The sequence below is a fragment of the Tenebrio molitor genome, chromosome 2, assembly GCF_963966145.1.
Source record: "Tenebrio molitor chromosome 2, icTenMoli1.1, whole genome shotgun sequence".
NCBI lineage: Eukaryota > Metazoa > Arthropoda > Insecta > Coleoptera > Tenebrionidae > Tenebrio > Tenebrio molitor.
The window spans coordinates 21,463,535-21,751,892 of record NC_091047.1 but is presented as its reverse complement, the minus strand read 5'-3'; the positions used below and the strand labels follow the sequence as shown (position 1 = coordinate 21,751,892).

At 36.3% G+C, this 288,358-nt stretch overlaps 10 protein-coding genes, 9 long non-coding RNA genes, 2 other non-coding genes and 1 pseudogene across 28 annotated transcripts; 11 read left to right on the top strand and 11 right to left on the bottom strand.

The window, feature by feature from the left end:
* Window positions 1-3,567: 3,567 nt before the first annotated feature.
* Window positions 3,568-19,708, bottom strand: LOC138124839 (uncharacterized). The gene is made up of 3 exons (XR_011157296.1): window positions 19,616-19,708; window positions 8,896-8,927; window positions 3,568-4,212 (listed from the first exon to the last, which is right to left on the bottom strand). It is a non-coding gene; the product is annotated as an uncharacterized lncRNA (long non-coding RNA).
* Window positions 19,709-55,082: 35,374 nt separating this feature from the next.
* On the top strand, window positions 55,083-166,399 carry Dg (Dystroglycan). 3 transcript variants are annotated; one of them, XM_069040229.1, is made up of 10 exons: window positions 55,083-55,237; window positions 99,455-99,511; window positions 152,451-152,702; window positions 160,181-160,495; window positions 160,544-161,020; window positions 161,073-162,079; window positions 162,133-162,484; window positions 162,539-162,757; window positions 163,406-163,738; window positions 164,763-166,399. In XM_069040229.1, the coding sequence occupies exons 3-10, from the start codon at window positions 152,475-152,477 to the stop codon at window positions 165,501-165,503; spliced, it is 3,672 nt and encodes a 1,223-aa protein (XP_068896330.1). In that variant the 5' UTR covers window positions 55,083-55,237; window positions 99,455-99,511; window positions 152,451-152,474; the 3' UTR covers window positions 165,504-166,399. The 3 variants fall into 3 exon arrangements, with proteins under 3 accessions (XP_068896330.1, XP_068896332.1, XP_068896331.1); XM_069040231.1 differs by lacking the exons at window positions 55,083-55,237; window positions 99,455-99,511 and adding an exon at window positions 148,820-148,964; XM_069040230.1 differs by lacking the exons at window positions 55,083-55,237; window positions 99,455-99,511 and adding an exon at window positions 150,659-150,977.
* LOC138123035 (uncharacterized) lies at window positions 119,897-122,800 on the top strand. Its single transcript, XR_011156687.1, has 2 exons — window positions 119,897-121,536; window positions 121,587-122,800. It is a non-coding gene; the product is annotated as an uncharacterized lncRNA (long non-coding RNA).
* On the bottom strand, window positions 123,405-124,338 carry LOC138123034 (uncharacterized). The gene is made up of 2 exons (XR_011156686.1): window positions 124,244-124,338; window positions 123,405-124,194 (listed from the first exon to the last, which is right to left on the bottom strand). It is a non-coding gene; the product is annotated as an uncharacterized lncRNA (long non-coding RNA).
* A 4,761-nt stretch (window positions 166,400-171,160) lies between the features above and the next one.
* LOC138125021 (methyl farnesoate epoxidase-like) lies at window positions 171,161-174,228 on the top strand. The gene is made up of 7 exons (XM_069040232.1): window positions 171,161-171,319; window positions 171,514-171,765; window positions 172,567-172,973; window positions 173,032-173,137; window positions 173,198-173,378; window positions 173,435-173,697; window positions 173,994-174,228. Exons 1-7 carry the CDS (start codon window positions 171,235-171,237, stop codon window positions 174,176-174,178), a joined length of 1,479 nt encoding a protein of 492 aa, XP_068896333.1. The 5' UTR covers window positions 171,161-171,234; the 3' UTR covers window positions 174,179-174,228.
* LOC138125022 (uncharacterized) lies at window positions 171,664-179,408 on the bottom strand. Its single transcript, XR_011157323.1, has 2 exons — window positions 179,270-179,408; window positions 171,664-171,876 (listed from the first exon to the last, which is right to left on the bottom strand). It is a non-coding gene; the product is annotated as an uncharacterized lncRNA (long non-coding RNA).
* LOC138125018 (probable multidrug resistance-associated protein lethal(2)03659) lies at window positions 175,384-181,474 on the top strand. Its single transcript, XM_069040228.1, has 10 exons — window positions 175,384-176,208; window positions 177,151-177,294; window positions 177,351-177,578; window positions 177,630-178,057; window positions 178,109-178,265; window positions 178,322-179,545; window positions 179,601-179,937; window positions 179,986-180,136; window positions 180,188-180,418; window positions 180,470-181,474. The coding sequence occupies exons 2-10, from the start codon at window positions 177,218-177,220 to the stop codon at window positions 181,366-181,368; spliced, it is 3,732 nt and encodes a 1,243-aa protein (XP_068896329.1). The 5' UTR covers window positions 175,384-176,208; window positions 177,151-177,217; the 3' UTR covers window positions 181,369-181,474.
* A 7,284-nt stretch (window positions 181,475-188,758) lies between these two features.
* LOC138123597 (uncharacterized) lies at window positions 188,759-200,532 on the top strand (annotated as a pseudogene).
* A 6,168-nt stretch (window positions 200,533-206,700) lies between these two features.
* Window positions 206,701-208,618, bottom strand: Rho1 (ras-like GTP-binding protein Rho1). 2 transcript variants are annotated; one of them, XM_069040145.1, is made up of 2 exons: window positions 208,480-208,618; window positions 206,701-207,803 (listed from the first exon to the last, which is right to left on the bottom strand). In XM_069040145.1, exons 1-2 carry the CDS (start codon window positions 208,511-208,513, stop codon window positions 207,220-207,222), a joined length of 618 nt encoding a protein of 205 aa, XP_068896246.1. In that variant the 5' UTR covers window positions 208,514-208,618; the 3' UTR covers window positions 206,701-207,219. The 2 variants fall into 2 exon arrangements, with proteins under 2 accessions (XP_068896246.1, XP_068896245.1); XM_069040144.1 differs by lacking the exon at window positions 208,480-208,618 and adding an exon at window positions 207,923-208,093.
* Window positions 208,619-214,225: 5,607 nt separating this feature from the next.
* Window positions 214,226-215,384, top strand: LOC138124949 (ras-like GTP-binding protein Rho1). Its single transcript, XM_069040146.1, has one exon. It carries the CDS (start codon window positions 214,328-214,330, stop codon window positions 214,907-214,909), a length of 582 nt encoding a protein of 193 aa, XP_068896247.1. The 5' UTR covers window positions 214,226-214,327; the 3' UTR covers window positions 214,910-215,384.
* A 972-nt stretch (window positions 215,385-216,356) lies between these two features.
* On the top strand, window positions 216,357-219,621 carry Secp43 (tRNA Selenocysteine associated protein). Of its 4 annotated transcripts, none has more exons than XM_069040143.1 (5): window positions 216,357-216,457; window positions 218,248-218,602; window positions 218,750-218,925; window positions 218,979-219,087; window positions 219,140-219,621. In XM_069040143.1, exons 1-5 carry the CDS (start codon window positions 216,395-216,397, stop codon window positions 219,259-219,261), a joined length of 825 nt encoding a protein of 274 aa, XP_068896244.1. In that variant the 5' UTR covers window positions 216,357-216,394; the 3' UTR covers window positions 219,262-219,621. The 4 variants fall into 4 exon arrangements, with proteins under 4 accessions (XP_068896244.1, XP_068896240.1, XP_068896243.1 ...); XM_069040139.1 differs by having other exon boundaries at window positions 216,360-216,457; window positions 218,648-218,925; XM_069040142.1 differs by lacking the exon at window positions 216,357-216,457 and adding an exon at window positions 216,715-216,856 and having other exon boundaries at window positions 218,648-218,925.
* On the bottom strand, window positions 219,277-225,469 carry Bdp1 (transcription factor TFIIIB component B'' homolog Bdp1). Its single transcript, XM_069040138.1, has 5 exons — window positions 224,606-225,469; window positions 223,671-223,856; window positions 222,593-222,795; window positions 221,687-222,539; window positions 219,277-220,042 (listed from the first exon to the last, which is right to left on the bottom strand). The coding sequence occupies exons 1-5, from the start codon at window positions 225,246-225,248 to the stop codon at window positions 219,471-219,473; spliced, it is 2,457 nt and encodes an 818-aa protein (XP_068896239.1). The 5' UTR covers window positions 225,249-225,469; the 3' UTR covers window positions 219,277-219,470.
* A 3,430-nt stretch (window positions 225,470-228,899) lies between these two features.
* Window positions 228,900-229,758, bottom strand: LOC138124945 (uncharacterized). Its single transcript, XR_011157313.1, has 3 exons — window positions 229,670-229,758; window positions 229,431-229,608; window positions 228,900-229,376 (listed from the first exon to the last, which is right to left on the bottom strand). It is a non-coding gene; the product is annotated as an uncharacterized lncRNA (long non-coding RNA).
* Window positions 229,759-230,791: 1,033 nt separating this feature from the next.
* LOC138124944 (uncharacterized) lies at window positions 230,792-231,732 on the bottom strand. Its single transcript, XR_011157312.1, has 2 exons — window positions 231,592-231,732; window positions 230,792-231,483 (listed from the first exon to the last, which is right to left on the bottom strand). It is a non-coding gene; the product is annotated as an uncharacterized lncRNA (long non-coding RNA).
* Window positions 231,733-245,928: 14,196 nt separating this feature from the next.
* Window positions 245,929-246,091, top strand: LOC138125131 (U1 spliceosomal RNA). Its single transcript, XR_011157352.1, has one exon. It is a non-coding gene; the product is annotated as a U1 spliceosomal RNA (small nuclear RNA).
* An 8,126-nt stretch (window positions 246,092-254,217) lies between these two features.
* Window positions 254,218-254,867, top strand: LOC138122771 (uncharacterized). Its single transcript, XR_011156621.1, has 3 exons — window positions 254,218-254,414; window positions 254,488-254,640; window positions 254,692-254,867. It is a non-coding gene; the product is annotated as an uncharacterized lncRNA (long non-coding RNA).
* A 3,320-nt stretch (window positions 254,868-258,187) lies between these two features.
* Window positions 258,188-258,350, top strand: LOC138125136 (U1 spliceosomal RNA). Its single transcript, XR_011157356.1, has one exon. It is a non-coding gene; the product is annotated as a U1 spliceosomal RNA (small nuclear RNA).
* A 786-nt stretch (window positions 258,351-259,136) lies between these two features.
* Window positions 259,137-261,586, bottom strand: LOC138124776 (uncharacterized). 2 transcript variants are annotated; one of them, XR_011157265.1, is made up of 3 exons: window positions 259,840-261,586; window positions 259,708-259,773; window positions 259,137-259,602 (listed from the first exon to the last, which is right to left on the bottom strand). It is a non-coding gene; the product is annotated as an uncharacterized lncRNA (long non-coding RNA). The 2 variants fall into 2 exon arrangements; XR_011157264.1 differs by having other exon boundaries at window positions 259,708-261,586.
* An 873-nt stretch (window positions 261,587-262,459) lies between these two features.
* LOC138122692 (uncharacterized) lies at window positions 262,460-264,205 on the bottom strand. The gene has a single exon (XM_069036947.1). It carries the CDS (start codon window positions 264,203-264,205, stop codon window positions 262,460-262,462), a length of 1,746 nt encoding a protein of 581 aa, XP_068893048.1.
* A 1,323-nt stretch (window positions 264,206-265,528) lies between these two features.
* On the bottom strand, window positions 265,529-266,635 carry LOC138122691 (uncharacterized). Its single transcript, XM_069036946.1, has one exon. It carries the CDS (start codon window positions 266,633-266,635, stop codon window positions 265,529-265,531), a length of 1,107 nt encoding a protein of 368 aa, XP_068893047.1.
* Window positions 266,636-269,220: 2,585 nt separating this feature from the next.
* On the top strand, window positions 269,221-287,268 carry LOC138122868 (uncharacterized). Its single transcript, XM_069037253.1, has 3 exons — window positions 269,221-269,386; window positions 278,413-278,520; window positions 278,575-287,268. The coding sequence occupies exon 3, from the start codon at window positions 282,388-282,390 to the stop codon at window positions 283,543-283,545; it is 1,158 nt and encodes a 385-aa protein (XP_068893354.1). The 5' UTR covers window positions 269,221-269,386; window positions 278,413-278,520; window positions 278,575-282,387; the 3' UTR covers window positions 283,546-287,268.
* LOC138122869 (uncharacterized) lies at window positions 271,257-274,022 on the bottom strand. The gene is made up of 2 exons (XR_011156640.1): window positions 272,287-274,022; window positions 271,257-272,232 (listed from the first exon to the last, which is right to left on the bottom strand). It is a non-coding gene; the product is annotated as an uncharacterized lncRNA (long non-coding RNA).
* Window positions 287,269-288,358: the final 1,090 nt, after the last annotated feature.

Sequence of the window (288,358 nt, the reverse complement as noted above, 5' to 3'; positions counted from 1 at the left end):
TCTGCAAAGCCAACTCAACAGCTCTCCGTCACTCGAGTATCAGATCTAAAGTTTATGCGTGAATATTTCAGGAGGTAACCGACCGACTCGACAAAACACATTTGTGATGTATGCTACGGAGATGCTGCTCCACCTGTCAAAGATAGGTGATGAAATTTCGTCTTGGGAATTTGGCACGTTCTTGAAGCGCCAGCGATGACTATCAATGCTTAATAATTTACGACGAGTCATAATGCACCAAAAATTTCACACATTATACCCAAAATAACTACAAATTTTACATCACACTATTTATCAACGAAAATAGTTGTTTACTTATTTGTATATCAAGGATGCGAAATCGTACTGTGACGAACCGAGAGAAAAATTGTCGCCAAGGCCGCTTTGCGGCCGAGGCAAACAATCTCGAGATTGTCAAAGGATTTCGTAACCAAGGTATACACAACATTTTGTGTGCAACCCGAAAATTTGTAATTATAAAATGAACAAGTAAAATTTCCTTCATTGTCAATAAAAATAAAAAAATAAATAAAACAATTCACTTTGAGAAAAATTGCAAAAATGTCCGAAGAAAATTACGATGGTTCAGTTCCGTGTACTGATCAAGAGTTAAAAAAATAATTATCAATTGTGCAGTGTCCCATTTGAAACCTGAAAAATCGAAACGGCAATATGAAAAATTGTTACAGTGACTTTGAGACTGATGTAACAAGAAGAATGTGAAAACCGTGTCGGATAATGTTGTACTGGCTTACCTATTTGTTGGAATTTATTTATTGTGGAAGGTAAATGTTAAGTTCTGTTATGCTAGGTTGGATCATCTGCTCCTTTTTAGGTTATTTTAATCGTGGAAATATCAGGAGCCGTGCAAAGACACAAATAAACCAAAACGTCTGTTGATGACAATCAGGAATGTTACGAGATATTTCTCTTTTTGATCGGTGAAAAATTAACCAAAATTAACCTAATTCACATGTGTATGTTTTATATAGATGATAGATCGATAATGGGGATCTTTCTTATCGACCCCTTCTCATGCGGATGTCTCATTTGAAATTGGCGGAAATTTCAAACCGGATGAAAATTCTATACTAATAGTGGCCGTTCCTGACACAAAATCAAACTTTAACTGTAACCAATCCAGATTTTGTAAGATTACACCGGAAATATGCAGATAGATATGTTGTAATTGTGATAATAAATAAATATAAAAATTACTTTTACTTTTACGGCCGTCGCCAAGGCAACGGCTGCGAAATTCAATTTCGCGGCCTGTTGCACACAAAGTTATTTTTCTTGATGAGTAACTTAATAAAAAAAAATGGAGTCTACAAGCTTTGATTGGACATGAAAAAAGAAAGAAACGCGTGTTCTACATAAAAGAATTTGCAGTTTCAAGGCAGCAACGCAGATGTTTTGGAAGATGAATGCTGACATTTAATAAGCCTGTCCGTTTTCAAAAAACAAATATTGGTGGTTGATGACCTGGCTGGCTGGCACCAGATCTGACGACCGTCCCTACCAAAAATGAAAGAGCTGTTCTGTTAATGATGATTCCTACAAGGTGAAGTAACAATGAGCCTAATGGAATTAAAAATGCAACCCACAATACATGTGTAAGGTAAAGCTGGATATAAACCGCGTCCATATCCAGCTTTACGTTCCAAATGTATTGTGGGTTCCATTTTCAATTCCGTCGGGCTCATTATTACTCGTGAATCACCTTGTATATAGAAGTGCTAGAGGGCATTGAGGCCCTTGTTTACAATTTGTTTGCATATTGTCATATTCTTTGCCTTTGTTCTCCACTGAATCACTCCCATCCTATGTAAATCTTCCTCGGCTTCTTGTATCCACTTCTTCTTTAGTCTTTCTTTCTCTTTTTCTTTCCCTTGTGTCTTTCTCTATTTTGTTAATCTATTTTCTGGGAGTCTCTCCACATGCCCCAATCATCTTAATCATTTCCTGTGTTATTTTATGCTCTCCAAACAGTGTTGCTACTTCGTCGTTTGTTCTCCTTCTTCACTGGCCATCCACTTTTATCTCCATATATCCTTCCCATATTTCCAGCAAATTCTCAGAAATTCCATTCATAGTCCAAGTTTCTGCGGCATTCAAGACTGTTGGTCTCATAACTGTTTTATAAATCCTCCTTTTAGCTTTGCTGCTTTGTCACTTTGCCACACTCGTGCTGTAAAATATGTTTTCTGACGCTCAATAAATTTTTATCTTTATCTCCAACCAATCTATTAGGCTGATGTGAATGTATTTGCATAATGTGTGGGACACACTGTATAACAATCAAAATGTTTGCGACTTAACTTCATGAGTAGAGTATTGTATTATAAAATTCGTGCAATTGTTTAACAAATAACTTACTTTTAGTAAAATTGCAATAGAAGTTTATAGATGGCCCCATTATAAAAGCAGATCTTGGCAACGTTGCAATAATTTACTACACCACACTACTCGTATAGTACACACAAACAATGTATCTGAATTAAGCTGTTAGGGTGACATTTTTACATTGTCTATCAAATTAACGACCTCGAAACTTCTCCGTATTTATTGTCTGACTGACTTTCATCCCAATTCAATCTCGAACTACCTGAAACAGTTTCCGAACGAAAACCTTGTGCTTTATCAAAGTGTCGACAAGTTGGCGAGCGACTTGATAACCCTCCCTTTGACGGTATGGGAAGTAAAGCTCACACCGCCGACACCCTGTATACTAATTAGGGCGAGCTTATTAGAGAGGTGCGCTTTTTGATCGCACACTACGTCAAGCCTATAACAAGTTTTCCAGTTAAAATTGCCATTCGCTGTCTAATAAAGCCAATAAATCTGCAATATTGGCGCGACACCATTGCAGGCAGGCGAACAACCGGATGGAGACATTTGCATTTTAAGTGTTTTCTGCACATATTGGCGCTGCATTGAACTCCCGTCGTACCAGACAAATCCGGGCAGGTTTTATAAGGGTAATATCGGCGGAATTGTGCGCGATTACCCAACTCCCAAACAACGACTATCCAAACGGTCTCAACAACGCCGCAATAATAATTTTACGTGAGCAAAGAAACGACCACAGACAATGTCTCGACGAATAGAATGGCCCCTTTTTAAATTAACAGGTTTGGGATCGGGGGGTTTACTAAATCCGATAAGCTGGATATTTATTCATCAAGGAAGGGGTGAAACTGGAAGACTTCATAGGTTATCTAGTTTCTCCATTACAACTGGAATGAAGGATTTTTACTCAGAAATAATGTAAAATGTTTTATAAATCAAGCACATTTATTGTAACTGATGAATTATCAAAAATTTCACAGATACGAGAAGATATAGCGAGAAAGATAATAATTAATATGTTTTTTGAAATTTGAAAAAAAAAAAACACAATCATGTGTCAGCGAATCAAAAGAGAATACAAGGTATGTTTTACTCTCCACAACTGGTAGAGCGTGTCGGAATTAACGGAACAATTTTATTATTGTACAGGGTCATTACAAATGATTGTAGTCGAAGCGAGCCATGCCCATGTTATGAAATTTTTGCCGCTCGATACAAACATAACTTTAATGTCGCGTGAACTGTCACTAGTGTCAATTGTGTGAACGGTGTGTATTCATTTATTCACATAACTTTGATCATTTTCATATGGAGCGGCAATTATAAATTTTACATTCAGTTTTCACGCCAACTTGGACTACAATCATTTATAATGACTTCTACAGAAGCACTCACTTGATTTTTTTATTTGCAATATAAAATTATTTTAGCTCTTAATTCCTAATCACACAATTTCAATATGTTTAAAATATTTTTTTAAGATGATTAAACAAGTTTTTAAAAGAACTAAACAATTAAAATTCTTTGTCAAGATTTACTGTCAATTGATAGTTATTTAAAGACTGATTTAAATATGCCATCTGTAAAAAAAATATCTCGAAAATCCAAATACAAGCTCCATTGGGATTGGACCATTTTATCAGATAAGAGGATTCTAACAAATCAACTTGACTTATTAGATTATTTAGAATCATATTATCAGTACGTTTAAAAAAGTTGCCGTCGAAATGATGAGTATAATAAACAAACTGTATCATTTTATCAGATAAAAGAATTATATGCCAATCTGACCTTAATGCTACCGATAAAACTGCATAATATATAGGTTCTTATAGATATTCCTGTCCCTGAACATTACTCCTGAAACAAAATACTTAAGTTAAAATTGTTAAGTATTTTATTTAAATCATATTATCGCGTGTTCAAATGAAATCCTGGGCTGGGAAGGCGTTGGAAACCGTCAATTGTTGTGCTTTTTTAAGACGTAAATTATTTGAAGAATGTTGACAGCTAACCTCACATTTAGAGCCTGAAAAATCTTTCTTTTTTTTTTCTTTCTTTGCAATGTTTTACATTAAAAAAAATAACTTAATGATTTCTATTCTCGAACCTTTGCTGAAAATAAACATGTTCAATTATGTCCCGATTAAACATAAACAAATGTCATTCATGTCAAATGGCGGGAAATTCAAACTTTACACTGTTCTAAACGGTTTATTTTCCCAACGCGTACTCAGCCCAGGATTTCATTTGAACGCCCGATATTTACATTAATCTAAAGGACTCTGCAAGAGGTTTACGAATAGTTGTTTGTATGTATTATTATTATATATTTGGTCAATAAATTGATCTGACTTGTACGTCGTATCAGAAGGTATGTGGTAAGATGAAACATAATAACACAATTCCAAAAAAAAGTAATCAAAGGATAAAATCACCATATGTTTAAAAAAATAGGCCAAGAGCTGCTGTGAAAAATAAAAATATCGAAAATTTGTGATGCAGCTTATTTCACACATAACCACAGACTAAGATTCATATAACCTAACTTTAATAAATTTGGAAATTACAGGGCCACTGTCAAATTTTAGTCACATAGGAACCGTTCTTAAATTGAAACCATTTTTCATTCCATCTCCAAGATCTGGTACATTTAGTACAATCATGCCGAAGTGCGTTTTTCACTTAAAAAATATTTGGCGTCATCTCATTACAGTTCGTTCAATCAGTAAAAATATTAAGTTAAATTCATAGAAAATTCCAAGAGAACGTTGCCGTAAAGTTTCTTGTTTAGGCAATTCCACGAAAATTTCGAGAAGATGATCAATTCTTATGTCCCCACACCACATTTTAGCATTTTGATTCTAGATAAAAATCTTTGCTAATCCAGATTAATGATCAAAGTTCAGAAGTCGGATGCCTTTCTCATCTGGTGTAAACGTTCTTGATAGTTAGAATTCAAGGACAATAAACGAAGAACGACCCTCGTATACAACCGGGTTCAGTAACCAGCATTTATCTCCCTGGGCTCCTCAATTTCAGCAACGCCTAATAATTTATGAATTCAAAGTTGGCAGTGCGGTTCGATTTTCTAAGAATATAGGAACCTGAGAGCACGCAAAGCTAAATATTTGTTTTCAACTCTCGTAATTGATTAGTTGCCATCTCCTCCACCTTTCCCAGACATATTGTAATGGAATCGTGAATTACATACGAGGAATGAAAAATTTTTGTCGTCCCAACGGTCTGAACTCCAATCATCCCAACGCATTAAAACTATAGTCGAATCCGCCGAATTTTTTGCCTCCGTTAATGGAGTGATCGATGGAAGCCTTCCGGCCAAGATAAGCGAGCTCCATCTCGCCGTTATTTAATTAAAATATTTCGAAATCAAATCATTCCACAATGAAGACGTTATTTTTTTGTATAATAGTGCCGCTGCAGCTCACGGTTTGTTTACATTATTTCCATCCGAATTAATTAAATTAGTCCGTGAAACTAATTAGCAATTAGTAAAACTCGAGCCTCGGGTGTGAAATATAATAATTTGTGCTTGATGTATTCTAAATTAGCAATTTTAATTAACTATCATGCTGAATTTCAAGAACAGTCGCGCCAGTCAATGAATTTGACTCATTACACCAAATTCATCTCGAATTGGGAAAGGTGTGCTTTCCAGCGAATTGCTGCCGGTTTATTGCTTGAGAATACACATACAGTATGTCGAGATAAATCGACGGCACGTCTTGCATTGATTCGTAAACTATACAATCGTGCGAGTTAAAACTAAGGTGGGCGTTTTGTTTCCCGAAGGCAAACGACTGTAAAAATAGTAACTTGTGAAGGAAGGTTAAGTTGCGTTTAAGAAGTTAACAATGAATAAGATCATAAACTTATTCAAGTTAGAAAATATTGAATTTATAACAAAGAAAACTTTATTATATCTTCGAGGTACTACTTGTTTCATACAATCATAATATTGTGCTTTGGTTACAAAATACATAGCAAATTCCTAGAACGATTTTATTGATACAATAGCCACAATATTATGATCGGCAGAAGTTTTATGATGATTAAAAAAATTGATTAGAATGAGAATGGAATTTTCGTTTGCAATTATGTGTTAACATCAAGAAGTAGATAAAGTTTAAAAAAGTCCGAAAAAATGCGTCCGAAAAAGTGCGCCCGAAAAAGAGCGTCCGAAAAAGAGTTACTTTTCGTCCGCTTGGGAGTACGTAAAATTACCTTTTTCATTAAGAGTGCATAAACACCTTTTGAAAGATGTTTTGCAAGGAAACCGTGAAAACGGTAAAAATTGCATCAACAATCTTTGAAAAATAAATGAGGCACTTTGTAATAAATGTCGAAAGCAGCTTGCTGGTGGCTCAAGCTTGAAACAAGGAGTCCACCGGCGACGTTCTCGAATTAATAAACTGGTGAAATATTTCGACATCATAACAGTGATGGCGGCGCGTATTATAGGACATATTTATAGACGGCACACCTCATAAAGGGCGCGATCGAAGCAGTTTACTCTTATTTTACGGTAAACCTATTAAATATACATTTATATCCATTTAGCGTCATAAAGCTGCCGCACTCGGACCATAAATATTGCATTACATCGCACTTGCTCTGTCCGACATTCGGCCACGAACACCTCGACAATATTGCCACGAAAATTCGGCTCTGAAACGCTATTAATTCATTAGAAACTTGCAAAACTTATCTCGCTTATTGTTCGGCGACAATTTATAGCTAACTCGTTAACTGCATTACACACTCATTACCGCAAACGCGCCGTAAACGGGAAAATCAAAGGGAACACAACTTGTATGTAAAGGTGTGCGTCGAGCAGATTTTTTCTTTTCCTGCTAATTAAAACTCGACTGACGCGCTTCTACCAAGTACACTGGAATTTATATTAAATGTCCCTCATTTATTTATAACTGCTTTTTGCAAGCTAAAAAAATACACTGTCAAAGTTGCACTTTCATGCAGGTGCAGAATCATCAAGAGCTGATCCTTGAAAGCAAAGCTTTTGAATAAAATTTTAATTATGAAAAGTTCCTGCTGCAAACTAAAGTGGTTAATTAATTTATTGTTATTACAAAACAAAAAATATCGGATATCGCTAGTGGGTGGAGCTCCGAATTTTAGAAAATTTTCGAAATTTTTTTAAACAACAGTTAAAAAGGGATGAAGTAACTCGTGTAGCTAAAATCCAAAATTTAAATATGTTCTGTCAGCTAAGGAACATTCAGCAGGATTTTAGGTTCATTACCCCAAAATCCTGAAAACATTTTTCTCACAACAGTCTTACTAAGGCTTTTTTTTAGTCCTGCCACTTGACTTTCGACGTTTCTGTGTTCAATAAAAGAGACAGATCCCTCTGATGACACAACATGAATTTAATCCTGTCGGCACAATAGATTTTTCATGAGTTTGTAAAGCGGATATGATATATTAAAAGAAAAAGACATGTCTCGAAAAAGACGAAAGAGAAAACGCCTATAAAAATATTTTATGGCGAGTTATCTATAATAGAAACAATTAACCCCACACGACTGCAATAATAGCAGTCATTTTTATAGCTACATCAATTTGGGTTAAATTCAACGTACGTGGATGATTTTTGCAATTGTTGTGGAGCTCAAACCAACGTAAATACAGTTGGCAATGTTTGTATTCGGGAATTTTAATTAAATCTCAAAGTACGATAATTCTTTCTTTGATCTTAAATAGAGTTCGGAAAAGAAGCAGTTGCGGCTCTTGGAAATTACTTATCTAAATTGGTACAAAAATTTACATATAAGAAAGAGCCGGTCAAAAGGAATACAAGGTAGAATACGCGACGGTGTTTTAATATTTTTATCCTTAGCTTAATTTCCTTTGAATGTTACTGAAAAATATTTATTGTGTATTTTTGCCTTCTCTTATATTTGTGAATGGAGTTAATGATTTCCGAGTCTCAGATCTGCTCTGAAGAAGCTAGCAGCATAGCTGAAACCTGCATGAGAAAAGACATTTACTTATAAACTGAGCTGTTACTGAAAATTAATCAATAAGAGAAACATTTTTTGTAATTTTTACTTGATAAAATACTCTGCTTGTGTAGAAAAGGTAAAAAAGTAAAGAGAAATAGAAGCAAATCTAGAAGATATGTACGTCTGTATGTATATATACCTTCTCCGCTTATAACTAGAGAATGTCTCAACAGATTTTGATGAGGTCTTCACAAATAGTTACCGTGTTTATTTAACGTTAGTTTTAATACAAAAATCTTTCACCATCTTGAGAAGGGCTAACTAATAACGAAAAACTTTCATATCAACCATTCGGAGCGGTTGGTCGACAGTTATGTGTCTACAAGGCATTCTAAATTATAATTCATTGATCTAAGTTTATGACATTCATTTGGAACATCTCAATAAAATATTATTAGTTGCAGAAAATACAATAACAGTCAATACTTGGACTCATCACACATCTTGATTTGCACGATTAAGACATAAAAATGTTAAATAAAGGAAGAATACTCACCCAGTAATCCGAGATAAGCTTCATTGTGGTATCTGAAAAATAATAAGACAAAGTTACTTATCATAATATGATTATAAATCGATTGTTTTTTGTTGTAATGGATATCGAAGGTGTTACAATTTCTGCAGTGTTGTGTCTGTCTGAGTGATTTCATTTTAAAAACTATCGATTTCATAGTTCAAAGTAGGTTATTTACTTGAGTCAATTAGGATTTAGCAAAACGTGACCTGAAACCGGCAACTAAATGGAATACTCGGAGAAGCTATGGGACCATTTCGGACAATGACGTCATCCGGCCCTCCGAGACCAAACCCTACCTTGACTCGATTGTTTTCTTATTTCTTATAAATTGTTTCGTTTCTAAGACAATCCCTCGGGGGCAAACTTTCATGTCAAATGATGTCTTTAATTTAATGCGTGGTATTTTTACATCGGTACATTCCTTATCTTCTTACGCAGTTCCCATCAGAAAGTTCCGAGATACCATCCGAAACCTGTATATGTTTCCTCGAGGATCAGTTCCGTTTTGCCGCCATCGATCAGCCGGCTTAAGGGCTCTCCGGAGGAGCGAATTTCTGCCCGGAGAAAGGGACGCGCCTTACGTAAATTGTGCGGTAATAATATAAAACATCAATATTAAGGTGGCCGCTGCCTCAACTACAATATAAACTTGAAGATATTGCGCGCTTTCTTAGTCCCGGAGTTCGGAAACGGAGTGGGTCCTTCAGCCGCTTCGTTGACAAGTGCCCTTAAGAGGAGTTGCGTAACAAGTATTGCTATATACACGCCCTTTGCCCATTATTACGAGGACGATGCATGGATTCTTTACCTCATTATTTCACCCACTTAATTTCTAAACAACTTTCTGCGTTTTTATTTGCTACCTTATAAATGCTAGCGACAAATTTTCCTAATAAAACTTGTATACTCCGCCGAGGCTAACTTAATACACAGCCAAAGAGAAATCGTAAAAATAATTAATAATACACCACTTGCATGCTACGAGAAGATCATCGTTTTCAATATATTTTATAGCCGGATCATTCTTTCTCACAGACAATGGATGTTTAATAATTTTTCTCTTAGCACTACATTTTTTTTACAAGTGGGATGCGTACACACACGAGCGCGGCGAAAGTTGTAATTCCACAAGTTAACATGTTGACTGTCAGAATGTATTATTTACAAATCCAAGTTTCGATAGGTAAATTGTGATTTATTTATCGGGTGTTCATTTAAATTTATCCTCAAAAGGGCCGATTGTGAACGCACCGCTCCTCAGTCTGCATAGTAAAAACACAAACAACACAAAAAGTGAGGTTAGATTTAAACAGCTGATCCGTGATCTGTAATCCGTGGTGCGTTCACAATCGACAATTTAAATGAACACCCGATATAAGCTTGTAAAAATTAGAGACTGGAAATTCTCTTTGTTAAACCGTAGATCTTATGACTTATGAATCACAAGGCCATTTCAAGTAATAAAAGTGCAACATATTTTTATTTGTTACATTACATTCTACCTAATGCATTTGTGCTTTCTCATTAATTCGGCTGCAACGTAAAATCGCAGTGAACGTAATGAACGCATTTCGTTGATTTTCAGATTTTTATGGTTTTTAGAAAATATTTAAAGGTTAATAAAGGTTAATAAATTCGTTAGTAATAGCAGAGTCGATGGGTTAGAGGTACTGAAACCCTGAACAAACTTTTTGTTAGTATTGTTTATGGTTTTATTGGAAATCCTTGAAAGTTTGCAGAGTAAATACGAAAAAAATTTCACTCCAGACCTCCACTAGTTCTTGCCAGTCAATTTAACCTTCCACTAATTTTTGCTCATAATCAGTGATCAATAATTTAATGAATATATTTTCTCCTCCTAGTTAAAATTTAATTAACAAACGTGAAGTGAATTTTTTGTCTACGTTCCCTTTTCTAAATTAATAGACGAGTTTCTTTTTTTACATTAATTAAAAATTATTAAATCTAACACAAAACGAATTGGCTGATATGAATGAATCTACGAATTAACTTTTCTTTTTTCCAACGAAATATTGTAAATGCATATTCTAAATAATAACAGAGAAACAAAGTTTACAATTTAATAATATACAATTTCATCAAAAATAAATAACTTAATGACTACATAACAGAAGTAGAGCCTTCAGTATCTGTACATTTTACCGGTATTAACTGAAATAATTCTGTATTATGTTGAGAATTTTGTTTGCCAGAACTTTGCTTGGTTCACATGTACGAGTACAGCATCCTACCATTAATAATTGTATAAACAATAATATTGTTTTCCAACATAATGGAGCAGACTCAACATTTTACAGGGTATTATTTATAACATAAATTTCGTATAAAATTTTGATGCAGAGCTAAAAAGTGAAGCTTAAAAACTTGTTTTAAAATAGTTTTAGCCGCACATGTTGAATCTGTTCTAATTCTCTACAATTTAGTTAAACTCAAATGATGTAATTGTGCTTGTATCGAGTCAACTAACATATTTTATACTAACTATTTGGTTATTACATTTGTACTTGTTCCATAAAATAACAGATTTTCTCAGCGAAAATAGTTACTTTTAAATGCATATCCTTCAAAGACAACTATGCATTCTTGTTGGATATTCAATAAAAGAATGATATCAATGCCACGCCCCGTGCTAGAATATACTGAAATCCACGGCTATCGGCCAATCACATCCCTCGTATTTTCATTCTACAACGGCAGATCGCCAATCGAATGCTTTTGTAAACAATAAGTCGCGCATCCGCTAAACGAAGCACAATTTTAATTGTCAAATATTAAAAATCAAATTAAATTCAATTTTCATGATTGTTAGTTCTTAATATAGTCGTGGAGAAAGTATAGTCTTCAATTCAACTCGGATGATTCCACCACTCGCTTACGGCTCGTGTTGGAATTTTCATTCTCTTGAATCATAGCCATCATTATACAAAAGTATAAGTACAACATATGTTCTAGAGCTTAAGATACAGTCGTAAGCTAAAAATTATTTTGCTATTTTAACTCTTGGATTACTTTGCCCAAAAATCAGTGAAGAGTAATGTGAAATATTCCATCAAGGTCGAAAAAATGAAAATAAAATGACAAAGCCGTTAAAATGTAAATATGACGACAAGTTATCGTTGGAATCTAAAAATGAACGTGGGTTTTTATAAACTGTGGAAAAAGTAGTGTGGATGTGATCGTTTCAATAAAATAAAAACAGTCGATTTAAATATTGCAGATATTGAGATATTTTCTTTTTTCTCCAGTTGTATTTAATCCTTGCATGGTAAAAAAAAAGGTACCTAGACATTCTGTAGGCAACGATTAAGCATTTTAACCTGAAATATTTAAAATTAAAATAAAATATTACAATAAATAATAATTTCACGACACATCTTTTCTTAATAAAAGCCTTCCATCTCAAAATCTTGTTGTTTACATTTTTATTTGATGTTATAATTAATTAGAACAATATAAAACAATTTTTTATTTGTCAAAAAAATTATCTACAAAATAGGTCAACCAAATCAAAAATTAATCTGAAATTTATCAAGACTGATATCTGATATACAATTTTTTGCCTCCAATACCACTCAAACAATTTAGGAACTTGCTCAATAGAAAACCTTTCATTTCATTGGTAATAAAATATAAATTCTCCTAATTTAGCCGACAAATTTAATCGTTTCGTCACAATGTTTCCCAAGCACAAGTCATGTAAAGTGTAATAATTTTATTAGCGACAGGCACGCAATCCATACATGCATACGCACATTGCGTGTGGTTTGTTTACGTTCCCGTACACTGAAAAATAATCGTTAAGTCCCGCTTCACCCGAATAATTCCTTCAGGCCCTTCCTAAAAATATTCACTCTAGTGGTATTTCACGAAATGTGGAGTGTGTGCAGCTGCACCTGTCTGCCATCACGTTATTTTTTGTACCGTCAACGAAGCGTGAAACTCGAACAATTTTTAATCGGCGATTAGCGTCCATCATCGCTGTTTATCGAACGCACATTATGGCGGATGCGCCGGGTTATAATTTACATATTCGCTAATCAACCGGATTTACTACACAAATTAACAATCCAATTTCTCGATACGGGGCTAGATAAGTTGTGTTGATGGGGAGTTACCGCTTTCAATAGTCCAGATCCTTTGGACAAACTAATGAACGCGAGCGGCTCCACAGGATCGCGTTTTTAAACCGAATCGATATGCAAAAGAAAGAGACGACAGACATTTTGTGCGTTGGGAAAGAGGGGAAAAAGCTCATAACAATACGGGCATGGGTAATAAGCTTGCATCTAATGACCCACATTACAGTCGACCAGAGTGGGAAAAGTCCCAACAGGCCGCGCTGCGGAAGGGTTTAACGCGGTGGCCGGCTCTATTATTGCATTATACAAATTGATTAACTGTTATTTAAATCTCGGGTTAGGTTAGCAGGTGTTAATTATTTTATGCATTTTGGCACCCCGAGATTACGAGCGTTAATGTTCAGCGGACCGGCAAAAAGTCTCATTTTAGATGAACATTTCTCCCATAATTGACCCAATTATCAATCGCCGTAATGGCCGGCATAAAACAACGTGCTAAAACGGTTTATTACCGTAATCGCAGAACCAGAAAATATAACCTGCAAAAAATTTATTATGGGGAAAGCTGTCAATGTACTGCGCCTTGATTCAGTTGCAATTCACACAACCAACACACATAACTAATGGACAAAGAAGAAAACTTAAAAATAGTTCAAACTAAACTACCCGAAAAGACAATAGTATATTATGTTATTAGGAGCAAAAATCAAGTTTTATGTACTGAGGCTGCCGAACTTACAAATTCTTGACAATGCTAAAATAAACTAATTAATTTCTTATTGTTCTTCAAAACTTTAAGCAAATGAAAACTGTTAATTTGTCCAAAATAAATAATTACTTATAAATTATAATTTCCACTATTTTGGCACGTATTCACACGTATAGCTAGATGAAGTTGTAATGATCTTGGATTTATGGTGTTGCAGAAACTGTGAACAATTTTGGTAGTGCACAGTTTGATGTTCAATTATAGTCTGCATGGCGGAAACCAACGATAAAGCTGTTTGCGACTATAGAGTTAGAGGCGAATGGCTTACAAGCTTGCTGATCATTTACATGATGACATGATTACGACGACGTGATTACTAAGTCAACAGAGCAATACCTAAGTGTTTTATACACAAACAAACAAACAAACATTATGCGGAAAAGCGTTTTTAACTTCATAACACAGACTAATGGCCCCGTGAACACCCCCGAGCTAAGCATGCATGAAATCATCAAATTGCGGCGTTAGTGTAAATGTTTGCATATAATTATTGGCAGTACGTGGACTTCAATGATATAATCATAATTTGAATAATGAATACTAAAAACACACAATTTGCTTCCGTATTTTGATTTGAATTTTTTAAAAGCCAACACTTTATTTAGCACCAGATTTTAATTTTATTTTTAGATTTTGTATTTGCATAGAATATTCTACCCACCAACAAATAATTGTATTCCATGTTTTGCTTTAACAACCGGTTAACGATTGCATTGCGTCTTTTGATTTTAAAATTTATATTCAACAACAAATAACTGCATATGTATTATTCTAAAATAATGGTATATTATTCAATTAGTAGGTAATAAATATTACACACGATTAGAAAACAATACTTTATCTACGACGTAGGATTTTATCATTTTCACTATCAGAATTTATTTATTTTTTGGAAATGAAATTTTGTGGAGGTATTATTCGTTAGCTAATGAATAGTATTACTTTACAACATACAATGGCTTATAAGTGTGTCCAAATTAAAAATCTCTGTATTACTTTCATCATAAATGTGTTTAACAAAAATGCAACAAATACAAGATTCTAGCAAAAAAAAAATTGTTTAAAAAAATTATTTGACATAATAAGACTGTGTTTTACCATTTAATGTTCCTGACCAGGAAGCAAAAGACTAGGAGCATTTCGCAAGTATAGTCAGCTAAGATGCATGTGATTTAGTAACAACGAAGTACTTTGCTGTCTTAAAAAATTGTAGATTATGTCATTAAGAGTAGAAGTGAGTCTTTTTGTGCTAAGCGCAGAGACCGAGACGTAGTCGAGGTCGACAACTAGGGGAAGCACAAAAAGACCTTCTAGAATTAGGATCTTTTCACTTAGTAGCCACATTTATCATCATTATTTCATATTGCTTAAATATTTAGTTTCTTACATATTAATATAGTATTATTTGGGCGTCGGTACTACTTCGCATATGAGCATGTTCATTTAAATTTATCGGGTAACGAAACAAGACTCCTTTTTTCTAGGGAGTCAAACAGGATCCGTTATATGTATAAGCGACGAATATTCAAATTTTAGTGGCACAGGTACACGTCTAGCTTTCTACAAAACAATTCGTTTGGAAGCTTCAAAAGGGAGCTCGGAGGTACCATGCATAAAATTTAAACTTAATTAAAGTACGTCGGAAGTTATCGATGCGGGCAATAGTTATCAGTGTAAATTTGTATGCAACAGTTAAATGCGGCGGTGCACACATTTTTTGGTGGATTGTTTGTAGAAGCCACAAACTATTTAATCAAACGTATAAAACAGAGCAGGAACAGTGGATGGCAGGTGGGGTGTCGGGGCCGGCGAGAAACTCTGCTAACTGTTAATTCGGTAAAAGCTTTCCTATAGCGGCTAAATGCGACTGCGGAATAGCGTTTGCGTTAGAAAAACGACACACTTTATCCACCCTAACCTCTCTAAACAGGACACAAAAAAGTCCTTACACAAACGAGATATCCCGGGATGTTCGAAAACCGTTCAGACAGTTTTACACGGTAACAGGATAAGTGGGTGGCATAACTGGGAACATATACAAAATGGGACAAAATGGGACCCACCCGCCTTGTCTCATTGCTCTGGTAAATATGCTTTCTGTGATCATATCAGCGAAATGCGCCTCTGCCCAATGAAACGAATAATTTAATATGAGTTCCGTTATCTCGGCACACACACCAACTGCATTTTGTTCGCCGATATTTGGAAAACTTTCCCTCGACAAATGTTAGATCATCCGGAAACTTGTTTAGCTCATGCAAATAATGACGACTGCGCCGCCAGCTAAAAACATGCACGCCACTGGCAAAAAAGGGTGATGGCAGCTCTTCAAACGGGTTGCGGTGCTAATGAAAATTTCTGCTCCTCTTTATCCCAATATTTGATATCTTGATGCTAATCCACCAAAGATACATAAATTAATCGGACAAAATCTACACAAAAATTAAATACTTAAATATCGCGCGTTCAAATGAAATCCTGGGCTGGGAAGGCGTTGGAAACCGTCAATTGTTGTACCTTTTTAAAGCGTAGATTAATTGGAGCATGTTGACAGCAACCCTAAAATTTAGAGCCAAAATTTTTTTCTTTATATAATAGAATAATGTAACGATTCCTATTCTCGAAGCAAATATCTAAGGGCACCCTTTGCTGAAAACAAACATGTTCAATTATGTCCCGATTAAACATAAACAAATGTCATTCGTGTCAAACGGCGGGAAATTCAAACTTTACACTGTTCTAAACGCCTACTCAGCCCAGGATTTCATTTGAAAGGAGTAAAAAATATAGCTGGAGGAGTGTTTATCACTGACATTGGTGGCGCAAAAAATGTGGTTTATTCCCATTGATTTATTTTCTCATAAGTAAAGTAAATGCCAGATCTGTAGCAAAAACTCAAACAAGAACTAAAGAGGAATAGATGTAATGAAGATATGGATGGAGTAGATAGATAGTAACTATAGAAAATAATTATTTGAGAATAATTTGTAACAATAACGTACTTGCGATTTATGATAGTTTTGATTACTCGGATAACAGATGTGATTTATGGCGACTTTTTAGTTTCTCTAACAATTAGATGGACGAATGTCAGTGTGTTTAAGGCCATGGAAACAAAATTAAAATTCAAGCAGAATTCAGCTGTCCCTCAGGGTTCTGTGCTCGACCCACTCTTGTGTATTAATAATCATACACTTTATAACCGGTTCGTAAATCACTCTTTACGCTGGTGATCTATCCTAAACTGTTTTATTTAATTTAACTACCGGACCGGTGATTGTGAAGAACTGCTGCGAAAAACATTAGCAATGGTGTAAATTTAAAAATTAAATTCTTCACAGTCCAGAATATTTGCGACATCTTGAAATCTAGTCACAATCAAAATTCTACACACTGAGGATTTTGAGACTCATTTTTAATGTCTTTTTGAACATGAGTAAATTTTTATAAAAAAATATACATATTTATAGATATTCCTATCAAGCGATAATATTTTTTTTAAAGCACTGTTTTTATATTATTATTTGTTTTGCTACACGCCCACATTTTACACGGTTTATAGACAATACTGAAATAAAAAAATATATATTGTAGAATATACGAGTATACGAGTAGAGCAATAGACCGAACAAATACAAAAATAAATTTTAATACTTTCACAAGTATCCTCGGTCCTAAGCAGAAGAAAACCCAAAGAAATATCGCGGTGCTTTTACAATACAGTTTATAACTGATCATTCATCTCATCTATTTGATAAATTAAACTTTATAAAAAATATGGACGTCAGATCTAAAATAAAAAAGATCTTGCATCGCCAAAGAATTTTAGCAAACTATATATTGGATGTTCATTTAAATTTCTCCTCAAAGTAGACGTCGAAGAGTCGATTGTGAACGCACCACACGTCAGTCTGCGGACTAAAAACACAAACAACGCAAAAAGTGAGGTTAAATTTAAACAGCTGATCAGTGATCTGTAGTTCGTGGTGGGTTCACAATCGACTCTTCAACGCCAACTTTGAGGAGAAATTTAAATGAACACCCGAATTAAATCACTTAGGGTATACAGTTTTCATAATTTTAAGCAAAAGCTGATGTCAGTTATTCCACATAAGGATGTTTATATCATACTAAACGACTTTTATGAGGATCCGTTTCAAAATAATATTTCTATAAATGTCACATTATCTGAAAGTAAAGTAAGGAATGAATGAATACTTTAAAACGTGTAATAACCCGCGAGTTCTGAAAAAACACGTCTGGGGATTATAATTCAGTGGTCTTGCAGATACCGAGCAAGGACGATACGTGAATTTTGTGTGAGACGATATAGTAAGGTCGCTAATTAAGGCCGCACGCCACTGTGTTCCCAACGAGCCCCATTCACTGCAATTTGGAGTTTGTTTTTCCGACAATTATACAGTGCCAGCGCGAGTTAATTCGGGATGAGCTGTTTCGGAAATAAATGTAAACTCTTACATTACGTTGATTGGTAGGCTGCACTTTAATTAACGTTATAAAATTTAAATTACATCAATTTCCATTACACAGAAGACTTGGCTAGTAAACATGTAATTGACAATTTGGTAAACATAATGATCCGGCCGAACCGTTCCCCCAATACCGAGATAATTTTCAAAGAGAGGTCCGCAAAATATTTCCCAACAAAAGCAAATATTTTAACTGTTTAAATCCATTAGTACATTAGCACGCCATTCGTGCACCAGATACATGAATTTATAACAAACTTTTCAATTATGAAGAGTAATCCCGCAAGGGAAATCCACGAATAAAATTCTACACGGTGTTCGTCTAAAACCTGTAAAAAACCGTCCGACGGCCTAATGCCGGAATGAATTAATTCCGGCGCACCCTCGCACGCTGAAAACCGAAACCTGCTCCAATCTTTCTCCGGAAAAGGGGAAGCAAACAGTGTTGCCAAATACGCGTAAGTGAATTGCGGGAAATCTGATCATACGGAGCCGAGGAGCACGGAATTTCAGGAATCGCTGAAAGATCCGGATGCATCGTGTTTATCCAGCATTGTGGCCTTTCAGCAGGAAGAATCCAATTAATTTTTCATCGGAAATCTGCAATTTGTCACCGTTTGAGCCGTTTTAATCGACTCTTCACTTGCGATTCGGCTCGACTGAAAATAAACTGTATTGTGCAATAAACATTTCAATCGCAACCGTACCAGCATTTCGGAGAACAGAGGGTGTTTAATTATGTATTCGCGTTCGCCCGCATAACAGATACATTTTAATTAAATTTGGAAAAACGTGCATCACCGGAATACGACAAATCGGCGAGAAATAATTTTTCCGGCGTGCGTCATATCGACGCCGATAAAAAAGTCAATATTCCGGGGGGGAAAATGTAATTTAGTGGCAGGTGAACGGTGTCATGTGTGCACAGACTCGCTATCACACTGTTATCACGGCAAACAAAGAACCGCAAGCATCTGCCCCACGCCATCATGACTTTATTATAAATAACAAATTAGCGATTTAATAAAATCCGGCGACGGTAGATAAGACTGGGGTTTGTCGAGACGCCCGGTATAAAAACAACCCTTTATTAAATTAGAGACGGAGCGTGCCGTATCGGAAAAACTAAGTCACGCGATAATTCAATGATCAAAATTTAATTAAGGCAGCTTAAAAACACGCCGGACCTGATCAACGGGCCGCCTCGACGCCGCCACGTGCCCGCGCGGGCCGCGAAGACGAGCGTGAGCGCGCGGTAGGAGCGCGTCGAATTTCCGCGTGAATTTAGCGAATAGGAGAGGGCACACTGTCACTCCCTGCAGGGTTCCACTGGCACTTACCGGGGCAAAGTCCGTCGTCGAAAGTTAGCAGGAGTCGGTGCAGTCCGTTGTTGAGGCCTCGGAAGACGCACGATCAACTGAGACGGCAGAAAGAGCCGGCGCCCGCCACACCCCAGTCGCGGCTACGGCGCCGGCGCCGCCCCCACTTTTTCACCCCCAAACCTACAAACTCCGGAAAATTTAGAAATGCAGGTGTACTCTCGAAATCCTGCCATTAATTCGGACCGAGAGCAGGAGTTGGTCGGAGGGACGGGAGCGGCGACGCCGCCCCCGTCCACAGTTCGGCAATTTGCACACGTAATTCCGGCGAATCTAATCCGCGGAGCGTGTAATTATCGCAAGTATCGGCATTAAAGGACCTCATGCTGATGCGGTAATCATAGAAATGCTCATTGAAGTCGACTTGCAGGACTCGCTCCTGCAGATTATCCTGTTGCGCTGTTTGCGCCCGCTGTTACCGAGGAAACGCCACTTTCGTGGGAGCTCGCCCGCTTTCGCACTTTTCCTCGGCTTTCCGCCAAGAGGAAACCGTACCAAAGGTGAGTTAATCGTTACTAATACCATGGGCATTATTATGCTTAATTGGGCTCTCGATATTATTTAGCAGCTCCCGAAGCGAGGCCCCCAACGAAAATATGTTCCAGACCCCGAAACGGAGATCCGGAGAACTTCTAACGAACAACCCTTCATTATCCGACTCGGATCTCATTATTGAGCCCAATTTTAAAACTATAACTGCTGAAACTACAACGGCAAACAACAACCCCGACGCTGTCTTGCTTCGATTTAATCAAACTCGGAGGATGCATTACAATGTACGCCATCTCGATGGAAAACTTTGCAAAATTAATTTTACGCTACATCTAATAGCGAATATTATACAGACATGTTCCTGCTCAAAAAGCACTCAAACAATGAAAGTACACTACATTATTCACTATACCGAACTATTAGCGCGCAATTCATTAACCGAAAATAATTTCCCTCAAACAATTTTCAGCTTATTAGTGAATATTCGTAACGTCTAAAAGCACTCTCTTCCAAAACACCTTAAAATCTGAAAAATAACATTTAAAATCGTAATGTCATCTTCGTGATAAAATTGCATAATTCAACTTTTTGAATTTTTGAAATTAGAAAAATTGTTATACAGGGTGATGCACAAGTAATATTGAGCCTAACGAAATTTGTGATGCAGCCAACATGCGCGATATTACATTAAATTTGCCAAATTTAATGAAGATCATTGTGGAATAATTGCCTAATTTTTAGTCGTATGGGGGACATGTATTGTTGGTTGCATCACAAAATTTAGGCTCATTATCACCCTGTACCTATACTTAATTTACCAACTATATTTGTACTGTTAAGAATGAATGAAAGTTATTACTAAAAGTCACACATCTTTCAACAGAGAATTTTTAATAGAAAAGATATCATTTTCTTATATGGCGCTTGGTGTTGCTTTACTTTTCTGGTCGATTAATAATAATTAATGTTTTCAATTATACAGGGTATTAAATATTAAATGCAACCTATAATACATTTGCAACGGATATTTGTGTTTCTTCCACCCTTTCTCTCAAATCCTCGACAAATTCTTCAGATATTATGGCTGTCCTGATGACTTACAAGTGCAAACTATCCCGGTTGTTAAAAACCTGTTCACAATTCGCTCAATGTGAGTAAACAAAGAACCACCTTGAATGTTGTCTGGATATTTTGCCCGGAATTTATTTTTATAATCATTTCCATTTCGAAAGTAAGAAACAGCAATGAACGTGTTCTGTTCAGTAGAATAAACCATCGTCAAGAAAATAAAGCTAAAATAAAACTTAAACATCAAAACCTAACCTCACAATTGGTGAGGTGTTTATTAACTAGTTATTGATAAGCTGCGATAAAACGAATATTTATAATGTCAAAATAGATTGTTTTACTATCAAGAGGTGCAAAGAGAATACCTGTTTTAAACATTTGTTGAAGTAACCACACTTATACCTACTGTTATTTTTGTTCCCTAAGATTGAGTAAAGATTGTTATTTATTGTTATGTTATTCTTATTAATCCATTAAAATTGCATCTAACTCGAAAATGCTCGATTGCAATTTTTTTTAAATTATTTTAAATAAGAGAGTGAAACAGCTTCTTCAGCACAAACACAACTCCACTCACCATTTGATATTTCAAAGTTAACAGCGCCCCCAGCACCACCTTTCAGTTTACCACATCAGTTTTACGCCAAGAAAACAATAAACTTGATACCATTTCCTTCACTTTTTGTTGGATGTATCTATCTTGCCTCGAACGTTAAGTTGCCTAAGTTGCATACACCGCAAACAAACTGAATTGGACTTAATATTTATGTTGTATTTGTTGTTTTTTATTTCTCTTGCTTATTAATTAACGTAAACTTTACAATATTATTATTACATCCCCTACCTAAAGAGGTATCATTTTCAATCAAAACATTTCCATTAGAGTTATTTCATTTTCACGTTCTGTTGCTCAGGTTGGCTGTTCCAACTCTCAGTAATCTATAAGTAGAAGAGCAAACCCAAAACGCACGTGCACAAAAACTAGCCTTACCTTTTGCTCGTCTCCTTGGCAGGGCCACGTCGCACCGATTTAGGCTATCATCAAATGAAACGACAAGAAGATTTAAACCTATACAATTTTCTTTCGCATTACGACTTAGATTTAAGTTGTTTCATGTTATGCTTATTTTCACAATATCTGCACTCCATTTTAACTTGCGGCATCAACTTATCAAATCTGTCTTTGTCGAGTCGGCTCCCTCTTAATTAAACACACTAAGCTCTTAATTATTCCAACAAAAACACGATACCGAATGATTCCGGCAGTGATGCAAAGGTAACCCTTTTTATTCGAAATACGGCAACTTTCGCTATCAATTTTTTGCCGCCCACTTCTAGGAAACTTTTAGTCTAATAATCCTTCATTTAAAAATTGCAGCAGCTCCTTGTTTCCATCCTCATCATCACGAATATGATCCGCACCGGAAATGTGATGAAGCGATATATTATTAGTCAGAATATGCTCGCGACCCTAATCCGCGGTCCGCTTCAAGGGTATTATAGCAGAATTAATAATGAATTATTTGTTGGTGGTGTACAGATGTTGACAAGCTCCTTGAGCCCACACTTCGGCTTCTCCAGGAATTCGTAATGTCTAATCCCCAAATTATGATACCGGTGCAACGAGATACCCACGTAATGCAAGATTAATTCACATCCTTCCCTCTGCAAGGGAAAAGTCGGAGAACAAAGGGTGATTTTTGTAAAAGGTATGATCAGATACTGTAAAATTAAATCCTTGAAACAGTAAACTTGTCCAGGCAATATGATTCGGCAATTAAAATTCTATTTTACACTAATAGCAGAAGAGAAATTAACATAAACAGCATTTAACATAATAACAACATTCAAATATTACTACAGTTTATGTTAAATAGATGTTTGCCTCAACACCTACCCGCACCAGAATATTTACAAACGATAAGCCTTGTAGCAATAAAGATATCGTTTATTTTTATGACGGTACTACGATTTATTCAATTTTTAATACATGTATCTCAACATGGCTCTAATTCTTCAGTGGTCATTATATCATTAAGAGTGGAAGTGAGTATTTTTGTGGTAAGCCTCGAGATTGAAGCCCGAGACGAAGTCGACAACTGGGCGAAGCACAAAAAGACCTTCTACTCTGAATGATACGTACTATTTTATCTTCAAGCGGATCACAAAAAAAAAATCGAACATGAAATCATTTATATTTTTTTGCTGCAGTTACAACAATTATTGATAAATAAATCGTGAGAAATGATTCAAATGACCTTACATTTGATTCGGTCGAGCCGCCTGTGGACATTTCAACTCCTAGGATTTGAAGTGTTTCAAGTAAAATTTTTACGTTGTTTTCGTACGAAACAATCATACAATAGACATCATGCTTGTTGAAAGTGTCCACAATTTGAGAAACTTCCCGGTTTTTATTTAATTAACAAAACGTCCTAAAATACTCAGGACTTGAAGTTTTCTATAGCTTTAATATTTTATCGGTAAATTTTTTGTGTTATTTTGAAAAGTTGTTTTTCAGGTCGAGTTTACGTGGATGCTGTGCGAGATTGCAGCGAACATTAGGAATTCATAAAGGGGATGTTGTTTAAAATTTGCATGACGTAGAAGAACTGCTTTGTACTCGTAACAAGTCTCGAGTTCAACCTAGACCATGACAGGTACTTTCGAGTTGGGCCGTGGCAGGTGGTTTGATTACGTATTCGTCAAACAAACCACATCTTTAACGCCTTGTCTTTTACAACCCGTGCTTAAGAATATCGAAGGCTCATTTTCATTAAGTTACCCACTCGCAACTTTAATTACTTTCGGAAAACCATTTAAAAATTTTCCGCGAACGGAGTTCGACCCCACCCCCACTCTCCGATAAATACGATTTGGCGCAAATATCAAAGTTAACATCGCAAGGTCTCATCGGTTCCGCAGATAAGACGGTAGTCGTCATTTGGATTTATCTGATTTCGAGACGATTTTGATTCTTGTTATTACATGGGAAATGTTTTTTATCAAAACTCAGACTCAGGCTTAATATCCACGGATTTATTCAAAGAAAAAGAACTTTATTTCATCATCAAATAAATTTTATTTCGCAGTCTTGAGAATTCGATACCAATCTCGCAAGAATCTGTTTTGAAATTTCTTTTTATTTCGAACACATTCCCAAATAAAAAAGTGTTCGATTTGTTCGCACACCACAAATATAGGTATTTTACCCACGACCGTGCGATCATCAGACAAATAATAACTCACTTTGCACATGCCGTGCTGTAATGAATGTTTTATAAATTAAATAATGGAAAATTGTTAAAATTGAAACAAGAATTTTCTGTTTAGGGACGGGAAACAAACTAACTATTGACGCTTACCTCTATAAGGACAGATCTACGTCCAAAAACTAATTTTCTCTTTCTTTATGTAGTTACTAAAGCGTGATGATTTTGTAAAATCAGCTCCAATCAGTACACACACATGGGATATCACGTTATGAACGCGCTTATGTGATTACACAAACTCGGCCCAAGCCTCGTTGTGCAAACTTCACATGTGTCCAACTCACATCATTTGAATTCGGAAAGATCTTTTAATATGTGTAACTGCATAAAATAAGTGGACAGGCTTTTAAAACGGGAAATCTGTTGCCGTCGAGTACGTTGCTCGAGTAATTTTCGCATAAAGTTAAAATTTAATCAAAAATCGAGCCTGCATCAGAACGGTTAAAAGATTTGATTCAGGTCATAGCGTTTCAGAAATACTGGAAGGGTTGTGAAGTCTCCTCCTGCTTTATATTTTAAAGTAATACGAAAATTAATTAAAATGCGTAAACTTTTAATTTTAAAACGGCGTCTCTAAAAAGAAAATTGACCGGGCTCCGATTAGGTGACGTCGGCGTATGCATAAATAAAGTCTTCGTTGGAAGTATGTAAATGACTCAAGTTCTTCGATACATAATCAGTTCTTGTCAAGACGATAGCCACGCCTGGTTGCACATTAATGTATTGACAACAATGTCAAAAACATTCTAACTGAACACGGCCTGTTCAAATTAAAACAAGACGGGCGGTTATTCAATAATTATTCTAAAACAGGCGAATACCGCCCATGAATTGATTAAGTCTGCAGCAGATTTCGCACAACACTGAATATTTACACGGCGTAGCTACCCTTAATATCATTCCCAAATATAATACCGAAGGCAGGTTTGCGAGCCCACTCGTCAACCCTCTCCACTTGCATTTACAAGATGGAACGTATGAAATTACAATCACTTTTAAACGCCGAGTTAATTGCAAAGATGAGACCGCGCCGTACTAAAATATCAGAAGGGTTCGGCTCATCTTTCCAAAAGAATATTTAAACACGTCGGAGTTAACTCAAAGCTCATACGAACAAAATGCGCCACACGAAAATCAACAGCAAGCGGTCTGGAAATTATTTTGTTCTACAGGATGGGTCGTTTTACGAGTTCACCCTAACAACCTGATATTCTTCTACCAGAGAGAAAGGTGAAGTAATTTTTTTATTATGTTAATATACAAAATTGTGGTACGAATTTTCAACGAAATTAAATAAATGTTTTATAATGCTTATAATGCAGAAACGCTTTTATCAAGTTTTGAAAATCGTAATAAATCATAAATAGTTTCGAATCTGTTGGATTTAGGTCTGGACTGTCAGCTGGAATTTACCGGAATAACTAGGGAATGTGGTGAGAAGTGAGGGAAATCCTTTAAACAAATTTTATCTTTTAAAGTGTCATTTTTTTATGAGCGGAGTAGAAGAGTCCAGAGGCAGCTCCACCGAGTCAAATGTCATTTGAAGCATTTGTCACGATTATTTATCAATTACAACTATCAATTACACGAAATATTTAATAATTAAATTATCCCTATTAAAATAAAGCCTCTAAAAAAGCGAAATAAAGAAATTATTACCGGTGCTACTGTGGTATGTAACGAGTCGTTTGTTGTGGGCGTGTCCATGCTGTCAGATGTGATGTCAAAATCTGAAATCGCGCAAGCAACATGGTCGTTCAGTTTTAAAAAGTAAACAGTTGTAAGTTGTAATGGTTTGCTATTCACATATTATAATAAAATTTAATAAAACGATAGTATTTTCATTTCCCTTTAAAGTTTCCCTTATCTATTAGTCTCTGTTCTTCTTGTTTCTTTGATTCCAGTGTCTCCTAAATTTTTGCATATTTACTCAATTTCGTCGTCACTTTATCGCCAACAACTCAATTTATTCTTAAAACGAAATTATCCTTGTTTTTCGAAATACGTGTGCCGTTTTTTTTTTTTTAATTATTATAATATTATTATATTTTGAGCACATCAACAAAGGTGATTTTCCTTTCACAATCCTACCTATCGTACCTATCGTGGCGACAATAGACCGTTGTCCATCATCAATGAGGTCCCCGTCGATAGGTCGCAGGAGCCTGCGGTGCTTTCCCAATATTGATTGTTCCTTCTCCATCGAGTGTCTTTCTCAATTAGACACCGACCCTTCCGTAACTATATCAATAATAAGAGTACCGAGACCGTCCCGACGCCTGATGGAACCAATAATACCCGATACTAACTCAATTAAGTGAAAAAATAATCGACTATCCGCCAAAACGGCATCGATTGCTGGCAACGAAAACAGCGTCGTCGTTCGTTTATATTTTATATATTTTTGAAGAGCATGTACAGCGACATGTTTACACAAGAACCCGTCACCATTAATTGCACGCTCTCAAAAATAGGTATGTGCGGTAGTTTGTAAGCTGCGAACGGAGTGATAAGCGTCGATAGCGACATCTGTCCGATCGCTGATAACGCGGGGCCCCAATTGATAAAAGACAGTGGGAGAACCCAGGTGGCTATCTGTCCCTTCCGCAAGCCTCTGTCTCGAAAATAATGACATTTAGGACGCTGTTGTCTGAAAATAACCATGTTTTAGATAAAGCTTTATTGTATTAACCTCTTTACGAGACGTTTTTATGCTCAAAAAGATTCCCATTGTGCATTAACGAAACCTTTTTATATTCTAACAATGAGACTAATTGAAAATGCGAAGCGCCTTTTACATATACGTCGGTTTTCGGAACGAAATTAAACTGCAGGTTAATTTATTTCTAATAGTGCAAAAATTAAAAGGCTTGCTCTCTTTCACAGGAAGCACGTTAAATCAAGTTAGGAATTAATACAATCTGCGTAGCGTACATCGGAAGATAAAAGGGATGCAATGTTTATGCAATACCATCAACTCGCTGGCAGCTCTTCATACTTTAACACAAGCAGCAGTGACTCAAAATTTAAAAAATACGTTAATTGCAATTTCTTTTCCCCAATTTGTTTCGTTCTCTTCTCAACACTCGGGAAGTGCAGGAACATTCTAAATACTGAAGTTTTAGAAAAACTTTAAGTACAAATTACTTAAGCATCTTTTCTAAAGTCTAACTACTACTTACCCTGCGATCAAAAAAAAAAATCGAATAAGCCATGATTATACTCCGTTTCTGAGTTCGATGCCGGTAAGTCCTAAAGCTCTTCTTTTGTCGGGAAATGTTTTGGACGCACTGGAATCTATCAGCGCTTCAGTCGTTTTATGGCTTAGCGGCATCGGGCTCAGAAACAGATCAATTGAGTATTGACAGCTCTAGATTAAGTAATTTTATTCCTTACTTACACTCGCACTGTATATGTATCTTATGTAAAAAAAAATGTTCAAAAGCGACTGTAAAAAACAAAAGATTTGGTAACATACAGGTAAACTTAAATAATCCGGTTGTCATGAACGAGGAACGAAAATAGTTTTGCCACCGTTGTCTAAATACGGTCCAATAGAAATTTAAAGTTAGGTTGCGTCAGCTTTAGTCTGTGATCACGTGTACAGCGCGTCATATGTTTTCGATGCTTTTGTTTTGCACAGCCGCTCTTGATTGAAATTTTTTGAAACATACCGTATATCTGATGTATTGAGAACTTGAGAAAGACAATGAGGAATACTATATTGCAGATTTATCTTGTATGTTTGACAACTGTATGTTCTTTTTATTAAAGAGAAATTGATTTCTGGAAAGATCTTCGAGATTAACATTCCTTTGTGTCTTCTGATTTGACTTAGATCGTATTGAAATGCAACACGATGTAAGTTTCCCCATTAATTTTTTCCAGAATACCTTGAAGTAAACTTCTCGTAACGAAGAGAATAGAATGAGGTATATTAAAAAGTATTTGTTGTTCCCGGAATCTGGAGTAAATCGAGCCAGGTTGAACGGGCGAGCGCATTTTCGTGATTTCCGTATCATCCCAGATAGTAGATTGCACCTCAGAGGCTACTTTTATTTTATCCACAAGCGGCTCGTCTGCAGCTGCGAGTAACTCCGCTCAACTTCCGACGAACAAGAATTCTAGTCACTTGATCTTGTGCAGCTTCTGGGTGAGATTTCCTGCAACGATCTCTTAGTCGGTGCAAAGTTTTTAATCAGGCAAAAAATAAACATCTAACGGAAAAACGCAGAAACGGCTGTGTAAAGCATCAGGTAGGTGTTGCATCCCCCAATCGATATCACTCTGGGGAAATCACTAAACAGGACCGACCCCTTACCGCCCTTCACCACTGTCAACGATACTCCGGGCCTTTTACGAATCTTTCCAGACTTAGCCGCCGTCTTTTAATTATCCCCTCGCATTCACTTTATATCTATTAAATCTACATCACAAACATGGCGCGCAATATGTAAAGTACACAAATTAGATTTTTCATGAACGCTACAGTCCTGAACGGGGCTATTCTCAAACTATATTAAGTCTTAGAGATTAAAAGTTTGCATAATGCAACTACGATTAAATTACTCAGTTATTTACAGTGATGTCTCTTTTTACGATAAAACGTCAAACTGCACTGTACCTACCCTATAAGCACGACACTTAATTGCAATACAATAATTAAAAAAATTTCATGTTTACATAACCCCAAATATCAATCAAACCAATGAACGTAGAAACTATTAATCTCTAAAAGAACAGTTGTTCAGTCACATTTTTACTTGCTACTAAAACAGATAAAATTACAAATTTCAACAGACATCTAAAATTACTGATTATACATCTTTGAGAAAACAATCTAAACCTTCCTCACACAAAGTCACAAACCACAAATCTTTATGGAAAGAGATGACAGTTGCTTGGGGCTAGCTCAGGATTGTACGACGAATGACTCAGTTTCTTGACCCCATATTCTTGGAAAGTATTGACGTATTATAACGTGCTTTCAAAAAAAATGGTGTATGGCTTCATCATCTGTCAAATATTCGGTGAAACCATCAACAATACGAATTTCAGAAACCGTTGATTGAATTGGAGAAATAATATAAAATGAACTGAAAACTAGGGTTTGTCATTTGTCGCCACAAATGAGGATATATTAAAAATTAGGTTATGCATCTTAAGGATTTGTCAACTAAATAGAAGACCGTTTGCAAAAGAGAAAGTAAACCATGGCTTGCTCGACGACAAATTGATTTGAACTGTCGTTACATGTTTGCGTTGCATATGAAGCAACAGCACACAGTCTCCTCTGCTAGGGTACCACAATCGTGGTATCCTCATTTATTTGAAAAAAGTGACCTTTGCTTTCTTAGCGAGAGAGATATTTAGATGAAATCTTTGTCTCAAGAAATTTGTTTAGCCCATTCTGTCATGATAGAATATCCATTTGATCGGCCAATAAAAAAAGAGTGTGTGCTTAAGACCGCATGACAGAAGTAAAAACTTCTATGACCTTAGTAATTGATTTTATAATCTAAGTATGTTATTACTAAATACTACATCCATCTGAGAATTTACAATGTTTGTCGTGTCTTCATCGTTTTTACATATAGGGCTATTCCTGCATGTTTCATTAATATACAGGGTGTCTCAGCTAAGACTTTCGAGCCTTATTTGCCAACGGATTTTTATGAAATTTAAAATGCAGATATTTTAGACCGTGAAGGTTCAATTAGTAATAATAAAATTACCTCAAGTTAAAAAATGTAATTTTAACACATGTTTCCTTTATCGAAAATTATGCGCGATTATTATTAGATTGTTAAACATCAAAAAATAGGGGTCTACACAAACAATTAAGTAAATCATTTGTCTGATTCAACGAAAAGATTAGATTTTGTCGTTAAAAATTTAATGTAGAATTTGAAGGTATTTGAGCAGTTACCTTTTGAAACAATTGATGATTAATTGCCAAGCAACATTTTGTACACCCTTTAAAGTCTGTCAAAATTGGGCGCGCTTTATTAGAAACGTCAAATTGTGAAAATTTATTGAAAATACTCTAAAAATAGACTACAGCGGCAGAAATTTCAATATTGTTGAAAAAGGAAAAAAAATGCCTATGGAGAGTGTCGTAAGAACTTCAATGACACTGTTCGTTTTCTCGTGGAACACTATCCAAATGTAGGGTTTAGAAAATGTAAGGTTATGAGAGTCGTCAATTTATTTGGAGAGACAGGAAGCGTACGTGAACTAAATTACCTTGCTAAAATATCCCGATCGTGTTTTAGTCCTTTATGGAAGAATTAAAGCATCCAGTATAATAAATTACGTCCAAATGTTGTCTTTAACTTTGTAGGTTAGCAAATATGTCACCTGCGTTTCTGCGAAAAGAGATGACCATAATTCTGCAAAATTTCGCGTTTGTTTCATACGCGTCTACGTTTTTGCATTTGCAGCCACGTTTAACACAGTTTTTTGCTTTTTTCTTGCAAACCAGACGTCTTTCAAGGACGAGTTTTTCCCTACAGCATTTTTTTTGACGATCAATTTTTTGTGTTAATCTTAATTAATTCAACATTTTAAAAAGGCATGTAAAAATTACGTTTTTAAGACTTGGATGATTTCATTAATGGTATTTTATTCTTCAACCGTCTAAAATATCTGCATTTTAAATTTCACAAAAATCCACTGGAAAATAACTGAATTATTAGGCTCGAAAGTTTTAGCTGAGACACCCTGTATACTTGTACGTCATATGTGGATGGCATAGCCGTATTTTAATTCTTTACAGCCTCTACGACATTTAATAAAGCAATATTTGAACACCTTTAGGTTTATATTTGGTGGGCATCGGAAATTATTCAAAAACGAAATTTGATTAACACCGTTTTAATTTAAGTCTGGTTGACATTATCCTAAGACCGTATAATCCTTAATCCTTATAAATCGTCTACGTCGTTTGCGCTGGAAGTGATGACCCATGTCATGTTTGCCAGTGAGTCAACTTTTAGCTTGCCTTACTATTCACAAAATATTTAACAGCTAATGGACCAACGCCATACATTGACGGAAACAAAAAATTGTAGATCTTGTACTAGAAAAATCACACTAGAAGGAATTGGTCAGTTAACAGCTGTTTGGTAACCCTCTTGCAGAATTTCAAAATCTTGTTTCAACTCAGATTCCAGTTATTGTTATTAGTATTACACCCACCAAGAAAAACATCTGCATTAAAAGAAAACGTTAAAATCTTGTGTAAGTGATCAACAACAGAATCACAGCAATATTTTTCAATACATTTTGACACCATCACTATGAAGCACGAAAAATTTAGATACTCGAATAAAAAAAACGTTAAAAAGTTATGTATGGTCAACACCCTGTGCATTAAATGTTAAGATACCGAAGCTTCCATTACAATTGACCACAAGAATCCTTTACTTGACACATTCATTTTAACGTTGACGACACTGTAAACAATCGATAAGTGTTAGCGCCAAAAAACTGTAAAGTTTTATCACACAAAAACATTTTCTCTTTGTCATACGTTTAATTGATGAGTATTTTATACTTGGAACGGCTTGGCCGTGATTAGTACACAAATCAGACTTACCTCCCTTGGTACATAAATACGTATCTGCTGAGCTGTCTTTTTTTTAGTTTATTTTTAAGAAAATATATTTCTTTAACTTCTACTTCTACCTAACACATCAGCTCTACACTTATTTGCTTATAATAATTCACTTTATTAAAAGCACACACGAGTTTTATATATTTACACGTTCCTGTGTTCATTTTACAACTTGTACAAATGTTTCCAACCCTCGTACTGAGTTCCTTGCTTGTTTCTTGAGAGAATTTCCGATGTACACTGTTAACAACGATTTTCTACGCAGCTGGTACTACTCCTCACATATTCATTCATTTTTTCTCAGCGAACATTGCAAATTGTATGTAGAGTGTGCTTTACAGAAAATTTTCTTTGAAATTTGTGATGTTCTTCTTGTCTACTACTTTTTACTATACCGGGTGATTCAGATTGGTATTCGCGCCCCTATATCTTTTGTATTTTAAGAAAAAAGTATAGCAAACCATATATATTTGTAAATCGCTTATGAAACTACAATAGATGACGTTGTCAAATCTTCTCTACGATGACGTATGTCAAAGTTAAGACAGTCAACTTTTTTTTTTAAATAGTACATTATACATACATTTCTTAGTCTATTCTTGTAAAGCTTTTTTTTCTACATTTGAATGTGTAAAAAAAGTTGACACTTGCTGACACTTGCAATAGGAAAAAATCGAGAAAAAAATAAAATATGATTTAATTTATTCGAAAGTGTTATTTTCTAAAAAGAGCTAGTTAGCCATGGAGACAATTGAATTTTGACATTAATAGCGTCAATTATTAACGTACCTACAATTAAATAAATAGCTATGTTATAACCTACATTTAAATAAATAACTATGATATAACATCTGGCTTCGAAACCTAACTTCTTCCTGACTAAACCGCTTTGAATGCATACACAATGAAAATATGTAGTTGAATTTTGACAGTGCATGAATGACATGATGAGTCTTGGGAATCGTATTCGAATTATTCGAATATTAGAATAGGTGACTATGTAAAATTCGAATAAGTGTAAATTCTAATATTCGAATAAAGTAAATTCAGGATGGATCGGGTATTTCACGATCAAATAATTTTATTTTTTGGCTATGTAATTCTTAAAATAGTGAGATGCAGGGAACCAACATAACGCGAATTTAGCATAGTAAATTCAGTATGGATGTGGTATTTCGTCCGAGTCTCAGTTTTCTGGCCGAGGCACACCCGAGGCTTGAAAACAAACAAGGTCAAATCATTTTATTTTTTGGCTACGTGGTTGTCTTGTAAATAGTGACATGCAGGGAACCAACATAATGCGAATTTACAAATATTTGGCTTACTAGCTCTTTTTAGAAAATAACGCTTTCGAATAAATTAAATAATATTTTATTATTTTTCTCGATTTTTTTCTGATGTAAGTGTCAACTTTTTTACACATTCAAATGTGGAAAAAAAGGCTTTACAAGAATAGGCTAATAAATGTATAGAGTACTATTAAAAAAAAAAAGTTGACTGTCTTAACTTTGACATATGTCATCGTAGAGAAGATTTGACAACATCATCTATTGTAGTTTCACAAGCGATTTACAAGTATATATGGTTTGCTATACTTTTTTCTTAAAACAAAAAAGATGTAGGGCCGCGAATACCAAACTGAATCACCCGGTATAAGTCACACAAAATCTTGTTGCACTGGAACTCTCTTCGTTTACTGTGTTAATCTACTAGTATTACAGAAATCTGTTTTCCTTCCTACTTTTTCACATGTGGACTCAAAATACATTTAACACAAAAAATCTCTTAAATCTTTTGTTTGATGTGTGTTCCAAATGCAAGAACCAGCATAGTTCACAAGTGATTATATCATAAATTTGTAATGTAAACTAAGTATTAGATATGCTTCAAGCATTATGCGTTTTTGGAAGTTAGCGAGTAAACCTATGTTTCATTATTATTATCTTATGATGCTGCTGTAATGTGAAAGGAAGTACTTCGCAAACAAAATGCTTTCTGTTTTACATCATGAACCTATCCCGACACGCTCTGTACGTCGCTGCATAAATGATTCTGTTTTGCACCAATTATTTCATAATGAATTAATTTAGAAAAGTAATTATTGTCAATAAAATAAATCCGATAAAAATGCAAAATGTATTTGGCCTAAGGCTAATTTAATGGTTTATCAAATTACAAAATGTGACGTTTCAATCAGTGGATATTTTGATGTTGACGATTTACAAAGGCTATCAATACTATAAAATTTTAATATGAAATATACACGAAAAGCAGGTCATCTGTTAGTAAATGCAGCACTTTGACTAAATCACGCTGAATAATGCAAAACGTGTCACGTTGACATAAAGCGTATTGAAGATAGTTGACCACCAGTGGTAAAGAATTGATTTCGATCAATCTCTGCTCTATATCTTGTGGAATGCTTTAGCAAAATTTAATTTGCATTTGTAATAATTTGCTTTTTCCAACATATAATCTGTAACTCGGATACTTTTTTTCTAAAGCTCTTTCAATTATTATTATTTACATTACTCAATTATATTCGATTCGGCTTTTGAAACAACGATTGAGTCGATATACACAGACTGTCCCGAAATCACCCAACATACGCGTAATGGCGGATTCTACACCCTGTATTTTATATAATCTGGGTGGAGGTATGACCACTCCGAATCTTTTTCTTATTTTATATCTACAGTAACAATTTTCTAATTGTTTGCAATAACATTTTGACACACACAGTTTGATGTACCTTAGCTTACTCCGGTAATGCATTGTCTTGACATACTCTTCCTTTTTTTTCAGTTTTTAGTAATAGGTGCAAGATTTATTCGACTTTAAAAGAAACCATAAGGTCAAAGAGATGACCTAAGTAAGCACTTTCGAGTTGCGTAATTATGCACAGATGCTGTGTAAAGCTCTAAGAGCTTCTCCTTAAGATCTTGAGGAGGTTTTTGTAAAAGAACGTGTCAAACAACTGCTTTAATTTTAAATCAGCCATATCTTGATCCACTAGACTAAATGTTTGCCTGTTATGCATAAGCTTAGTACTACATTCATGGGTCTACAAGATGTAGGATGTGCGTTTAAGCAGCAAAATCAGATAATACGAAATTTATTAAAAAATTAATTAATCTGCTGTAAACGGAATTATCAAATGTAATATTAAAAGAAAAGTTAAATTCTAATTAAAATGAAACTTATTTGACTCGAATGAAGTAAGAAATGAATTGAATTGACAGTTGAATTTTTTAAATGAATCACATCGCTTAATTAAAGCTAAAATAAGAACCGTTGCTTACTAATAGAGTAATCGCACAACAATAAAGCTGCTTGGTTTGTTGTAAATCCAAGTTGTGAGCACGCTCCCCGTATTAATTTCCACCAAACATCCGTGGACCCAGTTGGTGGTATGTACAAGATGTTTCCGTTCCAAGCAGAGGTTGGAGCGTCTTCGGGTAATATCTGCCTAATGCAGATTTGTAGCTGGCCGTCAGCGAATTTCATCCTTGCACCCTCATTCCGTCAGCGAGTGTTAGCTTAAACTCCCCTAATTGAGATTTATACCTTTTCAATCAGATCTCGACCAACATCAACAAATTACTATTCATACCGCATTCACACCAGATTCAATCGGCTCCAACATTAATGTTTTAAATCTTTCCACCGCACCAGTTTATGAAGCGACAACAATGACCAACAGTTCTTGCCCCAAGAACTCGAACGTGTCGCTGGAATTGAGGAATGATTTTTCGCTAGAATTTGGAGTAATTGGGGAAAATTGCGGGTTCACTGTTATTAGTTTTGTGCGGAACTTTTCGAAATACAACTGAAGTAGAGTGATAAATTTATAAAATGCATGAGAGAGTGCAAGTCAGTCAATCCCGCTAACTAGATTTGGCGCTCATCTGCTGCGCTCATCTAATTTGCTGCAGGGAAGGGTTGTTCGCCACTTCCCCTCAATACTCTTAAGGTCTTTATTAAGTATATCCTGAACGTGCTTTCATTTATTTTTTACTATATTGGCACAGAAGTTGTGAAAGTAGCCATACAAAGCTGTCTTTGTTTATATTAACAATAATGGGAATAATAATGACATAATCTGTTTTCTCGCATTCACGTTATTATTTTTTTCTTTCCTTTCAAAAGCAATACATCAAGGTTTCACAATGCTTCCTGAGTGTTCCTTCTTATTTTTTCAATATTTTCTTAATCCATTTTTATTTATTTACTTCCAAAAATTTAACTAGCTTCATCCTAAACTCGACAATTATTTATGTTTTTCATTGTTCTTTTTTCTTTTTACTCTCTTCACTATTTTAAACATCTTAATTCTTCAAATCTGTTTGGTCGCTTTTCTTTTTCTTACTTTTCTTTTCACATACCATTATTTGGGTTTTTCTTGTTATCTTAGTATATCTGTTCTTTCCAATCTTATCTTCCACTTCTCCAAACACCGTACATATTTTTGTTCTTCTAACATCTCATTTACCCTTTTCTAGTAATCAAGTCTTATAATTTTCAATATTTTTGTGGCACTTCTATATAAAATCTTTTCTCCATGCATGATAACTTTTTCCATTATTTTTTAATTTTACGTAATTAGCTTATTTTCATTAATTATTTTCTGTTTTTTATAGTTTGTTGTTCTTTAATTTTTGCTTCTTTTTCTATTCACATTCCCTTTCAGTTGCTTTTTTTACTCTTTCTTTATTTGCAAAAATATTACTCTAGTTTATTATATTTCACTTTATGATATTTATTTTTATTTAATTGTAAGCTGTACTACAGAATTAGGTTTCTTCATTAGTGCAATTTTAAAAACTAAAGAATTTTCTTCACAACTTTATTTCTTCATTATTTATATTTATTGTCACATATGTAATTGCAAATCTACAATAAATACATTATCAAATAATTTAAACTGACAATTAAACACGATTTCTAATAAAGAAAAGAAAAGCAGAAACACAAAGAAACATTTTGAAAGACAATAATAAAAGGAGTTAAAAAAAAGCGAAAGAGAAAAAAATGAAAAATAGAATAGGGAAGAGCTAGATCACATAGAATCTTAAAAAACAATTAACAAAGAAATATAAGTGACCAGGAACATCTATGTTACAATAAATAGCATTAGCAAAGGAGAATTGTTTGTAATTGTTTTATAAAATGGAGAAAATGTTTAAATGTGTATTTAACTTTTGTCTTATTGTTGATGTAAAGTTGGTTCTCGGTGGTATGTTCCTTAGGACATTTTCGGCGATATTTGTTCTTAAAATAAAAGAAAGGCTTTATTTATTCAACAATATCTTAATAACAACTATCGTGGGTTTATTTAAATTTATCCTCAAAGTTGGCGTTGGAGTGTCGATTGAGAACGCACCACCCGTGTAAAAGCGTAAGATTTAAACAGCTGACCCGTTATCCGTATAGTGCGTTCACAATCGACTCTTCAACGCCAACTTCTAGGATAAATTTAAATCAACGTACGATACCTATGTCATTGTTATCAGACTTGACTACGTAAAAACTGTGAAAATAAAGTAGGTACTTTGATTGGAAAAAGTATGAATATAAAGAGAATGAGAGAATAATGAAAAAAAAAACAATAATAAATGATCTAAATTTGATCTACTAACAGACTGCACACTTTGACCTTTCAGGTGTATAATTTTGAAAAATAACTACAATTTAGCATTATTTTAAATTAAAACGAGATGTGAATAAGCAATTAAAACTTGATGACGTACTGAGCGACTTGTTGAAGCCGAATGAAACGCAACATTTGCTCAAAACGCTGTGAAAATAATTTCACATCGAGCTGAAATTATTATTATTCTCTCGATAACGAATTATGTGGGTCAGTGAAGCAAACGCCATCAAAAATCAAAATGAGTATCGCATCGTTTTAATTTCTATGAATCCAAAAACTTATTACATTCATCGTCGTCCTTTGTGACTTTGTATTCGGCACAGTTCATTAAACGTTGTCGCACTTGCTGCCAGGGTTGAGTCAGCTCCAATTTAAATACAAATTTGCAAATTAATTGTTAAATTTGTGATGCTATTAAGCAATACTAGGCGTGCAATGGTCTGGAAGATATTGTTATGACTCTAAAGGAGAATCACATCATAGTTTATGCTCAATTTACTGCAAAGTTGTCAAAGGGTTTGATTATGGAAATTTAATTGACGCACCGTATTTAAATTGGAAAGGCGCTTGTAATCCAGCATCGTGAATTTTCACTTTTTCACGACTACTCTGATTGTGGAATACACAGTTTTTAGCAATTTTCACATAAATGTAACTTGATTAGGTAATTCACTTGCATTGAAAATATCTGAACTAGGTTCGGTGCAGTTTTGTTTGTGATCAATTTTACAAAAAAAAAAAACTACTCTTTTCCGATCGACTTTTAATACTTAGGTACGTAATTATGCTATAATAGTAGATTATACTGTGTGTCTCAAAATTCGCGAAATATGGAAATTAAAACAAAATCGGGACTCCCCCCACAAAGATACATTGGTCTGAAGGTGCACAATTTTTTGAAAAATAGCTTTACTTTAGAGTAAAAAAATCTTATATCTTCTTCAGGAAGAGGGACTTGTTTTTTAAGTATTTTTCAAGTTCCACCGGGTCCTTCCCTACCACGCTCTGAATTCGGAATTCGCGAATTTTGAGACACCCTGTATCATTAAGAATAGAAGTGAGTCTTTTTGTGGCAATCCTAAAGACTTCGTCTCGGTCGGCAACTGGGCGAAACACAAAAAGACCTACTAATTAATGTATCCTATATTAACTTGAAGATTTTTTTTTTGTTTCTTAATTTATCAACAAAAACTAAAGACATTTTTCTAGGGTCAATGAAAAATGAATTCCCATCGTCAGTGAGCAGTTAAAAAAAAGAAGATATTTCGAGCATACCTTTCTTTTGGGAGGAAGTGTGATTATGGTTGGTATTCATGAAAATAAGGCAGGCAAACCAAAGTGTGCCCACTCGGGTAACATTAGCGGTGGCACGGCCGCTCCCAGGTAATTTCATAATGGCCGGTTTCACGTGACAAGTGCAAACAGACGCTAATCGCCCGTAATTTAGTAATTATTGATCACCGTTTTTAATACCTTGTGCCAACACACGATCCGCTGCTATTTCATACACACACCACTCGCCGCTGTATTAACTCGCACTCTATCCAGGCTAATGCCAGACTGCATTTATTATTTTAATCTGGAACTAACAAACGCTCGTTAATTATTGGGTTCAAATAATGACATGTTTTAAATGGCCATTGCAAAATCAGTCGCGGTAATGAGGCTGTCATTCAGTGCAGAATTACGCCCACTCGGAAAAATTCTTTCTCATACAGATACTGAAAAACATCACTAACCTCGTTTCACGACCTCCTACGTACTAAGCCGAAACGAAAATACGATGGACTACACATCATGAATTTCAACATCAAGAAGCGATTTTCAACATATTTAACTTTATTTTCAATGCTTTTGAATAAAATGTTTCACCATCAATTACAAAAACGTATTTTTATTTAAAAAATAATTAAGCAGTGTATACGTGCCTGTTTTAAACTAAGGCTGCGAAACATGGACAATGAACGAAACACAAAAAGCAAGCCGTCTCAGGTGCAGGTACTACCAGAAGAAACCACAGTAGAAACACGGACATCAAAAAACAATTAATGTGATTCCAGTGCAAGAAAAAATTGAAAGAAGACAACTATCATGGTTGGGTCATATACAATAACAGAAAAGGGCGTCTTACGTAAACATGGAATTCCCAAATTGGGAATTCATTGGAACAAAGAGATAAGAACTGGAGGGAAAAGTGTTTGCACAAAATAAAATAGAGTATGTACATATATGTATTATTATTATGTTCTGCAAGATTATTATAAACGTTTCTAACATGACAGTTATCGAGGATTTGCTTGTACATCTATAGATTTTCCGCCTCTAAACGTCTACATTCATATCACAAGTTTGACATTTGACAGTTCGCACTTGTCATTTTCCAATTATTATTCTTTATCACTTAACAAAGTGTAGGTTCTGGTGTTCTGATTTGGTCACTTAAATACAAGGTATTTCACGAGTGATAATGAGCCTGACGAAAATGAAAATGCAACCCACAATACATTTGCAAATTAACATGGATATTTGTTTTTTTATTTAAAAAACATAAAACCTAGTTGGCTGTGGAGTTTCGTAAATTTTGACATAAATGTCATTTGCTTAGTGAAATGACACTGTGGAAAGCCTCCAGTATCTGAAGTCCTGTTTTTCCACCGCGATCTCCTGATCCGATACCACTCTATTTTGCAATATGTATTTCTATTTTCAAGATCTCTAAGTGTTTAAACGACTATTAATAACTTAAAAGAAAGAAAGTACACGTTGCTGCCATAACATTGATCAAAAAGTTGCAGACCATTTTTGAAATGAAAAAGAATTGTCAAATCATATTAATGAATATTTTTAGTTTTCACTTTTTTTTATTTTTTGATGTGTTCTCTTGTCGTTTTTCAATAAAATTATAACCGAGTGAACGGAAGAAATTTGTGTAATGATTTGGTTGTAATTATTTGTGACAATATTTTTATTTTAAATTATTATTCGAAAACCCCCTGTTTTTAGGCAACCAAGTAATCGAACCAATTTTCCTTCTGTTCAACCTATAATAGTATAGATACACTAGAACGAGAGTTGGCAAATTGACATACTAGGAAGAAAATAATCCTCCTGGGGGACGACTTTCTGATACAATACGTATAGTTGAAGTAACTAACGGTAACTTATAACTTTGCAGTAAATTACACTAATTAATATTTATTACAGTTTTCAACCACCGACCTTTGTCTATTACCATTTTGCAACCACCAAATTAAAATAAACTGCTCCGGTAAAAACTTAGACAAAAAGAAAATTTTGATTTCTTATTAATAGGTATTTAGCTAAGTTATTTGGATCCACGTGTGAAAAGGCTATTAAGTCTTAACATTTGTATCAATAATGGTCAAGCTTTTGTTTAATGATAATGTTAATCTGTTTATTTATGTAGTCCAATTAACTAACAATATTTCTCTAAATCGACAGCTTCAATTAAATTAGTGGTTAATTTATTAAATACCTACTGCACAATACGAATGCACAAACACAACACAAATTTATATTTCATCTGATACATTTTAAGTCTTCTTTGATACTCATTAACTACAAAATTATTAAAGTAGATTATCAACCATTTTGTAAATTATAATTCACTTTTTAGCTGATGACATAGGTATATAATAACCCACTGTTCTGTAAAGAGGGGACGGGAGATCTGGCAGAATGAAGAATTTTCTGCTTTATGAAATATAATATGAGAAGTAAAATAAACCTAATCTCCGAGCTATATTAAAAAATTTCTTGTAACATGAAAAAATGTCTTAATTATTTCAATCCAGCTTGTATCATTTTAAGCGGACATACTTTTATATAATTTTCAATTTTGTGGCATTTAAGTTGTCAAGACTGCAACAGTGGGTTATTGCAAGTGCTACACATACATTTCTCTTCATTCCCTTTTCCGCCCCGAGAATGTGTTCTTAAGACACTCCCTCCAAATTCATCTCGGAACACATACACACAAAAAAAGTTATTCGTTTCAACCAAACCTGTCTACAAAAAATATGTACGAGCCGCTCTACAGCACTACTGGCTTTAAAATGATGTAAGGTTTTCTTTGAGAAATAAGCATTATTAATACCGTCATGTTTGGTTTATTATTAAATTATCAATTAAACCTTCGCCTGGGATCCATATCACTCGACAGTTTTCACATTTGCGGTGCACTAATTTTTATCCTGAATGCATTTCATTGGTGCAAAGAAACAATAGATTTTATTAATGTCATCGGAGACCGTCTTATCGCGGAATCAGGGGATTCAAAATCTAAGAAATTCCTTTTTGAGAGGATTTCCCTTGCCATTCAACGTGGAAACGCTGCAAGCATTCGGGGCACTTTTCCAGATTCCGCATTATTATCGGAAATTTTCGCATTGTAAATTAAAAATGTTATTTTATGTTAAATTTTAATAAATTAATTTTAAGTAATAGATCAATTTCATTGAAATTGTTGCAGTTTTCAAATTACACATTTTATTTATTATATGATGATGGTCAATGCCGATTAAATTTTTTGCTCCATGAAGCATTACATAACAATGTCAATTTTATAAAACGGTGTAGTTATTGTGGTGTTTATGGTTTTTCAACCAGATTTTCCCCCATATTTTCGATGTCCATAAAAATACAGTTTCAAGAGTATTATTATACGAGTTTAATAAGACCCTTTATTATTACACGAGTGTGATAATACGTCTTATTAAACGAGTGTAATATACTATTTTATCTACTTTGCTTTACTAATTCTTGAAATTTCGGCTGCTCAAGTTTTTATATTAGACTAGGGACTTTTGCGTGGATTGTTAACAAACATTTTTCACAAAAATGTAAGGTTTTATTTACTAAATTTACTTCGTAGCTTCACACTTTACCTCGACGCCTGATGTGAATGGCTGATGTTACCAATATAACAAAGCTAAAAGTTACTAAAAACAGTTTAATAATACAATTCATTATTAAACTGTTTTCGATATAATAATGAGCCCATTAGTAACGCAAAGTAGACAGAAATATTTTCGGTAAGAGATTAATTTGTAATAAAAAACAAGAATTATATGTACATAATATTAACAAGTACCTCTACACAGTACGTAACAACGTAAAACAATAATTAGATAAGTAAACATTCTTCAAGTGTAAATTTTAATATTCTTTTCTTGACATTTTCAAAACATTTGAACAGAACATTTGGTTATTTTAATTTTTTGTTATTAGGTTTTTAACATCCCGAATCATCTCTGGCACTGGTTTTCCTGTCTGTAATTAGGAACTGCAAATATGTGTTTCTACTGCTTCAAGAAATATTAAGATATATTTAGAACAGCAAACTTTCCGTGTAGAGGTAAAAAATTTGAATTAAGCAAAAGTTATTTACACCATCTTTCTACAAATTATTCAAGTCCTTGTTTCATTAGAATGTTATATAGTTTCAGTTCGGTGTAATAATTTTTAGTTTTATTTTAAAGACAATTTAAACTTTGGCCTACCACAGTGCTCCGCCATCGACCCCACTGTATTTTAAGTTATTTCACGGACATATTAATAGAGATTAACATATTTGTTGGTACTTCGACCAACCACTTTCGGCCCACCCCCTCTGTAGAAGAGGTGGGGACGTCCAGTCTAAGAAAGAAAAATTGCCAATAACCGGAAGAAGACAATCAAGATTGAACTCTCAACCAATACACAACCCTCTTGTATTTTAATCCTAATAAAGAGTTACTGTTACGACACATCACACAAGGAAGTTAGAAACTGATTTGTTGTCAATAACTTCTCCGTAAATAAATCAAAAACAGCATCTACCATTTTCAGCCCAAGAACTACCTACATATTTAACTCGTGAAATTACAGTTCTAGACATTTGTGTCACTAGTCCAAAAATTGCACGTTTGCTAGAATGAGTATGGTTTGCAGTATGAGACGCAGCCGAGTCTTGCAAGTACTTTTGACTTTTTATTTAAATTTATTATAATTTTCGTATCCCACCTCCACCCGGCGGCACGGCAATTTTGCCGGAGCACATACACTATTACGGATAATACTATCAAGTAATAGTGCAGTGCTTATCAACATAATTACCGGCGTCTCGCCTCCGCATTTTGACTTTTTTGTGTTTTATGTTCTGTGTCAATGTTAAGGAATTTCCTCACGATGTGACATGAGTATAATAATATACCTTTTTGAATTTCAACCACCAATGTGTTCTCTAATAATATTCATATTTGCTTTCATTTCTTATAATAAATTAACTTATCATTATTACATCTACAATTTTGTTGTGCTAAGCCTATTTTTATATAAAAAATGTAAAAATATCTATCTAACCAATTTTCAATAAGCATGTCGTTTTATTGAGTTGTGCCATTTGATTTAGAAATGTAAAGTAATGACAAACATTATTATTGAAACGATTTCAGTAAGACAATTCAAAGCAGCACAATGATTGTGACATATTTTAATGAACTTTGTTTGTCCAAAAATTTCAGAGAAATCTGAAGCTCTGTGTAAAATACTCGTCGTCCAAGCGTCGTCCATCAAATTTACAAGGCTTCTTTCCATCCGTTCTCGTTTTATTTATTCCCGATTCCTTTTAATTTCCGCAGCTGGAGGAACAAATTACACAAATAAAAATAACGAAAAAGTCGACGGGAGTAATCAGCCAATTAACATCGATAGTGGCGATGAACAAGAGTTATTTGACGGCAGCGGGAGAGCCAGATGAAATAACAGATAAGGGAAAAGTGCGTCCGGGACAAGGATGGAGTTTTTAGAATGCCGCCGACGGACGGACGCCGACACCCGCCGCCTACCAAGACAAGTGACAGTCTAATTGTTTGCGGGGTTTCAATTACTTGGGCTCGTAATTAGGCGTCAAACTGTGAACGGAATTAAATTATTTGTCCGGTTTCGTAAACGCCACGTCAAAATAATCCAAGGAAATTGTTATAAATGTTAAAGGACGAAGCCAATGGTTGCAACGAACCAATTTTAATTTCCTCCAGCAGATGCTATTGACATAAAGAACAGCGACATATGAAAGACAACGCTGTTTATGGGGCGGATGTTACCTGTAATAAGAATGTCATTTGATACAACGTGTTTGTCTGCTTTTCCATTGTTTACTCTTCCAAACCTTCCATCCAAAATATGTGTTACATCATTGTATTAATTACAATCGCATTTTCTTTCTCTTCATTTTACCCGTTGTATTTTGTAAAAGTTTTTCTAAAATTAGAAATTTTCAGCAAAATAGGTGGATATTTTGGGGAAAAGTAAAAGGTATGACACTTCTGGACAAATAAGAGATCAATTAAATTAATTAAATTATCAAAACCAGGAGATGAACGCGATTAATCGCGAGAACGATTTAAATTAATTAATTACATCACACACGAAAAAACCAAGTATTAATGAAATCCGCGAGATTAATTTAAACCGCGGAGATCAATTAAATTAATTAAATCATTGATGGGATTATTATTAGATTACCACGATATCACCAGGAAATACCATGAAAACCACGAAATCAATTAAATTTGTTATATGTGTAATATCTTCTAGTGGGAATTTTTAGGAAAAAAATTTAGCAACATATCACAATTATGAAAATTTGCCTTTCAACAGTTGAAAAATAACTGGTGAGCGGCAGATAAAGTTATTATCTCCGCTGACGAGCGGCAGATAAAGTAAACGGACATATTGAAAGCTGAAGTGAATAAATAAGATTTTCCAACGTCAAGTCTGAAAATGACATTTCCATCACTCAATTTAGAGATGAAAGTAGGCGTTTGCATCACATGTGAGGAAAGTAAATCACTTCCCTCACTAGTGGGGAAAGTAAAAAAAAAATTGATCCCCATTTAGGTATGTACATACTTTCTTTAAAATAACGTTCAGATATACATACATATACATTTGTAAGAATTCTTTATTAACAATTAGCACTTACAAAGATACTTAACTTTTTTTATCAGTATTATAGAAATTAAATGTACAATTTTTTACACGAATTAAAACTCCAAATGTTCCTGATAACGTGTCGGTACAGAGCTTGACGTTGACGCCAAACTAGCGCTTCTTACTACTTGTCTCCATTTCAGTAACGCATTGTATTCCTTTCCGTAGCGTGCTCGAGATTTTATAGGTAATAACTCCAAAGATACCTAGTTCGCTGCTTCTTTAATTTCTGTATTTGGTAAATTTACAACACTATCTTCTACTTCCATCACTACTTGTTTAGTAAATTCTGATTAATTTTCAAGTTTTGGTAAAAACACGACTTGACATTCATTAATTACATTTTATTGTTTACTGTGAGCATGGAAACGTGATTTTCAAATTTTACTTCTATGTTGATTTGTATAAAATAATAAATTGATAATACCAATGCAAGATAAACCGAAAGCTCTTGACGTTGGAAAAAATAGTATGTTACATACGTGAGGAAAGGTCCATTGCAAAACTTGAATGATTAGATCAACTCGCTATCGCTCGTGATCCAATTCTCATTCTCGTTTAGCAATGCATCCCTTTCCTCACTTATACAACAATATACTAATTAATCAAGAAACTTGTACATAAATGCAACTATGTAATTTCTGATTTCTTAGCATTTCTTAAATAATTTATTACGAGTATGAACGTTTGAAGAAAAGATAGTATCCATATATTATTCGGAGCAAAAATGGTTTTATGTGCTTTGGGTGGTTTATCAAACTACCAGTTTCAGCGCATAAAACTTCATTTTTGCTCCTAATAACATAATAAGTATATTATTAATGAAATGTTTTACATTATCCAACTAATATACACGGTATTTCACGAGTGATAATGAGTCCGACCGAATTTAAAATGCAACGCACACTACATTTTCGAAAAAAGCTGGATATTTTAATTTCAATTGCCAGTTTTTTTCGGAAATGTATTGTGGGTTGCATTTTCAATTCCGTCGGGCTCATTATCACTCCCGAAATACCCTGTTGTTTTGGCGATATTATCCAATACAATATTTATATTTACATACACATACATATACTGAAAATATCATTTTTTTTTCAATTAATTGAAAGCAACAAACCCCTATAATTAACTGCATCGTGTTTATTTAAGAGTGAAAACATGTGTATTTCGGCTGATTTTTAAACATTGCTATAGTAAAAATAATGCAAGAAGTCCCGCGGCAAAAATGCGAACTAATGAATGTTTCTATGGTACTGAGCAAACATTTTGAAAGTACACTCAAAACAATAAATCTACGTTCAAAACGTTGTCATTCATTTGAACAGTTCAAACCATTTCAACTCTAAATTTTCATTTTTGCAAAATGTGAAAAAAGTAAGAAATTTTAAAAATTTGTATGTTCAATATATGTACAGTCTATTTTTTAATCAAAGAATCACAACACCGCAATTTACACCCAAAATAGAGCTGACAACATTGTACACTTTTGACATAGGGTGAAAAATCTCATCATATAAAAATTGAGGTTATTAGAGATATTAGTAGCGCAGTATATTAATAAAATTAATAACAACTAATAACAACTAATTTGAGAGTTTAATAAATGTCTTGCTTTGCGAGGCATTTTTAATAACACGTTCAAATTTTAATTGCGAGTTTGCGTACTTTCAAGGACATTAAAAATGACAGGCGTTGGAATAGCCAATAGATATCATTAAATTCCCTAAATTTAGTAAAAATTTATATTTGCAAACCTAAATCAACAGGTCGTGGTTCTTTAATTAAAAAACAGACTATATGGTCCATGTAATACCCCAAGTCAGTAAAATGAAAGCTTATATTTTTAATTATAAAATTCATGTGCATGAAATTATGTTATGCATGATATTCTATAAAACAACAAGATTCAATTAATCAACAGAGATACGTTTTTTTGCTGTAGTTGTCCGTTTTATCCAAAATTTTTATGTTAGTGTGGTGTTTTTCGGTTTTTCATGGAAACACACGCATTTCTGGGAGACTCTTACTAACTTTCACATTTTACAAAAATACATCACGGAATGGATCGTGCCAGCGTTCACCTGTGAATCCCCACTCCCCTGGTTCTCCGCGATAGGACGCAGGTCACCTTTTTTCCTCAGATAACTGCAGGCACCGATACCACAGTTAGAAAAGGATATTTTACTGACTTGGGGTATTACATGGACTATACCTAAATATTATTTAATAATGTGCAAAAAAAACAGCCATCCAATTTACTACCGGGTGAGCAACAATAACTGTTTCAGTTGGCAATAAAAAATTTTACATGAAATTTTCAACACTGAATTGTATCTACATATTTTGGTTTGTTTTATTGGCTTATTGACAGCTGGTATACATTTCAAATTTAAACGTCTTGGTTTTTGTAATCTTTCATTAGTAAAATGGTTTTCTCGTTGGAACATGACGTAAAAGTCACCAAAAGTCACCAGAATTTATTGCCAACTCAAACAGTAATTGTTGCTCACACGGTATAAAATTAAAATTTTTATTTTGAGTGTATGTACTTACAGAAATATTAGCGCCACTGTCAAATTTGACATGGGATTTCGTACATTATTTTTCCTATGGCATGTTTCATTGTGTTCAATGAAGCCTACAAAAATAGTATGTATACCTCCAGTGCTGACTAAAAGTTCGTACCATACGGGAGAACTTTTTATTCGTGAACTATACGAAAATTTTACTACTGCAAAAAAAATCGAATATGGAATTTGTGTTGAATATAAAAAATATTTAGGCAATGAGATGGATTTAATGAGAATGCAAATTTTCAAAACAAAATTCCAAAAAAAAGAATTATTTGCATCAATAGTGCCCCATGGGGCATTTTAAAGCACAAACTGGTATAACTTTTAAAGCAAAATATTCAACAAAACTTCGAGGAAAATGAATTGTTAAATAGGAAAACAACCCGGTAGGTCTGGCTGTTGTACAAACTGAAAGAAACTTTTGTAGGTTTGACTACATAGATAGATCTTAAATTATAAAATACCCAGTTATAGAGAAGATAATTCTTTAACGTCATGTGGTGATTTTAGATACAAATTTATATGTCGCAAATACACTCTGTCCTCTCAGTTAATTAATTAAGTTGCAACAATGTAATTTTTGTATGGAATGCCCCTTTACATTGACAATTTTTATTAATGATAATTGATAACTCACGAGCAAATTGGATTTTGTATTACTGAGGCACAATGGGTTTTTTATAAACAGCAATTACATGATGTACGGTCGGTGGACAAATAAAACTGGGACACTTAAAATTTAATCTATGTAAATCAGACCAATAAATTGTCAATATATTTGTCAGTGTCTACATAATATGTCATACCAAAATTAACCTATTTGTGATAAAAGCCGTAATTAAACGATGCAAATTTGTAAATTTTGACTTATGTGATTGTCATTTTTGTCCCAGTTTTATTTGTCCATCGACTGTACATATTTACAATTTTTCGGAACAAATGGTTGGTTATTGATACTGTGAAATGATGTGTTAAGTAAATGAACCATACTTAAAATTAATGATTTTTTCTACTCATGACATTGAGAGACGAGAGATTGAAATTGTCGGACTACCGGGATTTCAAACTGTTTGATATTCAGTTGTTGGCAAGAGAAATGTTGCTTTACCTTTAATTTTTTCTCAAGCTACTTTTTTCAACTCACTTCGTTCCTTGAAAAAAACCACTTTCAACGTTGAAATTTTATTTCAACCACTTGTCCCATAATATACTATAATTAGTATGTTTAGGATTTTTACATATACCTACTATCGAATTCATGAAAAACTAGTACAGCAAAATTTTGTTGGAGTAAATTGGGCTACATGAAAATGTCAAATATAAACGTCTGTCATTATGACAGTTCGAATTTAACAATACTCAATCCAACGTCGAACGTATTTAGGTTATCTACTTGACATGTTTGACATTAGTAACCAGTTAACATAAAGTACGTAAAAAGGTTACACTACAACATTTTTGAAAAGTTGACATAACTACGACGTTTTGCTGTCCTATAGTCTTTGCCAAAACCAAATAACCACCAACACTGCATTCTACGCAGAAAATCAACCGGCAACGTTGTGTACTTAGATTTGATTGGTCTAGCATCCTAGTAATATCAAAATTGTCATTATTGTTATTATTACGCACGGCCTATAGTTTTTCATTAATTCGATAGTACGAGTAGTGTATAACGTCGCTTTTCATTTGAAAAATTTATCGAAGTATAGATGAAAATCAAATACTCTGTCAGAAAATATGGTATACATTTGTAGGTATGTATTTTCAAACTTCAAACGTATACCATATTTTCGGACAAAGATAGTAGTTGTTTTAGAAATTTGAATTGTTTTTTTAACTGTGTCTGCTATGTACTATATATTATTGCATTAAGTATGTGTTTTCCATGTAGAATTTCGTTGGTGGTAGAATAAAGATTTATTATTATTATTATTATTATTTGAAATCATTTCATTTCAGATTAACCTTACAAAAAGATTAATTTGAAATTCAATTCACATTCTTTTAAAGGTCATAAGTTTTCGGGTTTTCATGTAATTATTGCACTACTAAGATTATATTTGCCCATTTTAATTAAAGATTTTACTCCAGAGTTTTAAGGAACTCTTCCTTAAAAATAATAAATTTATTAAATCCAGAAGCTACAACAAACACTTTCAGAAAGGATATTCCAGAAAATTAGATAGTACAGGTATAATAAAAAATAGCGTATGATACACGTTTATAAGGGCCTTTAAAGCACTTGCGACGTTAAAACTCGTCGCGCGTGCTTTAAAGGCTTCCTTATAAACTTGTATCATAATATCCTATTACAGAATGTTTCTCTCGGTTAGGACTATTGGTTTTTAGAGCCAACTGGATCAATAGTTTTGCACACAATTTAAACCTATAATTACATCTTTCAAATGAAAATCATGACAGATAATTTTTTAACTTATAAAGATTTTGATTGTTGTAAATACTGAGAGAAACATGGAACTTTGTTAAAAAGAATCAGTGGCCAACACTTCCCTCGGGACATGCAACTTTGCAAAAAGTTATCTTGGCTTTAATTTTTCCATTTTGGTAAGCTGCTTTCTTTTAAAAATTGTACAAACACATGTTCGTTAACAGATTTCAACAAAACAAATACCCATTTGAAATTGAAGATTGGAGATAAAGATTTTACAAAAATCTAAGGGTCTGTAAGCATAAAAATGGAATGCAAAAGCAGTAATAACAGAAATGTGACAACATCAATATCAAACTGAAACTTTAGCTGAAGGTTTGCCCAGAAGTTCGAGTAACACTTGCGTGAACTGTCTCCTATTAACAAGGGAATTGTTGTAAGCAGCTACAATAAATTCAAACAAATTTAAGTTTGTTTAAAGTACAATTAGATTAGAAATTAACTTGCGACTTTTGGGATTTTGAAATATAGAAACATAACTCTTTAGGTGCAGACGACCTCACGCCGCTTAGATTAAACTCGACGCCACAAAAATGGACAAGGCGAACTCCATACACTGCATATAGTCGAAACAGATTAATAGTTATTGCGCAGTTATATCTTGATGAAACAAAGTGTAGAACAAATTTAGCACAGTCGAAATAGTATATTATGGAGTACGGTAAGGACAATGTACCGATCGGAGACAATTGTTTGGAGGAGGAGCGCAGCGACGACTCCAAATGTTGTCTGAGCACATGATAGTGATTCCGAAAAGGAAGTGGATGTTGTAGAAGAATCTTGGCACTACGCCTGCTAGGCTAGAAGTCACTCGTTTCCGCAAAGTTCAGTCACATTGTTAGCTATTAAAGGTGAGGACCTTCTTGGACTGAAAAGACACGGATGCTAAAAGTCTTCAAGTACAGCTGAAGATAAGGAAAATTCGGGGTATGAAAATTTTGACAATGCTAATGTCGCGGCAAGTCCGCTAATTTTATTTCATTGCAGCGGCAAAGAAGACCGACTACAAGAACTGTACAAGTTTCAAAAAAGTGCCAACATTTTGTCTTCAACTTCTGTCTACATAAAAATTATTATAATAATTGATTAATTTTGAATAAATATCGCAAGATTGCCCTTCAATGTTAATAGGTGAACAGTTGCTATTTACGTTTTGATAACGTTTGTTGTACTTAGCGAATGTCTGAAGCAAGTGTGTACTTTTCGAAAACGAAATGCAGGGCGACGGCTCCAAAATTGATACAGATCGCGACAAACTCAATATAGATCTAATCTGACCACAGCCCTGGGCAAAAAGTGTATGATTTCTACATAGTTGCTCCTGATGAAAAGTTTCTGGCTACATAGGTAAAATTTCGCTAGAGGAAGAATTATAAATTATTATTGTAGATTAGATCTTGCTTGTCACAAAGTGTGACCGCTTTCGATACAATTTGACAATGAGAGATATCGAAGATTTGGGCTCTGCTATCGTAGTAAAAGTTCAGGATACTGAAAATTATAAATCGCGATCATTCACAATTTTGGGAAAGTTTTACGTGGAAATTTGCAGAAAGTACATCGGATAGAATGGATAGCATTGTAGACTTTACTAGTATTATCGAAACTTCAAGTACTAATAACAAGGGAAGTAGAAATTACTAGTGCCTTAAAATTTGAAGATTGTAACTGCAGAAAAAAAAAGTGAGTTTATGTTCATTTTTTTGTGATCCACTTGAAGATAAAATGGTATATATCATTCAGAGCAGAAGCTCTTTTTGTGCTTCGCCCAGTTGTCGACCTCAACTGCTTTTCGGTCTTCAATTTCTGGGCTTAGCACACAAAAAGACACTTCTACTCTTAATGATACCGTGTGATCAAATAAAAAAAATATATATTAGAGTAGGCGAAAATGGTGGTTTGAACCAATCAAAGCATCAGAATAGCACAATCCAGGTAACTCGATTTTTTTTTAATTGATCGCACGTTATAATATACTATTAAAACCCCATTCACATTGTCAAATTTTAAAAAGAAACTATTGTCCAAAATATGATGCGTACGGTTCGAAGTAAGTTAAGTAAATGAAAGAAGCGGGACCGTTTTCAATTTAAAAAATTGAGGATGTATAAGAAGTATGTATACGAAATGTTTAGCCAGTTAAAAAAAAATGTTATTATCTTTATTAGTTTCTACTTTATCAGGTTTCCCAATTACTTTTGGCCCGCCTGTTGCGTTATTACGAGTATGTTAAGCTGAGTGTCCACTTGAGAGAATTTTGCGAGAGTTACTCTCGATAGCTACTCTCAACTATGTGTCCATTTGAGAGTATTTTGACTATCCGAGAGTAGCTATGGAACTGTCGGAGTGCTTTTTCTTCGAGAGTTCTCTCAGAGCCGTGTCCACTGTTGAATTTTGTCCACGCTAGTGAGAGTATAATTAGTTTTACCTACAAAAATCCTGAATTTTCCTTATTATTGTGCTTGTAATTAAGATGGATGTGAAAAAGATTGCAGCTACAATTGTTATATGTATATAAAATCTTGAAAAAAAGGGACAAAAAAGTAAAAAGAAACTGCTGGGTCAAACCATAGATTATGCGTAGATCAGAACTTGGTGCATGTGCGAGGCTGACGAAAGAATAGAGGATGCTCAGCAATTTCGCAACTTTGTTTTTTTTTCGCGATTTCTGTATTCTTTACTTTTATGGTCCCATAAAACGGAGTTTTCTTCATATTTTTCGATTAAATCTATCGTTTGGTCTTTTGACCACTCTTTTTTATTACTATTAGAAGAAGCCACATTTAAAAACTGCCAAACAACTCTCACACAGTTCGAAACGCGTTGGTAATTGGCGAGTAAATATCAAGACGAATGAATTAAGTGTGTCCACATGAAAACAGGTCTCGATATGTTCACTGTCCGAGAGTTGGTACGCAATCTCCAATAGTTACTCTCAGAAGTGTGTCCACCAGAGAGAAATGCTCTCGATAGTTACTCTCGAGAGCATTTCTCTCAAATGGACACTTACCATTAAACACAGATTATGGTGTATTTAAAATACTGCGATTTTTCCAAATCGCTGTTACTTATGAATTGAATTATTTCAACTGATATTTTTTTTATTACGTGTTATTATAAAGTCAAAAGGTAATTGTTCACTTTAACTACTTCTGGAATTTTCGCGTTTTTTCTGGCTAGACAGCCTCAGGGCGTTCGCCTAGATCGTTTCCCACCATTCAAAAATTGTGCAAATGCCTTTTTTTTCTCTCTTGTTGTGTTTCAAGGTCCCGTCAAGGTCGCGCCAATGTCTTAGTGTAACTAAAGGGTAAGGAACATTCATTTGCACAAGGTTTGAGTGGTGGAAAATGATGTAGAAGGACGCCCTGAGGCTGCCTAGCCAGAAAAAACGCGAAAATTCCAGAAGTAGTTAAAGTGAACAATTACCGATCAAAATATTTTTTTATTTAATAACATTTCTTCTTCTTCCTATTTCTAGAGGCCAATTGCCTGTTCAGAACTGGATTTATTGTTGATGTTCCCGGGACATGGATAGCCAGCTGTCGTTCCATCTTATGTGTGTTTGTTTTTTGTGGTTTGTAGTTTCTGGCTATCTTGGCTAGTTGATCTGTCATTCTCGATACATGCTGGTTCCACTCTCTTCTGCGACTTCTTATTCAATGTAGTATGTCGTTGCTCGTTGACTTTACTTAGGTACATTTCTCTCTAATTTCTGTACTTGGTTTCTTATCTTATGTCCTGTTATTGTCCGGAGTATGTTCATTTCGTTTCTGAATAATTACATTTTTGTTTTTGTTATGTGATACCTACCTACTGACTTCTGCATTCATGTAGATAATTATAAATATAATAATGTAGATATCTACAAATGGTTTGTAAAAATAACTTGGCCTGATTTTCTTTCTGACAATGCAATGCATACAAACTAAGAAGTCTGTAGAATCTCCTCCCACTCGGAAACGGATGACGATGACGGATACATTAAATGTGCACCGCTCTGTACTTTCGCGCAAGAGCTGTACGCATGGTGCCACCTCTTGGACACCCCGCGACAATACTTACAGGAAGTCTTTACCAGCTTTGAACAGTAAAATACAAGAACAGAAGTAATAAGAAACTAGTTACGAAGCCAACTCCAAATGACTGTTCACACGCCTTGTTTATTGTTTGGATGTTCGTGAACAGTTTCTGTACGAGTTTACAGAACGTTGCAGTCGGTGCGTCAACGACCTCAGCCGGTTTCTATCCGCCGGGAGATGTCGTCACACCCTCCACGGCGAAGAGATCGAAAAACCAGCTGTTTTAGGAGGGGCAAATGGGCAGTTGTGCATCTGAAACTGACAGTGCACGAGCATAGTACGAGATGAAAGGGTAGTGAACGCGCTGAAAGTGTATGTGTGTGTGCCACCAACAACAAGGGTCAGCGGCTGAAACACTTCTTCTGACACCTCGACAAGGTAAGTCCGCTCATCAAATTCAAAATCCAGCACCACTTTCTGTGATGATTTCGCCGAAAGGCTCACATGTCTCGTGCAACAACTTTTCCAGCCGGTTTTGTATTTTTTGCGTCCCGCAATTGTTCGCGCCATCCTTGTCGCACCCCTCTCGGGTGCAGACACGAGCAGGGGTGCAGGCAGGTGAGCGATTTTTTTCAAAGCTAGCCAAGCTAATCGGCGCTAACCACCCCTCTCGCAAATTCCGTTACTCTTGATTTACGCCTGTTTCGGGGTTGTTTTTATTGTTTTTGTAGGAGCGCGTGTAGACGTGCGGAGGATCGATTGCGAAACTACCCCGATCGTGCGAATTGCAACCTAGGACAATTGCGATTTTCGATTTGATGCAAGGGTAAATGTTTCCCTTCGATCCCGGTGATGGTGCGCCTATGGCGGTTGTTGCGGTGCTGGTACAGTGCGGTATCGGCTAAATGCAACAGTCTTTGTTTTTGTTTCCCCCAAGTCAAATGTCATCGCACAGTTCCCATAAAATTCTGAACGCCGCTCATACCATATACAGTGTGGCGCTCGGAACATCTACTCGGCCACCTTGATTTATCCAGTAATGAGTCCCGTGTTTGTGTGCTTACAAAAAAAATGTTTGTGTAGAGATTTTTTTCAAACCAAGTTTTAATGGTTTGTTTGAGGATTCTTGACGCGACAAGAGTCAAACAAATGAGCGTCGATTAAAGACGCTGCTGCATATAACTTAGCTTAATTGAACATGTGAGAAACAGAGCTCGTATATTGTGCCATATTTAGATAGAAGGTCTTCATGATTTCAGAGGCTCCAGAAATACTCACGACTAATTATTTTCTTTTGTCAGTTGTTTCCTCAACAGTTGCTTGAATTAATTATATTTTGTCACTGCACAACAGTGATTCCTATTTTTTAGACTTCCTGTCACGTTTATGAATCAGCTTAAAGCTTAGCTTTTGTGCTGGTTCTTGACATTGAAAGTTGCACTCTAAAAATAGCGCTCGGCTAAATCTGGATCACTTTTTTAAAATTATTCCAAATAAAGTAAAACTGCAACACTTATATTTTTAGACATTAGTAAGAACTAAAAATTTGTACTTTGTTTTCAGATATTTTACCGTGCTATTAAGTAATCTAATTTTGGAAAATTTAAATATTTTGTGATACTTACATATTTTTAAAATCTCTAGACTAGCACAACAAAATGTCTGCTTTATAGCTTCGTTACGACTATGTATGTAATATCAAAACTGCATATTTTAAAATTACCAAACTTATGTAGTTTGCAAAGTGCAGATGAATATGTAGTATGTACATACCTTTTTTTTGCAATTTTGAATTTTTGCCTTTTTTGAAGCAGTCATATAGGGAAATTATATAATTTTGTTGTAGTGAGCAGAACTAACGCGCGTTCAAAAAAAAATTGTTGCTTGCTTTTGTTTCCGTTAACGTAGCTTCATCCCCTGTTAAATCATAAACGTCAAACATCATTTATGGTTGTGCTAAAAACAGTTCAAAAGATCAAAGTGTGGTTATGTCAAAATATCAAAGCATACCAACTAAAGAACAATCTGTGTTTGCAAAAGAGAGAGAAAACCATTGCTTTTTGAACGCTCGTTGCCAGTTTTTACTACTTAGTGTTGTTGATCGAATCCGAGAAACTTTATTAAATATTACGAAGAACTCGAATAAAAATTCAATTAGTTAATACGTGTAAATTGTTTTTATTCACAGTGTACTTTATTTTGAAAACAAAAAATGACTCTTGTAAGGATAATAAAAAGGAATCGTTCCTATTTGCCGCACACATATTAGACCCATACGAAAAAGAAAAAAAACTCTTTTATTATGAGGATGCAGTTGGAGAACTTTCAGCTAAATGCCGAACTTACAAAACAACGAAGTCGATACCAAGACCTGCAGAAAGTTTAGCAATTTCGTGGTAATTATAGGTGCATCCAGAAGTTTAACAATTGCTTACCTGGGGCTTACTAAGAATTTCTGCAATAAAAGCTTGTGGCTTAGATTTTGGCTTATTTGTTGGAGTGGATCTAGTGCAGACTTCTTGCAGAATTTGTTGTTTTATTTTCAGGTAATTCCTTTAACGTAAAACTGGACAAAACAACAGGAAATTACCTCCACAAACAATTTTTATATTGTTTCCAGAACTAGAATCGATTTTCTATTCTGATTACTAATTTTTGAAGGAAGACATTACCATCTATGTTAATACAATATTACTAAGATGAAGATAAATGAAAAGAACCTGGAAAAGTTTTCTATGAACACGTCTGCAACAGTATTAGCAGGTTTGCCTTCAGGATTAATTTATCTGGTGTATTCAACTAAACAGTGTCCATCTCAACAAAAAATCTACTGTTTTTATTGATAACTAAAATCTTTCAGGAGAGGTATTTAGAAACCTAATTAATAAAAAAAAATGAAATACCAAAGTTTTTCCTTAGGTCATAAATCCGGAGATTGTGGTGGTCATTTTTGCCATTTCTAAATGTCGAGGGTATTAGGCAACTTTAAATATTTTTTTTATGCTTTTGTTAAATAATACGTTCACCATATACATAAGTGTTTACTGTTGAGTAATGCTATTTATTACCTACCGTGAGTAACGACCCATTACTCCACGGGTTGTGACCAATGACAAAATTGCAAATATTTGCTTAGACCATGAAGAAAGAAATGTTGATAGGTATGTCATAATTACTTTTAAATTCACGAGTCCATTGTACGTTTTCATTAAAAAGGAAGAATAAATTAATTAAAATGCTGACACTCTAAATGATGAAATTTGCAAGTCGCCGAAAAAGTACTGTAGACACTCGCGTGTAATGACATTCGGCTGGCTAGCCCATCATCGTGGGTAATAGCCATAACACGCTCCTGAAATGACGTACTGTAATTAATGAACCTTTTTCGTTAATTCAAGTCTAGCAAATATTTTTTAGCTCTACTTATCTAAAATTTTTGAAAATCTACTTCAAGGGTATTATTGCAGCTTGCTCCTAATTTTACGTCGTACATTATTTAACATTTCAATCATTGTGTGCACCTTTGCTTTGAAAACTATTTTCGAAAACGTAAACTCCCATTTATCTCAACCCCAAACACCTGAGCAGACCCATAAAACCGAAGTAGCGCGTTTGATCAACGACGAAACATAAAATCCACAATAAACAAAATAAATAGGCACGATATTATTGTGTTTGGTATCAACAAGTCATCAATACTTTTTTTGTAGCGCCTCACTAAAAATGAACCCGTCAAAGTTCTTTTAAAACGCCGCACAATCAATCTCAAAGCGGCATTGTATTCACGTCTCTCCGGGAACCCCGAACGCGCTTGATTCGTTTTCCTTTTAAGTCAAAAAAGTTTGTTTGAAGAAGTTCCTGTGATATTTCAGATTTGAGGAGAAATTAAAAACTGGAGAAATTCAATCTCCCAAATGTCCGATCCGAAATTACGCGAGACAAAGGCACAATCAGCCAACAAATTAACAAAGTTTACACTCAATTAGAAACAATTTGAATCGGACAATGACATTATTGTTAACCCGAAATTAAAAGAATAGAAAGGTCGCCGTCAGTTAAACAACAATTAGGTCGATCACTTTCAGACGCTTGCAATGAAAATCTGAGCCATGAAGCATTTAAGTCAATAAAAAAGTTTCCTTTGCCTGTCATGATCGCGCCAGGAATGCCCTTCAAACTCCAGTCGAAGTTTCCCTGACGGAATTTTCGCAAAAACGAAATTAATTCGGAAAACAACTTCGCGTTTGCCTTTCAGGTAAACAGCCGCGCAACTCTTGATTGTTTTTGGTGCATTTTTAAAACGCGATCTGACTTCAAAGGACCTCGTGCAACTTCAGGATCAAACATAGCTTCGTGGGGTTTATTTCCAGACCTTGCAGTTCTGGCGAAGGTGAAAGTTTTCTAATTTCTAATTAGGTAATCTGAATTAAATACGCGATCTGTTGTCGAAAAAGGAGGGAAATTCGAAGCTCGTCAGCAAGAAATAAAAGGAGTCGAAAGTTTAGACGTGCTAGACAAATAATCGACGGAATAAAAAACGGTCGTAAAGATAATGTCGTTTTAAGCCGAGCTTTTGAAACTTGGGACACTAAAACACCTTGTAAAGGATTTAACGAGATAGATAAGTACGGTCTGTAATTTCTTAATGATCTCCGTTCCTCCCGTCAAGCAATCTTTCATAAAATCAAACATTACTAATTTTTTTGGTCTAAATATGTCGTTTTTATCTGCAAGGGTGCAGTTCAAAATCAAGATTTTAATGCATCAACTCTCATGATTCCACGACCTCATTACGTTCTTCCTCGTTTCTCAAAAATCATTAAAGAACCGTTGTGCCACACATGTCTTTGCTTCTTTTTACCAATTATTCGCCTGTTTGTCTGACTCCTATTTCGGAACGGGATACGCTTTGAGAATAATTTCGTTTTGTTGTAATTAGTCGAGTGAGTTAAGTACGAAAAAAGTTTGTCGTTTCTTAATTACTTGCGTCTGCGACAAGGATTCTTATTAATTTATCCGGACAGTGAAATGCAGTATTTGTTTTTCCGATAAGTCTCCAGCTTGAAATTCATTTACGCGTTTTTCACCGTTTTGGACGTTGAATGGTAAATGAATTACTGGCAGTGCTACGTTGTGATAATAGAAAATTATTACAGTGGGTCGGTGATTGACATTTCATTTACTAATCAATCGAATCAATCGGGAACGTGCTTCATAAATGTTCTTTATCAAGTGGAATTTTCATTATGAAACAAATAATCGGCCAATGTAAAAATGTGATAAAGCACGGGAGAATGAACTAAAACCATTTATGCTCTAATCAAAGGCGGTGCAGAACAACAGTTTCCGGTCAAAAGCGGTTTTTTTGTTAATTTTTGTTTGCTCTTCACTAGGTTGTATTTTCTGTTATTGTCGATAATCACTCCTTAGCAGATTTCACTGAAGTATGTTTTATTTGAAGTGATAACCAGACCAGACAATTGTCAATTTTGGATGTCTATAACTTTTGCAATTATCGAGCAGTTTCAAATTTTCCTCTACCATTTTGATAAATCATTTTATTCGAAGGTAAAATAACAAGACCTAATTTTTTTTATCGGATAAATTTTTCAATTTTACGAAAACTTTTTGCTTTGACAATTTTACAAATTGAATTTGGGCATTTTTATTCTGGTTAGGAGCGAGAGCTTTTGCTCGAGGGTTTAACGTTGGAATAAAAATGCCCAAATTCAACGAGTAAAATCGTATAAAGCAAAAATGTTTAAGTGAAAATTGGGACATTTATCAGATATAAAACATTAGGTCGTGTTATTTTTGGCAAGATTAATTCCAGAATACGAACTTTAACGTTAATTATTTATTTATAATACTTACAGTTATTAAAAACACTATTATTAAAAACAATTTGAAAATCTGACTGGAGTAGCATGCAATTTTAATCACTTTTGACAGAGTAGCAGGACTTTTTAACCGCGATAAACATTTTTGATTGGATGAAAGCCAGCGCTCTGATTGGCTGAACACGCACGTTTGATGTATATGGGGATTATTCACTATAAAACCACGCCACACCTTAAACTGAAAATCTAACAATTGGCGTTGGTTTAAAAATACAGAGCTTCAGCTACTGAGCTTTCCCAAGAAATTATTGTAAAAAAAATTAATCCTACCGAAATATTGCAAATGTCAGATTTGCCCAGAATTTACTAGCTACAAGAAACATTTAGGAGTCGATTTTCATGCAGGACTAAGACAAATCAGTATTATCTGATTAACACGTTTTTTAAATTTTTTCATCCCCCAGTGGGTGTGGCGGATCGAATCAAACTAAAAAAATCAGGAATCTTTATTTGCCCTCTAATCTACAAACTGGTGAAAAACATTTTTCCTCGGATTTTTTCCTTCAGGACTTGGTTTCATCTACTGGACTACTACCACTCTGGTGTAAATATTTGTTAAGAGACTCTAGGTACTAAGTAGATTATTAAGAGTCGAAGTGAGTCTTTTTGTGCTAAGGCCAGAGATTGAAGACCGAGGCGAAGTCGAGATCGTAACTGGGCGCATTTTACCTTTGTAGCCAGATATATACTTTTCATCAGGAGCATTATGTAGAAATCATACACTTTTCGGGACTTTGGTGGAATTAGAGTTTGCCGCGATCTGCGTCAATTTTAGAGGCGTGCAATGCATTTCGTTTTCAATGGCATCGGACATACTTCAGTTGTTCGCTAAATATAACAAAAATTGTCAGAACATGAATAGCAAACGATTACAACTGTTTACTTTTTAACACTGAACGGCCATCTTGCTATTTTTGATTTTGACATCTGATTATGAAGTCATTTTTCGGAAGCTGTTGCAGGTTGGAGTGGAGCATTTATGCATTTACCAGTCAGCTAATGTGTAGATTATAATGCAATATTTCAACCGAACGAAGCCGCCACAGATCCTTTTTATGCCGTCGTTAACCGCCCCATGCGCCTTGCCAGTTACCCGGTTGCACTTATTTTTTTTTATTAAATCGAGATTTCTTTCAGACTGATCATCGTAAATTGCATATTATTCGTGTGCGATTAAATTTTATGTCCCTTTTAAGCCTCCCGCAGGATTTCCCCGTAAAATTTACGATCGCCAGTCGAGAGGGTTGATCCATAACCGGAATCATTATTGGCCGCAATAATCATTTTTGTCTCGTCTTGATTGCGCCATTTGCACTTGATTTACAACGTGTTCGTGGGACAGGTGAGAATCGAATTAAAAGCGCGACAGGACCGGATTTATTACAAAAACGTCGACCGACAAAAACTTTCGCAATTATGCACAACTTGTAATTCTAGACGGATGAAGGCCGACCCGCTGACTAACAATCGGCCCTTGAAAGGAGACACTCATAATTATTGCAAGTTGCAAGGCAAGGCAAGGGATGATGGGGCCGGAATAAATTTAGACCGCCTTAATAGACGCTTCTGTGCTAACCATATCGATCAGGATCAAACTAATATCCAGACTAGTTACCCTCATCTCTTATCGGCGTGTCAATAAGGTTAAAATCACAGAGACGGGTCGACGTTGCTCGGCCATTACAACCTAACTATATTTGTTTAAAAGAGAGACCTCTTCCGACGGAATTTATCCGCGAGAGTTCTACGAAGGCTTCGGTTTATGAAGATTTGAAAATCAAGAGACGAAAAAATAAAACACTACTTTTTTTGCAAGTGGGAAGTTAACACGCACGAGCGCAGCAGCGTAAAATACTCACCATTGCAATTATTAATTTGGAGAAGAAGCATTAGAGGTGAGATAAAAAAGATGATTTTAAAAAATTATCCTAATCTGCAGGTAAATTATTACAAATTATAATTAGAGCTTTGGCTAATTTCAGTGGTCAAAGCGAGAAGTAGTCATTTCCCTAACTGGCTAGGCGCGTTATGTGCAGATGTGTCTGCATTGGATGGTCATTTCAGCCAATAGCACGTGCGGCCACTTGTACGTAATGAAGGCGCACAATTTAAAACTTCCATTGCAAAGAGTCAAGCCAGTAGCGCAATTTGAAACAAAGAACTAGACAAGATCTTGTTCTTATTTCACCCTATCAAGCTCCGAGAAAAGAACTGGAAAGTAAGTTGATAACTGAATTAATCTTCATCTGAGATAAGTCTAACGAGCGTTAAAATCTTAACTGCAGTGCATGAAAATAGACAAGTACGTGATGTCTGCGACAAACAAATGACTGTCCCGAAACTACACAATGAAATTTGAGTCATCGCTTTAGACAAAATAAGGAATGCACTACCGGCTCCTCAGAGAGATGCATAATCGACGCTAACTAGATGTGCTGAATAGTCGATGCAATTTTGCACTTTCGACAAGCAAATCGAATCTTCTACTCCTTATTTTGGTAGCGAGCACTTAAATAAAATGGAAATTGAAAAGCTTGTGAGCCGGTTCTAAAGTGGGGCCAATATTTAATAAAAGGGAGTAAACTGGGAAGTCTCTCCACTATAAAAATACTTCAAGGGATGTGTTTTGACAGGGGGCGGCGTGTGATGATTGGAAGGTGTGGAAAGGACTCAATTGGAAATTTCTAGATGGGCTCTGCAGTGCTAGTTTAGTGTCCTATTAAAAAATGTTTGTTTTAATACAATTGCTTTCATAGTCTGCACAACCACCCGATTTGTCCCCGATTGGAACAATGCAGCGGTTAATATCATTAATCATTATAATCGTTATGTATATTTACGTTTTTGCTACGCTTTCAAAATCACCTTGACCATCGATCTAGTAATTACCATTCCACATGACAATTTAAATATTAAAGCGTCAACTTTTGCAGCAAATTATGGATATTGCTACAATTAACTAGCATTCTTTTTTTCATGTATTTAATATTGAATGGTCCCTGAAGGCCGACGCTAAATGTGGAACGACTAATGCCGCTGCAGAAGATGCGTTGGTTTCTCGTAAATCATTGGGTTTAATGCATTCAGGTGGCTATTTATAAGAGTGCATTAAAAATGATGCTTTTAGAGTAAGCGGTTTGTAGATAAACCGACACTAGGCACGCAACTTAAATGGAAAGAGGCAATTTATTTCGGCAAAGATTTTTGAATTTCTCTACGAGGACAGTATTATTCAATAGAGCGTAACATGTATCCCGTCTTGTTTACATTTTTCTGCTCAACAGATTTTATGATGTTTCGTCACATTATCAAAGCGATGATTGACGGAAATGAATCGGTTTATTTTTGATTTAGGATTTTATTGGTGGCACAAATTTAAACTCTTTGATCTTCTAGTGGATGCAAATTATTCCCGATTACATTATGCCAATAACGCTGACTCTATCAAATTTTAAATTTAGTAAAATTGGAGCGAACAGTGTTGGCAAAATAAATTATCTGTCTTATCTTTATTTGAGAACCCTTAGTCTATTTACCCTCTGATCTAGAATAAATAGTCTGGCCATGTTGAATGAGTAATCTTCGTCTCAGACATCTGATTATTGTTCGCTTGAGTTATCAATTACCGATTCCCAAGTGAGTAACAGGAAAATCCTGGAGCAGTAAAAAATTAATCTTGTAGTTCTTGTATCGTATTAGTTGGAAGATTACTTTTTCACTCTTAATGACACTAGAAGATATCACAATAGACACAATTGGTGTGCTCTTGACAATCCGGAAATGGTTCAAATCTCTTTGGCAGAATTTCAGCTCACACTTAATTTTAACTGAATTATGTTTCACAGACAATTAAGTTTAAACTGTATCATCAGTCTTGTTTTGGTTTGAACGCAACGAATGAGCAAACTTGTTTTTTTTTGGGTCTTCATATTTCCTGAAAGAGCTGCGTTCAGTTGTTGCGGTAAGGATGTGGTAAATCTGTTGGCAATTCGTCGGTTGAGAATTGAAAGGTCGCCTTCGCGGAAACAGATAATTGCAGACTAAATAGCAGCACTTATTGACTTATCGTGATGGAGCGGTGATGATAAAAGTTTTCGTGGTGTACAAGCAGCTTGTGGAAGGATGAATAAATATACAGAAGAGAATTAAAAACATATTTCAATTCTCGCAATTGAGTCGAAGTAACGGAAACATGTTCGGCGTCGTTTGAAAATGAACAAGATCAAACTTCTTTTTGAAGAACAGAATAATAAACGTGCAATATGTTTGGTGCTGTTGACGTTCTACCGAATATAAGAAAAATAAACATCCGAGTAAGAACGAAATCAGATCAAGTTGACTCGTTCTGGTGACTTCGAGATGGCCTCCGGACTTCGAGAGTTACAAAGAAAAGTGTATTAAGTGTAAAGAATGATAATATTATTAAGGGTGAACAGGCTTGACGGTTTTTACTGTTTGCTGAACATTTCCAACACTGTTGTGGAGGCAGTTTTCAATATTTGACCAAGATAACGCCGACAGTTTGAGTGAAAGGTAGTTCATAAGAAGAGAGCAAGGCCTGACGGTTATCCTATTTGTCTCTAAAGCAATAAAACTGTTGAATTATAAATTAAGGCCCGGTTTGTTCATCTTCAAGTAACTTTATTTGAACGGTAATTACCATGGATCTACCAATAGCAGATTCTAAATTATAGCAACTACTGGCCACATAAATTTACTTGAAGGTGAATAAACCGGGCCTTAGTGGAATAATTTTTGATCAGTAATCTCCAGACCAAAATTTAATTTTTTGAAGAACAACATTAATCAATTGACCATCATGGGACTTGTTGACATTTTTCTATATAAAAGAAAAAGTAAGTTGAAGTTGACGAATCTGGAATTTGTAACCAAAGAACTTTCTCAAGAAGTTGATTTTTAAATTTATGGAAATTTCTCGGTATATAAAATGGCGCATCATATTTATACCATATGATTCTATGTTGAAATACAAGCAAAAAACTCTAGTGCCAATTTACTGTTAACCCTCTGCTCATGGAGTCATTAACGGTCAAACTTGGAAATTTGCTTCGATTGTAACGGAGAAATACATTTAAATATACAGGGTGTCTCAATATTCACGAATTCCGAATTCAGAGCGTTGTATGGGATCACTTCGGTAGTCCAAATATGGAAATTAAAAAAAAATCGGGACTCCCCCCACAAAGATACATTGGTCTGAAGGTGCACTCTTTGAACTGCGATTTCTTCAAATACAGGCTGAAAAGTTCAGTGTTTATTGTTATTTATGGTGTAGATGATTGTGGAAAACAATTTTTTGAAAAAAAGCTTGACTTTGGAGTACCTAAAAAAATCTAAAATTTTTGTAATTTTTTAAAAGTGAAACGGCAACGTAACTAGAATAATATTTTGTTACTGTGGATATGCAGGCTGCTATGAATTGAACAAAATTATAGTGGTTATATCTTCTTCAGGAGGAGCGAATTTGTTTTCCTAAGTATTTACGAGCTCCATTGGATCCTTCCCTACCACGCTCTGAATTCGGAATTCGCCAATTTTGAAACACCCTGTATAGCATTGATAAGACAACTCAACAAGTAAGATCAATATTCCAGCACTAATTTTACCATTTTGATTGTTGGTTTATGAATGGTTAAGTTATTACAACATCGCAACTAAGCTAGAGTGATTTTTCCAACTTGAGTAAAGTCAGAAAGTAATAAGGATTGTTATTGTCATTTTTGAAAATAATAATTATTTAAAAATTATTCGTCCAAGACCAAATTCGAATTCGAATTTTTTGTTTGGTATTCAATGTAGATTCTCGTGACATCAATATTATGCGTCATTTTTAAAACACCCTGTATAACACCGTACAGTTCTAAGTTATATTTGTTTCGTTATTATGTTGTTTCAACAATGTAGGTTAGCAAGTGGACGTTGTAATTTAATTCAGTTGCCGTACGAAAACACGTCATTTCTGGGCTGTAAGATGTCATTGATAATCCTTTAACAACCAGGAAATCCTTTTTTAGTACAGTAAATTTAACAATTCTTATGTCATCAAGCCACAATAGAATTGTTGATGTGGTTCCACTGACAATACCGCAAGATCAAATAAATTTAAAAGCATCATTGGTCTGGAGAAGTAATAATAATCGATTCCTAGATTGAGTCGTACGTCTTTTATATCCATCTGTTGTCAGGACGGACAGTGAATCATTGATATTTTTCTTTTCAAGTCAGTTTCAAGCAATTGGTTAGGAAATAATTTTAAAATGTATGTCATGTATGACTCTATTTTTGTTTTGTAAAGAAAATTCTATTCCCCCTGGCACGATGATGATATTGGATAAAAACGAAATCAAATGGTTTGAGTTTACTGCTTTTTGACGTAAGCGCGTAAGTGCAGCAACTTATTGCATGCCTGTGAAACCACATTACAACGAACGTTACTCTAGAAGGAATCGATGGAATTAAAATATCAATTTTTAGATGGAAAATTGAAAAACTTTTCAAATAATGTATTACGTGACCTCCTTTTTAATTTGAAATTTCAAAGTTGATGCAGATGCATCAATTCTACGCCAAAAACCAGTAAACTTGGTACCACTGATTGGGTTTTTTCTGGTGCAAAAGCTAGAAAAGGTGGGCGACTATTTAGGTCCACATTGTATAATATCTGTAATAGGTGTCCACACTAACAATTCGAGTAGATTTACTCCTAGAGTGTTTAACTTTCCACATTTGAAATTAAGACGGAAATAAGTTCCCGACAAAATTTCAAAAACCTTTCGTAGTAATTTACCAGCGTAGCTGTACCTTAGATCAACCCACTCGAACTGTTCGCACGGACACCCGGTATATATTTTTTATTCATATGCAGACCAGCATACTTATTAAATAGAAGAATTATATTTATGAAAAATCAGATATTATATTTAATATCGGGCGTTCAAATGAAATCCTGGGCTGAGTAGGCGTTGGAAAAATTAAACCGTTTAGAACAGTGTAAAGTTTGAATTTCCCGCCGTTTGACATGAATGACATTTGTTTATGTTTAATTGGGACATAATTGAAGATGTTTGTTTTCAGCAAAGGGTGCCCTTAGATATTTGCTTCGAGAATAGGAATCGTTACGTTATTCTATTTTTGATGTAAAACATTCCAAAGAAAGAAAAAAAGAAAAAAAATTTGGCTCTAAATTTTAGGTTAGCTCCAATTAATCTACGCTTTAAAAAAGCACAACAATTGACGGTTTCCAACGCCTTCCCAGCCCAGGATGTCATTTGAACGCGCAATATAATATCTGATTAAATATATATATATATATTTAACATGTCAAAAAAATCCAAGCCGCTGTGTGAAACAAAGTACAGATGTATAATTAGTTAAATTGTGTAGTTTTTTGGAACATAGCGTAGATATCTTTAATCTACGATAAAATCACACGACAAAATAAATTTTGTGTGCTCGAGGAGGACAAAGATATGGTACCAAGTTGTTTGTCGTCGACGTGCTTATACCATCTGTGTGCTTACCCAGTTAGACAGACAAATATGGGCCATGACGTTTGACTGATACCCGGGAACGCTCAATTACAGAAAAAAATTTCCCCATGTCAGTCGTCACGTACATAATCCCAAATTAATTCCCAAATCAGTTAACCCAAACACATCTGTCGATTCAACTCCGCCGACTCCTTTAATGTTTTTTACGAACTGGCAAAAGACTTGTATTTCGCAGGCCACGTCTCGAAATCTATTTTTAAACGTAATTAATCGACACCAGCCCGCATTATTTATGGATCCGTCGTTATCTGCTGGTTCATTGAGAAATCCGACTTATTTGTCTCAAAGGAGCCTGTTCTATTTTTAAAAACGCGGCCTTATCTGCGCCTATTGATCAGAAGAAGTTGGTGCCACGACCCGTCGATCTCTTAAATATTTTAATAAAACTTATCGGACAAAAGGAAAATCATGTTTATGTTTCAGCAACAAGGAGCGAATTTTGGGTCAAGTCGTAATCCCAAGAGTCGCACCTGGCCACGCTCTAAACCAAAAGGTGTCGTTGCGTCAGAAACTTCCGACAAATCCGGGAAATCACTCGGAAACTTTGTTTTATCGTCTTGTTTTCATACCGAAATGCAAGACGTCGTTTTGGCATCAAGGGAACATGTAACGACGCTTTAATTAAACTTGAAGGGGGTTTAATTTCACTTGCACACGATTTTCTTGAATTGTGCGATGTTAAGCAGCAAACCTGTTGGATATGCGGGAAAATAGACGCAGGTTTGGGTGGGTGTTTCACCAGTTGTGTCTTGATTATTTGGCTTTATGGAAGAATTATCAAGAATCCTTGTTCATTCATATACAATTTTTTTTTCTAATTTACCTTCAAAATTTGTTTTTTGGTAATTTGAGTATTACGTGTAATTTTGTTTTTTCAGTTCTACCTTCTTCATTTGAATTTGTCGAAAGCTTTTACAATAAGACTGCAATGTAATATTAGAAATACATTTCCAAGACTGTCTGTACTAATTGATTACAATATAGTAAATGAAAGTAATTAAAAAAAAAATACATATCCGTAACTACACACCATTGCTTTTTCACTGCAAAGAGCGTCCTGATTAAATTTTAGAGTTTTTAAGTAACATCGAACATTAATTAAAAAGTTAATTATTAGAGTAGAGTTCACGGTGATACTCGTATTTAGTTTTCCATAAAAGCTCTGCTTTTTAAAATTACTCCACAGTGATTGAGCTTTGATTAATTCTCTAAATAGAAACATTCTCTGATATTATTTATATTCCAGAAAGTATTAATCATGTTCCATTAACTTTTTGTCTCAGCTGTTGTCTGATAAAATTACACTTTTAAAGCTTTAATTATTTAAAATCTACATCAAAAACTCCTGGTATCAATTATTTCGTGATAATTTAATTTAACAGTTTAGGAACAATGGGCCGTATCACGACACCGTTATTAAAGTTGTCGTTAATTAAAATCGTGATTAAAGTAAACAAAAACGATATAGATTTATGCAATTGTAGCCTACCAGAAAGTAGAAGTATGTAAAACTATAATTTAAACAGATTACACTTCTCAAAGTATTTTATTTTTAAAGCAAAAGTTTGGTTCCATTTAATTTTTTTAGAATTGATTCGCTTATGTACGTCATCACTCATCAGGTTGTTATTACTTATCAGTTTACTAAAATTAAAATCAAAGTCTATCTAACGTGAAAATTACAGCCAGTCAAAGTATTAAATGTTTCTATCTACATACTAAATACTCCAACAATACAAGGAAAAATTTACAATATTTATTAAAATTCAAAATACAACAGATAATATTTTGCAACGTCATTCTTTTCAAAAGCTGTCTGGTCTTTTACCAGCACAAGGGTGCATTCTTTCCCACCAGGAACTGTTGTAGAAACGTAGATCTACCTGCGGAAACGAATGAATATGGGTCCATTTATGAGTGTGATTCATTCATCATTTATCCATTATTTATGCATCATTCATTCATCATTCTGTGATTTACTGTCAGTAAATAGAATCACATAACGTGCGTTTAAAAAAGTGTGATTAAGTGTGTCAAATTATAAATATTAAACGTCATTTATTTAGTGAACGAGTAGGGGTGTGAATTATTTCTATCTCATTCCAGTTAGAACTAATTTTAATTTACTATTAAAATTTACTTTATATTAATGATTTTATTTACATTCAAATGATATTCAAAGTGAGGTTAAATGTATCTGAAGAAAATGTCAGAGCATTTAGAAAGAAACAACGTCTTGCTTGACCACACATTCTTTTGAACGCTTCTTACAAATCCTTTATTTTGTATATTTGGAATTAATGTTAAAAATTACTCTTTGATTCACTTGTGCTTAATACATTGCCCAGCGCAGAAAGCAAAGAAAAAATTGTAAAACATGATCCCTCTATCCAAATTTAAATATCATTGGACTATGCAGTTATGAAGTTTATTTAATTTTGAGAGATTCTGCAACAGGACTGGAATAAGATTTATAATTTTCCAACAGTTTCTCATCTGTGGAAATCATGATATTCGTAATAAACACATTACTATGATATTTTTGAAGAAATAATGTCCATCATTAATCATTACTCATTACACACAAGTGCTAGAAATTTAGGAAGTGACGGAGAAATAATTATATGAAAGTTAAAGAAAAGTGAGACAAAAAACATTTAATTACTAAATTAATTTAACAAAATCAATTATTTAGCAATAAATAACATTTATCTTAAAGTACTTATATACGGGGTCATTATAAATGTTTGTAACAACTAGTGGGCGTAGCGGCGCACCTAAAGCATAGCGCACAGCCACCTACGATGGTACAATCATTTATAATGACCCCGTATGTAGTTTTATGTATCTTCAAGCGGTCGAAAATCGCGCCTTTGTGTAGCTCTATAGAAACGGTTGAAGTGGCTTTTTTTGTAACTGGACACTTCAAATCCTAGGAGTTGAAATATTCACAGGCGGTTTGACCGAGTCAAATGTAAGGTCATTTGAAGTATTTGTCACAATTTATTTATCAACGATTACACGAAATATTTAATAATTAAATTATCCCTTTTAAAAAAAGCCTCTAGGAAAGCGAAATAACGAAATTATTACTCAATATTTGACCGGTGCCACTGTGGTGTAATACGAGTCGTTCAACGTTAAAAAGTAAATTTTATCCTTAATTATTAAACCTTCAAGTACTAATAATATTGCACGATATCTAAATGCACCGATTTGAATTTTTCTTTTTACAAAATGTCAAAATAGCTTTCAACATCATTTCTAGGTGAGAAAAGGTAATTTTATTTCAATAGCAGCCTTTAAAGAAATATTGAAACTGTACATATACCGCATATTTTAAAATTTTGTATGATCCGGAAAATTTTCTATGACGTACAAAAATAATTTTCGAAAAATCAGCAATTCTGCTCTCCATTCAGGAATTTTCCAACGAATCCTTTTGCAAAACCACCACAATACTAGTTGCATTTTATTCGTGTGTAGTTTGTACTTGCACGCAATCTGTGGCATATTTTAATACAACAATAATGCTACTTTAAGTGATATTAATACTAACAACTGCAATTAGCGCCAGTTTCTGTACCTGTTGACCGATAATAATATTTGCATAATGCTTGCACAGTGTTTGCGTCAATATCAGCTTTAACCGGTTTACGAAATCGTCCAGCGATTGAAGCAAAATTGCGTACTTTTTCATACAACATTTTTATTATCATTGCGACTAATTGACCCCCAACAGTTGATGATTTTAATTCTGACAGCAGTCCCTCCCACATTCAGGGTGCAGAGCCGAGCGTTGCTCGGCCGCTGGTCCAGCTCGTTCAACCATCCTCTTGATTAATCCCTTTGTACGACACGTCCCATATCCTGAGAAATTATCGTTTACTTTTCGCATTTAAAGGGAACTTTATTTGGGCGTGAACGCGGAAGCTTGAAGTGGGTCGTTAGCTTCAAAGCGGGCATCAAAGGGACCCGCCTGGATATTCCTTATATGGGGGAAATCCAGGATATCACGCTGAAATATGAAAGGGGCGGCGGGACATCAAATATTTAACTTGAAGGGAAAAGTTAACATGCAGCAAGCACATAAATCGCACCGTTTAACTCTTGCACACCTTAATTATTTTTTCCTTGGCGAAAACGCACCAGTTCTTCTTCTGAGTTCCCCAGGACAATCGCTGCGCGACTACCACACTATTACACAATTGTGTGTTCCAGTAGCCGATTTGTTTGTATGAATTAGCGTCCAGCTGTAAAAAGATTTAAAAGCTGTATGTTTTCGTTGGGAAACGTCTCTTAAACGATGTAAACACAAGTTTTTGAGGCGCAACGTGTGGGTGCACGACACGGTGAACGTCTTCTCGTACGATTTATGTTGTTGTTCGGGCTAGACGTAATTATTTTCATTTTTCAATTAGGGACAGGGGCGTAGAAAGCGGTTGGGCCGAAGGCGAACGCCGCAACAGATGGGACAAGAACTGGAAGCACTTGATGGAAACGACGATTTCAATGGGAGATTGTTCCGAAGATAGAGGATCCGGTCTTGGACAGCATCCCAGAGTGAATAACAGACACATTTTCGAGATGGAACGACAAAGATAAACCAGTTGTGCAGAATTAGCCTAACAATTGATTATTATTAATAAACCATCACAGGAGAAGTGTGTTGTGAATGCATTGTGTGGAAGCGACCGGTTTCAGGCTACCTAGTCTGGTGTAAAAATACTTGAAAGGAGTATAATGATAATAAAGATACAAGAACATACTGAGACAAGAGGTTATAGCCGAGGTACTCACTGTTACTAGTAAAGTCGAGATTGCAGAGATGTTTATAAAGTATATCTTGTAGCTTAAGTGAGGATTAAATATTTCAGAAACACTGAGAAGCAAAGACAAGTTAATTTAGATAGGAAATAGCTTCCAGCGTCCGATCCATAAAGGAGATTTTACTCAACATTATGACACGGGGTGTATAGGGAGTATACGGAATATCAACTCAATTATTAAAGCATAAACTGTGAAGATACACCAATTCGATTAAATAGTCGTTGGGAACGTGAACAAGTCGAGATTTTCCCACTTCTGATATTTTCACGGCGTCTCAATAAAGAACATTGTTTATTGTTTTCTGCACCGTTACATTAAGTGCAAAATATTTTTATATTGCTTTGAGGACTTTTACACCCTTTTGCACGAACTTTATGAGGACCGTTCATCTTGCAGCGCTCTGTAACATGCTTAAAATTACAAATTGTCTGCTAGGTAGGAGGAAATCCTTTTAATTCCATGCAATTCCTCATAAATTATGAACTGAGTCTAAGGAATGTCCGCGAATTAGCAGCATTCCTTGACGTAGCAGTGTAGCGGATTTAAAATAAAAGATCTTCTCACGAGATATGTTTTATATACTCGTATGAAAATTGAAAAAATGTCCGTGCATTATTTAGAAAATAAATAATTTTGAATTCCAATCGAACCTCTCGTCTTTGGAAAATTCCGATGCCATAATACTTCTAGGCGTTGAATTCTGTGAAGTGACCTGTTAGATAATTATTTTTGCTTTTTTCTTTTTTGTCATCAAGTTCAAACTGTTGCCTTTATTAGAAAATAGCTCGTTTGCAATGTCCCGTTAGTTGTAAAGATAACTTTAAAGGATGTACATTGCACCATCGAAGCCTGAATAGCTAGTATAGATAAAGAATGTGCCGTATCACGGAATTTCTATTAAATATAAGACCCTAGTGAATAATGAACGCTAAACGTGACGCCTTAAAATTGCTCTAAAATTAATTGTGAAATGTATTTTATTACCACCGTCTGTTGCAACTTTACTGTCGTTTCTTTTTAATATCATAAATGTGGAGAACATTAAAATGAATTTTCAGTACCGCTGTACTAAATCATGATTTATTGGTAAATCTAAAATTAAACACAGAAAATAATTCGAAATAATCATGGAAAGAACAGAAAAGCTTGGTGCTGTTCATTGTAAACAAGGTGCTCTTGAAGTTTTTCTTTATAAAATTATCTATCATTCATTTACAGCTTACGAGGGCCATAAAAACGTTTAATTAACATTTACATTTTCATCTAGTAATAAGAGTGTGAAGAGATATAAAGGGACATAAATATCTAATGAATCCTAAAGTTATCGTCGATTATGTTAATGACTGTCAGATTAACTTTTCGGCTTAGAAATATATTTATCAATTTATTTCAAAGACTATTTTTATCGCATTAACTCACGTCAAAATAGACAATTTTTCTCATTGTCATATTCAGTCAATCAAAGGGATAAAGGACCGCTCCGGACTAAGGTAGAAAGGTGTTGGATTCTCTCATGGGCTGTGACCTTGGAAATATCTGCGCGAAGGCGGAGCGATAAACCAGTGAAAAATCTGTAAATGAAAACTGAAAACGTCGACTACTTTCAAATTCAAATACGTACAAATAGACGAAAGAGACACGAAACTAACGTAACGAATGACGATGTTTTCCGGTCGGTTTGTAGTGCCTACTTGAGATCCATATTCGTCATTTGCGCAGATATGACTCATAACCCATGAGAAAATCCAACACCTCTATCAAGGCGAGACCAACCGAGATTAATATTACATTAGCATGTATGTAGTTGGAATCCATGGGATTTAAATCTGGACTGCCAGAGGCATTGATTCGTTGTGACGAACTCGAGAACAATTTCGTTAACTATTATCGAGTAAATCTGGCGGTGTGAGTTGGTGCAGAATCTTGCTGAAGCACACAACATCTTCCTATGAATACCGCATCGCTTAGTAGAATATTCACTAAAATGTCTTCTTTGCACAGTCTTCCTTTTTTCTGTTGCTTTGTAGTTCTTTTGTAAATTGCCGTCCTCAAGCCCAACTTAATCAGACTAGATATTGAGATAGTAGATTACATATATCATTATTAAAAATAGAAGTGAGTCTTCTTGTGCTTCACCCAGTTCCCGACTCGACTTTGCACTCCATTCTCTAGCGTTTACTTATGGAGTGGTGAATTTCGATGACTAACTACATCTTTGATTAATTTGGTTATTTCAACACTCTCTTAATGTCTGATTGGAGAATGGAATTTGTTTTTGTTGGTCATCACTCATCACTTGCCTGCTTGAGTTTTTATTATGAAACTTTGTATCTGCTTTTGAAAATAAAAGTTGTTGGAGTGAATCTGCGAAATGTTCCCACCAACAGCGTGACAGTGACAAATCATCAAAAACGTGAAGTCTTTTTCCTTCCTTAGAAAAAATCCTTTCTCCAATCCTTCCCAAATGTAATACCAGGAATAGTCGAGCGAACCGAAAATAAATCATCCAGAAACCGCACACAACACTACGCCACTGACTAACGATCGCCCAACACAGCCAGATCTTATCCTTGTATTGCAAAATCCAACCACTCAACCGGGATTGCATCTTGTAATGTCTCCATTATTTCGAAAGTCTGCGCCTGCACCCACTTAGGAAAATGGCGCTTTTAATTCGATTCCCGTGTCAATTTTTGTGTGAAAATCGCTCCATCCAACTTTTATCGTCGGCGCCGAAACGAGTTATTATTTTTCTTTGGAAAACTTGAGCCCCGACGCTTTAAAAGACGCAAATTAAATTATTTGTCACAATATAAATTACTTGTCAACGCCGGGGTCTGCTCATGAATTTTTTCTCGAACGGGGTGCGCCATCAAAAATTTTATTTTAATCCCGCCCTAATTAGAATTCTGCAATCGTCCGCCAATTTCAGCGTTACTTCCACGAACATTCTCTGACTAAATTGCATAAATTCGTGCGGTCGCCGACCACACACCCGACCGCTGATATTTTTGTTGCAATATTATCAATTTGTTTGGGAAATTGTTGCGCATTGTCATATTTACTTTTGTTTCCAGATAAAACGAACAATTTCCGGCGTTTTCCCTCGCTTGAACGTAATGTTTTCTTTTTGCCCGAGTCCAATTAAAGTCGGATCTGTTAATAGAAAAGCAGAATAAATTATTTATCTCTGAATCAGATTACTGACCGGAGTTAATTGGATCTGCGCTGAAAAGAGAATCGCTTATAACACCCCCCGAAGACATTCACAACAACATCCACATCAGTTGTTATGAAAAATGGCAATGTATGTAGATTTATAATAATAATAATAAATCTGTATCAACAAGCTCTAAGAAGCAAATGAAGGAAATAAAATAAACAGTATAATATATGTATTAAAATTAAGAGATCATCAAAATTATACACTTCAACCACATTATATGAAATTGATCAATTGTCGATATTTTGACAGTTTTACATAACCCAGGGATATTTTGTTTTGGAAAACTGTTGTTTAAATTTTTTTTTTTATGTGAAATCGAGGTTAATAATCACGTGAGGGATTAAAAGACACTTTAGTCCTGTGGAATATACGCTATTTTTTGCACTTTTGGTTAATAAAAATATGTACGAGTACATACTTACTTGAAAACAAATACTATATAAAACGTCATAAAGTACGTACAAAAGACAATAATTTATCATTCCAGAGTGTTTCCTTAACGTTTTTTCAAATTTATTCGTCGAGGCTGATTTGATGTAATGCATTCATTTGTTACATAATTTTGGTTGCCAGTAGTTCACATCTTGCTGCATTGTTTTAAGCCGGTGATAACTGGATATCCATAAAGTTTGTGCATTTCTTCTACTTTTTTGATGATACCCATTATTTTTTGAAATTCTTCCTAACGACCATAAACATATTTTACGTTATTTATAGCTTTAATTACATCATAATCTCATTGTTTTTTCCTGAATACCACAGGAAGCTCTACTTTAGAAATTGACACAATAAGCAGTCTTTGTCAGATTCAATTGACCATTGCTCCTTTACTGAGTATCGTATTCCATTTAGTTTTACACTGCTGGAATCCTCTCTTCAAAGTGCTTCTTTTATTGTATAACCTTCATCACGTAACTCTCTTAGTTTTCGAGAAAATTGAAGAAAACTTAAATTCTTTGTGTTAAAAGTTGCAGATTCGATTGACCATTGCTCCCTTACTAAGGATCGTATTCCATTTAGTTTTACACTGTTGGATTTCTCTCTTCAAGGGGCTTCTTTTGCTGTCTAACATTCACCCCGTAAACTCTTTTAGTTTTCGAGAAAAATTAAAAAACTTACAAAAAATTCTTATTTTGTGTTTAAATTAGCGGATTTGATTGACCATTGCTCCCTTATTAATTAAGTATCGAATTCCATTTAGTTTTACACTGCTGGAATCCTCTCTTCAAGGCGCTTCCTTTGTTGTATAACCTTCACCACGTAACGTCTTAGTTTTCGAGAAAAATGAAGAAAACTTAGGAAAAACTCTTTGTATTTAAATTTGTAGATTCGATTGACAATTGCTTCCTTACTAAGTATTGTATTCCATTTAGTTTTACACTGTCGGATTCCTCTCTTCAGGGCGTTTCTTTTGTTGTCTAACATTCACCCCGTAAACTCTTTTAGTTTTCGAGAAAAATTAAAAAACTTACAAAAAATTCTTATTTTGTGTTTAAATTAGCGGATTTGATTGACCATTGCTCCCTTATTAATTAAGTATCGTATTCCATTTAGTTTTACACTGTTGAATTCCTATCTTCAAGGCGCTTCTTTTGTTGTATGTATAACAGTCACCCCGTAACTCTCTTAGTTTTCGAGAAAATTGAAGAAAACTCTAGAAAAATTCTTTGTGTTTAAATTTGCGGATTCGATTGACCATAGCTCCCTTAGTAAGTATTGTATTCCATTTAGTTTTACACTGTTGGATTCCTCTCTTCAAGGCGCTTCTTTTGTTGTAAAACCTTCATCTCGTAACTCTCTTAGATTTCAAGAAAAATGAATAAAATGTGTAACATTTGCTTTGATTCTTCTGATACTTTGTGCTGCTGATATTACCTTTTTACTCGTTTTGCATGTATTTTGTCCAAGAATCTTGCTGTTATGGGATCTGCTGTTCGCGAGGAAAGTTTGATGATTTGAGTTTTAGTTAGTTTTTTCGGAACCATGGTATTGCATCTTTCACTATTATGTCCAATTTAATGTTTGCATCTTCGTTTCTCCTTTGGCTATAGACAAGTTCCATCATGTCTAATAATATATGTCAAGTGGTACGTATGGATCATGATTAACAGAAATCCCAAAATGGAGCCTTGTGGAACTCCATAATTGACTGGTAATATGACAAAAAGGTCTTCGTTCCAACTAACTCTTTGTACACGATCATTGAGGGAAGACTTTAATCTTTTTGTGGTTTGTCTCTTATTCCATAATGAGTTAATTACTCTAATAGTTCATTATGTGGAACCTTGTGAAAAGGCTTAATTAAGTCACAAAAGACCATTTTTTCTAAAGCAGCAGTAATAGCTGATGTTTCAAATCTGTCTCCATGCTGACATTTTTTTCAAAGTGTTTAACAATTCGGTCTTTGATAATAGTGTCAAATATTTTCAATATTACTGACAGAAGTACCAGCGACATGGTATAAATATCTCTACAAGTACTATTTTTAAACGTCTTGATAATGTTCTACCATGTCAAGCCAAAATAAATGTATTATCTTTAAGTTGTTACTGAGTAAGTCAGTAGGACGCTTCTCTTATCTGTCTACTCTGTCGGCCCTGTCTTCTGCAGCGAGTCCGAAATACTTGTTGAAGTCATTTACTGTCACTGCATTTACTTTGTATCCTAAATCACACTTCCGGAAGATTTTGTATGCTTCTTAAAAATAATTTTCCAAACTTCTTGAACAGTCGCTAAATCAAAACAAAGAACACAGTTTCGCTTATAATGCTGATTTTCCAATTTACTAACTACTTCAGGACAGCAATTGAAAGGAAATTGTTGCATTCTTTCATGGGCTGTGACCTTGAAAATATCTGCGCGAAGGCGGAGCGAAAAACTAGTGAAAAATCTGCAAATGAATACATACTAAAAACGTCGACTACTTTCAAATCAAATATGTACATACAAATAGACCAGAGAGAGATGAAACTAACGTAACGAATGACGATGTTTTCCGGTCGGTTTGTAGCGCCTACTTGAGACCGATATTCGTCGTTTGCACAGTTATGACTCATAGCCCATAAGAAAATCCAAGACCTTTAACAAAAGAACAAGAAGACACACATTGATGCTGAGGCGGTGATGGTCACAAAACTATCGACAGAGAAAAATTTAAAATTTCTGTGCTGAATTATGTGTGATGACGAAAATTTTTATTTACAACGAATAGTACATGCATATTTTCATACTGAGGAGTGATAAATGTTAAATGATTTATCTCATGGCAATTTCATAAAAGAGGGTCGGGTAAAATTAACCGGCGAGTCTTAATTTTCAGGTGGTGCTATTAGCTCCATTGGAGTGGGAAGGGGTTAACGTAAACCCGCTTTTCCGCAGTTGTAAATTGGAAATATTAGAAGCCATGTGCGCACCAAATGTGCTTTGACTATCAAAATCCTGTTATTTATAATTTTTCTTCGGACTGGACGTTTCCGCGAAACTATTGTTTTGTCTGGCTTTTCCGAAAAATGCGAACATTCCTGCTATTTTCTCCTGCAACCGCAGACGGACCCGCGACTGGATATGACCCAATCTCTGAGTCATTGTCAATGTTTATCTTTCAATCGTCTGCATATGGTCAACAGCGAATCTTCAGTCTCAACTTTTCATGGTTATTATTCCGAAATGTGGGTTAAACCAACACTCGCCTTTATTGGGCTCTAATTGACCCCATTTTGAATCAATCGACGTGTCAAAATTTATGTACCAAGCTGGATCATAAATACAGGTGCGTGTCCCATTATTTTTCCCGTTTTCAGCTTGTAAAGGTAATTAAATAGTTGTCGATATTACGGCGTCCCAAACGTCCAGATTTATTACAACCGTAACTGCAGAACTGAAAGCTCGTCTATTGTTCGGAATTCTTTCCCGAAAATAAACTCCCGGCGAGAAATTCTCATTAAAATTACAATAGCAAAGTTTAGACGTAAATAAATAACGTTTTGAATACGTTTCGACTTAGTCGAGCAATTTCGGAAATTCGCGTCACGCTTTCAATTTATTGTTGATCGGGGGAGGAAAGTCGTTGGTGCAGATGTGTGACATTTGGAAAATTTTACGACCATGGCAATTACCACACATAAATGTGACGTAAGCTGGGCGATGTTTGCTCGTATTGCTTAACGTCAATCATCGTAATCCCATTGTTGATGATGTACACCGCCGCGAACAATGCCAGGAACCGGAGGGATTCGTAAGTATTAGCCCGAACGAGTAATCTGCCATAAATTTATTTGAGACAGTTTAAGCATGACAACTGCAAGATTAGTTGATCCGCAGATTTATGTGGCAGATTTTTCGGGCCCAAACAAGAAAAACTCCCGGAAAAAATTATTCCATTAGGAACTGGAGCCGCCATTAATAATCCCATTAGGTCGGGATGTTTCGTTAATCACGGAGAACGTTGACTAATATTTTAAATGTTAACCCGTAGTTACGAAAATAAACACGCCGACTATTTTTAAACATGTGCACAGTGGATGGACCGCGAAATGTAGCAGGATGAGTAATGTGATTAAGGATCAGTTTCAAACGCATTTTCCACTAGGTCACTGAACTAACTCTTGTCTCGTAATAATCGGGAAACGAACAGCTGGATCATCGACCAAAGCTGAATCTCCACCAGCAGAGAGCATTTATTACGAGAGTTGGTGGTTGCGTGTCAAAGGAAATCGACTAGCTCAGTTTCTTTGCGAGAAAACTCCGACACGGTTATTTACTTTTCTGAATTTTCTTTGCACTTGAACTTGACAGTTTCTGTGAGAGGTGGAAAACCGGTGATAAAGCAAATAGGGATGTAAGAACGAATATGCGTGCTACACCATCAACTTCTTTCTTCTTATTCGTAGCTGCATCGTCCTTGAACACATTTAAAACTTGCAAATTAAACAGAGATTTGGAGTTCTATTCCACGACAGTATTGTGTAGAGTGAGGTCGAGTGTTATCTTGCCGAAGTGAACTACCAGCAAGAGTGCACAGAGCAAACGGACTGCACAACTTCATCGGTTTAACGTCGACCTGTCAAACTCCTAGGAAAGACTACTTAGGATTAACAGGCGGCTTTCATAATGTCCCACATGACACTCCATATTTTGTGTGCAGGGGATGACGCTGTTGGAGATATTCTCACTCTTTGAGGGTATCAGGTCAAGCATGTCGAGGGGAGATTGTTCCTTTATTACTTAAATCTATAATTTAGTCCCTTCTTCTGGTGATGGCAACACACACCAAAAATTGGTTCTTTTTGTTTCCTTTTATTTATCTTGGAAATAATAAAACTTGAGTTGAAGCCTAAAATTGAGGAGAATTGCAAAAGAGTATACGATTTAACAAGGAAGAATTCGTCTTGTCTACGATATGATAGCAGTTGATTAAAAATCCTATAATAAAAAAATATGTTATTAGAAATTACTTCTTCTGTTTATTTTCTATTACATCTAGGGTTGTCAACAAGACTTGCGATTTTAAGAAGTTTGTTTGTTTTTTTTTTTCATTTTCAATGTTTTAAGTATTTGGAGTAACATTTTTGGAATTTGTAGATATGTAATTACAAGTGATGGAGAGCTATTGTGTAACTTTCGAGTGGAATAAAAACCTGGAAATGGAACTGAGAAAATGAAAAATTTGTATTAAACAACAAAATAAGGAGAATGAATGAAGTTGAAATAGAAAATGTTTCTATACCACATCCTTGTGTTGTTATGCGATTTGATGAAAAATGTCTTAGGAATTAACAGTTAAGATAGATAGAAAGATAAAAATGTAGAAAGCGAAAAGTGAAAAAGGACAGCAAGGAAAGAACCACGAAATGAACCAAGAAATCAGATGTGCAAGGAAAGGATAATGAAGAAAAAATATAAAAAATGAATCAATTGCAAAGCTTGAATGTATGGTTGAAATGATAATAAGAATCCATTATTCAGCATTTTATTGGTTAAATAGTCATTTACAATAAGAGTGAGAAAGGCAAAGCTTTCGTTCACGCGAATTGCGTGACGACGATGCAATTCAAGTGAACGAAAGCGGCCTTACTCTCGAGTGTCGTATTTGGTTTTGTTCGATCTCTCTTTACAAAGTGAGACTGTAATTTTGTATTCAAAATTTTAAATAAAAATAAAGCACATTTTTGGACGGCTCTGTTGCAATAGAAAAAAATAAAATACAAAATAAACAAAGTTCTGTAACGTCAATAATGTGGTGTGCATGTTGTGGAAATTTTGAAAATGGATGATCAGAAAAAATTTGAAAATTTTTAAAAAATTATGCGAGAATGATAACCAGTGAGTGAAAGACAGTAGCGAAAAACGATGAGCGAAAGTGAAGTGCACGGAAGAGAAACCTTCACCCACTGGTAACTATGGATACAAACTCACTCTGTAAGGAGGTATCGAACAAATTAAATTGAAATAAATAAAGGAATTAAAGTTGGTGGTATGAAAAAGAAAGTGGTGGCCCTTTTTTATTGCTATGCTGTCACTCTAAAGATTGATAAGTGTAGACTGGGCATCCAAAATGAGTGGTTTGTTTTGCAAACATTTGCAGAGATTAATTTATTTAAAAATTTGCATTAAGTGGACTGTGTTACCAATTACTGTGACCATAAATCACAAAGTGTTTTCTTGTGGGTAGATGACCTCAACGTTGACCAAATTTACCGTTTATGCATTAAATCGTCCATATTTTAGTAGAGAGCCTCTGCTGGAGGCAATTTCCATTTCCATATTTTGAACGCGGGACTTACGATAAATCAAGTGCATTTACCATTTACGTTTGACGATCATTGCTGTGGTCAGTGGAACATTTTTCTTTGAGATGGTTTCCCTTTTTCTGGCCGAGAATGATAACGTGCAACGTGAATCGTTGGTCTGAACCGTGAACTTGCCACGCATTCTACCATTAATCATTTAGAAAATCAAATTCGTTTACACTCTGTTTTATATTCTTGGCTGGTATTCGTTGTTTCTTTTGGAATTTAAAAATACGATTTGTTTATTGTTTCAATTTTGTTGGGAAATTTTTCCCTCATAATTCATTTCCACGATTACGAGTTATTTTAATCAACGGAAACGCTCGAGAGGAAGACGATTATTCGAAGGAACGGCGTTTTTCAAATCTCTGGAGAGGGATCAAGGTGGATCTGTTGCTTTCGAACAAATTATACTTAATGAACAAAACTTTTTAGTCGCAATCATAAAAATAGAAACAGATGCAACTGATACTCGTGTCACAGCAATTTGTCTTCGAGGTGACAGTATTTGCCACAGACATTGTCTAACATCGAAAATGTTTCTCACAGAAAATTTAATTTATTTCCTAGACACAGAGAAAATGTTACCAAACGCTACCATCAAGCGAAACATGTATGCTTTTACAAATAAATCTAGAGTTATGATAACATTTTAAAAAAGAAACACTGATCACGTCGTAACTCCAACATCAACAAAGACATAGATATAAAACTTCAAAGCGAATCTTGAAATGATAATTAAGAAAATGTAAATATTTGAGCAAATGAAGCGTCCATGCAAAATCTTTGGCTAACCAAACACAAGTGCTGCTGTGAACGATTTCTGTCTGGTTTTTAAAATTAATTATGTATTCCAAATTAAAGGAGGGAAACAAATTATTATTGGGTAATCTACAGCAATCCCCTTAACCGGTCTCCTAACTCGTTTAGTTTGATTCAATAAAATATTAGTCCCTCCGCGTCCAAAGCAAATTAATAAATAATTGCTGGTGATGCAGTGTCATTAAAAAAACGAGGATTTTTCACGGTATCGATTCATGTTCGTAATTAAAAGTTGAAATGCACAAAATTATTTACGCAAACAAATATGTGTGCTCCGCTTTTGGCAAAATGTGAAGCAGATGCAGGAAATGAATTCGGAACTGCATACGAAACAAACAATCCGAAAAACTAATAAAACCAGATTTGATTGGACAGATATTATAAATACGTTTTGAACACACATAAATTATTCTGTTTCCAATATTAATATTTGTTTTCACATTTGTTAATGAAAGCTTCATACAATATCTAATTTTTAATACATATTTTGTTGAACACGATTTTTTGTTATAATTTTAGAATTGTCTTCGAAACATTTTAATTACGGTATTAAATATTTTCATTTGCAGAGTGTGGATTATTGTCATCATTAACATTATCATGACTTAAGTCAGATACTTCAATTAATTGCGGTGAAAAAGCTGTGTGTAAATAAAAAGCATCAAATTAATTTGAAATGTCAATGCAAGAAACATTTACAAACGTTGTTAGAACCAATTGTGGTCTTAAGGAAATATGAAACTGAAGCCACCCTGGATAGTGTTGGGTTATTCCCTAAAGAGTTACAAAATAGTACATTATTCAACGAGCTGGTATTCACGGTAATTCTCCCCGACGGCTCGTGACGCAATCATCTGAGTGAGAAATAGCCAATACTCGCGAGTAGAATACTTTACTTTTTCCAGGACAGAAATGTAATCATCAAGACTCACCTAGTACTTCTTTTCAATAAGAAACGTATACACATTTCTGTATAGTTTAGAGGCGACTAGTAATTTAACAAAATAATACAGATTACTTAGTCAAAACATATTGAGTGATGATTTGATGAAGCAATACTCACCGCCGTGGAAAATAAATATCATTACTTAAAAATATCGAGTGTTAGCGTTGAAGAGTCGATTGCGAACGCACCACTCGTCAGTCTGCAGAGTAAAAACACAAATAACGCAAAAAGTGAGATTAGATTCAAACAGCTGATCCGTGATCTGTAATCCGTGGTGCGTTCACAATCGACTCTTTAACTCCTACTTGAGGATAAATTTAAATGAACCCGATACATAACATAATGATTTTGTTGATTTAATTTTCTATTTGTGAAACAATTGACAGTCTGATGATGACAAGATTAGGAAATCTAAACAGGAATAGTTGCTTTTTATTCAGCTATTTCCTTGTTTCTACATTAAATGTGGACGTTTCTGTCTTCTTTCTTCAACTGGTCTTATTGTTGATAAATTTTTCGGGGATGCCCTTGCTTGGATGGAAAGCTAAGAATGAGTAACTTCTTCCATGCTTTACCATACTGCTAGTACAAACTTCTTTGGGGATGACCCTCGTTTTGATTCTCGTGAAGGTTTTATTTTTTTACTTGACTGAAGTACTTCCGTAGCGTAGCATTATTTTGAAGGATCCGTTCTTCATCACATGTGACAATTCATCTCACAAAACAATTATTTTGAAAGCGGAAAAAATTAGATTCACAAATAAGTATTCTTTGATATTTTGTTTCTACTGGGTGCCCCAAAATTCGCGGAACAACGTAGTACTACGTTGTTAAGTAGTCATTAAGAGATCAGGTAAAAATGTTTAAAAAAATCAATCTTCTTTTTTGTAGAAGATATGGACCTATTCGTTACACTAAATGTGGCAACATTTAAAAACATTCTATGCATCCCAATAGTCTGCAAATATTTCATTTTTGTTGTATCCTTGGAAATGAGAGGGAAAAATCAAAGCCGTGTTGCCGTACGCTATTTGAGGTAAAACGAACATAAAATTACTACTTGGAAATGCTGGAAATAATGAAGAAAATAATTGCAAACCTGATCACAATCGTTCAAAATTATTAGGCCACTGGCTAGTAAAAGACAAATAGTCAAAATCTTTTTATTATTTAAAATAAATGAAATCAAAGCTGCACCTTTTGGGCCCCCATATCTTCATATCTAAGAGGTATAGAATTTTTAAATTATTTTTCTCGTTATTTTCTAACATGAATTGACATTGCCTCATTGAGTTGTTCCGCGAATTTTGGGGCACCCAGTATAAGCTCATGCAGTATTCCACCTTTTCAATCTTCTAAAAGTGTCGACATTCGGTGGAAGGAAGTACAAATAAGTATGTAAACAACTTTCTCAACGATGATCTTGAAGAGGTCATGATCGAGATTTTCTAGTTTTCGATTTTAGCTACATCCTCCAAACGGTAACTTCCAAATTGAAATTATTGAAATCCTCGTTGGCTTAACTTGTATTGATGATTTGACGTAATCTATTTTGTTTAAATAATAAATATCTGACACTTTATTATATAATCTAAGAAGTAACAAAACAAATTAGATGACAGCCAAAGAAATTTTGAAGCAACTACCTGATCTAATTTAAAACTCGAGTAAAAAGTTTCTAACATATTTAAATCAACAACTTTGAACTTGACCTTACTACCAATTTCCATGAACGATCGTTGCACCCTTAAGGTGATATTTCTGGATCAAATTGCAAAGAGCTTTGAAATTTAAGTATCAATTCTGTAAATTTATGCTATACACGATCAAGACGTCATTACAAAGATTTTGCAAAAAGTTAGACAAGCTTCCGCCACACATCAACAAGATAGTTTACAATTTTTTGTGGTTTGTAAGCACCATGTCATGATTATGAAAGGAGTATTTAAATGCAAATTTTACTCATCAATGAAAATATTTTTATCGCTTCAATTATACTAACTAGCACTTAAGTCAATTTATGGTTGTACCAATTAATCTAGCTCGAGTCTTTTTTGTACAACAGGTTGCCGAGAGAAGATATCTTTTAACGAAGTACTTGAAACTAGTTTTTAGATCCTACTAGCAGTGACTAATAAATTCGAACCAAATTAGGATCGATCCGACCGAGTGCATATAAACGTTGTAATTATGTTCTTTCTCAGCAATGTTACAACCATGACAATTAACAACACCGCATGAAAAATTGCTCTGAGAATTTTACATATGCATACAGGTGACAAATAGAAGGGGCGAGCATGCTTCTCGACCCACCCCTCATTATTTATTAACCTGGATAAATGAAGCCCGGGGGTATTTACGGACTACCCTCCCCGATAATAGCTCACAAGCAACCCCATTTTTTTGTGCACACTGCCGGCTGATTTTGTTGAAATTTAAGGCAGGCTAATATTTCCAACTACTAAATTATTTTATTTTGAGTCTGGCGAAAAAAATCGTTCGGGTCGTGGCTCAGCCACAAACACTGCAAATTTTTGCATTTATTGCAACAGCAATCAGTAAAACGTGCAGCTGGAAATGAAACTTTCAGGTCACCTGTCAAAACGGTTCATTTTCTTTTTTAAAGTGAACGGGGCGAACTTTAATCCAGACAAACACAAAACTGTCTTTATCATCGCCGTGGTCCAGTTCCATTATCCCGTAATTTTCTAAACGCCCTCCTCATTTTTTCCCCGATCTGGCCGAACTTGTTATCCGACACAAAGGTCTGTTCTTTTCTTTTGTCCCGTCAAAAAATAATTGCAATTTTCTTTCATCAAAGAGAAAACGGCGGCCTTCCACAGTCGATGTGGAAGTTTTTATTGTCTTCCCATCGGAAACAAGTTGGATTCGTTTCGGAAGTTTTTTATTTAGTAAAATGCGATCCTCAAAGCAGATAATGTATTCAGACAAGCCACTGCTGGTGCATTATCGAATTGCAAACAAGCCGCAAACTTCCTAGAATTATTGTGCATGTCGATGCTTTATCATCTTCTCTTCTGCCATAAAAATGCGGCGGTTTGGTGGCCTGTTCCACAAAACACTGATAGCCGACATAAATTTCATTTATAATTAGGTTGATTATCACAATTATCGTTAATTGCTTATGAAATGTTACTCATTAACACCACATGTCGCATCGCGTCCTGCTAGCTCTCACTGGACTTCTTGCGGCAGACCTTTTCTTATTGAATTCTGAATTAGGACCGTTAAATATGTAAATGGTGTTTATGTTGCAACAACGCTTAATCTCGAGCTGTCACTCTGACAGCTCTTGAACCGTTCGCTCTTTTTGTCCTTTGATTAGTGTTATTTCGTACACCAGGAAGTTCTCGGATGTCTCGATGCGTTTATTGCATTGTGGAACTGGTGGCATGCCAGCAGAATTCAATTTTAGATTCAGCAGGATTATCGAGTTTTCGTGGCGAGGAATTCATAAGACGACAGAACTGTTTGTTTTGTTCTGCAACTTATCGACACCTGTGATGCTTTTTATTTTGTGTGCCAGGGCCCATTAAATGTTTCCAAATAGAAAATGTGACAGTGATTTACCGGGAGACGCTTTTGCAGTTGAAACTGTTTTACAGTTCCTTCTTTATTCATATTTTAAAAGGTCTAGTCAACTTGCCAATGAATAAATAATTTCTCAAAATGGTGTCATAGATATTTAATAAAGCTCCTAAAGCTTTTAAGTATTCACAAAAAATCGAAATCATTTTCCTCTTTATTTCCATGGTCTGCGAGTGTAAACTGCTTTGGAGCACATAATACACTTTCTAATTAAGACTCCTTTTATGTGATTCAAGTCCACTCCTAAAATAGTCTCAAATGATATTCAAAACTGCATCTACTCATCACATCAAAGCGGAGACACGTATATGAAATAATTACTCACAAGGTACCGCCATAGTTCGAGTGAGTGATAGGCCATTACATGCGAGTGAGTACGATACTTTTTGTACGACGCACAAATTTCAGTATTAGAGTTCATTTACAACAAAGAAACGTGCATACAGTGGAGTAATGAGTATTTACTCACAAGCGTGTGTAATGAATGACATTGATTAACACTCTACTCGTCTGCAATGAATATACGTATTATGTAACATGAGTAAAAAAATGAGTTTTATACCGGAAGCATCACTTACGAAGTGGATTTCTCTGCGAATTAAATCCTTGTCATTGCAACTTAGCAACGGTCATGTTTGTAACTCATTCCCGATGGAATGATGTGGGTTGCGCCACCATATGGTCCATAACGGTCCGGAATGTGCCGAGAAATACAACCCTTTTCCGCTATGAACAAAAATCTCGCCAGAAATTTTCTCTAAATGATAATAAATTTGATTTCCCCCTTTGGGAACAGTTTGTACCGACGCTCATCTTTCTAGTGAGTGTTCAGTGATTTCGTGAGCATAGGCGCCGACTGTGGGGACAGCAACGTCAACCTTGAACGCTAATTTGGAGGTGCTCAACACCTCTGACACTCTCGCTTTTTATCGAAGCCGCACAGTGCGTGGGATGGCTCTGGTCTGGCAACAAATATTTTTTTTTTGTTAATTATCACAGTAATGGGCGTATTAAGAGTTTGGTTTATTTATAACTGAAAGTCGATGTAAATTTCACAATAAATCGATAAACCGGCCTCTGCTGAATGTTTAACACGACTGAAAATACTCCGATTTCCAGTTCCAAATTAAAACAGAGTACAATATTCGTGTCTCGATTTGTGATGAAAAATGACAGTGAAAGATGGGCGAAGCTGGCCACTGGTGTTTGATCGACGCCTCTAGCCTAATTAAATTCGTTCAAAATCAATCATAATTTTTTGACAGACGCATATTTCAGAGTTTTGTGCTGTAATTTGCTGGAATAATGCTTGCAGGTCGTGTTCCTAACCTGACAGCCATTGACATTGAGAGAATGCTGCCAACGCGGTTTTGTTGCGACACATTTATTTTGTCTGTCTCGTGCGATGAAATTATTTGTAACTAATGAATCATTTTTATCAACGGCAATCTGCAAACCGCAAATTGCCGGTTTTCCGGCCGTCAAATCGTCAACATAACATTTTAATAATTATTTTTAGAAAAGAAAGAAATTTGACAATAAAATGAAACGAGAAAAAAAAATAAAAGCAATGAAATGAAATGTTTTTAAAGATTTTTGTTTAGTTATATTTTACATTCTTAAATGAAAGTGTTTAATATTTTTCTAGAATTAATTCATGGAAGTATCTTTTAAATTACATTGTATTATAATAATGTGATTTGACAGCGAAAGAAGAAAACATCATTTATTTTTTTGAAATCTTATAATAGCGATGTTGTGTTATTTATTAGGTATTGTTCTTATCTAAATGTGAAGTACATATTTTCATATTCAGATTATATCGCGTGTTTCAAAACAATAATGATCGGGAGTGGCTGACCAAAACAAAAACCTTGAAAAAACTTGGCACAACTACAGCGACACGATTAAATCTTAGTAGAGGTGTTGGATTTTCTCATGGGCTATGAGTCATATCTGCGCAAACGACGAATATCGGTAGGCGCTACAAACCGACCGAAAAACATCATTCGTTACGTTAGTTTCGTCTCTCTCTCTCGCTCTCTCTCTCTCCCTCTCCTCTCTCTCTTGTATATATTTGAATTTGGAGGTAGTCGACGTTTTCAGTTTTCATTTAGGTACAGATCTTTCACTGATTTATCGCTCCGGCTTCGCGCCTTTCAAGGTCGCAGCCCATTCTCATTCATATAGGAACCAAAATAATTTTTGATCCTGTTGAAGCACATTTTCTATTCTAAGTTTTCAAATCTTTTGTTTTTCACATATTTTCACAAGTTCTGAAATAGGCATCAAAGTCTGCAGAAGTTTTAGTGTCTACTACATGCTCATAACATAACCTATTTGTAAGTAATTTTTTCTATATACATAGTTTTAAATTAGGAATTAATCGACAATTTATTTACGCCGAGTAACTTGAAATCTTCTTGTATCTCATAAAAATCCCTAAAGTTGGTATCAGTGATTGCTCTTTCTGCTTTTTTCGCCCAGTGACTCCGACACAGTGATTAAGCTGTTGACCAGCCTCAAGTCGACGTTATTCAATTACATCCGTGTGCTGCTTTTCTGATAAGGCGCCACATTTTATTTGATTTATTTGCCATCACATGTAGACAATTTGCAGAAGATCGTCTTGTTATTATTTTATAACCAGTGTTTATGTCTGGTATCCTTTTATTGTTGACCGCACACAGAGAGCTTAGTCATCGAAATAGCACCATTAATGAGGACGTCGCGACGATGCATCCGCCTAACTCCGTGGAATTTCAAATCCTTTACCTACGTCGATGCAGGATATTGAATTGCAGATGACTCGAGTCGCACAAAATTTTAACAATGAAATGTTTGAAATGGAGAAGAGAAAGAATTCATTCAAAATTTAAACAGTTGTTTTTTCTTCTCTGCAGAAAATGCAACTTGCAAATATGCATCAGCGGTACTTACACTACACTTTTATCTTGTTTAGTGTGAATATAAAAGTCATCGAAGAAATAAGAGAATGTAATAAAAGGAAATATGTGGATTGTGCAAAGCTCTATCAGTTCTTGTTCCATAAAGCTTGGCAAATAAAGAAATTATTGTGATACTTTGTTGTGGTGGCAATAATTGTATGGCAATAAAATTTTACATTCCCCCTTAATCGTTTTCTAATTGACGTCTCTTTAAGTCGCCGCTGTATTTCCATTGTTAGACAAGATGTTTATCTTCTTTTACTCCATTAAGCCGCAATAAATTCACTCAATGTTATGCAAAACGACTGAAAAAATCTACATTGCAGTTTTTCTCTCCATTCTGCCTCACAAATTGATTTACTTCATAGGAGAATATTTAATTTCGGTCCGGGTGGTATTGCTATTTCAAGTTATGTTGGGAACGAAAACTAATTAAAACCGCTTGGAATTCCATAATTTTATTTTTCAAACAACATTACAGTCTTATTGCTCATTCTTTTAAACGACTAATTTAATTTTGCTCCACTGGTTTTACCAAAGCAGCAAAGCAACAAGTTTTTTGCATTAAATATCGCAAGAAATGCTCCATTCCATTTTCAAGGAAATTTTTAGGTGCTAAGCGGATCAACGGTTTTGTAACGATTCGTACAGTAACTTAAGAAAATTTGATTAAGTTATTTTTTCCATTGTATTTAAAAAATGTGATTAATTGGTTGCCTAAAATCAAGGGGCTTCTAGGTAATGTATAAGATAAAAAAAATCCCAGATCGTTTTAAAAAGCTCCAATAAATTTTCTGTATTTACATACGAGCTTGACTGTATTGTTCAACCTTCGTTGATCCACCCTGTACATCTGCAGACTCTATACAAATTGCCAGCATACAAACACAGAGCGAATCACGCCCGGAAGTTCTTGCTGCCCTATTAACTTCCGATTGTCCGTCTCCGTAATGGCCACCACTCCCACGTTGGCCGCAATAGCTTAAACTCTCTACAATTGAGTAGCTTTGGGAATGATGTGAGCCGTGGTAGCTTTGACGAAGAGCACCATTTCGTTTAAGTGGAGCCGACACCGGCGGAAACATTCTGCCCCAACATTTTTTCGAGACATCAAAAAAGCCGTCGTATTAAAAAAATCTCAGAGACTCCAGGCATTCCGGCTATTTTCCCAACTTTTTTATTAAAAGGACGTTGTAATAACGGAGGCATTAGAGAATTCCTATTTTGTCTCCCGGAAATAATCCCCCAAGAGGTTGTTCCGTACGAGATGGCTGGCAGGTGTGGGAGTGGAGCCTGGATTAACAAGGATTATCAGTTATTACCAATAATTACTTGATGATTATGTGCAGGTTCATGCGAGGATGAAAGTCGACTGCAACTACTACCGAGTGACTATAAATGATTGAAAATTATTTTGTTATGTTGGTAACACATTTGAAATCTTTAGTTGGCAACATCGTTGGCATGACATACGTAATTTTTAAAATTCAAACAAACGTCAAAAAAGTCTAAATCGACAATGTACTTCGTGACTTAACCTAACCTAAATAGAAATGACTGACAGATGTTGCACGAGAAGACTTGCACTACCAACTGCATCAGTGTTGCCAATCCACTATTTTCTTTCAATCATTTATAGTCACTCGGTACTTGCACGAGAGTGGAAAAAATAGCGCTGCTAACAGCAAAAACTTGTTTGTTCTTTTTGTTAGTGGTGCAAAATGTAGTTAAAAACTCCGGTTGCTGCTCTTGGCTGTAATCTCACGTTACATGGTTGAGGAGTAATGAACACGAAGCTATTATTTGCATATGCGGATTAATAATTGAATTCTAAACAAAATCCGAAGCGTAATCAGCTCAGTTTGTTTCTACGTTATAATATACATTGTGACGAATAAATTGGTTTAAATTATTTTCACAAAATGACAGGTATAAGACAGGTTAGAATAACAAAATGTTTTGACTAGTTTTCGTTGAGTAAACCGGAGGTATCATTTCACTTTCTTGTTCAATATTGACAACAGGCAATGAAATATGAATGACAGAAATAATATTTGACAGTTGCCAGCGGCTCGGAGGTTATGTTTGGTGTGGTGCAGTGCGGGACGATTCAAGCACCCTAGGATGCGACAATAAATTTAGTAAAACACTTTTTGGAAATTTCGAAACACCCTCAATCTTGCTGGTGCAGAAATTGTGCAAAAAATGTAATTTGTGTACGTTTCACTTTAGCAAATGCGAACAAACAAGTAGCCGCTAATAAAATCAGCACTGAGCAAATTACGAGCGGCGATTCGTTGAAACCCACCAGAGACCAGTGTCATGATCCCAACCTGCGAATGCAAATCCACCCTGTCACATGTGACAGCCCTTAAAGCATCAACCCCGACTCGCTAAATTATGAATCGAGCATTACACCCAACAAAAATGTTGCTACACGTTCCTGAAATTAAACAGGAGTGGCCACGTCTTCATTAGGCTTTCCCCTAATCACCGAGGTTTCTTCCGTGCCAGTGGCATTACGCGGATTTAAATATTTGGCGGCAATTCACGCGAAACTCTCGTTTATTGGCTCATTACTACAAATGGCTGTGATGTTTTATGACTGTGTTCATGTCGCACGACCATTGTTCCGTCGGCTTCGCTATTTAATCGACAAAAGCCTGAATAAATTCCGCATCGTCCGTCATTACACAAATCGCTGCAACTGCATCAAAAAAAATTCATCGGAAGCAGCGGAAACTTGACACCTTTCGGTTGCGATGATTGATGTGGAGGCACGCCGGAAGTTCACAAATCACCGTCGTAGATGGCGTCGTGGGCACGTGACATTAATATGTAGGAGTAGAGACGAGGTTAGCCTGAAAGGCTAACAAATTATGTATTTTGTGAGAAGGTAGTCAGATAATGACAGTGTTGTGGAACTTGTTGGTAAATAAACATCAAACAACCATCAGGAAAAAGGGATGCTGTCTGTCTACCTTTGATTGCTTGATGGTGCGCCATTTGATATCTCTTGACCTCTCCCATTCTCTCAGACAAGTCTCGATGTTATGACATTTTTCTTGCCTTGAATGGAACTGTAGATCTTGTTATTAAATTGCCAACAAAAGTCTCAAATCCTAGCAATTTGCGAATTATCACGTACGATTCAGCAACGTGTGGGCATGCATCTTGCGTCAAGATGAAAATTATTACCTACGATCGTCGAAAGGTTACTACATGTGGTTTCAGAATGACTGTGTTATAGTAATCATCATTCAAACTTGAGCCATTTAATCTTGCAACAGCTGTGTTGGTCCACTTGTTAATATTTCATTAGTAGTGATTCCTCTTTGACAAGTTGCAGTTACGAGGATATTTCAGTGGTGAAAGACACTTCCGCACTTATTCAAGGTGGGTTCACCGAAACGCAATCGATCGTTAATGTTCAATGAACAACGATTAAATAGAAGCAGGATTTAGTGGATGTCGCTGGGAAATGTAGTAAAAGTGACACCCATTTTAGAACAAACTTGATTAAGATGTTGTTCATCAATGTCTTCGGGGATGATTATGACGGTCGTAATAGAGGTCTACTAAGTAATCTTCCATGTTTCAGGACATATTTTGCTCATCAAGGGACCGTCTTTCTACTGTCAGGTCATTAAACAGTTCATTCTACCCCGAACCTTGTCTGGTCCCTTTAGTACAACTTTAATAAAAATATTAAACCTTGAATATTTTTGATACGACAAGATCTTGTTACTATAAATGAAAAGCACACCAAATTTATTTTATCTTCAAGCGGTCGAAAATCGCGCCTTTGTGTATCTCTGTTGAAGTGGCTTTTTTTGTAACCGGACTTGAAACACTTTAAATCCTAGGAGTTGAAATGTCCACGGCGGCTCGACCGACTCAAATGTAAAGTCATTTGAAGCATTTCTCAGGATTTATTTATCAATAATTACACGAAATAGTTAATAATTGAATTATCCAAAAAAAAAACCTCAAAAAAACCGAAATAATGAAATTACTACCCAATATTTGATAAAAAGTAAACTTTAAACTTTAGTACAGTTTACTAATACATATTATTGAACCTTCAAGTACTAATAATATTGCAATAAGAGAACTAGGAATACATAATTACTGGTGCCTGAAAATTTGAAAATTGTAACTGCAGCAAAAGAAAATAAATGAGTTCATGTCCGATTTTTTTATGATTCCCTTGGAGATAAAATAGTGTATATCATTCAGAGTAGGTCTTTTTGTGCTTCGCCCAGTGGCCGAATTCGACTTCGTTTCGGTCTGCAATCTATGAGCGTAGTGTCATTTCTACTCTTAATGATATAATTTACTATTTTAGAATTTAGATATCTACAATACAGCACAGTTTTAACTGTTCGTTTTTTTTCCTATTACACTACTGCGATCAATACTACTTATTCTACTTAAACTGTATAAAATGTGAAGAAGTTGAAGGTTATCAAAAAAACAATTGTCTAACAAGAACTCAAGAAAGTAATTTTCGATATCAGAATCATTATTTCCAAAATTTTTCTCGAGGAAACAGCTTGAATTAAATTTAAAAAAACATGTAAATGAACTTATTATTTTACACTGATCGCTTTAGAGAAAGAAATTAACTGTTTTCGCTAGATTGTTGTAAATGTTCATGTGTTTTATGTAAAAGCTTGTTATAAATTCCTGCCTTGCCAAAAGTACAATTGTTGAAGAAACATGAAAGTTAAATTTTGAAATTCTCATAAATAAACAAAAATACAAACAAACTGTTTCGGTTATTTTCTTTCCTTTGCAGTGAAATTATTTACACTGTGTCTATAAAATTTATTGTGCTTAAAAAAACAAACCTTTGAGCCTCTGCTTTTATACAATTTTGTCTGTTATCAGAAGCGTGCGATAATATTTGTCTTATTAGTTTGTCTTTATAAGTTCTGTTCAAAACGTGATGATGAAACAGTTTTTATTAGATAAGGGATAAATAAAAAAAATATTTGAACTGGTCCATATGTTCATATGATATTTGTAGTCTTGAAACTCCTGAAGAACAAATCCATCCAACACCTCAAAAATTTTAGAAATTGGTCCAGTGGTTCTCGAGTTTACTCGAATCATGTAAACATACATACGTTCAGTTTTTAAAAATACAGAAGATATGATCATTGTATTTAGTATTTTTAATTTTGTGTGCCGCTACACTTCTCTGAATAGTGGTGGAATACTTTCGAAAGTGTTCTTCCCAGCTGCGCTTACTCGAAACTCCCGAATTTTTCCCCTTATTATTAACTTTGTTGCGATGTCATAAATCAAGCGGGCCATGATGCGCGGTCTCGCGCTTTGCCGAAAAATTCGATAAAGCGAAGAAGGAGATGATAATAAAGCGGAGCAGGGTTGAGTCCTGCCAGGATCGTATCGCAGAATGGCAGGACCGGGTTACGGTCAATCCTGGAAGTTGTCTAGGTGAAAATGATGTTCGCCGAGGCGCACACTCCGATTCGGTAATTTATTAGGTAAAGCTTTCCATGGAGTTTGCGGTGAGCTTTCCGAACTTTTTGTCGAACGGTGTTTACAGCGGAATGAAATTGAATTATCACGCTCATTAGAGTTGAAGTATGTTGTAATAAGCTTAACAACGCTTTCATGTTCCACCCGTCATTTTAATAAAGGGAATGACCTGCCAGGAGCGATCCGCTAATTAATCACGGACGTACTTCATGTAAACTAGTTCGAATAAATTCGCACAACTTCAGACTGGACTCGGAGGAGGGGATTAAAGAGGGCGCCGAATGCACGCTTTCAAAACGAGTAGAATATTCCCGGTGCGGGGGTGGTTTTCTTTTTATTTTTTGCGCGGCTGGGGCTCTCGAATGAGAAAAATCCATAAAGGAAAGTGACTCCTAAACTCCGAAATGCATCAAGAGGTTTCAATGTTTGACGGGCTTGAATTAAAAATCAGGACGGAATATTTCGCAACAAACTGATTTCGTAACTTCTTGAGATGATGGTAATGCGATTAAGCTTGCCCGTCGAGGAGCTTCAAAGGAACACTCCTAATTACGTTTAGTATTTTTTACTCAACCCATAACCTTTAAATTTGAAGGGGAAATTTGATTGGATTGATCTGTTTCCACCACCACGTGTTGTTGGTGTCATCACGTTAGACACAAGCGTGACATGTGCTGAATAAAAAACAACACGTGAGGTCGGCCATTATAGCAACGAAATCTTTAGCCAGAAGGGTTTGAATCTTCTCGTACATATAACGAAAAATGTATGACGTGTCTTTATTGAAATGTATAGTTTATTTACGAAATTTATTTACGAACTGGTAAAAAAAGTATGTAGTAGGGTATAAAAAAATACAAAAGATGTTTTGTAGTGAGTGAAATAAAATAATCTCCATTAACTTCAACACGGTTTTAATATCTATGAATTAACAATCCAGATGATAACCAGATTTTGTATCAACAGCTTTCAACTGATCATCATCATTAAATTTCTTTCACTGAAGATCTCTCTTCAGCTTGGAAAGATAAAGAATATCTTACAATGCGAAGAAATTGCGATTAAATTTGTTCAGCATAGTAAAAGTATTGTAATTGACTCGCCTGTAGTGGCTATTGCTCACTCGAACGGTTACAGCACTCGTCTGTGGCTTGCGAGTAATAGCCACACATGCTCGTTAAATATTATATCTACTAACGGGCCTTCAAATAAATTTATATTTAGAGTAACGTATTGAAATTAAATTGTTTGCAACATTTTTCCAGCGTAGAAAATGACACAAGAAACGTTTGACATTTTAACGAAATAAAATTAGGTTAGAAAATATTTTTAATTTTTGTAGTGCATTCTCCCTATTCCCCCCTCCACGGAATATGACAATATGAAATTGGGAAAAAGCGTACTAAGTAACCTGTGTAACTCCGGAGAATAATTGGTTACCTACAAAAATTACTTTACACTGTTAACAGAATTCGAATGTCGCCTACGCCTACTCTAAATATATATTTATTTGAAGGCCCGATATTATTACATGACACTTTCTGGAAAATCTCTTATACTTGACAAATCTGTCTAATATGTCTAGATATGTATGTTTTGAGCCGATGAATGATTTTCAAAAAATATATTCAGTTTGTCAGCAAATAATGATGTACTCGTAATTAGTATTTGGCTCAATATTTCAATTTCTGTTTTATTTGTAACCGCTCACAAATCTTTACAATAATCGCTTGATGTTATTTATTTTAGCACAAATTATTAATGATTGAAAAATTAATTAATGTTTGCTAATGGTTTAAATATTGACGAGCAATAATCCATTTGGGATTAGTCTTATTAGGGAACGACAATATTATTGCAGTAATCATAGGAGGTCCATTTATCAGTGGTAGCAAATATGATGCGTCATCACTTAAGCAAATAATCGATTTAAGTGATAGATGGATTCTGTAATCAAATGCTGATAAAATATTGTGACCTGACAGTTGTCCACAGAAGCAGTGACACGAGACATGTCTTTATACAAATTACAATAAATGTTCCCTTGAAAAGAGTTGAGAAAATAATCTCGAGAACTAGTTTGAACTAGAAGTTGTCCCAGCTCGTGCACAAAAGCCCACATTGAAAACTGAACTGAAGAGCCGTATTAACCTACATAAGTGAAGCACCCCGAGCTTTTCCTGAAATTGTCCCTACTCGGGGCAAATATAATAAACGGACTGCACAAAGCTTGAAAACCTTATTGTATCGAACCCGGTTCGAGATTCCATTCTTGTTAACTCCCTCGCCAATACGTTTCCGAATATTACACACACTTCAGACCCCCCAACGTCTTTGTTTTATTTAAAACCTTAATGCGAACCCATATGAATATTATAAATTTTTACGATCCTCATACATCTTCAAGTGCTCGCTATAAAAATTCCTTTTGCTTTATTTTGAGGCGCACACTCCAAGTGCCTCTCCATATCCGACCATCTTGAATAACGGAACGAATTTTGTTGCAGATTATTCAACCAACCGGCGAGCTCCGATCTCCTGGCCATAAAGCACCAACAATTAAGGTAGGCATCGGCAAAAGCTCTCGTTTTTCCGGCCGGAACATGTTTGTCTTGGTATTTTAAACGGACGTTGCCATCATTTGCATATATTTGCGAAAGGTTCATATCATCATAATTCAAGCGCGCAGATAAGCCCGGATGATGGTTTGTAAATGCCACCACTGTGCTGAGTTATTGCGGATATTTCGACGTGCCCGAGCTTTTTTAAGCTCATTACATCGATAATGGGCGGACATAAATAAAAAAATCCATACGCCCCATGTCAGTTTCGAGGGTTACCGGGCCAAGGCCTCAAACGTCAAATCCACAGGGAATTTAATTTTTAAAGTTGTTGGAACTGTTGCACCGAGTGGTATGGCATTTTGTGCGTTTAAGAGCGGGTCCTGAAAAGGTGGAATGTAGACTAAATTTGTACTTTGATTTATAGCCTTTGTGGACTCAAAATGTTAATATCAATGGAAAGATGAAGATTTCGAGAAGGCCATAAAGAAGTTTTCAAGAGAAATTGGCATTTACAAACAACATTTTTGGCCAGCAGTGAAGCATTTTGAATTTCAAATTGTCTGTAAAGCAGCCAGAGAAGCTCACGGTTGAATTATTATAATTAGGGGAAATACAAATTATGTTTCGCGGGAGATCATTAGCATGTCGGCGCGAGAAAATAGCTCGAAAAAGGAAGTTTCCACATCGAAGGTAACGGTTTTTCTCTTGTTAAAACATTGCCAGAGGGACGTTTACTTTCGAAATTCCCAAACAGTTTTAATTATGCTGTACGGAATGTTTCATGAAAACTCGCTTTCCGCACAGCTTTCAAAACACGATCATCACGAACACACTCCTGAAACATTTTGCGTTAAATCACAGCCGATAGACTCAACCGGAATTTTAAACGTGTGCCCAAAACTTGTCCAACTTGAAAAATTTTCCTCGTGTCGACGCACAGATTAGACGGAATTGGCAAGAAAGTTGGCGTGCTTTCGGCATCGGAAAAAAGGGAAGTTGTGTGTTGTGTGGAAACTCGAGACCTGTTCACGCTTCCGACTAGGATGTCGTGCCATTTCTGCGTAAGTGCCAATTTGGGCGCACTAATAACCTTTAATGCAAAAATCAAGATATATTTTATAATTCGACATGGCAACCTGCAATCTCGACCTTCCAAGTAGAATTTTATGGGAGCAAACAAAGTGGAACTAATTTCCGGTGGCCATTTTTGACGGAGCTGCTTTTATCAAATGCGAGATCGTACTCGAGATGCATTGATAATAATTCAGAATATTTAGGGTGGAAGCGCTCTCGTCATTTCGCTCCAGTTGCACGATTTTAATTCGACGAACTCCTGGACCGCTCATCTGGAGAGTACTTATCGGTACTATCAAATGCCGAACGTTGCTGCGGTGAATTCTTGAGGGGCCCGCATGACTGCACAATAATTTATGCAGCTTTGGAGCTTTGCTACTCGTGTTGTGGCGCACTTGAAATAAACTCCGTTTTGATTCCTGAGAAAACAAATTAAACGCCGGTTCTCGCCGTTATTGCCTGTCAGGTTGACGTTGTTTCGCGGGAAATGGCGAAAATTAAATTCTGTTTCGGATAAATATTTTAGTGTTTCTGCTGTTGGCAACATTGAACGCGTGCAATAATCAACGTGTGCTACCAACCGCTGAAACCAGAGCTTCGGTTAAATATACCACACAGCTTATTGTAATTGTGCAACAAATGAACGGATTTATACTTGCAGCTCCTTTAATTGCTTTTTAGCAGCAATTCTATTGATCAGGCTAACACAAAGGCAACACTCGCTATTATTATTAAACAATAATAACATCAGGAATCAATATTTGCCCAGCCTTGTGGCTACTCACCACAATCATTTCTACAAATTATTCAGGCAAAGAGCCTTTCATTTCATTGTAATGCTCCCAAACGGAGGAAACGGTACAAGAACTTGGTTTTTCTTTGTGACTTACTTAATATGGAAAAACCTGATATAAGACGTTTCTCTTGAATAATGATTTCGGGTCTCTGGTTTTGCGTCTTGGAGATTTGTCTGATTTGTTTTCTTTGTATTCATATTCTGACGAAGAGATTATTAATTAAAATGAAGCCATGTAATTTAATTCTCTGAAATATTTAGATTAGAATCTTGTCTCCAAAGGATTGTCGTATAGTTCGGTAATTTTATGGAAATGGATAAACTCCGCATCATTATTTCAGTTGGTAAATATTCAGTGAATCCATTTAGACGCTCTTATCAAGATGTAACGATAGATTAAACAAATCAAGGCAACGGTCCTAATAATTCAGCGAAACGAGTAACAAGTAGAAAAAATTTGAAATCCATCCGAATACAATATTTTATTTTGTTCGTTTTCCACAACAGTCATGGAAATTTACCCGCTCAATACCTTCAAATCTAAGCTATAATCGGGCTAATGTCGAAGTGGCATGTGGTGGTTAGATGTATTTATTTTACAATTTATTTTTTCGTTGGAAAAGATTCGGAATCCGGCCTAGATGATAAAAGCCCCAAGAACAAAATGTCTGTGATGAAATTCTATCTTGACGAAACACATCTGCAAGAACAAATTTATAGTGAGGATTCAGTGTTTTCAAACAAAGAGTTTATTTTGTTTACATATTGTGTATAACTTTGCTCAGATGCGAGACTAGTTCTGTATTTACATTCGAGTACGGTAGGTGCATTTTACAGCCCGACAACTCGGATTCGCCTCGTGCCTGATTAGTTGAACATACAGAGCTGCCAACGCGATATTTATATTTTCCCTATTTGCTTATGATGAGTCAGTAAAAATTAGAGAAACATTTATCGGAAAAATAATACACGTAAAATCTATTTACAACTGTATCTCCTCTTACATTTTATACTTATTGTAGAAAAGGTGATGTTATTATTTTATGTCACTCCTGGATAAATCAGCTATGGACCAATGAAGGTCTCATCCAAATCGGTTGAGTATTTTAGGCTACAAAGGCGCACTAACATACATACTTTACCTCTCCGTCAGTAGGCGGGAAAAATTAATTTTAAAAATTACATGTTCGTGTTATTTTTTTTCCTATTTTTTACTTAGTGAGAAACGATTTTGAGATCAGATCCTTAAAAAGTGTAATACTTTGGTAACAGTAGATTCTTCTTCGGGGGGCACAGGAGATAAGATCAAAGACCAAGCAACTATCTTGACCTGTCCTAGTCATTACTTTTCACTGGCAGGACCCTCACATTTTCCTTTGATCCTGTTTTAAATTAATTCCTACAAGTCATCTTTCACCATTAATGGTCTTCAGCAGTACGCGTGTTATCGCCACAGTCTTTTCACTTTGTATCATCTTAGTTGTGAGTTTTCTTTCTTTATGATGAATTGTCTCCAATCTCTAAATGACGCCGACCCTGACTCCAGACCTTTTATCCTAATGAAACATTTTCTGCGGTTAACTGCAATTTTCCATCTAAGCGTATTTACATGCTCCAGGAGATTTCTAAGAACAATTCCCGTTTAGATTTTAATTAACTGTCAACGGAAACATCATGATGTTATTATCTAAAACGGCCAACGGGGAATATTAATATGTGCACAGCACGGTTCGCCCGAACCGTGTTTTAATTAAAGATGCGTTATACAGGACGTCTCAAAATCTAAAAGTACCTCCTCTGAACTTACAGACAGTGTTAAAATAAACACTACCTTTTTAGCATGTGTGGAAAATCGCTTTTTGCTTTTTTATAACTTTGATAAAAATTATAGTACTGCAGCCTGCCCCAAGAAACGCTCATTTGTTTCTAAACTAAGTAGTTTTTCTTATTTATGTTATCGTAGTTTTACCTTTTTCTGGAACTTCTTAAGTCCCTTTGGTATCACTTAAGTAATTGACCTCATTATACTAGATAATTAAGTCGAACAATAGACTTAAAAAATCGAGATTGAAACATTCTATAAAGAAAAAAAAGTGAAGGAAGCTATAATGAATTATATCGGGTGTTCATTTAAATTTCCCGTCAGAGTTGGCGTTGAAGAGTCGATTGTGAACGCACCAGGGATTCAACTCTTGATCAGCTGTTTAAATCTAACCTCACTTTTTGCGTTGTTTGTGCAGAGTGACGAGTGATGTGTTCACAATCGACTCTTCGCCGCCAACTTTGAGGGAGATTTAAATGAACACCCGATATGTGGATATGTGGACCAAACAAGGAAGGAAAGGAATGTAATAAAAGAGGACAAAACAAAATAAGTTTTCGTTAGTGTAGAAATGGCGCTTTGTAAGGCATGCTTGGAGGTTCAACATCCAAATAAAAGAAATAACTGTCAAAAAGAAAAATTGGAGGTTAGGTTTGGTGTTTTTGGGAAAAGACTAATTCTGAACAAATTGTAGTTTAATGTACGCGTGTATTTAAATTAATCTCTAATTTGATATTCCTATTTTAAAAAAGGGTGTCAAGAACATAACCATTTCGTAGTAAATCGTCAAAGTTTTCGCAGAAGATTTGGGTCATTCTGCATGCTTTGGAAGGCAATTTAGCGTGATCCAGCACCGGTCGATGGACAACTATTGCGCGAACGTTCACCTCTTGAAGTTTGTCGCAAAAGCTAAAATAAACGAGCCGGTGGAATCTCCAGTGCAGGCGACATTCAGGACCGTATTTCAAACGAATCCTGCTTATGCAACCAAGCCGTCACCTGCATATTCACATTCCCGCCGCATCCGCAATTGAAACGGACAACCCAAACAGACCAAAAAACACAACTCGACAAGCAGACTGAAGAGCTGTCGGTGTCGCCCTTGGGGCCTGCAGTGGAAATTTGCGAGCTTTCGTAGGCTGATTCCGGCTCTGCGATGACGACGCGACAGTGGCGTTGGTCGGCTGCTTTTGATTTACTGGCCACTAGTCCAGACTGGTCTATTCGGAGCTTTAACCGGCATTATGTTTGCAGTAGCAGGAATTGAATTCACTCCGGGAGATTGGTGTTTAATAATTTAGAACAGTCTAGACCTTTGTTTGGACAATGAGAGCGCAAGTGACTGTAAAAATTTTTTTATTTCGTGGAGAAAGACACGACAAGAGAATAATCTATCAGGAGCTGGTTGTTTCGGTCACGCGGAACTTCGGAGGTGGTGTTTCCTTTGTTTGCGACTTTAAAAGCGCATTGCTTTTTTTGCACAATAGCGAGGATAAATTGCTAAAGAAGCATGGGAGATAATAAATTACGGGTTCGTTGGGAATAATAATGAATCGTGTTTGAGGCAAGGGAACTGTTCGATAGAAACACTTTGTGTAAGGGTTTATTGACTGCAGTCCACGTTTTAATGGTTCTTAAAATCGGAACCGTCGAAAGTAAATTGTTGGAGTGCCTTACGGGCCAGGGCTGGCTCGAATAATGAAAAATCATCGTCAAAAACTATTTTCCAAACTTTATTACCAATAACAAGGCGAGTCTTTGACCACTTACAAGCCGCAAGATTTTTATGTGGGAAGACACATTCAATTTGTTCTTTGTTTTTTTTTTGCACGACGTGTGGTAACACATTTTGTCGCACGGCGTGCGGTAAAGTACGTCGTCATTACCTGTCTGAAATGAATAAGATAAATAGAATATATCACACCGTCATAGATAAATTATCTTTTTTCGTGATACATTTATTTTACATAGATAGTGAGGTTATAAAAAAAAATATGTATGCAACTGCGCTCGTGTAAAAGCGGAACTAGATGTCACCATATTAGTTTAGTTTTTTTGCGTCGAATTTTACTGCTACATTTTCAGCAGGTAATTTGCATCATTCCGTCTGAGCTCCTTTACAAATATGTTACCGAAAAGTCTAATTATTAAAGAGCTTAACAGCATTGTTGTTTCATTTTCGTAATTGTTGTCAATTACTTGCCGAGCCACCTTCACGATAAAAAATTATTTTTAAAATATACAGTCGAGCCAGCTTATTTTTATTTCACTGAAAAAGTTTACATCTTTCTGAGATAAATAAAGAAGCCGCAATTTATAAGAACATGGCCTCATGTTGATGTTATTCAGCATTTGCCCGTCAAGTAAACAGACAAACCTGTTTCGTATAAAAGTGTACCTAAAATCAGAAATAATATTTTTACTGGAAAATCATTTTCCTTACAGAGAATATGGCCTCAAGCTAATTGTGCGTGTGGGTTGAGGAGATGTAAACTTCACCTGAAGATGCCTTTAGGTGGAGGTAATAAAGCCATTAGTTGCCATGGTGCTGCCGATAATGGAAACAGTAATCGCAAATAGTATGAACCATAAATCAATCAAAATATAATTTCTTAGAGCGCCGTTTTATCAGAATTGTGAAATAAAATTTATTTAAATTATTATACGCATTAACTGGGTGGTTGATTTTTGTTTTATTTTATTTTGTTAGTGGTTTTCTGTGTAACCAACCCCACACAGAGATTTCATTCATTTGGAAACCAACAAGATTATTTACACTGCTTAGAAAATAAATAAAATACTTTAGTTTCGTTTTATTCCCTACGGTAATCTCAAGAGTAGATAACAATAATTAAGGTGGACTGCTCAATATTAAGTAACAAATTTTTTATTTATTGTAAAATCCATTTAATACATGTTTTTAAGTATGCAACACATTATACACCTCGTATGTTATGTAGTGTTTTTACCTGAGAGCCAGACGGAACCTTGATGGTCCCCCTGTTAAGCGTTGCGGCAATCGGCTGTCGCACACCGCGTTCGAATCCCAGTTGCGCCGTTGCAATTTTTCTATTCAGCATATCCCATACAGAACAATTTGTATGATTGAGTTGTTCTGCGCATCAATGCTGAAAGATTAATGTCCTGTTTATCCTCTCGTTGGTTCGCTTCTGGGCTTCTGAGATGGAAACGCAGGAAACATTTTTTCCCTCCGGGTTCGCAAATCACTTCAATCCTTTGTCTTTCCCTCTGAAATTTTTAAAAAGCCTCGCCTAAGTAGTTTTAAATGGACTCCGCGATTCCGACTTTTTCTTAATGTGGCATTTAGCTAAATAGAGAATCGATAATGCCGACAGCCGAAACCTGTCACATAGAATAGACAACTTATGTAAAACAACTTTTTCGGTCGACTTTGATCCTTCTTTCGTCCATCCGTTCCCTGGAGGCGTAGAAAACAAAACCTCTTCGATTCACGCACCTGAATTTTTAACGCGTTCGGATCGCCCCCCGAGAAGTTTTCTCGGTAAAACGGAGAGTTTGCCGATTGGGTTCTCTGCAGACTGATGAAGATCGACTGTTTTAATAATGCAGTGTGCGAGGCTGGACCTCTAGTACCGAATTCTTAGAGTTTTCAGTTGTATTGTTATCAAAACACTCTAGAAATGCACTAGAAGTACTTTTTCTTAGCTCTGCCTTCAGTCACTAGCTTTATCCCTTTTGATTAATTATTTGCTGCTCAACTAGAAGAAGTACAGAATGTTATCATATTATATCATTTTTAAACAATAAACAAAATATGATTTGAACAAGATAATGACAGTTTTTAAAGGCAGCATATGGAATAGTTTTTCTGAATACATAGTATACATACAACAATTGTTATTTATGCAGCATGTGTCTACATGTACATACATGTGTATTAAAGCATTTTTTTTACAAGCGGGAAGTTTAGGCACACGAGCGCAGCTAGTGTTGTAATTCCAGGTGAAAAAAAATTACTTCCATTTGAAGTTAGGTAATAGTTATTTACTTAGAGTACGGTAAAAGCATTTTACAGTGCGAAAACTAGGTTTCAGGCACGAGGCGAAACCGAGTGCCTATTTAATTGGAGCGCTGTAAAATACCTACCGTACGATATTTTTATTAAACTTTTCGGCTGACTAAATGTTTTATTTGACCCTTTTGCAGATTTTTATATTTTTTCCATAGATTCGGATACATTTTTCCGTCTGTGAACTTGACAGATTTAGATGTGGAGTGTTTGGCTTTCATGGACGCCTGAGGGCGCCAACCGAATCAACCGACGCTGATGAAGACCAGAGAATTCCGTCGAGACACAACCACGAGCTTATTAAATATTGGAACATCGATCGAATTGTGTACCGACAGCAAACCTGAAAGGCAAATAACCAACAATCTCGAATTTAGAGACTTTCCAGCGTTCAAAATTAAAAGCAAATATTATCGAGAGTGTGGGGTGACGCACTTCGGTACAGCTTGCAATGGATGTTCCTTGGTGCATGCAGATCAAGAAAATATTGGAATGAAGAGAAAAATATTTTTCATATTTTTCCAGGTCTCAGTACCGTCGTAATTGTTGACACCGTCGGAAGAAACTTTTCGGCCTCCGGTTACCTTTGTGTCCCGGCAAATTTGTTTTGCCCCGGCGAAAATAATTAGTCGCATGATTAGAAGGGCCATTAAGGACGAAACAACCTTAAAAGCTTCCCTTTGAAGCGCTATCTGAAAGCTCGATTTATATATAGATATTATCGCAAGTTGACACGAAAGCATCGAGCGCACAGTACTATCTCTCATCTCGTTCGGTGGAGAGCTTTTTCAGCGAGGCACCGCACATAATTCCGTAAAAAGAGTCAAGAATTGGATTTAATACGTTCGCACTTATCAGTTCGGCGTTTTTGCGGGCTCAGTGGTTGGCTGGGGTGCGAGGTGCAAAAAGCCCGACAAAAAACTCGACACCAAAGCTGTCACTTCGCATCGGAATCAAGCGTTACGCAAACGATGGGCCGACTCCCCAAAGGCAAAGGGGTTGATTCAATTTGTTTAACTGTGTTTTGTTGAAAGTTGTATGTGCCGGAAAAAACTTTAAAAAGCTACATCACCAACTGAAATAAATGTCGAAAGGGAAAATACAAACTCCCGCGGAGATACACAGCCCCCATGAAGTGAGAGCGTGGCAACAGTTTTCTGCTGATTTATTGGATTTAATATGTTTGAGATTCGGAGCTTTGAAGTTCGGACTTCGATGACAGAGGCGCGGGCGGATTTTGTTATAAATGTCACCCCAAGAAGGAAACTCCCATTCGGTGTAGATGTACGCTTGAGTAAAAGATAAATCTAACAGAAGACCCAATTGGAGCGGCATGTATTAATTAAAATTGTTCAGCGAATATTCGTATATCTCGTTGCGGACGTTTAGCAAATACATACTTAAAGCGCGACAAGCTTTTGGAAAGCTTACACTATATTTAGCTTTTAGAGTTTTTCGCTTCGTCTTTTGCAATCGAGATTTATGTGACATCTTATTTGGTGTTCGTTAAATAGATTTGTTCTTAAATCCACATTTTAATTTACGAGTTAGTTTACCTCAACTAAGCACCAGTTGAAGTGTTGTTTGTTGAAACCATTGTCTGCCAATTTTCTGTTTTTCGTTCAGAAAGTGTGGCACTGTGTTTATTAGATAAAAAAATTTATACTTGGGTTATCTGTTGAAAGAAAAATAGATAAGTTGATTAAGTTTCCCTTATAAATTCACTTTAGGACAAAATAATCTTCAATGTAAAGTAACTAAAGTTGTAGAACTTGGTGTTAGACATAGCGTTCTAATAAAAGAGATTGAGTGGATCACACGTCAGTACAGGGATATGAGTATCAAAGGAAAATACAAATATAGAAATGAGGGAAAATAGTAAACGAAGCAAAATTAAATGTACGAAAATGAAATATTAAAAAAAAATGGTGTTAGAAATAATTGAGCAATCTGAACGACAATGTAATCTTAATTTTGCCCCAAAACGATGGAATAATTCAGAAAGAATATTTTCACGAGCGTAAAGATTTATTCTTTGAGACGCTTAAAAAGTATCACGTTTCCACTACACTTTTTAAATTGAATCAGATGGAAATGGAAGGTTCAAACAAAAATGGGAGATTTTATGTGTTGAGATTGAAGGTTGTGGCTTACGGTTCACACTGTGGGGTTTGTTGAAAGAGTGGAAGAAGTTCGCCTGACGTGAGTGTATTACAGACATTTTTCCCGGAAAGTCAACTTCTATGAACAATGGAAACTTGACAGGAACACTCTCTTCCCAAATGTGGAAAAACCTCCAAAATAACTTCTCCATGTTTGTTCTCCAGAGAGAACTGTAAGTAAGTCCTCCAGTTCAGTTACTGGGGGGAGTACAATAGAAGCTTCAGTTAAAGAAAGAAATGGCTATGTTGACCTAACCAAGACAGAGGAAGAGTCAGTGTTGTGTAAAACCCCCAATCGAGTCATGGAAGAAGAGTTACAAAATGAGACTAAAACTGAAACTGATACCGGAACAGAATAAGTTTGACAGAAATTTCAAGTGCTGACTCTTTCTTATACGGTTCATCTGACGAGATACTTTCTTATACATGATATCTAAACAAGTTTTCATCAAAGTCGCCTTTGAGTTTTATAATTCACGTCTTCAAGTTACGACTTACTTTTATAGGTGTTGGATTCTCTCATAGGCTGTGACCTTGGAAATATCTGCGCGAAGGCGGAGCGATAAAGCAGTGAAAAATCTGTAAATGAAAACTGAAAACGTCGACTATTTTACATGCACATAGACGAGAGAGAGACGACACTAACGTAACGAATGACGATGTTTTCCGGTCGGTTTGTAGCGCCTACTTGAGACCGATATTCGTCGTTTGCGCAGATATGACTCATAGCCCATGAGAAAATCCAAGACCTCTACCAATATAACATGTCTTAAAGCTAACTTTGCATTAAATGCAAATTTAAACCCAATCGACACATAAATGGAAAATAATGATTTTTTTTTATAAAACGAGAATTAAGAGTAAAAGCATCAATGAAGCTACATTTGAATAGCAAAACGTTACTAATTCCTTGATGGTAAATTTTTCTCTTTGTCATTATTATTGTTAGAGAATTCTGAACGTTTGACGATTTATTTGTGATCAAAGAAGTCAGCTATTTATGCAAATACGATTTGGCAGAAATAATTTCTGTCACCCATCTTCCTTAATTAAAAAATTAATTTTCAAATCTTGAGCCCATAGCGTTTCATTAAGTCTTGAATTTAATTTAGGCTGTGGTGATCAACTTTTAATATTATTTGTACGATGGAATGTCAAACTGGAGTTTCCTCATTCCCTTCAAAAAGTCGTAAAAAATCATTTGTACAAAACGTTTTCACTTAATTTTGAACGTCGAGAATCTGCTCCCTCCTCGGCACATATTTTTTCCTCCCTTAAATATAGTCTTACGTTATTCTTGTTGTTGTTATTACATATTTCCTGCTTATGTCTCTTACAAGCACTTTGACTGTGTTAACACGCTCGCTGGAGACCCATTTCGCCTTCCAACTCAGCTAACCTCCACACCTCAGATATCACCCCATCAAAAAATTACTGACCCGACCCCAATTCAAGTTTGCCTTTCTCCCTCTGCTCTTCACTTCGCTGTACTCCAAAGCACCGGTAACGTTCTTGTAATTTAATTTTATCTTTCTCCGTTTGATGCCTTTGAAGCTTTACGCAGAATTTCCTGCGTTTAATCCCATCGCGTCGTCTCCCGGATTCTTCCGGTGGCTCGATACTTCGATTGTGGAGTCCGAATCCCGTAATCCGACAGCCGATGGGGCATTTGTCACTGGGATTCATGTTGTTATTGAGGCGAACGACGGACCGTCGAGATACACATCGCCAGAATGTCAACACTTCCCACTTTATTAACAGCCAAGGGGTGTGCAGAAATAAGGCGGGATGGCGGTGTTGTCGCTTCCATCTCTGTTTTCCTGCACATACACCGGAGCTTATCCATGACGTACACAATGGTAGTGAACCGATGTTGTCAGCCCATTGAATTGACTGACATCTGGCGAAGAGCGCCGCCAAAGCCCTATCTCTGGGGCCGGACGGGGTAAGGGCGAGATTTGCGTGAAGTGGATGACGTGTATGGGGAGCAGTTTAGGCTGGATTTAAGCACACGCGGTATTTAATTGAATGTGAATGCGGATAACATACGGTCCAATACCAGCATTCGGGTGCTAAGCGCTTACACCCTGCTTTACACAATGGGCCCTGTTCGCCTTCCAAATTAATGCCTCCAACTATTTTTAACTGCATTCCCGAGTAAACATACCATGGCAGTGGAGACGGGGTTCTGCCCCTATATCCGTCACGAAGTAGATATATCCTGCCCCTATGCGGCACCTTACCGGTAATTAAAATAATTACATTTACAAGGGTTACAGAATTTTTGGTAAATTAACACTAGCAAATTTTGGAAATTAATTTTTTTAAATACAACAAAAATTAAAGGTTATCACACTTAATGCTAAAATTAATTGTGTGGTGGTTTTTGAATAAGAAATCACACTTTAATGGACAATTAAACATTTTACTCCATAGAAAGGTAGAAATCTGTGCCTATAGTTTGTGGTGGTGTGATGAGTTCGCTTCGCTTATCTCTGTTTGGTCGACTACGTACCGTCGTCACTTGCTTGTCATTGGCTGAAATTTAAAGGTGGCATCTGTCTGATTGAATTAAACTTGTTGAAGGAAATAATCTACCTAATTTCTATTGTAAAATATTTTTTTAGCATAGCGATAGTTTCACAATCTTGCTGTGTCTTTGTCCTCGACGCAACAATAAGCAATTCACCAAATTTATGGAATTATAGAACAAGTACAGAGCAAACTCATAAAATATTTAAAATGAAGTTTCAAGTTATCAATAAATTCTCCCTGGGAAAGACTCGTCAGAGGTTAAAGGTGCTCTTCGTTCTTGCATTCGTATTCGTGAAGAATAAATAGACTGAAAACTAATACCGCAAAGTAAGGATTACGGAAACCTTTACCAAGGAAAGCTTCGATATTGTGATGAGAGAAATATGAAAGACGAACTGCAAAAAATAAGGGATCCCAAAACCTATTCAAAAATTACATTTAATTGAATATTAAATAAGATTAGTGAAAAGTGCAATGTTTTGTGTCTCTTTCGCTATTTTTGACATTTGACATCTGATCTGACATCCGGGGACACGCCCACAACGGGCGACTCGTCTTACACCACAGTGGGACCGGTTAAATATTGGGTAATAATTTCGTTATTTCTTGACCTAGGATCTGAAATGTTTCAAGTCCGGTTACAAAGAAAAACCTCTTCAACCGTTTCTGTAGAGATACACAAAGACGCGATTTTCGACCGCTCGAAGATAAACTACTTTATTTTTATTACCTATTAAATTAATTATATTTGCTGCGAGTTGTAATATGTTTTGTCAACCAGCTCACTGTCGTTACGAGGATTTAATATAATAACACAAATGTGTTCACCGAGACAATAAATTGTGCTAGATATTTCCGTCGCTCAATTTAGTTAGCAATCTCACCATTTGAAAGATCTAGTGCGGTAAATGGCCCTCGGAGTAGGTTTTTGCAGGATATCGAAAGGCGTTTGTGTCAGCTCCAGATTTTATCATTTATTACCCTTCTTTGGCACGGCTTCCAATTAAACGCTCTTAAGTAAAACATTAATTTATTTATGCCCTTACTGTTATTGTTTGAGCTTCTTCCGGCGATGTAGTAGCAAATGTTGACTTAACAGAATTAGAAATTGTAATCTCAATATTTGAGAACGCTTTGATCCAACAAAACTCCCAAACAACTCTAAAAAGACATCAGCACTGCGCCGTTTCTGTTTTGCTAATTTGTCCATCAAACTTGCTTCGATCAAATATTTATACGTTTAAACAGTCTGACAAAGCTGCCCCAGTTTGCACTAGACGCAGTGTATTTGCCGTCCAGTTTGTTCTTTATGGACAATCATTGTTTATGCGCACCCTTTTCTTCACGAACCCTCGACGTCTCCCGATCTTGCTTAAGTGGGTTTTAAGATGTTGACTTCCTTAATATTTAATCTCGACCGGGATATGTGCCCATATATAATCAAACTGCCTCAACAACCCGATTTGCAAAACAAATTTACCTTTATATTTATTGGGGCGCTTTAGGGGTGCCCCGTATATTTCTTCCGGGATGAATTTACTTGCTTAACCCCTGATGCGGCCGTATTTCATGGCGAAATCGGCGAGTAAAAAATTGTCCTGTTTAAAATATGGCGTCGGCAATTTATTAAGAGCTTTAATAATGTGACTGCGAGATTCTTAATGCCTCGGCAATTTTTTCGCCTATTTCCAAGTTTTCATAATAAGGAGATAGTTCGGTTCTGCGTTCGGGGCTGTTTGTCATTTTAATTTTTCCCCTCACAGATTTCCTGCTTCTCCGTCGATTCTCATAATCGCACTTCTCCCCCATTCATCCTCCTGGAGATTTCCACCTCCAGCAAGCCGTAGTTTTATCCAGGATTTGTAAGGACAATTTTTTTTTTATCCAAAATCTCAATTCGTTTTTTAAAAATTATATTCTAAATGAAACGCCCTATGGTCTATCATATATTTTTTTAAATTTTCATATCTATTGAATTAATTTTAATTAACTTTCGTCTGAAAGCTGTGTAATTTTTTTTATTCAAAAAGATGATGGTAATAATAAGAATAAAGTAAATAAAACACAAAAATAAAAGAAATGATCCAAATAAATAATTTTTCGATTCGATGAATGAAGCAAAGCCGAACGCGGTCATTGTTTGATTGGGTAGCCACCCAATAGCGGTTCTTTGTAACTTCATTACTTCATATCATCATTACTTTTTAGTATTGTCTGTAATCCATCATGTTGTATATCATCAATGCGACGTGAATATCTTGTGAAAAATGGGCGTATAGAAAAAATAAATGATAACACCAAAAAATACTGTATTCTAATATTTATCATTACGTGACAGAAATATCCGCTATGGTAAACAAATCCGGCCTCGATGCCGTGCTTCATTTTTTATAATTACACTATTTCAGTAGCAAAAAATTAATAAATAAATGATGAAAATAAGCCATTGTTTTATTGTATTTTTTAACATTATACCTAAGAATATACTAAATCGCGAATTGATCAAAATTAAAACAACGAAAAATTATTAGCAAGTATTTTAGACAAATGTTTTTGTTATGGCGCCGCATTAAACTTTCTTATATCTTATCTCATTAGAAAGGAACCGATGTCAAAGACGGAAGTTGGTTTAAAAGGCAATGCCATAATGGCACTACATCTTCAGAAGCAGTATCCATCTGGTGGCAACTCGTTTTAAAACTGACCATAAAACCTTATGTCCCGTTATAATTTGTACATTTTCCACTTTTCCACATTCTTACGAGATCTTTTACAAATCTTGCTGAAAGTCACGTCGAAACAACTGGGAACATTAAAGAAGTTGGCAAAGATTCTTATTCCATTTTCGTATCGCTGTAAATGAGGTCATACTTTATGAGATTTCCCACAGATGAAAAACAATTTATTTTAAAAAATATGACAGCGGGACAGCTTCCATTGTAATATTTCTAAAACAAATTAACAAACGTGATGGTTGAAAAACGTCGATTGTTCATTTAAATTTATCCTCAAAGTATGCGTTGAAGAGTCGATTGTGAACGCACCACGGATTACGCATCACGGATGAGCTGTTTAAATCTAACCTCACTGTTTGCGTTGTTTGTCTTTTTACTCTGCAGACTGACGAGTGGGGCGTTCACAATCGACTCTTCAACGCCAACTTGAGGAAAAATTTAAAAGAATTGTTAGTTGAGTACGAGTACCTAGAGAAAGTTCTATCCCGCATCATATTACATATTTAGTAGCAAAGTTAACAAAACATATATTTTTAATCATTTTTTTAGTTACAAGGGTGTTCACTATATTTTCGAATTTGTACTAAGTAAAGAATAAAACTGCACTTGATGATGGCATTTAGTTGATATTTCTAGATAAGCAAAAAATAGTTTCAACTTATGTATTTTCTAATAAATATTAAAATACAAAAATGATTTTAAAAAATACTGTATTAAAGCAATTATTTGTTCAAAACGATGTTCAGCTTTCATAAACGTTTGTTAGCTTTAAAATGAAATCAGACTACGCCTGAAACTTGTAAATTAATTTATAAACATTTTCAACAACATGTTCAAATAATATCTCTTCAGATTAAATTAACTAATCAAAAAGTTTTTATTTTTTTATTTTCTTATAACGAAAATATTATTGTAAATCCTGTACATTTTTACCATCACTTTAATTTCTAAAAGTCCTATTCAAAATACTACATTGAAATCAATAAAGAATTTGTCCGCAACAATATAATTTTTTTCTGCATGAATTTGATTAATTCACTATTTTTCCGCATATTTCCAAGTTTAATACAAAGTAGATAGTTCGGTTCTGCGTTCGGGGCTGTTTGTCATTTTAATTTTTCCCTCACACGTTTCCTGCTTCTTCGTCGGTTTTCACAATTGCACCCCCGCCCATCCTCCCGGAGATTTCCACCTCCGAACAAGCCGTAGGATTCCAAACAAAGTTGCTCGCTTTTGTTTGGATAATCTTCGAGGAATTTTTCATAATTATAATAATTTCATCTCTTGTTTTTCCGAGGTAATTTGAGTTGGGCGCTTGAGAATCGTTTCCGCAACAGGTAAAACTTCTAAAAGAAAATTTAAGAAATGATGTTTAATTAAAATATGACATGATATAAATTACAAGTGAAAAATCATTTTGCTTTTGGCAATGTATTACCATGGTTGCGTGCCTTGAAGAACTAATTTTTTCCTTGTTTTTGAATCCACCCCTCACTGTGTCGAGTTCATTCCGTGTGAGTGGGTTCTAGTGAAATACTTCGTAGTTTTTTATGTGAGTAGCAAGTTTCTAGATAGCGAATGGAAACAATATATTTTCTATTTGTTCCGGGTGGGGAGATAAAAAATGAAATTGTGCTGGTAACAGAACTGTCAAAAAACGATTTACGCTGATGTTGGAAATCATGTTCATGTGTGTATTATGCAGTCCATTTTTTTATCTGATCTGACCTCACAACACATTTATCTGGATGTTTCAGCCAGATTGTTTGTTTTACAACCAACAAACACTACCATCGAACTGATGAACGAGTCCACATTGTTTATGGTTTCCCATTTATATTAGATTTTTTTATTGCTGAATCTAAAAGCTGCGATATATTCGTTTCGATTAAAATGAAAAGGTTTGCTTTATTTTTTCCTTTCTGTAAACTGATGCAAAGCAAAAATAAGACGACGATTTGAGCGTGACGATTTTAGCGTGTCGCGTGACGATTTTAGCGCCTCGCATGAAACCAATGCACTGCCCGTGTGGTGCACCTACAGAAGTTTTCACTTCAAGGTCCAAGCCAGACAACGATTTTAGCGTATCGCGTGACGATTTTAGCGTGTCACATGAAACTAATTCACTGCCCGTGTGGTGCGCCTAAAGAAGTTTTCACTTTAAAAATATATACAATGTGATATTTTCCTTATTTTTTGGAGTCGAGAACAGAATTTTTCTAATTCAGTTACGAAAAGTAACCATTGTGATATGTCGTTTTAGTTGTCAAACGTGCTTCATTTAATAACTAGTCAAAAAAGTGACATATTATCACTAGTGTTAAAAAGTGACATTATATTTTCACTAATGTTAAAAAGTGACATTATATTATCACTAGTGTTAAAAAGTGACATTATACTATCACTAGTGTTAAAAAGTGACATTAGTACTATTATCCCGGAAAATTATTGAAATATGTAGTAGATTTAAACAGGATTTTAATTAGAATGTGTGCTTTTCGTAACTAAATTAGAAAAAATCTTGTATGAAACTCGTAGCAAAATTGCTATTTTTTTGCACACGACATGTTGGACCACGAGTGTCAACGAGTGGTCCAACATGTCGTCAACATGTCATGTCTAGTGCAAAAAAGATGCTCATTTTGCAACTCATTGCATAAATAGCTATTTTGCACGCTCGGAGAACTTCACGAGATGCATCTTTTGAAGTATTCACCTCAACTATAAGTTGTAAATCCTGCCAACTGAAATCTGACTGCAAAAACTTTCAGATATATAAAATGTTCAGGTTATTGAAGTGTTTTAAATTTTGTACGTTGGTCGTGTCCGTCATTTTACGAAGGCAACTGAACACAATCGGCGTAATCTCCCTTATCCTACGTTTTCATCGGATCAGTTGCTAATTGGCGATCCCTGAATTCCGGGTTCGAGCTCCAGCACAAACACATTTCCCGCCACACACGTTACGTCATCATTACACAGATTCATCAATTTTACATCGAGGATGGTGCAAGCTTTAAATCGCGAAAGAGGCGACATCAATTCATATTCCAGAAGACGATGTAATCTTCTCTTCCGCTGTTGGCCGCCATTACCATAAAATATGCGAAAAATTTCATGCAGATTTCTAGCCAGTAATCAGTTTTTGTAACGGCGTGATTTTTTTTCATGGCCGGAAGGCAGATCGATGGTCGTAATTTCAAACGTGTCACTCACATAATGTGCTACACATGTATTGTTTTTGTATGGCGTAATCAAATTCGTGTCCGTCCGTCACTAGCTGGAAAGGAAATTAAGTTTTCATGTAGAATAGTGGGTATGCAAAAATATGTACATGAACATTCGGGTCATTGAGGAATTTAAATGAATGCAAGAACGAAACAGACATCGGTCGTTTTAATTGAAGGTACAAAAGGTTATGCAAATTTCGGCTGAATTGAGCTTTCCAATTCATATAAAGCGGATTATCGGCGAAATTCCGAACGAAGTCGCCCGAAAAACGAATTAACAAAACTGCAAAGTCCCACGATAACAGCCTTCAGTCACGCTAATTTCCCGTCGGTTATTTTTGCGTTTTTAAAATGGATTTAAAAAGTTTCCTCCCCGTTTTTGTTCGCTGCACGTAAACACACCGGACGACTCCGGCCGACATTATCAGCCGACATAAACAACACAACTTTACCAATTAAACCGGAAAAGGAGACATTTTTAACAACTCCCAGCTCCCGATTTGTAGTTTTTCATTTAACTCGATTTCGGTCGGCGTTTTTGCAATCAGACCGGCAAACTTTGGATCGCGCTTTTCCGCCAGAAATAATTCAACAAAAAGCTCCACGGCTGCAGAAACACAAAGGCTCCGGATCGCTCAAACACAAGAACGGATTAAATGGAGGTCTTGGATTTCCTTCTAGTGGATGTAGTTATGCATCGTCAACTTTTTCAATTTGCCAAGGAAGTGCTCTGTGTTTACCTTTATGTGCCGACATCAGTCAAATATTTGTTCGGGTCGGCAGAGTTGGACTTTGACTCTTTTCTTTGGAGCAGTGCGAATTTGGCTAATTCAAAATTTAAATGTTTCGAGAAGTTCAAATTCCATTAAAGTGTTTTCCCATCGTACATCTTTCTTTCTTACTGGAAAGTTTTTAAAATACAGCTCAACTTTCCTGAATCGAAGCTCCATTATCCACCAAAAAAACTTTCAGATGTAGAGTGTTCGAGTGTTTTAAATAAAAAAAATATATATTTCATAGAATGTTCAAGTTACTGAAATGTTTTTAAAAAAATTGTTTTCATTTGTAACACGTATGCTATACACAGTGAGCATTAAAATTCAACACAATGCAACTACATATTTATTATTCAAACAAAAATCTGTGATTTCTAGCAGCCTGCATTTATACAGGGTGTTTTCCAAGTTGAGGCGTTCGTTGTAACAGGAGTTACTATACATTATTCTTAAGAATTTCAGCCTAAATCGTCTTAGTAAAATGTTTGTATTAACGGAGATAATTGATTGCATATTTTTATAGTTTTCTAAAATTTTGAGTCCGGTGCTGTCTATTTCTTCGCTGTACTAGATTAATAAACTGACGTGGCCCAGGATGGTATCTTTCCGAAAATTGCTCTGCGTACTCTCTGGACGCCGCAGCTGCACTCCGATAGCATTGCCCATATATTAGCAACATATCTGTGAACTCGTTATTTTCGTAATGATAACCCATTCCCACTAATTAGATGATAACTCTGACAGTATTTTTGATTAACGTCCATGCACATTTGATTTTTTTTTGTCAATTTCAATTTCTAACAAATCAGCGCAAAATTAAGCAGGACCGGTTTCAAAAATTTCAAAAAAATTAGCTTATTGTATCTTCATTGTCGTACACATTTTACTAACATGATTTTGGTCAAAACTTTTTAGATTCTAAAGTTTAGAACAACGCATACTATCACATGTTAACAGAAACGCCTCAATTTCGAAAACACCCTGTATACATTTTTCTGATCTATTCGCACTTTTGATGGATATTTTCATAGAACATTTTAGAAAAGATTTATGTCTTTATTTTTAGAATAAGTGCAAAAACAACCACTTCCAAACTTTATGTGTTATTTGAAATCTATCTGTTGCACATAAAACAAAAATAGAGAAAAAACGAAAATTACACTCCTGTATTGTAAATATTTATTATGTATATTGTGACCAAAAAGTTGGCCAGTGACAGCTCCGGGCTCTCAGGGGGTTTTCGGGGCATAGGGCGTGGGTTCGGATTATAAAAAAATGGGCGCCAGGCAGCTATTGTCTTGAGCTGGTTGTTAAGCTTGTCCAGCTGCCGGGACAAGTGCTCAGTTTCTCGGATGCTTCGGAGTCAATACGAAAGAACTTAATTCCTTGCGAATTAAATAATTGGTTTATTCAATTTTTGTCCAACAGTCCAGGAAATTCGAAATGCTTACTTAAGTGTGCACTGGTCCGTGGAATTGGCAACGTTACTCTACGTAATTTTGTTAATTGAAATTTCGAACCAGTTCACATTAATGATCTTATTCAATACCTTATTCTGGTCTTATCAAGAAAGCTTTCCTTTACAGGTGACCTTGTAACTTATTTGTGAATAAACTTAAAATTAATACAACTCCGATGAAAAAAAAAAACGAAAGGAAAATCTGTTGCATGCGTGAAACAAGAATGAAGCGCAGTCTTCTGCTTTCATAAATTTACAACGTTAATTTAACATCGATTCTATAATTGAAAAAATTGCAAATTTACTGGAAGTAGAAGAACTGCTACTAATAATTGAAATGTGAAATTTGAAAACTTGAGCTTTGTGAAGTCTTTCTAAAAATTTGAAATTATTGAAATGCGAGATTTTTGCAAATTGAAACGGTTCTAAATATTGAGAAGCGGGATATTTGAGGCGTTCTTTGATTTTTCGCAAATCCGCAATTAAATTGTGCGACTTATCTTACGCCGGTAACGTGGTGTGACCTTGACGATTTTCTTTAGTCCTTGGTGAAACGGTACGTGGTCCGATGACCTTAATGGACGGTTTGCGGTCTGGCGACGACCACTCTGACGAACGATGCGGCGACGAATGACCCTAAAGAATAACGTTCCTGGTCCGAACTATCGCCCCAAATAACGATGACTGGTCCGGCTGACCCTAAAGAACAACCCCTAACGAATTGTCGTTAGTGTTGCGAAACTCAATCGATTCGGTAATTACCTTTCCGCTGAAAGGGGTTGCTTCTCGATAATTCGAAGGAGGACTTTCCGGTTCTCCTTCGCGGTACGGTAACGGTAATCTGGCTCGAACTACCCCTAACGGACGAAAATTAGTGAAGTGAATTCGCTAATGAAGGATAATTACCTCTATCTCGCTAGATGACGAGGGGTTTCTCGACCACGGCAAAACGGTAAACGGTAAAACGGTAAATCTTCGGGCTCCTCGACGGCCCCGAAGGCTGGCAGCGCCGGACGATAAGCGCCATGGCGTTCGGCAATCCACCCACAGGGATGATTGCGGATCCCGAACGCCACGCACGTGATTCGCAGCTCGCGACTTGCGGCACCTGCCGCCCGCTCGGCGGTCGCCGACCGAGTCCTCTTTAATTTCCGCTCGCGATCGGTTTTTTTTTTTTTGGCTACCCCCGGCTCTAGGAGATCAACCCGAAAGATCTGGACCTTATTCCGTTGGGCGATAAGGCGTCCCGGTTATTGTACTGACCGCGCATCTTGATGACAACTTCCGGCGATCCTACACTTGCGCGCTAAATGACAGATGGTCGAACATGGCGCCGGTTTGTTTACGTTGGACGTCACCGATCCGAAAATTCAGATGTTGAAGCGGTAATGTGTCGGTGAGTCCACGCGTAATTCACGAGAGATGTTGCTTCCAGAATTCGATCCCAAAAACGATATCCGCAGATGATCCCGATGCGCTTGGGGCCCGCCGAGATACTACTACGCTGGCGACACCAGGCGCGGCATCACAGCGTGATCCTGACGTGTCCCCACAAAACGGACCACCTGCGAACGACGGTACGAAACTGGAAGAACGACGATACGGCTGGCACCCAGACTCTACAAAATGGACTGTAAATGAAACGCGACAGGAAAAAACGAAAACCGAAAGTGAAACTGAAAGCAAAACTGAAAGCAAAACTGAAAGAAAACTGAAAGTGAAACGATAAACAAAAAATGAACCCTGACCCGATAAACTCAAAATGAATTGACTGACGGCACAAACAAACTGAATTATTTCGAAATGAGCGTCCCCAAAAAAGGTTACGGCAGGGTGGGCGCGTCGCGACGTCATATGCCGTGCGTTGTGTTGCTTGTTCCTGATCTTCGAACAGCGATCTTATTGTCCCGCGAGCATAAGTAGGACCTCTTGGCCTCCTACCCCGGCCAAAACGAATAGTGGCACTTTGACCTGCTACACTACCCCCCTCCTCAAAAAGAAAAAAGAAAAGGTAACGCGGTTGCCTTTTTCTTTTTACACAAAACGAAGATGAAGTCTTCTCAAAAACGTCAAAATTTGTTCAATGGAAAAGTTTTGATTCCGCCACAAAATGGCTAGTTGATATCTGCGCGTATCAAACGATTGAAAACTGAATCTCAATGTCAATTAGTACTTGAGTACTGCGGTATGATGTAAGTCGAATTCGGGATATGTCATAAATGGGGTTTTTCAAATAAACTTTTCCTGAACAAACTCCACGGTAAAATTTTTGGTCTCGATCATTTCAAAAAATTCGACGAAAAAAAAATGCAACGCAATTTTCGCTGCAGCGCTCGAAAACGGAAAGTGAAAATGCGACGAAGCGTTTTCCACGATTCCACGGAACGTCATCCGCAAAAAAATCGCTCATAGAGACACTTGGAGGTCTTCGAGTGTCTGACCTTGACATTGGCGAAATGTCCACCGTTTCTCCGATTGTGCGACAAGGATGGAACTCAAACAAACATGTCACCCGAAAAAGTGTTTCGCAGCGCGATAACGTTCTCAAAAAATTTCTTATCTGTGAAGACACGAGATAAGACTGAATACAATCCGCTAATTTTCTCTGCAAAATTCCTGCTTCTCTTACACGGTAAAAAAAATTGAAAACTGAAATTTCTCTGAAACCCAAACCCAAAGCTCCGATTGTTGAACAATGAAAAATCTGTGATCTTGCCAAATCTGTAGTTGAGTCACAAACACGATAAACAAAGCTGAATGAGCCAAACTGACCAAATTTGCGGAATTCAAACGAGGAAGCAAAATCGTCAAAATTTGTGACTGCTACAAAGTTGACAAATCACACCCCTAACAAATCGCGTCAAAATTTGTGGCGGCTCGATTGACTTGACAGGCCCTCGAAAATCCAAGCGTCAAAATTTGTGGCTGTCAAATGCAAGCGAGCCCTCGAGGCCCAAATTGGTTTACAAATTTCGCGAAAATGAAGATGAGCGATAAACGAAAATTTGTGGTTGCTCCAAAAAGTCGGGAAATCGCGCCCCACGTTCTGGGCGTCAAAATTTGTGTCACCAAAAAGTTGGCCAGTGACAGCTCCGGGCTCTCAGGGGGTTTTCGGGGCATAGGGCGTGGGTTCGGATTATAAAAAAATGGGCGCCAGGCAGCTATTGTCTTGAGCTGGTTGTTAAGCTTGTCCAGCTGCCGGGACAAGTGCTCAGTTTCTCGGATGCTTCGGAGTCAATACGAAAGAACTTAATTCCTTGCGAATTAAATAATTGGTTTATTCAATTTTTGTCCAACAGTCCAGGAAATTCGAAATGCTTACTTAAGTGTGCACTGGTCCGTGGAATTGGCAACGTTACTCTACGTAATTTTGTTAATTGAAATTTCGAACCAGTTCACATTAATGATCTTATTCAATACCTTATTCTGGTCTTATCAAGAAAGCTTTCCTTTACAGGTGACCTTGTAACTTATTTGTGAATAAACTTAAAATTAATACAACTCCGATGAAAAAAAAAAACGAAAGGAAAATCTGTTGCATGCGTGAAACAAGAATGAAGCGCAGTCTTCTGCTTTCATAAATTTACAACGTTAATTTAACATCGATTCTATAATTGAAAAAATTGCAAATTTACTGGAAGTAGAAGAACTGCTACTAATAATTGAAATGTGAAATTTGAAAACTTGAGCTTTGTGAAGTCTTTCTAAAAATTTGAAATTATTGAAATGCGAGATTTTTGCAAATTGAAACGGTTCTAAATATTGAGAAGCGGGATATTTGAGGCGTTCTTTGATTTTTCGCAAATCCGCAATTAAATTGTGCGACTTATCTTACGCCGGTAACGTGGTGTGACCTTGACGATTTTCTTTAGTCCTTGGTGAAACGGTACGTGGTCCGATGACCTTAATGGACGGTTTGCGGTCTGGCGACGACCACTCTGACGAACGATGCGGCGACGAATGACCCTAAAGAATAACGTTCCTGGTCCGAACTATCGCCCCAAATAACGATGACTGGTCCGGCTGACCCTAAAGAACAACCCCTAACGAATTGTCGTTAGTGTTGCGAAACTCAATCGATTCGGTAATTACCTTTCCGCTGAAAGGGGTTGCTTCTCGATAATTCGAAGGAGGACTTTCCGGTTCTCCTTCGCGGTACGGTAACGGTAATCTGGCTCGAACTACCCCTAACGGACGAAAATTAGTGAAGTGAATTCGCTAATGAAGGATAATTACCTCTATCTCGCTAGATGACGAGGGGTTTCTCGACCACGGCAAAACGGTAAACGGTAAAACGGTAAATCTTCGGGCTCCTCGACGGCCCCGAAGGCTGGCAGCGCCGGACGATAAGCGCCATGGCGTTCGGCAATCCACCCACAGGGATGATTGCGGATCCCGAACGCCACGCACGTGATTCGCAGCTCGCGACTTGCGGCACCTGCCGCCCGCTCGGCGGTCGCCGACCGAGTCCTCTTTAATTTCCGCTCGCGATCGGTTTTTTTTTTTTTGGCTACCCCCGGCTCTAGGAGATCAACCCGAAAGATCTGGACCTTATTCCGTTGGGCGATAAGGCGTCCCGGTTATTGTACTGACCGCGCATCTTGATGACAACTTCCGGCGATCCTACACTTGCGCGCTAAATGACAGATGGTCGAACATGGCGCCGGTTTGTTTACGTTGGACGTCACCGATCCGAAAATTCAGATGTTGAAGCGGTAATGTGTCGGTGAGTCCACGCGTAATTCACGAGAGATGTTGCTTCCAGAATTCGATCCCAAAAACGATATCCGCAGATGATCCCGATGCGCTTGGGGCCCGCCGAGATACTACTACGCTGGCGACACCAGGCGCGGCATCACAGCGTGATCCTGACGTGTCCCCACAAAACGGACCACCTGCGAACGACGGTACGAAACTGGAAGAACGACGATACGGCTGGCACCCAGACTCTACAAAATGGACTGTAAATGAAACGCGACAGGAAAAAACGAAAACCGAAAGTGAAACTGAAAGCAAAACTGAAAGCAAAACTGAAAGAAAACTGAAAGTGAAACGATAAACAAAAAATGAACCCTGACCCGATAAACTCAAAATGAATTGACTGACGGCACAAACAAACTGAATTATTTCGAAATGAGCGTCCCCAAAAAAGGTTACGGCAGGGTGGGCGCGTCGCGACGTCATATGCCGTGCGTTGTGTTGCTTGTTCCTGATCTTCGAACAGCGATCTTATTGTCCCGCGAGCATAAGTAGGACCTCTTGGCCTCCTACCCCGGCCAAAACGAATAGTGGCACTTTGACCTGCTACAATATCTTTTTATATTTCTTTTGTAAATAAATTTAGCTACGAATAGCAGCTATTGAAAAAATTGCCTCTTTCAATCTAGGAATTTGTTTTTCACCAACACAACAAAATTACATTTATACAGGGTGATTCACGAGTAATGATGAGCCTAACAAAATTTGTAATGCAGCCAGCATTACATTTGACAAATTTAATCAAAAACACGATGTGGAATAATCAATAAAAACACAAATTAAAAAAAACTGTGGAGGACATGTATTGTTGGTTGCGTCCCAAATTTTGTTATTGTTGTTATTATTCCTGAATCACCTTGTCTATCATCTTACCTACTAATACATAATGCATTTTTAGCATCAAGTTATTTCCTATTTACACTGAAGCACATTCACCTGTTGTCTCTTTGGTACAATTATTCACTCAAATTTTTCCTTCATTTTTTTTTTCATTTAATTTCTATCCACATTCTCTTGTTTCCATTTTTTTTAAATTTCTGTGCCAGAATAAATCTAAATTACCTAATTTTCCAATCCGCAGCTAACAAATCCAGTTCCACCTTTATCAAACTGCAGAATTTCTTTGTCTCAATTGGATGAATGAGACGAGTTATAATTTTAGCAACCCCCGGATCTGTCCGTTGTTAAATTGAAAATTTTGCATCGATTACAGTTGGAAGTAAGGCACGTCATCGCTTAATGTGAAAGCCAGTCCAACCCTGAGGTCTGCGTCATCATCTCGATTCTTGTTTCATATCTCGATGTCCCTCCCTTCAAGAGATTGTACGAAACTGGGTTTATTGCCGTAGAAACTGGAAAACTGGTGTCGGACGTTATCTCCGTTTTCAGCGACTTTAATAGGTCTTCAGGCTCGCTACATTCACTCGGTTTAAGCGTTTTAGTATTCTACTAATTGAACAGAACTTATTACGGATGGTTCTGGAGCGGTCTCTGATGGGACGAGAGAGCTGCAAGTGGACGATCAATGGCGTCGTCTATTGATCTGTCAGTGATGGTTTAAACATGCAGGAGGAAAGCCGTGTTGCATTGTCCTCAATGGAAAGAAAGCTTACTGCTAAACTACAGCAAAAGGATTTATTTTTGCTTATTTGCGACGACTTACTGCTTCGTCAAGCGAGTACAGCTATTGATTATTTCTAGTCTAGACGAACGTCCTATTAAATTACCAAACGCTGAATACATAATTAAGGATGAGAGTTCATGAATAATTTTTATCCGGGAAGACCCAACCCCTCGCCTGTGTAAACAGGAAAGTAATTGAACCGTTTTTATTTATTTTCTGGGGCGTAATCCGCTTTAGATCCGCCGGATACTGAGAAATAATTTTCTTCTGCAGTCTTATTTACTCCAGATTCAATTATTGTTCCAAAGGACAAAGAGCCGTGCAAACTATGAGTAGCGGGAGGCAAAAAGCCATATTTAATAACCTCCCAAGTTGTAATTCACGAAATTGTAAAGTATCTCCTAACTTCGTGAATAGTTCCATAATTCAATTAGGTACCACTTTGGGCAATTAATTTTCTATTTATGCTTCGAGGGTCATAAATAACTTTATAGTGGTAGTGAAAGTTTCAGTTTGATACCGTGGGATCTGAATCGACTAATTAGAAGGGAACAGTTCGATCTTCTCAAGTTTATCGAGGAGCAGAAGTGAATCGGAATCTCTTTAAGACATGTTTACACCACGGTACCGTGTGACTTACACATCTGTCGGGAGTGATTGTAGTTTTTAGTACTCGGCAATGCAAAGAAATCTATTGATCTGAGGGCGGTTTTTGCGTGCAATGTCAGGATTATTTGACAAGCTGTCGTCAGAATATCGACTGATAAATTACAAACCGAGATTTGCTCGGGGTGGTTTAGCTGTAGCTGTGAAGCTGTAGCTTCACGAGGTGGATTTATTGTAAGTGCATTCTAGAATTGCATTTGCATTTCCACCACACTAACGATTTTAATTAAAACGTTGCTAAGTTCTCGAATAAGTTTCCGCAAGTTTCCTTCACTTTGAGTGAGAGCCCTAGCTAGAGTCGTTGACATCATCTCCATTTTGCTTAAACAGGAGCTGTAGTATTAATGTGGGAATTTTATTAATCCATCTATGTATGTAGAGCTTTCGTCGACACTACAGGTGTTCCATTTTGATAAAAGGGATACATTTTGTTCACCCAAAGAGGTGTCATGATTGAACTATCGCGTGTTCAAATGAAATCCTCGGCTGGGAAGGCGTTGAAAACCGTCAATTGTTGTGCTTTTTTACAGCGTGGATTAATTGGAGCATCTTGACAGCTAACCTAAAATTCAGAGCCAAAAAAAGTGTTTTTCTTTCTTAGCAATATTTTAGATTAAAAATAGAATAACTTAACGATTCCTATTCTCGAAGCAAATATCTAAAGGCACCCTTTGCTGAAAACAAACATGTCCCGATTAAACATAAATAAATGTCATTCGTGTCAAATGGCGGGAAATTCAAACTTTACACTGTTCTAAACGGTTTACTTTTTTCAACGCCTACTCAGCGATATGTATTTTAATCCTCTTGCTAAGTAGTGAAATAATTTTTTAATATACCAATACTATGCTTTACTTTATGTCCAAAAAATACATTTGTTTAATAACACGAATATTTTTGGAAACAGCACAAAACCTTGTGACAGACCAGAGTTATAGACAGTTTTCTGCAGAATTTGTAAGTACAATTTTCATTTTATCAATTACCTACATATCAACAAAAAATATATTTCAAATGAGACGCCTGATGTTCTGTTATGATTTGTTTTATTTTAACCTGTTAAATTTTTAGATAAAATTGGTGGTTTAGCTTGAAAGATTTTAATTTTTTCCTTTTTATATTAATAAATTCAATATTTATAATGTGATGGTAATAATGATAAAATAAAAGAAATAGATCATAAAAATAAGTCAATATTTGGATAAGCGGCCTCCGCTGTAACTTCAGTTCTTCGTAGCTTCATTACTTGTTTTCTGTATTGTCTGTAATCCGTAATGTCATATGAACCGTAATGGTAAATAAATCGGACCTAGATGCCGTGCCTCCTTTTTTATTATAACATTATTTCATGGACGAAAGATTACTACATAAATCATGAAAATAGTAAATCGTGAATTGTAGAAAATTAAAATAATTATTTTTTTTTAGACAAATAGATGTCTAGATATTCTTGTTACGGAGCCGCATTCAACTTTCTTATATCGTAGCTCGTAGCTTATTAGGAAGCAGTCGATGTCAGAGACGTTGTAAGTTGCTTTAAGAGGCAATGCCATAATGGCACTATATCTTCAGGAACAGTATACATCTGATGGCAAGTCGTTTTGAAACTGACCATAAAACATTATGTCCCGTTATAATTTTGTACATTTTCCACTTTTCCACATTCGTATGGGATGTTTTACAAATCATACTAAAAGTCACGTCGGAATAATTGGGAACATTAAAGAACTTGGCAAATGTTTATAACAATTGTACTTTTAATATTTATGGCAGCAAATAGTTGTAGGTTTGAACGTGTACATTTATTCTGAAATAATCATCCGAATATCGCTTGTTTTGCCAATTTATCTCCTGACATTCGTCAAAAACCACTCCTTTAGCGGCTCGTAGCTTTTTACAACGTCATTCGATAAATTGGCATGCAACAAACGTCCATAACAAATTTTACCACTTATTATACATTAAAAAACATCACCAAAGATGTTGGAAATTTTCCCCATTATTTTCTAAACAAACCCCACGCGTTTTTTCATGTTTTCAAATACACTAACAAGCATATCAGGTGTAATGTCTTCCAATTTGTTTTGTGATATTTTGTAAATTTTCAAAAATCGAAAACGGATTACAAATCGCGATCACCTGTTTAAATCTAACCTCACTTTTTGCGTTGTTTGTGTTTTTACTCTGTAGTCGGGCGAGTGGTGCGTTCACAATCGACTCTTCAACGCCTACTTTGAGGAGAAATTTAAATGAACACCCAATACTACTACCTATTACCTAAATACCTACTTATTAAACGACCTTCATAAAGTTATCTCAAAAATGCAATAGTTTCTTTTGCTGTGTGAGCTGTCGCATTATCCTGTTGTTAATTCATCACCATCTAACGGAGTGAAAATGTTACTAACGTTATAAACATTATTTACATTTTTATCAAAGAACACGGATATTACAGGGTGTCTCAAAATTAGTGAATTCCGAATTCAGAGCGTTGTAGGGGATCACTTCAGTAGTCCAAATATGGAAATAAAAAAAAATCGGAACTCCCCCCACAAAAATGCATTGGTGTGAAGGTGCACTCTTTGAACTGCGTTTTCTTCAAATACAGGCTGAAAAGTTCAGTGTTTATTGTTATTTATGGTATAAATGATTGTGGAAAATAATAATAACGTAAAAAAGTGTATTCTGACAGAGAATAATTTTCAGGAATTTCCTAGATGAGAAACAAAAAAGTTTCACCTACCCCCAACATCCCAGTTACTCTTGTGGTTGGTTAATTACACTTCTCCCGAGTTGCTCTTTTGCCCGTTGGCCAATGTTATGATTTAGAAGAGCTGTTTGTACTGCAGTATCTTCGCCCCATATCCTCGAGGAGCATTTCAGTTTCGGAGCATTTCAGGCGAGTGAGTCATCCTGTTCAGTGGCCTGATTAGCCCTAGGGCGCTGGTTTAATTACCCCGTGTTTATTCAGTAACCGATCCATTTCTGTCCGTTTTTCACCATCGATTCCGTTGATTAATTCACGATTGCACAGTCGAAATCAATTTATAAACATCTAAGCGAGACAAAAGGCCAGCACGACTTCTGTTATGAAATTCGGGCTCGTTGACACCGCAATTAAAAATCCATCGGCGACGGTGGTCACTAAACTGTAAGTGGCACACTGCGCCAATTGAGTCCTAAATCAAAAAGGGGAATTAGTCTCGGACACGACTCCAGTGCACCATGATTAGGAGTCGTCGGAGGGGTGCCCTGCATGAGTCAAGTCTCGGTGGAAATGTGCGCAGATGTCTGGTATCAGCTTCCATGTTATTCCTAGCAACAAATTTATTAAACAAGCAAACATGGTGGTTGGAAGACGGCAGCCGCGATGGCTGCAAGTCGATGTACGATAAATCATCAATTCACTTAAATCGATTTACCCGGCTTACTTTCAGCCAATTAAGTGTTGTATGAAATCTCGAGCGACTTATTATATCATTCGGGTGATCTTTTCATGTCCAATGTAGGACACGGTCGAGACCATAAATCAAAGCTCCGACCGGAGCAATCGAGGCGTGTATACCAGGTGATTCACGTAGGGACTAAATTAAAACAAGGCACAGGTGCTAAATTTAGCACCAAGCTCTGATGTACCTACTTGTAATCGTTAGTCATACGCCAGTTAACAAAAAGAAGTTGTTGGTGTATCCGGCTGAAGCAACAGACGAAAAACATATTTTTTACGTGGTACAAGAGTGGTGACAAATAGTCAAGAAGGAAACTCCAAATTTGAAAATCGCAAAAACTAAATCAACAGGAAACTGGGTTGTGGAGTGGTTTGTGTAAGAAGCACAGTAATAAAAGCGTCAAAAATAAATTCTATAATTGTGAGTTACGAATCGTACATATCTAAACGCTAGTGTACCACCCACAGTTACGTACTAAATTTATATGCACCAGTATTTACGGTTACGTACTCGTATGTGTCATTAAAGAATAAATCAAGTTCGGTTGTAAGAGCCTTTTCCATCACATATTTTTTGAGTAGACCCCACATCTGGACAAATGGACAAAATTAATAGTGATGTACAAATTTCCAAAACCTTTTTAGATGAGATTGGATTATTAGTACAAATCGTCAACTACTGAAACCTCTCAACCACGGACATTTGCGAAACAAAATAATCTTCTACGAAAAAAAGGAAGCGAGTACCCCAACCTCAAAACATACATCAAAATTCCAAATGTGATTTATTGCGAAGGGATGAGATCGGAAATACGCCTCAATGAAAGTGTTTTCTTGCATGGTTTGTTAATTCAATTGAATAAATTCTAATAATTGTCAGTTTGATTGATGACATTTATTGACAGAACTACATGGCGTTTTTGAACCCGATGCCGCTAAGCCATAAAATGACCGTAGCGCTGACAGATTCCAATGCGTCCAAAACATTTCATTTACAGTTCAACTTTTTGGATTTCCTGCTTTAAAGTACTATCCCTTACCTGACATCATGTTTTCTCACTCTTACGCCCGCACATAGCTTTCAGAACGAAGATGGCCCATTTGTTAACATGAGCCGAGCCCAAGTATCTTCCCGACAAAAGAAATTGGCATGTGTGTGTGTGTGTGTTAAGCGGTGATTATTATTGATTTATGACAAACCGGTTTTACTACTACCGGCATCGAACTCAGAAACGGAGTCTCAATCGACTCTCCAACGCCTACTTCGACGCCAAATTTTAAAAAACACCCTTTAGTTACGTTTATACAAAAATGTCCGCTGTCACGAGGTGTCCGTTAAGGGAAGTTTCACTGTACTCTACATTCTCCATTTTTCCCAATTGTCCAAGAAGCGTGCCTGTCATATTTTCATTTTGGATGACTAATCTATCGACTTCTTTCATTTTGTTTTTTATTCTACCTTTCAGCTGGTTCCTATTTGTTGTTTTCCACCCCACCAGGTACACTTTGTTAATGAGCTCTCCCCAAAATTTCTCAATCGAATGAGTCTTGGAACCATTAATAGGGTCCAAGTCTGTGGCTGCGGATGGAATGTTGGTTTGAATTAAACCAATTAGTCACTTGTTTTTCTAATGTGAACTACAAGTTAGGTCGGGCCAAAACTAAATATTATCATTTTGCTAAGGATTTAGATCTGTCAATTAATAAAATATATTAGATTTAGACCATTTCCAAGGACAAAACGCAGTTTTTATAAGGTTGGCATCTGACACTTTCATTATTTAGATTAATTCCAAAACACTAACAACTTCAAACGGTACATTAAAATTGTTGTAAGTTTCTGGGTAACATGGATAACAGGTTCTAATGGGTATTTCATGCAAAACGCTCAACTTATTACAAACAAAATCACTTGCGAATTCTGACATTTCAAAATAATTATGACGTATGTAGTTATGGAATTATTACTCACGGTCGTGAGTTATTAATAGCATTACTTAACAGTGAACGCATAGTTTAATAACTATTCTTATATATAACTACATATTTCTTTTTTAATCGTGGTTAGAATTTTTTGCAAATTTTATTCAACTCTTAATAAGCTCGCGAAAGTCGTCTTTTTATCAATAGTTAATAGCACGGTCCCAAAAATTAATCTCTCGCAGCTTCTATCAACAGCAACACCATCAATCAATATTTCATCAAGCGATTGGTAAACAGGGAATTTTCAAGTTTTCTCCGCACACACTAATTACATTTTTTAATTACCCTGAAAAATTCAAAACAGGATCAAAAATTTATCATACCCTTCAATTACACTGTTTACGTTTTGGAGCTCCGTAATTCCTAACCTACAGAAAAATTGAAACAAAAAATATCTGGCATCATGAACAAGTCCCACCTAACGTTCAACTACTTAGCACCCCCAAATTGTTTTATATTAGGAATGCCGCATACTTCTCGACCAAATTTTTTTATGGCTTTTCTCGTAAATCACTCCGTGAAAAAACCCAAACCGTGCTTTCACCGTTAGCTCCAATTAAAATTTTTATTTTCCTCGCGTTTGAACTTCCTTCGGGGAACCATAATTTTTTTATCGCTAGAGCAGCCGATTCGTCTAAAAAAGCTGATCTTTCACAACCACATCCCAGTTCCGCCACAAATTGGTGAAATTTCGAATTGAATTCAGCCTCAATAACAGAAGTTCGTCTTTTCACAATGACAGAACGTGAGTGTAAAGCACGCGACGAGCTTCGTGCTTTGTTGATCGATGTCGTCGGTTAATATCGAAAGCTCCGCGTTCGGTTTCATAATTTGGCCATGTAAAGTCCCGGATTTTTTCTCTTTTGGTTGTTCTCCGTTTCGGGTGTTATCAAACGCCACCGCGTCATTCACGGAGGGGTGATTGATGATTAATGTAATCGGCGCGTTGCCGAAAGCCCCAAATGAACATTAAATAACAATTAAATAAAATAGGAGCGCGAGAATTACCCTCCTGGAAAATATTCTTTCGCCGACGAGCGATCAATCAATAACCATTACGGGTACATAGATTTGCTTTATTCGTCTTTGTCGGCGCAAAGGAAACGGCGAATCATTAGGGGGCACGTAAATTAAGATATTTTATTATTTCTGCAAGCCATTAGGATTTTGTTTCGGCGGTGGCAAAGCGCCAAAAATGATACGCGCAATAAAAAGCTCGCTGATATTAAACATGCTCACTGAACATTAGGATTAATGCTAAGAATTTAACTTGGCTGGCATAAAAAACCAATTTCTCGCTCTAAAATACCATTAATCTTTCAGAGATGTTTTGTACATATGCGTGAGAATTTTAAATTATCTCATTTCACAAATTATTCAACAAACGTTTTTTATCATTATGGAGAAAGTGGAAGCTTTAAAAGTGTGTTGACGTCAAAGAAAATAAATTGTTGGAGGTGCGGGTGCGACACCTGCAGCGACAACAATTTCCCAGAGCTTACGACAAGACATGAAGTCTCACCCGAAACCCAAGTTTTGAAAATACAAAAGCTTCTTGTAAACTATGCAACATGTCAATTGATACTATAAATATATGATTTATTCTGATTATAAATTTTTCTGAGGCGAAATAATACACCGAAAGACTTCGTTCTTCTACTGACGATGCCTCAACTGGTTCAATCAATTCAATTGTGACAAGGTTCTTCACATGATTACGATTTGCGTGAAGGAGGCTTAATTTCTGCTGTTTCTGAAGACAATAAAATAAAGCTGAGAAGAATGACAGACGATGATGACACAGTTGTCTTTAAAATTGTAATAAGTCTTGGCAACTGGAATCTGCTGTTGACAACATCTTGCATCTTGTTGTCATTTGTTGCGCGCTGATGTTCAAAAGCAATAACGTGTTAAATGGTGTAAAGAAACTCTGAAAAAGTACAACTAAGGTACCACTGAAGCAATTTGCAACACCCGCGCAGATAATGCTACAATTTTACACCCTCTGAAGTAAAATTAATAAAACACTGAGCTGAAACCTTGCGATTTATATTTTGTTTCGAAATTTTAAAAATCATTATTTATTTACGAGTAGTGGCACCGAAAAAAAATATATTAATTGATAAGAATGGATAATGGTCAGAGGTTTTTCTTCATTCTGGTAATACATAATCTCGATGGATCTTAGGTTTGGGGACTAAACGCAGGCCGATTGTGAAACTAACCAGTTGACTTAGAAGCATAATTACTTAATTAGTATTAGTACCATATATACAAGGTGATTCACGAGTAATAATGAGCCCGACGGAATTGAAAATGCAACCCAAAATACAATTGGAACGTAAAGCGACTTACCGCGTCGATATCCAGCTTTACGTTCCAAAATGTATTGTGGGTTGCATTTTGAATTCTGTGCAATAGTTGTTGGTGATATTTCTTATCAATTTCATAAAATCCAAGTTTACATATTTTTTATTAATATTCTGTCTCGTTCAGTAAGCTTCCTGTTTTGCAGCAGACTTATACTCGTACATTAGATAAATCTCCTCTTCCTTTTGACAAATAAAGATAATTGCTCGATTGTCCAAAAACCACTGTTGCTTTAAGCACATCATCGATACTTTTCAACCAACAATCCAAAACTGGTTAATGCAACAAATACCAATTTCCACTTGTCCAAACAGTTCCAATTTAGTTCTGGTTATTGGCTTTCCAAAGCACATACTCGTTTAATTGAAAAATTGGAGAACGTGATGTGAGACATGATAGTCGTTGGCATCAAATTAATGCCTTCAATGAGGTTCTCCTTCTATTCAGATTTAGTATTTTAACAGAAACAAAAAAATTGAATTAATATTTAAAATAAGTGTATGGCACATTGAGTTTTACACTTAGTAAGACTAATTTGATAATACTCATATTTTCCTATTTCGTAGATAATAGTTAAGCCAGTTAATAATAATTTAATAAATAACGCCAGAAATATATATTTTGCTGTCTCGAAATCGAAGCCATATTTTGTTAATTTATTAATACTATCTCAGTCCCCCAACGTGGAACTATGAATAAAAATATTTCTTGAATTATTAAAATGGTAAATCGCCCAACAATCAATATAGTGTTTTGTTATTGGCTCTCATACCTTCAGCCAGCGAGTAATATCCGTTAATCAAAGAAATTTTAGATTTTAATTTAATTTAATTTGGTTAATGTTAATTTGAAAAAAATTTGCTAGTACAATGCCTACGGACCACGAACAGTGAAGCAAAAATGTGTATTATTTGTATAAAGTGATCGATACCATCAATAAAGAAATGCAAACTATTTTCAGCTCTGTGTACACTAGTAAATCCGCCTGAATTGTACTTTGTTTTACCACATGATGGTGGTAATGATGATGTTTGAAATTTCATTCATGCCATGTAACGCGAGAATCACCACCACAAACACAGTTCCACATAAATCCTGAAACTGAAAATCGTAAATATCTGAACGTGAATGTTTTAGATGTGTTCCCTGAATTTTGAAGATGTCGAAGGGGATCGGCACTTTACGCAACAAAACGAAAGAAGAGAGTTGCGTGAGATGTTTCGAAATGATTTTTTTTTGTGTGGACAATGGCGAGAATTAAGTGTCCTACTAAAGAATTTACGAGAATCGAGGAGGCCGTGTTCAAAAATGCAACACGAAAATCTAATAAAAGAAAGGAATAATTCCGATTCCATCAATCATGATGAAGTTTTTGAGCTTTTTAAGCTGGGGAAGTTTGCGAATTCGCTGTTTTATTTGGAGTGGTGAAACTTCTCCAGTCGAGCTTAAATTATGTCCACCCGCCGACTTTATGCAAAACTGCAGTTGTGAGCTTTTGAGGCAATATTCGGCAACTTCGTATGTATAGCAGGAGGAGCTTCCGCTCCGGGAATCCGTGTCCGAGTACTTTCCAATTCCGCATAATATAGAGTTATCACGTGTTCAGAACAACACGCACATTTAAAATGCAGATAGGGCCGCCACCGTGCATAACAGACCAAATTAATTACACAGGCTCTGGATATTCCAGTCTTGCAGGAATTTCATTTTATGGCAATAAATTCCCGAGTAGCAGGCGTGCTCGTTACAGAAACTTGGAGAATCCAAATGTTCCACTGTGACCGGAATATTGAACAGATTATGGGAAATTGACTTCTTAATCTGCTGCGCCTCCATAATTCCATAGGGCGACGGATAAAAACGCCAATTATCGATAAGCTGGAAAATTTGCAAAATCTCAAGAACGCTATCTCTTCGATTAATCTGGATTTAGACGAGAGCTGACCCTCTCGCGACTAACTGAACTTACCGTCATAAACTTGCAAACTTGTACTTTTTGCTTTCATAAAATTTAATAAGAATGTCGGATAGACGTGTCAGTCAACGGACGCTCTTATTGGAAATGTCTTCCGAAGATAATTAAAAGGAGGCGAATCAGCTTTTAATCATATGTGGAGAAACCACTTGTCAAAGTAAGTTGAAGTCTGGCAAGCAGTTATTCTTCCTGTCGGCAGTCTGCGGCTTGCCCGCAATAAAAGCATTAATGATGTTCATGTTTAACATAACCAGCTAGTGTAATCTCTCAAAGGAGTGTTACCCCAAAACGTGATGAATGTGTCTCCCGACACACACAAAGACCTCTGTCAGAGATTATTAACGCAATTCCGGTTCCCTCCGCACGCAAAAATTGCTCCGAGATACCTAGGTTTTGGCTACAAGAACTGGATGGATGTTTTTTGGTCGTCACAGTATTTATGTAAAGTTGAAAAAGTTGTTTTTAGTACAAAGAAATTAGGTCATTATTTGCAAAGCTCCGTCTTGAAGAAATGAGCTGTGTTCGAAAGCTTGTAAGTTGAATATTAAAAATAGAACAGTATTTTAGCATTTTTGCTAAAAGAGCGTCCAATCTTTTTACTGAATTGAAACTACAACAAACTTTAGATCAAATAGTTATTTATTTGTGTATCATGACCAAAAAGTGCCGAGGCGCAGCCGAGGCTTGAAAACAACCCAGGACAAAAGGCACTTTTTGACAGAGATACAAATTTACTATTTGCAATACAATTACATAATTTATGGTGACAGGACAATTATCGGTTTTGTCGGTTTCGTTGCTAACTTACTAAACACACCAACAGATGGCGGTCAGCGTCCGAAAAAGAGTTACTTTTTGTCCGCTTGTGAGTAGGTAAAATTACCGTTTTTATTAAGGGTTCCTAAAACATTTATTTTGTTCGTATTTGATCATTTGCTTCAGGTTTTTAAAGAAATTTGGTGTAAAATCAGTCCGCATTGTACCAGAAATGAAAAATGTTTAAATATGTAGCTTGTAAGATATTTTCCTCCTTACATTTTTGGTAAAAATAAATGCTACATATTTACATTGTTTTTTTTGTTTTTATTGTTATTGTTTTTAATTGTTGAATTAAGCTATAATTTTTTATTAAACGACCCCATTAAATTATTATCAAATCTTGGTAATTATCTCAATAAGTGGTCCTGCCCCTCTAAATAGTCCTAATAATGATGATAGCGGCCGTCGTGATGCTGACGATAATAATAATGAGTTAATGACGTTAACAGAAATTTTTAAAATTATATTTAAGGCGCTAACGTTTTCCATATATCAATTTTGCCCGACAAAAAATTTCAAAACCGTTTCGAGTTCTAATTTTAGACACTTTTTACGTATCAATTCGTGCAAAATGTCTTTTCAGTGTCAGGACCGCCCCTCGAGAAGCCGCTTCCATCGAAGAAGGGTCCATTTCGGTCACGTTGATTCCTCATTACCACCGCCATAAATTCCGCCTGAATTGACCCAAAATAGGCGTACGCATTTAATTAAATTTACAGAAAGGCCCCGAACGTACCGAGCTTTTTATGGTGGTTTCGCTGAGCGGCACCCTCCAGAACGTCGACCTTTTTCCCTTCATAAAGGTCGCGGAAATCGATAGTTACCTGTGCGTTAGAATGTCAGTTGTTCGGCTATCTTATCCAACCCTCTTAGTTATCAAAATATTGCCCCCGGTCTCCGATAATAAAGTTGAAATGGGGTATTGTGTTATGAACGCGCGCCATTTATTTGCGTTCGCTCTGCAAACAGACGAGGAAATTGCGGTAATTTATTATGGAAAGGTCTCGGAGGCGGCACATACCTCGGGACATAATTACAACGTACAAGTGTTAATGATTGACAAGCTGCATCTTTTCATCTGGCATTGACTTTAACCGAAACCCGTTCCACACGTCCTGAAAGACGAGGTAATGACCGACTTCCACTCCGAGGAAGCGCTGCAAGTGTGTTAACGACAATTCTAATGCAAGCTTTTCTACGCACATTGTCAAGTCGACGGAAATCCTCCTGCGGTAAAACCGCATCAGTGAAACACGAGATACAACCGCATGACTGCTGGGTTCGTCACGATTGATTATATCTGAATTGATGGTTAATAAACCTCAATTCGTACTTTATTGTTTCCTTATACATCAGACATCACCCACCAAATCGCCTTTTTATTTTGTTTCCATAAATATGGCGGGGCAATGGACGACGATCAAAAATTTAAATGTTTCCTCAAGCTACAGGACGTGAACAAGGACACGACTGAAAAGTTCTAATCCTGCCTTATTCATACGTCTGCTAACTTTACATGATGGGGGAACAGTTCAAACACACCGGATTTAATTAAATAATTAAACTGCTGTTCAAACAGAGACAATTGATGTGACTTAGTCGGTTGTTTCCAAATTTTGCACATTTTTCCCGCATCGCGATAAATTCTTTACGACCAAATTTAACTTGACAATGTTGTTCTCCTTTAATTTCTTGGAATTACAAATATTTATTTTACGTTTCCGACGCGGGAAATATTTTATCATCTCATGACCACCACTACCTCATTAATACATATAAGTTATTTAAGTTATATTTCCGCTTCCATCAGAAATGACATCATCTTCATTATTAATTATGGCATCTGTGTTTCCGAAAATGTAATCCTCCAGGAATGCTTTTTTTGTGAGCGACAAAATAAAGTACACAAACAAATGTGTTCACTGCACTTTGGTGGTTGATTACCACAAATACTTTAAGACTGCATTTTAATGACTTCAACAAGAAATTATAATTTTTTGACATTTGGAAGTTGTAAGTACTTACTTTGTTTATTCTGTCGAAGAGTTCAGAGTTTCAGTTATATTCTTTGGTGTTACATTTCCTCATTTTTGTTTGTTTATTTTTATTACATGACACATACAAGTGCAACCACAATCATGACTAATTTATTCAACCAATGACAGATTTTAACAGTTTCTCACAAACTAAAAATGGTTTATCACGATGAACTTGAGTCATAATGAATAAATAAAATTCGTGATAACAACAATACTTGCTGGAACTTCCTTATGGTTTATTTTTATCCAGCTGACAGTAATTACTTTTCTTATAGTTATTATTTTCTTGACCTGCCATTTGATGCTGCGTCTCATGATATTTTCACGTGGGTAGTATAAAAGATTTAAGAGAATTAATATCTAAATCGTGCAAAGAACTACATGGAGTACCACAGCGTTCTATTTTAGGAATCTTGTTATTTTAATATATGTAAGTATGTACATTAACAATCTACCCAACAATTATTTAAGCAAGTTGAAATATTGAAGTTACACCATGGCTCCAGCGGCCACCCATCCAAACACTGACCGCCCCCGATGTTGCTTAACCTCATCGATCATTATAATTATTGTCATTTGAAGCTGAAACTATCTTATTTTAGCCACCAGGAGCTTCTCCAAGAATATCGGGAACAAATTTATGGCAAATTTTATCCCTTTCAAAACACTCGTTCGGATTTTATGGGCACTTTCACCGCTGCTGTAAATTTTTTAATCTGCCTCTACACCGCTAGATAATATTATCGTCGACACGAAATTCGCATTGCTTTTACACCGGTTGGCTGTAAAATAGAGTAATGTACTCACCGATAGGATATTATTTTCCCTTCATTGACCCACCCATTTAGCCAACACGGTTAATGCGCCATCCGTCGGATTGTGGCAGGATGAGTAACAAAGCCGCCAATAATCCGCCTCAATCGGAATCAAAACGCGCCAACAACTTCCCCAGTTGTGTAAAATAATTTCTCGGTGATGCCCCAAGACAAGAAAAGTTTTTTTAGGACTCGTCAGTATTCATTTGGCATCCCGACGTTCATTCTTCAACATAAAATAATAACACATGTGCATTGGGGAGAAACATGACGTTTTTATAGCTGATAGTACGAAATATTTATATGACCGATAGGGCTGGAGGAATATGTTGGGAGATGGGATGGCGACCTGGATTTGGGAATCAAGGGCGCAAAAGAACAAAATGTCAATATTTACAAGGGTTGCCGTCAGTTTTGATATCAGGGGAGACTAGACATGGCCTAGATTGCATAGATCATGTGCAAAATACGGGGGTTGTGAGAGCTTATAGAAATGCAGGACATGGCTTTATTAGAACAGCAGCTTTATTCCTGCGAGAAGCTGAACATGCTACTACAAATAGTTTTAAAACGGATTTCATGTTGCTGCGGGAATACATGTACAGACTGGCTAATACCACATCTGTTAACTAAGTATTTCCCAAATTGAGCAAATCAAAATGTGGGTTTGGTACTTCTAAAACAATTAAACCAGTTGCTGTAAAAACGTACCTCTTGGTAGGCCAAATAAATTAACCGGTGTCCTCCCAACGCTAAAGTGATTTTTTTCTTAATGACCTGGGGGCACTCTCATCACCATCAAGCGCAAATAACTTTATCTAACGAAACGGCCGAAGGTCCTGGGCGGCAATTACTGTCACAAATAATCTCTACTGTGGAGTTATAATTTAGATAAAATTATTTGAGCGTAGTACGTCGTTGCTCGACTAACGACAGTCAGATAAAAATCGGGAAAGTCTGCAAGTTCCACCGAAAAGGTTTTATATTTAGCACAGGTAGTGCAAATCTCCGTTTGCGTCGTTGAAGTTTATTTATTTCTGTACAATCCGCTGTCGTAATCCGCAATCAATCGTCGCTGTCCGTAACAGTTTAGGTTCCATCCCCGAGTCGAATTTCTTTTTCTTGGCAAAAAAATCTCAGGTCGATGCATCAATCAGTCGGCCCGTTCGAGGCTGTTAGCGATTCCGGGTGAATAAACCCTTAAGTCGGACTAATGGTAATGGAGGGGATCCGGGGCGGGTGTTGGGGAACTAAAGATAAAGAATAATTTCAAAGATTGGAGACCATCAGTGTTTAGCACTTAAATTTAAAATTAAAAAACACATTTTTGTTGCTAGTCTGGTGTCTGGAAAGGAAAATAATTTTCATGTGGAAAACTAGATTAGATGTGCAATTTTAGTGTGCAATTGCCTTCGTCCTACAAGACTACACGTGAGTACAAGACTGCTAATGGGTTAATGTCTTTCAACAATCGTAGATGAATTTTGTCTAGAACCAATCCGAATAAACATGCAAAATGGTCTTTTCTTAACCACGATCAATAAAGACGTTGCGGCAGCGTTCTACATTTTTTATCAGACAAAGACTCAAGGAAAAATAATTATTGGAACAATGATCTCTAATAAAGTGTGCCTGTGAAGAGTTGCTTGAAGACTGAACTTCCAATACCGACATTTTTTATTCTTGGCAAGAGAAAACGACTAGGAAAAGCAATTAATTTTGACAACAGCGGGAAGTGTGATTTGGGTGGATTGGATAAAGAATCTAGTCTTGTAGAGAGGACATTCGAGTAGTTGATAGTTATCTACAGTAAGAGTGAGGAAGGCAAAGCTTTCGTTCACGCGAATTGCATGCGGTCTTACTCTCGAGTGCTGTATTTGGTTTTGTTCGATACCTCCTTAGAAAGTGAGTCTGTAACTTTGTACTCAAATTTTAAATAAAAATAAATCACATTTTTGGATGGATCTGTTGCTATGGAAAAAAATAAAATACAAAATAAAGTTCTGTAACGTCAATAAAGTGGTTGTGGAAATGGATGATGAAAAGTTATATGTTCCTGATGGTGTCCTGGAAGAGGCACGTCCCGCCCAGGTACCAAATGTTGCCTAAAAAATCAAAATTACGTTATCAGAAAAAATTGGAAAAATTTACGAGTGAATTAAAACCAGTGAGTGAAAGACAGTGGGCGAAAAATGATGAGCGAAAGTGAAGTGAACGAAAGAGAAACGTTCACCTACTAGTAACTATGGATACAGACTCACTTTCCAGGGAGGTATCGAACAAATACATTTTTGTATTTTTTTTAAGTAGACAATTATATAATTTTTCAAGGGGAATGGAAAATTTATCTTGAAGAGAACACTTTTTGGCCGAGTCAGTGTGTGTTCTTTTATTTAAGCAATATCATGCACGGTCAGTGTTTGGATGGGTGTCCGCCGGAAAAAACACTGCAATACTTCATACTAAATAGAAGAATACATGATATGAAGAAATTACTGCTTGGAAATAATTATCATTTCTTGGTAGAGATCTCCGTAATGATAAATAAGTGCGGCCTTGATGCCGTGCGCCCTTTTTATGATAACAATGATCGTTTTAAAATGAAATCATTTTTTTCGTGTCCGCAGCTGGGGTTGAACCCTGACCTGCACAAACAAATATCATTGCCAGCTCGACGAATTAGGTGGCCGTTCGTATCTACACAAAATAATTGAATCGAGATAACTGCGTTAACGAACCCCTGTCTTCCCTGCCGCCCTTATCGCTTATCGATTCTATTTGGCAAATGTATTTTTATTTTTCACATTGTTTTCTGGGGGAAAGGAAATTGGTTTTATGCACCCCCACCTAATTAACTGCGTCACTCACGTCCCAACCGCCGCCACTTATCGCCGTTCATCTATAAGCCACGGACTGCATCAATCGACAATTCCGTCGTTTGCATTCGCGCTAATGTTGCAAGCGACAATGCTATCCTATGCACGCCGCACAGGAAGCCCATAAAACCCGCTAATGTCTCTTTGTTTGGTTTTATTTAAGACACATTTGTATACAAGGCGGCGTTGCGAAAAGCTCCGCTTTTTTCTTTGAGAAACATGTGCACGTTTCGACGAAAGCGACACGTCTTCGTCGTTCAATGCAGCCGAGATTAGCCCGCGTGGGGTAAAAGCTACAGTGTCTCGAGTAAACCAGGTTGTTTAACTTGTCCCGGTCAAGGGGTGATTTGCTTACGTGTCTTTAAGGGATGAATTTACGCCGCACCTGGAATTAATGCCCCTTTGCTACAACACAATTGCATTCGGTCCGTTTCAGGAGGATCATCATCTGAAACTAGATAAATTGCCAGTTCCGAACTGGTTGGAATAAAAGGAATTAGGTGGAATCTGCATGTGAATGGTGTGTTGAGTAAGCGGATAGAGCTGTTTCCTGCTGGACAGATTAATTTGTACACGGTTTATGAATGTCTTTCAGGAGAAAAGTCGCAAATTAACGAGAATTTCAGACGAGAATTGCAAATGCCTGGAACTGGGGGAAAAGTTACTTTTTCGTCGTTTTTCAAAAGTGAATCGAACACCGCATTCTGAAATTGGCAGGCAGGAGAATGCAAGCAGGAAACGATTAAACTACGTTTTTTGCATGTATTAGCAACGATTTATTGGAGATTATCGCAGCGTCAAGAGGAATTTAAGCCCAGCGTAACAAAAATACAAACTTTCAAGCGTAAAGTGTTTACAGGATTTTTCGGTTTAATTCATTCGGCCGCCGTAAATTACCGTTGCTGCTGCGGGATTCACAGCTTGAACAAATTTTCAAATAACTGTGATTTTAAGTCGGTATTGTATATTTATTTTTGAAGCGCTTAAACTGACCTATTTACTTTCAATTAAAAATTCTGTGGAAAAAGTTTGCCATTCCTCAAACAAAATCGTTCTTTTTTGTCAACTTTAACACGAACCAATGTTCTAATTAGGGAAAATACACAATGTGTCAAATCAAATAAACAAGAAAGAACAAACAATAACCTAGCAAGGTCCAAAAGTATCTTGTTCTCTCCTTAGGAAATAAAACAGTACTTTTTTCTACTTATATTAAATAATACATCCAATCGCAAATGCCTATAAAGCTGCTGGTGCAATATTTGCCTGTTATTTTGAAATGTCCTGACTCACAATTCGCCATTTTGTGTGCGTTTTTAATTCAAGAGAGAGAGAGAGAAAAAGAGTGAATGTTGAACTCGCGTGTGATGGCTAGCACTCACTCGCCTATGCTAGTATCGCAAGCTTCAGTCTCGTGAGAAATATCCACCATGATCCGCTCGTTGAGTATGATACTATTACTACCTAAGAATAAAAATTAAAACGTCAGGTTTCAACAAGTAATAATTGATTTATAATGTGTAGATATAATTAATTTAAAAGTTGTTTGCAATTGTCAATGATTGTCACTTCCATCTTATTTTTGTAGAGGTTCTAAAGTAACCAATAAATCTTCCTCGGGCTTTAAAATTCATTACAATTTTACTGCTAGTTCAAGCTCAATTGAAGAAACAAATGCAATATTTTCTATTTTTGGCCGACAACTCATGCCAGTTAAATCAGAGCTTAAATGAAAATAATTATAATAAACGCTCTACGAATGAAGTTTAATACCATTGCTTTTTATTTCCATTTCGTAAAAGCGAGTTACTGCATAATTCACTCATTTTACGGGAATAGTTATTTATTTAACGAGTTCGTGTGTAATTTTGGCTTTTTTTGGCATGAGTGGACCAGTTTAAAACTCGAGTGAAACGAGAGTTTTAAAGGTCCACGAGTGCCACAAAAAGCCAAAATTACACAAGAACGAGTTGAATACAACGTTTTTTTGTTCGACGAGCCCCTTAAAGGCTCCAAATCGCTAAAAATCTTTAAAATTAGCTTGACGTTTCGTTTTGACAAGTTGTCAAAATTTTCAAAATCCGTTCACACAGGAGAAAATTCTCAAATTCTGACAGTGTCGAACAAAAAAATATGTTAATATAAACTGTGGTGTAACAAAGTCAATAAAAACTTTTCCAACTTGACGTTTTAAATTTTGGCGTAAACTCGTGAAAGCTTTTATAAGATCGAAAGTCACTGAACCGAAATAAGCAATTAACACTGCATATTCTGCATATACGGAATGATAAATTTGCATTAGGTGAAATATTTCGAAGTGCATCTAGGTGTAATAGTGCACACTGTTAGTTTGAAACAGCGCATATTTATTTGACACATTTACAATTTGATGAGAGGTTTCGCATAAACACGACGTGGCATTTGTATTCCGAGTCGAGAAATATTTTCCAGGAAATTCAGTTTCCATCGAAAATTTACATTGCAGCTCCAAGGAAAACATTATTTTTTTAGAAGTAAGCTCCCCTTCAATTTAATAATGCAGCTTTTCATGCGGGAAAGTATTAATTAATCAATTACTAGATTGTAAGTTAGATGATTCACCGAACCAATACCAACAATTCATTAAAGTGATTAAATGATTAGAATTAGTGGATTAACTCTCCGCTTTGGTTACCAGCCAAAGCACGAATTGTCTGCAGAAATTGCGTTTGCTAATCAATCAGTTGAACCATTTGATTTCTGATTAGTGGTCCGGAAATAGCATTAGGTAAATAACACAGCAGTTTATTTATTTTTCCCCATCGCATGGAGTGTATTCCTCCAGTCTCACGGAGCTTGGTCAAAGTAGAACTTTCCACTGAGTTGCTGCTGGCGATAAATTTCGCTTAAAGTTAATCGACGACGCCAGATGATCCAGTTTTTAGGCAATCTCGGCCAAAGATGCGTTTTATTCGCTGCATAAAAGTCTCGAGCCGTGCAATAAGAGCGGCTTCCATAAATCATGAAACATGTCTGTGGTAAATTCTTCTTGTTTCATTATCATTTACGGCACGCCATCCGCAACAGATTGGTTCCGCGAAGACGTTAAACGCGCAACAAGTGCGGTTTATTATTTGAAATATCAAGTTCCCCAAATTCCCAGTAAAAAATCGCCAGTTTGCAAGTCGAAAGAACCTGCTTCGAGATTTTCCTCGAGATTGCGGTGCCCTTCCGCGGGACCTCCATCTCTGCGCAACTCCAGATAAAGAAATTTAAACCTGGCAAACCTGAAATAATATTAAAATTGTGTACGAAATTCCGACTCCAGCAGCAGAACGACCTCGTTTGTCTTATCACGAAGGAGCTCTGGTCCCGTTGTCCCACATTGGACCGTAAGTCGAGGACGTCTGGATATTACAATGTGTCAAAGACCAAAGAGGCTCGTACTATTGATCGGATGGTCCTTCCGGGGCCGTACGTAACCGGAAGATTTTTATGAGAGGAAACGTAAAATATGTTCCAATTCGATCCCGTCAACGAGATAAAAACACAAAGCGATACTCTTCGGCGGAAAATGTGGATTATTAAATCATGAGCTTAAAAGCGGCAACGTAAATTTCTTGGTGGCACTAGAGAGCGTGTTGGGAGTTGGCAACAACGACAATTACCCTCAGAGGTCGCGGTTTCAATTACGTCATGAACGACATGTTCACCGAAATGATTCACAAGCACAACGATTTAAAAGATCAACTTGTTGCAGAGGTTAAACTGCGCCAGTTCTCTTCTAATTACGACCGAGGGCATTCATACACTTTGCGTTTGCTCAACTATTGTTCCAATTGGAAACAAAAGCTTTTCGTTGGAGATGTTGCTTCCAGGGAACAGCGCGCCGCTTCCGCTGTTTCAGCACCGAAGGCTCAAACATAATCACTTGAATCCCTGCAACCAGCTAAGAAGTTGGACGCAGCTTGTTTTCGGTAGCGAAATCTTGTGCGAAACAGTTCTTTAACAGGTGCGACAAGCAGAGCGTCAAGCCTTACCAACGGGAGCAAGACGCTTCTTATTCAATCACACCACGTCCAATTAATCCAGCCACGAGGCTCGAAGCAGCGCTTCTGAAAATGATCGAGGCCCCACATTCCTGGATCGATCCCTCCTTTATAATTGCAAGCTCCATCAATTAAAACTTGTACGAGTCGGAGTGTTTTCATTAAAAGCCAATTAATTAAGAGGATCGACTGATACGGGCATCTGACGAGATCAAGCGTGTTCAAGTCAGTCAAAAATGTTTGAAAGATTCCAATCAAATTTCTGTGACAAAATGAACCATCAGCAGATGTTTCAGAAGCTTTGCGCCAAGCCGAAGTTCCCCAGTCCGACCAAGAGCGACACCTCTCCTACTGCGGAGTCTGGGGTGTTTTCGGGGGCCAATCTAGCAGGGGAGGAACCCCCTTCTATGGTGCAAGCAAGAGAGGAGCTGGAGGTGTCGATGGACGTGAAACGGATAGCAAAGGAGGTGGAGGACTACGTGAAGAATCGAAGGGTGACTTTTGAGGAGAAAATGTTCGAGAAGTTCTATGTGATGCGGATCGAGCAGAGCAGGAAGTTTATTGATTTAATTAGGAAAATTAATAAGAGCTGGGACGACTTCGTCGACTATTTGAAGTCCATCGGCGCTCAGGGAGGCTCCGGCGACGGCGACTGCACAGTCTACAGTCTGACCAACTCCAGCAGCCTGACGGCGTTGTCACAAGTGACCAACGACTCCAAGTGATCGAGATTTTGCGAGTTTGTTGAACCTCCTGTCATAACAAACAAAATTACAGTAATTATATTTTTATGGATAATTCGAGTCATTTTTATTCGCCTATAATATTTTAACGCCGGTTTCCGTTTACTCAAAGTCTGGAAAAATTTGCGACAGGTCAGCGAATGGAATCGAACGTGGCCTCTCCCTTTGATGTCTTATTCGCACCTGCAGCTTGACACTGCAATTAGCTTAAAAGCCTAGTCGTGTAAGACATCCACACCAAATAGATGGAACTTTCTCGATATGAAAAGATAAACTTATTGACTTTGATAATTCGAGACGATCATGAGAAGCCAACGCTGGAAAGTCTCGAAGGCGCTCCTCTCATCCCTTTCATTCGGGGCGAGAGGGTTGGCTCTTTACAAGAAACTTAACCCGCGCTAAGTTTCGCAGGAAATAATATGAATAATATTGCGGGATTTCAGTTTTCAGAAACGTCACAGTTTGGGGATTTTGACTGGATTTGAAGAAGAGCAAACTCGAGACGTGGTGGGGATGCAGTTACCTCAAGCGTCCGTCAAGAACAATCAACAGTCTGGTCATCTCTCTCGAACGTTGTCTGTCTCGCTCGCGGTTGTGACAGTGAACTCCTAATTTTCTGTTTTGAAAGTGCAACAAATTAATTTTTTTATTTTTCTTATTCTTACGCAGGTCTGTATCATGATTTTTATTCTACTAAAACATCTTTTGTGCTGGCAGCTACACTGCTGTGCAGAAAAATCGCGTACACTTTAAAAATCAAGCAATCAAGTTTTCGAGTGTTTTGTGCTTTGTAAATGTGGATTTTGACATTATATTTGTAAATAGGTTATAAACTGTCAGTGAAATTGTCACTGTTGTATTTGTTATTAGGAAAATGAGACAGTTGTTTGATACTGACAAATAAAAAGTCAAAACCTATCTATAGACCGATTTAACACAGCGAAAAATAGGTGTACGCGATTTTTTTGCACAGCAGTGTACTTTAAAAACAACTCTACGATTCTTAGCAATGAGATTAAATAAATTAAATTGGTAACTAATCTCCCAACATGTGTGATAAATTTCAACATGACCCACACTTGTAAATACAATTGCGATAATTTTTATTTTTCAAATGAATTATAATCATCTTGTCGAATTTTTATTTTTACATGGTTTTTATCTTGTTAAACTGGAAACTCGAGGAAACATTTTTTAGGGTTCTTCATTCAAAACTAAGTTTCAAGCAAATTAAATAAATCGCTTAGAAAATTATAAACCACTAATAAAAATTATATAAATAAATTGCGAATCGACAATTCTGAAAAGCTTATCGCGATGTGTTTAATTTTTTACGTCAATATTGTTGTAAACTAAATAAATCGTCCGCTGATATAAATAGACCACCCAACAATTCCGTAAATTGTTGCAATCACTATCTCTTAATAAAAAAATTGATAATGACTGGTCTAGAGCGTATCCAACAAATATTTCCAAGTAATCAACAAAACTGCATTTTTATATTGAAATTAAATTACATATGTATTTCATTTCGGCGAAAAATGATGACAGACAAAAAAAATGCACAATTTCGACACACACTGCTATACTAGAAAAGTGATAACGAGCGTTCAAAAAATTCTGTGGTCAGGTGACCCGGTACTTGCTTTAGTTTCCGTTAGTCAAATCCTGGATGTCAAACGTCATTTATTTCACAAAGCAGGAGTAGTGTCAATTATATTTTTTGCATAAAACAGTTCTTGGTAGAGTTAATCAACGAGAGCTTTTCCTAGTGGTACATGATGGTTTTTACTTTATGTTAATGATTTACGATAAATGTGCGGTTATAGATGTCAAGGCATAAAATGACGATCCGCGTTGCTTTTAAAAAGAGAAAGAAAACTACGGATTGCTGGACTACAAAATTTTTTGAACACCCGTTTTTTTTATTTGTCTTTTGGATCATGAGATTCTTATGGATGCCTTATTGCAAATCGATCCAATAGTGTAGAGCAAATACAAGACTTTATTACCAGTGTCCGACATTCACCGCCCAAGAAATAAAGCACTTTCCTGTGTTGCTCCAATTATGCCACCGTTACAAACAGTCGTCTGAGCAACACTTCTTTGCCCAAATATGTCAAAGTAAAGATTCGTGCCATAAAAACCCACTTACACGAAGGTGCATACGCTTATGTAATTTATATTTGTCACCCAAAGTGCAGCTGCATTTTCCCAAGAAACATAAAACAAATTTGAGGGCCCAACGCGCAAACCTAAAACCCATAAAACACTGACATCGGTGAAATGTGTTGGGTTGAGCAGAAGACCATCCCAGCGGAGTCTCGCGCATCTATTCATGTTTGTTTAGTCGCATGTTGGTGTAAATTTATTCGCGTGACTACAAGCACAGAGCACACTGCTTTTCTTAAAATATCTCCAAGATTAGCGAGGTTGTTCAACTGCGGCTTGCAGTCTTAACTTCCTCCAAAGTCTTTAAGTCTGTTTGTTGGAAAAGTTTGGTGATCGAAAGGCGGCATGCGAGACGTTCGGTGGGAAAACGTGCAGTGGCGGCATACAGTGGCGGTTGTTGGTTTTTGATAAACTGGATGGATATCTTTCGATGAGTGTAAACTGTGATAGTAGAAGTTCTGAGAGCCGACAGATATATTTTTGTTTTAATTTTGAGTCGCAGTGATTAACGTAAGTTGAAGCTGTTTGTTGTTTATATTTGTATTTGTCGTCAGAGTTGTGGTGGATGTTCCCACCGCAGGTGTTTTCCAAACACTTCTGGTTGCAATTCTGCACAAAAGTACTAGGTACTCGGTGTGCATTTTTAATGGTATTTGTAGGATACATTCGTGATTGAATTTACAAAAAAAAAAGTGATAAAGTGTTAAATAAATACAAAATTTAAGAAAAGCTTGTGGTGATTAAAAATTTCTAAAAAATTTAATCAGCAATAATCAGCATCTATTTTTTAAGAACTTCGTAAATGTGTACTGGTTTAAGAAAGAATTTTTCACTACCTTTGCAGTCGTTATCCTTCAAAATATAATTAAAGTAACCTTTTAATTTGCGTGACTAGTTTATATTTCTAAATATTATTAATTATTATCACTCTTCTACGAAACAGTTTTGTGTTACTTTATAAACATTAGTTGACCGTTTTAAAGGTCTGCATGGTGAATCTAAAAAATATTCCAAATTTTTATTTGATTGGCGTCTGAAAAATTAACATAGAATCCAAAATTGAATAAAACCAGGATTGTACGAATGTGTACCTGAAAATCTTTTTTGGTTACTGCATTTACATTGTTCCAATTTTTTTCTTTGGCGAAAATGAAAGCAAATTTAAAATTTTACATAAATCGTTCTGTGTTTTTGCATTTTGTAATAGCAATAAACAGTAGAATTTCAGATAGTTGACGTTTTACTATTCAAATTTATCCTATTCTAGATCTGACTAGTATTTAAAATAGTTATTTATGCAACATGTGTACATAACGATACTTTTCTAGACGTGGGAAGTTTACGCACACGAACGCTGTAATCCTACTTGTTACAAGGTGGATTTTCCACAAATTGTATACATACATAATTTTTGCAACATCATTGTTTAAAATAATCATTATGACAAAAATTAGAAGGACATTTTATTGATATCTTTTTGGGACTATTTTTTATTATTCATTTATTGTTTTTACTATTTTTTTCCTGGGTGAAGTTTTTTTTTCTATTTAATAAAGCTACTGTTTTTTTTTTGCCTGAATTCACCTGACAATAGGCAATATTATTATAATTATATATTTGATGAAGTTATTTTACAATTTCGTAGGATTACACCATGCTATATGAGAAGTTACAAGAAAAAATAAAATTAATATCGTTTGCACAACTGCAATAAACATCCAATAGAAAGTTTGCATTTGGTATGCTTGAAATGGCAACAACAAAAATTTTCGTGTAGAATCTCCCACGTGCATTACGTAAATTACTTTCCGTAAATTTGTTCTTGCCTTCCATTGATGGTTTTGTTCGTCCGCAACTCGTGCTTATTTCTACAAGAACTAAACTTTAAAAAGATCCAATTCGATTAAATGTACGGTGTTATTTATTACGGCCACTAAGCTTCTTGTGCTTTGAAATGTAAATTGGATTTTTTTATTTTTTCAGGCGATGAATGCGTGACCCATCCGTATGAAAATGTCTTCCTTCGTCGTGTTCGCAGCACTGCTGGCAGTGTTAGCGGCGACGGCGGCGCTCGACGAGGACTTCGGTTTCGACGTTTCCGACGACTTCGAGGTGGAAATAGACGGCGACTCTCGAAAGCTGTGGAACAACAAGGAAATCACGACCGGCGTCGGCAAAGTTTTCCATCTGGTGATCCCGCAGGAGGCGTTCGGAAAGGACGTCGAAAGTTACGAGGTAAGGACGAGGATTAGACTGGCGCAAGCGGTCGGAGGATAATTACGCAAGGATCGGCAAGTTTTCCAAACCGAGTGGCAGGTCGATGAGTTTGTTTCTGTTTTACGAGCTCCTGCCACGATTGTTAATTAGTTAAAGTTCAGACGAATTACCAGGGGCTATGATAGTGCGGGGAAAAACGCCACAGTTGAGCACTTGCCAGGAAGTTTCCCGGCAAAAACGCCACTTCAAAAGTGAGTTTCTTATTGTCGGAAGTGAACTTCTATGCTTGTTGCTCTTTACAAACCTACCGTGAGACTTTTTATTTTAGCTGCCGGGCGGATGCAGCAGGACACTTTTCCCAACTAGCTCCCTCAACTAGAAACGAACTTTCATCAACACAAACGAATCGCAGTCATTTATTAGCAGAAAAATCGAATCTCGATAACCCTCCCATCAACGACGTCTCGCAGCGTCAAAGTACAAATAAATTTAAATTCTCGCGATGTTCATTACGGATTCGACACAATACTCCATCTGCAGACGTTAACTGAATAATTTAAAATTTAACAATGCGACAAAGATGTCGCCTTTTCCTGATTAACAGGAATGTGAAATTGCTTCAAAATTATCGAGTGACTCGAAACAAAGGCGATAATCACAGGGAAACCTTCGTTTATTTGAGAGGCATAATTTAGATCAATTTGATTCGAGAAGTTTATCCGAACTGTCGAAATCAGCTAAATATAAAGCAGTCGTGTGGAAGAGATAGGACGGCTTACCTGGACGAGAGTTAATTGTTGATCTTTTCTGGAGTGAGGAGCAAATTTGACCGTGACCTATTGCACTTCTAGCGCCAGTCTGTACATTAGGAGGTCAGGACTGACATATTAATTTTGTAAATATTAGATTAGAGCCTTGTTTGATAATATTCAACATGTTATAAATTGTGTGGGAAATGTTAAACAGTAAACATATTGTTATTGCCCAATTAACGTCTAAGAGATAATGGCTGGATCTATATTTATTTTCGAATTTGATATTCTGCGCCAAAAATAATAGTGTGAATAACACTATCCATTCATGATTTGCGTTTTCATCAATCATGAGCAAAACTTAAATTTCAATGACCCTAACTTTATGAACTATGTTTTCACTCGGCTTCGCCTCGACTCTGAAACCTGATTGGCGCGTTGGAAAATACACCTACCGTACTCTGATGTAAATAACTATTCCATCGCTATTAAACAATTTGCTGGTGTAAACGAACTAGCTCCTGAACAAGTAAATATTTTATTTTGAACGCACCGAGCTAGAAATTGTTCACTTGATCTTCATAGCTAAACCTCCAGAAACTTTGTGAATGTTAATAAAATGCCAACGTACTGTACAAACATAATTTCATGCTTCTCATTTTGCATCCCTTCAGCAATTTACTCACGAGAGTGCACAACATACATTTGACATGGAAATTATAAGTTGAAGCATCCCAAGACCAGATCTGGATAAGATTTGATGACTTGATCGCGTCCATAACTTTTGTAGCAACTTTCCAGCAGGAAACCTTCTCTTCTAACTCCATTAGGTATAGATCACGCCCTAACGCTTAATACCGCATTTGTGGTTGAGGCACAAACAATAACCAATAACGATAACAATTTGTCTTGACTTATAAATAATGTATAAAAAGTGGTAGAAATCGCATGTTGTTGTTTGGGTACTCCAAGGAACTCTTTGATTATTATTAATAATTCAATGGAAGAACGATACGCGCCACAACAAATCAATACACGCAAAAGGAAGACCTCTAGACAGATACATTAATTTTCTTTGCAGCACACCTTTAATCATCGAAGACAGACCTGAGGCATAACCTTCTCACCTTACGGGCGGCGTTAATACAGTAATCATCCGCTCAGCATTGATTTTATGATGATCGTTCATCTCATTGAATTATTTATGAACTATTGTAAATGTACACTAATTTCCCATTGTAAGATTAGAACATGTATTGTTCGCTGCGGGATTTCGAATGTCGTAACCAGAATGAGATGTACAATTTCTGCTAAAACGGAACGAACTCTCTGCTGTAATTTAAATTTAATTCACTTAGCATTATCACAATTCAATTTTACGTAATCACTCGAGCTGCACTTTAATGGGTCTTTGGGGTCTTGAATTTCAGTTGAACATTTTCAGAAGGATTTCGCCGAGTCGCAACTACCGATATGTTCTTAAAGTGGTCGCAAAATTTTAGATCTTGCACGGTGTACAGAAATGTACTAGTTTACATTTTTAGAACGGTAACGAATATGTTATCAATTTGAATGTGCTAAATTGATTGATACTTGTACTCAGAAGTTCTAGTCGAGGAATAGTTTGATGAAAAATAGCTAGCATTGGAAATTAGAAAGGGAATGTTTTGTATTAATTTTTTAAAAGATATGTCATTAAAATTCCACTCCTGCGGAGTGGAAACAAGAAATAGGTCTCGCTGTAGAATGTTATATGTTTTAGTTGTCGTAAAATATGAGTAGCTATAGTCTGTCTCAATTCTAAATTTCCACCAACACTGCATTCTACGTTGAAAATACAACCGACAACACTGTTTGGTGAAAAATGCGTCAGATTATATTTGTTAGGTTATCTGTTAATTTCCGTTTTTACAACTCAAAATTTTAGAATAAAGGATAAGAACGAAAACCTTTTTTAAAATGCAGTAAGTAAATAGGTAGAAAATCCAATTGTAAAAGCAAAATAAACTAATGAACTAATTTTACTGTTTTCGAATCATGTTTATAAAATAATTATATTGCCAACTTTGGTTACAAGAATCCCCAATTTAGAAATATTTTTATTTTGCCAACCTAATTCAACAGGTGGTGGAAATTTAGAATTGAGACAAACTAAAGTCCATTCACATTGGATTTTCCTCTCAAGGTCAAATAATTTAATTTTTTGGCTCTGTAATTATGTTTTGTAAATAGTGACATGCAGCTAACCAACATAATGCGATTTAGCAATGCTCAATCCAACCTGTACGGTGTTTACCTGCATGTCACTATTTACAAAACATAATTACAGAGCCAGAAAATTTAATTATTTGACCTTGAGGGGAAAATCCAACGTGAACGGACTTTATATGTGGAAAATATGCGTTCAAATGAAAACCTGGGCTGAGTAGGCGTTGAAAAAAGTAAACCATTTGGAACAGTGTAAAGTTTGAATTTCCCGCCGTTTGACACAACTGACGTTTGTTTAGGTATAATCGGCACATGGTTGAACAGGACACGGAATTTTAGACGTCAAATTTATATCAATTCATAAAATCTCAATGTAAGCCACGCTTTATTGTCATTATGATTGACATTTGAAAGTTTATTTTTGGCATGTCAGTATGATGAAAATTACAAAAAACGAAAGTGAGGTTAGTTGCACCTAAAGCCAGTTTTACATTTATGTCAATCGAATGACAAATCGTCCAAGATTCCGTGAACGCAATAGAACATGTTTGTTTTCATCAAAGGGTGCCTTTAGGAATCGTTAGTAATGCTATTTTTAATGTAAAACATTGCAATGAAAGAAAAAAACAGAAAGATTTTTCGTTTATAAATTTTAGGTTAGCTGTCAACATGCTCTAATTACAATTGTCAATTGCTTTACGCTTTAAAAAAGCAAAACAATTTACGGTTTCCAATGCCTTCCCAGCCCAGAATTTCATCTGAACGCCCGAGAGTATAAGTCCTATCAACCACGTGATGTCCCAGTTGTAAAATCACCACAAAATGACAGTATAGTCTGGAGTAATCATGACTCAGCAAATAACTATTACCTACATTACAAAATGAACAAAAAACCTATCCTATCAAGTTTTCATGGCAAAGGATAAAATTAAGAATGATTTGCCAGAAAGATGCTTTCACATAGACGGAAATTTTCCAAAAATCTAACACTTGGGGTGAAATTTTGTCATTAGTGCTCCAATGTTTCCCCGAAGACAAAAATTTAAACATATAGAAATGATGCTAAAGGAAGTGAATATTTAAAAAAATTTAAATGAAATAACATTTTTGAAAAATTGAACATGTTTTTAAAAAAAATTGAAAATGTATTTATTTAATTATGATCTTTCCCGAAAATGTTTCTTCCAACCCACTGAAACTTTGTTGTCACCCGGAAACAGACTTCCTTGCTGAAATTTTGAAAATCTGCCGTTTCCTGTAACCCCGCGCCCCTAATTAAACCAGCTCGTTCTCGATATTGCACAGTTTCAAAGTTCCCATTGGAAGTTTCTAATTTGTCGTGTCCGTATCTGGAAGTAAACTAATAAACTTTATATGGATATGTTACGCGGCAGCAAGTGTAATTGCTTTGGCGCCATTGAACTTCCATCTAAGGCTTCAACTTTGGAGCTTTTGATCCAAATCCGAATTGAATCATATCTCGACATGTCCCCACGAAAATTGACCGACCTCTTCCAGATAATAAAAGGTAAGCAGATAAGCGACGGATATCCGCTCTTCTGTCATCACCTCGTATTATGAAACCAGTTTACGTTGCACTTCCCGATAAGTAAAACCCAAGAAATTCCAGCGACACAAGCAAAACCAATAACAAGATGCCGCTCTTGATCCGACATCTTCTCGGAACAAGTCCAGCGCTTTTATCGTCTCATTAACATTAATTAAATTGAGCCGCTCTGGATAAAAATTATTACGGATGCGCAATAAAATCCTGGCAGAAAGGGTTACGGCGGGATCGTTTGGCACGATATTATGTGGTCCCGTGGCTGTTCGTGACTGTCCCTTCTTTACGAGGCATAACGCCGACATAAAGAAGGTCCTTTGATCACAAAACCAGATAAGGTATTATATGGAGTTACGACCAATTTTAACTGGGTCGAATTGGCTCGGATGATTAACGCTGATAATGACTATGTTGCCCTTTGGGATCTATCGGTGTCGTTATTCAATTAAATATATCGCCGGAAACATAAAAGCGATGTAAAACGAATGCCTTGTGCCCGATACGTCTTAGATCTATATAAAGACGGTCCGTTGAAGGTTAACGTCCAAAGTTTTTGCAGGCGTTGGGTGTAACCTACACAAAACCGCAAATACCATCATCCTGTACACAGTTTACCATGAGTCATAGTTTTGTACTGATTTTAGTTCCTCGAGCAGCTCTTCTTGGTGAATCTTGATCCTCTATTCAGGAATGCTCATCACTTTATATATAAAATGCGAAAAAATTGTATTCGTATGGCTCTTAAGTTCTAGCTGCGCTCTTACTTAAACCAGTCCTAGTCGTTCAGTAAAACATTACGTTTCGAAACTTGTTGCGAAATATACTATTTTTATGAGTAAATTTTTTTTCCTCGTGCGTGTTAAAACTGTCGATAATTCTCTCGAGCGCCCGAATGTGCACAACTTGCAAATATCCTCGAGATATTACTACTGAATATTAAAATTTTTCAGTATAGCCTCCAAAGACGCTAATACATTTGCTGTAACGGTGATGAAGTGCTTTTATAGCCTAATAAAAAAAATTGTGCCTCGAGCCATTCATTTACTTCCATCATCACTACTTCAGGGGGGTTGCTCCGATATTTTAAAATCAGAGTGGAGGATGGCAGCCATGGAAATGCAGCCGGAGGGTTGTCCTGATGAAACAACACACTTGATCTTCTTCTTCCTCTTTTCTCGTTGATATAGCATCGCGGACTTTGGAAATTAATTTGCATTGTACTCCCGTTGCAAGGGCATTCCGTGATTGCACAAAATTTGCACTTTGATTTTCGACGAAAATAAAATACCTACCGTGCGATCGAAAATAAAAAAAATTGCCATGATTAATAACACTTCAGTTGGCAGCACGTAAAAATTTAATTCAAATGTCATTACAATGGTAATTGTCATTATTAATTATTGACTATTAAAATTTGCTATTAAAATATGTATATTCACTTTAGAGCAACAAATTTTCATTGTCCATTGTTTCTTCAGCAATAGAGAAAGGCTTGGTCCTATTCGACACCTCGAGTTTTTGAGGAATTTCAACAAATGTTTCCGGACTTGCAAGGCACTTAACCAACAACTTGCCCAGAAAGTCTACAAATGCGTAAATATGTTTTTGGAAAGGGGTAGTGAAAATATTGAAAAGGGTGAACAAAGAATGATTGCAGAGATTAACCCAAGAAACTAACCTATCATTTGGTACAGTTCAGCTTATCCTTAAAAAACATTTCGTCGTCTACACTAGCAAAGCACGTAACTCCAAAATGCAAAATTTTACAGGAGCAACAATAAACTGTACCAGAAACAAAATTGCATTCTGCTAACCGGCGAGTTCACCTGGATACAAGAAACCGAATGTAACCGAATTGTATCCAGGTGAACTCGCCGGTTAGCAAAATGCAATTTTGTTTCTGGTACAGTTTATCGTTGCTCCTGTAAAATTTTGCATTTTGGAGTTACGTGCTTTGCTAGTGTAGACGACGATTTGCACTTTTTTTTCTATCGTGTGTCTGTTGTGCATGAAATTACTCCTTGACAATAAGAGCCCCCACAACCGACAACAACCTCTCTGGATAATATTGATTGTCGATGATCATTGGATCGATTTATAAACAAACAAGCGGCGTGCGCGTGCTCCATGCCCACCGTTGACGTTAAATAAAAGTGCAGGAGTTTTAAATCTCATTGTTTCATTGCACTAGTTGAGGAAATTCTTTTACAACCGGCAGGTCACACAAAATTCTTTATGAAAATCAAGATTTCAACATTCTCAAAATCACTAACCTAACTTTTTTAAGACTGAAATCTCACGAATTGCCAACTGAAATGTTTGGTCAGCGCCTACTCTAATTTTTTTTTTCGATCTCTCGGTATAAATGTCATTCATCGTAACGAATTTGACACAAACTCTTTAAGTTTTTGAACACTTTCTTTGTTGTTACAACACTCGAGTCTTTATGGCAATTTTTGAAAAATGAAAATTTCTCACTTTCAATCAATATTGCTGTAAACAGGTTTCATCCTGTACTACACTGATAGTACACGAAGCTATACTTACAGACACAAAAAAAAGATACTTTGTCAACCACCCTGTATATTTTTCTCCCGTTAATCGTAAGCGTTGTCCGAACAGATGTTTTTCCTTTAAATTAATTAATGATCTTGTCCCGAAATGAAATACGCCGTGCAAATGCCATCTTGCTTCTTTATTTATATTGATCACGCCTCTTCAGTTTCGTGTCACGTTCGCCGTCCTCAGAAAAGATGTTTTGTTAAGACATTTATGCCCGACCCCAAAGTCATTTAATAATTGTTCGCAACTTGCAGTAAATCGACACTTATCGTTGACTTGTTGAACCCGAGCAATAAATAGACTTATCGACGAATCCCCGAAAGGTCAAAACGATGCGTTTTGTTTGTTTTGCTGCACAATGTGGCCCTCTCGTATTAACTTGATGGAGACGAACGCACTTTGTATTTTAGGCGAAACGTTCCGGCGGAGCGCCCCTCCCTCTGTGGCTGCTCTTCGACAAAATCGGGGGCGTCTTCTGGGGGGTACCGCTCGAAGAAGACGTCGCTACGCTCAATCTAGTCATCAGAGCTCTAGGGACCGACAAAAACATATCCGAAGAGGTCACCATTAACGTGGTCGAAACGTCCGATCTCAAGGAGAAGTGTCCGAGTACCGAGGACAACACTGTACTTACCCTTCTGGTCGACAAGGGCGTCAGGGCAATCAAACCGAAACAAAGAGTGATAGCAGTCAACAACATCGCGAAGTTCTTTGGCTTGCCTTATGTGAGTTGTCCCCAATGGAAGGATCTCGCTGATCGAGTGTGATTTCAGAGTGCCTTCACTTTAAAACCTCAATTAGAAAAAGATGATATTACGGATAGTTCGGTAGTACTAGCTGGCCCGGGAAATCTGCACTCGAGGTCGTCAAAGTTGACATCTCTTATTCAAGTTCCTGTGGGCTGTGACGGACGGCTGTGGCTGCAGACTGCTCCTCTGGTCCACCAGCTGAAGCAGCAAGCTCGCGATGGTACCATCACCGAAGTGATCGGACTTCCGGTGGTGGGTTGGCGCGTCAAGACCGAAACCAGACCGGTGTTGAGGTCCAAACGACAAATCGACGATTACGGCAGCGGGGACTACGAAGACTACTACGATGACAACTACGACGACGAAGAATACGAAGATGAAGACGACGTCGGAGCGCCTACCAAAGCTGTCACCCCGCCAACTACAACGATGACTCCCACACCCACCCATCCGCACAGACACCATCACGGCGAAGCCTTAAACCCCGAAGAAATCGATCCTGTAAGTACTCGCGCATCTACTGGTTCAATCAATTTTATTCGCACTTGTCCAGATTATAAGAGACCACCATCACCAGTCAACTTCTCCGAGAGTAGACCAAACGGTACCCGCAACTCTCCCAGTAGTACCAGAAACACTTCCGCCAACAACGTCGACTACTACTACGACCACCACAACTACTACAACGACTACCACGACTGAAAGGCCGACAGTTAAGGAAGAAGTGAAGGTACCGTCGAGTACCACAAGTCGCGTTGATACGACCTCCAAAGCTGAACCTGATCTCGATCCCGATTATGAGTACACCTACGAGTCAAATTACGACGACGATCTTGAGGACGATAACGAAGAGGACCCCATCGAAAGTAAGACGATTATTCCGGAGACGGCACCCAAACAGACACTCCCTGAAGTAACCACCGTGAGCGAACCACTCACAACTTCTACTGTTAAATCGACAATTCGGGATTACGCCGTCGAGACGGCACCACCTCCGACCACTTCAACTGAAAGAGAAACGACGATGATGATTGTGGAAGACACTGAACTTCCCACTGTTGTCTACCCCGAAACTGTGGACAACACATCACCGCCGGTCACCACGACAACTCAGGTGGTACCGACAACGGTGGCGACAGCGCCCCCGACCACAACCTCCACCAGCACCAACAGTGCGACCACCACAACTACCACCACCTCGACACCAGTACCAGTGGTACCTACCACGACCGAGAGGGTCACGACTGAAGAAGAAGAAATCACGACTGAAAAGCTGACCACTAGGCATGTGATGTCGTCCCCGCGCACCACTACCACGAGAGAAATCACCGAAGGCATCGAATCCGAACAGAAGAACTTCCATCCGTACATCGAGAACCGGCTCAAGCAAATGTCGGTGATTGCCGGAAAGATTTTCCGTTTTGTGGTGCCCAAAGACACGTTCAACGACTTCGAAGACGGTCAGAATTTAACTTTAGAGTTTTTGAATTCGAAGGGAGAGCCGCTGTCGAAGGATTCGTGGTGCCATTTTAATCCACTCAGAAGAGAAATTTATGGATTGTAAGCCGCAGCTCGTTTGCATTTTAATAAAGATTTTAATTGAATGATTTTAGGCCGTTGGAGGAGGACGTGTCCAAGTGGGAATACGTGTTGAAGGCGACCGACAGAGAGGGCGCTTCGGTCACCGACATGTTCACCATACAAGTGCAACAGCACAAGTTGCAACGAGTCGTCAACCACGAGATCTCTCTGCTTATGCGGATAGAAAAACAACAAGAGTTCCCGCACTTTGTGGACTGGTGCCTGAAGACTCTGCGAGCTTTAGGCAGGATCTACAACACGAATATGACCGAAATTACCGTGAGAAACGTCAATTATACGAGCGAGCCTGTTATATTTACCTGGACGAATGACTCAATACCCACCAATTACTGTCCAATCGAAGAAATTGACAACCTTTACAAGGTATGCGTGTATTCGACGACGACGAATTGTCGAAACTGATCCTGTAATTTGCAGATGTTGACGGCGAACGATAGGGGAGATCCCCGACAAGAACTCAGTCTATTGTTAGGACCGGAATTGAGGGTGAAAAAAGTGACCAAACATGGATTAGGTGTGTGTGAAACACCACAAGTTCCGGTAACACCTCCGACCAATTTCTCGCCGTTCTTGAGGAATCCAGTCGATCATATAAATGCGACAGTCGGCGAGCTGCTCGTGTTCAAGGTTCCAGATGTGAGTATTATTCTCTTTTGTTGTCCATTTTTATTCTGGGACGGTTGACACTGGTAAGCTTGATTCCTGTAAACATTTAATGTGTTGCTAGAATGATCTTGAATAGTTTCGGAGATTTAATCAGTGTCAACTCTGTTCCTGGCAATCCTTAATATTAGGACTGTTCGGAAAGTTCTCGGAAGTTGGATGTAGATAGCGTTGCGGTCGAATTAAACATGGTGTCAATACGAGGTGTACTTCTACAGCAAATCAATTGAGAAGGTAAAGGCTTCGATTTTTTGGGATGACAAAAAAATTTTCTTTTATGATTATGTAATCCCACTTGGATTATGTGAAAATGAAGATCTAAGAAAAAATAGACCATATAAAAAAAATTGAAATCAATGAACTTGAGTAATAAATAAAAAAATAATTTTTGGAACGCACGCTCACTTTGAAGAACTCAACTAATGGAGCCTGTTCTCCTGGAACTAATTCATTGGCATTGAGATATAATTGAAAGAAATCTTTTACGTTCACCACGATTTTGTGTTTCCCTGTACAAGAGAACTTTCCGAACAGCCCTCGTACAGCTCTCAAGCAAATAATAAATGCTGACAAATAAAGGAATCAGGAAGACTAAATTAGTTACAAATAATTATCGTTTAGGACACTTTCTACGACCCGGAGGACACCGACTCGAGAACACTTAACATCTCGCTGCTCACAGCTGACCGTCAAGCAATCAAGCCAAGCAACTGGTTACAGTTTGACAGTAAGAATCGCGAATTTTTCGGAATCCCGAGGAAACCAGGTCGCAGTGAATACCAACTGATTTGTGTCGACAGTGCTGGCTCTACTGCCACAGACAGTTTAGAAATAGTGGTTTACCCCGCCCCCAAAATGCATTATAATGTAGAGTTTAGCATGACCATTGAGACTCCCTACGACACTTTCGTCAACAGCGCGTCGATGCAGAGAAAGTTCATCGAGAAGCTTCAGGTGAGGACCAGTGCTTTTAGCAGTATCTTGTTTATCAGCTCTGTCAGTAGCAAAATATTTGAGAAAGCTCTTCAACAACAAATACATGCGTACGTTGGTTCAAATAATCCTTTTGTGACTGCGCCCGGAATTGCTGTAGAACCGTTTGGACACATGTCAATAGGAATTTAGAAAGTTCTAAAGTTCTTTTCTCTTAATAAATCAGACAGAAGAAATGTTACTTGTTTAACTAAGCGCACGGCAGTTAACTTTCAAGGAATGCGGTCTTTTTTGAGATAAGCATATCAAGGGTGTTTTTTTTTTAATTTGGCGTCGAAGTTGGTGTTAAAGAGTCAATTGTGAGTGAACTCGTCTTAAAAACACTGATTTTTCAAACTGCAGATTAAAAACACAAACAACGCAAAAAGTGAGGTTAGATTTAAACAGCTCGTCTGAAAAAATACTGATTTTTCAAAGTGCATATTAAAAATTAATATAAATATACAGCTGATCAGAGTTGTAATCCGATGGTGCGTTCACAATCGACTCTTCAACGCCAAATTTAAAAAAACACCCGTCAGATCCTATCGTTCCTCCTACTGGCAACAAAGCATTTATTTAATTCAAGTTTTGAGGAGATTTATTTCAATAGAAATCATTCCTGCGTTGTACAATTCATTTTTACACTCTAAATTTACAGAATTTACTCACGCTTTCTTACCTGAGCTCAACATAAAATACAGAGATTATTGTGGGGCTATTTTGCTTCTCAAAGAATTTTGACTACTTATTCATTTTCCTCTCTTTGATCCTATATAATAAATAGCAATTTCCGTTTGTCACAAACGTGCACGAATGTCACACATAAAGACAACTTACGACTGGACTTTCATCGCATACATTAATCTAAATTCGCTCAAAATTGCTCACCAGCAGAAGTACGCATCTTACCGTTAGGGAAATTTTGCTTTAATCATGCTTGTTATTCATTTGAGGAATTTCCGTCTTCTTAATGGGCGTTTATTTATAAGTTTGTGTGTTGTAGGAGGTGTTTGGCGACCGCAACGCGAGCTTCATCCACACCAACCCCTTCAAGCAGAAGGACCACTCGACGATCGTCACGTGGTACAACAAGTCGTTGAGCACCGTCAAGTGCCCCCACGACGAGATCAACCACCTCGAGTCGATGCTGAAGAACCACCAAGACAGAGGAATCTCCAGTCGAGTCTCGGGCATCATGGAACCGGAGTTTCTCGTATCAAAGATAAGCGTCTTGACCGTTGGTAACTGCAGGAGCAAGACGATCGCGGTGCCGCCGCCCCCGCACGAAGACGTCAACGTTCCGGTCGACGAGAAGTCGCCAGAAGCTAGCGCCGACGAGTACCAGTACCTCATGACTTTCATCCTGCCGGCGGTCATAATAGCGGTGATGATATTCGTGACGGCGGTGGTGGCGTGCGTCCTGTACAGGAGAAGAAGAACCGGCAAGATGAACGTCGAGGAGGACGGCCGACAGACTTACGGCAACAAAGGCATCCCTGTGATATTCCAGGAGGAGCTGGAGGAGAAGCCGGAGTCGGGGACCAAGACTCCGGTCATACTGAAAGACGAGAAGCCCCCTTTGGCGCCTCCGGAATACAGCAAGAGCGGCTCTCTCAAACTGACCGACGACTCGGAACCATATCAGCCCCCGCCTCCGTTCACTAGGACTCAGGAGCAGGGGAGACAGCCCCGACCAAAACCGACCCCTACCTATAGAAAACCACCTCCGTATGTGCCTCCCTAACAATTACACTTCACTTTTTTTCAGCAATAAAATCTTAATTTTTACTGCCAGTAATTTGTTCTGTCATTTCACTTGAAGAGGGGGCCCGCAAGTCGACGATTTTAAGGGTAATGTCAAAAGTCAAATGTGATGTACGTCGTTGGGTGACCAGTAAATTTGGGCCCCGCTTTTCTCATAATCTCGCGATGCCAAATCAGCGGTCGCCGCTCGCAGCTTCTTCGTCTTTATTGTCGCCTTCTTCTTTGAGTAGTTATTGTCTTTCTCTGTGATATTGATTTCGTTTCTTACAATAGAAATTTGTTCGCGGGCGGCGAGTTGGATCCATTTAGTTTTACGAAAGCTACGAACCAAAATACTTTGTTTGACTTAAAATTTTATTGTGAAACAATAACTACTGTGTTTTGTAACAATAATTGTATTATATACTACATAACACTATATTTTATTTACTGCCGACGGCAATTAGACTAAGACTCCTAACCATAATGTTATTTGTATGGATAGTACGCGATATATTTAAAGATTTTAAAAAGTAATAGAATAGTAATTCTAAGGCTGTTTTTACTTTGCTTTATGATTTCTGAACACGTTTTAACTGTCGCACAACTACAACTTTTTTATGTGTCGTTTTAAGTGTACAGACGCCGTTTTACTACGTATTTAATTTGGATGCGTTATTTTTTATTACTGATGTATCATTGAATACAATTTTATATTAACTTAAGTTACCAATAACTTTGTACTGTAAAAATTTATAATGTTTTTATATAAGACTTTTTGTAATAATGTACTCAAATCATATCAATAAGGGTAGAATTTATTTGTAATCCACATAATTGACTTACTTTAAATGGTTTGAATGTATCATATCAATAAATCCTCATATTTGTCCCTCATATCATACTTTTGTATTATTAACCAGTCATAATGATAATACCTAATTGTTCAATAAATGCTAAACAAATAAATATGTCTTTCTCTGATAACTTCACCACACAACGTAACAGCTTTCAGTCTTTTCTCAATATTCAAGAACGTACAAAATAAATGTTACATAAAAGTTGATAACGCATTTGTGTATTGGGTGTAAATTTGTAGAGCAGCGAGCAGCTGTCTTATCTATACCAAAGATGTTCCAGTGAAGAAAAATGATAAGCTTGAGTTAGGCAACCAAGTATTCATATCGTCGCCAAAATAACAAAGGTATGCCAAGTGACACATCAAGCGAATTTTTGCGAGCTTACCATAGGTAACGGTAAGGTTTTATGTGGTAACTCCCCCACTCCGCTATTTTCTTTCTGGTAACCCAAATCGCAAAAACGTAATGGTAAGTTTAGATTGGTAAGACATGTCATTTCCGTGCTTTGCTTTTGACAAATTGTAAACATAACCTGATTAATCCGTACTCGTTTGCAGAATCAATGGATAATCTTGAATTGGTAATGATTTGTAATAATTTATTTTTTGATAATACATTTTTAATAATCCATCTTCTGCACGAAATGTAGAAAATAAAAATTATATATGCAGTTAAATTAAGAGAACATCACTACAAGATTCCAATAGAGGCAATTCCGTTTAATAAATTTAATTCATGTTGGTACGATAGTGTAACCGGAACATCTTCGCCTCGATAATTGAGGGCTACTTTCACGATTTAACATCATCACTCATTATAAAACTAAAAAGTGGTCAATACGTCATTTTTTTTCATAATAACAACCCAGATAACCTCACTTATTAGTACGTCCTTTCGAATCTTACCAAGCAGAACCACACTCCGAGCGTAGTAAGTTGTGGTATCATTAATGACGCAAAATGATGACGTCACAGACGCTTCCCCTTACTTACCTCATTTCGCCAAAACGTTCAAGTAACATGTACCAATGTTACCAACTTACCTGGTAAGGTCGCAAAAATTCGCTTATCGTTTGAAAGACCACTTCGCAGGGAATCGTCTCCGGCAAATTCCTCGAATGCAGTTGCTCGAAAATGAAATGGCTCGATTGTAACTTTTCTCGAAATACAAGTTCCTCGAACTGCAATTTCTCGAAAATGTTTTGCTCGAATTTATATGGTCGAAAATGTGTAATTGGAGTGTAATTAGTAATTAGTAATTACGGACTAGTCGTAATAATTATATTAATGCCTTCAAAATATTCCTGTAAAAAAATTACTTCGAAGCCATTTTTTTTTCGTATAAGCGATTTTTCAAACTCTTTCTCGATTGTGTTATAATGCACTTACTAACCTTATATCCCAATTGCATATTGCATAAACTTATTGTTGTATAAAAAAAAAAAAAGTTGCGGCCTTGGAGAAAATAATGGAATCTAAAATGCCTGCACTCGAAGATCTGTAACGGCCTTACCGCCTTGCCGCAATTACAAATCCCACATCATAAATAAAACCAGTCTTCAGATTTTTAATATCGTTTGATTTAAAATCGAATTCATATTTTTCTTCGGTAATTTCGTTTATAAATTTTAGAAATAAATCCTCTTATCAGTGTAAAAATCAGAAGTTAAAAATTTTGTGTAAAACAGTTTTTTTTTTTAAATTTATTAAATGCAATACGGATGTGGCCTTTGTAATAACAATCACCGCATTATCCTGTGTATGATAATTACTTTCGAGCAAAGTCATATACGAGCAATTGACTTTCGAGCAGCTGATTTCGAGCAATTGCATTCGAGCAATTTACCTAGATTCGCAGGGAATACAGGGTGATTCAAGTTTTACCGCCGGATCGAAAACACCCATTTATAATCGATTTAAAATTCTCAAAAAATTCAGGAATAATTGCGTATCGCTGTAGAATATTCTGTAAAAATTTCAAAATTTTTAATGAAACAGGTAGATAAATAATTTCATTTTAGTCCTTTCAAACATTCATGAAAAATTTGGTGTCATTGAAATCATGAAAACATCATCGGTTTTTGAAATAAATAGAATATAGAAATAGAGTATTTATTTATGACACTGTAGTTGTAAATCTTTGTCATTTTTCGCTGTTAATGTTAAAATTGGAATAATTCAAAAACTAATAATTTTCTTTTGATGTCAATTTCATAAATATGTTCTTTGAATTAATTGTGAATTATGAACGTGTACGAAAAAAAAATTTTTTTTGCTCAAAATCTATTTTTTAAATTTTATAGCTCTAATGGCCGTTTGCACCGCAATGCTTAAGTACTGCTTAACTTTAAGTTCTGCTTAAAATTGGAAATTTCGTTGCGCCGTCGCCTAAGCAATGCTTATATCTGTTTAAGCAGTGCTTAGTTTAAACAGGCAAAATCGAGGGCTTAAATATTTTAAGCAATGCTAAGCGCAAAACATAATCACATTTTTATCGGCGGCGGCGCGGCGTTCAATGTTGGGTATTTAATTCAATGAGAAATAGAAACAATTAAATGAATGTTTAAAATAAAGAGAAAAATATACATATTTAAAGGCGATTTGAACTGGATCTGAATATTCTACAAATAATTTAACTTGAATTTCATGGTGGAAGACACAAAAAGGACGAGTCCATAGCTTCTTTATTTTTCAACGAATTTAAACAAGTGATACATGAAATCAAATCGTTGAACAATACGAGGGTTGATTGGCAAGTTTCCGGAATAACAGTGAAAAGAACATCAATTTTATTTAAATTATATTTTATTTTTCGACATAATCCCCTCGAAGCTTAACACACTTGGTCCAACGTTTCCCCAGCTTTTCGATTCCCTCCCGGAAGTGTCTTTCTTCGAGATCTTCAAAATAAGTGTTAGCCGCATCGATCTCCTCATTCGACCGAAATCTCTTTCCAGCTAAATTTTTTTTTCAGTTTTGGAAAGAGATGAAAGTCCGAGGGAGCCAAATCAGGTGAACACGGTAATGCGCAAGAAGTTCAAACGTCAATTCCGTTATTTTTTGTTGGGCAACTGCCCTTGAATGAACAGGTGCATTGTCGTGGTAGAATAACACTTTTTTCTTGGTCATTACTGCATTTTTCTTGAAATGCTGTTTTCATCTTCTTGTGTCGTATTGGCCATTAATTGATTTCCCCCTCTCAAGATAATCAATTAGCAAAATTTCTCATCCATTTTAATTGTTGACAAGAAATCGCTAATCATTTCGACATTCAAATGGCCCGCGTTCTCAATTTCATCAAAATTTCCCAAATATTAGTGGATTTTTACACTGTTGCCGCTATGCGCAATTCTTAAATTCAGCTTAACTAAGGTTTCTTAAATTGTTGACGGTGCAACGGTGAACTTTTTAAGCACGACTCAAAATTCAAGCAGTGCTTATCTATTCCCTGCTTAACGCCACAACGGTGCAATCGGCCATAAATGAAATGATACCTTATATCAAGGGAATGTAACCCTAAGGTTTGGTAATTTTCACTAATTTTTTAATAGGGTTTATCGTGCGGGCGGTAAAACTTGAATCACCCTGTACAACGCACTATTTGTTTCCTGAATATTTTCAAAGCCTACGTGCTAAAAAGTAAAAACCTGCTTTCTTTATCCCACTCGCCCGTTCAAGGATTTCTTATTTTAATATTTACCCTACATCTGAGAATTTTTTACATCCCTAGGGCTAATTTATTATCATTCAATTTACAATTACAATTTTACTTAAAAGTAAACTTTCATAAAATCATTATTTATTCGCTTGAAAAGTACAAAGTGTCTATAAAAGAGCGTAAGTATATCCAGAGTCCTGTGGAATTCGAAATTTTGCCGTTCTGTAGCATAATTATGGTATAAAATGGAAATTAATAGACTGTTGTAAGATGAAAATGTAGTAATTAGAATATAGAAAAACCGAAAAAAATTAAGACCTCGAAGTCACAACTAACGCTAAGATTTAATAATTTGACATTTTGACTGTTGATATCTGATTTCACGGCTTTAACGGCTCGACATAGTTTGACACAATAAAATTATAGAACCGCACAATTCCACAGGACTCTTGATATATGTATGTACCTATATTCTTTTATAGACACTTTGTACATAGAAAGAATTCAAACTTTCTCCAACTATAAAATTTAGTAAACTGGTTTCAATGGACGACCGACTCTTGTTATTGACTTAATTTTTATTGTTATTTTATTTATTATACTTTAATTTTTCATCGTTTCGTTTCCAAATTTATATTTGAAAAACTTCAATTATGTAAGTACTCAGTTGTCAACATTTTACTCAACATAATAATGTAAAAAAAAATCAATTGAAATTCTAATCATAAAATATATAATTACATGCACCACTGTTTAAAATAATTAAGTAATTAAGTAATAATTAAACTGATTTTATTATTTTTGCCTGTTAGGAGCAACCCTGCAACCTGTTTAACGATCGTGGTACATTTTATTTTAATATGCGTTGCCCAATGAATATTTTAATTTTTGAATTTATTATATAAAAATAATTTCTTTTTGTAAATGATTAATTATTAAAAAAAAAAATATTTGTACAAACTGTCATTCAATTGCCCATTTATGAATGTTTCCAATTTTTACACCGTCTTCACAACAAATTTCGCACCAACAATACGAGATTTGGGATTTTTTAACAAAAGCAAACTAATTTGAATATGAAACATACAATTTCTCCTTTTTTTAGAGAGGGCATCTGTAATAGGTCAAGGATTTTTTGTGTAGAAATGCCTACATAAGAGATGGACTAGTCAAGAAGGGCATCAGTTCAAACGAACAAGTCGCTTCGTAACAACAATGTTTCTCTTCGCGTGTTTATTTGTTATGTTAATTTTTTTAGTCTTAATATTAGACACATTAAAACCAAAAAACTATCCTCCGGGTAAGTACCTTTCTCATTTCCAATTGCATTTTTTTTTTAATTTTATTATCACTTTTGTCGCTGTTGTAGTAATCCCTTCCTCGATTTTAACTTAGCTGAAACTCATTTTGCAATTTTCAAAATTAAGATTTTGCCCTAACCGCTTTTTTTTGTCATTCTTTTTGGAAGATTCTAGTCAAGAAATGTATCTCTAGGTCCTCCGTGGTTGCCAATTGTGGGCAATTTCATCGAATTTCGCCGAAAGCTCAGCGAGATCGGCTACCACCACCTGGTGTGGAAAGAGTTTTCCGAACAATACGGCGACGTGGTCGGTTTGAAAATGGGACGGAATCTTGTGGTGGCAGTTTTCGGCCCCGAGGCCGTCAAAGAGGTCCTCACGAGGGAAGAATTCGACGGACGTCCTGACGGATTTTTCTTCCGCCTGCGGACGTTCGGAAAACGGCTGGGTAAGTGCGCTTTTCGCACAATGTTCGGCTGTTGAACTTGTGCCGTGGGGTTAAGAATTTCGGCGCGGGCCTAGGTCAGTGATGGGCAAACCGGTGAAATGCTGACGGTCACTAAAACAAAACAACCCCATCAGACTCGTTAGGAACCGGTCCGGTCTAATTTCTTTTAATATTCTTTACAAAAAACGTCCGCGACAAAGGCAGCGACACACGAAAACAACTCCCGTACATACGTACAGGGTGATTTATACAGAGTGTATCAGTCGAATTTAGATTCCTACGCGGAGCGCAATCTTAAAAATGCACAGAAAAAATATGTATCGTGATTAGAATGCAATGGGGTTATATTTTAGACCAGAAATTTGACTATTGAGTTTTGAGTATTCTACTAGTCGATAATGGCTATACTCGCTCGGATTAATTACTCCACTCGCCTTCGGCTCGTTACACAAAATTATCCTCACGAGTAATAGCCATCATTATCCGCTCGTTGAATAATATACTATTATTAAATAAATTAATTTGTACAAATTATTATTTCTACACACGTTTGATGTGAAAATTCATTTGTAAATTTTTGGAGTAACGACATTGAAGAGCTATAATATAGATATTTACATAATGCATAAACTCAACAATATAGAAGTGCTAAGAAATAAAAAATTGTAACGTCAATTTACTTCCACTGGCGTAATTATGACCTCTGACTGCATTATAAACATTCTTCACCGCTTATCACCACTAGTAAAAAGAATTTTTAAATAATTGCAGCTTTCAAAAGATTATACTTATTTATTGCAGGGATTGTATTTTCGGATGGACAATTCTGGCAGAAACAACGCAAATTCTCTCTTCAACATCTGAAAAATTTCGGCTTGGGACGCAAGGAAATGGAGGAAAAAATTCAAGATGAAACACGAGATTTAATCTCTATGTTCAAAAAGCAATGTTCGCAACCGATATGGATGCACACAGCTTTCGACGTTTCTGTTTTGAACGTACTTTGGGCAATGATGGCCGGAGAAAGATTTAACATAGACGACGAGAGGCTCCGCAAATTGTTAAACATCATACACGACGCTTTTAGACTTACCGACATGTCAGGAGGCATCCTCAATCAAATGCCCTTTCTGAGATTCATTGCACCAGAGACCTGTGGCTACAACCAGCTGGTTAATGTTTTGGTTAGAATGTGGGAATTCTTGGAGGTACACCAGTATTGCCAGATTTGTTTATATTTTGTGAAAAACTTTGAAATTGTTTAAGGAAACTATTTCTGAACACAGGAGGACCATGTGTACTACTCATGCCAGAGATTTGATCGATGCATTTTTACAAAATATGAATATCAAGAGTGACCCTTCATTCACAGGTTAAAACACGTCTCATGAAGTCAAAAGGAAATACTTCTTGGTCTAATAAACATTTTTAGATGATCAGTTAATGTCTCTTTGCCTTGACCTCTTCATGGCGGGATCTGAAACCACTAGTAATACCTTGGGATTTGCTGTTGTCTACATGATTGAATTCCCAGAAATTCAGAAAAAGGTTCAAAATGAGATGGACGATATTGTCGGAAGAAATCGATGGCCAACTCTACAAGATCGCATAAAGTACTTTCCCCCAGTACCGTTGCAGTTTACTAATAGTACTAGTACTATTCTTTTAGGTTAAAGTATACTGAATCAGTCTTGATGGAAATTCAAAGACGTGCTAATATTCCCCCGCTTGGCATAGCACACAGAGCAAAATGTGACACTCACTTATTAGGATATTCCATCCCTGAAGGTACTATAATTTTGACCAGTCTATACAGTGTACACATGGATCAAAAGTTTTGGAAAGACCCTCTCGCGTTTAGACCTGAAAGATTTTTTGACCAGAGCGGAAATTGGATGGTTAATGAAAAATATTTTGCACCGTTCGGATATGGTAAGATCACTAGAGGTGTTAGATTTTTTCACGAGCTGTGACCTTGGAAGCTGGAGTAATAAACCAGTGAAAAATCTGTAAATGACAACTGGAAACGTCGACTATTTTTAAATTCAAATACGTACAAACAGACGAGAGAGAGAGACGAAACTAACGTAACGAATGACAATGTTTCCCGGTCGGTTTGTAGCGCCTACTTGAGATCGATATTCGTTTGTGCAGATATGACTCATAGCCCATGAGAAAATCCAAGACCTCTAAGAGTCTTAAGATCGTGTCTTCAAAACAATTTTTAGGAAAACGTCGCTGTCTGGGGGAATCATTAGCTAAGGCTAATTATTTCTTGTTTTTTACCGCTTTGTTGCACAATTTCTATTTGGAAAAAGACACTGAAGGACCAGCGCCACAGTTGGAAGGTTTTGATGGAGTCACTATTTCTCCTAAACCTTTCAAAACAAAGCTGATACCAAGATTTGATTGAAACTTGTATAATTATTTACATTATTTGAATAAAATAACGAACATAATTTAGTTTATTCTAACTGGAAGAAGACAAAAATTATATGGAATAAAAAAGTCAAATTCGTAAATTGGAAAATATGTATTAATAATAATAGCAAATGAAGAAATATTATATAAAAACTTTGTGGGGTAAATATTTTAAAAATATTCTGAGATAAAAAATACAGGGTATTTCACTGAGCCCGGCGGAATAGAAAATGCAACCCACAATACATCAGGAGGAAAAGGCGGATATTTATCCAGGTTTACGTTCCAATGTATTGTGGGTTGCATTTTCTATTTCGCCGGACTCATTATCACTCGTGAAATACCTGTATAGGTATACCGTTCCAAAAATTTGAAATATGTAATGGAAATATTTTCCCGAATGAACTTTTCGAAAAGAACTCAAATCGGTTAATTTCAATTTAATTAAAGAAACATTTTCCAGTTAATTTCATGTTTTCTTGTATCGGGTGTTCATTTAAATTTATCATCAAAGTTGGCGTTGATGAGTTTAGACGTTTAGAATTCGTAACCATTTCAGGAGTTATTGTAGCTTCCTGAACGCGACCCCTCAGTTGTTCTTCTGTAGCAATAGGGCTGCTGTATACAATATCTTCTACGTGGTCCCAAAGAAAGAAATCCAGAGAATTTAAATCGGTGGACCGCGGAGGCCTGTGTCGTGGACCGCCACGACCTATCCATCGCCTTTACTCTGCCTTTTCCCCTTTCCTTATGGTTCGCTTCTTCTATACTTATTTAGCGGGAGATGGTCCAACTCTACTCTTTCTCCTATTCTGAATTCTTCTACTCTTTCCCATGCTTCTTCGTTTACTATTCCGTAATCTATCACTGTTTCCCCTCCGCTACCTACATAGGTCCATTCCTCTTCTTCGTCCCCTTGTTTGTTCCCATTCAATACTTCCCATCCATTTTCATGGATCCATTCCATCAATCTCTTCCCCTCTGCATTTTCCATCTTGTCTTTGGATTTTCTTTTCGCATCCCCCTTCTCCTCTTCTCAATTTCTTGCTCCTGTTTCTCCTATTCTCCCGTTGAAGTCTCCTCCCATGAGCATATATTCTTCCCTGTTTTCTTTTATCGTTCTTGTTGTCTTCATCTCTTTGCTGTATATTGTCAAAAATTTAATTTAAAATGACAGCCCTAACAACTTCACAGGTATTTAATTTAAGTTTATTTTGGTCCGTTTCTAATTCTAACACTAACGAGTAACGACATTTGTCAAACTTGACAGCTAGAAATGTTTATTCAAATTACGCGATTGTAAGTTCAAAATAACAGTTATTAAAAACTAAGCCAGTGGCGTCTGTTTATGCATTTAAATTTTCCTCATATAGGTATTCATTATATTCCTTCATCAAATGTAGACTGCTCTGATTAATAATAATCGATGATATGACTCGTGAGACAGGAGCAGCCACAGCAAATTGGTTTCACTCGGAGATATCATCGATGATAATCATAGCACTTGTTTTGTTATAGCAGAATAAGTCTTTAAATGTACTCCTGTCGCTAGTTGTGATGTTAAAAATTCAATAATATCCTAATCCGTCAGACATTCATTTTCTCCTAAAAATTTAGAAAAGCACGTTATTATAATTACATATGTTGTAATAAGTTACATAAATCATGAAATAAGTCACACACAAGATTTTATATCACACGTTCCCTCCCATATCCACGCCAGTGACAGCAATGTCTTGATGATTCATACAGCAACAAAAACTATGAATTATGGATTTCACTATTTCAAGCAGTCGCAACGAGTATTATCACTCTTCAACGTGTAAGTTGATGATCCGCTTCATTGTTACTACAGACAGTTAGTAGACCTACTAGTTGATTAGCCAACCGACATCATTATTCTAAAAAGTTTTGCGTTTTAGAGGTGATACTTAAACTTAAACTTAAATGTGTTCGTTGTCAAGGCTTCAAAATTGAATATTCGAAAGTTGAAGAATAGGTCAACATCATATGTTACTCGATGTAAGAAAAAAGTTCTGTTTAATACATATATCTTGTGTGAATATTTGAAAATATAAAATAACAAAATATTTCCCTACCAAGAGATTTTTTCGGAATATATGGCTACAAAAAATTCAACAACTCACTTTCTCTCATTGTTATTTTTTTTGTGTGCAACCGTACGTAAAATGAGCACTTCACGTACCGAAAACAGGCCGCGAAATCCAATTTATTAGTACAGAATTTTCATCCTGATGTCATCAATAGACACTTTGGTTAATTCGTCTCTTCGCACGGCCCCTGACATTCCCATGATTAAAAAGGGGCAGATGATACAACTTATCATAACAGAACTTAACATTGACCTTCCGCAATAAATAAATTCCAATAACTAAGCCAATACAACATTTTCCGACACCGTTTTCACATTCTTCTTGTTACGTCAGTCTCTAAAGTCACTGTAACATGTTTCATACTGCAGTTCAGATTTTTCAGGTATTAAATTAGACACTGCACAATTTATATATTTATTAAAAAATAAACTCTGGATGAGTACACAGAACTAAAAATTGTAATTTTCTTCTGAGATTTCTACAATTTTTTTCAAACTAATGAATTGTGTTATTTATGTCATTTCTATAGCGACAAGCCGAATTTATATTTATTGACAGTGACGGAAATTTTACTTGTTCATTTCATAATTACAAATTTTCTGTTGCACACAAAATGTTGTGTACGCATTGGCCGCGAAATCTTTTAACATCCTCGAAATTGTTTTGCCTCGGCCGCAAGCGACCTCGGCGACAATTTTTCTCTCGGTACGTTAAAGAACGATTTCGCAGCCTTGATATACAAATAATTATTTTCATATTGTTATGACTGGTATTCCGGCTGTATCTCTTAGGGGTGGGTGGTAGGGGTTATCCCAAAAGCACATATCATGTTATGTCTGCTATATTCCAGCTTTCTTCTTTTATCACAAACAATAAGAAAATTATTTACCATAAAGAAAATATATCTCTCCCAAATAATGAATTACGTAAAACGAAAACAACAAACAATCAATCCGGAACAGAACACAAATTTCTTTCTGACTTTGTTCTTTACGTAAGTACAGTAATTGAACTATCTGAGAAACTTTTAACAATACTACTCAATTTAAGATATACCCGAAAAATTTTTATTAAAGGATTCAGAACACAGTTACGTGAAGAAGACATATACGAAGTACTTCCGTCATATGAATCCAAAAAATTAGGAAATAAGCTGGAACGTATCTATAAACGGCAAAAGGAACAACAAGTGTTCTCAATGCTTTCTTTTTTGTGGAAATCTTTTGGTTTGCAGTTTTTTATTATAATTACTACTCTGTTGATCCGATTTATAATTATGTATTTTTATTAATCTCTTAAAAAACTTGTAATCATATTTCTAATTTTTAGATTCTTAAGGACAAAAATCATTAAAAAATTTATAGCTTATTTTGCAAAAGATCACAGCGTTACGAAATCGAGTGCACATTTCTACGGTATATCTTTAGTGATGATAGTGTTCCTCGAATACGTATTTGCTGACAATTTTCAATTACGAATTGAAACATTTGCCGTTAAAATGCGTACAGCTTTTATATCTTTAATTTACAGAAAAGTTTTGAAGATTAATCTATCACAAGTTGAAGACATATCACTTGGTAAAATTATGACGTTGATAACCAGAGATGTGAACGAATTCGAAATTTCAATAGTATATGTAACGAGAATGATGGCTAATCTCATTTCTTTCTTTGGGGTGTGTTTTATACTGTATGCAGAAATCGGTTGGCTAGTAGTTATACTCGTCAGTGTTTTTTTATTTATTGTTCTAATGCAAAGTACCCAATCAACTAAATAAATTGTAGTCCGCTTTAATACGTAATTTTTAGTGAGTCTGGCAAGTTTAATCATGAATCTAACAACTAATACCTTAAAGAAAACGGACCATAGGTATGAGATGACAAAAGAAGTGTTAAATGGGATTAGGTCGATAAAATTTAACAGTTTGGAAGACTTATTTAAGACAAAGTTGTCCAAGAACAGAAAGTGGGTATATTCATTGATTACCATAGAAGTAGCAGTTCTACTATGTTGTGTTTCAGGGATGAAATCTCTTTCATTTACAAAATATTTTTACTGTCATATGCACAAATTACACTGTCGAACTTTTTGCTAAATGCAACCTGGTATTTGCTGATCATCACTTCGATATATTTGGCAGACCACATCAGTGCTGCGACAATGTTTCTTATCATGGACAGTCTTAACAACGTGTCATTAGCTTTGCGTTTTGCTATTGCAAGGGGAATTTTGGAATCCGCGAAACTGATGGCTGTTTCCAAACGAATTGCAAGATTCTTGGAAACCAAAGATCATGAATTTACTGAAGACGAAAATGAAGGACAGCTTTCCCAAGAAATCGTTTTGTCAGACTTAAGAGTGTACATTAAGGATTATAAAATTCTTGACAACCTTAATTTAAATTTCCAAAAAGGGTTGACGGTTATCACCGGACCAACTGCAAGCGGCAAAACCTTGTTGTTAAAGGTTTTAATGAAAGAGCACCAATTTATTGAAGGTGATGTAACTGTTAACGGTAGAATTTCTTACGCGTCTCAAGAACCCTGGTTATTCCCTTCGACAATCAAGCAAAATATTTTGTTTGCAAGCAGCTGCGATAGAAAGCGATACAATGAAGTACTCGAAGTGTGTGCATTGGTGAGAGACTTCGAGTCTTTCGACGAAGGTGACAATACAATGGTTGCAAACAGAGGAACCAACTTGAGCAGAGGACAGCAAAAGAGAATTAATCTAGCACGAGCAGTCTACAGAGAGAGTGATTTCTATTTGCTGGATGATTGTCTGTCAAGTCTAGACGTGCTAGTTGAAAATTTTATATTTGAAAAGTGCATCAGACATTTTTTAAAGGATAAAGTAGTTGTAATGGTTAGTCAAAACAAAAAACACATTAGCAAAGCAGATAATGTTATTGATTTAAACGACGGAACGTTATCAATGAAGCAGAATTTATCTGTTCAAGAAATACCTACCATTAAAAACTCCGAGATGGTGCGGAACATCAACGTCGAAGAACAAGGATCATTCATAAATGATGTCGATGGAAGCGAAACTGCAACTTTGATGGAAACGAAAATCATCGAGAAAAATATTTACGAAGAGTCAAAAGAACTTGCGAACGTTAAACTTGAAACGTATGTCAAGTATTTCAAACATGGTGGCGGTATAATAATGCTTTCAGCAATTCTTATTTCCTTCTGTGCGATCCAGTTTGCACAAAGTGGCGTTCACAAACTGCAAACCAATTGGTAAGTTGTGTTTCATTTTCTCAAAAAGATTGACTTTGTTATTGTTGGTTTTCAGGATTAACACTGAAGAAACTATTGTCAATTACACAGTTCATAATAGTACAGACAATGACATTTACAAAACTAACACTGAAAAGCGCCATCAAATGGTCTATTTGATTCCTCTACTTACGTTACTGGTCGGGGTTTTGATTATGTTAAAGGCGACCATCTTTTTTCTTCTAGTTAAGAAGGCTTCACTTAGCATCCATGAAATTGTTGTTGGAAAAATTATTGGCGCCTCGATCGAATTCTTCGATTCCAACTTGGTTGGAAACATTTTCAACAGATTATCAGAAGATTTACTTTACATTGATGAAAAAATTCCGATATCGTTGTCTGTTGTTCTAGAAGTGAGTTTCGTTTCTAGTTTTTTTTTTAAATTTAATATTCTCTTTTAGTCTCTTATAGAAACTGTAACCATAACAATTTTAGTAATGACAGTAAACGTAGTTCTGGTCATGCCTTCTTTGGTGTTTTGTTTGTTGATTGTAATAACTACGATAATTTATTTAAGAATAGGGAGACCTTTAAAGCAACTAGAAATTTCACGTAATTTATTTTTACACGAAAAATATTTCTGATCTAATTTATAACGTTTAGCTCGAAGTCCGTTTCTTGGGCACTTAAATGCAACTGTAGAAGGCCTGTCCACAGTGAGGGTTTCCAAGGCTCAAAATATCTTGTGTGATGAATTTGACACACATCAAGACTTTCACACTTCCGCCTCATACATGTATTTTTGCTGCTTGAGAACATATGGTTTTGTTGTACACATCTACGCCACTGTCGTCATTGCTTTCGTGGTTATTCAATTTTTGACTGCAGAAAATGGTATAACATCTTGTAAAATGAACTACATATTGCATCAACTTCTTCTTTAAGATACCTCTGTGGGAGATGTCGGTCTGGTCCTTTCGCAAATGTTTCTATTGACGACAGCTCAAGAGAAGGGATTTCGTAGATTCTGTAGATTGATAGCAAGAATGACAGCGATTCAAAGAATCCTAGAATACACAAAACAAAAGCAAGAATGTAAAAATGGTATACTTGTGGAAAACTGGCCTCAAGGTGGTGAAATAAGATTTGAAAATGTATACCTTTCTTACAGCAATCGTAGCGACGTCATCTTAAACGATTTAAAGTTTACTTTAAAATCTGGAGAAAAAATTGCCGTAGTTGGTAGAACCGCTGCAGGAAAAACGTCGTTAATTTCCACCTTGTTAAGGTTGTACAAAATCAAAGGAAAAATATTTTTTGACGGTGTAGATATTGCGACTGTACCACTGGTTGTTCTCAGGTCAAATATTTCGGTGGTTCCTCAAGAACCATTTTTGTTCAGCGGTACAATCCGTGAAAACATCGATCCCTTGGGACAACATTCAGATGACAGAGTTTGGAACGTCATCAAAACAGTCAATCTGGAAACGTTATTTTCTAATCTAGAGTACAAAATAAGTGGGGCTGATTGTAGTTTAAGCACTGGACAGAAGCAACTGCTTTGTCTTGGCAGGGCTCTCATTCGTAACAATAAAGTGGTAATTTTGGATGAAATCACTGCAAACGTAGACTCCGAAGTTGAAGAGATGATATATAAAATAATAAAAGAATGCTTTATCAACTGCACTGTGATTATGATAACGCATAAGTTGAACTTAATAGAAGCATGTGATACAATCATGGTTTTAGATTGGGGTAGAATTATTGAAACTGGCAGTCCATCAGTTTTGTTAAATGATAGACGTGGTATGTTTTACAATATGCTAAAAAGTACCGATAAGTAAATAATACATATAGGTATAGTAGAACTCCTATAACTAGTATAATTTACATTTGTAAACACTATCGCACTAACCGCACTTAGGTAATGTTGTTATTATAAAATGCCTGTCTGCCAATTTAGAAGTGAAGAACGTATTTGATGCAAATTTTGCCAGTGACCTATTAAATGGCAAATCTGAGGTATTTTTTGTTTAAAATGTTTCCCCATTTTTTAGCGATATTGGCTGTGACTTAAAATTAAAATTAAAATTAGTTTGGCAACACCACTGACATCTTGATTTGGTTTGTCAAAATAGCGCTTCAAAATTCAATACAGAATATGAAACTGCGAGTTAACAGTTGTATCAAACACCTGGCTTGGATCTTGGATACAACTGTTAAGTCGCCGTTTCATATTTTGTATTGAATTTTAAAGCGTCATTTTGACAATTCAAATCAAGGTGTCAGCGCTGTTTCCAATATAATTTTAAAGTAATAGCCTCCTTTAATTATAAATTTAAATGATCTCACGGTATTATTACATATTATAAGATAATGAAGAAAATTTATAAAATAAAATAAATAAGAGCAACATTTTAGGTTCGTAAGAATGTGTAATTTACCAGGTTTATTACCAAACGCGACGCCACTGTGAAGCAGATTTCTCGATGAAATGTCAAAGAAACGTCAACGATATGCTATTATTAACCTAGAAAACAACTTTTCGAAATCGGCAAAACTTAGAGGCGTTTACTGTAATTGAAAGCAACAATTATTTCAAAATATTTGGTAAAATGGGTTTTACCATTGATGATAAAGCATTAACTACTAATAATTAATTAATCGATAATAGATTTTTCAAGAGGTAGGCAACCAATAAAACGATTGTGCATAGGAACTACGTCTCAAATCGAGACAAACAAAGCACTCCTGCTTTGTTTTCTTTTTGATCACTTTGTATTCCCAGTAACTGTATTTATATTCTATAACGTGTAGAGAACAATCGGGACTCGTCCAGAACTTGGCGCTCCTGTGTCCTGAGGGAGGCGGTAACGTTGTCGAAGAATTTACTGAATCACGAACGCAGATACTAGATAAAAGATACGGCGAGCTAATTGGAATTAGTCATTGGCGTCATTATTGACGAGCGAAGACTGTGAATAATAGTAATATAAAGTTGACTCAAGTTGCAAAAAACCATTTTGCATTTGCAACAGCACTTTTATCGCATTAGTCATTTGAAATTACTTTAAAGCTGTACTTATATGGAAAATATTCAATCCAAACTATGATTTTCTGGTCCTTTTGTGCCTTTATTTGGTTTGAAAATATTGAAAAAATGCTGTTGCAAATGACAAGTGGTTTTTTGCAACTTGAGTCAACTATATGTACAGGGTGTTATTGAAAGTTGTACAGATATTTTAACCATATGTATGTATAGTGCGAATTAATCTTAATTCAGGGTCAATTATTAGTAAACAATAAAATTTGTTGTCAGTATTTTTACCAAGTTTCTTTAAATCGTCGAAACCACAGTCACAGCGAACGTTACAATATTTTATCGTTTTTGACGTCAACGCAAAAGACTAGGAAAATGCAAAGGGTATTGTTTTGCAACATAGCAATTTAAGACTTTTGGTGCGTAACGATTGAAGAATCGTGAAACTCTTTAAATTGTAAATTATACCGGGATATCAAAAATTATCTTGGTCAAAGGTGGTCAGAGAACAGGAATTGTAAAACGTCCTTCTCAACTTATTTCGTGTGACGATTTCTTCGGTACGAGCGATTGGCCTACCAGCACCTTTTTTATGAGTCACAGAGCCAGTTTCGCGAAACACACCAACACAATTTATAAGGCATGCATAAAAATCCTTTGGCATTACTGCGAAGAGTGAGAAAAAATAAAAAATAAAACTATTTGACAGATTTTGACATTCAAAAAATGATTGACACAAATGCTTCGACAATTATTTGAAAATCCATAACGTTTTTCGTGTTCATTTGAGCAAAGTTTTAATGAACATTAATTACTTGTAAATTATGAGGTTATCTTTGACAGATGTCAAGTGTGTCAAGTTAGGTATATAATACACTGCTCCCAGAAATTAACGCATCACTTTGGAAAATGTGAAAATATTGGGTGTCAAGTGTCAACTGTGTGGGTAGGAGAGAGTTGACATTTCTTTGACAGTTCATAGTCGCGCAATTTTAAAAATTGTCAAATTAATGTGCAAAGGTATTAAAAAAATCAAATGGACGCTTATGAAATGTCATACAAATGTCAACTCTATCCCATCCACACAGTTGCCACATACATTTTCGTACATAATTGCCATACTTTATCCACAATCATTTTGAATCACCCAATAGTTGATAGTTGTAAATAAATCACAACAAATCAGCTCTTATTCGGGAGTGTTTTAAATTGCAATAAGAGTTTTATATGAACTCGTTACAAAAATAATAATCATCGTTATCACTTTCACTACCGCGTTCACTCATTTTATGGAACTGATTGTAAAAAAAATCTAAATGTGCATACTTCAACATGGGGACTATTCGTGGAGGGAGAAAAGACTGGGGATGGCACTATACTTGGGCCAACCAACAGATATAGTAATAAAAAAAGGGGATGTGGCCTAGTTGCGTAGAACGATATACGCCGAAGCCTGTTTCACAATGAAGCAGGTTCTTTGCCATTTGTCATCAATTAGAGAAACAAAAATCTTGAAAAAAAAACTATTTTGTAATACAAATCGAAAAACGCCGAGGAAAACAAACAAACATAAACACGTGGTCAAACTCCCGAAGCGAGGTTAAAATGAATGGGATGCCGGATGCCGTCAAGTAATTTTTGTGGATGTACATCAGGCTTTCGAAAATTTGCGCACGTTTTGAATAAGCCAATTGGAAGCTGCTATTTAAAATACGCGGGCACTAGGGGGCGGTTTTATTACTATATCTGTTGGTTGGCCCAAGTATAATTCAAATACGTGTACCGGCCCGCGAAAACTACAGAGTCATAAAAGGTTTCTGAATGTAGACGCTAGGCCAATGGATTCCTTCGCCTTCCTTTCACGCGAATTGTGCTTCTTTATCTAGCGCATTGTGGACTGGGTCATAAAAGGTTGTTGCACGTGCTTTTAGAGGGTTCGGAATTTTAACATGGAAAGCATAGGAAATGCCATCCCCAGTCTTTTCTCCCTCCACGGAACTATTACTTATTTAATTTTAGCTGGTTACAGTTGGTTGCAAAAAAAAACGGGAACTATCAGAATAAAAATGACACATTTTTATAATGTTTTCATAGTACTATGGGGGACACGGAAAACTGGGCAGATGTGTCATTCAGTTGTCAAACTTTCTAAACCATACCTTAGCTACTCATAACCAAGCTTAAGTTAATTTGACAGTTTTTTTGAAAATATCAATCATAATCACAGTAAAGGTGCATTTACAATGACACTTTTTGAAATGACAATAACAGACTGCCCAGGATTCCATGTCTCTCATTGTATCATAGTGTGAATCTTACAAGAGAAAGGTAGGTTAAAATTATGGTCAAAATTCAATGACATTTAAAAAAATTATTTGATAGGTATTGTCAAGCAGACAATTAATTGACAAATGGACAAAACCAAAAATACATTACAAAAATTTTCATTTTCCGTTTTGTTTTTGCAACCATCTGTAGGTACTATTCCGGACACGGAATCTTGGCCACAACTGACATTTAACTGACAAATATGTGTGAACTGGCCTTTATTATTGAAAATAACCCAACTTTTGACTCGATAATGCCATTTCCCTGCTTTTTTGATGTCACAAGAAAAACTTTTTAATAATTGTCATTTATTAATGACACTAATGATTGGTTTACATATTTTTTTTTAGAAATGTCTAAAAAATGTTGGAATGCTAAGATTCCGTTTCCGGAATAGTCGTAGGTACTGTTACGTTATTTATTTTCCCTGATGGGGAAATTTTCCCAAAATAACGATTTAACAGACTTCGGGTCGAGATGCACTGGAGACTGCTCGAGAGTACAATGAGGGACATGGAATCCTGGGCAGTCTGCTATTGTCATTTCAAAAAGTGTCAATGTAAATGCATTTACTGTCATTATGATTGATATTTTCAAAAAAACTGTCAAATTAACTTAAGCTTGGTTATGAGTAGCTAAGGTATGGTTTAGAAATTTTGACAACTGAATGACACATCTGCCCAGTTTTCCGTGTCCCCAATAGTACTACGGCGGACAATAAATTTAGGCCAGCCTGTCATTGAGTTGACATCAAAATGTGAAGCTGGCATTATGTTCAACTAACCCCATTTTCGATTTTTGTCATTCTTGTCATCGTGACAGCGATAATCAAAATTAAAATTGGGAAAAGAAGCGTGCACCAGAGAGAAGTGCTACTACAAATCAGTTATGCTAGTGCGTCATGATCTGTAAGTTACGAAAAAGGCAAAGAAAACGCCAAACAGCTTGAAAACCTTCAGTTTGACAAACTGACACATCAGTCATAATGACAATAAATGGTCGCTTGCATTGACTTTTTTGAAATGTCAGAAATTTGCCGGCCTAAATTTATTGTCCGCCATAGTACAACCTAAATGTAGGGGTGGGTGGTGATAAACGGAAGAAAGTAAACTCCGAGTGGTTTAAACGAAATGAATATATTTTCGCTCAGTTCAGCACACGTACCAATCTGATTATTTGACAACAAAAACGTTTCTCACACTCAATAATTATGTACAAAAATGAAGGGTTGGGCCCTCGCCGCGACAAAAAAAAAGGGAAAAACTCTCGAAAAATAAATTGATTTCAAAAACTAAATAAAAAAAAGGGAGAGCCGAACGTGAAGCCCGATATCGTCCTCGACGCTATTCTTCTACGCCGCCCACGATCGGCGGGGCCGTTCCCTCGGGTCTCACCTCGTTTCCCAAAAAAAAGCTAAATTCGAAATAGAAAAGAAAGTCGCGCGGCGGACGAGGACACAAAAGATAAAGAAATATAATAAACAAGAACTCTTACAAACAAAGAAAACTGTTATCGGCCTGACCGGCCGTTTGCAGGCGAGGTCACCAGCAGACCGATAACTCAACCCGAACAAAAAAAACGTTCTGCCTGAAACGACGCGCTGGCTTTGCTAAAACTAAAAATTTTTTCTTTCACCCTGGCCTTGATCGTCACGGGGCGGTCGACGTCTCTGGAGACCTGGACTTTCTCGGGGACTTCCTCGGGCCCACGGTAGACGACGAAATCCAGGTGTGGAATTTGACTCCGCACTCCGACGTTTGGTTCTTCACGAACCTTCCGTCGGGGATCCGTAAATCCGCTCCTCAGCGTCTGGGTTTGGACTTCCTGGACTCTTCTTCCAGCCTCACCCTCTTCGGACCCTCGACGTCTCCACACCCTTTTCTCGCCGTTCAACCACTCGCCGTTTCAGCCCCTTTCACAGTCCCGCACCGATCTGACCTCTCTGATCAAAGACCAAAGACAAAAAGCCCTTCCCCGCGCTCTCTCCTGTTTTTTATAGTTTCGCCCCTCTCGATTCGGATTATTATTATTTTTGACGGAAAACGTTGTGCGCACCCAGATCGAAACATTGACAAAACTTGCATTTTTTTTTAATGTAACAGTATTCATTATATGCCTTCATCAAATGTAGACTGTTCTGATTAATAATAATCGATGATATGACTCGTGAGACGGGAGCAGCACACATCTGCAAATTGATTTCACTCGGAGATATCATCGATGATAATCATACCACTTGTTTTGTTATAGCAGAATAAGTCTTTAAATGTACTCCTGTCGCTAGTTGTGATGTTAAAAATTCAAGAATATCTTAATCCGTCAGACATTCATTTTCTCCTAAAAATTTTTCATGCCGCCGGCCGCTATCGACGGTTTTGCATGATTCAAAATCCGCCGGAAACGTAAAATTCCCGGCCTAGTACTTATAAAAGTGACCTTGACTAAAAATTCGCTAGACAATGGGCAGGCAGCATTGAATATAGCCAACGGACTCCGTTTCGGCTCAGGGACGCGAGGGTCGCGGGTTCGATTCCGCTTGTGAAACAAATTTTTTACTTTTTAAAAATTATTTAAATTTGTCGGCATGAAAAATTTTGTGGATTACACGTCCAGAAAATGTTTTGCGAGTGCTCGTGTTGCTCGCCTCGGCTACGCAATATCACTCACACTCGCAAAATATCATTTTCTGGACTTGTGATCCAAATAACTATAGAAAAGCACCTTATTATAATTATGTTGCAATAAGTTACATAAATCATCAAATAAGTCACACACAAGATTTTATATCACACTTTCCCTCCCATATGGACGCCAGTGAGAACAATGTCATAGCTGATTCATACAGCAACAAAAACTATGAATTATGGATTTCACTATTTCAAGCAGTCGCATCGAGTATTATCACTTTTCAACGTGTAAGTTGATGAGTAAGTTCATTATTACCACAGACAATTAGTAGACCTACTAGTCGCAAACTTACTGATTAGCCAACCGACATCATTATTCTAAAAAGTTTTGCGTTTTAGAGCTGATACCTAAACTTTCAATGTGTTTAAAGTGTATTTTTCGTTGTCAAGGCTTTAAAATTGAATATTCGAAAGTTGAAGAATAGGTCAACATCGTTACTCAATGTAAGAACAAATTTTTGTATAATATGTCTTGTGTGTTGTGTGAATATTTGAAAATATAAAATAACAAAATATTTACCTACCAAGAGATTTTTTCGGAATATATGGCTACAAAAAATTCAACAACTCACTTTCTCTCTTTGATTATTATTATTATTATTTTTTGTGTGCAACCGTATGTGAAATGAGCACTTCGCGTACCGAAAACAGGCCGCGAAATCCAATTTATTAGTACAGAATTTTCATCGTGATGTCATCAATAGACTCTTTGGTTAATTCGTCTCTCCGCACGGCCCCTGATATTCCCATGATTAAAAAGGGGCAGATGATACAACTTATCATAACAGAACTTAACATTGACCTTCCACAATAAATAAATTCCAGTAAATAAGCCAATACAACATTTTCCGACACCGCTTTCACATTCGTCTTGTTACGTCAGTCTCTAAAGTCACTGTAACATTTTTCATACTGCCGTTTAGATTTTTCAAGTATTAAATTAGACACTGCACAATTATAAATATACAGGGTGTCTTAAAATTATCGTATTCCGAGTTCGGGGCTTAGTAGGGGACATCCTGTTGACCAAGTAAAAATGTTAAAAAAAAATTGCTGTCACTTTGAAAAAAATATCAAAGTTGCCAATATTTGTTCAAAAGTACCTGATTAATATTCTAGCTAAGTTGTATGTACTTCCCGTTTGAACAAAAATTGGAAAAATAAAATTTTTATTTTTTCGAGATAATGTTGTTTTTTCAAGAAATGTCTTTTCATTTATATTTTAATATTTTACATAATCATCCTCACCATATTTCAAAATGAATGTCAACCATTTATATTTTTTATTTGAAGAAAACATGATGAAAAGTTTGAACCTTCAGACCCATATATCTTTGTAAAGACCCCCCTATATTTTTTATTTTATTTTTTCGAGATTCCTGAGATTTTTCCCTACAAGACCCCCGACTTGGAATACGTTAATTTTGCGACATCCTGTATAATATTTTTTAACTCTGGATGAATACACGGAACTAAAAATCGTAATTTTCTTCCGACATTTCTACCATTTTTTTGAAATTAATGATTTGTTTTATTTATGTCATTTCTATAGCGAGAGACCGACTTTATATTTATTGGCAGTGAAGGAAATTTTACTGGTTCATTTTATAATTAAAAATTTTCGGTTGCACACAAAATGTTGTGTACGCATGGGCCGCGAAATCCGACAATTTTTCTCTGGGTACGTTAAAAAACGATTTCGCAGCCTCGATATACAAATAACTATTTTCATATTGTTATGACTGGTATTCCGGCTGTATCTCTTCGGGGTGGGCGGCTGGGGTTATCCCAAAAGCATATATCATGTTATGTCTGGTAAGATATTAGCTGCTATATTCTAGCTTTCTTCTTTTATCACAAACAATAAGAAAATTATTTACCATAAAGAAAATATATCTCTCCCAAATAATGAATTACGTAAAACGAAAACAACAAGCAATCAATCCGGAACAGAACACCAACTTCGTTCTGACTTTGTTCTTTACGTAAGTACAGTAACTAAACTATCTCAGAAACTTCTAACAATACTAAGAAATTTTAGATACTCTCGAAAGATTTTTATTAAAGGATTCAGAACACAGTTATGTGAAGAAGACATATACAAAGTGCTTCCGTCATATGAATCCAAAAAATTAGGAAATAAACTGGAACTAATCTGCAAAAGGCTACAAAAACAACAAGTATTCTCAATGGTTTCTTTTTTGTGGAAATCCTTTGGTTTGCAGTTTTGTATTATAATTACTACTCTGTTGATCCGAATTACAATTATGTATTTTTGTTAGTCTCTTAAAAACTCGTAATCATATTCTTAATTTTTTAGATTCTTAAGGACAAAAATCATTAAAAACTTTATAGCCTATTTTGCAAAAGATAACAGTGTTATCAAATCAAGTGCACATTTCTACGGTACATATTTAGTGATGATAGTGTTCCTCGACTACGTATTTGCTGACAATTTCCAATTACGAATTGAAACATTTGCCATTAAAATGCGTACAGCTTTTACATCTTTAATTTACAGAAAAGTATTGAAAATTAATCTGTCCCAAGATAAAAACATATCACTTGGTAAAATAATTGACGTTGATAACTAGAGATGTGAACGAATTCGAAGTTTCAATAGTGTATATAACGACAATGATCGCTAATGTCATATATTTTTTTGGGGTTTGTTTTATACTATATGCAGAAGTCGGTTGGCTAGTTGTTATACTAACGAGTATTTTTTCATTAATTGTTCTAATACAAAGTAGGTACCCAACCAATTAATAAATGAATGTAGTCCATTTTAATACGTCATTTTTAGTGAGTCTGACAAGTTTAATCACGAATCTTACAACTAATACTTTAAAGAAAACGGACCACAGGTATGAGATGACAAAAGAAGTTTTAAATGGGATTAGGTCAATAAAATTTTACCTTTTGGAAGACTTATTTAAGACAAAGTTGTCTAACAGCAGAAAGTAAGCACAATTCATGGATTAACATTGAAGTAGACGTTCTATTTTGTTTTGTTTCAGGGATGAGGTTTCTTTCATTTACAAAATATTTTTAGTGTTATATACACAAATTACGCTATCGAACTTTTTGCTAAATGCAACCTGGTATTTGCTAATCATCACTTCGATATATTTGGCAGACCACATCAGTGCTGCGACAATGTTTCTTATCATGGACAGCCTTAATAACTTATCAGTGGCCTTGCGTTTTGCTTTTGCAAGGGGAATTTACGAATCCGCGAAATTGAAGGCTATTTTCAAACGAATTTCAAAATTCTTGGAAACCAAAGAACATGAATTTACTGAAAACGAAAATGAAGAACTTTCCCAAGAAATCGTTCTGTCAGACTTAAGCGTTTACATTAACGATTATAAAATACTTGATAACGTTAATTTAAAATTCCAGAAAGGGTTGACGATTATCACTGGACCAGTTGGAAGTGGCAAAACCTTGTTGTTAAAGGTTTTAATGAGAGAGCACCAGTTTATTGAAGGTGATGTAACTGTTAACGGTAAAATTTCTTACGCGTCTCAAGAACCCTGGTTATTCCCTTCGACGATCAAACAAAATATTTTGTTTGCAAGCAGCTGCGACAGAAAGCGATACAATGAAGTACTCGAAGTGTGTGCCTTGATGACAGACTTGCAGTCTTTCGATGAAGGTGACAATACAATGGTTGCAAACAGAGGAACCAACTTGAGCAGAGGACAGCAAAAAAGAATTAATCTAGCACGAGCAGTCTACAGAGAGAGTGATTTCTATTTGCTGGATGATTGTCTGTCAAGTCTAGACGTGCTAGTTGAAAATTTTATATTTGAAAAGTGCATCAGACATTTTTTAAAGGATAAAGTAGTTGTAATGGTTAGTCAGAACAAAAAACACATTAGCAGAGCAGATCATGTTATTGTTTTGAACGACGGAACGTCATCAATGAAGCAGAGTTCATCTGTTCAAGAAATAGCTACTTTTAAAAGGTCCGAGATGGTGCGGAACATCAACGTCGAAAAACAAGGATCATCCATAATTGATTTCGATGCAAGCGAAACTGCAACTTTGATGGAAATGAGAATCATCGAGAAAAATGTATACGAAGAGTCAAAAGAACTTGCGAACGTTAAACTCGAAACGTTTGTCAAGTATTTCAAACATGGTGGTGGTATAATAATGCTTTCAGCAGTTCTTATTTTCTTCTGTATGATCCAGTTTGCACAAAGTGGCGTTCACAAACTGCAAACCACTTGGTAAGTTGTGTTTCATTTTCACAAAAAGATTGACTTTGTTCTTATTGTTTTTCAGGATTGATACTGAAGAAACTATTGTCAATTACACAGTTCACAATAGTACAGACAATGACATTTACAAAAATAACATTCAAAAGCGCCATCAAATGGTTTTTTTGATTCCCTTACTTGCGTTACTCGTCGGGGTCTTTATGATGTTAAAGGCTACCATCTTTTTTCTTTTTGTTAAGAAAGCTTCCCTTAGCATCCATGAACTTGTTGTTGGAAAAGTTATTGGCGCTTCGATCGAATTTTTCGATTCTAACTTGATTGGAAACATTTTCAACAGGTTGTCAGAAGATTTACTTTACATTGATGAAAAAATTCCTCTATCATTTTCTGTTGTTGTAGAAGTGAGTTCCGTTTCTATTTTTTTTTTTTTAATTTAAATTGCTCTTTTAGTCTCTTATAGAAACTGTAATCATAACGATTTTAATAATGACAGTAAACGTAGATCTCCTCGTGCCTTCATTGGTGTTTTATGTGTTGATTGTAATAACTACGATAATTTATTTAAGAACTGGGAGACCTCTAAAGCAACTAGAGATTTCAAGTAATTTATCTTTACACGAAAAATATTTCGGATCTAATTTGTAACATTTAGCTCGAAGTCCGTTTCTAGGATATATAAATGCAACTGTAGAAGGTCTATCCACAGTGAGGGCTTCCAAAGCTCAAAATATCTTGTGTGATGAATTTGACACACATCAAGACTTGTACACTTCCGCCTCATACATGTATTTCTGCTGCTTGAGGGCATAGGGATTTGCTATACACATCTACGCCACTGTTGTCATTGCTTTTGTGGTTATTCAATTTTTGACTGCAGAAAATGGTATAATTACTTGTATAATTTAATAAACTACATATTGCATCAAATTCTACTTTAAGATACCTCTGTGGGAGACGTCGGCCTGGTCCTTTCGCAAACGTTTCTATTGACGTCAGCTCAAGAAATGGGATTTCGTAGATTCAGTAGATTGATGACAAGAATGACAGCAATTCAAAGGATTCTAGAATATACAAAACAAAAACAAGAATGTAAAAATGGTACAGTTGTGGAAAATTGGCCTCAAGGTGGTGAAATAAGATTTGACAATGTATACCTTTCTTACAACAATCGTAGCGATGCCATTTTAAACGGTTTAAATTTTACTGTAAGATCTGGGGAAAAAATTGCCGTAGTTGGTAGAACCGCTGCAGGAAAAACGTCGTTAATTTCCACCTTGTTAAGGTTGTACAAAATCAAAGGAAAAATATATTTTGACGGTGTAGATATTGCGACTGTACCACTGGATGTTCTCAGGTCAAATATTTCGGTGGTTCCTCAAGAACCATTTTTGTTCAGCGGTACAATCCGTGAAAACATCGATCCCTTGGGACAACATTCAGATGACAGAGTTTGGAACGTCATCAAAACAGTCAATCTGGAAACGTTATTTTCTAATCTAGAGTACAAAATAAGTGGGGCTGATTGTAGTTTAAGCAGTGGACAGAAGCAACTGCTTTGTCTTGGCAGGGCTCTCATTCGTAACAATAAAGTGGTAATTTTGGATGAAATCACTGCAAACGTAGACTGCGAAGTTGAAGAGATGATATATAAAATAATAAAAGAATGCTTTATCAACTGCACTGTGATTATGATAACGCATAAGTTGAACTTAATAGAAGCATGTGATACAATCATGGTTTTAGATTGGGGTAGAATTATTGAAACTGGCAGTCCATCAGTTTTGTTAAATGATAGACGTGGTATGTTTTACAATATGCTAAAAATGTACCGATAAGTAAATAATACATACAGGTATAGTAGAACTACCGGGTGATCAAGAAGGACTGTTTAAGTTGGCAATACAATTAGAACATTTTTTTATTCGGCTATTTACAACACTGCAACCGGATATGTTTTGTGGGTTTATTTGACAGATATCTGACGTAGCATTAATAACAGGTTATCAGGCCTATTCTGTAAGACACTTGGTTAAAAGTTAAACGTTAAAACAACGGTTAAAATATTTTAACCCATTGCGCTATTCTCTAAGCCAAAATTTTAACCAAAAGTTGTTAAAATTTAACTCAAATTGCTAATTTTTAGCGGGTGGTCATACCCAGCCGTTAAAAATTAACTTAGGTCAAAACGGTCCCAAATTATAATGGCATTCGCAATGAATATTCTTTTGGTGCATGAACTGGAATGAAGGCGACAAATGTACTCGTAAGTAAATTTTTCGACAAATCAAATCTGTCAATTCCATAAATTTTTCTCAATTCTTAAGGGTAATTTTGCCACCGGCGGTAAAAGGAATCATCCTGTACAGCTTTCTCATTGTAGCTTGAGCTGTAAGAACCGGATGCGCAATGGTCTTACAGCCCCTTCACTAATTTTGTCGCATTTCTTTGCCGCTTCCAGGACCTCTTTATCTGACCTTTTTTTCAACTCTGCGCATCCCTCACAGCTCAAGCTACAATGGGTAAGCTGTAACATATTTGAGTAGATACCTAAAGTGCATCTATCGATATTTAAAACGACCTTTTGATTCCTTGAGTGGTTTATTGCCGCTTAACGAGGGTTGTCGTACAAGTGGTACCAATTACCAATTACTTTCATTTATACAGTGAGGGGCAAAAGTAATGTAACAATTCGATAAATCATAAACTGTTGAGTTTAAAAAAAAGAACAAAAACCGGTCGATTCACGTTTTTGAGTAGTCTGTGCCCATACCAATGTATAATAGTCTGCAACTATTAGTTGAGGTTAGGTATAATTTTGCAAATAATTATGACTGTTGTTCCTCCAGCTGACAGTGATTTGCGACGTTGCCATATGTATTTGTACGCTTCCGTGCCTGACTTCATTCTTCAAAATAACCTAGCCGCTAAAATAATGCTTTTTAACCTACCCGTTAATAATTTGTCTTACAGAATAGAATTTTGGTTATTTGTAGATAACCGGCTGTTAAAAATTAATTTATTAGCGGATGGTTAAAATTAAGAGACGAGTTACAGAATAGGCCCGATTGAGAGTAAAAATTAACGGCAAAAAGAAATCAAAGGTGGAATTCGGAATAATAATCTATGCAAAAATTAACTACAGGAAATTCTCGAAGTGTTCCCCATTTTGCTCTAAACATAAATTAACTCTTCTCTCGAACGATTCACCAGTATGTTTAATTTAATTTGCCCGGAAGTTACTCCAGTTGTACCATTTAAAAATAAAATTCAGCATTACCAACTTAAACAGTCCTTCTTGATCACCCCGTATAATTCACATTTGTAAACATTAGAGAGTTTTTGCATTACGTTTTTCAGATAACCGTGTACGCTAACCCCGTTGTTGCTAGGCAATAGCGTAACCGATTCATTACCGCCCGTTATTCGAATAAGCGGTTACGCTAATTGCTCGCGAATAGCGGGGATTATAGCGTTGCTCCAATGTCTTGTCAATTCAAATTGATATAATCTGTTTCAAAATCAAAAATCCACCAACACTGCATTCTACCTCGAAAATACAACCGACAACGTCGCCAACTTTTGTTTTTAGTGTGTTTGCAAGTGTCGGAAAAAGTGGGGTTATGAAAGAAAGCTGTAGACAGTCGTTTTGGTCGTAGTTCATCGTGTTTTTTTATTTTCATTTTATTATTTCACTCAAAAGGTATGATATGGTAGCTACTACCTTTTTGTACATAATAATTATTTTGTGTTACGTAATAAACTCAACAGTTCGATGTCAAATTTTGACGGGACGTTGAGCCAACCCAAAAAAATGAAATTTATTCTAGGGATTTCTTTGTTTCTGCCAACATAATTCAACAGGTGGTGGATTTTTGATTTTGAAACAGATTATAAATCATGTATAGTCCTACAGAAACTCTAGTGGAATTCGGCTTTGGTTGTAAATTTATGTTTGTCACTTGAAAAATAGAATTTTATGCTGCAGCAATAATCCTACTGATAAATGCTAATGAGGGTTGTCAGTTTGGGGTTCGCAATGTTAGCTTCAGGCAGGGATGGTACAGGTAGTGGTAGTTGTATTTATGATAACGGTTATTACTTGATAATAAAATCTTAATCTTCGGTTGTTGTTGTTAAATTTACAACCAAAGCCGAATTCCACTAGAGTTTCTGTAGGACTATATGATAACCAATTATTAAAAAATGAAGATTTGAACGGTTGTACTGCCTTATTTTAATGATATTGAATATTTTTCAGCAGAAAAAAAGGACGAAATTGTCTCATTAATGCTAATTTTTGTTTTAACTTTACACAATGTACTTTTTTGTTTTTTGACTGCGAAAAATTCTCATTTGTATTATTGTACGGTAGCTCTTAAACTATAACAGATAAACATGTGCTTCCACGGACTTTTTAGTAAGAAATAATATACTCTACAAAAAATTCCAGTACATTTTTCTTGTATCCGTTAAGTTTTCGCTACGTACTCCGTGAAAGGAAAAAATATGCAATCGACGAAGTTTCAACCATTTAGAAAAATTAGAAGACCTCAAAAGTCTTACCCATTAATAAAGTCGGTACAGGTTGCAAAGAAGCATCTTGCAACCGACATTGAGAAATTTGCCTAATGTAACGATGTTTGCAACGACTGCAACAGTTACTTGTTTGGTGTGCGTCGGGATTCTAGTTACATTTTTTTAACTGTCAAACGCACTGTCAAATTGCTGACTTTTAGGTTATGTGTATTAAACGTTCTCCTTGTAAACGTTATATCAATTTGACAGGGATTTCAAATCTCATGAAAGAAAGAAGCGCCAACGTCGCCAACTATAAATGTTGTAAATTACCAGAAATGTTACCAACATAATTTTTTCCCCCTGCTTCTTTGCAACCAGTACCGACTTTACATTCTCATCGAGTTGACACCAAAAATACATTATTCGAAAACCAACAATTAATGCATAAGTATGACATGAAAAAACGGAGAATTGCATTGGGGACTCTGCTCTGAACACTGCTCATACTAAATAAAGTGTGTTGTATCAAAACCACTTAAAAATCTTTCCGAATCAAGTAGGTACTCTTCGTATTAATTGACAGTCCGCTTGCAAAAATGGCCAAAGAGTTCAAATTGCGTTTAAGATTTACAACTGAAGACGACTTAATTTTGCTTCGGGATGTAGTGGGACATAATCCATTTGAAGAACCATCCAAGTGGAAGCAAATTCATGCAAATCTTTTGTGCGTTAGTGGGAAAAATTTTAGTGTACGTTCGGTTCGGGAACATGTTGAACATTTACTTAAACTCTTTGTTAAAAACGATCGTGCCAATTTAAGAAAGTAAGTAAAATTCAATTTTTTTAATGTAAATAAGTAGGTACCTATCTTTTTCTTTTTTTTTTATAACATCAATCCTCAAAGTATAGTTTGTCTCAATTCTAAATTTCCACCACCTGTTGAATTATGTTGGCAAAATGAAAATATTTGTAAATTGGGGATTCTTATAACCAAAGTTGGCAATATAATTATTTTATAAACATGATTCGAAAACATTAAAATTAATTCATAAGTTTATTTTGCTTTTAGAATTTGATTTTCTACCTACTTACTTGTTGCATTACAAAAAAAGGTTTTCGTTCTTTTCCTTTATTCTAAAATTTTGAGTTGTGAAAACGGAAATTGACAGATAACCTAACAAATACAATCTGACGCATTTTTCACCAAACAGTGTTGCCGGTTGTATTTCCAACGTAGAATGCAGTGTTGGTGGAAATTTAGAATTGAGACAGACTTTAGGTTTTAAATTTTATATTCTGAAAATATATAGTTATGCCTCAAATATTCTGTTACAGTAGGTACAGTTGCGGCCGTTGAAATCTCAGACAGGAAAGATTTAAACACTCTGTATAAATTCCGAAATTTGATTAGCGTAAACCGTAGAGGGATATGGAGGGAGCACTGCCTATGCTGGCAATGTAAAGAAAGCGGCACGTCGCGAGACCTGTGCGGAGACCTTTTATGACGCCTTTTAAAATGACCGCCAGTACTTCGTGAAATTTCGTGACGAGGGTTGTTGGGCATCAGATGCTTCATAGGCGTCGGTGTTCCGTCATTTTACTAGGATTTGTTTTTTACACGTGAACCGGTTGGTGAATTGTCTTTGTATTTTTTCAGTTGTATAACTCTGATCTGTTTTTATTTTGAACTAAATATTTACGGTCGTCTTCCTACAATTCCTACAAAAATTGTCCCCAGAAAAAAGTTAAAGCGACGCCACTGGAAAGATGAAATATCTGCGTTAACTTCGGTTTCGCTCGGCTCATCTGGAGACCTTTTATTAGGTCTACAGAAAAGCGCGGTCGTATCCACTTTTTTGAAGAGTGCTCCCTCCATATCCCTCTACGGCGTAAACAGAATTTTCATCAAGGATTATAAAGTCAGTGTCAGTATTTGACATATTAGGTCAGAATCGCGCGTAACTTTTGAAATGCCGCAATTATCTGATTTGCAAAAATGTGTTTGACTGAGAGACGGTGTGAGTATAAGAGCCATTGCGAGAGAAATTAATGTGGATAATGTTTGAGTGATATTTTGAGAAACGTCACTTTCAATACCATTTACAAAGCTAAAAGTTTGGCGTTGTCAAAGTGTCTGAGTTTTCAACGGCCGCAACTGTACAATAATTTCAAAATTGGATTTAAAGATTGCTTAAAGGCATATAATAAATATGGGTAAATTTTGAGATTTTGAACTGCCTTGTCTAGCACAATGCTGTACTATTGGGGACAAAATACTTTGGTCGTCATTTTTCTGTCACTTCAAAACAAATTAATGTAAACCAAGCATTAACGTCAAGTCAATAGTGATGACAATTTCAAATTATTGACTTTTCTCTTGTCAAGAATATGGCACCTTCCACCATTCAAAAATTTAGAATCATCTCCCTTGTTTCTGGAGGGTTGTCCATGGGTCAAATTGCCTTGTGGAAACCTTTTCAATTTTTCCTCCTAGGAATATCTCCTTCAGTTGTCCATTTTTCGGTATTTAACATTTTGCAATGATGAGTTTGACAGTGACAGTGGTTGACAGTAGTAAAAATAAGGTTAACCGTCCTAATGCTTGCTTTACAACTTTATGTCAGTCAACTGACTTTGACGACCAAAGTAATTTGTCCCCAATAGTATGTGAATGTTTTTGAGCGTGACATATGTATTGGATTTTATCATTTCCAACTTACTTTCATACAGTCCACCTATCACATGAAGATTTAAGATGTTTCAAAATGTTCGTATGTATTTAGATCTGGAACCGAAGAGCAATATTGGGAGAAAGAACGCTTGTTGGAGGAAGTGAAACAACTGTCCACAGAATTCAAGGCGAGGAGATTCGTAAAGAAAGGAGTGAGTGCTTCAAAAGCGGAAGGTATTTTCGCAAGAAATGTTGCTGCCTTTGATAATGATTCGACACAAAGTAACATAGGATTTTCTTGCAATACTTTTTCTTACTTATCTGCAGTTTCAGTTCACACACAAGAAACCATCACGAAAGATGGTGATCATTATCAAGGATCAGAGGTACATTTTGATGTTGTAGACCATTTGGAAATTGGAGATGAAGAACCGGTGGACCGCACTCAAGACCAGTACAGCAGATATGTAATATCTCCTACTGATAATTCCCCCCCAATAATAATTGAGGAAATAGAACTGGCGAATAGGTCAGAAAGGCCGACAGCAGCTGCAATTCTATGTACAACAATTTAAAAAGTTTTAGGACCAAAACGCGCCCGAAAATCGCAAAATGCTTTAAAAAATTCCAGTCTGGAATTTTTGAGGCAAAAACAATCGGCAGATAAAGAGTTGGCTGAAAGGCAGTTGCTATTGCAGGAAAGGAGGCTGGAGCTTGACGAGAAGAAGCAAAAATTAGAAGAAGAAAAATTTGAATTAGAGAAACGGGAACGGGAAAGTAGGTTGTTGTTAGAAATCAAAGAAAGGGAAAATAATTTGCAAATCGCCCAACAGCAACAAGAGTTAATAAATTTCTTCGTTCAGAATTTTAATAATAAAAATTGAGTTTACAACGTTAACGTATTTTTAATTTATGCATTTAAATACTCTTCTAATTCTGGAGGATTTGTGTTAAAATATTTTGCAGTTTGTCCACCGTATAAGCAGGTGTGACAGTTTGTAAGTAGCATTGCTGTCTTATACATTATTCCAACGTTCTGCAACAATAGTTTCTGATTTTTTTTTGAAATCTAAAAATGCAAAATCGCTTATAATTTTCCCAAATGCCCACTCAACAGCTTGTCTCATAGAGCTCATGCGGGTGTTAAAATTTTGTTGCTCTATTGCGAGTCTTCTACCAGGAAATGGACATAACAATAACTCTTGAATGGGATATGCAGGATCTCCATAGAGAACGTATTTTTCGTTTTCTCCAAAACGAGCACGCTGCTCCAATTGATTATATAAATTTGATTCTCTAAATATTCCTGCGTCGTGTCTTCTACCAGGGTAAGGTCCCATCAGGCTAGCTATTATGCCATCTGGACACAGTACCGATTGATATTTTACACAATGGTGACGCTTGTGCCCAGAAAAATACTCCTCTTGGTTGATGGACGGTCGACATATTGCTCGAGCTGTCCCATCAACTTGATTAGCAATTATAGATATACAGTGCATTTTTTTTAACTGTTGCCATAGGGAATTGCATGGCAAAACTTATACCCCCTGTTAACTTTTGTTCTGATGAAAATGTTCAAACCATTTTTGGAACAAAGTTGGAAGATTTTTTAAACTATCGGACAGATTACAATTCAATATATCCTAAATTGTCGAAAAAGTTGGAAAAAAATATTTGTACCACGCCGGAATAATAGTACGTCGAGCGGCCGCCAGAATAGCGTCCTTGTCGGCTCAACCAGCAACTGCCTATCCCCACTTTTGATTTTTGTCAGTTTCATTTAAAAAATAAATAGGGAGATCTTCTCGTGGCTATGATTCAATTTCTTTATAAAAAAAAAACAAAACGTAATAACGTTAACGCACAAATAATTCAACAAATTAACAGAAATTATCAAAGGAATTGTTCAAAATGTTTTTCTTCGACAATTTTGTATTTTTTTTTTTTAAATGTCGCACTGTAATGGAATTTGGTCAGGTGCTGATTGAGCCGACAGAGACGCTATTCTGGCGGCCGCTCGACGTATATATTATTCCGGCGCGCTTTAAAATATTTTTTTCATAACTTTTTCGACAGTTTAGGATATTGAATTGTAATCTTCCAACTTTTTTCCAAAAATGGTTTGAATATTTTCATCATAACAAAAGTTAACAGGGGGTATAAGTTTTACCATGCAATTCCCTATGGCAACAGTTAAAAAAAATGCACTGTATATTCGGCAGATTCGGCTGAAAAACCAAATAAATGTTCTAAATCCAACAATCGTTTTGGATATGCTAATCTTCGCAGATACATACATAAACCTTCTAAGCCTGCAGTGTAAATTGGTGTCACTTAATTATTATCTAAAATAAAGAAAAAATTAACATACCGGACACAGTATGCCGATGGGCACTCCGTATTTCCGGCGGTATACCTAAAGCATGGACATGTCTTTCCAAATGTTCATGTTTAAACCGGAAGTTAGAAATGCATTCTTCCTCTGTGAATGTATTTAGATTTAATCTACCATATTTCGTAGATCGCAAAAATGCATTTTGCCGCACCTCCAGTAAATTATCCAAAATTGCGTCTTCGACTAAATTGTAGTCCAATTCACCAAAAACAGCTACATCAAATAAATCTTCCATGATTGTATTTCAACAGGATATCAAAAATCACTACGTGTCACTTTTATTATTAGCGTACGTCAAATTTAACCGAAGTGACAAACGTAACGCTAAAGGTCTCAAATTGGAACCACGCTTATCTCGGTTAGCGTATACGGTTAACTGATTTTACCGTACCGGTTATTTTAACGGAACGTAACGCGAAAACTCTCTACTATCGCACTAACCGCACTTAATGTTATTATTATAAAATGCCTGTCTGCCAATTTAGAAGTGAAGAACGTATTTCATGCAAATTTTGCCAGTGTCCTATTAAATAGCAAATCTGAGGTATTTTTTGTTTAAAATGTTCCCCCATTTTTTAGCGATATTTTCTTATAGACACTATTCTACTCCATGATGCAAAAGCTCACCAAAAAGGGCATTTAATAACAAAAATGGCAAAAACAGTACTATGGCGGCCAAAAAATTTTGGCCGTCACTTTGTTAACATTCAAGTAAAGTGTAAATAAACCTTTAGGAATCGTAACCCCACTTTCGATTCTTGTCATTTTGACAATCAGTTTAAACTGTTTGAAGCTCAGATATTGGAAAAATCCGACATGAATAAACAAAATTAGAGCAATCGTACATAAATAACCTAAGGTAAGCGTTCTATGTAGTAGAAATGACAAAATAATTTTGAGTTTTGAAATTTACCACCCAAAAAATAACGTTCATAATCAAGACAGTAATCATGATGACAATAAAGTACGGATTACATTTTTTTTTTTTGAATTGACAGACAATGACGGCCAAAATTTTTTGGCCGGCATAGTACCTTTCGTTTATCTTTTCTTTATCTTGAACAGTATACAATGTGATCAAATAGAAAAAAGCAGGCGTTGGAAATTATCGGTCATGTCGTAGAGAAATCATATGCAAATAAGGAGATAAGCGTTCAATTCATGGGCGTAGACAATTTGTGGTCTGAAAGGCAACTAAATCATACCTCACAAATTTTAGACGTTGGAATTAAACTAGTCAAAAATGAATAGGGAATTTTTCCTTTTTTGAATTTTTTATAAATACAGTTTAATATTTCAATTTGTAATGAAATGTGTTAGAAATATATAAATATACAGATTAAATGTAATGTTTCAAGTAGGTACCTGTAACATTTTAAATTTCTCTAGTGTTTAAGAATACGTGGGAGGATTGAGGCAATTACTTTGCTTTCCAAGAAAAATGGTGGAATTCATTTTTGCCTAGTTTATAATTGTAGATACATTTTACCGTGAGATCATTTAAATTTATAATCAAAGTTGCTGTGACTTTAAAATTAGTTTGGCAACACCACTGACATCTTGATTTGGTTTGTCAAAATAGCGCTTCAAAATTCAATACAGAATATAAAACTGCTAGTTAACAGTTGTATCAATCACCTGACTTAGATACAACTGTTAACTCGCTGTTTCATATTTTGTATTGAATTTTAAAGCGTCATTTTGACAATTCAAATCAAGGTGTCAGCGCTGTTTCCAATATAATTTTAAAGTAATAGCCTCCTTTAATTATAAATTTAAATGATCTCACGGTATTATTACATATTATAAGAAAATTTATAAAATAAATAAGAGCAACATTTTAGGTTCGTAAGAATGTGTAATTTACCAAGTTTATTACCAAACGCCACTGTTAAGCAGATTTTTCGATGAAATGTAAAAGAAACGTCAACGATATGCTATTATTAACCTGGAAAACAACTTTTCGATTTCGGCAAAACTTAGAGGCGTTTACTGTAATTGAAAGCAACAATTATTTCAGAATATTTGGTAAAATGGGTTTTACCATTGATGATAAAGCATTAACTACTAATAATTAATTAATCGATAATAGATTTTTCAAGAGATAGGCAACCAATAAAACGATTGTGCATAGGAACTACGACTCAAACTGAGACAAAAACAAAGCACTCTTGCTTTGTTTTCTTTTTGATCACTTTGTATTCCCAGTATCTGTATTTATACCGGGTGTATTATGAAAAACCTTTGGTGCTATAACTTCCTTATTTTTTATCCGATTTTAACAAATGATACGTCAAACAAAATCGTTTTACAAACACTGTAGCCCGACATGCAATGATTATTTTTTAACATTATGTTTTTTGACAGACCGGAGCTAACTTTGTTTTTTTAAGTTGCACTGTATATTTTTTTATCTTTATTCTGATAGATGTTTATCTTCTGAATACACAAACATTAAAATAAAAAATCAAAAATTTGTTTAAATAAAAAAAATAGAATTTTCAAAAATCAAGTAACCATAACTTTACTATAGCAAATGTTTGAAATTACCTCCATTCTCTCTAAGGCACATTCGACACCTTCCACTGACGCCCATTGCGGCGTCTAATAAAAATTCTGGTGGTATTTGTTCACATACTGCTACGATTCTTTTTATTAAATCCTCCGGAGTCAAATAGACATTGTCTTGAATGTCCATAGCTGTTTTAGTCACTTTGCAAAATTAGAATGCACTTTTATTACTGTTTAATGTGACTGCTAAAATCGGATAAAAAATAAGGAAGTTATAGCACCAAAGGTTTTTCATAATACACCCGGTATAACGTGTAGAGAACAATCGGGACTCGTCCAGAACTTGGCGCTCCTGTGTCCTGAGGAGAGGCGGTAACGTTGTCGAAGAATTTACTGAATCACGAACGTAGATACTAAATAAAAGATACGGCGAGCTAATTGGAATTAGTCATTGGCGTCATTGCGAATTATTGACGAGCGAAGACTGTGAATAATAGTATAGTTGACTCAAGTTGCAAAAAAACATTTTGCATTTGCAACAGCACTTTTATGGCATTAGTCATTTGAAATTACTTTAAAACTGTACTTATATGGAAAATATTCAATCCAAACTATGATTTTATGGTCCTTTTGTGCCTTTATGTGGTTTGAAAATATTGAAAAAATGCTGTTGTAAATGACAAGTGGTTTTTTGCAACTTGAGTCGTCTATAAGTTGTTAGCTCAAATGCACCATAGAAACAGTATAAGATATTAGTGTTAGAAAATAGTTATTTATTTAACGAGTTTGTATGTAATTTTGGCTTTTTTTGGCATGAGTGGAATATTTTAAAAATCGTGTGAAACGAGAGTTTTAGAGGTCCACGAGTGCCAAAAAAGTCCAAATTACACAAGAACGAGTTGAATACAACGTTTTTTTTTGTTCTACGAGCCCCTCAAAGGCTCCAAATTCCTAAAAATCTTTAAAATTAGCTTGACGTTTCGTTTTGACAAGTTGTCAAATTTATCAAAATCCGTTCACACAGGAGAAAATTCTCAAATTCTGACAGTGTCGAACAAAAAAAAAATTATTTGATAGGTATTGTCAAGCAGACAATTAATTGACAAATGGACAAAACCAAAAATGCATTAGAAAAATCTTCATTTTCCGTTTTGTTTTTGCAGCTTGAGTCAACTATAGGTACCTAAATTACGTAATGACAGTAGAAATAAATTAATACAAGCTGATCTATATTTTGATGTTTTATTAATCATATTTTCGTAAATTATTTTATTTTACAGATAAGTACACACAATGTTATTGCAAAAAATCACGAATGCAACTTGTGTTGAAATCACTTTTTTACGGATGGGATTACAACACTGTGCTCATGTGTGTCAACTTCCCACTTGTAAAAGAAGTAGGTAGTGCTTTAGGACATATTGCATAAATAAAAATAACTATTTTCTGTACATATTTTCTATCTATTTTGTATGCTGCATGTAATCAATCAATTTTTCATTTTTACATCGAAATACGAGCCTTACTGATGAGTGATCCTTCTTACAGTTAGTCTGTTAATTTCAAATGCAAGATTATCGTCAGATTTTCTGTCTCTTAGGATTACGTTTATATTTTTTTTCTAACACTAATATCTTATACTGTTTCCATGGTGCATTTGAGCTCACACCTTATGTTTCCCATAAAATACGCTTTTCTCTATAAGACACGTCATCAATAGCAACGTATCTTATAGAGTCATAAAATACGCTCACACATATTATTCAAGTAACATTTTATTCATCATTTTTATCACAAAAGTGAAAAGTACAATTATTGAATTGGAACTGCCACATTAGCTTCGTGCTTTTGTTCCTAACATCTTCTTCTTTAACTTCTGCTGTTTCATCCAATGCAAGTGCCCGGCCATCGAAAATGGCAATGGCGTTTTCTTCAAATTATTCTTGCCGTAGTGTGAATTAACTTTTAATGAAGTTCTACACGCTTACCCCATATCAAGAAAAGCCAAAATGACATCTTATCGTTACCTCCGTGATGCTTTTTTTTATTGTTCCGGCCTTGAAACGAAACATACACCTTTTCGTATGCACTTTTAGACTTCATTGGTAACAAATTACCCCTTTTTTCTTATTTCTTCTGGAACGTTTTGGCACATTTCAACGATGAAAATTGTTTTTTTCCAAATTTGTTGATATTATTACCATAGTACCCACGGCAACCTCCACATTTTGTGTATTGTGACGCGCCTCGAATAATTTCTGAATTTATTAAAATTTCTGATAAGATGTTAGTGTTAGAAAAAATCTAGCTATAAGTTTAAGTAGAATTTGATGTTTCCGGTGATTTTCCGTCTACAGAGACACACTGGTTGCATATTTGTGGTGACAAATCAAATTTGTTATCGAATATTTGACGATAATCTGTTGACGAAATCATTGAAAATTTCGTGACTTAACCGTAACTTACATACTTTCAAATTGAAGATAAGAGGTAATGATTCCACGTTGTTAGTGACCACGTTAACAAACAACTGTCAAACTAGTGAAAATATCATGAGTTAGCAAGAGCATCGATTATTAATAAAATGAAGGTGTATCCCAAAAGAAGACATTATCATATCTATTTTTAGACAGTTATCGGTCTACCCTCGTTTAATTAAATGGCAGAAAGCGTTCACTCTTCTGCGAATTTCAAAACAGAGGTGATGAGTCACATTATATGTTAATTTATCAGCGAGTCGGATGAGTCAAATGCGAAGAAGTAAATAGGAGATAGCGGTAATGATATGGAGATATATAAGAAAACAATTTATTTACTTGTAAGATACAATATTATGGAAAAGTTAAAGCTATTACAAAGATAGGCAACTCGCACACATCACCTAGAGAGTTGTCTATAAAAATTAGTTGTTTTTTTTTTGGGAAAGAGGAAACTAATTATTTTACAGCCATCAACTTTACAGCAGTTCAGTAAAGTCGACGTTATACATATGCACCACAAAATACTTGATAAGATTAAATAATAATGTATTACAAATAATAAAATCAAAAATAACATTATAATATACTAATCATAAAGATACAATTTTTTGAAATGTGGACACATTTAAATATTTGTGCTCTCGACACTTCCCCGTCCAGTTTCCTGAAATAACTTTACACAGATGACAAATCAAGTGTTGTACTGGCAATAACTACAGTAGTCCATAAGGGAAGGAATTCGATATACTCAAACAGAATAAAAGACAAACTGAAGGGGTTTATTATATTAGTGATACATCAAGCAGAAAGCCCCCTTTGAAATCGCAACTCATTCAGAGTAAATTACAGCGATGCTTCTTCTTCTTTTTCACTTGTAAAGCGGCACGCGTTGCGTTCTCGAACACTTCCCTAACGCCCTCCTTGCTCTTCGCCGAGCACTCCAAGTAGGCGAAGGCATTGATCTTCTCAGCCATCGACCGGCCGTCCTGGGGCTTGACGGGCTCCTGCTTCATCTTTTTCAATTCGTTTATTGTGTTGGGGTCGTTGCGGAGATCCTTCTTGTTACCCACGAGGATGATTGGCACGTTTGGGCAGAAATGTTTCACTTCCGGCGTCCACTTCTCCGGGATGTTCTCGAGTGAGTCCGGCGAATCCACCGAGAAGCACATCAGGATCACGTCCGTGTCGGGGTAGGAGAGCGGCCTCAGCCTGTCGTAGTCCTCCTGGCCTGCGGTATCCCACAGGGCCAGCTCCACCTGCTTGCCGTCCACTTCGATGTCGGCCACATAATTTTCGAACACCGTCGGCACGTACACCTCCGGGAACTGATCCTTGCTGAAGACGATCAACAGACAAGTCTTCCCGCAAGCGCCGTCACCCACAATCACCAATTTCTTCCTTATCGCAGCCATCGGACCTGCCAAAACACACACCAGTCAACGCCTATTCAACAACCTAAGATGGCGGACATCGGCTTAAGCGCTTAACCGAAACGGGGAGGGGCGGATTTGCTATTCTGCATGCACAGATATCAACCTTTTCCGGAGTCCTCCGAGTCGGACCAACAGCAAAACATTCAGATCTTGTCTTCCACGGGACGTGGATGGCCTCCCTGGAGCTAGAACTGCTCGGGACGCATTTAAATTCGCACAAAATACACACTCACATAAACAAACCTCACCAACTAGAGGGCGTTCGCGACACCTCAACTGACAGGAGCGCACGCGTCAAACCAACACGTTTCAACCACAAAACACCCTCTCTATCCTCCTTGTACTTACTACAGCTACATCTATCTCTACGGTTTGACGTAACAAAACAACATTGAAACCAGTATTTTCAAACTAATTTTAATTTTTCCAAGGTTTATTTAGGTACGATCCAAATTTTAAACCGATTTTGCGTCAATCCGCATTTATTTTAAATAACAGAAAATCCAACAACACAAACATACTTTTATCCGCACTTGACGTCTTCCTTTTTCAAATCTACAGAGCCGCCCAATTAAAAACAAACGTCAAAAATTAACTCCCAAAAATAATAATGATAACTAACGAATCGTTACGTATATTCATGCGTATGTCATGTCCTACCTTTTGGTCTGGGTGTTTCTGTTCCCCTACTCATAAAAAAGTCAATTAAATACTGAACGGCGGCAAGAAGTGTCAAAAAATGAATACTGTAGTTATTTCTACTTGCAGCATGCAAGAGTTTCTCTTTCAACTGATAAACAACAATTCAACAATAATATGTTTACATTTCTAATCTCATACACGTATAATCTGTTTCCTGATTCTCAGAATTCTAAGAAATTGTGCCGTATCGTACAACGAATACCTATCTGGTAGGTACTTATGTTACTGCGATTTGTGTTATGTACTAAACTAAATTGATTACTTGTGATCAAGTGATTACAGTAAAACGAAAGTTTTAAATAATAAATGGAAATAATAAAACCACGACCTGCTGTATTATAACCGGCCTGTTCAAAAGTGTAATTTGAGTGATCCCCGCAGAGCGCTAGTGTACGGGCGCTTTTTGGGGATATTATTCATCTTAAGTTTTTGTCACCGAGAGTTTTTCTCGTTCAAATGACATTCGAATTTAAAATCAAAAGTACAAAAATACAATTGTATTCAGTATAGCTTTAGAAAGAAAATATGAACTTACTGTACTCAATCTTAACTCTAAAATCATGTCTAAACATATTTTTCCGCAATTTTATTCTTTAGAAGCGCCCGTACTGTGGCGCCCTCATCGGCGAAAATAGGCTCTTTCTCGGAAACATTTTCGCAATGCTTTTTTAATGAAATGAACAGGCCGGTTGTTATACAGCAGGTCGTGAATAAAACAATGGTCCAACGTTATACAGTTTACTTAAATCCAGTGCAGCCATGTTAATTTGAATAAGAATGTTAATTTAATGTCTAATGTACTACAACTGACACACGGAATCTTGGCCACAACTGACATTTAACTGACAAACTATGTGTGAAGTGTGAACTGGCCTTTATTGAATATAACCCAACTTTTGACTCGATAATGTGAATGTCATTTCCGGCATTTCCCTGCTTTTTTGATGTCACAAGAAAAACTTCAAAGTGATTTTTAATAATTGTCATTCATTAATGACACTAATGAATGGTTTACATCATTTTTTTTAGAAATTTCTTAAAAAATGTTGGCGAAGATTCCGTGTTCGGAATAGGTAGTAGTAGGTAGTAGGTAATATGTTTCTGTAGACACTTCCAAAACTCAAATTTTGGAAGTGTCTGCAGTAATATACTGTTGATACCAGTATTCTTTGACCACGATGGTACAGTGGCGGCCATTAATTTGGAAACACCGCCTTAGTGTAAGCGTTATGTCATGAACTCATGTCACCCATGTCATCGTTGAGCGCATTCAACAGACTGTCGCAGCCGAAATTGATGTGTCAGTAACATTGTCAAAGTGACAAACAATTTACAACAGAAAAATCTTGGTGTTTTCAAATTAATGGCCGCCACTGTACGTATATTTTGTTTAAAGTTGAATATAAAATAGTCAGTGTTATGCAATTTGACACCTGACATGATAGGCAACGAGTAAAACGTCAAATCAATGTTGGTAACCTGTTACTGAAGTTATTGAAAATAGCTACTTACAATTTTCTTAACGTAGTAATTAAAAAAATGTTGAAAATAACTTTTTTTGCATATTGATTACGAAAGCAGCACTTTTTTCAACGAAAAATCGTAATGAAAGTAGCACTTTTTTAATATACGAGTACATACCGGGTGTCCCATCACTTGTGTCCCGTAGGAAAATGACTTTAAAACTAAATTATATTTATATGAAGGTATTATAGATGCATAAATACTGTTCACCGCCACAAAAATTGGGTATTACTTTTTTGTTAAAATTAATTACCTAGGTGCAGCAGGCAAAAAACTATCACTTTAAAAATTAAATTTTGTTCGATGCAGTTCAAATTTAGTATACATTATGAAATAGTTATAGAGAAATAAAATCCGTAATTAGAATTTAATTAAAATGTTTTGATGTAAAGATATTTGGTTAACTTAATTTGGGTCCTTCTACTTTATAAAAATTTATGGAAGACAAAGTTAAGTTTGTGGGTATTATTCTTGTCCGCAATTTATGGTACGAAGACCATTCAAGAGGGTTCCAGCGGTACCTGCCTGTGTTACGACGTCAAACACACTGGAACCCCTCATAAATCTTCGTCTGCAATAAATTTTCATAAAGTAGAACGGCCCAAATTAATTTAACCAAATATCTTTACATCAAAACATTTTAATTAAATTCTAATCACGGATTTTATTGCTCTACCATTTTTTCAAAACGTATACTAAATTTGAACTGCATTGAACAAAATTTAATTTTTAAAGTGATAGTTTTTTGCCTGCTGTACCTAGGTAATTAATTTTAACAAAAAAGTAATACCCAATTTTTGTGGCGGTGAACAGTATTTATGCATCTATAATACCTTCATATAAATATAATTTCGTTTTAAAGTCATTTTCCTACGGGACACAAGTGATGGGACACCCGGTATATTCCATTTCCTCGGAGATTATTGTCAAAGAATACCTACTAACTTACTATGCATTTCTGTTTTTTTTTTAAATTTTGCATAAATCTTTAAGACAAATTTCTCAACTTATAACAATTTGCAAAAAATGTCGGATACAACACGTTATGCAAGTCGCTTTTTTTCACTCATTTGCTTGATTAACTCGGCTTCCGCCCTCGTTAATCAAACTGCAAATTCATGAAAAAAAGTATGACTTTAATAACTAGTTGCACAATATACTACTGATTTTTATTCCGTTGGTAGTCTCTACTTTATAAAAAAAATACAATAGCAACTGCCTAGTCGCAACTAGATTTTTAAAAATCTGACAATCAACAATATTCGATTAACAATAAAAGCGTTGAAAAATTATACAACTTTTGATCTGTTTAATAGATAAGATAGCAGGAAATAGTTATTGGTACAACTATGTAGTTATGAAAGTCATACTTTTTTTCATGAATTTGCGGTTCGATTAACGAGGGCGTAGCCCAAGTTAATCAAGCAAATGAGTGAAAAAAGGCTTTCATAACGTGTTGTACACGATATTTTTTTGCATATTATTGTAAGCTGAGAAATTTGTACCTACAGGGTGGGGCATCGTATACGCGCACGTAAGAAATCGTGACTTCTAATTAAATAAAATTGTCGAAATTTTAAATTTTAAACGCAAACCAGACGCGTGATTTATGTCCCAAATGCTATAATTTGCCAACAAAAGAGCCATTCACTAGTAGCGGCCCGTTTTGACCATCTTACTTACAGCTTTGCCATAAATATGACAGTTTCCATTGTCACCTAAATTTACGACAGCACAAGTAAGTACAAGGTCATAAATAAAAATGATTTTGCAAGTTTAAATGTAAAACTGCGTTTAATTCAAAATCTAATTGGTGTTTTTTTCCGCTGATTTCGTAAATAATTATAGGAAGTGAATCTGGGTAGGTCAGTATAAAAATCAGAATTTGACTTTTTGGTTGAAATTTACATTTTTTTTTTTGGCTTTGTTTGTAAGTGAAAAATTATCAAAAAATTAGGAAATGTACCTTACCAATATCCAGGTAAGTGCGAAAATTTTCGACAATTTTATTTAATTAGAAGTCGCGATTTCTCGCGTGCGCGTATACCATGCCCCACCCGGGCAGTACACATTACCTAATTATTATCTGAGACTTGCATTTACATTATAAAAAAGTTGTATCCTATTACCTACACCACAAACGTTACTAAAATCACTAGATTTAGGCCCGGTTTCTGGAAACAATTTATCGGACCAGTTAGTTAACTCTCTGATAAATACAAAAATCATGTAACGTAATTGGGTACTTTCTAGCGTTTCTATAGCAACGCTTGATACCGGCCAGTTAGTTAGAAACCGGGCATTAGTAGTGTACCTACAGTTGCGGAATTAAAATTTCGGGCACTATTTTTCTGTCACTTCAACAAAATCTCTGTAAAGCACCTTCTATTGTCATCATGATTGACATTCAAAAATTAAACTTTTCTGTGTCAGTCACCCAATCAATTTTGAATTTTGAGATTTCAGTTAGTTGCACTCAGTGTAATTAAATCATCGCTTTGATATGTTGCCTATTCGTTATTATGCCACAAATGACAATTTTTGAATGCCAAAAAGATAAAAACATGACAAGAGTAAAAAATAAGGTTATTAACGTAAAGGTTGTTTTAGAGTTTATATCATGACATTGACAATAGTGCCCGAAATTTTAATTCCGCAACTGTATTTAACTACTTTAAGTACGGGCTGTTCTAAATGATTGTAGTCCAAGTAGGCGTAAAAACTGAATGTAAAATTTATGGTTGCCGCTCCATATAAAAAACATCAAAATGATGTGAATAAGTGAGTACACACCGTTCACAATGTTCACATACAGGAGTTAAATTGGGTGCAAAACAACTCAATATTTTTGGATTCAATCGTTAATTGAAAAATAATAAATAAAATCCTCATCACCGCACTTTTCACCTAAAAAAATGACAGTGACAGCGACAAAAATTGACAGTTCACATGAGAGCGGCAAAAATTTCATAACATGATCATGGCCTGCTTCGACTACAATCATAGAATAACCCTGTGTATTGAAAATGGATGAACTGTACCTAAAGTTTGTCTCAATTCTAAATTTCCACCAACACTGCATTCTACGTTGGAAATACAACCGGCAACACTGTTTGGTGAAAAATGCGTCAGATTGTATTTGTTAGGTTATCTGTCAATTTCCGTTTTTACAACTCAAAATTTTAGAGTAAAGAAAAAGAACGAAAACCTTTTCTCAAATGCAGCAAGTAAGTAGGTAGAAAATCAAATTCTAAAAGCAAAATAAACTTATGAACTAATTTTAATGTTTTTGAATCATGTTTATAAAATAATTATATTGCCAACTTTGGTTATAAGAATCCCCAATTTAGAAATATTTTTATTTTGCCAACATAATTCAACAGGTGGTGGAAATTTAGAATTGAGACAAACTATATAGGGATAGGATAATTTATTTTTTCTAATTTTGACATATAAAGTGACACTTTTCAAAATTAATTGAGGTTGGGAAACGTCACACTTTTCGTAACTGGTTACGAAAAGTAAAATCTTTCCTAACTGGTTAGGAAAAATTTATTGTATCATCAATTTGACACTGTCATATTTTTTGTTTTTAAGCAAAATAACCGTGCCTACTTACCTACTTGATATTTTAACACAATAATAATTTATTATTAATGAAATTCATTACTTCGTTTAACGTTTGAAGAAACTTTTTTTTTGTCAAAATTAGAAAAAATCTTGTATGTAACACTTTAGGAAATGCAATTTTGTGTAACTCGTGTGATTTTCCAAATATTCCACTCGTTACACAAAATAACGCATTTCCTAACTGGTTACATAAATAGCTATTCTACTAATAAACAGAGAATTATTACATTACATTAGAATTTTCATTTACCGTTTTTTTTGCAACCAACTGTACTAGCAACTATATTTTTAATAATCTGACAATCAACAATATTAAATTAACAATGAAAACGATGAAAAATCGTAAAACTTTTGATTTGTTAAATAGATAAGATAGCGTGTTTTAGACAAATTATCGTTTCCAGGATTTTTTAATAATTTTTTCTCACTATTCGCTATTGACTCTTTTTCGTGGCATTTTTTATAACCTACAGCACTTTAGTTTACTTCAGACCCATACACCTATCTAAAAATGAACGAGATAACAAATCTGTTATCTCTTGATTGCAACACATTTTCATTGAAATATGTGGACCCGTCCCTAATTGTATTTTATCACGTCTACATTAATAAAGTGGTTACAGGTATTGTAGTTTAACAGAGAAATTCCAAAATGTCCATCCAAAAGAAATTAATAGTGGTGGGTGACGGTGGTTGCGGTAAAACTTGCCTCTTGATAGCATTCGCCAAAGACACCTTCAACTCAGAGTATCGCCCCACGGTGTTCGAAAATTACGTAGCCGATCTAGAAGTGGATGGTAAAACTGTAGAACTGTCTCTGTGGGATACCTCCGGACAGGAAGATTACGATCGCTTGAGGCCCATCCAGTACCCGGAAACGGACGTCGTGTTGATTTGTTTTTCTGTAGTGTGGAAGGATTCACTGGAAAATGTGCCGATTAGATGGTTTCCAGAGGTGCAACATTTTTGTCCGAACATTCCAATTCTTTTGATTGGTACGAAAAACGACTTGAGGGATGATCAGAAGGAACTGGAGAATTTGAAAAAAATGAAGAAGAAACCGGTGACGACGGAAGAAGCTGAAGAAACAGCGAAGAGGATCGGTGCTGTTACGTACATCGAATGTTCTGCTAAAAGCAAATTTAGAGTGAACGACGTATTCGTGGCGGCGGCAAAAGCCACAATGAGTAAAGAGAAGAAAAAGAAAAAACGAAAGAATTGTGTACTAATATAGACTTAGTCGTGAGAATGTCGTTTAACAAATCATAAAGATACGCTTACTTTTATAATTTAATATTTATGATAGATTTATAATAAAATGTTAAATGTTGTTGTTAAATTTAGACATTCATTTGGTAAGTATGTTTTATGGTTCCAATTCGTTTAAAAAATATAATCAAGATAATTATCGATTAGATTTTTGGAAACGGTGTCCTATTCACTGCCATATCACTGATTAGACGGAGATTTAAAAAAATACCTAACAAGTAAAATAATGGTAGAGGTAATATCAAAATGTGTTAATAATTTTCGTGGTAATTTTGTACATATGTAAGTACCTAGGTAGGTAGGTAGGTACGTACAAAGTATACCTAATCGTAGATTTATGGATCAAAGATCTCATGATATAAACGCTTATGTACCTATTTACTATTTAGTAATCGTTGTATTATCTTGGGTTACCTACACAAAATAGAATATTACAGCAACAGTGATTTTTATTTATTTGTATTTGCGTTATCTCCAATAATCAACATTTAAGTAGTTAGGTATGTTATGTTATAGTAAATTTTAGATCGGTCCCTAAAATTGTAACATATAATTAAACAAATTTAATCAAATCTGATTAATCATCGAGAACATTTTTTTTGTGACTATTCGTTATTGACTATTTAAAAATAACAAATTTTGAACCAAATTTCAGTTTGTGATTATGTTATTAAGAGTCAAGGTGTGTCTTTTTGTGCTAAGCCCAGAGATTGAAGACCGAGACGGAGTCGAGGTCGCAACTGAGCGAATCACAAAAAGACCTACTCTGAAAAACTCTCTTTATGGTTTAAAGATTTTGACAAAAAAGATTATTCGTTAAAAATTAGATCATAATTCCCAAAGCTGCTTGCTTCTCTCCTAAGAATTTAATTTAATTTTGTTTTCCTCTAACTTTAACTTAGTAGGTGCGAAAAGAGTTGCGAAGATCTTCCATGTTTTGGTTTTAAATGGGCTTTGGAAGAAAATTACTTGAAATTAAAAAGCATTGGCCTAAGGCCACGCCAATAGATAAAGAACTGAAAAAGTTTAATTATCTGACAAGTTTTCTATTTAACGAACTACAAATGTGTTTATTTTATCGAATATTTTTAAGACGTTAAAGTTGTTCACTTTCGTATGGACGAACCAGCAATGGGTTTCATTCATTGATGGTACTTCCTGGATCAGAAATTCTGTTAAATTTATTTTAATATTTCAGTCTTATATAAACTTTATTTATGAAGCGCGCAAGTGCCACAATACTTCATCAAACTAACACTAACTATTTAAGAGTTCACATTATGTTCCCCTTTAAGCTGAAATGACACAGGATGACACAAAACTGTCTCAGTCAGCCTCGATCAAATAAAACTATCTTAGACAGAGTAAAAATACGAATACATTTGGTGGAATGAGATGCCGCGCATTGCATTAGTTAAAGTTGTCTGCGTTGTCTGAGACAAAACAACTAATGCAGCGTGTTGCTCTAATCCATAGCTCTGATCCATTGCGATCGCAGGTTTCAACGGTTGATGTAAGTCGCTCTAATTTTGGTATTTACAAATATTTTAATTATTTTACTGGTGCGGTAGTAAAAATTGAAAGATTTACGAGTATAGGCATAAAAGCGTTCACGAAACTTTTTTATTTTGGGAAGTTCTCATTCTACGAGTATGTACCTACAATCTGTTCGTTTTATGAATTAGTGTAGGAAGAGTTTTACATTTTATTTTTATCTTGACAAATAGTCAATGTTCAAACGTACTCTAATTGTGTATTGATGCAGGTCAAGTAAGATAATCAATAGGTAACTATAAAAGTCCTGGATAAAAGTTTTTTCAACCCACAGTTAGGTCTCTGTCTTATATTCACTAGTCGTTACTGGTGTTTAGTGAAAATGTATGTTTTAATGCTTAATTGCTCTTTAAATACAGTAAGTAATTAACTTTGTAACGAAATCGAAGAATAATTACTCCCTTCACGTGTACCTACGTGTTTATCTAGGTTGTACTTATTATTAGAAATATAGGTATTTGAATCCTAATTAAACTAACAGAGATTCTTCTCTTTTCTATGTAATAATATAATTTCATTTAAATGAAGTTCGCACATTTGTATAAAATGGAATGAGAACAAGCTACATATTATTCCTTAGGTACCTGATAATAGTGTTAGTGATAATGCAACATGTAACCATATGATCTCGTGTTTAAATATTAGCTCATGTGAAGACACTGAATTATTCATTACTCTAATCTGCCCTTGCCTCAGAAATTTTTGACGGAAAAATGATATAGGTATCTGACAATTTTAAAGGGGGTAAACAAAATGTTCGGTAATTGTTCACTTTAGCTCCCGGTCGAATTTTCGCGTTTTTTCTGGTCAGACACCCTTAGGGCGTCCTCCTACATTGTTTTTTACCACTTAAACCTTATGCAAATGCCCTCTTGTTGTGTTTCAAGGTGGCTTTTCTTCAATAAAAATGAATGAGGGTCGTTGGTTTTTAGATAATTGCTAATTAATAACAATTAAACTTGACTATAGGCAGTAGTTACCATGTAAGTTGAGTAATTACTATCAGACCTTAGTGTAAATTTTCCAAAATTGGGTAGTGTAAGGTGTAATTTGTATTTGGGGGAAAATCAAATTGGGGTGAAAACACTGTCAAATTATGTCGAATATAGAAAACCTCAAGACATTCTGATTGTGTAAACATGAAACAGAAATCGTTTATTTAAAACGTAACTGTATCTAATTAAAGGATATGTAAGAACCTTGGGTTATTAGTGCAAATTTTACAAAATTGTGTGGTAGAAGTTGTGTTTTGGGGAAAAAATCTGTCAAAGTGTCTATAATATCAAAAATTAAATAACTAATTAAAACACGCAAATGTAATTGAATTAATTCTCAAACTTAAACATACGAAAATGTATAGCTTGAAATATAGCAGAAATTAGAAGGTAACGTGATTGTGCCAACTTTGTCTTTTATCTAGAGAACTCTACTCACATTTTCCAATGTTTGTTTAAATAATTACCTACGTTTCAAAGTTTATATATTTATACGGTTGGCAGTTTCATTAAACAAACTAAATTCACTTTACACCACACTAATAAATGGTTGGTAGTACTTGGTAGTACTGCCTCTGTCAGAAGTTGTGAAAAAATAGTATTTGAGGTTATATTATAGTGTGTCGATTACTTTCGCATATTGTTATAATTTTCTTGCAAAAATGGCTAACATGATTCATTGTCAACTGTGGATGGGCAGCGTAAGCATGAGCCACATTTTAATTTATGAAATTGTACATTTTCCCGATTTCAGCTGGAGCCCTACATGACCGAAACTTTCATCATCTCGGCGTTTCGGAAAATGGGCGAAAACCCCCTCAACGTAAAAGTAATGCGCAACAAATTCACCGGAGAAGCCGCGGGTTACTGTTTTGTGCACTTTGCCACAGACGAAGAGGCCATCGACGCAATGCACAAACTCAACGGCAAACCAATTCCTGGGACTTCCCCCGTGGTTAGATTCAGATTGAACAACGCGAGCAACACCGGACGCACTTTGTTGGACCGAGAGTTTTCAGTGTGGGTTGGCGACCTCAGCCCAGACGTGGACGACTACAACTTGTACCGGGTCTTCTCATCAAAGTACAACACCATTAAAACTGCTAAAGGTAGAGTTGCTTGTTACTGTTGCTGTGGTTAATAAAAAATTCTAGTCATCTTGGATACTAGTGGGTTCAGCAAGGGTTACGGGTTTGTTCGATTTGGTAGTGAAGATGAAATGAAGGATAGTTTAACAACGATGAATGGTTATGTAGGTCTGGGAACCAAAGCGTTGAAAATTTGCAATGCTGTACCCAAACCGAAAGGTGCTCTCACGACAGGGACCTCTTCCGCAACTAGTGCTACGTCTACTTACACAACAGCAGCAACCGACTACAGTCAATACTATGATCCATCAACCTATTGGCAGAATTACGCAAATTGGCAAACGGTACAGCGTAAAGCAGGTTTAAAACCGTCGAGTTCTAAAGATTGATTTTGCAGGGGTATTACGATCAAGGTGATGGCACCACAGGACATGAAGCTTACCACCATGCAGATATGTCAAATGTAGTGATGGAAAAGAAAGAGGAAGATCTTCTGGAACTGATAGGTAACGAGTGCTAAATTTGCTTGTACAATTATTGAGGGAATTGTGTTTCCAGATCATTCTCTTCCTTTAGATGTGGACAAGATAAACAGAGAACGGATCGAACAAGATTGTAACTTGTGGGATGCACTGGAAAGTTCCAAGTGGTTACCTTGTGAGGCTCTAGAAGTCAACTGATGTACATTCTGAATCTGATCTTAAGCTAATTTATTAAATATGTTTGCTTACAAAATATTCTTAAATCCTTTACTATTTTTAACCGTTTATAAATAATGGTTTTGTTAAATAAAACCGTAACAACAAAATTGAAACCTCAAGCAGTAAGTAAGGTTGCAAACTTATAAAACCTAATTATACTACTATGAGTAATGGCATATGTACATTTTTCAATTGTGATTATTTAACGCATAATCAGTGTGATTATTAATCTCTTCGTCGGCTGGAATTGTAATGTTGTTCTCTTCAGCTGGGATGGTCTGATTATTTTCCGGTACTTGTGTCCGAGTGGCTGATAAGGTGAATAAACTCTTGATGTAACTATTTTCTTTGCATTCCAACGCCTTCTCCAAACTGGTCATGTCTTGACCGATTTGTTGTCTGCTATCCTCTCCCGTAACCATACACACTCTATAAACAGGTTGTCCGTTGGCACCTGTTCCGGCAACTACGATCAATGAACCCGGCTTTGCCTTCATTGTTTTCGTTTCCGGCTCTGGTGCTCTGTATCTGTCCAACAATTTAGGAACTCTACCGGACCTGGTCGGCTTTTGGATGGTCTGTAAAAGCGTATCTTGGGTCTCGTCGTCTTCGACCGATTCCATCTCGGATTCGTCAGCGTCGCTGTCGTCCTCCAACACGTTCATGATGTCCAGAGCTCTCTTCTTTTTCTTTTCCTCTTTCGGCTTTTCTTCTACTTTGGGGACCTTCTCGGGAGTGTCGCTTTTGTTGCTACTGAGGCCTAAAAAACAACACATTTTTAAGTTTGACAAATCATTTTTTACTATAAAATACAATCTACTTTGTAAACCGTAATTTCAAATGTCTGTTGTTTATTAGAAAGAAATGTTATTCTGCGGTGTACTCACTATATTCGATCCGTTCTAAACATATTCACTCTTACAAACATTTAACTGTAAGATCTTTAAGACTTAGCTTACACACTACGAAATAGTTATTTATGTTACAAGTGTTGAAAACGATCCATTGCTTTACGAACGGTAATATGGCGCGAGACGCAGTCGAGCGCTGTATGTGAGTGAGTAAAACAATGGAGTTTTCACAAGAGTACCATACAATATTTTTGGTGCTGCCTTTTGTAATAAAACATATTTTTGAATCATTAACATAATAAATATTACTTAAACAAAATTAAGTTGGTAATCAATTTAGCACTAAATTTGTCAAATGTCAATCTGTCAGTGCTCGAATTTCAAATTCAAACCCAACTTTATAGCTTGCAAGATCACCAACCGAAATTTTTATAAATAAACCCCCCAAACCTAAAATTAACACATTTTAGCATTTTTTAAATATTTACGAAGCACCACCTTTTGTTTTATAACATTAGACACAACAACATAACATTAGTCTTTCAGTAATACTTGATTTGCCACAATTAGTTTATTTTTTCTTGCCTTAGATTTCTTGTTTGTCCATTGCAGCACTAGAGTTTTCTCATTTCCATTGCCGCACGCTAATCGTCCACTTAAAATGCCAATTGCAACTACGGCAGCACAAAAAATAATATTAAGAAGCCGTAACTATTCCATAACATTGTACCAACCATATACGCCTAAATGTGATTACTGATTATGTTCTCAAATATACATATTTAATATGTATTTGCTTAGTATTTGTCAATATACCCTTCCTCAAAATTATTACTGACTTTTTCAGATTAATTTCATAAATATGAATAAACATAAAAAAAAACAATCAAATTACAAACAAGCAAAAAATGGTAAATTTCGAAATTATTCTAATATCTGGATTAAATGAATTGTGAAAATTTTTTAGAAGAGATACTTGTTTATCCAATTTATGTTGTTTTTAATTGATAAAAAATTATCTAAAAACAACTGATTTTCACAAAACTTCTTTCGGGAGTGAATCACAATTATATCATATGACGTTACTTTTTTTTGCGATGAGGCTTGGTTTCACGTTTTTGGTAGTTAACTTTCAAAATTTTAGGAGTGGGTCAGCGTATAATCTCCACCTTTTCTTTAATGACATTATTAATATTCAAAAATACTAAAGACGCTGTGAAACTAACAACGGATTTCCAACAAGGTTCAGCTACTGCTCATACGGCACGAACAACATTAATTACATATTTAGTTCTTCCCTGGTCGATTGACAAGTGTAGGATTGTGGCCAACCTGATCACCTGATCTGATTCTCCTTGTTTTTGTTCCCCCATTTAAAAAATGTAGTGTTTACAAATCTGCAACGAACTTAATTTTAAATAAAATTAAACTGCAGTTCAAAAACGGAATTTTAACCTCCAATAAAACTGAAAGAAGCAACATAAAGTGAATCAAGGGACATCTCTTTTAGAATTTTGCAATTTGAAATGTCATTCAAACATTTCCACACTTACTAGCTTTTCTTTTCTTTGCCTCCTTCTTCAACTGCCTCTCTCTTTCCTTCTGCTTTTCGAGCTCTTCCAACTCCTTTTCTTCCATGTCGACTTCATGCTTGAAGTCGTTAAAGTCAAACCCGCAAGGCTGCATGATAGCCTTATCTACGAGAGCCTTATTCACCCTTTCTTCTTTTTTAAATTTCATTTTCAACTCGCGCCGAGACCGTCTCGGGAACAGCTCGCACATCAACGTGAAATCAGTTCCGATGGTGTTGAGCGCCTTGTAAAACTTCAGCGTTTCGTGTTTGCTCCAGTCCTTCGAACGCTTGGCTCTCTTGTAGACGCCGTAACCGGTGTCGAAGTCCCCGTTGACCACTTTCGATTTCTCCAACTCCTCTCGGTTCTTCTTCACCGCTTTGTTCTCGATCACCAAACTCTGCTCGTCCACCACCAGCTCCCCCTGCGGACCGATTTTGATCTGAGGTGCCGGAATCTCGTTCTCCTCGTCGCTGCCCGATTTGGTCGCTTCTGCTTCTACACCCGGGTCGTCCACGATCTCCTCCACTTTGTCCTCTTCGATCTGCTCCTCGTTCTCCACCTCTGAGTTCTTTCTCTTGCTCTTGTTGTCGTGACTCATCGGATTCGTCACCGGGTTGTAAAAGATCAGATCTATCATCGTCAATTTTTGTCGGTCGGGCTTCTTGTTGCCGAATTTCAAATAAAAATCTCTCCGGGCTTCGGCCAATTTGCGCGACTGTTCGGTCCTTCGGCACTTCCTCTGAATGACGGAATTGAACTCTTTCGGCTTCTGCGGGGACGGACATTCGGGTATAGAGTTGGTATCCTGCAATCCGGAAGCCGAAGAGCAAACCTGGAAAAAATGTACGTCAACGGATTCGTCCGGTGGATCGTTTCGCTTCTTACGGAATCGTTCCTGTGTCTGTGGTTTCGACGGCTTTCGTCTTCCGATTCGCTGGCGCTGAAGCTGGTGTTGCGTTGGCCGAAACGAGGCACAGCTTTGATTCTTGACCTGTTCACTTTGTTGGGGCTCGGGGGCGGTATGGGATACTCGATTTCGGGAGTCAGCAATTGTGGACTGTGAGAAACTAGTCTTCTTGTATCTCTCTCTGCCAAAAGAACAATTCAATTACAAAAGAAATATTGTTATCCTTGTCAGATTACAACGCTACAGAGACTAAATAAAAATCTGATAGTGTTCTGAAAACTTATATGAACGTACGTCCAACATAATATGTTACATTAGCCAAGTGACAAGCCGGTCACCTTTTTGTGAAAATCACTTTCCGTCATAAACGCTTTTTGTTCAATTGTTCAACTGTTTTTAATAAAAATACAACACAAAATAAAAAACAATGACAATTTTACAAACTGGAGGTAAAATTTTATAACTGTGACAGCTGTAACACACGGAAAATAAATGGTCTTCGTAAGATGGATTACATAAAATAACAAATAAAACGATTTTGACATTACTTATTCGCTTTTGAATGGGGTGGATTATTTTTTAAAACCGACATTTTTGTTCAAAATGTTTGATGGAAAATTCAATCTTCAAAACTGCTTTAGCTTTGAAGCTTTAATACATACTAGAAACTCTTCTTTTTGTACTTGGCAGATAAAGTGTCAGTTGCTATGGCGATTTTATCAATAACTCCGACCTAGTCTACTTGGGCTGGCCTTGTTTCAAATCAATATAGCCAAATGTTTAGATTATAGTTCTGACAAAGTAATAAATTTTATGAGGATGTGTTTACTTTCGTCTTTAGATAGACCAAAGATTAGGTACTTTTTGCAAACCCCGCATAAAAAGAAAGGTGTAAAATTTTAATTCCTTTTCAAATAAAAGACAATTTTTTTCAGACCAACAATAAAAACATCAATTTGTTTTATTCAGTTATCTTGGCGTTAATACTTTATACATATTTGCTTCTCGCTAGTGGTAAACGTAACAAATTAGGTACTGAAATAAATTTAAACTTACCATGCGAATTTATTGGCGGAATAATAATCTCTGGAGGTTTTAATGAATTAATTGGCACTTCGGTAGCCAAAATATTTAGTTCTCGATCTCGATTTTGGTTGGGACTTGAAATAACCTCGTTCAAAATAACAATCTTGTTATTTTTTGGTTGCTTCAGGTTGTTACATTGGGTTGGCTTTGCTTCCTCTGTCGCAACAAATACAAATTATTTAATAATACAAAAAAAAGGAAAACCAGAAAATAAATAAATTAATAAAATCAATAAATCATAAATAAATTATAAAAATTAAAATAATGCAAAATCGTTAACAATTTCGGTAATTGTTCACTTTAACTACTTCTGGAATTTGCGCGTTTTTTCTGGCTAGACAGCCTCAGGGCGTCCTTTTAGATCGTGTCCCACCATTCAAACCTTGTGCAAATGCCTTTTTTTTCTCTCTTGTTGTATTTCAGGGTCGCGTCAAGGTCGCGCCAAGTCTTAGTATAACTAAAGGGTAAGGAAAATTTTCATTTGCACAAGGTATGACTGGTGGGAAACGATGTAGGAGGACGTCCTGAGGCTGTCTAGCCAGAAAAAACGCGAAAATTCCAGAAGTAGTTAAAGTGAACAATGACCACAATTTCTTAAGCATCGTTATAAAAAAATACACAATTCAAGATGAATTATTTTGAATTCAGAATTTTTTGCCAATACTTGATTAACACCATTTGCAAAAAAATCCAGAGGAAAAAAAATCGGTCTCTTTAACGAAACATCTGGCACAAAAATTGTACATTTTTAAATGTTATTTTTAAATAGTCACATTAATAATAACATCTTAAGCTCAGTATGACTTCCTTATTAAATCTAAAATAATAAAGAACAACAGCTAACTCTATCAACTAGATGGCTTTGCTATTTATTTTTTGTACACTTTGTAACTTTGGTAACTCACCCACGACAATTTCTGGAGGTTTCAGAAGGTTATTACTTGGTTCTGGGGTGACCTCCCCTTTCTTCTGCTCCACCAAACTGTGATTTGGAACAGTCACATGTTGGTTCTGATATGTAATAACTTCATCCAAAATAATTATCTTGTTATTCTTTTGTTGCTTCTGACCATTAACTGCCACTGGTTTTGTTTCTTCAGGTTCTTTTGCTTTTCGAGTGATTGCATTCAAAGACACAGCTGGTTTAATAAATTTGCGTCGAACAGGCATCACAGGTTTGTCGTTCAGTGTGGTGTTGTTCACGTTTTCTGAAGTATCCTTCGTGGTCCCTGAAGAAGTCTGCTTTTCGACTTTGTCAGGGGCAGAAGTTGGATCACAACCCCCTTCGCTCTTGCCGTCGTTGATGTTCTCTTCGATTCTGTCGACATCATCGACCTTTCCTTCCGGCGGAATCTTTAAAGTTTCCCCGATTTCGTCATCTTCGTGTGGGATCTCATGCGTTACAGTGAGGTTAGGTTTTTCGTTTTCCTTCTGTCCCAATTCCGGGGAGAGTTGTGCCTTTTCCTCCGTGTCGACTGTTGAATTTGATGTTTTTCTGCGTTGGGGGATGTTTGCAATTCCTTTTATGCGTGTTCTTCTGGATGCCATCGTATTTATGAGTAATTGAAGTAGTGATATAAAATGAAATTAAAATAATAATAATAATGTTCGTATTCGTAAAGCACTATGTTTTAAACACTCAGAGTGAGTTGAACACTTCCATATGGTGCTACACACGCTACTATTTCTAAAAGAACACATGGCAATTTAACTTTAACCAAAAGAAAGTCGTTCTTCTTTCTTTGGATAACGCTGTCACAAAATGCGACGTTGCAGACACTTGAGAGGAGCGACGTTGTCACATTTAAGAAACATTTTTGTTTCAAACTTTAAATGTGCAGCACTGAAAAAAATAAGCTGTAATAAATAGGTCGCTACTAATAATGATGTAAATTCCATACAGAGATTTACCAATAATTAATCATTATTTCGCAAATTACAAATTGTACGTATAGGCAACCAACAATACTGACTAGAAGAAGTCAATTTATCTGAAAGACCCTTGACTAATCACTTTTTAATAAACGGCTAATGAAAGAAATGTTCGTGTAGAAGGACATGAATTTGATTTTTAAAATGCTTAAATACCTAATCAGAAAATAGACATCATGGAAAGTAAATGTTAATTTAGTACTATCGCGGCCACGGAATTTTGGCCGTCACTTTCATGTCAATTCAAAAAAAATGGATGTAGTCCATGCTTTATTGTCATTATGATTGACTTTTGGAATTGACATTGTAGTGACCCAGTTTAAAATTTAAATTTAAATTTCCGGTACCGCCACAACAGCGCGCCAAATGTGAAGGTACTAGCGGCTAGGCTAGGAACTGCGAGCGGAAATATAGGGGGGATGAAACGGGCTCGCGCGGGCGGTTGAAGGGGGTAGGTCACTTTTGTTTGGTTTTTCGAAACAAACACACCTTGCGCGAAGAGCGAATATTCCCAAAAATCTGTAAGTTAAATCTGAACCGATTACACTACCGTTCCGAGTTGATATTTTGTGTCCCCGTGAAGAATCCTGCGTTCTTTTTATCCACACGAGTAATAATTTATTCCACGTTCGTTGGCTTTTTTTTTGTTTTTGTTTTGGGACCAGGACCACGTGGTAAGGGTATTTTGTAGATTTCATTTTGTTGCATGCTGTTTCTTTATGAAGCGCACATTTGTTAATTTTAAGCGTTATCCCTAAGTTTCTCCCGGGAGGTTCATTTTTGACAATCTGTTAATTTCGAAAATTAGTAGCCGTCGTCCGGACCGCGTGCGTCCATTTTGTTTTTCTTTCACTAACATTTTCTAACGGCACTCGACCCGCCATATTTTTTTGTTTAGTATTGCCAGCGAGTATTGTATTCCTTTTTAAAGCGCTTTTATTTTATGGTTATTTAACTTCGCGTTTTGTTCTCGTTTATTTCCTCATTGTGTAATGTTGCGTTTTTTTTTGCTTATGTTAGCCTTGTTTAATGTTGCGTTTTGTTTTGCTTATTTTATCATTGTTTAATGTTGCGCTTTGTTTTGCTGGATTTTCTCATCGTTTAATGTTACGCTTTGTTCGATTGAATTAAACTCGGTTTTTGTGTTTTTTTCTTTGTGTTGTTGCTAGATTTCGGAAAAGTTAAAGTTAAAATGTTGTAAGGACGATCACATGGGGGCTAGGTGACATTCAGGAGGTCGGGGGATTGTTTAGTCAAATTTCCGTGGGGGCGACGGTTATGTAGGACCGTATAACGGAGGTGGTACAAGTTCTGCTGTATGCGACTCTGAGAAGCTGACGTGAAGCCCCCGTCGCAATTATAGGGATCTCGGGAGTTTGTCGGTAAACGGTTGGTTGGGGAAGGTGGAACAAGTTCTGCTCTATGCGACTCTGAGAAGCTCATCGTACAACCCCGAACGCTTATATCACTCGGAATTGGTCGGTACACAGTAGTCCGACACGCGATACCTCGAGTACCTATAAATGTCGCTGCTTTCAAGACGATTCAGATTTTTCTGAGTCCCCTCGCGGCCGAAAGTTTGTTATCTCCAGCTCTAAGCTCCCGTTGGCGTACCTTGACCGCGTAGTTTCAAATAACCATTGTTTTTGTCATTAATCTAATTGTGAAATATGAGTAATACCTGGGATACGGTTTTTGAAGAGGGTTTTTCATCCGTCCCTGTCTGTAATAACTGCCTTATAATTTGTTTACCTGTTTTGCAAGCTTTAACTGTCATTTTGTCTGTCATGTGCCCGTTTTTCTGTTATTTTAAATATTGTTGCATTCATCTTGTCATTTATCTTTGTGATGTACTCAACTAGTTAATTTCTTGTACCTCGTTAAACTTAATTTCTGTCCTTTGTATTCGTTTCAATTTCTTTTTCATCAAAGTTATTACAGGCATTTTTAATAAAAGGTATTTTGCGTCCCTCACATGTGTGTTTTATTTGCGGCACTCTTCCAACTGGAACCCTCATCGTTTGCATTCCGAACCTTTTTCCGCCAAAAGAAAATCACAACGTAGGGCTCCTCCGATTCGATGACGATCACGACCACATTTGTTACCGTTTTGCGCAGGTTCGAATATTTGGCGGAAAAAGTAATGTATTCAAATCATTACAACATTCAAAAATTTGTCACTGTCATACTTCATTCAAATAGTTGCGAACATGGCACCAATACCCTATTTTAATAAAATGCAGATAATATCCCTGTTCCAAGATGGTCTATCACATTCTAAAATTTCGGAACGTTTGGGTATAGGAAGATGCACGATAAGTGCAATTATTAAAAAATGGAGGCAAGATCAAACAGTGGAACGACGTCCAGGTTCCGGGGGACGTCGAATTTCTACACGTAATCAAGACGAACAACTTTTAACTGTGATACGAAACAGTCCTTTTACTACTGCTACTGCAGTGACTATTAGTAATTTCCCGGGCTCCGTCAGAACCTCACGTCGTCGTCTGAGGAATAGTGAACTTCGAAACCACGCAGCTACTAGGAAAATACGTCTTACCCCTCAGCATAAGGAGGCAAGAGTTGGATTTGCTTTAGAGCACTTAGCAAAAGATAATGCTTTTTGGAGCCGAGTTGTGTTCTCAGACGAAAAGGTCTTCGAGTCGTCGCACAATGGTCGTGTTAGGGTGTATAGACCACGAAACAGCCGCTACGTTGAACCGACCGAACGATCCGGTCGCTTTTCTGTTAACGTATGGGGGTGGATTTCTGCTGTTAGTCCTGTGGTAATGCTCCATGTGGAAGAGCGGCTGAACTCTGGCGTTTATATTAGGATCCTGGAAAATGTGATGCGTCCTTCAGTGACTAGGGTTTATCCCAATCAAAACTTTATCTTTCAGCAGGACAACTGCTCCGTGCATACGTCTCATAGGGTAGCAACATGGTTCCAGGATCAAAATATAAACGTCCTCGACTGGCCCAGTCGTAGTCCAGATGTGAACCCGATAGAGAATATGTGGGGTTTTTTGGAAAGGCATTTGCAAAAACAGAGACAAATTTATCGTAATAGACAGGAACTCCTTACTGCGATCACGCGTTACCTCAGGACTACATCAGAGATCTATGCCTTTCCATGCCCAATAGACTAAGAAAAGTTTTAGACGCAAATGGGGCAGTTACAAAATTCTAGTTTCTTTGCATGTTTCTAATACCTACCTATTTATTATGTTTTTATTTTATTTTTATATTTATCATCCCTACCTATAATCTATTCATTTTGATTGTGACCACTCCGTAGTAACTTTTCAGTCGCTAGGTTATTGATAGGGAATTTTAGATAACACTAAATCCAGTCGCAGTTGGCAACTCTCGGAGGCGCCATTTTGACAGAAACGTCACGCTCACAGAAGACAGAACGGAGAACGACTTGCGCAAACGTTTTTCAACGTACACTGTGCGCATATCTATAAAATTAAGTTTTGGTACAAAATTTTACAATTCAAAAAGAAAATGCCACGTCGTCTTCTCAAAGTTGGGACCAAACGGTTAATATTGACTTGTTTCGAGACATTTATTGAAGCCAACGGGAAAACAACTCACGAAAACGAACATCACCAATAAAGTTAACTCTATTTGTGCTTTTTTGTTGTACATTTTGGCTAGTAAGTGTTGTAGTTTGATATCTTCTGCCTTTTCATCCCCTGTAAATAATTTTTTTGAACTTTCTGTCTGATTAGTGTTTATCTGAAAATATTTGTATTAATCAATGCTAATTGAAAGTTCTGATTACCTTTATACCAGGCATTTTTCGCGTTTATCTTACTGCCAAATTACCATTTCCTTCGTTCTTCATTAATATCGAGAATTACATGAGGTGATTTCGAAGTTTTTACGTTAAATAATCTGCACCTGGATATAACCCCACTTTTCAACAGACGTGATCGCAGAATCAGATAGACGTTTTTAGTTTCTCTTACTTCAAATATTGATTTCCGTTATTAATATTGATAAATACATAAAAATCATTGCTTTACTACCATGGTCAAGTTTTGACAATTCTGACATTTTCCATCATGTTCACACCACACAAATGTTTAGTGTAAAACGTATGCAGCACACAGCTAAACAGCGCCTACTATGTTTTTCGTTGTGGTCACAATCAAAGTGAATAGATAATATTTACGCTTTCTTTCTCTTTGTCAACATTAGGTTAATAAAATATCATTGTTTGATCGTCACTTAAAGTACCGTGCGATCATTTAAATTATAAATTAGAGTAGGCGGGATTTTTTTTATACGATTGCCCAGAATGCCAATACGCGCTATTAGTGAAAACGTCACGGCCGCCATATTTGTTGGCCTTGAATTCACTTGGATGCATACACAATTTTTCACCCATTTAAAAAGCATTGCCTCGTTTTTGTTTATTTTATTACAACCTAAATAGTGATCACTTGGGGTGTTTTGGTAAAAGTTTTTGCACGAGTAAAGCTGTAAAACTAAAAAAAGTCGTATTCTAACCACAAAGGTAGGTGTAACCATCATATAATAACAATGTTTATTTTCTAGTATTTCCATAATATCTCGAAATGGAATTGTTAATTAATTAATAGCCGTTTGCATCGTCCTAGTTTAAAATAAAGAATAGCTTAAAACCTTGGTTACAATCATTAAAATGGTAACAATTGTTTTTAAGCTTGGTTTAAAAATAAGGAACGTCTGTCGGTGCAAACGGCCATAAATGGAGTATAAATAAATGTCTAATGTTGTTGTTTATTTTGTAGAGCTGTTAAAGTTGAGGAGGAACATGGCTTCGAAACAAGTTATTGAATTTAATGCCATTGCCACATTATTTAAAGATAACAGACAATTAGTAAGAGGGGAAAATGCCTATAATACATGAGTGGCCATGTAAAAAAAATGGAGTTTCATGGAGATGTGGACCCTTGGTTGATTAAAGGCACTGTCATTGAAGATATTTTATTCTCAGAGGAATATCGCAATGCTGTTAATAAAAATGAATATTTTTTGGAAAAGTCGTCAATCTCAACTAATGCATGAACTGCTTCTTATCCACTGGACATAAAAAAAAATGTGCATGTCTCCCTTACGTTATTGTGGTTACCATTTTGTTAACTATTTGAATAAAACTCGATACATCCACACAAGAAGTTGTAACAAATTTATTAAACTAATGAAAGTTAAACAATATTTTTAAGAAAATGCTCGACTTCTTCCGCAGTCAGGGTAAGACTGTTTCCTTTGTTTTCCCTGTTGCGTGCGCTCCCCTTAATCGTCCTCACTCGTTCCGGACCGCGGCTAATCGTTCACCCTCTTGAGTCCAAACTAACAATTTGGTGTCCAACGTGGAGGGAGAAAAGACTGGAGATGACACTAATTCAAATAAGTGTACCGGCCCGCGAAAACTACAGAGTCATAAAAGGTTTCTGAATATAGGCGCTAGGCCAATAGTTTCCTTCGCCTTCCTTCCAGGAGCATTGTGCTTCTTTATCTAGCGCATTATGGACTGGGTCATAAAAGGTTGTTGCACGTGCTTTTAGAGGGTTCGGATTTTTAACATGGGAAGCATAGGAAATGCCATCTCCAGTCTTTTCTCCCTCCACGGTGTCCAACATAAAGGTGTTTTTTTGAAATTTGGCGTCGAAGTAGGCGTTGGACAGTCGATTGAGATCGCACCACTCGTGTAAAAGCGTAAGATTTAAACAGCTGATCCGTGATCCGTAACCTGTGTAGTGCGTCCACAATCGACAGTTCAACACCTACTTCGACGCCAAATTTTTAAAAAACACCCGTTATGATAGTAGCAATGATATTAATAAGATTTTTCACACTAAAAAAAAGAAACACATGTAAAATCTTGAGTAATCAAATCCCCGAAGAGATGTTGGTAGGTAGTTTCATATTGTGGTAAAACTAGAAAATAGTTTGTTGCACTTACATTTATGCACTTTGAGGTTAGGTTAAAAATTTAAATGCTCATATCTTACTTTGACGAAGTTTTGTTCACATAAAATCACTTGGATCGCACACTAATCAAACCAAAGTTTATGTCTCAACAAATCAGAAGTCTTATATTTCTATATTTCAACTGTAATAAATTATGCAAAATTTCACCAATGCTTTTTCAATGGATGCTGTGGTTTGTTTGCATCCAGACCATTACCACTCTCAACAAACATGGCGTCGATGACGCGCACTAATAGCGCGTATTGACTGATTAAATAAATGTGAGGTTATGGTTAACTTTATAGCGTTTATGGTTCCCATATTCAATCGTTTTAAATTAAAGGAAATGAAAGCAATAAAGAATAATATAGTTTTATTGAGAATTACAGAAAGTGTTCAAAGTGTTCTCCCCCAGCTTCAATGCAACTGTTAACCCTCCGTTGCATATTTTCAAATGCATTACAGAAAGTGTTCAAAGTGTTCTCTCCAAGCTTCAATGCAACTGTTAACCCTCCCTTGCATATTTTCAAATGCATTTTCCAACATCTGAACGGTTATAGCGTTGCATGCCTTAAATAGTGCCTAGAAATAATCTAAATTAGAAATTTAGATGATTCAAAAACCACTGACTGTATCTTATTCGCGTAGGATCTCTTAAACGACGGTAATTTTATAGGAATGAAGATTTAAATCTTGTTTTAATATTTTGTGACGAGTTCCATTTCAGAGGTCCATCTCTTGAGCTAACCTGCGGTGAAGTTTTTTTAGGAGACTGCTTCATTCTTGCTGAAACATCTGCCCCAATCTCAGGAATTCTTTTTTTGGGCGCTCCGCTTCCGGCTTTTTAACCAACAGTCCCAACATTACGAAATTTCGCCACACATTTATAAATTTGTTGGACCAATTTTGGTAATCTACAGGAAAATTAGGGAATGTGTTTTGAAAACCATTAACGCAGTGCTCTACAGAATACTTCCATTCGCCATTCTCTTGTGGTTCAGCGTTTATAAAATAATTCTCAGTAAGAAAAATGTTCTGTTCGAAATAAAAAATTTTGAAACGTCACTTTGACAATTCAAATTTTAAATCAAATTGTTACGATTCCCTAATGGGCGAAGGGAGGATCCCTCGCGGGAAGTCCCCGAGCAGCGCTCCATCGTGTCGGAGTGACCCGAGGAGATCCGAGGACTGCCGACGAGGGGAGCGCGTGGGGAAAAACTCCTGACTTGTAATTAACGCGTCGAGGAGAATAAACCGATAAAAAAAACGTATCGACTTGTTTTTGAACGCCGGGCGTTAACAAATCTTCAGAAGTGGGATAACCCGTTCTACCTGTGTCTGAGTGTGTGACTGTGTGTACTGGATAATTCTGATTGAAACAAAAAAAAAAAAAAAAAGTTAAAGGACAAAAGAAAAACTTAAAAGAGGCAAGATGAGTGCAGAAGAAGAGGTCCTGGATCCCGACCCAAACAGCCTATACGAAGACCTCTTGGAACGCCACATAGAGAAGAGAGTGTCCGCGGTGTTGGCCAAGAAATATGCTCGTCACCGGGAGGAGCCAGAACGCATGGACCTTGGCGTCGAGGATCGGGTTGCCCGCCTTCGATCCGGACGATCAGGGAAATGTCGTGGACGCCTGGCTAAAGAAAATAGACCAACTTGGTGAGATCCACAACTGGGCGGAATATGATAAAATTTGCTTCATGCAGCAAAAACTACGAGGTGCCGCTCGCGAGTGGTTTGGGCGCTTAGAAAGCTATGACAAAACGTGGACCGAGTGGAAGGTCGCGCTAAGACGAGCTTTTCCCCGTTGTGTGGATCCAGCAACATTGTTGGAAGAAATGGTCAAAAGGAAGAAACGACCCGACGAGAGTATGACCCATTATTACCACGCAAAGCTTGCACTGATCCAACAATGTCGCTTGGACGATGAAACGACGATTTCTTGCGTTATCAAAGGACTACCGCTGGAACTACAGGCCAACGCGAGAGCGTATAAGTGCGACTCCGTCGACGAATTGTATGCTGGCTTCATAGCTCCAATGGACAATTACGATTCGTATACATGCCCGCCCGCACCAAAGAAAATGTATGGTGAGGAAAAGTTGCCCCGTTCCCGTTTCCCGCAAAAACGATGTTGTTATACGTGCGGTTCCTATAACCATTTAATGAACCGATGCCCCCGTGCAAGGGCTGCCTCCACCAGTGACATGAAGTGCTTCAGGTGCGGTCGCCTCGGACACCGACGTTACCAATGCACGGCGCCGCCCCGCAGTGCTGATACAGCGTCTGGTAGCTCCAAGGACGTGAAACTTATAAGTGCGAAATCAGTTGGCGACGTTTACAAAACAAAGTGCAAAATCAACAATGAGATCATCGACGCGTACTTCGATACGGGATCACAGCGAAATATAATTCACCAAAAATGCGCTGACAAGTTGGATCTTCCTCTAACAATTAAAGAAAACTCACTTCGTTGTTTCGGCGGAAAAACCATAATGTGTACGCATGAGACAGTTTTTACTTTACATGTCGGTGATATCACACTTGCAACCGATGCCATCGTCACCGATGCCGAAATGGGAGATATTGACCTGCTCATCGGTCAGCCGGTGATTAATCATGAGAACGTTAGTTTTGTAATCGACGGCGGACGGGCTCAGCTTATCGACAAAGTAACACACGAACTAAGCAGAATTACACTAAACGAAGCTGAGGAACGCCCCCATCTTTTGGTACACCAGGAAGTGACGCTGCCAGCCAACTCTTCGACATTTGTCCAGGTCGACATCCTCGGAGCCGACGTTTCAGCCAACGTACTGCTGGAAAATCGGATTCATCATAGCGGCAGGGAAATGGTGTGCATCCCTAGTGGCGTGCTACAGGCGCCTGGAGGGAAAATTTGGGTGACTAATCTGGGGGATCGGGACGTAACCCTGCAGCGGGCTAAGCTGATAGGTCGCGGTGATGTCTGCGAGGAGGTACCGGAGGTTGAGATATCCAAGGTGAGAGCTATGAATGAGCGAATGAATGTGGTGGAGAGCTCTCAGATCAATTTTGATAAAGTAAAGGTTGGAGGGACGGTGACTGATAGCGAAAAAGCTGCGCTTTACAGACTTTTAGAACGCCACGCAGGTTGTTTTGCAAATAATTCGAAAGAGTTAGGGACAGTCCAGGGAAGTTGTTTAAAAATCGAGTTGAAAGAGGGTGCGAAAGCTGTCTGTTATCGGCCTTACCGCATGGCGTTGAAAGAGAGAGAAGTTGTTAGGGGTAAAGTGCAAGATTTGTTGGATGCCGGAATTGTCCGGGAGTCGACTTCAAGTTTTGCGAGTCCGGTGGTGCTGGTCCGTAAGAAAAATGGCGATTATCGTCTTTGCGTTGATTACCGCGCGTTGAACAAGTGTACGGAAAAAGAGACCTACCCGATGGCTAACGTAGAGGATGAATTTAGCAAATTGGCGGGAAAATCTTACTTCACGAGTCTCGACTGTAGCCAAGGTTTCCATCAAATTGCGGTAGACCCAAAGTCAATACCAAAAACGGCTTTCATTACGCAGGACGGACATTACGAGTATGTCAAAATGCCCTTTGGGCTCGTTAATGCACCGGCCGTATTTCAACGATTTCTCAATGGGGCTCTAGGTAAATTACGTCACGATAAAGTACTGGCATACATGGACGACCTACTTTTACCATCAATAACGGTTGCTCAAGGACTGGAGTTATTAGACGAAGTGTTAGGGTTGTTGGGAAGAGCGGGGTATAAACTAAATTTAGACAAATGCGAGTTTTTAGCGGATAGCGTTAACTACCTTGGGCATCAGATCAGTTCAAGGGGCATTACACCGGGGCTCCTGAAGACGGGGGCGGTTGAAAAATTTAAGAAACCGACCAACGCTCATGAAATACGCCAATTTTTGGGCTTGACCGGGTACTTTCGAAAATTCATCAAGGGATTTGCTACCATTGCGGCGCCTTTGACAATGTTGACGCGAAAGAATGCTGTGTGGAACTGGGGGCCAGAGCAAGACGATGCATTTCGCAAGCTGAAGCAGGCGCTCGTGGAAAAACCTGTGTTAGCCGCTTACAGGCCTGACGCGATTACGGAGGTACATACGGATGCGAGCTCGCAAGGCCTGGGTGCTATCATTTTACAAAAACAATCAGACGATACTTTGAAACCGATTGCTTATTTTAGCCGATGTACCACACCCGCGGAAAAGTTCTATCACAGCTTCGAGTTGGAAACCCTAGCGGTTGTCGAGGCGTTGAAGCGGTTTAGTTTTTATTTACTCGGGTTGCATTTCACCATTGTGACGGATTGTGCGGCAGTACGATATACCTTTTCGAAACGCGACCTTATTCCCCGTATTGCTCGATGGTGGCTTCAGGTGCAGCAATATGATTTTGAGATCGTGCACAGACCGGGTACTGCAATGCGACATGCGGATGCGCTCAGCCGAGGTGCGTTACCAATTGCGGAAGTTTCACAAGTTACGGTCACTGATTGGTTTCTGGCTCTCCAATTGCAAGATGAGTCTCTCCAAATTATTATAAAACAATTACAAGCCGATCCAAAGGAAGAGTTGCACCGAGAGTATAGATATAAAAGCAACCGGTTATATCGTAGGACTCTGAAGGGCGATAGGTTAGTTGTTCCTCGAGCGGCGAGGTGGCAGATTGTGAAGAGATACCATGACGATGTGGGTCATGTCGGATTTGATCGGTGCGTCAAGGCCATTAAGGAGCAATACTGGTTCGCCAAAATGACGCGGTTTATCAGAAAGTACTGCGGTTCATGTTTGCAGTGTGCGTACGGCAAGGGTAACTACGGAAAGAGGGAAGGGCAGCTGCATCCAATCCACAAGCCTGATAAACCCATGGACACGGTCCATATCGACCATGTAGGCCCTTTTCCGAAAAGCAGAGCGGGAAACAGCTATGTGTTGACCATCATCGACTCCTTTACAAAATATTTGGTAGTGAAGCCGACAAAAACGTTGGGGTCGGCGGAGTGTATAAAAATTTTGAGAGAGGTGTTCGGTACTTTCTTGGGATATCCTAGAAGGATCATCTCAGACAACGGGCTAGCTTTCGGAAGTAGGTACTTCAAAGAATTTGTTGACGATAAACAGATCAAACATGTCATGACTGCGGTTGCGACGCCTCGGGCAAATGGGCAAGTGGAGAGGTACCATCGAACCCTCCTGGACGCCCTTTGCGCGTCAGTGAACGGCTCTGAGTGTTACTGGGACACTGCACTTCCAGAAGTCGTGTGGGGCATGAACAACACGGTTAACTCTAGCACAAAATATAGCCCTTACGAATTGATGTTTAGTAACAAGGGGAGGTTGTTACAGGATCTGGAAGTGGCAGGTAGTAGTACCAGTGTAGAGGAAAAGAGGGAGGCGGCGCGAGAAAATTTGAAGAGGGTTGCCAAAAAAATGAAAGTTGCTTTCGATCGAAAACGAAAAGTCCCTCGCAAGTATAGTAAAGGTGACCTGGTTTTGTGGCGCGGCGGATCCGCTGGCAACACGAAGGGTGTTAGCACAAAGGTTGCAGCAAAATTTGTCGGACCTTATAGGGTGACTAAAGTCTTTGGTAACGACCGATATCAGATCACGAGCGTACGAGGCGTGAGAGGGTACAAGAATTATCGTGTTCTGGTAGCGGTTGACGCACTTCGACCCTTCAAAGCAGCGGTGGAGTATGACACGGAGAGTGACAACAGTGAGAGAGAGAGGGAGGATCTAATTGATCTCCTGGAGGGTTAGTCAGAAGTGCGCTGAAAAAAAAAAGAGAGAGTGAGGATGACGAAGGCAGTGGCTGGGATCTGTACAAAGTAGCAGCGAAAGGTAGCCTGTGTGGCCAATGACAGGTTTGCCTGCCTGTAGTGATGACCTGTGTGGCATGATCGGGCTGCCTGTGTGGCATAGTCGGCGAACCCGAACAGGCGAGAGAGAGAGCCAGGGGAGCCCAGGTGAGGCCGCGGGCGGCTCTGGAGAACGTTGTACAGATCTCGACCAGCAGCAGAATACCGCAAGGTGCATGATACTGTTGAAAATGTGACATGTTTCAGGGCCGGAGCATCTCAGCACAGCACGAGGACGCGCTTCGTTGCCAGGATGGCCGAATGTTACGATTCCCTAATGGGCGAAGGGAGGATCCCTCGCGGGAAGTCCCCGAGCAGCGCTCCATCGTGTCGGAGTGACCCGAGGAGATCCGAGGACTGCCGACGAGGGGAGCGCGTGGGGAAAAACTCCTGACTTGTAATTAACGCGTCGAGGAGAATAAACCGATAAAAAAAACGTATCGACTTGTTTTTGAACGCCGGGCGTTAACAAAATTGACAACAGTTAATAATGCCAACCTTATTTAAAATGCACAGCCCGCTCTAATTTATAATTTAAATGATCGCACGGTAGCTTTACAAGATATCGTATTATGTGCAGGACAGGAAGGCATGTTTGTGCTTATTTAATGAAAGGCGTTATGCAGCACATGCGCACCTGCGCTAGGGTGCACAGATCTTACCGAGACTACCGAGAGCTAAGATTCAAGAAGATCCAAGAAAGTCTTGTCTTGAATCCGAGGGGAATGAATCTCTTTGCATTATTCCTGCATAAGTGCATATACATGTATAATATGTGTGTGCTTGACTTGTTGCAGACAATGAGGAAGCGCGTTTTCATGCAAGTCAGTCAGCGTCAAAATGTCAAAATGACAAGTCTTGAAATAGCAGAAAGTGAGGTTACGAATACGTAAGGGCCGCTTTACATCTCATGTCAATGGAATGACAAGTGACGGCCAAAATTCCGTGGCCGCAATTGTACCTACTCTCGTGTCAAAAATGGATTACTCCCTAGAATTCGAACTTTTAGGGAAATAACCTTTTTCATGTTGTGTGTAACTAGAATTTTCAAAAGTTATTTTGAATGCCTAAGGTTGGTTACTTTGAATTGAGAGATTAAATTCAAATAAATATGCCGCCAGTAACCAAAATTGATTGTGAAACGAAAAATCATCTATCACTTAGCGAGAAATTAGTCATTTGCAACTGTTACAATTAATTTGCTGTCTTACATTTTTGGGATATCTTTTGTTTGTCACCAGAAACCACATAGCCTCCAACCTAACCAAATTTATGGCAACCTAGTAATGAATATCCCTAAATCCTAGGGAGTAATCCATTTTTGACACGAGAGTAGTTGTTGATAATATGTAGTATATTATGTTATGAGGAGCAAAAATAAAGTTTTATGTGCTGCGGCTGGTAGATTGGCTGCCGAACGCAGTGAGGCAGACAAACCAGCCAAAGCACATAAAACCATTTTTGCTCCGAATAACATATACCTACTATTTTTTCTTCAAACCTTCATAACAAATTATTTAAAACATGTTAAGAAACCAGGTATGAATTTCAAATGATTTAGCTAGTTTACTTTACAGCCGCTCAGCAGCGGAGATAATAACTTCACGGACGCCCTCAGCGGAGATAATAACTTCACGGACGCTCTTCAGCGGAGACAATAACTTCACGGACGCTGGTCAGCTCGTTAGATGCCATGACAATGAAGTGACACTTTAGCATTATCAATGCGGCAGTATAATGTCATAATTTACGGACGTTTGAAGAAAAAAATATAAATTTATGTATCCATCGATAGTGCTGTTGCTTGTTATTTATTATTGATTGATTTTATCTTACAAAAATACATTAGATAGGTAATGATTTAGTTTCTCCAGGAAGAAGACTGTCTTTGAGAGTCAAATTTGCACACAGATCTGAATTGTTGAACTGCGTCTGAAGTGTGTCTGTGCTCTTTATCTACTTCCGTCAAAAGAATCTTAAATTTAATTTCTTTCTTCCCAATACGCTTCTAATTTTAATTCAAGGTCGCGCTTATGACTTATAGAGGACATCATTGATTATGACTTTATTTCATGATTTTCCACAAGAAACCATTATTAAGCCTTCGTAGAAAAACCATTACTGAATCGATTTATTAAAGAGACAAGAGATGAATATTGTATTTTAATTGAAACATGTGACCATGACAAATCCTATCACACACCATACACATCACACCCGATATAAGGAATGAAAAGCGCGAATAAAACGCCATTAATGTCAGAAGTGACAGTTAATAATTAATTAAAATATGGTATCTGTTTCAAAAAGGCGGCACAATAATATTTTTTCCAAAGCTGGCTTGACCCGACAATCATTTATAGATATCCCGTATTTACATAGAATATGTTTCTGAAAAAGGGAACCTGATTGTTGATTATTATCACAGACCATCAACAGAATTAAGACTTTCAAAACCCGTATAAAACATGGGAGACACTGACAACACTAGCGCTGCTCTAGCGTTAGGCCAAACTAAATTACCGAATTTACTCGTTAATCCGATCGGGAGTTTCCGTTTAAAAAGAAGGTTGATTTGAATATTAATTAATAATGTCATCAGTAATTTTGAATTTTCTAATTTCTGTCAAGGTTTAGTCAATAAATTTTATAAATTGTTCTACAAAATAAATTACTCCAAACCAGTATCTTGAGATAATTTTTCGTAATCTTTATTTGGTAAGTTATCTTTTTCTTTTTGAAAAAGTACGAAATATGGTTTTTCAGATCGCAATTTTTATTTTATTTATTTGGATATGGGCAGAGCCGGATTTAAAGGCGTCAGGGCCCGGGGCAGTGGAGAAAGTGGAGGCCCTTTAAATTAATTAATTAAATTAATTAAATAATTAATAATAATTAATTAATTAATTAATTACATAATTAAATTTCTAAGATAAAAAATATTGTATATTAAACATATTTTTTATTAATTTATCAATAAATATTCACTTTTGTCTCCGATTGTATCTCCAGAATTTCCTTAAATAAATCGTAAATATGAAATTTGACATAGTGTTGCCACCGACCCTCTGGAGCGGTCGAACTGTCGAGTCCATCTTCGGGGCCGGTGTCGAAATTTGTTGACCGATGCCTTTATTAACGCCGGGGTAGCACATGCATCCCGTAGAAAAAGTTGGCCGTTCCGTAACCCAGCCGGTTTACCCGGACCGTCAGCCTCTAAAAAAAGCCGCATTTTGTGCAGGAACATTCAACTATTTAGAAAGTTGGGACCTAACACGACAAAAGAACGAGCGGGGGTGGTTCTTGAAGGCCACAACCAAACGGCCCACGGGTAACAATAGGATAAAAATATCCTTTAGTTCAATATATTTTATTACTTTCATAACCACAAATAAAAAATTAAAAAAAAAACGTGTCCGGGGATTTGTGGAGGCCCTTAATTTGTGGAGGCCCCGGGGCTCTCGCCCCGGTTGCCCCGTGCTAAATCCGGCTCTGGATATGGGAAAAATGAAACATAAATGCTTTGTAAACAACAAGATCGGCGATAAAAAATAAACATTTTAAATTTCAAAAATTAGAAGAACAAAGGAAACGATGGATAGAAGCTTTAGGTAAATGTTGCACCACCCTTCAAAACAGATAATGCCTTTACTTGCGAGAAACATTTTAGCAACAATTTCTTTACTCAAAAAACAAAACTCCATAAATAATACGCCCCACCGTCGATTTTTCTTCGTGAAGACAAAACAAACTTCAATAAACAATGTTAGACCAGCTGAACAAATTGAAAATTCTACGATTACTGAAAATCCAACTGTAGAGAATCTAATCCTTCCTGTTATGCCCAAGGCCCAAAATAGACACCCAACAAAATCTTCTAGTGTGTTGCAAGTACTTGAATACAAGAAAGTTAGTAGTCTTACTGCAAAAGGTAGAAACATTTATTATATGGACCGATATCAGCAAAAAACAATTTCAAAATTAAAAAATCTTTTGCACGATCCTAAAATTATCTCCAGAAATTTTAAAAGTTAACGCAAAATCAAATTATTGAACTAATTCTACCCTTCAATTCACTTTCACTCGCCTTTTAAACTAGCCCACTCATGCCCAAAAAATCCCAATTTACACACAAACTCGTTTAATGAACTACTAATTTGTTGTATATGTTAGAATTTGTATTAAAATGTTTAATACTTAATTAGTCGTTTTTATTTTTTTTAGATAAGTATCAATTTAAATCAAATTGAAAAAAAATAGGCAACTAGGTATACAGAAACTAGTCAGATATGCAACTTGTCATACATTAGTTTGGCCTAACGCTCGGGCAGCGCCACTTGAGCGCGTCACCAAAAATGTAATCCCTTTTGACAGTCTTAGTCAGTTTAATTGTCTGTGATTATTATGATCATGACCAACTTCATTAAACTATGTTATGGCCATTCCAATTCCATTAAAATGCGCTTCGTATAAAGTATGTTATGGATAGTGATGAAGTGGTGCCATCTGTTTGTTAGACATCAAGGTAAAATTGCCGTCAAATTTGAAATTTTGTCAATCAAAAAACTCTGAAAATGCTCATTAAATGCATTATTTGTGGCAATTCTGAAAAACCTTTATTTCAATTTCCCAGCGCCAGTGGAGTTAGAGCTAAATGGTTTGAGGTTCTTCGGGAAATTTGTGGTACTAGAAAAGAAATTCATTAACATAGTTTAATGAAGTTGGTGATGTGATCGAGATGAAGTGGCGATATCTAGTGAAATTTAGAATAACCACACATTTAAAAAGTTAAATATCAGGTTATGTTATATGCCATTTCATTGCCAAAAACTGTCAGTTTATACTTTTATGACGACGAAAACGTATAAGCTGACAGTTTTTGACAATGAAATGGCATATAACATAACCTGATATTTAACTTTTTAAATGTGTGGTTATTCTAAATTTCACTAGATATCGCCACTTCATCTCCATCATCGACTTGTCATTTGGTTTACTTTTTTTCGACATTTGGGATGGCCATAACATAGTTTAATGAAGTTGGTCATGATTATGATTATTGATTATTCTACATAGCTTAGTTTGTCACAGAATTTAGTGTGGCCAAACGTCAGTAGATGTCCTGGCCTTCTAGTGCTAACTAGTGTACCTATATAAAAGTTTACTAAGAGTAGGGCAAACGCGTATATTTGACAACTATTTTTCACGGCCTCCTAGATTCATAAGAGACTCGTCTCTTATCCGGCCTGTCGCATTCGATAAATGTCTGTTTTTGAAAATTCCCCGTATAGTATGTCCATCTAGCGACTTTAATGTGACCCATATATTAGTATATGCAACTAAAAATACGTATGAATAATGACATTTTATATAATAAATTGTCAGTTTGAAAAACTAAGTGCAGTCGAAACATTAAAAAATGCCACAAACAAAGAAAAAATGTTGTATTAGTTCACGACATAAAGTTAACATTTCTTATCATAATCTACCCAATGATATCACTTTAAATGCGGCATGGAAGATAGGACTGAGAGATCACACTGGTAATATCATGAGTGCCCCAGAATATGCAAGTAGTAAAATTTTACCAAGATTCCTAAATTTAAGGACCAATGTAAATATTTCATGCCCCTTGCAAGATAGTTCTCTAGAAAAACTAGAAAAATTGTCTTCTTTTAATTATTCGCCAAGTACCAATTTTCAAATTGAGACGGCGGCAACAGCTTTTTTATGTGGCTACTTAATTATGAAAATAACGGAGCCAATCCATGGATGTGATTATTGCTTGTCACATTTACAAGATTCAAATTCGAAAAAGAAAATCCACTTACTGGAATTAATTTATTACTAAGATAGAGGAAGGCTAAGTTACCCCAATGATCAATTTGTGGGTCTAGTATAGTTTGGGAATGAGAAATTGGAATTTTAGCTTCTTCACTTGCAATGGGTTTTGGGAAGGTTAAACATTATAGATAATAATGAAGATTTAGGGCTATGAGCAGTTCATTCCAGGAGGGACAAACAATCTGCATTTTGCCGATATTCGGCATCCCTTTTTAGTAACTAGCAGGTAGATAAACTTACACTATCGTAAATCTTCATCACTATAATCTTTACAATCTACCCATTGCAAGTGAAGAAGCTAAAATTCCAATTTCTCGTTCTCAAACTATATAATTTACAATAATTTCAATAATAGTAGAAATTCTACCAATCATTCCAAAGGAAAATATAAATTTTGTTTTGAAGAATATCTTGGCCTCAATCTTTCGGGAAATCCACTAATTCATTGTCCTGTTCATAGTAAAATGTGAGTAAGACACTTATTTAAAAATTAGAACTTTCTGCCATTGTAAATTTTCGTAACTTGCACTCAGACAAATACAAAAAATTATAAAAAAGAAAATTGTTGAAATTAAATTTACCGTTCATAAAAAATCTTTTTGATTTGAGATTTTGAAAAAGTGTCAGATGTATGTGTGCGTTAAAACTGTTGAAAAATATTGAAAACACGTCTATAAAACAATAATTTCCTGCAAGGCAGGCAACCAGTACAACACATAAGCCCCGTATTGTGGCGCACCCTATAAAACAAAAATAATGCTTAGAACTACGAATGCGGCAGGCCGGATAAGAGACGAGTCTCTTATGAATCTAGGAGGCCGTGCTATTTTTGATCCAAATTTATGTCAGTTTAATGTCATTAGATCAGTAGCGTCACAAGAGTTTCTTTTAACGGATCAGAATAAATAAAAAAATGAAAACTACTGGAAAACCAAACCAAACAATATTTTATTGAACAATAATAAATATTTTTGCTTAAACATTCATTTAAATACTAAATACGAATCTATTGTTTTAAATTTTGAACCATATCCCTCATGGCATGACTCTTGCTAGACTATTTAATTTTTTGGCCGATTCTGATTTCCCTTTTTAATTTCGCAGCTAATCGCATCCCACAGCTAACGTCCCAATTTAACACATTTAATGCATGGGAAACTTTCATTTTGTTGAAATGTCCCGTATTCAATAAATCGACGCTTAATTTTGGTGCAAATTTTAAATCCACAGTTTCTTCTTCATCACAAAATGTTTTTATATGCTCAATTTTCACAAGATTGCTTGGTAATTTGTATTTTTCTACAAAATATGGTGATAACTGTATACTTTTGTTCTGCACCAAACAATTCTTAATGTTTTTCAATAAATGTGGCCCATCTGCTAAGAAATAGATTTTTCGTCCATCAGAAGGATTTATAATAAAAATTTTAGTGGCACGATGTTTTCCAGCCATTATTCCAAATTTTCTCCACATAGCTTGATTTGCAGCCCCCATATCAGAAGTAACAGAATGAATTGTTAACCCTATTTAACTGGTTTTCTGAAAATTTTCTAATAGGATATCTCCTAGAATCATTCCGTTGGTGCTGTCTCCCGTGTAGTAGAATGCGGCTATTTGCTTCCACCTGGTTGAAATTCCTCCCAGCATAATTACCAAAGTTTTACTGGCTACACCTTTATATTGAGGGAAAGTAATATTGCCAACATATGTTTCGGTTTGAACGCAATAGTCTCATCCAGGCTTTATATCCATTTCATCCAAAACTGACATGCAATCTTTAACAAAATCATTATTGAATGTCTCTATCTTAATTTTCATAAAATTTATAACATCATCTAAAACTCCCGACTTTAACTGTAAATTTTGTAAATAATAATTTAATGTGCGAATTGCTGGAAATGGCAATTTCATTTTTCTCAACATGGTATGATTTGGTTTTCTGAAATTTTTTGTTCTAATGGCCTGAAGTTGATCTTCCAATTTTTCTTTTAGTTCTCTATTTTGACGTTTTTGTAAGTAGAGGGCATTACTTAATTTTTTGTTATTTACTTTAAAAATCATCAATCTCTTCTTTAAATTCTGAATTTTTTTTTGGAGATGGACGTGATCAAAATTTTATTTAAATTGGTTTAAATTATCCCGTAACGCAGCACACATTTTTTCTTCTATGTTTGAATTTAATGAGAACTTCGGAAAGCCGAAAATAGAAGGTGCAGCATGCTTCTTCAGTACTTTCCCACTGATCTTCTGAAAAATGGTCTGCACATATTCTTCCATTCTTCGGTGGCGTTCTATTCATGTGCTTTGTCCAAATAGAACGCTTATATGGGTTTTTCGGGATAGATTTGAAAATAATACCATCTTCGCTTCTGTTTTTACATCTTTCTACACTGCAGGCTGTCATTGTTGTTATTTGACGAACGGCAATGAATGTCACAATGGCGTATATTTTAATAAAATAAATAAATAGGCTGTGGTAAAAGTGATCCACCAATCAAATTGGATCACGCTGTTTGCCCTACTCTTAGTAAACTTTTATATAGGTACACTAGTGCTAACGAGTGTCAAGCTGTCGTTACACAATAAGTACCCCAGTCAGACGTGGGCAAAGCATACTTACCTGGCGTAGGGGTTACCGTGATCAACAAGGCGGTTCCCCCAGGGTGAGGCCCTTCCATTGCACCGAGGTCGGGCTGACCCCTGCGATTATCCCTAATGCGGATAACTCGGGCGCACAATTTTTGGTAGTCGGGACTGCGTGCGCGCTGTCCCGGTCTAATTTAATCTAAACTAAAATGTTTAATTGTTTTTCTTCAAACGTCCGTAAATTATGACATTATCCTGCTGCGTTGATAATGCTAAAGTGTCACTTCATTGTCATAGCATCTAACGAGCTGACGAGCGGCAGATAAAGTTATTATCTCCGCTGAGGGCGTCCGTGAAGTTATTATCTCCGCTGATGGTTTCTTAATTCTTAACATGTCTTAAATAATTTGTTATGAAGGTTTGAAGAAAAAATAGTATATGTTATTCGGAGCAAAAATGGTTTTATGTGCTTTGGCTGGTTTGTCAATCTACCAGCCGCAGCACATAAAACTTCATTTTTGCTCCTCATAACATAATATACTATTATATTTTCAGTAGCAGTACTTTTACTTTTAGTTTATACAGTTTCGGTTATAAATTTATTACATTTTCTGTATCTCTGTGTATGTAATTTTATTTCCAATTTCCACCTTCTACGTAAATGAAATGACAGCTTACAGTCTAATATAATTCAAACAAATTTTGTTATTTATTTCATAGTTTTCTGCGATTATGTATGGATTATGGAACCGGCTCCAATGCTCCATCCTGCAACCTGCTAGCTAAAATGAAAATGGTTTACGCTAGAACCTTGAAATTTTAATAGTTATTATTTTACAGATTGATTAACGAGGGCGTAGCCCCTAGCCCGAGTTAATCAAGCAAATAAGTGAAAAAAAGATACTTTCAAGGCGGCCTTACACCAAGGCAACAATTGGCAACATTTTGCCTGCAACATTTTTTAGTAATGTTGCCGGTCATTACTAAAAAATGTTGTCGGCAACATGTTGTCAATTGTTGCCTTGGTGTAAGACCGCTTTCAGAACGTGCTGTACACGCTATTTTTTTGCATATCAATGTAAGTAAGTTGAGAAATTTGGTCTAAAAGGATTTATAAAAAATTACAAACAAAAATAGGTATGCTTTGACAATCATCTCCAAGGAGATGGAATAAAATGATGCAAAAAAGTACTTCTTTTACTACGTTTTTCGTGTAAAAAAAGTGCTACTTTCACTAAGTGAAAAAAAGTGATACTTCTAACACGAAAATCAATGAAAAATAGTCAACTTTTTTTAATGAAATTTTAAAAATATTTTTTGCAACGAAAACGTATTGCTTAGCAATTAGACGAGAAAAATTGGCAAGATAAAAGCACGACGGCCGTAGGCCGGAGTTGATTTTATCGTGCCAATTTTTCGAGTCTAATTGTCAAGCAATTAGTTTAAGTTGCAAATAAATATTTTTCCTGACTGAATGAAACCTCGAGTGTAATTCGGCGAGACAATTTAATGAATACTAGATGCCTAGCATAAGGTAATTCTAGTAGCAACGTGGAACGTAAGAACCCTGTACCAGGCTGGAAAACTCAGGCAAGCTCTACATGAGATGGAAAACTATGGGGTGGAAATAATGGGAATAAGCGAGGCAAGATGGAAAGGTGTGGGTGAAATTTCAGTGGACAGATACAAGATAATATATTCAGGCCAAGACGAGACAACTGGGGAACATATGAATGGAGTTGCAATAATTCTGAATAACAAAGTTCGAGACTCACTGATATCTTGGGAACCAGTTAATGATAGAATTATCACAGCGAGGATAAATATGAAAAATAACAATTTTACAGTTGTACAGTGTTATGCCCCTACAAATGTTGCCGATATTGAAGATAAAGAGGTCTTTTATAGCACACTGAATCGCACAATGGGATCTATTCCTAAAGAAGATATCGTCCTGCTGATGGGTGACTTCAATGCTAAAGTTGGTACAGACAACAATGGACTAGAAGATATAATGGGCAAAAATGGTATAGGAGAAAAAAATGAGAATGGTGAAATGATGGTGGAGCTCTGTGGACTGCATCAGCTCAAGATTGGAGGAACACTATTTAAACATAAAAACTGTCATAAAATAACTTGGGTATCTCCCGATAAGAAAGTCCAAAACCAAATTGATCACATATGCATAAGTGAAGCTTGGTGTAATAACCTACTTGATACACGTAATAAAAGGGGTGCTGATATTGAAACAGATCACTACTTAGTAGTTGCAAAAATTAGAGCTGAGCTACAAGTCATGAAGAAGAAATATAAACCTAGAGTGACGAAGATTTTTGATATACAAAAATTAAACAAAGAGAAGTTCAAAGAGAGATTTATAGACATGTTGAGGGAGAAAGAGGCATCCATAGACTATGACAACAAAGGAATACAAGATGTTTGGCAGCATTGCAAGGACGCATTCTTGGAAACTAGCAAGCAAGTACTCGGGTATAAATCAAGCAAGAAAAGAGAATGGATGAGCCAAGACACTTGGAATAAAATTAAAGAGAGAAGAGAATTAAAGAAAAGAGGACTATCAGCAAAAACGAGAGAGAACTACGACCAGATACAAAAAGAATATTCAAAAGTGGCAGCTGATATTAAAAAGAAGATAAAAAGAGACAAGAGAGCACACATGGAGAGCATAGCACAAGAAGCACAAAAGGCAGCTGAGAGGGGAGACACAAGAACACTATTTAATAATGTCCGAAGAATAAGTGGAACCAAAAGATCACAAAAATTAATTAAGGATAAAAATGGTAAAGTTTTAACTACAACCGAAGAACAATTACAAAGGTGGACAGAATATTTTAAAGAAACTTTGAACATGGCGAGAACTAATAGAGACGCTCTAACAACAGCGAAACAACCAGAGCTGCAAATAAATACAGAACCACCAACTATTGAGGAATTAAAGGAAGCAATACAAAGCTGTAAGAATGGAAAGGCACCAGGGATTGACCAAATCAGAAGTGAAATGCTTAAAGTCGACACAGACACCACTGCAAAAATGTTGTTACCACTGTTTAGAAGAGTATGGATAGAGGAAGTATTCCCTGACGAATGGAAGACCGGAGTGGTTGTAAAACTACCAAAGAAAGGTGATTTAAAACTCTGCAGCAGTTGGAGAGGTATAACACTACTCAGCATTGTTAGCAAGACCTTCAACAAGATAATATTAAATAGAATAGTAAAATTATTAGATAAAGAATTACGGAAAGAACAGAGTGGTTTCAGGTCGGGAAAAGCATGTAGAGATATGATTGTTTCGTTGAGGATAATAGTAGAACAATCGATGGAGTATCAATCTCCCCTATACCTTCTCTTTGTAGACTATGAAAGGGCCTTCGATTCCATAGACCGAAAATGTATGTGGGCAGCACTTACGAATAAAGGCCTTCCCCAGAAGTTTGTCAATCTTATTAAAGAGGGATATAATGGCTACAAATGTAGGATATTGCATGAGGGTACACTATCCGAAGAGTTCGAGACCAGTACAGGGGTCCGCCAGGGCTGCATCCTTTCGCCACTTTTGTTTTTAGTGGTTATTGACGAAGTCCTAAAAACAACAGTCCAAGATAAGAAAAGGGGATTAATGTGGACCTTTGAGGAGAACCTAGAAGATCTCGATTTTGCCGACGACATATGCCTACTCTCCCAGAATGGGAAACAACTACAAGAAAAAATTGATCACCTAAGTAGAACGTCTGAAAAAGCGGGTCTAAAAATTAATAAAATCAAGACGAAGATCATGCGCTTGAACACAAAGGCAGCAACAAGTATAGAAGTAGGCTCTGAAATCATAGAAGAGGTGGAGGATTTCACATATCTTGGAAGTATAATATCAGGGGAGGAAGGAGTCCTGAAGGATGTAACTTCACGTGTTTCAAAAGCACGTAGTGTATTTGTAAGACTAAGCAAAATTTGGCGATCCAGCAGTACTACTACAGAAACAAAGCTCAAAATTTTCTCGTCAATGGTGAAACCTGTTCTATTATATGGATGTGAGTCCTGGACAGTGACAGAAGGCATAAGACATAAACTCCAAGTATTCATAAACAGATGCTTAAGAACTGTATTGAAAATTTGGTGGCCCCGCACTATAACCAATGAAGAATTATGGATGAAGACCGGACAAGTAGAAATAGCACACGAAATTAGGAAAAGGAAATTGGGATGGATGGGGCACACGTTAAGAAAAGACGACAAAGAGATATGTAAAAGAGCACTCTACTGGAACCCAATAGGGAGAAGGAAGATCGGACGACCAAAAGAAACTTGGAAGAGATCCACGCTGAGGGAGACCAATAAATCTGTGGCAGAGATGGGGTATATTGCGAGAGACAGAAACGAATGGAGAAAATTTGTTTCTTCCCTATGTCCCAGCCGGGAATAAAGGGCTTAATATAATATATATATAGATGCCTAGCAACTAAATGTATAAGTTACCTGAGTGTTTTTGCCGGATAAAAGTTAGGGCAAACTTTTATCCGCTGTCAAAGTGACAAAATCACAGCGCCTTATGAGATTTTTTATACATGAATTAAATTGTCGACAGAAATTAAAACCTAATTAAAATAAAATGAAAACACGTAAATAAAGCATCATTTAAAATCCTGTAACGGGTTGAAGCGCCCCATTTTTATCAAAAAATTCCAAAGTCGTGATTTTTGTGTTGAGGGTTCCTTTGCGCTACAGTTTTGACTCTGCCTCAGAAACAATTGTTTAAAATACTCCTCTCCGGTAATTCGATGGATACTTGATATAATTACATCATCAACCTCTTTCATTTCCGCATTTTTCTGTTAAAGTTCCTTATCTTCATCGCCCTGTGGTGAAGGGCTGAAGAATATCGCCACCCTTTGTGATTAAGGGGAAGTAGGAGTCTTCCAAAAGTCAGAATAAATTTTCACAGTCACCTACGGAAACAGGTTTACTAGCAGGGTAGTTTAGCCACCTTGTTCCTTTCAACTTTACCCTGGTGGCCCACACTCGGGCACCGTGAGCCTCAATTTGAGTGCCTTCGTTCCTTCGTGCCGCGAACTAGTCGGTGGGCGAAACTAGTTCAATTTCAATGCCCATTGTCCTCTCCGTGTGACTCAGCGAGCAAAGGTTTGCTGATTTCTCAATTTTCCATCAATTTCATTTAACTAAACCTTACTTCTTTGTTTATTTTGGTCTGTCAACTGTCTTCTCTCATTAAAATCCAACACCCCACTTTTCCTGCGACTGCAGCATACGGCAGTACACCATTGGCCCACTCAATTTCACGTGGAGTTAACAAAAACACCGAGTTAATAAAAGGGAGAGATACGAGATTTTAGCTCTCTCCCCGTTTTGCGTGTGCACCAAGTTTGTTTACGTGGTGAACGTTACCGTCAGATTACCGTTAAGTGCCGCAAAGGGAAAAGCAGCTACAATCCCGTAGTCGCAGTCGAGAACACCCACGACTAGACATCTCGCTGAACAATTTCCCGAGAAAGGCCAGAGTAAAAACTCAGGCTTTTTTTCTTATCTCGTCACTCTCGCTTTTTATCTTCGTTCTACCGCCAAATAACGTCTTCGTACCCCGGACTCTCCAAAGGCAAGTCCGTGATCCTACAGGAGCTACCGCCGGATCCTTGAGGCGAGCTACTTACAACGCTCCGCGCAGGCGCAATCATCACCGCCAAAGTCCACCCTCACCGGAGTCCCGGAGTCCCGCTTCCGGCAGCGGCCAGCACCGCAGCAACTACGGTCAGAGCTTTTTATTCTTAGCGGAAATTTGCCACCAGGAACGGACGATTTGTTCCGTTAATCTGCGCAATCCAAGCTACCTAGTTGACGCGCAAGTTCGCTGAATTTTTATAAAACAAACTTGTAATAAACTTTGTGAAGGGCCTAGCTACTTGACGCTTGATTGTTCGCTCGTATCACTCAAAAATTTTTGAAGTAAATTAACGCCCTGTACGACACGTGGCCACGCGCTCTAATATAGGACAAATTCCCGGGTCAGAAACCGAATCGAAATTTATTTTTACTTTTAAATGGTAGCGGCTTGCTAGAATTAATCATATTTTATTTTTACAATTTCATTTATCAAACCAAATACTCTTTTTATGTTCATTTTTTAATTTTTCATCAATATACGTTTATTTCAACAATCTTGTATCATTGAATTGCCGGAATTTTTCTTCTGAGGTTTTCGGATTTGGACCCAGAGTTAAATTTTTAAACTTTTTTTTCAACCAAATCCGTGGCGCCCTATTTTTTTTCGATAAGGAACCCCCCAATACACAAATTGCTCTACGACTGATGCCGAGGCAGTGGACCATCCCCTCAGGTAGGTTACAATCCGTCAAAAATTAGAGAACACCAAACTTACGGCAGTAGAGAATGTTGCAATTCGATTATTTCATTTCTCATTGAAACATTTGATTGAGAATATTAAAATTTTATAAATAATAGGAGTACCTAGTTGGGTACGTAAGTTTGATATTTGAAACTTTATCATTCAATAAGGTATACAGTAATTGTTTTCTAAATTTTTTCGCTTGACGTTTCGTTTTGACAAGTTGTGACATTTATTTTCAAAATCCGTTCACACAGGAGAAAATTCTCAAATTCTAACAGTGTCGAACAAAAAAGGACACGTATGTCTTACAACATCCTACGATACCGTTTTACTTTTAGTAATTGTTTTATTTGCGATTTTTAAAATTGTTATATTTCCAACAAATTGTTTATTTTATTCTGACAGTTCTGCGCAATAATAGTATATTAAAGAACAAGTTTTATAAGGGTTGATTTGGCGCACGAGTCCCAAGTGTAGAAAACGACCCGTAGGGGAGTTTTGTATAGGACGAGTGCGCCAATGCCCTTATAAAATCATTTTGAATCACCCAATATCATTCATACTGCATTCATCAAGGTCGCACTGATGATATTGACACAGGACCATTAGTGAAACAATCCATTAATAAAATTAATTAATAAAAATTTATTGCTAATTGCCTGTATCAACAAAAATTTTATTTTGAAAATCTTAGGACCTTACTTTACTGCCCGCTTGATGCCTGTTACTTTGGTACCTATAAAAAAGTTTTATATTTTTTTCTTGATAACATTTATTTTTCATGAATCTTACATTTAAGAAAGCACTAATTAGATTCCTACTCTCTTATTTCATTTTCTTAATGGATAAGAAATGTAAAAACTTTCATTAACTAGAAGATCATTAGAGAAATTATATATTAAGCCAGAGACAAAGAATTTGTCTTGCAGTTTCTACGAACGAGATGAACAATTCAAACCGCAAACACGAAACTTTTCTTAACGGTAATTTTATGTAGAGATTAGGTTCTGTTCTTCTAACGAAAGTTATTAATTTCAGAATCCGACGACCCGTTTCTGGGTTTAAGAAAATTATTCGTGGTTTGGGCCTTTCACAAAATTGCCAAATGCTACAACATTTTTTGTTTAATTTTGTACTCGTTTCTTTATTTGGTGATCGTTGTCTACATTATCAAAAATTTCACAGTAGATTTGATAATGCGATACACTACTGGTGTGGTTCTATTTACATACGTAAGTAATCGAATACTTATCAAAAATGAAATCAGATTGAACATTTAAATTTGGTTAATTTAGATCATCACAGCCATGCTCGTCGTCGTTATTTTCGAAGATGCCATGTTGGAACTATCAAAAGAAATGTATACTTCATTTTTGCCGATAAATAGTGCGGGATTAGAAACAGAGCGTTTTATCGTGAAGAAAGCCACCCGGATCAATATTTACATGTACTTTGTTTTCGCAATTACAATGATGTGTGGCATAGTATTCTTACCAATTTTTGGTAGTAACATTGAATGGTTTATTAATGATTTAATTGTTGAGGAGTATTTCGATAGACGCTCAAAAATTGTTATTAACTTCATACTTTACTCTGGCATTCCATTTATGGCATATACATGTATTCGATTTCCTGGTCTTATGAGCTACGGAATAGTCCAAGTATATGTGCAAGTCTCATTGATTAATCAGCACATTTTAAAAATGAATGACGATGATCTGCGTTTCGAGAAAATGACCAACGGCGAAAAGATTGTTTATCACAATAAGATCTTTAGAAACTTGTGCTTTTGTATCAAACATCATGTTATTTTGGGAAGGTAAAATTCGATAGTTTATTGAAAAAAAAAATTATTTTTTTATTTTTTCAGAACAATAAAAAAACTTCTGCAAACTGCAACATCTCTGGTACCGATATTTGTACTGTTGGGAGTATTGATTTCAATCGGGGTCTTATTCTTGTTAGAACTTGTAAGTTCTAATTCAAAAATTAAATAAGCTTCCTTTAAACGGGCCATGTTTCTAGGTTCTAGAAGATTCAAGTACCATTATGAAAATTCGTTTAGGTGCAGTTGCAACCATCAATATCTTAATTGTTGTTATTTGCTGTGAAGCTGGTCAAATGCTTGTTGATGAAGTACGTAGCTTTAGTTGCCCCATTTAGATACATTATTTATTTTGAATATGACGTGATAATTTTTAAATTTTAGACAAGTTGCGTTTTCGATACTTTAATGAAGTGCTCTTGGTACAATTGGGATTTCAGAAACAAACAAATTTTACTAATTTTCCTGGAAAATTGTTTGAAACCGTTTAAGATGCAGTTCGTCTCAGTCACTATGGATTGTAAGTTAGCAGGTTCTGTAAGTAATCAAGTACGAAATTTACAATTAATAACTTTAATAATCCTGCAGCTTCTGAAAACAGCCACTAGTTACGCCTTAGTGTTGCACAATTTAAGACAGAGTAACTAGCCTCACGAATTAGCAACATTACTTAATAACACAACTGAACAAATAAATCTATTTGTAAGAACATTTTAAATCTTTGGTACCTACACGTTGCTCAGTCATTGTCTTATTCAACATGAATAATATTTTTTATCTTACAGGTGGAGTTTTTGAGCTACCTTAGACCATTGTTTTCGGTGACAGAAGTCAAATTTTAATCACAAGTGAGATAAAGTACTCACTAGTGAGTTAATTTGACAGTTGCCATTTAACTTGACATAAATTACTTACAAGTGACTAAATTTGACAGCTGTCATTTTACTTGATTGAAACTGCATTTCTTGGATTTTTTGCAATAGTTGCACCTGTAAGATAAAACGTCGTATATCACACGTGATCGAAATGCCATTATGAAACTCGTGAGAAGTGTCCCACTCGTGCGCAAGCGCACTCGACGGTCAAAATTCTCCCTCTTGTATAATGATGCATTTCTATCACTTATAATATAATATACTATTAATCTGGTGTTCGTAAGATTTTATTACACTAAAGCCCCGGTTGTATAAAGCTTAGTTAACATGGTGTCAGCTAACAACGCGTCAAGTCGGAAAGCCGCCCATTTAATTGGCTCATTCAAACAAAATGTTAAATATCCTCCAATCAGATCGCTTGACATTATGTTAACTTTAACAACGACTTGACATCGCTTTATACAACCGGGCCTTATTAATAACTTGACAGATCTGATCGAACTACATAATAGTCGTTGGCAAAGCCAAATAACCACCAACACTGCATTCTACCCAGAAAATCAACCGGCAACGTTGTGTACTTAGATTTGATTGGTCTAGCATTTTAGCAAGGTCATAATTGCCATTATACACTTAGTGCAATTTTGTTTTCACCAACTTAATTCAACAGGTGGTGGTTATTTGGGTTTGGCGCGGCCTATACTTACAATTTTACAACCTTTGCAAACTTTGCACATTACCTATATCTATTTCTTGTACTAGTTTTTATTCATATTACTGGAATAATACGATAGCTGAACTCAAATTGCACATCACATTCAACAATTTATTTATTGTGACCATTTTATAAAGCAATTACACAAAATATACTATTATAATATTAAGTGTTTGTTCTATTTATGAAGCTAAGTCTTTAGTTTAACTAAGATCCTCTCAGCGCTGAAAAGGCCCTAAGCTTCAGCAGCGCCCTAGTATGTATTATCAAATAATTTCAAACTGAGATTTACTTATTAAATATTACTCTAATATTCTGCCAAATTTTACTTAAAAATTCCTGCTAAAAAGCTTATTAACAGACCGTAAACTTTTTATCATGTAAATAGCCAGCATTAAAAAAAAAGCACCGTATACTCACTAGTAATATCCCGAGTGAATGTCAAATTATCGACAAATTGACATGCACGAGAGGATATTTTGGCAGACTATTTCCTGAGAAAAATTTACATGATAAGTAAGTACAAATAAACGTAATTCTTTTTAAAATATAAAATTAATACCAAATGATTTTTTAATTAGGACTACGCGAAAATTTGGCGCTAGTGCAAATTATCGATAATTGCACTAGTGCAGTATTATCGCTGTAATTCGATCGCTATTGGCTAAAATTCAAATATTCGAGCTTTTTGATTGGCTTAAATTTTTGGAAGGAAATAGTCGCGGATATTGAACTAGAGCAGAATACTCGCTGATATTCGTCCGTTGCTACGTTATTTCTTTAATATGCATTAATATGATTGGTTTAAATAAAAAGGGTAAAAGGGCTCTCCTTCCGCTTTCCAGTCATATCTTTCTGTCGCCAGTAAAACCCGTTACGTTACGTATTGTTGAATATTTTATTTGTTCCACATTTGTAAATAACTATTCACGTTGGGAAGAACAGTAGTGGTGCAAATGACCTGACCTGTTACTATGACAACACATATGAAAGTTAATGCCAAATGTGTGCGATTTGCACCACTGATGTTCAATCCAACGTGAACAGGATATACAGGGTTATTCTAAATGATTGTAGTCGAAGTAGGCCATGCCCATGTTATTACGTTTTTGCCGCTTTCATGTGAACTGTCAGTTGTGTCGCTGTCACTGTCCTTTTTTAGGTGAAAAGTGCGGTGATGAGGATTTTATTTATTTTTGTTAAATTAACGATTGAATCCAGAAATATTGAGTTATTCTACAATCAATTTTAAAAATAGTGAGTTGTTTTGCACCCAATTTAACACATCATTTTGATGATTTTTTTATGTGGAGCGGCAACCATAAATTTTACATTCAGTTTTCACGCCTACTTCGACTACAATCATTTAGAATAACCCTGTACTTCACTTGCCGTCTAAAATATCATAATATCATTAAAAAAAAAAAAAAATTGTTACACAGTGTGGGACTGGTTTACAAATCTCTGAGGGGCATGATGACCAACTCAATAGACCGGGACCAATGGCTTAAGGTGACTTCCGAATCACGAGACAGAATATAGCTTTTTTTTTTTTTAATTTCGCCCTGGGTCGGAATCGAACCCGCGACGCTAATAGTAGGGTTAAATTGATTCTATGTGACATAATCTATGCCATCACAAATTTCAAAGTAACTGTTGTAAAATGTCTAACTTTACTACTTTGAAAAGTGTTTAATAGGGCAATTTTTTTCTGGGTATGAATGATGAATGATGATGAATGAATGATCTTGTGAACTGAAATTTGATTATTAGTGTAAAAACATATTTACACCGAGCAAAATAGTTATTTATGTATTAAGGGCGTAAGAAGCCCTCTTATGGTCTGAGGTGTGATTTTGCTAAAAACACGCTGAAGGCCATAAAAGCCAGTTCACGCCCGCAGTACATACACTATTTTATGCACGATTAGGGCCTAAAACCTTAACATTTAAAAAAATTAATAAAGAACTGTCTGCTCATATCACGGATGTTCGCATCGCGTAGTGCTCCAGTCAATTTTTTAGTTTTGCGCGTAACCTTGGGAACAGTGAAAACAACCGTAGCCATTTTGCCAGTTGCAATTTTCCATTATAAATTCATTAAGGAAATGATGAACGAGGCTGAGAAAGCGGCATTGCGGCAGAAACGAGTGTCCAGTATCGAGTAATCCCCATTCGGGATTAGGTAGTTTAAGGTACGGAAGGTTCGGAATTTCACCAAAAATATTTGCGACTTTTATTTGACATATCTTTATGGCCCACGGGCATAAAGTGGTCCGTGGGCCATAAAGAGACGTTTATGTCAAGAAAATGTGTGCATAATTGTCAAATTATAATATAATCGTGCATAAATGGTAAAAATGTTATTAGCCCTTTTAGTTTTAGGCCACAGAATGTAATGTGGCCAAACGTTAGTAGATGTCTCTGCCTTCTAGTGGTAACGAGTGTGAAGTTGTCGTTACACTATAACTACCCCTGTCAGACGTCGGCAAAGCATACTTACCTGGCGTAGGGGTTACCGTGATCAACAAGGCGGTTCCCCCAGGATGAGGCCCTTCCATTGCACCGAGGTCGGGCTGACCCCTGCGATTATCCCTAATGGGGATAACTCGGGTGCACAATTTTTGGTAGTCGGGACTGCGTGCGCGCTGTCCCGGTCTAATTTAATCTAAACTAAAATGTTTATAGTTTTAGCACTTTTAGTACTTATAGTTTACACAGTTTCATCAGTCAGTCATACATTTATTCCAATTTCTTATCTCTGTGTAGGTAAGGTATGTAATTTTATTTCCATCTTCTACGTAAATGACAGCTTACAGACATTTGTGGTATAACTGGTAGAGGGCGATTCAAACCAGAACAAGACAAGGGCGGGGCTTAAGATGCGCGCCGTTAAAGTGACCAGTGGCGTATGAAACTATTACTACTTGATTAAAATAATAAACATTACGAAATGAATGGGCAAAATTGATTTGAATTATCATCAGGGCTTTTTTTTATTTTACACAACACAAGTAGTACACAAGCACAACTGACAGACAACAATAAGCGTAAAAACGGGAAAAATTTTACTTTCTAACGCCGCCACTGTAATACACGTGCTTCCCTTCTGAAACAATGGACTGAGCCGACGTCTTTCTACGCAGACTACGTGATGTCCTGTTCTAAGGTACTAGATCAACACACTACGTATAGAGGTACCGCCATTCCATTCCTCGCGAGAGTGGATTGTAAGATAAAGAAATCAAATGCAAATTTCACAAGTGAAATAAGGAAGACAATAGTTTTGGGGATTTTTTTAATGAAATAATGGCATTACTACAATGTCAAAAATTTGTTAGGTTATGTCGCCCATTATTAATCAAAATTTTTTAACTGAAATGTTTTACTGGTTGCAGATATTTTTTTAATTAAAATTTACAAAAACCACTAATAAAACCCAAACAAGTTACCAAATTTTTAATCGTTTAAAAATACAATATTAAAAAATATTTTGAACTGCTCTTCTCATTCCCATAATTTTACTGTCACATTTTGACCACAATTAATAATTCTCAGAAGATTCGTAAAAGGGTAGTTTTGGTTAAAGAGAGTTTCGGGATTAGGCTTTAGTGTTTAGTTGGGAAACAAATGAAGTTGCAAGATGATCTACAGTAACTAAAATCTAGGAAAAAAGTTTAGATATTGAAACAGTACATAATTATTGTTAATAAAATAAATTACTAATGTGGCGGAGGGATAGTATAAAAAAAAGTTATAGGTATAGGTAGCTGTTTAAACTATCAGACACAAAAATACCTATAATAAATATACCTATATTCATAGGTTCCAGTAACAGATGAGGGAAAACTTCAGGTTTCAATCGCTGCAAATCTTCAGCCCAAAAGAAATCATCTTTACTAAAATGTTTCTGCAAATGAAAATAATATTAAGTATACTGTAGCCACTTACTTATATCACCTAACATAAGAAAAACTAAATCTTTACTTTATTACTTTATTATGTAGATACTTACACAGCAGATTTGTAGACAGTCTCAATTTTTTTAGCCACTGTTCCCTCCGTACTCTGTTTTTGACTCCTAATATTAAATTGCTTGTTACTGTATATAAGTATATGCTACGAGTATATGTAACGGGTGTCTTACCGTTTGGAACATAAAACAATTTAAATCCATTTTTTCTAGAACTTGAACAGCCGCTAACACAACACTTGTTACTGACCATGTTAAAGTATTAAAATAAACGCAAGTAACTGAACCAAGTTAAAAGATGTAACGAGAACAAAGAAATAAATGACAATACTTAAACACAAACGAAAACTGTAACGAAATAATAAGTTAGATGAATCGTCAACGAGGATTATTAAATATGCAGCAGAATAATGACACTACTTTTTGTCAAATTACGTCAAATCATTTTTGGATTGTGTTTTTTTTATCCCCAGTTTGAGTAGATTGTGCGACAAGGACAGACATAAAAAATCACTAATGGCGGTACCTCTATACGTAGTGTGTTGATCTAGTTACCTTATCCTGTTCTGGTTTGAATCGCCCTCTAACTAAGTAAATGAGTAGTTACGGGTAGAGCCCTGTAATATTTTACAGGCTCGTAGAAGAGACCTGTAATATTTTACGATGCTCATCAAAATAAAAAGGGTAAAAGGGCTCTCCTTCGGCTTTCCAGTCATATCCTTCTGTCGCCAGTAAAACCCGTTACGTTACGTATTGTTGAATATTTTATTTGTTCCACATTTGTAAATAACTATTCACGTTGGGAAGAACAGTTGTGGTGCAAATGACCTGACCTGTTACTATGACAACTCATATGAAAGTTAATGCCAAATGTGTGCGATTTGCACCACTGATGTTCAATCCAACATGAATAGGATATACAAACTATTATACCATCAATTGTTGCAATTACATACTGTCACGAGCAAAAAAAAACTGGTCGTCAAAATCATGTTTTAACGTAATGGAAAATGCTCCATTGTAAAACGATCGTAAAATCATAACCTATCATCATGTTGTATGACATTAATTGACACTAATTATTTAATCTTTTGACACTTTGTTGACGTGGGCATAATCAGGCAGGGAAAAATGTTTAATTTGTGACAATCTAACCAAATTTTGAAATGACATTGACGACCAGAATTTTTTGCTCGCGACAGTACGTTGATAATGCATTTTGATCCGTTTTAGAAAGTCATTTTCATCGCTCTTGGGATCGAATCAGTAGAGAACCGGACTTGCAGCGTTGGTAATTCCATGGGTATTTTCTTGGATTTCAGGAAAATCGCTTCAAAATCTTCTTCGGGCATTAAAGCCATTCTTTCTTTTCTTTCTTTTTGCAACAATCTTCACAATACTTCTGAGAGTATTTTTGTTGTTTATCTCAACACCATGACGACGTAGTTATAATCGCCCCACCGCCTTTCATTACAAAATTTTTATAAACATAAATAATAATTAAAAAACGAAATTTAAAGGCTGAAGATGTAAATAAAAGTTTGTATGCAACTCGCTTAGCAATTAATCTTTACTGGGCTTACTGGCTTATGGAGACTCGTTCCTTACGTCACTCGTCCCACAAAAGCCAGCGCGCCCGAAAGGCTCGGATACACGATGCCAGTAACTCGTACCAGTTACTAAAACCGAGTACTGGAAACAAGTATTTCGTAAGAGTTTGGGGCGTATTCTGTAATTTTTAAAGGGGCGTTAAAATTTTAGCGTCGTTTAAAATTTAAAATTTCACGTCCTGATTGGTCATTGCTATGACAACTTAATTAAACGCCCTTTAAAAATTAGGGGAGCAGTTACAGAATACGCCCCAGTAGCGTCTATATAGTTTTTTAGTAAATTTCATGCTAGTACAAGAAAGTAGAAAATATTAAGATAATTTATTTTTGAATAAGTTATCTATATGTTTTAATCACCTTAAATGGGATTTCGCGAAACAAATTTTGTAAAATAAATTATGTTTGTTCATGGGAGAAAGTTGAATTAAATTTTAAATTATTTAACACATTAACCTTTAACTCTTTATCTCTTTAGACAAGATGGTCAACATTTATCATCAGTGCATTCCAAAGATGCACCGTTAGAAGGTGTTTCGGTTCAATTGCCTCCTACGAAGTTTGACGGATGTTTCCGCACCCAGGAGTTTGAACCTATGACACGCCAATTGCGTGTCCGGTAGGGTTTTCTTGTTACGCGTAGGGGTTTCGCACAATGTGGACCGTGATTTCAAAATGAGGATAGATGCTTCAGATTAATGCAAAGATGTATTGGTGTTTCTGGTTCTACATTTGCTTATCAACTAACTTAAAACTAACGAAAATATACAAAAAGTAAATTCGCACCCCCTCTCCGTCATGGGTAGTACGCTGGTGGTCTTTTGCAAGATGTGACTGAGCCAGATGGCGGGACATTCCCACTATTGTGAAAGAGACCACCAACGTACCGGCACCGGGGATGATTGTCGACAGGAATATTGGAAGCGGCGTCATAAACTAAATTGGACCGGCCGCTCCAACATCCCGCCCCTCATTGAAGGCTTCCTTCAATATTAAATTTAAACGGTATATACAAATCAATTATGTATGACACATCGGTGTGCACATGTACAATTGAAACTTATGACTAAAGAACAAACGACAAAACAAAAAACAAAACAAAACGAAATGAATACAAACAAACAAACCAAAATGGGTAAATAGGCACTATCACTAAAAGTTCAAAAAAGTTCGAACGCTCTCACTGGTTAAATGTACATAGAGGCCATGGGTAAAACACACACTTTGTTTATTGAGCGGGTCACTTCACCTTTTGAAGTTTCTAAAGTCACCACACGCACACAACCATCCTTTCCTGGGTGTAGGCGAACGACACGTGCCAAGCGCCATTGAAGGGGTGGTGAATTGTCTTCCTTGATGACCGCTAACTCGCCCACTTCGATGTTTGGAAGACGCTGGTTCCACTTACGGCGGGGTTGTAGTTGCGTCAGGTAGTCCACGGACCACCTTTTCCAAAAATGCTGCCGAAGTTGTTCCACATATTGCCATCGAGACAGCCGGTTGATGGGCAAAGGCGTTACGTCATGCTCCACGGGGGCAGTGAGCAGATCACCTATTAAGAAGTGGCTTGGGGAAAGGGCGATTAGGTCATTGGGGTCGTTGGAGATGGGTGTCAAAGGACGTGAATTCAGGCAGGCTTCGATCTGTGTTAATACCGTGTGCATCTCCTCATATGTTAGTGATGTCAGACCAATCACTCTTTTAAGGTGTGACTTTACGGACCGGATACCTGCCTCCCATATCCCACCGTGATGGGGACTATGGGGAGGAATGAAATGCCACCGGACCGTACGATCGGCTAGCCGGTCAATTACATCGCGTTCGAATTTTTGCGACTTTAACATTTCGCCAAGTTCGGATAATTCATTACGAGCACCCACAAAATTTGTTCCGTTGTCCGAATATAAATTTGCAACGTGCCCGCGACGGGATATGAAGCGTTTGAGAGCGCCCAAAAACGATTGAGAACTCAAATCTCCGACGAGCTCTAAATGTAACGCTTTGGTCGCAAAGCAGACAAACAGGGCGATATAACCCTTTACCGTCCTTTTGCCTCTACCTCGACCCTCTTTCAGGTACACTGGACCGCCAAAGTCAACGCCGCTGTTGAGAAAAGGTCGGGCCGGTTGAACGCGATCTTTGGGCAAATCACCCATTAATTGATACGATGTCGTCGGGTTTGCTCGGAAGCATTTGAGGCAATTGTGAATGATTCGCCGCACCACGGAGCGCCCCGACATGGGCCAGTACCTTTGTCGCAGAGAGGCCAATGTAGCCTGAGGGCCGGCATGCAATAATGAGATGTGCTCCGATTGAACGATTAATTCGGTGATTTCGCACTTAGGCAACACTATTGGGTGCTTAACGTCCGAATGAGCGCCGGAATTTCTTAAACGACCTCCGACACGTATGAGTCCGCTATCGTCGAGGAAAGGGTTGAGTGATATCAGACGACTTTTCTTGCTGACTTGACGACCGCCCTCGAGTTCTTTGATTTCGGTACTAAACGCTTGATGCTGTACGTTTTTTAGGATGATAAGCATTGATCTTTGTAATTCAGATACTTTCAAGGGACCGGTGTGCTTTGTGATGGGCTTTCGACAGTTTTCCGCGAATCGTAAACAGTACGACAACACGCGTTGTAGTTTGCGCAACGATGAAAATCGAGTAAAAAAATCTGGTGGTAACATTTTCTCGGAAGTTATCGCGACAGCAACCACGCGTCGTTGTTCCGGCAACTCCTGATCGTTGGCGAAGTTTGGATTCGTCTGACAGTACTTCGGCCAATGCTGTGCCTCGTCTGACAACCAGGATGGCCCGTGCCACCATAATGGAGAATCAATCAATTCGCGGGGTGAACAGCCTCGCGAAATTATGTCAGCGGGATTGTCTTTGGTGTTGACGTAACTCCAGACGCAATTTTTTGTTAACATCTGAATCTCGGAAACACGGTTTGCGACGAACGTTTTCCAAGTCGCTGGCTCGGCCGCTAACCACGACAAAACGATTTGAGAAGCGAGGGAGAGTTATTGTCTTGAGGGGTGCCACTCGAGATTTAGCGCAAAGTAACCGGGTTTGATGGGGTGTCGCGGTGTTTAAGGATCTGATATAGATGCATGCTCCGTAAGCGCGTTCGGATGCATCGCAAAAACCGTGGAGTTCGAATCCAATGGGATTCTGATTCGAAGTTACCTGCCGAGGAATCTCCAACTGATTCAATTCAGGTAAGCTGGCAATGAATGAATCCCAGGTAGTCAGGATCCTTATTGGGACGGACTCATCCCACCCAACATTTAACGACCATAGCGATTGGATCATTAATTTTGCAATTAGGATGACCGGACCCACAAGACCGAGAGGGTCAAAAATCTGCGCGGTGATTGATAAGATTCGTCGCTTGGTTACCCGATTTCCTGACTGGATCTGACATATGGAATATTTTAACGCGTCATGTGTGCAATTCCATAATAGACCTAATGTTTTGGAGTCGCCATGTTTATCGAAATTCACCATGACTTCATTTTCACTTAACGTGGGCAATAGCTCGGGGCAATTTGATGCCCATTTGTTTAACGGGAAACAGCCTTTGTCAAGGATTGCCACTATATTGTCGCGTAACGCGCGCGCTTCGCGAACCGTTTTTGCTCCAGTTAGCAGGTCGTCCACATACGTGTCCTGCATGATTGACCGCTGAGCTTCGGGATTATTTGAGCCTTCTTCCAGTGCTACCTGTTGTATGCATCGCGTAGCCAGGTAGGACGATGACGCCATGCCGTAGGTAACCGTGTTAAGCTCGTAAACTTGAACCGGATGGGACGGGTCGCGACGCCATAAAATTCGTTGGTACTTTCTGTCCTCTTTGTCCAATTGTATTTGCCGATACATTTTTGTTATATCCGCGGATATCACGATGTTATGCAACCTAAAACGCGTAATGATAGCAAAGAGATCCTGTTGTACCACCGGACCTACCATTAATTTGTCGTTTAGACTGACACCGTTAGAGGTTTTGGCCGATGCGTCAAAGACTACGCGCAATTTAGTGGAAACACTGGACTCTTTTACTACCGAGTGGTGAGGTAAAAAATACCCGTCGTTGGAGAACATTTCGCGATCTTCAATTGTTACCGGTGACATGTGATGCAAAGATTGATATTCGTCCAAGAACAATTGATAGGAAACGCGCAAATCCGGAGATCTTTTTAATCGTCTTTCAAGACCGTGTAACCTTTTCAAAGCGATGTCATAAGACGACCCTAACTCTTTTGAATTGTCTTTGAATGGTAGTCTGACTGTGAATCGGCCGTCATTGTCGCGTTTGACGGTGGAGATGAAATGTGTCTCACACGCTCGTTCAGCGGATTCACTGCGCTGGTTACGACGTGTAAATTCGTCACGGAATTTTGCGGAAGTTTGGCAGGTAGACGCATTGCGCCCCCGGCTATCCATCCCAGGTGGGTCTTTTGGAAAACCGGGTGCACTTTGGTGGCCTTGATTTGACCGACACAGAGGAGGTCCCAAAAGATTTCAGCACCGATTAGAATATCTATGGGACCGGAACGATGAAATTGCGGATCCGCTAGCTTGATGTTATTTGGGATTTGGAGGAGACTTGCATTTATCGATTCCGCCGGCACTGAATGAGTTATGATCGGTACTACAAGACAATTCAAGTTAGCACCGAACGCATTGTGAAATGATTTGACTTGCAGACTGGCGATTTTATTGACAATGCTGCCGTTAGCATTACCAATTCCGGTGACGCGGATGTTGGTTTCTTTCGAATTGACCCTTAAACGTTTGCAAGTTTCGATCGTTACGAAGTTGGATTGAGACCCAACATCAATCAATGCGCGACACGATTGATATTGGCCGGTGTTGTCTCGTACGAGAATGACTGCTGTTGATAAAAGTACCTGCGATTCGTAACTATGACAGTGATGGTTAGCTACGATCGGGGTGTCTTCAGCCGCGTTCGTTGTCACAGGTGCTGCGGGTTCCGTCAAATGGAGCAATGAGTTGTGCATTTTATTACAAATTTTACAAACTCCTGACTTGCATTGGGACGCGGAATGTGAGGTGCTCCTCAAGCAATTGAAACATAATTTTAACCTTTTGACTTCGGCGATCCGAGCCGAAACGGACAAATTTAAAAATTGTTTGCATTGATACATAAAATGGTTTTGATTGCACAACTTGCACGAGGGCTGTTGCGTAGCCAAGTTGGAGGAAGATCTCGTGAACGGCGCTTTTGATTTCTGTTGCGGATTTGACTTGGATTGAACGTCACGGTTCTTTTCGGGGTTTTTGTGAAATTGGATCGCTTCCCACACGCGACAGCGATCCTTGAGGTACGCGTACATGTCCTTTAGCGTTGGCATCGTTTTTTTGTTGGTTGTTTCCCATTCCCGCATGGTAAATGCATCTAATTTTAATTCGATTAAATGGATTATTAGAAGATCCCATGTTTCCGTCGGCGCATCTAACGTTTTTAACACTTTCAAGTGCAAATCTACCTTGTCGATAAGTTGCCTCAGAGACGCGGGAGAATCTTTTGTGACGTTGGGTAAATCGAATAACGCGCGAATATGATTTTTTATGATCAAACGTTGATCGTCATACCTTTCTTTCAGCAAAGCAATCGCGATTAGTAGTATGTAAAATGTTACTTCTGGGCCAGGACATTTGGCGTCTTAAAAATCAAGGCAAAATCTTACAAATTTAGCTGTTTGCCCAAAAGCAAACAACCGAATAGGGCCTAAAACCTCTCAAAAATCATTAATTTTTATCCACCCCAAAAGTTCCCAAATATGTGTAGGCCACCAAAAGTTGGGCACACGAAAAACAGGGTAGAATCCTACAAATTTACTGTTTTCCCGAAAGTAACCATCCGAAAAAGATCTAAAAAACTTACAAAATGCCTTGATTTTAGACACCCCAAAAATAGCTTTTCCTTTCTGGACCAAGCCAATTGGCGCATGCAAAAATCAATTAAAATTACCTCAAAACTGCTCTAAAACCATTGTCAAATCTCTAGATTTCAGACACCTCAAAACAGCTTTTTATTTCTGGACCAAGCCTATTGGCGCATGGAAAAATCAATGAAAATCAACTTAAAGCGTCTTAAAAATCAAGGCAAAATCTTACAAATTTAGCTGTTTGCCCAAATGCACACAACCGAAAAGGGCCCAAAACCTCTCAAAAATCATTAATTTTTATCCACCCCAAAAGTTCCTAAATATGTGTAGACCACCAAAGATTGGGCACACGAAAAAACCGTTAAAATCTCCCAAAATCATGTAAAATTATCTCACGAGCACTCTAAAAAACTCACAACATACCGTGTTTTTAGACACTCCAAAATGGCTTTTTATTTCTGGACCAGACCAATTGGCGCATGCAAAAAAAAGAGAAAGACAACACCAAATCAAAGAGGTATATTTGGCGCCTTACAAACTAATGTGGTGAAATTCCTTTAAAAATCATAATTTTTTATGCTCCCAAAAAATACTCGAGACTCAATAGACCACCAGAAAATGGGCACATGGGAAAATCATCCAAAATCAAACAAAATTACATTAAAAGCACCCAAAAAACCTTACAACATTCCTTGTTTTGAGACACCCCAAAATGGATTTTTACTTCTGGAGAAAGCATTGGCACATGCAAAAAATTCACCAGTCGGAGTGGCGACCGGTAATAATATTAAACAAATAAAAGCTCTTGTTTTTAAATTTCCAAAATGGCTTTTTTATTTCTGGACCAGGATAATAATTGGTAAATCTTGGATTCAGAATATTTACAGAATTGATAAAAATAAGTGCAAAACATTCCCCGTTTTCATTCCGACTACAATCCGATCAATTCTTACAGCATCTCCTCTTTCACGACAGCTTATACCGTTTATAGGTATGTGTCTATCGAAGAGAATCATCGGCACGACCATCAATCCTGAATTCGTCTTCGACTCGTGAGCCTTTGGCGAATCACCAGAACAGGTCATTGTTGTTCGATATTACTGTAAGTCATGAATAGATGGAAGAGTCCCAATACCGAGAAATGTTTTGAGAATATTTGGCAGCACTCAGTTGTCCGTCAATCTTCGTGGGTCCTCAATCTCTATGGCCACTCGAGATCTCACCAGTTCAGATTTAAGAACAACTGCATTCTCAATAAAAAAAGGCGGCGATAGGAATCGAACTCAAAACCTTGTAATTATCTGTCTAACTCTCTACTAGCTGAGCTATTTAGGTCTTGTCCATTATAATTTCTAATCAGCTACAATAATACATTAAATTGCGCAATATTACGAAATCAAAAAAAAGTTGGATTCGCAACAATTCGAACTCGAGACCCCTTGGATTGAACGCGAATATCTTACCAACACGCCTATAGAGGATCTTCAGTATTTTTCGGATTGAATATATTATATTGTCTATGCTAATTTTCTTATTAATTAAAAAAATGAAATTCGCTACGCACTAGTGTACATAACAATTATTGTGTCCAAATTAAGTTTATTTTTTAAGGGTAAGCACGCACGTAATACGCTGAATACGCTCAATCGTGCAGCGCTTAAATTTAATAACGAATAACGCATTTTGACTTTTGAGCGTTTTTACTAAACAGAAGACGGTCGATGGTCGAGCATTGGTATCCTTCAAAAATACGCTGACACATCGGCCTACTCGTTTAAAAAAACGGATTTACTGTAAAACCAATTTTTTTCCGTCATAGAAATTGCTTATTCATATTGTAGATAGTATTCAACGATAGGCAACCAACAATGTCATTATTGTTACGTAGTTATAATTTTTTTTGTAACACAACTTACTAACATTGAGTTTTTTTTTAATTTTGTATTTGTGATATTAAAAAGCTTACATATTTTTATAATAAAGTTTAATGCAAAACGATAATATGGATGGCGCCATCTAGACCAGGATCGCGCGCGGCGCTGTTTCGGTCGGTAATTCAGTTTGGCTTTTTACTTGTCGATTGCGTAGACAGTTGACAGTTGACAGTTGACGTGTTCTGGTGAAGGTGAAGTGTTCTGTGGTTGACACTGTTGACAGTTGATACAGCAGTGGCGTTTGCATCACAGTTTTTAATAGGTGAGTCAATGTCTTGATATTTACTAAATGTAATTCGTCTGACATTATGTTCATTTTCAACGGTTGTGCCTAAAGAATCCTGACCCACGAACGTGATTTTTGTTGTAATCGTTTTTCAATAGACAATTAGCGAAAACAAGAACGCACGTATGTACGTACCGTAGGTTTTCTACGTTTTTGCTTTTTTATTAGGTGAACAAGCTTTATGAATGGCATTTAATAAAACGCGTTTAAGCCTGAGATTGTTAGTTCCAATTAAAAAAACTTCAAGAAGAAAATGTTTTATAGTTAAAATTCATAATAAAACACTAAAAAATTACGTTACGTACGTGCGTTCGTGCTTTCTTTAATTCTCTAATGTCATAAAGAAAAACATTGTTTTTGCGTCCAAAACATGGTAGTAGTTAATAACTAGAATAAAACTATTATAAAGTCGGTACAGGTTGCAAGTGTTTGGCTATATATTACATTACAGTATCACCAACACTTAGAAGAAAAATAATCCTTATTTATGGAGAAAATTAAGTTACAACATGCTTGTTGCTTCATTGCAACCTGTACCCACTTTACTATTATATTATATGGTCTTTGGTTAACTTTACAATATTTTTAACCATCTCTCTTAATTTCAGATTATCGTTTCAATTTGCTTTATCTGACTATCTTTTCTAGTGATTTTTCTATATTCAAATGAAAGTTAAACATTATAAAAGTAAAAACATTTATAATATCTTTTATCATCAGTTTTTTATAATATGATAATTCATTTTTAATCTTATCATAATTTATTATTTGGTATTCTATTTTATAGTTTTCTAAAATTTTCTTTAAATCTTTCTTAATATCGCGTAAATTCAGTGGGGGATAGCCATCCCCTACTGAAATTCCATATTGTACAAAGCATAAAAGATCATTTGTTATTATTATATTTTTCTTTTAAATAACGTAAACCATAGATCGGTAAACCACGTACTCAAATTAATTTTATAGGAGTAGATATTTTTATTTATGAAATCAAACAGGTTTAATGGATTAGGATTAATTTTATAATTATGTATTGCTTTATAGCTATTAAGACAACAAGTGTTTTATAGACGATTTAAAAATCGAGATCGTAGTTTAAATCAGAGCGACCGCAGGGAGCGAGGATTTAATAGATCGAGATTTTTAAACTATAAAACACGCGTTGTCTTCAAGATTTTTTCTAACACTAACATCTTATCAGAAATTTTAATAAATTCAGAAATTATTCGAGGCGCGTCACAATACACAAAATGCGGAGATTGCCGTGGGTACTATGGTAATAATATCAACAAACTTGGAAAAAAACAATTTTCATCGATGAAATGTGCCAAAACGTTCCAGAAGAAATAAGAAAAAAGGGGCAATTTGTTACCAATGAAGTCTAAAAGTGCATATGAAAAGGTGTATGTTTCGTTTCAAGGCCGGAACAATGAAAAAAGCATCACGGAGGTAACGGAAGATGTCATTTTGGCTTTTCTTGATATGAGGTAGGTGTGTAGAACTTCATTAAAAGTTAATTTACATTACGGCAAGAATCATTTGAAGAAAATGTAAAGATTGCCAGTTTTCGATGGCCGGCCACTTGCATTGGATGAAACAGCAGAAGTTAAAGAAGATGTTAGGAACAAGAGCACGAAGCTAATGTGGCAGTTCCAATTCAATAATTGTACTTTTCACTTTTGTGATAATTACTGTAAAAATGATGAATAAAATGTTACTTGAATAATATGTGGGAGCGTATTTTGTTCGATACCTCCCTAGAAAGTGGGTCTGTATCCATGGTTACCAGTGAGTGAAGGTTCCACTTTCGCTCACGCACTTTCGCTCACGCATAATTGAAATTCGATTTTATGAAAAAGAATTTGTATATTGAAAATAATTACATACCAATAATAACTAAACGTTATTCACGTGGAGTTGAACATTTCAAGGACAAATAATTTTATTTTTTGGATCTGTAATTATGTTTTGTAAATAGTGACATGCAGCTAACCAACATAATGCGAATTTAGCAATGCTCAATCCATCGTGAACGGTATTTACCTGCATGTCACTGTTTGCTAAATTATTTGACCTTGAAATGTTCAATTCAACGTGAATAACGTATACAGTGCGTTTTTTTAAGACTGGCCAGAGGGTTTTACATGCTAATTTTTCAACCTCCTGTTAACTTTGTATTTGTAATACCTAAATGGTTATAATAGACAATTTACAAATAAAATGTTATTTGCAAAAAATAGTGTGAACATTGATATTTTACATTTTATAACGATAGATTCATTATTTATGTTATAACAAGTTTCTTTACTTTAATAAAAATTAAATGAAATGTTCAAAATGGCCTCCAGAGGCAGTTAGCAATCACATAATCAATTACATGTCAGGTGAAATTTTAGCCTACTGAAAATTTAAAATTAGAGCAAACGGAATTCAAAAAATGTCTTTTTGCTATAATTTATTCCTTGATTCTGGTTATTAAATTGAAATTGTTTCAATACATTATCATATCCCACAACTTTACTACAAAACTGGGTTGAATATTTTCATGAGGACAAAAGTTAACGGGGGGTTGAAAAATGTAGCTTGTAAAACCCTATGGCCAGTCTTAAAAAAAACTCACTGTATAACAATTCATCACTTTACATAATTAATCACGACGGCCACCGAATATGCCCATCATCAGTACAACTTTCTGAAGGATCCACTCTTGGTCCGCCGCTTCCAGTAAAAACTTGCAAACATCGTTTCTTGAAGAAGTTGTAGCTTTTTTCGGCTGATAGTTTCTACATTTTGTTTTCAAAAAGGAGGTGAGACTGTTGAACCTGTACAATTTATTATATTAAAAGAACTAATAGCTTATTAAAAAAACCTCTTACCTGGATACCTGGAGATATAAACGTTTTGAAATACAAACAGTGTACTCTTCAACATTGAATAACCGCGCTGATGCTGCTTTCGTCTTTTCCCTTGATCTCGGTCTGCCATTGTGTAAATATTTCCAATTCTTTCTGGTATCGTAATTTTGATTTCGTATGCAGCATTTGGTACTTCGCGACACTTGCCTCTTCCAGGACGTCATCAGGAACACAGAATTCTTCGTCATCCATTTCCACAACGTGGTGTGCACAATCACTTTATTGACTTTGCAAAACTTTGTTTATTTTGTATTTTATTTTTTTCCATAGCAACAGATCTCTCCGAAAATGTGATTTATTTATTTTATTTTAATTTTATTTAAAATTTTGAATATAAAGTTACAGACTCATTTTCTAAGGAGTTATGTCTGGTATCGAACAAAATCAAATACAGCACTCGAGAGTAAGGCCGCTTTTGTTCACTTGAATTGCATCGACCACTCCGCTGCGCGTCGTGGCCGAACATGCAATTCGCGTGAACAAAAGCTTTACCTTCCTCTCTCGTAGTGTAAATAACTATTATGACTCTATAAGATACGTTGCTATTGACGACGTGTCTTATAGAGAAAGCGTATTTTATGGGAAACATAAGGTGTGAGCTCAAATGCACCATGGAAACAGTATAAGATATTAGTGTTAGAAAAAAAGATTATATTCGTTAACGTAATTTTTCTATTTATCTAGCAATTCTTCTTCTAATTTAAAATATAATATTTCCTAACTTTTTTGCCTTATTGTTATTCAACATGATTATTAATTCTTTAAAAATTTTTAATAATTTTGTATATATTCATACAAATTTGTTTCACCATGTTTATAATCTATTTCTTCATATGAAATTTCGTTGTATTTTAAAAATTCTAAAAATCTTCGCTTTTTATTCTTCAATCACCCGTGGCAAATTTTGCCACTTTTTATTTCATCTATAAATCCCATAAATTCGCGGACATAGTCCACTCATGAGCCGAAGGCGAATTCTAACAAGTTATTTGTGATTAATATTTTTCTTTTTCTGCAAAAACATATTTCCAAAAAATACGACTAGCAATTTCTCTTAAAATCAACACCTACGTCATCACTTATAGCATTTGTTGATTTTTCATAACCCAATATTTTTGCTAAATCTTTACCTTTAAACAAAGGTTGATTATCATTATCTAATATGAAAAATACGTCTTGATCATAAACTTACAAGTAACAGTATTATCTATGTCAATAATTTAATTTATTTTTTATTATTGGGTGACCGATCCCATTTATACTAGCTACATACGTTATTTGTCTTCATCATATAATTATTTCAAATAGCTTTCTCTTTCTCTATATACATACGTAGGTTTCATATTGCCTCATATATTGTACTGGATCCCTTTTATTACAAGTATTATTTATTATTTTTTTCGACAATTGATTAAATGATCATTAAAATGATCACCTCCATATATAACACGCATTCTTGAATTCTGAGGCTTCTCACAGTTTTACCTAAACAAGGACAGTGTGCTTTAACACGCATTGTTTATGAATAATTTCTTATGAAAAAAAATGTGATAAATTAAATGAATCGCTCACATAACGATGACCAAGAAACATGGCAAATGTTTCAGAAAAGGTTAAACGATATGAGAAGTAAAGCCAATAATGACTTTGAACGATTAGTATATCGGAATATGTTTAATCAGTTTAAAATGTATGAAAATAACGTATTAACCTTGGCAAACTTAGATTTTCTTAAAATACACTTTCGTAATCTTGAAGTCTTTGATGAATACATTTTCTAATAAATGACAAGTCTTTGCTCCATTTGTTTGGAATTAAAATGTCCAGATGATTTTTATAACTATAGAAATAAATATGAAAAAACATGTAAACAATGTAAAAAAGCAGTTAATTCTACTCGTTTATTATGTGATTGTGGTAGATATTACACTAGAACTAATTTTAAAAGGCATATAAAAACAGATTTGCATAAAAATGGATTGAATTTATTTATTTACTAAAAATTGTTTGTTAGATTTTTTCCTATAATAAATGGAACGAAGGAACTTAAGTAATCTTCGTTTATCTGAACTGTTTAATATTGCAAAATCATTAGACATCAAATATATTAGAAAATATAATAAAGCAGACTTAATAAAAGCTATTATTAAAGCTGAAGAGCAATTACATAAGGAAATAAAAAACGGAAAAAAGTCAGTTATGCCTCCTTTGCGGAATTCGGACAGAGTCCTCATGAGCGAAGCGAATTCAGAAATATTTTCATTTGATGATGATTTATTTGCTGAACCAAGGAAAAAGAGAGTTAGTAAAATCAAATGTGACATATGTGGAAAATATATCAAAAGCACCCGAATGCACCTCCATAAAGAGAAAGAAAACAAAAAGAACCTAAAAACATTTCAGTTTGATGACGATATATTTGCTAAACCAAAAAAAAATAGAGTAAAGAAGATAAAATGTGATATGTGTGGAACATATATCGAGGAAACTCGAATACATTTGCATAAATTAAAACATGATTTGGAATAGTCGTCGTTTGCTCGAATTACGTAATATGGCAAAATCCTTAGGTATAAGATACATTAAAAGATACAATAAGGCAGAATTGATAGACGAGATTATTAATGCTGAAAAGCAATTAAAAATAAAAAGAGAAAACAAGAAGAGCTTGGAAATATTTCCGTTTGATGATGCCATATTTTCTAAACCAAAAAAAGAAAGAGTAAAAAAGATCAAGTGTGATGAATGTGGAAAATATATTAAGGAAAGTCGAATGCAGTTGCATAAAGCAAGACATAATCCAGAGCCAGATTTTATTTTAGTTCAGGTTGCTTTTAAGGGAAGATTATTAACGTATCAACATAATAATCTAGAAGAAGGTATAGATATGGAAACATACATGGATATGATAAAAGAAAAGGCTATTAAAATAATTATAAATGCTTTAAATCTCCACAAAAATATTAAAATTAATTTAGAGATGGAATGCGAGTTTATGAAACTGGAAAATGAAGACTTTACAATGATACATAAATTTCAGTTACTAAATGTCACAGTGTAGTAACAGGTATTCGCAAGCAGATGAAAATACTCAGATTATCTATATAGATGCTAATAATCTATATGGATGGGCTTTATCTCAGAAATTACCAGAAAAAGACTTTAAATGGTTGACTTGTGATGAAATTAAAAATGTCGACGGTATATTGGTATCAGATAGTAATACGGGTTATGTTTTGGAAGTCGATTTAGCATTTCCAGTAGACTTAGCTATTCATAACAAATTCAATGATCTCCCTTTAGCTCCGGAAAATAGAATTCCTCCGGGCGGAAAAGTAGAAAAACTACTTTGTCATTTCTATGATAAGAAAAATTATATAATTCATTACGAAACATTAAAACTTTACAAAAATTTAGGTATTAGAATAACAAAGGTTCACAGAGGTATAAAATTTACTCAGTCAAATTTTATAGCATCATATGTTAAATTCAATACTGAACAAAGACAAAAGGCGAAAAATGATTTTGAAAAAGATTTCTGGAAATTAATGGTTAATGCCCCATATGGTAAGTCTATGCAATCTGTTAGAAACCAACAAAATATTAAATTATATTGTGATGAAGAAAAATTACAAAAAGCAATAAACAAACCTAATTTTAAACACAGAACTATATTTAGCAAACACCTGGCAGCAGTTCACAATTTTAAAACAAAAGTATTGTTTAATAAACCAATTTATATTGGGCAAGCTGTGTTAGATTTATCGAAATTATTAATGTATAACTTCCATTACAATGTAATTAAAAAAGAATTCAATGAAAACGTAAAACTTCTTTATGGAGACACTGATAGCTTTATATATGAGATTAAAAATGCCGATTTCTATGAATTTATGAAAAACAATCTCGACTATTTTGATACATCTGATTATCCAAAGGATCATTCATTATATTCTGATAAAAATAAGAAAGTAATAGGGAAGTTCAAAGATGAATTGAATGGTATTAAGATATTAGAATGCATAGGTTTAAGGTCAAAAATGTACAGTTACAGAACTGAACCGTCTGTTTCGAAAAAATTAAAAGGTATCAAAAAAGCAGTATTGAAGAAAGAAATAAGTTTTGAAGATTACAAAAATTGCTTGTTTAATCAAAAAGAATACTTCCATAGACAGAAAGTGATCAGGAGTCATAAACATGATATATTTACTGAAGAAGTAAAGAAAAAGTCTCTAAGTTGGAAAGATGATAAAAGATACCTTTTACCTAATTCTACAGATACATTAGCTTATGGACACGTATTAGTATCATCATAGGTACGTTCATGGACATTGTTGAATAAATCGCTATTTTTTATTAGTGTTGAAGTAATAAATTAAGAAAACAATAATTACAATTACGATAATAAACATAAGAACAAAAATAATAATTTTTAATTTGTTAACTTGTTGAATGAGACTTGAAAACTTTTTTCGGAATTTTGGATATTCTTCATTGAATATATTTAAATTCTTGAATACAGTACTTTCCATTTAATTTACAATTTTTGAGTTTTTTCATTTATTGCTCTCATATTTTTAGTATGTCTTTCAAATATTTTCAGAGTTCTTTTCTTTACATCATCGATGTTTGATGGTATTACTACTGTTTTGTTTCTTAATTCTGCTAGTTTCTTAGGATCATAATTATTGTAGTTGTCTAATTTATATTCCAATTCATCTATTTTATTATTAGCGGATTCTAGTTCACAGTCTGTCATAATTAATTGTTCAAGGAATAAATTAGCTGCTTTTCTTGCAATATATTTATCTACAACTTCTTGTTTGAAACCAACTATTTTTGCTCTATCTTCTAATCTGTCTATTTCAGTAATAATAGGTTTTAAATCTTTTTTCCATTTTTCTTTCTCATCGTTGGGAATGTATGAAACTAGTTTGTCCATTTATGACTGAAAAGTTTCTAAAGATTTACTAATTAATTCATCTGCTTCTTCATCTAAACTTATATGTTTACGACTACCTGCTTTGTGTTCTACATTATCGAATATTTTTTTATTTTTTGTTTTGCTTTTTCTCTCTTTTGTTCCCAATTGTTCCGATTTGTTCTCTTTTGTTCCGGATTGCTCTGGTTTGTTCCCGTTTGTTCTCGTTTTACATGCAATCTTAATTCCAACTGAATTTAGTCCCATATTAAGGGAATTTCTGGAAATACTTTTAGATTTGCAAAAATCTGTCTTTGTTAGTTTTTTATTTACGGTAGAATTGAGATATTCAATGGCAAAATTACGATTTCTCATTTGCGTTACTTCATTGATATTTCTTGGTATATTTAGTTTTTTATCTTGAGTAAAAGATTTGTAACTATTTTTAAATTGTTGGAGTTCAGATGGTTGTCTTGTTTTTAATGGTGTATAATATTCTGCTACAATTTTGTTCTCTTCAGTATTGGGCATTTTTTTTTTAATTTATTATAAAAATTTTATATTACCCATCAGGTTCAGTAAAAGAGATTAGTGTCCGATTGGGTAGTAGCTAAGGAAATTAACAATTTAAATAAATGTGCACAAGCAAAGGAATATGACGTGATCACTCGATAAATATTTAAACTTTACAAATCCAGAAATTATTGTTAAATCACTGAAAAAAATACTAAAAAAACTGACAGTATAAGGAAATACTCCAGGATCACAGGATAATAAGCATGTTGATTATGACAGTGCAATTAATAAATTAAATAATAACACCATTAGAATAAATAAATTAGAAAAACATATTTTCTGATTCTTGGAATCTCTCCTCTAATAGGTAGGAACTATTCTGTAATTGGAGAGCAAGAATTGCTTTCATTTTCTTATCTTTTATTTTGAAGATTTATTTTTATTCAAAGCTAAAAAAAAAGTTTATTCGTATTTTAAGGGCTTGTGATATTTTATGTGTATTCATTGATCTTTTAAGATTTTTATTATATTCAAATGTTTTTGTTATCGAGATACTCGTATGTGATACTCAGTAAAAATGTTGCTTTCTTTTAGTAGTCTTTTTCGTTTCCATAATTTTTTTCTTTTCACTAATGGAAACTTTTTTTTAGATGAATAACAGAAAATTAACCTCAACACCTCAACCAATAGATGAACTACCATCCAAAAAAATAAGACTTGGCGATAATACATTGAATAATATGGTAAGTCCAGAAAAGGTAAGTTACAATTAATAAAAACTTAACCATGTTATTCTCCTTATTTTTTAACAGCGACTGGTCAGCTTGAGCACTTCAGATTATGATGCGTTAAACGGATGCATAGACTTCATAGATAAGAGTTTGTTCGCTTGGCACTTTTATCATGATCCTGATAACATACTGTTAGTTACTGCTCCATCACGGTTTGGTAAAACATCAATCATAAAGATGCTTGAGAAATTTTTTGGAATTCCCATTACCAGCTCTGGGGTTAGGGTCACAAATGTAATACAAAAAGATGGAATTTTTGTTGAGGATTTAAGCAACATGTCAAAATATTTCAAAATATTTAAGACAAAGAAGATTTTTGAAATGTGCCATTGTTCACCTTCTGTAAACACTTGCGATAAATGTAAACAATGGTTTTATGAACACTGTGGACAGCACCCTATCATTTCAATAGATTTCGGGAACATTGACACTTCATCTAAAGAAGATGTTATAGTAAGTCTGAAAAGAGAAATTATAAAAGCATATATGCAGCACGGATATTTGGTAACAAAAGTCAGGGGGAAAACAGTGTGGTCAAGCACACAGGACGAATTAATGGGTGATCTTCATGTCAGTGACTTTTTGATGTACTATGATAGTGTTGAGCATTGTAAGTTTTGGTTTAACCCAAACACAACTGAAGCAGATAAGAAAGACTTTGTGGTAAATGGCCTGCCATTTTTGGCTCAATGTTTAAGTTTGTATTTCAAAACTGAAGAAACTGGAAAAGGCGTTATTTTACTTATTGACGAGTTCGATGCCTTTGTTTGTAAAATGATCTTTGAAGAAGGAGAGAAGGAGGAAATACAAAAAAACATCAGGCAGATTAACGGGGTTATTCGCGATTGGACTCGTGAAATTCTGAAATCCTGTCGTTTTGTGAAAAAAGCATTGCTCATGGCCTGTTGTGCAATGGGAGGTATATTATCACTTGGACCAAATAATACTCAAATTCGATTTTTCCTGGACTCCCATTCTTTTTCTCAATCATTTGGATTTACAAAAGACGAAGTGGAATTTTTAGTGGATGTCTATGGAGAAGGAAAGAGTAATGAAAAAAAGAAACAAATGCTAAAGGATATTGATGAGTGGTACAATGGATATTCAGTTATAAAAACCGGGAAGAAGATTTTTAGCTCTTTTTCTATTCTCAATTACTTACGATCTTTGAGTCTACGCTCTTACTGGAAGGATAAGATGGGTTCGAATCGTCTAGATGGTTTACTTGCAGAGACCCCATTTCATCACAAGGTTTTCCGTCTATTAAATTGTACTGAAAGAACCACGTCAATCAAAATTGTTGAGAATATACAGCCTGAACATATTTTAAAATTGAATGAACTAATTATAAAACGTGGAAATGTGAGTGAAGAATTAGTTGATTTGTACTTCCAATTTTTAACAGATTGTGGTTTCTTTAATGTAATCAAAAGAGAAAATCATTCTATTAACATAAAAGTCCCTAACTTCGAAATTGATTGTCGGCTTAGACAAAAGGTGCTTTCTGGCCTTCTCAAAAAGGAGACCGGGAAGTTTGATAGTTCCAAAATCTCTGCATTCATTGCAAGCTTAAAATCTCTGGCAGACATCAGTGTGTCACTAAGAGATAACAGCGTTGAAGTTGCTATGTGCATCGCAAAATTGTATACCAATACAAAGATCCCCAGGAACCATTTTGAAATACAAGCTGATTTATATTTTCTTATAAAGGATTGGATTGATGAGTGCTGCTATGCTGAGCTCAAAGTTGACAGCGGTAATTCACCCAGAATTGATATATTTTTCAAGATAAACGATAACACATCGGTAGTACTGGAAATTAAACACTTCATCAGTGCAAAAAGTGTGGATGAGGCTCTTGAACAGATATTGGATAAAAAATATTACAAAGTCTGTTCAAATTGTAATATCACTACTGAAAATAAAATTCTTCTGGGTGTATTTTTAGCTAGTGATGGAAAGATCTCTGTTGGTTGCTTGGTAAACATTAATGAAGAAAACAGTTCGGAAGTTATCATGAAGGGAAGAGTATGCGTGGATAGCGAAGGAAACACCCTGTTCCCACCAAATGAAGAGACAGGTTGATACAAACAGTAATTTATGATTTTTGTTTTTGTAGTACTAAATATATACTTAATTCAATGTTTTCTTATGGTCTCAGTTACGTATCTATACTTTTTTTATATGACAACCGAATTTACGTGTTTTTTATTAAATTTTGTAAATTACAGATTATATTTTATATATTTTTTTATTGTCCCAACCAAGATCTTTCTAGGTATCTTGGTCCCAACTAAGACCCAGCAATGAAAACGCAGTTGGAGATATCTAAGAAAGGATATTTTTTCAAGTTTTTGACGCTGTTTTTTTGTCGGTGGCTTTTTAACTCTTCAATGTAGTCGGAATGAAAACGGGGAATGTTTTGCACTTATTTTTATCAATTCTGTAAATATTCTGAATCCAAGATTTACCAATTATTATCCTGGTCCAGAAATAAAAAAGCCATTTTGGAAATTTAAAAACAAGAGCTTTTATTTGTTTAATATTATTACCGGTCGCCACTCCGACTGGTGAATTTTTTGCATGTGCCAATGCTTTCTCCAGAAGTAAAAATCCATTTTGGGGTGTCTCAAAACAAGGAATGTTGTAAGGTTTTTTGGGTGCTTTTAATGTAATTTTGTTTGATTTTGGATGATTTTCCCATGTGCCCATTTTCTGGTGGTCTATTGAGTCTCGAGTATTTTTTGGGAGCATAAAAAATTATGATTTTTAAAGGAATTTCACCACATTAGTTTGTAAGGCGCCAAATATACCTCTTTGATTTGGTGTTGTCTTTCTCTTTTTTTTGCATGCGCCAATTGGTCTGGTCCAGAAATAAAAAGCCATTTTGGAGTGTCTAAAAACACGGTATGTTGTGAGTTTTTTAGAGTGCTCGTGAGATAATTTTACATGATTTTGGGAGATTTTAACGGTTTTTTCGTGTGCCCAATCTTTGGTGGTCTACACATATTTAGGAACTTTTGGGGTGGATAAAAATTAATGATTTTTGAGAGGTTTTGGGCCCTTTTCGGTTGTGTGCATTTGGGCAAACAGCTAAATTTGTAAGATTTTGCCTTGATTTTTAAGACGCTTTAAGTTGATTTTCATTGATTTTTCCATGCGCCAATAGGCTTGGTCCAGAAATAAAAAGCTGTTTTGAGGTGTCTGAAATCTAGAGATTTGACAATGGTTTTAGAGCAGTTTTGAGGTAATTTTAATTGATTTTTGCATGCGCCAATTGGCTTGGTCCAGAAAGGAAAAGCTATTTTTGGGGTGTCTAAAATCAAGGCATTTTGTAAGTTTTTTAGATCTTTTTCGGATGGTTACTTTCGGGAAAACAGTAAATTTGTAGGATTCTACCCTGTTTTTCGTGTGCCCAACTTTTGGTGGCCTACACATATTTGGGAACTTTTGGGGTGGATAAAAATTAATGATTTTTGAGAGGTTTTAGGCCCTATTCGGTTGTTTGCTTTTGGGCAAACAGCTAAATTTGTAAGATTTTGCCTTGATTTTTAAGACGCCAAATGTCCTGGCCCAGAAGTAACATTTTACATACTACTAATCGCGATTGCTTTGCTGAAAGAAAGGTATGACGATCAACGTTTGATCATAAAAAATCATATTCGCGCGTTATTCGATTTACCCAACGTCACAAAAGATTCTCCCGCGTCTCTGAGGCAACTTATCGACAAGGTAGATTTGCACTTGAAAGTGTTAAAAACGTTAGATGCGCCGACGGAAACATGGGATCTTCTAATAATCCATTTAATCGAATTAAAATTAGATGCATTTACCATGCGGGAATGGGAAACAACCAACAAAAAAACGATGCCAACGCTAAAGGACATGTACGCGTACCTCAAGGATCGCTGTCGCGTGTGGGAAGCGATCCAATTTCACAAAAACCCCGAAAAGAACCGTGACGTTCAATCCAAGTCAAATCCGCAACAGAAATCAAAAGCGCCGTTCACGAGATCTTCCTCCAACTTGGCTACGCAACAGCCCTCGTGCAAGTTGTGCAATCAAAACCATTTTATGTATCAATGCAAACAATTTTTAAATTTGTCCGTTTCGGCTCGGATCGCCGAAGTCAAAAGGTTAAAATTATGTTTCAATTGCTTGAGGAGCACCTCACATTCCGCGTCCCAATGCAAGTCAGGAGTTTGTAAAATTTGTAATAAAATGCACAACTCATTGCTCCATTTGACGGAACCCGCAGCACCTGTGACAACGAACGCGGCTGAAGACACCCCGATCGTAGCTAACCATCACTGTCATAGTTACGAATCGCAGGTACTTTTATCAACAGCAGTCATTCTCGTACGAGACAACACCGGCCAATATCAATCGTGTCGCGCATTGATTGATGTTGGGTCTCAATCCAACTTCGTAACGATCGAAACTTGCAAACGTTTAAGGGTCAATTCGAAAGAAACCAACATCCGCGTCACCGGAATTGGTAATGCTAACGGCAGCATTGTCAATAAAATCGCCAGTCTGCAAGTCAAATCATTTCACAATGCGTTCGGTGCTAACTTGAATTGTCTTGTAGTACCGATCATAACTCATTCAGTGCCGGCGGAATCGATAAATGCAAGTCTCCTCCAAATCCCAAATAACATCAAGCTAGCGGATCCGCAATTTCATCGTTCCGGTCCCATAGATATTCTAATCGGTGCTGAAATCTTTTGGGACCTCCTCTGTGTCGGTCAAATCAAGGCCACCAAAGTGCACCCGGTTTTCCAAAAGACCCACCTGGGATGGATAGCCGGGGGCGCAATGCGTCTACCTGCCAAACTTCCGCAAAATTCCGTGACGAATTTACACGTCGTAACCAGCGCAGTGAATCCGCTGAACGAGCGTGTGAGACACATTTCATCTCCACCGTCAAACGCGACAATGACGGCCGATTCACAGTCAGACTACCATTCAAAGACAATTCAAAAGAGTTAGGGTCGTCTTATGACATCGCTTTGAAAAGGTTACACGGTCTTGAAAGACGATTAAAAAGATCTCCGGATTTGCGCGTTTCCTATCAATTGTTCTTGGACGAATATCAATCTTTGCATCACATGTCACCGGTAACAATTGAAGATCGCGAAATGTTCTCCAACGACGGGTATTTTTTACCTCACCACTCGGTAGTAAAAGAGTCCAGTGTTTCCACTAAATTGCGCGTAGTCTTTGACGCATCGGCCAAAACCTCTAACGGTGTCAGTCTAAACGACAAATTAATGGTAGGTCCGGTGGTACAACAGGATCTCTTTGCTATCATTACGCGTTTTAGGTTGCATAACATCGTGATATCCGCGGATATAACAAAAATGTATCGGCAAATACAATTGGACAAAGAGGACAGAAAGTACCAACGAATTTTATGGCGTCGCGACCCGTCCCATCCGGTTCAAGTTTACGAGCTTAACACGGTTACCTACGGCATGGCGTCATCGTCCTACCTGGCTACGCGATGCATACAACAGGTAGCACTGGAAGAAGGCTCAAATAATCCCGAAGCTCAGCGGTCAATCATGCAGGACACGTATGTGGACGACCTGCTAACTGGAGCAAAAACGGTTCGCGAAGCGCGCGCGTTACGCGACAATATAGTGGCAATCCTTGACAAAGGCTGTTTCCCGTTAAACAAATGGGCATCAAATTGCCCCGAGCTATTGCCCACGTTAAGTGAAAATGAAGTCATGGTGAATTTCGATAAACATGGCGACTCCAAAACATTAGGTCTATTATGGAATTGCACACATGACGCGTTAAAATATTCCATATGTCAGATCCAGTCAGGAAATCGGGTAACCAAGCGACGAATCTTATCAATCACCGCGCAGATTTTTGACCCTCTCGGTCTTGTGGGTCCGGTCATCCTAATTGCAAAATTAATGATCCAATCGCTATGGTCGTTAAATGTTGGGTGGGATGAGTCCGTCCCAATAAGGATCCTGACTACCTGGGATTCATTCATTGCCAGCTTACCTGAATTGAATCAGTTGGAGATTCCTCGGCAGGTAACTTCGAATCAGAATCCCATTGGATTCGAACTCCACGGTTTTTGCGATGCATCCGAACGCGCTTACGGAGCATGCATCTATATCAGATCCTTAAACACCGCGACACCCCATCAAACCCGGTTACTTTGCGCTAAATCTCGAGTGGCACCCCTCAAGACAATAACTCTCCCTCGCTTCTCAAATCGTTTTGTCGTGGTTAGCGGCCGAGCCAGCGACTTGGAAAACGTTCGTCGCAAACCGTGTTTCCGAGATTCAGATGTTAACAAAAAATTGCGTCTGGAGTTACGTCAACACCAAAGACAATCCCGCTGACATAATTTCGCGAGGCTGTTCACCCCGCGAATTGATTGATTCTCCATTATGGTGGCACGGGCCATCCTGGTTGTCAGACGAGGCACAGCATTGGCCGAAGTACTGTCAGACGAATCCAAACTTCGCCAACGATCAGGAGTTGCCGGAACAACGACGTGTGGTTGCTGTCGCGATAACTTCCGAGAAAATGTTACCACCAGATTTTTTTACTCGATTTTCATCGTTGCGCAAACTACAACGCGTGTTGTCGTACTGTTTACGATTCGCGGAAAACTGTCGAAAGCCCATCACAAAGCACACCGGTCCCTTGAAAGTATCTGAATTACAAAGATCAATGCTTATCATCCTAAAAAACGTACAGCATCAAGCGTTTAGTACCGAAATCAAAGAACTCGAGGGCGGTCGTCAAGTCAGCAAGAAAAGTCGTCTGATATCACTCAACCCTTTCCTCGACGATAGCGGACTCATACGTGTCGGAGTCGGACGTTAAGCACCCAATAGTGTTACCTAAGTGCGAAATCACCGAATTAATCGTTCAATCGGAGCACATCTCATTATTGCATGCCGGCCCTCAGGCTACATTGGCCTCTCTGCGACAAAGGTACTGGCCCATGTCGAGGCGCTCCGTGGTGCGGCGAATCATTCACAATTGCCTCAAATGCTTCCGAGCAAACCCGACGACATCGTATCAATTAATGGGTGAGTTGCCCAAAGATCGCGTTCAACCGGCCCGACCTTTTCTCAACAGCGGCGTTGACTTTGGCGGTCCAGTGTACCTGAAAGAGGGTCGAGGTAGAGGCAAAAGGACGGTAAAGGGTTATATCGCCCTGTTTGTCTGCTTTGCGACCAAAGCGTTACATTTAGAGCTCGTCGGAGATTTGAGTTCTCAATCGTTTTTGGGCGCTCTCAAACGCTTCATATCAAGTCGCAGGCACGTTGCAAATTTATATTCGGACAACGGAACAAATTTTGTGGGTGCTCGTAATGAATTATCCGAACTTGGCGAAATGTTAAAGTCGCAAAAATTCGAACGCGATGTAATTGACCGGCTAGCCGATCGTACGGTCCGGTGGCATTTCATTGCTCCCCATAGTCCCCATCACGGTGGGATATGGGAGGCAGGTATCCGGTCCGTAAAGTCACACCTTAAAAGAGTGATTGGTCTGACATCACTAACATATGAGGAGATGCACACGGTATTAACACAGATCGAAGCCTGCCTGAATTCACGTCCTTTGACACCCATCTCCAACGACCCCAATGACCTAATCGCCCTTTCCCCAAACCACTTCTTAATAGGTGATCTGCTCACTGCCCCCGTGGAGCATGACGTAACGCCTTTGCCCATCAACCGGCTGTCTCGATGGCAATATGTGGAACAACTTCGGCAGCATTTTTGGAAAAGGTGGTCCGTGGACTACCTGACGCAACTACAACCCCGCCGTAAGTGGAACCAGCGTCTTCCAAACATCGAAGTGGGCGAGTTAGCGGTCATCAAGGAAGACAATTCACCACCCCTTCAATGGCGCTTGGCACGTGTCGTTCGCCTACACCCAGGAAAGGATGGTTGTGTGCGTGTGGTGACTTTAGAAACTTCAAAAGGTGAAGTGACCCGCTCAATAAACAAAGTGTGTGTTTTACCCATGGCCTCTATGTACATTTAACCAGTGAGAGCGTTCGAACTTTTTTGAACTTTTAGTGATAGTGCCTATTTACCCATTTTGGTTTGTTTGTTTGTATTCATTTCGTTTTTTTTTGTTTTTTGTTTTGTCGTTTGTTCTTTAGTCATAAGTTTCAATTGTACATGTGCACACCGATGTGTCATACATAATTGATTTGTATATACTGTTTAAATTTAATATTGAAGGAAGCCTTCAATGAGGGGCGGGATGTTGGAGCGGCCGGTCCAATTTAGTTTATGACGCCGCTTCCAATATTCCTGTCGACAATCATCCCCGGTGCCGGTACGTTGGTGGTCTCTTTCACAATAGTGGGAAAGTTCCGCCATCTGGCTCAGTCACATCTTGCAAAAGACCACCAGCGTACTACCCATGACGGAGAGGGGGTGCGAATTTACTTTTTGTATATTTTCGTTAGTTTTAAGTTAGTTGATAAGCAAATGTAGAACCAGAAACACCAATACATCTTTGCATTAATCTGAAGCATCTATCCTCATTTTGAAATCACGGTCCACATTGTGCGAAACCCCTACGCGTAAAAAGAAAACCCTACCGGACACGCAATTGGCGTGTCATAGGTTCAAACTCCTGGGTGCGGAAACATCCGTCAAACTTCGTAGGAGGCAATTGAACCGAAACACCTTCTAACGGTGCATCTTTTGAATGCACTGATGATAAATGTTGACCATCTTGTCTAAAGAGATAAAGAGTTAAAGGTTAATGTGTTAAATAATTTAAAATTTAATTCAACTTTCTCCCATGAACAAACATAATTTATTTTACAAAATTTGTTTCGCGAAATCCCATTTAAGGTGATTAAAACATATAGATAACTTATTCAAAAATAAATTATCTTAATATTTTCTACTTTCTTGTACTAGCATGAAATTTACTAAAAAACTATATAGACGCTACTGGGGCGTATTCTGTAACTGCTCCCCTAATTTTTAAAGGGCGTTTAATTAAGTTGTCATAGCAATGACCAATCAGGACGTGAAATTTTAAATTTTAAACGACGCTAAAATTTTAACGCCCCTTTAAAAATTACAGAATACGCCCCAAACTCTTACGAAATACTTGTTTCCAGTACTCGGTTTTAGTAACTGGTACGAGTTACTGGCATCGTGTATCCGAGCCTTTCGGGCGCGCTGGCTTTTGTGGGACGAGTGACGTAAGGAACGAGTCTCCATAAGCCAGTAAGCCCAGTAAAGATTAATTGCTAAGCGAGTTGCATACAAACTTTTATTTACATCTTCAGCCTTTAAATTTCGTTTTTTAATTATTATTTATGTTTATAAAAATTTTGTAATGAAAGGCGGTGAGGCGATTATAACTACGTCGTCATGGTGTTGAGATAAACAACAAAAATACTCTCAGAAGTATTGTGAAGATTGTTGCAAAAAGAAAGAAAAGAAAGAATGGCTTTAATGCCCGAAGAAGATTTTGAAGCGATTTTCCTGAAATCCAAGAAAATACCCACGGAATTTCCAACGCTGCAAGTCCGGTTCTCTACTGATTCGATCCCAAGAGCGATGAAAATGACTTTCTAAAACGGATCAAAATGCATTATCAACGTACTGTCGCGAGCAAAAAATTCTGGTCGTCAATGTCATTTCAAAATTTGGTTAGATTGTCACAAATTAAACATTTTTCCCTGCCTGATTATGCCCACGTCAACAAAGTGTCAAAAGATTAAATAATTAGTGTCAATTAATGTCATACAACATGATGATAGGTTATGATTTTACGATCGTT

Coding starts and splice junctions, on each gene's coding strand:
- Secp43 (XM_069040139.1), top strand. CDS start 216,395: ATGCAGCGTGTTGCTCTAATCCATAGCTCTGATCCATTGCGATCGCAG. Junction 216,458..218,247: donor CGCAGGTTTCAACGGTTGAT/GTAAGTCGCTCT, acceptor TCCCGATTTCAG/CTGGAGCCCTACATGACCGA. Junction 218,603..218,647: donor CACCATTAAAACTGCTAAAG/GTAGAGTTGCTT, acceptor AAAAAATTCTAG/TCATCTTGGATACTAGTGGG.
- LOC138122691 (XM_069036946.1), bottom strand. CDS start 266,635: ATGTACGCGTACCTCAAGGATCGCTGTCGCGTGTGGGAAGCGATCCAA.
- Bdp1 (XM_069040138.1), bottom strand. CDS start 225,248: ATGGCATCCAGAAGAACACGCATAAAAGGAATTGCAAACATCCCCCAA. Junction 222,540..222,592: donor ACAGACACAGGAACGATTCC/GTAAGAAGCGAA, acceptor CATTTTTTCCAG/GTTTGCTCTTCGGCTTCCGG. Junction 220,043..221,686: donor GGCAAAGAAAAGAAAAGCTA/GTAAGTGTGGAA, acceptor GTTGTTTTTTAG/GCCTCAGTAGCAACAAAAGC.
- LOC138125021 (XM_069040232.1), top strand. CDS start 171,235: ATGTTTCTCTTCGCGTGTTTATTTGTTATGTTAATTTTTTTAGTCTTA. Junction 171,320..171,513: donor ACCAAAAAACTATCCTCCGG/GTAAGTACCTTT, acceptor ATGTATCTCTAG/GTCCTCCGTGGTTGCCAATT. Junction 171,766..172,566: donor GACGTTCGGAAAACGGCTGG/GTAAGTGCGCTT, acceptor TATTTATTGCAG/GGATTGTATTTTCGGATGGA.
- LOC138124949 (XM_069040146.1), top strand. CDS start 214,328: ATGTCCATCCAAAAGAAATTAATAGTGGTGGGTGACGGTGGTTGCGGT.
- Rho1 (XM_069040144.1), bottom strand. CDS start 207,962: ATGTTTTGCTGTTGGTCCGACTCGGAGGACTCCGGAAAAG. Junction 207,804..207,922: donor CTCGGAGGACTCCGGAAAAG/GTTGATATCTGT, acceptor GTGTTTTGGCAG/GTCCGATGGCTGCGATAAGG.
- LOC138125018 (XM_069040228.1), top strand. CDS start 177,218: ATGAATTACGTAAAACGAAAACAACAAACAATCAATCCGGAACAGAAC. Junction 178,058..178,108: donor ATTTATTGTTCTAATGCAAA/GTACCCAATCAA, acceptor CGTAATTTTTAG/TGAGTCTGGCAAGTTTAATC. Junction 179,938..179,985: donor CGTTGTCTGTTGTTCTAGAA/GTGAGTTTCGTT, acceptor ATTCTCTTTTAG/TCTCTTATAGAAACTGTAAC.
- LOC138122868 (XM_069037253.1), top strand. CDS start 282,388: ATGCGGGAATGGGAAACAACCAACAAAAAAACGATGCCAACGCTAAAG.
- Dg (XM_069040229.1), top strand. CDS start 152,475: ATGAAAATGTCTTCCTTCGTCGTGTTCGCAGCACTGCTGGCAGTGTTA. Junction 160,496..160,543: donor AGTTCTTTGGCTTGCCTTAT/GTGAGTTGTCCC, acceptor GTGTGATTTCAG/AGTGCCTTCACTTTAAAACC. Junction 163,739..164,762: donor AGTTCATCGAGAAGCTTCAG/GTGAGGACCAGT, acceptor TGTGTGTTGTAG/GAGGTGTTTGGCGACCGCAA.
- LOC138122692 (XM_069036947.1), bottom strand. CDS start 264,205: ATGTTAACAAAAAATTGCGTCTGGAGTTACGTCAACACCAAAGACAAT.